The sequence below is a fragment of the Oncorhynchus mykiss genome, chromosome 15, assembly GCF_057628025.1.
Source record: "Oncorhynchus mykiss isolate SJ-2025 chromosome 15, ASM5762802v1, whole genome shotgun sequence".
Taxonomy (NCBI): Eukaryota; Metazoa; Chordata; class Actinopteri; order Salmoniformes; family Salmonidae; genus Oncorhynchus; species Oncorhynchus mykiss.
Genome location: NC_143036.1, coordinates 20,867,811 through 21,123,730, shown reverse-complemented (window position 1 = coordinate 21,123,730; position 255,920 = coordinate 20,867,811). Strand labels below are relative to the sequence as shown.

Genomic DNA, 255,920 nt, shown 5'->3' with positions numbered 1-255,920 from the left:
GGCGCTGTTGAGTTGACTAGTGGCGCTGTTGAGTTGACTAGTGGCGCTGTTGAGTTGACTAGTGGCGCTGTTGAGTTGACTAGTGGCGCTCTTGAGTTGACTAGTGGCGCTGTTGAGTTGACTAGTGGCGCTGTTGAGTTGACTAGGGGCGCTGTTGAGTTGACTAGTGGCGCTGTTGAGTTGACTAGTGGCGCTGTTGAGTTGACTAGTGGCGCTGTTGAGTTGACTAGGGGCGCTGTTGAGTTGACTAGTGGCGCTGTTGAGTTGACTAGTGGCGCTGTTGAGTTGACTAGTGGCGCTGTTGAGTTGACTAGGGGCGCTGTTGAGTTGACTAGTGGCGCTGTTGAGTTGACTAGTGGCGCTGTTGAGTTGACTAGTGGCGCTGTTGAGTTGACTAGTGGCGCTGTTGAGTTGACTAGTGGCGCTCTTGAGTTGACTAGTGGCGCTGTTGAGTTGACTAGTGGCGCTGTTGAGTTGACTAGTGGCGCTGTTGAGTTGACTAGGGGCGCTGTTGAGTTGACTAGTGGCGCTGTTGAGTTGACTAGTGGCGCTGTTGAGTTGACTAGTGGCGCTGTTGAGTTGACTAGGGGCGCAGTTGAGTTGACTAGTGGCGCTGTTGAGTTGACTAGTGGCGCTGTTGAGTTGACTAGTGGCGCTGTTGAGTTGACTAGGGGCGCTGTTGAGTTGACTAGTGGCGCTGTTGAGTTGACTAGTGGCGCTGTTGAGTTGACTAGTGGCGCTGTTGAGTTGACTAGTGGCGCTGTTGAGTTGACTAGTGGCGCTCTTGAGTTGACTAGTGGCGCTGTTGAGTTGACTAGTGGCGCTGTTGAGTTGACTAGTGGCGCTGTTGAGTTGACTAGTGGCGATGTTGAGTTGACTAGTGGCGCTGTTGAGTTGACTAGTGGCGCTGTTGAGTTGACTAGTGGCGCTCTTGAGTTGACTAGTGGCGCTGTTGAGTTGACTAGTGGCGCTGTTGAGTTGACTAGGGGCGCTGTTGAGTTGACTAGTGGCGCTGTTGAGTTGACTAGTGGCGCTGTTGAGTTGACTAGTGGCGCTGTTGAGTTGACTAGTGGCGCTGTTGAGTTGACTAGTGGCGCTCTTGAGTTGACTAGTGGCGCTGTTGAGTTGACTAGTGGCGCTGTTGAGTTGACTAGTGGCGCTCTTGAGTTGACTAGTGGCGCTGTTGAGTTGACTAGTGGCGCTGTTGAGTTGACTAGGGGCGCTGTTGAGTTGACTAGTGGCGCTGTTGAGTTGACTAGTGGCGCTGTTGAGTTGACTAGTGGCGCTGTTGAGTTGACTAGGGGCGCTGTTGAGTTGACTAGTGGCGCTGTTGAGTTGACTAGTGGCGCTGTTGAGTTGACTAGTGGCGCTGTTGAGTTGACTAGGGGCGCTGTTGAGTTGACTAGTGGCGCTGTTGAGTTGACTAGTGGCGCTGTTGAGTTGACTAGTGGCGCTGTTGAGTTGACTAGTGGCGCTGTTGAGTTGACTAGTGGCGCTCTTGAGTTGACTAGTGGCGCTGTTGAGTTGACTAGTGGCGCTGTTGAGTTGACTAGTGGCGCTGTTGAGTTGACTAGGGGCGCTGTTGAGTTGACTAGTGGCGCTGTTGAGTTGACTAGTGGCGCTGTTGAGTTGACTAGTGGCGCTGTTGAGTTGACTAGGGGCGCAGTTGAGTTGACTAGTGGCGCTGTTGAGTTGACTAGTGGCGCTGTTGAGTTGACTAGTGGCGCTGTTGAGTTGACTAGGGGCGCTGTTGAGTTGACTAGTGGCGCTGTTGAGTTGACTAGTGGCGCTGTTGAGTTGACTAGTGGCGCTGTTGAGTTGACTAGTGGCGCTGTTGAGTTGACTAGTGGCGCTCTTGAGTTGACTAGTGGCGCTGTTGAGTTGACTAGTGGCGCTGTTGAGTTGACTAGTGGCGCTGTTGAGTTGACTAGTGGCGATGTTGAGTTGACTAGTGGCGCTGTTGAGTTGACTAGTGGCGCTGTGACTAGTGGCGCTGTTGAGTTGACTAGTGGCGCTGTGACTAGGGGCGCTGTTGAGTTGACTAGTGGCGCTGTGACTAGGGGCGCTGTTGAGTTGACTAGTGGCGCTGTTGAGTTGACTAGTGGCGCTGTTGAGTTGACTAGTGGCGCTGTTGAGTTGACTAGTGGCGCTGTTGAGTTGACTAGGGGCGCTGTTGAGTTGACTAGTGGCGCTGTTGAGTTGACTAGTGGCGCTGTTGAGTTGACTAGTGGCGCTGTTGAGTTGACTAGTGGCGCTGTTGAGTTGACTAGTGGCGCTGTTGAGTTGACTAGTGGCGCTGTTGAGTTGACTAGTGGCGCTGTTGAGTTGACTAGTGGCGCTGTTGAGTTGACTAGTGGCGCTGTTGAGTTGACTAGTGGCGCTGTTGAGTTGACTAGTGGCGCTGTGACTAGTGGCGCTGTTGAGTTGACTAGTGGCGCTGTGACTAGGGGCGCTGTTGAGTTGACTAGTGGCGCTGTGACTAGGGGCGCTGTTGAGTTGACTAGTGGCGCTGTTGAGTTGACTAGTGGCGCTGTTGAGTTGACTAGTGGCGCTGTTGAGTTGACTAGTGGCGCTGTTGAGTTGACTAGGGGCGCTGTTGAGTTGACTAGTGGCGCTGTTGAGTTGACTAGTGGCGCTGTTGAGTTGACTAGTGGCGCTGTTGAGTTGACTAGTGGCGCTGTTGAGTTGACTAGTGGCGCTGTTGAGTTGACTAGTGGCGCTGTTGAGTTGACTAGTGGCGCTGTTGAGTTGACTAGTGGCGCTGTTGAGTTGACTAGTGGCGCTGTTGAAATGCAACTATTCAGCATCAGTTCACACTAGGATGTAGGTGTTTTTGGTGTAACAGTAACGCTATAGCCCTACTTCCTCCCCTCTCCCTCCTTCCTCCTCTCTCCTTCTCACCACCCCCTCTCCCTCCTTCCTCCCCTCTCCCTCCCACCACCCCCCTCTCCCTCCTTCCTCCCCTCTCCCTCCTTCCTCCCCTCTCCCTCCTTCTTCCCCTCTCCCTCCCACCACCCCCCTCTCCCTACTTCCTCCCCTCTCCCTCCTTCCTCCCCTCTCCCTCCCACCACCCCCCTCTCCCTCCTTCCTTCCCTACTATGCCATGTTATTACATTATGTCTGTAAAATACTCATTCATTATTATGTGATCTTGCGGGACATTGATTCATCTTCAGAAATGATTTCCCAGAAATATTTTAACCAGCTCTATGTATTCTCAAACGGAAAAAAGTGATCCAGCACCACTACATCCCTGTGCGAGGGCTTTCAAATTTGACCAATCACGGCACTATTTCCCCATAAAACAGCGCAATCATCACACTATTATCACATATAACTGACCCATCTCCGCAGTTCAAAAAGAGAGCTGGCAATATCGACCAATCTTCGCATATTTACCACATAATATGGTTAAATCAAGCCACACCTCAACAAACGGTTTCTCTCGCCAGAACATTTTCGCTACAAATTGGACAAAATCGTTGCATATTGACAGTGGTGTAGTGGAGGGTATACGTTGTATAGGCCTACCTACTTTATTTTCTGTGGTCATTGTGTATACTCACATCTTAATCCCTATGATGAATATCAAAGTAGTGTAGTGGAGGTATACACCGTATCAATTAATAAGGCTAATGGAACAGATTGGAATGTTTAGCTTAAAATGTCATTTGAAAACCAATAGACAGGAGGCCGCATTGGAAGAGTTTATAAAATAATTGTCTCCATGTTTCTATGGTGGGATTTTGGCTAGGCTACTTTGTAGCAGCATGCCTCATAATATGAAGTAAAATGTAGAGATTTCAAACAATTAAGGAACAGGAAATGTATAGCTATGCTAATGATAGGCTAAACCGTGGATGGAAAGGCTTGGCCAAAAAACCTGCTCAATGAAATGTTAACTAGCTACAAAGTAGTAGTACCTGGCAGAATAATATCATGATTATTTGCATCAATCCAGTGTCACTTTGAAAACCTGGAAAAAATGAAAATCATCTAAAAATGTCGGACTCAGTTGACAGCCTCATTTTTCTATTTCAGTAGTAGGCCTACTACTAGCACAGTACAGCGTGGCTTGGCCTGACAGTTAAGGAACGATGTGGGGCTTATCATTTTAGGTCATTCAGAGTGTATGCCACTGTTTCTCATAGAATTTTCTCCCCCTTTCCTTCGTCAGGCGGGCTGTTTGGAAAATGTTGGGGAAAATTAGAGTATACCCACTTCTCTAGACAAATGTCAGAATTGCTGCAGCCCACAAAAAGAAAAATCACCAAAAATCCCTGAGAAATCTTGTAGAGACTGACAAGTGTGCTTTGGGTTAGCACGCTGCATGGCAGCGATACAGCGCTGGGAACATATTCTTGTAAATATACGGCAGGACTACCAGGCTCTAAGGGGTACGTTCCATGCTTCGCTCTGAGAGGGTAGTAAGTGTTAAGTGTGTATTGGCAGTACCGCATGCCCTAAGGTACATGGTAAAGGCTCCCTCGCCTCTTTGACCAAGGCCAGACTGAGCGGATGGGGAATACTGAAACCATAATCAGGTTTAATTCACTGTAAAACAATATCCCAACAAGAGCTTCCGTAGAAACCCAGTGAAACCTGCTCTTGCTGGCTAAATATGAAAGAAGGCCAAACAGCAGTAATACTTTAAAACAGCAAATTAGCAGGATAAATCATGTCCAACCGCAGTCAGCAATGGTGGTATGCGATCTGGTTTACAGTACTGTAAACTGCTCAATTTAACTCCATTTGTCTCCCACTGGCTCTCTCTCTCTAGCTAAATAAGGATATCAATTAGGGTAAAGCACTCGGCAAAAGCTCCCAAGTTAACCATCAGCTGAAGCATGAATGGATCTTGGGGGATATTGACTGCAGCAGCAATAGGTTTGTAAGTGGGCTGACCAAGGGTAATTAAACCAGTATTATCATGTTACAGCATTTATGGTTATTCGCAGGATATACGGCCCATGCAGACACACTCTCCACTGTAGAATAAGTAAGATAATACAGGAGGAGTAATGTCTTAACATGACGTGGGGATAATCAAGACCAACCCATCGCGCACTACATGAGTTGTCCTTGATCTATGTGCAATTACCCTATAATTACACAGATAATTACTGTATGGCCAAGATTAATAACTTTATTAGTGAAAATGGTTCACTTTTAAAGAAGGAAATGTATATGTTGGACTAGTGAAGTCAAATTTACGGAAAGTCAATTAAAAGGCTGATTTTGTATCTCATTACTCATGTATCTCACCTTGGAAAAGCACCTTGAGAAGCTACATGTAAAAATGTAAAAAAAAGTCCCTCGCACAATTAATCCAGGAGTTGGTACAGAATGACATCATTATCGAGAAACCTGTCTATTTCAGTAAATGCATTGAAAGAGACTTAAAAACGAAATGGGGTTAACTTTCTGACCAACATACCATCTTCAGCACAAGCCAATCAGACAAGAGCATCCAATGTGTATTGTATAAACATTCCTATTTTCCAGCAGCAAAATACGTGTTAACCAATTTGGATCTAATGACGATGGGCCACAGCCCCAGTACTTCATAGCAATCACCCATTGCTAAAATAATCATTGCTATGTGTGCAAGCATACTGTAGACAGGGGTACATTTGTCATATCAAGACCTATTAGCCATTTCCATTTTCTTATTAAAAGCTCCGTAATTTGTGATTTTTCTTACATGATGTAATTATGATGTATCATTTTGCTCAAATCAAGGCCCCGTCCTCTTGGTGTTAATTTGATTGTGTGAACTTTATACTTTGAACTAATTGGTTGCTGTCGAATTCCCCTGAATGTGAGTAATTTGATCAGGTGTTTCATAACCATTGTACAATTTAATTTGAGTAATTTAATTGGATTTGACTGTTCATTTCTGGGCCATTCTCCATTCAGTATTCAACAACCGGCTCTTAACAGTCACTGCAGGGACACATACTGCACACACTTCCACTCTCTCCTGTCAACATACTTTCAGAACCTCTAACCTGAACTATGGTAGATCACATGGTTTGTGTACCACAGCACCTGAAACTAGATGGTCTGCACACTATCCTTCTCCACCGTGACTTATTCACAGCGCAACCCTTACTGTGGCATCTGGTTGGTTTATATCTTTGTGCAGAGCAGTAAATATTAAAGCTGCAACATGTCACTTTTTGGGCAACCTGACCAAATCCACATAGAAATGTGAATTATAGATCTGACATTCTCATTGAATGCAAGTCTGTGAAGCGGTAGATCGGTTCTATGTGCACTATTTCTATGCGTCCTGTTCTTAAGTTACATTTTTGCGTCTTTTACTTTTGTTCTTTTACACCAGCTCCAAACAGATGAAAATACTATATTTTTGGTTATTGAAACTATATTTCACAGAAGTTTAGATCGTACAATGATTCTCCCTCCATTGACTGCTCGTTTTATCACATAAACTGAAATTAGGCAAACTATTAAAAAAAATGTCAACCAGGAAATGGCTGCGCGATTTCTGCATATTGCACCTTTAAAGGGAATATCGTGAAAGGGTCAGCCATCCCATAGCTTAAGTGATAGCTAAAATCTCTAGTGGCAGAGGTAGTAGTATGCGCACCAGGCAAATACTCTCTCCCCAGCCACCCTTGTGTGTTGGTGAAACAATGTGTGGAGCCTGCTGTGAGAGAGAGGCAGGGAAATGCCCATGATCACCACTCACTGGCTCAGCCTCCTCCCTGAGCCAAAGAGGACACCAGTGCCATTAGGCATCATGTTTATGCAGTATTAATAGCTAAGGTCTTAACACAATTTGTGACCTCTACTCGAGCACGAGAATATTGGAGTCTACCAGATGCCGTTCTTTGGGGAGAGCGAGGCCAGCAACCCCCTAATAGTTCTCTTTTATATATTGTGTAGAATGTGTCTTTTCTGGGAATTCCACAATAAAATGACTGTTATTTATCATTACAAACCTCTTTATCATTTAGTCAATAAAAGGCCTCTCACTTTTTCTCTCCTTTCCCTCTGCTGCGCACTGGAAGTCAGATATCTGTATTAGTCTCCCCACGCCTGGGGGCGAACGGTGTCAAAAGCTAAATCATGATCAGCCGTGGCTTTCTGGCTAAATTGTGTATGAAGGCCTCAGGCGGAAAGGTGCACATGCTCATTACTTGAGACAGAGAGAGAAGTTTGCACACACAACAAGGGCCATTTTCAGCCCCTCACATGCGCACATACGCAAAGAGCCTGGTCACATGCACACATGCACATATACGCAAAGAGCCTGGTCACATGCACACATGCACACATACGCAAAGAGCCTGGTCACATGCACACATGCACACATACGCAAAGAGCCTGGTCACATGCACACATGCACACATACGCAAAGAGAGCGGGTCACCAAGGCACCCATAAAAAGGTGATGTCCAAAGTGTTTGACTTACAGTGAAAATCAGGAGGATATTTGGTCCTATAGCAACAACGTAAGACAATAGGCCCAGATATGACGGTTATGAGAGTAAATAGTGGTCATGGGTTATCGTGACATGTTTCTAGTCTCAAAAAAAAGTCAAAATAGGCCTGTCCCATCCTTTGATAGTAGCTAACTCCATTTTGTACAAAAAGGGTTGGCTTTCATGTTAACCACACAGTATTTGTATTTATATTTATTAGGGACCCCCATTAGCTTCAAGGGCACAGTGAGAGAAGCCCAGGTATCACACAGGAACCGACTGATCTTGGTATTGTTCTTGGTATTGCGTCAGTCAGAGGGGCTCGCTTAGTCGCTTGCATACATTTAGTGTATATCTAGTGAGGCATCGAGCACTCCTTTCACCTTACGGACATTATCACCTTGGCAGTACACAGAGGGGCCGGACCGCCACCCCCCGTGGGCAGGCACTTCCTGCTAGTGCTAATTAATTAAAAGGGCAGGTTGCCCACAGTGGAAAGTGGGCCCTGAGCCTTTTCATCTAGTGCAGACAGGATGCCTAGAGATTTATCACCTCACTCCAATGCCATTCCACTGTTCAAAGCACAGGAGTCAATGGCGCTTCCTACAGGTAGGCTGCTTTCTTGCTTTGTTCTACAGCAATGTGGTTCAGCACACAACTATTCCTTATTTTAGATCTCGATTGTGTGTTGTGTGTTTCACCCCTCCCTCTTTGGCGCAAATATTTCACATGAATGTTTCATTTGAGAATGTTTGCCTTTTGTTTCAATGCAACTTGCGCATTCAAATTTGTGTTTGATACATTTTAAAAGTATTTTTCGTTGTCCTCTAACACGCCGATGCCTTCTATGTATGTATCCTACAACAACAACAACAACAGCAGCAGCAGCAGCATCACATCAGTAGTCTACACCACTTAACTCAACGTATTGCTCTATCATATCATTTCCATACAGACCTCACAGTAAATTTGTCAGTAAATTGAAAGAAAGTGGCAAACTGAAAAAAGACCCGGCATACAAGTCGAAGGAAATAACACGACCACATTTAATGAAAGGTTAAATTTTCATTAACTCACTATTGACTAGAGCTGAAAGGCCCATTTTTTATTGTATTGGCATGATGTGGCCCATTAGTGCTGTATTGGAATTGGTTTGTGTGTTTTTTTCTCCCTCTCTCCTCAGTCTTGTGAGATAGCTCCAAGCTAAGCGAGGGCCTGGGTAGGGTGTGTAGGACTCCCACAACTTTTACCCACAATAACACACTACTGTTCTGATCCTGTCTGCACCTCTCCTCTCCTCAGATCTCCACATATCGTGAGGTAATTTGCCATCGATCTGTTGTTCCCACTCTGCCTTGACACATCAATGACAATCTAATTCCATTCACAAGATGGTATTGGCCTTGTCTCCGCAAAGTGACAAGACACATTGCGGCCGCGGTTAACCCAATAAGAGGCTTGTTGACTCAATTCGGATTAGGTCATCACCAACAGGCTCGCACCACCAGAGCCCATTCATTTAGTGCAGGTTTCTAATTGGCCAGGGAGCTTAGAATGTATCTTTATCTTAATTGCGGGAATCCCCGAAAGACAATGCATATGTTTGTACCAAAACAATATTTATGAAGGGTCACACTCAAAAGAGAAATCTGAAGGCATCAGACCTGGGTTCAAATAGTGTTTGTTTTCTTTCCAATAAATACGTTTCAAGTTTTTTATTTTACGTGCACAAGCACAGTGAAATGCCTTTCATGCAAGCTCTAAACCCAACAATGCAGTAATAAACAACAGTGTAAAAACAAAAAATAACAGAAGGTAGAACAAAAACACACGAGAGATAAAAATAAGAAGTAAGAAGAACACGAGAAAGTAAGTAAGCATACTACAGAGTATACAAAACATTAAGAACACCTGCGCTTTGACAGACTGACCAGGTGAATCCAGGTGAAAGCTATGATCCCTTATTGATGTCACCTGTTATATCCACTTCAATCAGTGTAGATGAAGGGGGAGAAGACAGTTTAAAGAAGGATTTTTAAGCTTGAGACAATTGAGACATGGATTGTGTGTGTGTACAATTCAGATGGTGAATGTGCGAGACAGAAGATTTAAGTGCCTTTGAACGGGGTATGGTAGTAGGTTCCAGGTGCACTGGTTTGTGTCAAGAACTGCAACGCTGTTGGGTTTTTCACACTCAACCGTTTACCTTGTATATCAAGAATGGTCCACCACCCAAAGGACATCCAGCCAACTTGACACAACTGTTGGAAGCATTGGAGTCAAAATGGTCCGGCATCCCCGTGGAACTCTTTCAACACCTAGTAGAGTCCATGTCCCGACGAATTGAGGCTGTTCTGAGGGAAAAAGGGTGGTGCGGGGGGGTGCAACTCAATATTAGGAAGGTGTCTGTGCACCCAGTGTATATACAGGGTCAGTCCGTTCCAATACCATATTTACAATGTGCAGGGATTCTGGAGTGATAGAGGTAGATATGTAGATATGTAAAGGGGTAAGGTGACTAGGCATCAGGATATACGATAAACAGAGTAGTAGCAGCGTATATGATGAGTGTGTGTGTGTGTGGGTGTGTGGAGTCAATATAAATGTATGTGCATATTATGTGTGTGTTGGAGTGACAGTGTGCGTGAGTGTGTAGGGCACTGTGCGTGTACATAAAGCACACCACATTATCCACTTTACTGTCCAAACAAAAGACCTGGTAAGTACCTTTGAGGTCATATTACTTTTCCTAGAATGACCTCATCTATGCTTCCTGTATCTCTTAGAGAATGTGTGTGGAGACCTAAATGAATGTGCTGTGAGAGGGCACCAGATGGTATCCACCACAGACCGGCATAAGTGCAAGCTCATTCCTAGGGATCACACAGGTCACTGTGCAAACCAAGGAGGTGCCACTGTGCCATCTGCCAACCGGGGTCAAGGTTACTGGAAGAAGCTCTAGCTCGTGCCAACAGCGCAGACTAAGTTGGCAGATTTACTGCAGTACAGAACTTGATGTTTTTGTCCGCCCTGCACTTCAGCAACTTTTGACATCTACTGCAGGCCTATGTACAGATGTAGGATCTTAACTTAATCCCTCTGTTGCAGGAAATGTGTAACGTATAGGGTATTTGAGGTTTATAAAGTCTTCTGAAATTTCGGGAATATGTATCAAGCCCTACAAAAATGTCCATTAATTAGAATCCACATAATAATTCACACATAAAAATTATTTTCCATCTGTAGCGAACTGGCTCAAATTAAGATCCTACATCTGTACTGATCATTCAATCATTGAACATTGGGGAAACATTTTTCCATCTCTACATACTGTATGTACTGTTCTGTACTGCGCTTGCCTACAAGCTAATCATGAACAACCATCTTCTCTTCCTCTCTAACGCTCCCTGAAACACCATCAACATCGGTAAATAGACCGCTGCAGCCGAAAAGCAAATCTGCATTTCCACTCCGACACCCTCCCCTCGCTTCTCCTTTCTTTTTTAAAACGTGTAGCAGTGTGAAACTTTACGGCCTCATTTGTGTCTGTAGCGGCACTCTGCCAGCCTCCCCACCAGCTCCCCGCCAACTTTCACAAGCCATAAACATCTGTATGAACCCTTTCGTCTGGCCATGGCGGGCAGCGGGGGAACCTGGGGCACAGCCTCGTCACTGGATTAGCGCCATGATAAAACGGCTCCCATATAGCGCCTTTTAAGCAGTTCATCTAGCCTCCGTGACAAGCATTAAAAGCCGTTATAGCCCGGGCCCCAAATTAATTGTTTCCTGTTAGAAGACAAACTCTGGAGCTCTGGAGAACCACTCATTAATTTAGCATTAAAACATCCCAACAATCTGACCTCGTAATGCTTATGTCGGCTTTCTTTGTGCGGCTGGCGATTCCTTGACCCGCGGCCTGATTTAGCCACCAACGAACATCTGAACATCTGTGATGTTAGCAGCCAGGCTAATGATTAGGGATGATTTGTTTTGAACATTTCTTCTGTAGGACATGCAGTATTATGAGGACATGCTGGTATGTGTCTACAGTAAAGTCAGTGGCCTCAATAAAATGGAATAGAGAGTAAAGTGCTTAACTTGGACGTCACAGTGTTATCAGAACCTAGAATTCTCAGCATCACAAAGATCAATCTAATATTTGGTTCAAATGCATCTCAGGAAACCACAAAGATGTGACAAAATGTGTCAGGTTTTATACTCCTTGCCAGAATGGCAGGGTTGAGTTGGATGTTTACCCAAACTCTGCAGTCTACACATGAATATTTAACTATCAGAGGAGCAGGTCCAACCTCATCCATTATTTGGCACCTCGATACAGACATAGATTTCTATCTCTGGGTGGATGGAATGCAGTCTGCATCTAAATGAACATGATGGAGAACTAGACAGTGGTGAGCGAGGGGACTCTGCCTCACCTGTGCCTCTGTACATTCTCTCAGTGATGGGACTGGTGCACTGGTGGAGAGGGGCCTGTGTTAGGACATAGATTGTGATGTACAGTGTGTGTGAGTGGGGATGGGAGGAGGAGAGAAATGAACATTGGTCTATCTATAGAGTTCATTGTCCCGCCAACATCCCTGAACATTACTCTCCTCCGCGTCTTCGCTTCAGACACCTAGACACACAGACAGCATGTTTGAGTGCAGTGAGTCCCTTTTGGGGACCTGCTGCATTTCCTGGATCTAATCAACTCATCTTCAAACGGGGAATGTGTGTGTATGTGTGTGTGGGTAGCATGGGAACCCTCCTCTACCTGGCCCTTCATCACAGAGAGCCACCTTTCACCCCAGCCTCCACATGTCTGAAATTGTTTAAGGACACCTGGGAGAGTGCCGGCCCTTTCCCTGACATGGGGCCCCCTCGCTCTGGCCCTGTCGGAGCGGCTCCTAATGCATCCCCAGACCCCCTGCTCAGTGGGCCAACACGCTGGAACAAATCAAGTATTGACCTGATGCATTTACTCGCTGTAGAACATTATATTCTCATCAGGGCCACCGCCGCGGCTGTAAGGCATGGTCTCTTTGCCGTGAAACATGGCTTTGCTTATGCACTGTGCTGCTGTACCAAGCCGGTGCCCAACATACATACATCATGCTCCGCTCTTGTTGCTCTCTTTATTGAAAGGGAAAACAGAGTGTTGAGCCAGTGAAATCATTATTTATTTTTGACAATTTTTCAAAAAACACCAAAAGTTTTCCTTTTGGGGGGGCTGTGGACGAGTAGAGGATCAGCAATGAAACATGCTGAATAGATTGACGGATTTCATTCCTCTACACTTGTGAAAGTTGCTTTTTTTACACTTGTGAGTGATGTCGACACTTTCAAGCAAGAAGACCTCGTCATGGACGTGCAATTTTCTGACCGTTACATTAACCATCTCAGATACAGTACACATACACATGCCTTGTAGGAGTGCAAGTCATCATACTAGAGTGATAGCGTTCCAGTTATATGTTACATTTTCCTTGTGACATGCTTCCTCCAAGTCAATATAATGCCTTAGACTTTAATAATGACCTATTATACAATGTGTTTAGTGAATTGATCTGTGGGAAACAGACAATCATCAACAGCCCACCTTAATGAGTTCCCATCCATCTCAGTAGCAGAGAGAGAGAGAGAGAGGGAGAGAGAGAGGGGTTGAGATAGGTAGAGAGAGAGAGAGAGAGAGAGAGAGAGAGGGGTAGAGAAAGGTAGAGAGAGAGAGAGAGAGGTAGAGAGAGAGAGAGAGAGAGAGAGGGAGGGGTAGAGATAGGTAGAGAGAGAGAGAGAGAGAGAGAGAGAGAGAGAGAGAGTGAGAGAGAGAGAGAGAGAGAGCAGTCCTGTCTGGTTCCCCTGGCTCTCTTACTGGCTCTCTACACGGCCAAGTGATGTCTGGTTCCCCTGGCCCTCTCACTGGCTCTCCCTCCCCTCTAAAGGACACAGGTGACTGAACCTATGACTGTCCTCGCAGCCGATGATACATAGAGACTGGGCGCGGGATGACAAATCCCAGCGACACTCGCCCAAGAAGAGACATATTGATTTTTCAATGATTAATAAGTGGAAAATAATTGTGTTTCATTAAGATGGATGGAGTTTCATTTAGTCCTGTCTCCTCTTCTTCACTTCAGCGGGAGGCAGGCAATCAAATCTCCCACACTGCCACGTTAGTCTGCCATGGCAACGAGGTCAGTGATCCAACGAGAGGATGCATTGAGCCACGGGGAGTAGTCAGTGCTATCTCTCAGAGGCCACCCATCAAAGCTAGCCTAGTAAACAGGCCAAATACACACACCACACACCGCATCAAGACTCTCCTCACAAAATGTGGTCGATTTTTCAGTCCGTATATATAGTCTACTGGAATGGCTCTACTGGACGTCTGACAGACTTAGATTTTGGAATGAAACGTCCATTTCAAATAAAATATCTTCTCTGGTGGAAATCCAGTGTGAAGGGTGTAAAGGTTTTCATCATATACACAGACAATAAATACGTCTGTAAGAAATCCTTTAGTACTGCGCTTCACCAATACTATTGAGTAGCAGTAGACACAAAGAAATGACACGATGAAGCCTGTATACACAAACTGCATAAAGCTAATAATACACTTCATGTTAATAATGTATAAAATACTGCACATACAGTATTTTCAGGAAACCAGACCCATTTTGCAAAGCATACACCTCAGTATTCAGGAGGTCCTTGGTATGGATGAAGATGTCACCATAGGGGTGGGGGAGGAGAAACAGAACAGAACCCCAGTCTGTCTCCCAGCATTGTGTATCACTTTAATGTTTCTATAATGACATTCCCTCCAAGTTGGTGTCATGGGCCATCAAGAATCATAATTGTAAATTGATTCGTTGACGGATGGTGACAACATGCCACTGTCAAAAGAAACTGATAAGAGAGGTTATCCTCTAATGAATATATCAATAACCACTGACAGTTGAAAGAGTACCCACACAAAATTCGTAAAATAAGCACCAACACCTCTTGAGGTAGCGCCATTTGTTTTGTTCCAGCCTGCCAAAGGAAGCTCTGACTGAACCTGGTTAATTATGTTTGGTGGATAAAGACAATTATAGAGGGTTTACTTTCTCAACGTCTTCGATTTTTAAGTCATATGCTGTTTTTATTTTTGACATTCATCGGCATTGTTGATGTATCTGATTTGATTTGCCTGAAAACAAAGTTCTGACCTTATATTGAAACTGATTCAGAAAGTGGACGCAGTTTACAGACGTCTTTGGTGTGCGTGTGTGTGTGCGCGTGTGAGCGCACGCGCGTGTGTTTGTCTTTGTGTTTGTCTGTGTACGTATAATCACATAAACACTTCATGGGAAAACGATGGTGATACATCACCCAAATTACACCCGGTCATTAGAGCCCTGATCCATCACATGGCTGTCTGTAGAACCAGGGCTGTAATGAGAATAGAACCTATGCAACATTGATGTGCCCGGACTGTCGCTGGATGACCGCTGATATTGATGCCTGACTTGAGTGAATGACCACTGCTACTAATGACTCAGTGTATGGGGCTACCAGTGGAGGCTGGACCAGGCTGGAGAGGGAGGGAAGGGAGGGATACGAAGAGGGTTTTCCAGCTGTACTTACACTGAGATGAACTAATGGCCATGTGGGCAGGTGGAGGAGAGGTTAGGGCTCATCATCAGGTCCACCTTTCATCACACAGTCACAGAAATAAAACTGACCGAATGCAATTAAAGGTGCCGTGGTCCTCGATTGTCGTATCATGCCGGCTCGCTCCGCTTGGCGCATTAATAGGGTTTCAATTGCCAGCGCCTAGCTCTTAATGGCTGATTTATTTCATTTTAATTCCCTTGTCAGGAGGTACGACCTCGGTAGAGGGCCGCATAATAGGTAGCCATTTCCCCCACCCCCAGTGGGAATGCTGGGCTCTAAAGAGGATGGCTCAGCTCGCCATCCTTCCCACTGAGTGGAAGACTATGGTGCTCATTTTGATAAAGTGGATCATTTTAATGTTTCACGTTCATATTTAGTCCCGATCACTAATACCACGCATGTCTTTTGCATGCTGTCAATGAAGAAGACTTCATAATAGTAAGTGATTCTATTCGTAGAAGAATAACATACTACCACTGAACGATGCTTTTAAATTGGAACTTGATAATAAGCCTGCGTTTACACAGGGAGACCAATTCGGATTATTCTGCACAATTATTAACAAAAGAGCTGATCTGATTGGTCAAAAGACCGATTGGTGGATAAATATCAGAATTGGGCCGCCTGTGTAAACGCAGCCTAAGATGTAAGAAAAGTTCAATATTGACCTGCATCTGTGTTTGAAATTCACTGCTCTACTGAGGGACCTTACAGATAATTGTATGTGTGGAAAAAGTCAAGTGGTGGGAATACTTACAGTTAACAGATTTACAGTATATCGCACATATACAGTAATGTTGCTTATGTTAAGAATAGGCCACAGTGGAGTCTCTGTGCCTTGAATTGTGGCAACCCTATTCCCAACAGTAAGTCAATTGACTGGAACGGTTGTCATTTACCACACCATTAATTGACTAATGTGCATCACTTCTCTGTGCCACGTAGGTAGGGCAGTGGGGTCATACCAGAGAGGATTGTGGGAAATTAGCTGAAACAATGAAAGGGGACTTTCCCGTGTTTTCTCAGTTGAACAACTGTACACAGTCATATACGGCTGAGCAGATGTCGTCATTTAGATTAGTTGAACAAAGGTGACTGCTCCAATCACATAATTCCCACATTATGAGACATCTTGCTATGCTAAACTATACATTTCCCCAGACAACTGTGTACAGCAAGACTTCATCAATATCATTACTCACCATATTGTTCCACTCTACAATGCCTCTGTGATTGATGAACAGGCGAAGGACTTAAAACAACCATAATTCTCCTAATCAATTACTCATGCTTAGCCGAGCTACAGTATGTTACAGTATATATATATCAACCTCAGTGTGGTTAGTCATATTGTACATTTGCAATGGTAGGAGGTGCAGTCAAACACGAGATGCATGTGGGATGCGATTTGTAGCTGTAATGTTTAGCTATTTGGACATTTCTATCTTCTAGACCATCTTATCTATTCAGTATATTGCAGGGTTGTTATGAGAAAGACGCAAAACATGTCTTTATACGTATAACCAGCATAAATATATAATTAGCATTTCCAAATACTTTGCTAAAACAAATGGTCCGCAAGGCTCAATATTAGCACCTGTTTAATTATCATTTAAAAAAATCATATTTCCAGTTAACAATAATATTGTCCTTTGCTAACTGTACGATAGTTTAATTCAACGTAGGGCGTGGAGTATCATACAAATAAATAAAAGTGTATCATTGCAAACATCAAAAGCTACCAAAAAAAGTCAATAAAATCTTTATTTCAATTATGGTCCTCGAGGTGTCAAATGAAGCATATCCTTATCATTGCAGTGGGATCCATCCATTTGCCTTGGCTCTTCCATCTGCCCTAACAGGTCTAATTACCTTTCTGTCTATAGGCTAATCCTTCATGTGTCAATCTATTGATTTTCCTGTCCTCATTAGAACTAGTGTAAAATAGGGTCTGAGAGCAGAGCAAACCAAACTGAATGGGCAATCTTCTCCCAAAGGTTAAACATGTTAGGGGTGGCGACAAGGGGTGTAGGGAGTATTGTTGAGGACAAGCTTATATATGAACATGTCGTCTCCAGTTTCTCCCGTTGATCAGTAGCTGCATGGGATCTGCAATAGCAGAGGAATTAGATGAATGTCTGGGATCACTGGGGCTAGAGCTTCCATACATCCATGCCTTTTGGAATTCACACAAGAAATACACACGTGAATCTATTTGATGTTTACACAGTTCTTTGGCTTCAACTTTTGTTAATAGCTCACTTTGGAATTGCAGATTCAATGTATTCTATTGTTCTACAGCTGTGTCTTAAACATTACGAAACGTTACGACCCGTTACGAAGTCGGAGCAGGAGAAAGAACAATTCCCAATAATCTGCTGGTCCCGAAGCGACGTTCCCTCAACGTAGGACACCAGTCATGGTTCAAGGGTTAGGGTCAGAGAGATTACCATAGTTCTTTAAAAAAAATATCTGTAAACTCCTATCAACTTTGCACTGAGACCGAGCTTTCCGAAGTGAAAATGAACAGATGTACATTTCTTGTTTAAGACAGACTCAAATGAATGATTGCGGTCCACAGATAGAGGTAATTATGGGAAAACCGTGAACATTCTGACACTATCCATTCCCTACCATTACATTACATAATGTAGTGTTACAAACCTTGGGATCCCAAATGTACAGTATGAGGATGAAATACTGATTAGAATAAACGTTTGCTTAAATGCAATCGCCTTGCCCTCGGGTCCTGCTTTTTAAAAAAAACATTCTTTATCCCCATTTCCCATCTCTCCTTCTTCACAGAGGTGTATGCATTTGACGGTAGCACAGAGTCGATGGGACCGTTGATGGCAGCCATTATCCTCCTTTGACAGCATCTCAATAGATAATCTGAGTGCTTCTTTGATTATGTTAATTTATGGCCCATAATGGTGTAGCTTTTGTGCTTTCTAACTTTGCCTTGGGCTTCCTTCACTATAGGACAGTATTGAAAACAGCTACAAATGCCACATTAAAAGCACTGGCACAGTAAACTGTCTAGTACTATAGTTGATTAACAGGGAATGGCATTGGTCGCTAATTGTAAACAGAGGCTTTGAGGAGAACAAGCCCAGACGTGTAGTTTAATGTAGAAGACAATCATCACTGTCAATGGGAGGTATATACAGTACATAAAACACTGTCTCGTGGATTTGGCACAAGGAAAGGTTTTGGAATAATTGTAGCACACTAGCAAAATGGTGTCTCTCGTTTATGTTAAAATGTGTAGGGAATGGTAGCCTTACTTTTGGATTCTGATTAGCCTTTGACAATGCTGGTACTGACCTGAACCTCAGACACGGTCACTAGCCGGCTACCACCCGGTACTCTACCCTGCACCTTAGAGACTGCTGCCCTATGTACAGAGAGTCATTGAACACTGGTCACTTTAATAATGTTTACATGCTGTTTTACCCACCTTATATGTAGATACTGTATTCTAGTCGATGGCTCAGTATAACTACTGCTGTACACACCTTTTCTATTCACATACTGTCCATACTGTCTACACACCATTCACAGACATAGTGTCCATACTGTCTACACACCATTCACAGACATAGTGTCCATTCTGCCTACACACCATTCACAGACATAGTGTCCATACTGTCTACACACCATTCACAGACATAGTGTCCATACTGTCTACACACCATTCACAGACATAGTGTCCATACTGTCTACACACCATTCACAGACATAGTGTCCATTCTGCCTACACACCATTCACAGACATAGTGTCCATACTGTCTACACACCATTCACAGACATAGTGTCCATACTGTCTACACACCATTCACAGACATAGTGTCCATACTGTCTACACACCATTCACAGACATAGTGTCCATACTGTCTACACACCATTCACAGACATAGAAATATTTATATTCTGGACTCTGGTCCGGACACTAATTTCCTGCAACTCTATCCATTTTGCTATGGGGTTTGTACTGTGTATTTAAATACTGTATTCTTCACATAGCTGATTCTAATAGTTTTACTACAGTTTATTGCATTTTAGTTGCAACGTTTATACACACTGCATATTTCTTTATACACTGGATTCTTGACATACATAGCTCACTCTAATCTACTGCTGTACATATCATTCCTAGCATATTTTGTGTATATTAATCTGGCGTAGATACATATGGATTGCGTTTGGATTACTGTTACTGTGCTATTTGGGTTGTTAATTGGATTCGTTCCCGACAGTTCTTGATTTCTAGTTTTTTATTTTTTATTGTTGATTATTCGTGTACTTGTTTGACATTATACTGCAGCATTAGGAGCTAGTAACATTGGCATTTCGCTTCACCCGCAATAACATCTGCTAAACTGTGTACGCGACCAATAAGCTTTTATTTGATTTGATTTACTGGGTTAAAGCTTTTCTTACAATAATTCAGTACTGAGTAGACGTTGCATGTGTCCAAAGGTAGAGTGGGGATAAATGCTTCTATGTCAAGGAGTAATCTCTTCGGGAACCTATCGGCCATTTCTTTTTAAAAGCAGCTTTGAGCATTGTTCTTACTTGTATACAGTGTGAGAAAATATTTGTAGGAAAACTAAGCTGTGGTTACCTCAAAGGTAGTGTAAATAGCATGCAGGCATAGGTCTCCTGTTGCCTCTGCTTGTGTTTGGGTTTCCTCTGCTAATAGCCATTACGTAGCATGATTAGTTGCAACTATTTACTGTAAAGACGTTTACTAATCAACATCACCCATAGAGTTACGCTGCAGATCTGGGAGCAATTATGTCCACAGCACACAAATTAACAGCAAGCCGGCATTTTTCTTAGGAACACATCAATTTACAGGCTAGCGTTTAACATTTCATCTTCTTATTGGACCCTTGTTAATGTTAACCACTTCCTTCCCCTTGAGTTTATTTTGCTTTGGTGCATGTGGCCTCTGCACATCGACCATTCACTGGTCCGTCCATCCATAACTGCCCTACAACATGTTGCCAGACTTGACCGTGGATTTTGTCTGTGTTTGACCTGGCCGGGTGATAGGACCTCAAGCAAAAACAAGTGTCACAATGTTCATCTGTTGCTAACTCTAGCTGATCACATAACAAGACAGGTACTCCTTGGATACAGGCTGACCACTATGAGGTCTGGTCATTACTGTACGTAAGTTCTGAGGTACCAGGAAAATGAAATATTCCCCTGTCTCATGAGTGTCCTCAACACTCCAGTTCCCACCAGTCTTCAAAGAATACAGCCACTCAAACTCTACGCCTTACATTTTCCTTTCCTAATTACGTAATCAATGGTATTTTAAATGTACAAGCAAATCACCACCGAGGTGAACTTGTGACCCATTCTTGTAACCTGTTTGGCCCAAAAAGATTTGTACCAATCAGGGGAATCCGACGGTTGACTTGGAATTAAGGACACAGAGTCAGGACCCTAATTAGAGGTGTAACCTTTTTCTGACAGATAGATTTGTTTTGCGATGCCAGTGTTTGGCTAAGATCTGCGGGGACTAACAGATCGACAGATATGCATTAAGCATTAGGATTGGCATTCATTAGCGAACTTGTTCAAACAAAACACAATCAAACCCAAAGCCGCCTTGGTCCCAATTAAAATACTCCTAATAATAGGCCTTTCCCCTTATACACTGCCCTCTGAGACCAAGGTATATGTCTGTCATGTCAATTATTATTAAACGTAATAAAACAATTATTATTAAGAGTAATTTACGCAAAAAGGGGGGCCACATTCATACCCCCCCAACATTAACATAAGGCTAGAGGATGCCAGTCATCGTGGCAGTCTATATTGATGCAGCACATTTCAATTTAATTTCAGAAATGGGCGTTAAGAGGGGTGGGTGGGCAGGAGGGGGTGCATCAATGTCTTGATAGGCATTTCTGGTATTTTCCCTGAAACAGCTGCATCTGATTTGTCACGGCAGGGGTTGCTACAATGGCTGCCGTGAGATAGCATCAGCTGCTTCCAATGGAGCAGGCTGGGACGGCCGGGGACAGGAAGGGCCCGCCCCACCTCCCCCATGTCCAAAGAGACATCAAGGAAGAAGACAAAAGGCCCAGTGGCGTGGAGACTGGAGGAGAGTGGAGAAGGCCTTCAGTGGCTCTCAGAGGCATCCCAGCCTGCCAACCCTCCAGAGGGCAGGATACTTCCCATGAGGGGTCACGCTCATCCAGATCACTTCACCCAGGTGGAATGAATTGGATGGAGGGATGGAGGGAAGAAAGAGGTAGAATCCGTATAAACACAGGAAATTGCCTTCTTTGAGTGGATTAAAACAAGAGGGTGCTCTCAGGTGCTTGTGAGAGACGTTCAAAGTGTGTTTTGAAAATGTTAATCGTACTGTAAGCAATGTACTTCTTGTTCCTCTCACTGAATGATGATCAGTGTTGTGTCAATGTTCAGCTTTAATGCAAATGATCACGATCATACTGTAATAAAAAAATGCTTAATGGTTTAATGCACTATACATTTCTTACGTTGGCATATACTTTGACACAAAGTATAATACTGTATTCCATGAGCTAACGGGTTCAAAAATGCCAAAATGATATTTAGGTAGAGAATCATGTTTATGTGTAAACATCGTTTGAAAAGTGTTTTCCATTTTGGATCAAACCAACATGCAAATTCTCCTGCTGCTCCCTCTACAGCAGGTGTTCTTGGGTGCGCTGCGGCTCTAAACCACCATTTGAGTTCTGACATTTAACAGACACATACACATTTTGATCTCCTGTGGATGTTCTGCCAAATATTGAAAAGGGGGAATATCATAAAGAACAGGCATTCAGTGCTAGGCGTTTGACATTGCACAGACAGAAAGAAAAGACACTGCCAAGTCAGTGGGGACATATTTGGTATCCATAGTTACCTTAATCAAACCAGGATTTTGCAAATTTATGTCATATTAGCAGAACACTTTAGGCACAATTTTAATGGCAATGGTGAGACTTAATATGTATGCATAGCTTCAAAACTTGGTTTGCAAGAGCCATTTGGCAAATAATCAGTTTGTTATTGGTCTTAAATAGTGGCTAATTAAAACACTGACCCTACGACGAACTCTCTTCCTAAGGACACCGAACATAAACAGGGAAAATCTGTTTAATTGCAACACAAAAAATGAGCGGTTTTTTTTTTGGGGGGGGGGGGGGGGGGGGGTCGTAATTGGACCTCGGTGAAACAAATTAATCCACAGGGGATATCCCAAATTGATGTTTAAATGCAAACAGTAGTCTAGCACTTAGACCAAGTCCTGGATGGCCAGCGGTCCCCAATGAAATCATATAAAATCAAATCAAAGAATATGGCATTTTCACTAACCAGAGGTCTTTGGCATGGGTTCCGCAACAATAACAAATGGACGGACAAATAAATTGAAATGAAAGTTACAAATGAAACGCGGTACCGAATGGCAAGATCGGGTTCTGAGGTTTAGAGAACCGGGGAGAAAAAAAGATTAGTGGTGGCAGATGTTTATTTTTACACTTCAAGGTTTCCCAGCGAGCGTGTATGTGTTTAAACTCAACAGAGCCTGTGACGAACAACCTGCTCGATGCTGGGGAAAACATTTGGTGAAACACAACAGCCTTCTGTAGAGCCTCTCCAAGGAACTAGTGAGGGATTATAGTGTTGTTACAGTTACATGGCCTCAGATGTGGCGCTGGTGAAATACACTCTCTCTCCTATTTGCCAAACGTTGTCATTCCTCTCTGCACTTTTCAACCTTGATTGGCTACTTCTTAACTGGGACAGCCATGCAACAAACCACTACAATGTATGTTGAGAGAAAACTGTGTGCTTTAGTCTAATTCCCTTTTGTTGTACTTCTTTCTATATATGATGATTTGACATGCTGATTTTACTCCTATTACACATGATATATATGGCGACATTCCAGACCAAGTCTATTCTAGAGGGAATATCCTTATCTGTTGTAATTCACTAAAGTTCCAGTGTGACGTCATAGATTAGATTAAAATACATGTCACTACTGAGTTTTACAACAGCACATTCATGCCTTCCTGAATACATGCTCATGGTGAAAGAGACAAGGTTGGTGGAGTCCTGCACTCTATGTACCTCCTCAGTCAGCTTAGGGCCACAATGTCTGACAGCTCTCAGTTTGGATTCTCACCGACCAATAGATGGCAGTATTTCACAAAACATGTGACAGAAACAGCAACTAGAGGGGGTTGGAATGAGCCCATGCACCACTGAAGCAGATTTACAGCTCCTTATATTTAAATCAAAAGATGGGAGCTTGTAAAGGAGCATCACGGAAGATTATTTCCAAACATTACATTTCATTATATCTATATATATGTCACATATGTATGGACTATAAATGCCAGTGCCGTTTTTATGGTATATGTTTGCTTGCTCAAATGGACTTGTAGATGTAGGTAACACAGCATATGTGTTTGTTATAACAGAGGGACACGTGTCAGTGCAATTTGGTTTAATGTGTGATCCATGCATCAGAAATGAGTAAAAGACATTGGTTCATTGCTCTTTCCATATGAGACAAGGGCGTGATCAACCATGAATATCAGACGACTGCAGATGGTTTATTTACAAATGATGAATGAATGTATTCACTGAATGGGGTTCGACTTCCAAGAATAATATCACAAGATGTAATGTATCATAATATACTTTATATGTAATACATCACATCTGTAAGATTCAGACCACGCTTTGCAGTGCGGTATTCATAAGGATTTGTTCAGTTGTGATTTTCAGTTCTACCGTAACGGCTTGTAGATAGAAGAATCTTAACACCAGAACAAAACACACAACATTAATTACAGAAACGATTTAGTTGTGATATTTGATTTGATTTAATCATCTGTGGTTTTAATGTCATAACGTCTGGCATGTACATATCCTTGCCCTTCAATTGGATGTTTGTGAACCGTGTTTTTAGAGGCAGCTGCTCGTATGTTAAGAGAGGACATAAAAACGAAATAAACAAATTGCAGCAAATGTTTCTTCAGCTGTCGTGCAAGGGAAGGTTACACAATAAAAATAATTATTTATTTTTTTCCATGTTGCCAGCCTTTAAGAGTTAAAGTGGTCTCTGCATAGGGGAGTCCTAACTTCGAGACAGATGGTTGTGTGTGAATCACAAATCTGAGTAAAACATATTCACTAGACTAGAACTTCAGCATGTAGACAGTGCAGGAATCCTGTAGCCACAGTGAAAGTATGTAGCTAGTCATACTGAAGGTACTTTAAAGGATAATATTTTCACCACAACAAGGAAATTGTATTAGGGACATAAAATGCATCCTTCAACAAAGATGGTGAAAATTTGTAGGTACCTAAGTTGATGCAAATGTTCTGCCTGAGCACCCCCCCCCCCCCCCTTTCTTCCCTCCTGATACTCTGGGTCACAGAGTCAGGTAAGTGATGGGGTGTAGGGTGTACTGTACCTGTGCATGGCACGTGCCCCCAACCCCCCTACCTCCCCTCATCAGGTGAGTGTGAGACGCCTCTGTTCCCCGTCCTGCCCTGTTGGTTTGTCCCACCTTGCCTTGCTGCATTGGGATCTGAGGTGTCCCGTCAGTGTTTAGGGGGGGATAAGTCAGGGCCTGGGCTCTGTAATGAGCAGCCCGGGTTCTTTGCTCTTTCTGGTTCAGCTGTTCCTCTCCCTTATTTCACGCTGCGCTGCCCCCAACTCCGCTGGCCCGGCTAAGTGTCCTCTCCTCCTCACCGAGCACACAGAATGGGGAGGCACACAGCAGAGAGAGAGAGAGAGAGAGATACAGAGAGAGAGAGAGAGAGAGAGAGAGAGAGAGAGAGAGAGAGAGAGAGAGAGAGAGAGAGAGAGAGAGATAAATAGTGAGACGGGCGCATGCATGACTGGTCACTACTCCATACCATTCATTCCAGCAGCGATGGGAACTGCTCCCCCCCCCTTACTGTGTGGCTTTAACAAGTCTACCCCCCCCCCCCCCATTCTCCAGTCCCTTCTTTGAAAGCTGCTATTTCAGGAATCTTTGCCAGTTTTTCTCTCTATCTCTCTCTTTTTTTTCAATTTAGCCCTTTCACAGCAGATGAAGTGACCCTGGTCAGAAACAAGGGTTCTAAACTCTAAGAGACCCAGGAAAGGTACGGGGAGAGAAAGAATTGGCCAGGGCATGTGGAGTGGAGTGGAGTTGAGTGGAGTTGCATCTTTTCAGCACATTAAGTTCACTGAAGCCTGTAACACAGGGCCAATACGGTGTTGTTGCCCACTAAGCATAAAAAGTACATAAATTCAATGAGTGCATTAAAAAGATGAAGGGGACAAGTAGGTGAAAAAAATCTCAAGTATTATTATAATAATAAGAAGGGAAAAGGAGCCACTTGGCTTTTACATTTTCTTTTGATGAGAGGGAAAAAGGCTATTCACAAAGGATCATAAGTAAAGCTCCTAAGCTGGAATCATTGGAGTGATTCAACGCATTTGAACTCGGGGAAAAGGCTTCCGGGACAATCTTTTGAATTAGGTAAACCTGTCACATTTTTTTAGGTGAACAGTGGAATTGAAAGCATTTATTCTATTGAAGTTAGGGGCCAACCCACAACGTTTTGGGGGCAACTATATGACTTAAGAACAATTGCTTGCCTACATCAATTTCCAATAACTTTTTGTTGTATAGGCTATCACGAGACTATATGATTATATATTCACACTAGACAATATGTTTATTTCACAGTATCTACAGTGTGTTACATAGTACTTACTATACATACTTTAACATCAATGCAGTACAAACAATATTTCCAATAGTAAGATACTTTATGTACAGTACTGTGTCACATGCACAGATGTTTGTATGCGATTTTACTGACATTATTTCCTACAATGCCTTCCCCTGTATCTTGTCTGCCCTCATGCTTCAGACGTCCTCTTTGTTTACGCGACAGTGTGAACAGTGTGAACAGTGTGAACAGTGCATCAGAAATGTCTGAGCTACAGTTGCTAAATGTATTGCCCTGCCTCTGATCAGGAACAGTAATGAACCTCTGATACCTCTGAAGTCAAATAATTTGAATGCTTTGGAAAGAAGGCTCCTTGCGAAGGAGATAACCAGGAGGAGGAATCAATTTGCACACAAGAGGGATATTAAAGCAGGTGATAAATATTATCAACGGTGCCGATCGCCTTTCCAAAGTAGCCGTGTAACTGTTTTCAACGCCGTGAAATCCTTTATCGAGCTGTCGCTGGTTGACAGAAACAATTATCCAGAGAGGGAGGTAAATGAATAAAATTAGCACTTCCAGCCTCGCACGTTCCCCGCCTGTGGCGATCACCACGCGATGACTTCCCAAACTCTTATCATATCCCGGCAAGCAGAGCCAGCGTTTCATATCTCCTTCGTTCCTCCTTCTTCCCTTCCCCCTGAAAGGAGGATGTCTACGGTTGGTTTAATCACGCCATTGTGATTGTGCACAGATAGATTATGGTCTCATAATGGAACTCACCTTGGCTGCGGAAGATTCTAACCAAAACATTGTTTGGTGGGGATGGGGTGGTGTGTGTTTTGGTTTTACTATCCTTGTGAGGACCAGAAGTCCTCATAAGGATAGTAAAAACAAGGAAAATTCGGACAAGTAGGGAATTTCGCTGGTCCCCACAAAAAGGCTATTTTAGGCTTAGGGGTTAGGTTTAGGGTTAGAATTAGGGTTAGGGGTTACGGTTTAGGGTAAGGAGTTAGGGTTCGGTTTAGGGATTGGGTTAGGGCTTTTGGGTTAAGGTTAGGGTTGAAGTTAAGGAATACGATTTTGAATGGTAATCAATCGTTTGGTCCCCACAAGAATAATAAAACAAATGTGTGTGTGTGTGTGTTAAGCGGGGGGGGGGGGGGGGACTCAGTCCACATACATGACATACATTTTCTTGCAACAGGAAACATTTAGCCCAAATGTTCCCATGTTCGGAGGGGACTTGTGGGTTTTTCCCCCATGAGGGCTTCCATTCCGGGCCATTCTGGGGTCTGCTTTGGAAGAAGCTTTAGAGACTATTAAATGAGGTCATAATAGCTTCTTCCTTCCACCCCCCCCCCTCTCTTTACCCTCCCCCCTCTGTGCGCTGGTCCCCAACATGCTTCCTGTTGGAACCACAACAGTCTAAGCCCAGTCTTTCTTTAACCTGTCCTCATCTCCCTAAATTAATGTCCTTGCCACATCTATGGGCACGGGGTCTTGTTTGCAAAACAAATAAAGTTGGTAATGCTCCGCAATTTGCTCCGCTGGCAGCCCCATAGGCAATACAGCATTACAGCAATGTGCCCAGCGTTTATTGGCAAGTCCTGTGTAGTCTCTTTGGCTGCCTGGCTTATTGGTATTATAACTCCTTTTAAAATCTGGGTTCTCTTGGGGTAAGTTTTCTTACTTTAAATGTGTAATGACAGATAAGTGCAGGGTTCACTGCATGTGTGGTTCCTCTCCTTTGGCTCAGAGATAAGGAACTTGGCTTTTTTTCTCCTCCATCAGGGAGCGATAACTTGCTGTTCTTCATGTAACAGTTGTTTAGCATCATCAAGTGTAATCAGCATGATGGAAAACGTCACTAGTAATATGTGGAGGACGGCGATGATGTATTGTTTTCTCCTATTGTTGAAGTGGACATTCGAGTATAAGCCCCAATTCCTGGTAAATCGAGAGGCTCATATTCTAAAATGTTGAATGGGAGTATCGATGACAACCTGTATGCCCTGTTGCCAGTTGGGGTGAGAGAGATGAGGATCTGCTGTATAGGATATCCAGGAAAAATACTATTACAAAACCCTAAGCCTGGAATAATAACATTCTTGAATTTGACTGTGGTGCTTTTTGACACTAAACAAAACAAAGAAGTTTCTCAGAGGCGACTAGTAATTGACCTTGGGGTCTATTGTAATGCTTCTGTTCCAGTTGAAATTGTAGACCTCTAATTGTACATACATTTAAAAAAAAAACTTTGATCTCCATGAGGCAATTTGACTTGATTTCTGCCCTGGTTCAACTGATTCACTGGCACTCTCTCTCTGTCCGATGGTGTTTACGCCCATGTTTTGAATACACACTATTATGAACTTATTTCATGTCCCCTCACAAGTAGTTTAGGGAAATGCTTTTTGGTACTGTGTCTCCAAAGGCTCAATGCGTCTGCTGACACAGTATGCAAGTATGATTACATTCCAGTGTATTCATTATACGAGTACGCCCCTTCAAGTGATCTTTTGTCTCTGTAGTCTGAACACACACCCACACACGTGCACATGCACACCAATATTGTGACTATGTGTGTCTATGGTACATATATTCACTCACACACATACACACACTGTAGGAGTTGCCACCTCTGAGCAGAGGGAGGTCTCTCTCACAGAGTCCCCAATCCGTGACATTCAAGCCCATGCTATGATTACAAGGCAGATGAACACATGGCAACAACGTCATCTCAGGGGGAGAACATTGTGGAACAGTGGAATGGAATGATGTGTGGAACAAAGGACCTGGGAGAACAGGTTAAGAGTCAGCCACCGGGTTTCCGCACCACGGGGGTGACCTTGGGAACTTGGTGGAACACTCGAGACCGTGTTGCCTCAAAGACAAACGTGTCCTTGGGGGGAATCCCTAGAAATTGGTTATTGTATCGCCAAGGCTATTTACCTATTTTGGGGATTAACATATTTAATTCCCTCCTCAATCCCGTCGGAGTTAATGCCCTCGCATTTCCAATTATCCAACTAAGTGTAACGCGGAGGGAATCGGTAGTGAGGAATCCCTGGCTGGGGTGGTTTACGCGTCACAGGAGCATGTTGTCTTCAGTGCTCTGCTTGTAGAAGGAAGTAAATAGCGTCAAAATGAGTTACAGTAGTATTGTTCCCTCCAAGCTGGCCCTGCCAACACTAGATGCTTAAGTCCGTCCCCACTCCACCCCTTTCCTGATGTCTGAATAGCCAACCGAATCCAACATTCAAAGCCAATCCTCCCATACCTACTGCACCTATTACAGTTTAATAGGTTGGGTTTTGTTTTCCCATGCAGCTGGCAAAATTAAGTTTCAATGAGATCCACCTGGAGTGGCGGGTTCCCAGGACGGGGTGGGGTGGGTGGCGGGATGGGGTTTGGGTTCCAGAGTTCGACAGACAGAGCCAGGAAGTGGGTCTCAAAGCCCCTGGTTTAGCCCCACTGTCCGAGCGGAGCATTTAATAGACATCTCATTCATTACTGGGATTCCTTACAGATGGAACAAGTGATCACAAGAGTGGGGATGGGGGTTGGGGTGGGGGGCAATGTGTGTGTGTGTCTGGCCACGTAAGCCCACCTCCTCCTTTGCCGTGTTGACACCAGGCCAGAGATAGAGGTGTGTAAAGAGCTTCCTCTAACCTTTTACTGTCGGAAATAAATGGGTCATGGTCTTCGATTAACAGCACATCCTTCATAATCCAATAATTACACAAAGACGGCACAGACAAACAGACTCTCTCTTCCAGTTGGGATCTTTGAAGCTGATTGACGCATGCACTCTTCAACTGTAATTGCTGCATAACATTCGGATTCTCCTTTTGATGCTCTTTGCTTGTCAAGGCCGCGCTACCTGTCCCAAACTCATGTACTGGTTTGGAGTCTTTTCAGTGAAAAGAACCCCAGTACCAAAAGAAGATCTCACAGAGTCGTTAGAAGTAGAACTAGAATATGCTCTCTGTCAGGGGTTTCTCTAATTGGTCTAAGACTTGTACACTGGGGAAATTCAAGAAGACATGAGTGGGCACTGGTTTCCCATAAGGCCTTTCATTGTGAGTGGAGGCGTTTCCTGTCACAAGACTGGCGTCCAATGGCACCAGCTAGACAGCCACAGATCCTGCTTCCACTCCATTAATGACTGGTTCAGTTTCATTAATATCACACAAAACCACGATGACATACAATGGATGGCATGTTGCTGTACAGTACAAGAGATTCTCTGATTTGTTCTGGAAGAAGATGGAAATATTGTCAATGGGGAATGTGAGTTATTCGAATACTGATGATCAACTGAGGCAGAAACTGTCAAATTTGATATGCTACAATATACATAAAGTTAGTTTTGTCCTACAATGAATAATTCAACAGCCTTGACCTATAGTGACCTACAGAGCCGACATACAGATTTTCATGACACCAAATACTACAGTAAACACCCCCCTCAACATCCCCATCACGATTATATAACTCGTTAAATTACTCATCTAGCAGAGGAGGTTTTCTAAATCTCTGTTCTGTCAAGCCACCATCATGTAAAACCAAAGTCATGCTCCTGGCATTTGAACCCAAAGTGCTGCAGTGGAATCGATCTGAGATACCCTGGCAGTTTACAGCTAAGGCCGAGCATCATACATTGTAATGGATTGTGTTGTTCAATATTATTCATAAGATGTGTAATGATTGTTATTGTATTATTCAAAGAGAATGCGACGAGGGCTTATAGAGCAATATCAGAGGACTGTCCAGTGTGTGGGGTTGGGGGGAGTGTGTGTGTGGGAGGGAGGGATGGATGGATGGATGGATGGATGGGGGACAGAGGAGTGTGAGTGAGGAGTGTGTGTTTGTATGTGTGGTGGGGGGATGGATCAGGGCTATAATGGATGTATTTTCATTTGCCTTTGTATGTTAAAACATCACCTCTTTGATGCCAGTAGACCTGTCCAACCACAATCACCTCACAAGAGAAATCTCCATGACTTGCCAACGCTAACAATTCCTCCAAACGACCACCCGCCTGCCTGCCCACAGACAAGGCAAATCATTCCTCCACTCCAACAAATTCTCCCTAAGTCCCCCTACATAAAGATCCCCTTATCTTTGCTCTGTAATTGCAGGCTGAGCTAACAGCAGGTCAATCTACCAGTTAGCGTGGGCAGGCAGGCAGGCAGACCCATCTCATCTCTGCTCTCCATCAGCACTTGTTGTACCACTTCAACCTACTCCTGAAAGAGAAAAGCCGGAGCTTTCATTTGGCCAGTTTGAATCCCCCCTCCTCCCCCCTCCATTCTTCTCCCTGGGTTACAATCCAGCCATTGTACCATCTTACCCCTCCCGTCACCACCCTCCCTCTCTCTCTCACCATCACCACCCTCCCTCCCTCCCCTAGCTACTATGAGCTATATTACTTTGACCTCGCTCCATCAATCTGCTTCAATTGGATAATGATCTGTAATCACTTTCTTTCAGGGGAGTCTATAAAATGGACCAGGGCTTCTGCTCCTCCCGGGAGACTTCCTTCTGTTCCCTCCCATGTGATCTAACGCTCCCCCTTTCAGACCACTAACTACCCTTCTCACATGGGCCGCATGCCCTCGGCAGCCGGCACTGGGGATGGAGGGGGTAAGCCTCCGTTGATTTTTCATGGCCCCTGCTCTCCAATGGAGAGGGGCTAAGCCGGACAAGGAGGGGCCCGGCAGGGGGGTTCCCTAAGCCAAGGGACCCCGCAACGTCAAGGGGCCGCCTCCTCCATTATTGTTGGCCCTTCATTAGGTCGTTTTGTACCCAGGCCTTGTAATCGATAGAGCCTCCTTACGTCGCTTAGGAGAGGGGGAGAAAAAGAAAAAGTCTGGCCCCAGGTTCATCCCTATCTGAATGAACCGAGCAGAAAGCCAAACTCCGTAATGAACCATAACTCCTTTTCCCTCATTCTTGGACTGTGGTCCTACTTCATTTAGTTGGATTTAAGATAAGATGTGTAATGATCTTGATTCTGGTTTTAGATAAAATCACAGGAAAATACTGGGGATATTGATAGTGAAATTCAACCTCTTCCCATGGGGGTGTTTTTCCTAGGAAATGACTTAATGTCTGTTACTGTACGTGTCCTTTACTACTGTTTTCACACGCGGTGATACGATCTGGAGGAAGAAAGAACACAAGGCCTGTTTTCACAGCATATTGCACATTTCCATTTCAAAACGGGACCTGGCGCAGTTGAGTTAACAGTTATAAATTGTGTCGTTGTGCTCTATTGTGGACGGTGTGGGGCAAGCTGTGCGTTGGTAATGTAAAATACATGTGCACATTACCGCAGTTCAAGAGAGGAGCAGATTGACTGTGACTTAAACCTCCGTCAATCAGCATGAGCTTTTGTCTAAACACTTCGGCACTCTGGAATATACAGAAACAGGCTCGTGAGATGTAGGTAAGACCATACAATAACATGATGAATGGAGTAGATCCATTTTGTCCCCCTCTCTTTTCCCCCACTCTGCTAAGACGAAGGGCCCAGTCTTGTATATCATTATCCCCGTCCATTCTTCAGAAAGTGTACGGCCTACACATGGAGCATATGTCTATTGAAAGGGTGGCACCATGCAAGGCAGGCACAGATGGAGTCAGCCTCCCCATCAATGGGAGAACAATGCGGAATGGAAATCAAGGTTAAAGGGGTGCATCCAACTCCATTTAGCCAACACAAAAGGTGCTTGTAGGAGGCGAGCTGAGGGGAGGGCCGTTGTGGTGGGGGAACATGTCACAGGCAATAAAGCGGCATCCTCAGCTGGCCACTCCGTCACCAGGGCGATAGAGACACACTGACACGGGGCTAGACACCCCGACCTGCTCCTCTCACAAGAGGAGGACCCCCTCTCCTCTTGCACTCTCTGAGCTTAGATTTTTAGTGACTGAGTACCTTTATGTTCACCAATGAGCACAAGGAAAGAATTTGTTTTTTGTTTGTGTTTATGTTCGCTTACAGTCCGTTGGATTTGCGGTCAATATGGTCTCATTAAAAAACGTCAAAATGGCTGACATATTACTACGTCACATCTGTTGTAGGAGAAGTAGCTGTCGTGACTTTGGTCCTTGTCTTGTTGTCGTGGCCCAGCACAGCCAAAAAGTTTTTTACCCTTTTCACAAGTTGCTCTAGCCTTGTGCCGTATCCATGGCGACCCGTTGTAAATAAATGAATTAATAGAGGAAGAGAATAAAACCAGAAAGGAAATGTCAAAATGCACATCCTGTTGTAGAGGCGGATGCTTGCTTTGAACGTCGCACTAAGGAGACTTATAAAACAGTGTGCATTGGTTAAAGACTGGCAATTTCACTCTCATTAAAAATAACAACGCCCCATGTGCTCATGTCGAGTTCACACTACTAGCCTACTACCAAGCTGCCGTGCCAACTGTTAGAGTATGCTTCCGTACTTCCATCCTACCCTGAAAAGTACATGTCTGAGTTATGAAGAAAAAGCCAGGCTACATGAACGTTAGTGTGGTCCCTTGAAAAGACCTTGTGGTGCTAAAAAGAATGACAACTCCTCGTTCAGCGAAACCAGTGAATACAATTCTTTAATCACGTGTCCCCAAATGCCATGTAGGTTTGACATTACAATAATGTAATGAAACATGCATTTTTAATAGTAATGACCTGGTCAAGGGCCTAGTTTGACATGCATACTCTTATTAATTTAACCCTGTGTCTAAATTACTATTATCCTTCATTTGATCAGTTTCTCCACGCTCGCTAGCTGATGACAGCGGTCTGCTGAAAGATGGCTAAGTGTAATGAGTTCTGAGATGACCCCTGACCCTCACGTCATTGCCAGCTGAGGGCAGACCCATCCTTCCCTTCAGGTCTCCTGTCTTTACGAACAACCATTTCCTTATTTCCCCCCACAATGAAGCTGTCACGCCAGTGACCCTCCTGTTATGCAACCGTGTACAGCGCTCTCTCTCTCTCTCTTCCTAGTCATCTCACCTCACACCTCCTCTGAACCAATTTACCCCAGTTGCCCTCCCTCCCTCCCTCCCTCCCTCCCTCCCTCCCTCCCTCCCTCCCTCCCTCCCTCCCTCCCTCCCCAATAAACAAATAAACAAAACCTCCTCCCTCTGCCCAGCCACGCGCCCATCCAGGGGTGAGGTGAGCCTGGCGTGGTGTGATGAACAGTGACAGTCTCAGATCTAATGCAGGGAGACATAGTTACAGTATGTATGGCCGGCCCATTCTTACAGCCTCATCCCAAACGAAAGAGTCTCCTTCTTCTCTCTCTTTATCTGTACAGATGTAGGATCTTAATGATCACTCTGTTGCAGGAGAACTTTGCTGCAATGCAGAACATGTAAAACTTGTAGTGTACTTGAGGTTTACAACGGCTTTCGTTTAGAAATTTCGGTTTAGAAATTTCAGACTTGATTTTCCCGTACGGAAAAATATTTGTAGCAAACTGGCTCAAATTAAGATCCTACAGCTGTATCTGAATTAAATCTGTTGGGCTTCAGCTTCATGTTTAGGTGAGCAAAATGAGAGCTTAACCACCCCATCGCCATGCTTCCCCCCCAGTCCACAGCAGAAAAGCTTAGCCCAGTGAGCATGTGCTCTGCACTCTGGCCTTTATTTTCCCCAACATATGAGTCCAATTAGAAGGCAAAGCAGTCGTACCGGAAGAAGACTACGTCCAGTCACAGCCGTGTTGTGGAAGTCTTCCACCTCACCGGTTCCCATGGCTGCTTTTTCCAGAAGAAAATAGATCCACTGGAAGCCAATTGAAGCCAATTGACGTCCCCTGGACAACATGAAGCATAAGTAGAGGCTGTTAACAAATCAGCATGTGATTATGGTAATATATTGCCGTGATGATGATTACACATGTGCATTAGAGAGAATTAGAATACAATAGTAAACATTTCTTCCCGATGAATATGCCTGTACAGGCTACCATGCACATTCAGAGGAGTGGAGAAATAGTTAAGGCTTGGCTGAACAGGATGCTTCCAGGGAATATAACTGCTATTTCAAGCAAGGATATAAATTAAAAGAGGTGTAGAGCATGAATAATAAAAACCTAAACCCAATCACCACACACACACGCACGCACACACACACACACGCACACACACACACACACACACACACACACACACACACACACACACACACACACACACACACACACACACACACACACACACACACACACACACACACACACACACACACACACACACACACACACACACACACACACACATTCAGTTATTTTATCCTTGTGGGGTCCTAAATTTGATCTCTTTTCAAAATCTTTTCCTTAGCCCTTACCCTAACCTTAATCATAGACCTAACCCTAAAATAGCCTTTATCCCCAAATGTCAGGATTTTCCTTGTTTTACTATCATTATGAGAACTTCTGTTACCTACAAGGATAGTAAAACAAACAAACACACACACACATACTGACTGCCAGCACTCTGGTCCAAGCCTCTGTCTAAATTCATCCAATTTGCAGCTAGTCCAATCCTCCCCCTTCAGCAACTACCCAATCAATCCAGACTTTCATCCTAAATGACATCTCCCTTAACAAATTAGGGCTAATGCAATAACCATCAGAATGTCATTACATGGGTCGGCCCGCACCTTGATTACCCAGCATGCCACTCAGCACCTGGACCACGCGGCAGGACTGTGTGGACAGTAATGAAAGAGGTTCACCATGTGGTCCTGGTCAAGACCCAAGCTCTGACCACGACCAACTGTTCACTGTACTTACACAGCTAATGGAATGGACCGGGGAGATTATAATAAGATCACGTTGACACTGTTGTACATTCTCCTCCTGCGACATCAACAACTAATGACAGGCCTTCATCTCATCATCTTCCACTTGAGCCAGGAATAGAGTGGAGCACATTATTGAAACGGGTGCCATCCATTTTTGGCCGGTGATCTGGCTGCCGATCATCGTGCCACTGTGCAGCACGGAAATCTCATTAGATGCTGTCCTCCCGACATTAGACACACATGATGGCCCGCTCTTTCTTTCTTTCTTTCTTTCTTTCTTTCTTTCTTTCTTTCTTTCTTTCTTTCTTTCTTTCTTTCTTTCTTTCTTTCTTTCTGTCTGTCTGTCTGTCTGTCTGTCTGTCTGTCTGTCTGTCTCTCTCTCTCTCTCCAAGAGAAGCCTTGAGACGAGTCTACTACTCCTGCCATCCTGTAGCCAGCCCACTCTTCTTTCCTCCTCCTCCTCCTTTTCTTCCCCTTCCTACTTTACCATTTCCGAACTGACACCAGATGGTGTTTTAATAAAGTCCAGTAGGAATATGACTGTGAGTAAACAACACAACACATGCCAACTCAGTAATTGCTGGGCACTATTACAACCCCTGTGCCTGGCGAAGCCTAGGAGAGAGGGAGGGAGGGAGAGATGGAAGGAAGGAGGGAGGGAGAGATGGAAGGAAGGAAGGGGGGAGAGACGTACACCTAGCGGCTGGAGCCAAAAGAGTGCAGCTGCTGCAGGAGCACGGAGGACACAGGGAATGAACAGGCTGATCAGGCCAGGCCAGGAGTGGTCGTGCTGGGCTTGGGCTTGGTTGGGCTTCAGGCTCCAGGCCTACTGCTCGGCCCCAGCCCAGGCTCCAGCCACGGCGTCCACCACTGACACAGGGCCAACTCGGCACCGCCTCAAAGGTCAGGAGTGGTGAGGAGGCAGAGAAGACTGAGAATCAGTTCAGTTACTTCAGTTATTCTCCTCTACTCTCTGTTTTTCTATGGATTGTTTTTATTCTACCTTTCTTTTACTCTACGTCTATTTTACTCTACCTCTCTCTTTTACTCTAACTCTCTTTTACTCTACCTCTCTTTTACTCTACAACTCTCTTTTATTCTACCTTTCTCTTTTACTCTACTTCTCTTTTACTCTACTTCTTTTTTACTCTACCACTCTTTTATTCTACCTTTCTCTTTTACACTACCTCTCTTTTACTCCTCCCCTCTTTTATTCTACCTTTCTCTTTTACTCTACCTCTCTTTTACTCTACCTCTCTCTTTTATTCTACCTTTCTCTTTTATTCTACCTTTCTCTTACTCTACCTCTCTTTTACTCCACCTCTCTTTTATTCTACCTTTATCTTTTATTCTAACTCTATTTTACTCTATCTCTGTCTTTTATTCTACCTTTCTCTTTTACTCTACCTCTCTCTTTTATTCTACCTTTCTCTTACTCTACCTCTCTTTTAATCCACCTCTTTTTTTTATTCTACATCTCTCTTTTACTCTACGTCTCTTTTATTCTACCTTTCTCTTTTACTCTAACTCTCTCTTTTATTCTACCTTTCTCTTTTACTCTAACTCTCTTCTACTCTACCACTCTCTTTTAATCTACCTTTCTCTTTTACTCTACCTCTTTTTTACTCTACCTTTCTCTTTTACTCTACCTCTCTTTTACTCTACCTCTCTTTTACTTAACCTCTCTTTTACTTTATCTTTCTCTTTTACTCTACTTCTTTTTTACTCTACCTCTCTTTTATTCTACCTTTCTCTTTTACTCTACCTCTTTTTTACTCTACCTTTCTCTTTTACTCTACCTCTCTTTTACTCTACCTCTCTTTTACTCAACCTCTCTTTTACTCTACTTCTTTTTTACTCTACCTTTCTCTTTTACTCTACCTCTTTTTTTACTCTACCTTTCTCTTTTACTCTACTTCTTTTTTACTCTATCTCTCTTTTACTCTTCTTTTTACTCTACCTCTCTTTTACTCTACCACTCTCTTTTATTCTACCTCTCTTTTACTCTCTCTTTTTTACTCTACCTCTCTCTTTTATTTGACCTTTCTCTTTTATTCTACCTTTCTCTTTTACTCTCTCTCTTTTACTCTACCTCTCTTTTACTCTACCTCTCTATCTCTCTTTTACTCTACCTCTCTATCTCTCTTTTACTCTACCTCTCTTTTACTCTACCACTCTCTTTTATTCTACCTCTCTTTTACTCTCTCTGTTTTACTCTACCTCTCTTTTACTCTACCTCTCTCTTTTATTTGACCTTTCTCTTTTATTCTACCTTTCTCTTTTACTCTCTCTCTTTTACTCTACCTCTCTCTTTTATTTTACCTTTCTCTTTTATTCTCTACCTCTCTTTTACTCTACCTCTCTTTTACTCTACCTCTCTTTTACTCTACCTCTCTTTTACTCTACCTCTCTTTTACTCTACCTCTCTCTTTTATTTGACCTTTCTCTTTTATTCTCTCTCTTTTACTCTACCTCTCTTTTACTCTCTCTTTTTTACTCTACCTCTCTTTTACTCTACCTCTCTCTTTTATTTGACCTTTCTCTTTTATTCTACCTCTCTTTTACTCTACCTCTTTTTTACTCTACCTCTCTTTTACTCTACCACTCTCTTTTATTCTACCTCTCTTTTACTCTACCTCTCTTTTACTCTACCACTCTCTTTTATTCTACCTCTCTTTTACTCTACCTCTCTTTTACTCTACCACTCTCTTTTATTCTACCTTTCTCTTTTACTCTCTCTCTTTTACTCTACCTCTCTTTTACTCTCTCTTTTTTACTCTACCTCTCTTTTACTCTACCTCTCTCTTTTATTTGACCTTTCTCTTTTATTCTACCTTTCTCTTTTACTCTCTCTCTTTTACTCTACCTCTCTTTTACTCTACCTCTCTATCTCTCTTTTACTCTACCACTCTCTTTCACTCTACCACTATTTTACTCCCTGTATCTTGTTCTATCTATCTCTATCTCAGTATAAATACAGTGTATATCTTTCTTCTCTCTGTCTTTTATTCTCTCTCTCTCTGTCAAACACACACACGCGCACGCCATGCAGGTACACCATTTTAGTCTCATGCAGGTGTCATTACGGGGGTGTTTTTAAGAGCAGGGAGGCACAGCGGTGTTTGCAGAGCTCATGTTCATCATCACACCTCGGGCTCCGCTCTTCTTTCTTCTAGGAAGCATCATATTGTGGAGGTTTCCATGCCTCCCGTGTGCTGTTAACACACCTTGCCACTTGATCCCTTCGGAGGGCCTTCATCACATAATGGTGGAGTCCTTACATGTCGGAAGAGAGCCTGCCATCCCAGGAAGCATCATTAAGTCTGCCGCCTCGAGAAACATCAATCATCAAAATACGTACATCATCCTCCAGCAGCACTCACTCACTGACATCCTCCGATCCACCATTACGTCACCACAGACTTGTTGAGTTCTGATGGGATATTACCCGTCTAAAAGCAATGGGGTATTTAGTTTGTTTTCAAACGTACACAAGCACACATACTGTAGTCGTGTTTTTGACATTTGATATCAAAACCTTGACAGGGAAATGTATTCTGCCACGTTGAAATGCTTGTTTGAACTATGTGAGTTACTGTAACAATCAAGTGTGTTGTCTCACCAATTTCTTTTAAAGGGAGCTGGCTCCTTGCTTGAAGCAGAGGGAAAGCATTTCAGAGTGTAGGCCCATTTCGTAAGCTCTTACCACAGACAATTGATGACAACTACTTTTCAATACAGGTTAAATGACCAGTCGGTCGGTACAATCTTCAAGTTCACCATCAACATGAATTCTAGATGATTCCTAACCTTCTGGTCTAATGCTAATTGAAGCCATAGGGATATTACATATATCTAATTAGGAGCTGTCCTCGGACCTTAGAGGTGAGTTTCATCAACTTAATCATGAGAGCTGTATCAATTATGCAGGGAAGCAGTGACTTGGAAAATTCCTTTCTCCAAAAACTTTTCCCAGGAGTAATTATAGTGATGAATTCCACTGCGTTCGTACACTGCCACTCATTCCCAGACTTGAGAGGTTAACCTCTCCCTCTGTCTGATTCCAGAACTATTTCCGAATTACCCATAGTTTAGAATAATGGAGTTTTAGTGTAGGATTGTCCTGAATCTCCTAAATGGATGATCGTCGGCAAGAAAGAAGTTATGAGCATCCTAACTTAGCAAACAGGCCGCCCGAGGCCATTATCCATAGAAAACATAAAATGCTGTATGACAGGTTTGCTGATAAGCACAAACAACAGTTCGTGTTGAAACACAAATTCTCTTGAACCTCTCGCTAACCCCTTTCTTCTCAAAGAGTTCTGGGCCTGGAGAATGTGCCCGATCCCCTCCAGGCAGAGAGAGTTCATCAGGAACAGCAGCAGCTCTGAAAGACTGAAATACGAGGCAAAAGCCTCTGTCCTCTCCCCACATCCAGCTACACGATATCTAGTACACGTCCACATCATACGGATGGTCTCAGTGGGCCCGCCGTGGTTTTAAGCAAACCCACTTTCAGCTCTGGCGATTGGCTCCCAACCTTCCATGCTCTGTCAGAAGGGCCTCAAAGAAGCAGTTTGCCAGCAGGTTTAGGGCCACACCATCAATCTTGAGTGGCTGAGAACGGGAGAGAGGGTGGCAGAGGGGGACTTCTCAGCATCTGAGATGGAGGTTGAAATGGTGGGTTAAGTGGGTCACAGGCCTCGGACCGAAGCGAAGGCAGCTGCCCTCTCAAAGGAGAGCGTCTTCCCACACAGAGTGAACGCAGGACTCTCTCTGTGGTGCAGGGATGACAGTTGGTCGGGGACGTTGGAGAGCTAGGCCTGCTGCAGACTGCAGTAGCTTTACACACCGGTCCAATAGTGGCGCTATAGATATGCACAAGTCAGCCAAAAGTTGGCCAAAGAACTTGGATTATTTCATGAACTAAGGAAGCACAAGAGCATTCGGTTGAATCTTTACATGAGCATTTGAGATGCAGGAGCATAATTATACTTGATAACATTTAGTGTAGTACTCCATTTTAAATTCTAATTAAAAAGCATGCTTACTTTCCCTTTATTGCTGATAAACAACCATGTAATTTTAGCCCTTGAACAGCTGAATACATTTCCTACATCAAAACCAAAACAACAAAGAAAGTGATGATGAATTGCTGATTTTCCTCACCAGTGCAACTCCAACGGGCAATAGACTCTTCCATACTGCCGCAACGTACTCAATCTTATTTTCAAAATGAATGGAAATGCATTTTTTTGTTGTCATGTCAAGTGAGTGAGAAATATGAGCGCAAATGCATTTAAATATTGCTTTTACACTCCATCTATTTTGAGTGCAATTTCATGGGTCCCCTTTAAAAAAATATAATTTCCTTCTGACCTGTTACAGACAGAGACACTAACATGGGTAGGATGCAAGTTAAATTGCACTTGTGACTTATCACATTTTCAATTACCTCTGAAACTGCAGTGAGCAGAGCATGGCTCACACAACAACAACTTTATTTACTGGGACAAGGGGTATGGAAAAGTGAGATTTAATGAGGTATGTTCAATGGAAGGGAAATGAAACATACAGTACCCAGAGGTGAGGACTCAAGGAAGAATTACAAATGAATGTGAGTAGGTAGGAAATGTATGTGTTATATATGTAAACAATGGTAGGTACCATATTGTAATTACCTATTGAGATATGTTTTTATTCACTCATAATCAGTTTAGGATTTAGGAGTATTGACTGAGCATGTGTTATTTGTAAGAAGGTCATACATCATAATGCTGGGAGAGTATTATGTTGTGACAATGTGCTACGAGAGATATATATATATATTGAGAATACATTATAACCTGTAAACCCTGCAAATAGATTCATTATGCAAAAGCTACTCTTGGATAGCGCATACTTGTTGGTCAATCGTTGTCTGCCAGCATGATAATCTAACGAAAAAGACTTTCCATACGAGAAAATGTGTATACAGCATACCATACGCGAACCAGAAATGTATATACAGCATACCATGCGCTAACCAGAAATGTGTATACAGCATACCATACGCTAACCAGAAATGTATATACAGCATACCATACGCTAACCAGAAATGTGTATACAGCATACCATACGCTAACCAGAAATGTGTATACAGCATACCATACGCTAACCAGAAATGTGTATACAGCATACCACACGCTAACCAGAAATGTGTATACAGCATACCATACGCTAACCAGAAATGTGTATACAGCATACCATACGCTAACCAGAAATGTGTATTCAGCATACCATTCGCTAACCAGAAATGTGTATACAGCATACCATACGCTAACCAGACAATGTGTATTCAGCATACCATACACTAACCAGAAATACATATACAGCATACCATACGCTAACCAGACAATGTACATACATCATACCATACGCTAACCAGACAATGTACATACATCATACCATACGCTAACCAGACAATGTACATACATCATACCATACGCTAACCAGACCATATACATACATCATACCATACGCTAACCAGACAATGTACATACATCATACCATACGCTAACCAGACAATGTACATACATCATACCATACGCTAACCAGACAATGTACATACATCATACCATACGCTAACCAGACAATGTACATACATAATACCATACGCTAACCAGACCATATACATACATCATACCATACGCTAACCAGACAATGTACATACATCCTACCATACGCTAACCAGACAATGTACATACATCATACCATACGCTAACCAGACAATGTACATACATCATAACATACGCTAACCAGACAATGTACATACATCATACCATACGCTAACCAGACAATGTACATACATCATACCATACGCTAACCAGACAATGTACATACATCATGACATACGCTAACCAGACAATGTACAAACATCCTACCATACGCTAACCAGACAATATACATACATCATACCATACGCTAACCAGACAATGTACATACATCATACCATACGCTAACCAGACAATGTACATACATCATGACATACGCTAACCAGACAATGTACAAACATCCTACCATACGCTAACCAGACAATATATATACATCATACCATATGCTAACCAGACAATGGTAGATACAGCAAACCATATGCTAACCAGACAATGTATATACATCATACCATATGCTAACCAGACAATGGTAGATACAGCAAACCATACGCTAACCAGACAATGTACATACATAATACCATACGCTAACCAGACAATGTATATACAGTATACCATACGCTAACCAGACAATATACATACATCCTATCATACGCTAACCAGACAATGTACAAACATCCTACCATACGCTAACCAGACAATGTACATACATCCTACCATATGCTAACCAGACAATGTACATACATCATACCATATGCTAACCAGACAATGTACATACATCCTACCATATGCTAACCAGACAATGGTAGATACAGCACACCATATGCTAACCAGACAATGTATATAAAGCATACCATATGCTAACCAAACAATGTACATACAGAAACCCATACTCTAACATCTGAACACATCTTCGTGACACAACTATATAAACCATATAGCAACAACAGAGGAAATATGAAGACACAAAGTAAAAGAATGACAGTCAGCCATCTTTAAACAATCCCAATGGAGGATACGCTGTATCCCTTGATCATGAAGAAACAAAGTGCAATAAACAAACTCTCTGGGAAAAGAGTTCTGTGACTGGTTTCCATCAACCGATTGACTGTGTGTCCTGGTCTGGGCTCCTGGGCTCCAACCATCCACCTCTATTGGTTCCAGATGGGCGGCGACGGAATCCGTCTGAGACTTTAGGAAATATTAAGAAAAAATACCCCAATTTATTGTGGATTACTGTCAGGGAAAAGTAAGGCCCAATTGAATGGCAAAACATAACAATAGAATAGATTCAATTTTCACTGTGTCTGTTTTCTCAAGGATGATGGTCTCACAAGGGCTCAGAGACGGGTTAGACTCACTGCTGCACTGTCATAAGGCAACTCCACTCACATTTCTATTATGCCACACTGTAAAGAACCACAAACCCACTCCTTCTCTTCTTAATGTACTGGATCCCATTCTGACCTATAGGTTGTGGTTTTAAGGACATTTATTTTGTCACCCCAACACAAATAAACACAGAAGGGCTGAGGGCGCACGATGCTCTAGCACAGTTAAAAATATACCACATCATGAAATGAACCAAGGCATATTTCATTATGAGTGAAAACACGGTCCGTCCACTTATGAAAAGAAAGTTGTGGTCGTGGTTTATTTTCTTCTCAAACGGGGCTAGAAAAAAAGATAAGCATTCAGTGAAAGGGAGGTTAGAGGTAATGTTCGATAATTACAACCCTCAATCATGGAGGTAAGCTGCAAAGCAAACATTGACTTACGGCCTAACCTTTCAACTCACTAATCCTTGCTTTCGGAAGACGTGAACATACAGCGGCCTCGTTCCTGTAGGCTGAAATGTCTTCACAGGAACAAAAGACAAATAGGTAGGCTACGGTGTGGTGTCAGTTATCGGGATGATTGACATCATTCCAACCACTATCTTCAATACTTCCACAATGATAGGAATAATTACTGCTAACGCATTTGAAATGACCGTGGATAAGGGATTTTACCCGAACACATTCCAAAGTGTCTATTATTTTGTCATCAGAGATTTGTATTGGAGGCTGAGGTGATGTTGTTGTTGTCATTGCTGTTGTCACTCTAACATGCCCTGCTCCATGCCAGCTCCTCTGAGCAGCCAGTGTATAACCATGCGGATGTAATTTCACCAGGATGTGTTTTTACCGCAAGTCAAATAAAAGACTCAGCTTTTGAGAGGGGGGGGGGCAAAACAGATCCACACCGCACAGAAACAAACAAAACGAACAAGAAGAAGAAGAAAAAGAAAAGAATCCTCTGGGTGAACAAAGTGGCCGCCGACTCAGTGACTCTCCAGCCATATTTCTTTCTTTGATTACAAGATATCGGTGACTCCCAGGGGGCATTGGGAGGCCAGAATGTTTTGCTCGTTACCACATTGGAACGTACTCAATGCTAATGTCAAAAAGCACGCACGCACGTACACGCACTCAGGCACACACACTCTCACAGGATACATGTTCACCACTCACACAACGTCTGTGTCCTATTTTGTTTTTATATGCGTTTGAATAGAGCATTTCGTTTCTCTGGGATACCCATTGAGTTGATGCCCAAATCAATGTGAAACCACTAAAATGAATTGTATTGGTACATACAATGTTATGGGGTAAGTCAGTCCCTTTTTATCTCAATCTACTATAATTGCGTTCACAGCCAATTAAATTGACATGTGCATTGGAAACAGACAGCAATTACTATCGGTGGAGAGAGAGAGAGAGAGAGAGAGAGAGAGAGAGAGAGGAAGTCCAGTCCACCGAGAGGGATTCTCTTTAAACTGAAGTAGGATTCTTTCAAGCTGCCAAGCACTTCAAATAAATGAACCCTTCATGAGACGTTTTTTCTGCTCTCCAATCAGGACATTACATTTACACATTTGGGATTAATCCGGATTGAGAGAATTGAGTTGCCCTTCTTTCTGGAGCATAACTTCTTTCTTCCTAGAGAATTTGATACTGAACGTTTTAAAGGAAGAAAATAGATAAGTGATAATACTTTGTTGTGACACTCTCCTCCATGTTTCTCTCCTCCACGTTTCTCTCCTCCATGTTTCTCTCCTCCACGTTTCTCTGCTCCATGTCTCTCTCCTCCATGCCTCTCTCCTCCATGTCTCTCTCCTCCATGTTTTACTCCTCCATGTCTCTCTCCTCCACGTTTCTCTCCTCCATGTTTTACTCCTCCATGTTTCTCTCCTACATGTCTCTCTCCTCCACGTTTCTCTCCTCCATGTTTCTCTCCTCCATGTTTCTCTCCTCCATGTCTCTCTCCTCCATGCCTCTCTCCTCCATGTCTCTCTCCTCCATGTCTCTCTCCTCCATGTTTCTCTCCTCCATGTTTCTCTCCTCCATGTTTCTCTCCTCCATGTCTCTCTCCTCCATGCCTCTCTCCTCCATGCCTCTCTCCTCCATGTCTCTCTCCTCCATGTCTCTCTCCTCCATGTTTTACTCCTCCATGTTTCTCTCCTACATGTCTCTCTCCTCCATGTTTTACTCCTCCATGTCTCTCTCCTCCATGTTTCTCTCCTCCATGTTTCTCTCCTCCACGTTTCTCTCCTACATGTCTCTCTCCTCCATGTTTCTCTCCTACACGTCTCTCTCCTCCACGTTTCTCTCCTCCATGTTTCTCTCCTCCATGTTTCTCTCCTCCATGTCTCTCTCCTCCATGTCTCTCTCCTCCACGTTTCTCTCCTCCATGTTTCTCTCCTCCACGTTTCTCTCCTCCATGTTTCTCTCCTCCATGTTTCTCTCCTACATGTCTCTCTCCTCCATGTTTCTCTCCTACATGTTTCTCTCCTACATGTCTCTCTCCTCCATGTCTCTCTCCTCCATGTCTCTCTCCTCCATGTTTCACTCCTCCATGTTTCTCTCCTACATGTCTCTCTCCTACATGTCTCTCTCCTCCATGCCTCTCTCCTCCATGTCTCTCTCCTCCATTTTTTACTCCTCCATGTTTCTCTCCTACATGTCTCTCTCCTCCATGTTTCTCTCCTCCATGTTTCTCTCCTCCACGTTTCTCTCCTCCATGTTTCTCTCCTACATGTCTCTCTCCACCATGTTTCTCTCCTCCATGTTTCTCTCCTCCACGTTTCTCTCCTCCATGTTTCTCTCTCCTTGATTCTCTCCTCCATGTTTCTCTCCTCCACGTTTCTCTCCTCTACGTTTCTCTCTTCCACGTTTCTCTCCTCCACAATTCTCTCCTCCATGTCTCTCTCCTCCACGTTTCTCTCCTCCATGTTTCTCTCCTCCACGTTTCTCTCCTCCATGTCTCTCTCCTCCACGTTTCTCTCCTCCATGTCTCTCTCCTCCACGTTTCTCTCCTCCATGTCTCTCTCCTCCATTTCTCTCTATTCCATGTTTCTCTACTCCACGTTTCTCTCCTCCATGTCTCTCTCCTCCCTGTTTCTCTCCTCCATGTTTCTCTCCTCCATGTTTCTCTACTCCACGTTTCTCTCCTCCATGTCTCTGTCCTCCATGTTTTACTCCTCCATGTTTCTCTCCTACATGTCTCTCTCCTCCATGTCTCTCTCCTCCACGTTTATCTCCTCCACATCTCTCTCCTCCACGTTTCTCTCCTCCACGTCTCTCTCCTCCATGTCTCTCTCCTCCATGCCTCTCTCCTCCACGTCTCTCTCCTACACGTCTCTCTCCTCCACGTCTCTCTCCTCCACGTTTCTCTCCTCCATGTCTCTCTCCTTCATGTCTCTCTCCTCCATGTCTCTCTCCTACATGCCTCTCTCCCCCACGTCTCTCTCCTCCACGTCTCTCTCCTCCACGTTTCTCTCCTCCACGTCTCTCTCCTCCATGTCTCTCTCCTCCACGTCTCTCTTCTCCACGTTTCTCTGCTCCACGTTTCTCTCCTCCATGTCTCTCTCCTCCACGTCTCTCTCCTCCACATTTCTCTGCTCCACGTTTCTCTCCTCCACGTCTCTCTCCTCCATGTCTCTCTCCTCCATGTCTCTCTCCTCCATGTTTCCCTCCTCCATGTTTCTCTCCGCCATGTCTCTCACGTCCATGTTTCTCTCCTCCATGTTTCTTTCCTCCATGTCTCTCACTTCCATGTTTCTCTCCTCCATGTTTCTCTCCTCCACGTTTCTCTCCTCCACGTCTCTCTCCTCCACGTTTCTCTCCTCCACGTTTCTCTCCTCCATGTCTCTCACTTCCATGTTTCTCTCCTCCACGTTTCTCTTCTCCACGTCTCTCTCCTCCACGTTTCTCTCCTCCATGTCTCTCTCCTCCATGTTTCTCTGCTCCATGTCTCTCTCCTCCACGTTTCTCTGCTCCATGTCTCTCTCCTCCACATTTCTCTCCTCCATGTCTCTCACCTCCATGTTTCTCTCCTCCACGTTTCTCTTCTCCACGTCTCTCTCCTCCACGTTTCTCTGCTCCATGTCTCTCTCCTCCATGTTTCTCTGCTCCATGTCTCTCTCCTCCACATTTCTCTCCTCCATGTCTCTCACCTCCATGTTTCTCTCCTCCATGTTTCTCTAAACACAAAGCAGATGTGTAATCAGTTTTGGACTAATTGTTGATATGGGTGTCTGCATCCTATGAAACAGCACATTTTCCCTCATGACCAGTACAAGAGATTAGGAAAAACAACAGCATTCAAAAGCGCTAGTGTCAAAGTCAATTCTGAAAGCCTATTTTTCCACAATGACAAACCAACAAAACCCACTTATGAAACGGAAGGCATGGTTTCAGTCAAACGCTATCAGAGGTTTTCTCAGAACCTAGACAAATAGTTTTTTTGTAGTGACATGCGATGCCCATAGAAGACAGTTGCACAACGAGGTTAGCCTCTCTGTAGATTTACACAAACTGTGAACCATACTCCCAATGAATCACACTTATCATTGCCTGCATCACTCCTGCCACTCAGAACATTTGGCATTCCTCAACTGTGCGTGTGCATGCATACGTGCATGTGTGCATACGTGCGTCTGTGTTTGTCTAGGGCCGATGCTGCTCACTGAGTGTGTGAGCAGGCGAGCAGTGAACATCTGTCCCAGCTCCAGTCAGCAACGAGAACTCTTCACAAGCCCCTGCTCCTGAAACCTGCTCTTCTGGAAGACTCCTCTGGCAAGACTAAATGTTTACTAGTGCAATACAAAACACACCCAGACATACACATGCATGCATAGCCACATAGACAGACACACAGAATGACATACACACACAAATACACACAAAGATGGCCTGCATGCATACACATGTACACACATACATACGTACAAACGGATACCCACACACACGCACAAATACACACTCTTGTACACACTCAGACAGACAGAAACATCATTGAATGTTTTTAGTGGTGTCACGTTAGGTTACATTTCTCGTTGCCTCCAGCAGGCCAGCCATGCCACTGAGCATTCTGGGATTGGGTTAGTTGACCAATGGGGCAGCTTGACAACAGGAAGTACAGTGAAGAGATATGGAAACCTTTTAAAAAGGCTGTGCCAAAAAAATACAAAAACAACATTTGAGTATATTTAGTACAGTTTTATTTACAAGGATGTTGTTTTAAATATATTTTATAATTGGAGAAAAGTTCTGCGGAGGTCCATCCTCCATTTTCTCCCTAGCGCTACCTTTACTGATCTTTATGTAATATCTGTTTTTACTGCCCTCCATATTCTACCTGTGGCTGTTTTGAAACAGACTGAGACTTTTCATTTTGACGGTGCAGTCAACAACAGAAGCTAACATAGATTCTTGAGCTAACATGGAATTGTCAAAAAATAGTTTGGAGATGTGCTCAAGCCACAATTACCTACTTGAAACATACAGCACAAATTTGAACACATTCCTGAGGTTTATTGGGGCCAATTGCATTAAAGCACATTATTAAGGAATGTACACATCCATGAGCATTCCATATTTAAGTTCTGCCAACTAAGATTCATGGGTCTCTATAGACTTAATTAATGCAGTTACACAGAACATTTGTAAGCACATAACACACAGGATAAAGGGACAGTATTATCCGAAATGGTTTTGATTCATAACAGGAAAAATGCAGTTGAATCATTGACTATCGGTAAATGTAATCCACAAACACGTCAAGTGACAGGGCGCTGGCTACATGCCAGGAAACATAATATAAAAATATAAAAATATAAAAATGATCATGATAATAATCCCTTCCACAATTCATCTAAAGTGACAAAGCACCACAGACAGTAGTCCCACCAAATCCCCATGCTATCTCTTAGCTAAATGTCTCTGTCTATACAACATCATCTTAGATAAGAAGGTGACACTGTCACTCCAGCCCGGGCAAATACCCTAGAAGGGGCGATGTGCACAGGCGTCTGTATAATGCTAATTTTCATTGTTGTGATAAACCTAAATGGGCTAGGGAGCAGCCCTGAGGCCAAGGGTCGGAGTGACAGGGGGGGGGCTCAGTGGATATTACCGTTATGCTTTGTGACAGCATCATGTCACTGTCAGTCTCCTGGTAGCCGAGGCTTGATGGCGATGGGTATAACTCGGAGCAAATGTCAACGATGAATCCGTGTTGACAGTGCTGGATTCAAGGGCACATTGAACGATTGGGAAAACTTTACTCATTGACTTGTAGTAATTATCCAAGGCTATTGTCACTGGTGGCTGCTGGTGGCTGGTGACTATCAAATGACTGCAGACCAAGCTGAGCTCTTTTACCTGTAACTCTACACATAATGGCAACCAAGGAGATATTTATACAACTTTAATTTGTGCACTATCAAAACGTTTCCAGCAACACTGGAACACTTGTTCTTAAGGTTAATAAAAACGCACTTCCTACAGTATGACAACTGTTCCTGCTAAAACTAGTTCTGACACAAGGCGTCATTTTACCTCTAATTACTAACATAAACCGTCTGTATTTGTTTATAAATCTATATTTTTGAAGTGATAGAGCAATATTTCATAGCATGGATATTCTCTCCAGGTCGAGTAAAAAACAAAGGCCTTAACACTGGTCAAGGCCTTTGTTTTCACCTTTCTCTCCTCCCTCTGTGTTCCAGGTGACATTCAGCTCCGTGACACTAGGTGGCGCTTCAACACAGTCCTCTCCTCCTCATGCCTCACCATCACCCATCACACTCTATTCACACTCAAAAGATAACAAAAAACCCAACCTTACACCATAAAAACAGGGAGAAAAGAGAAAGAGAAACAGAGAGTGGAGAGAGAGATAGAGAGAGAAATACAGAGGAGAGACAGAGAAAGAGAGGAGAGAAAAGAGACAGAGAGAGAGAGAAATATAGAGGAGAGAACGAGACAGAGAAAGAGAGAAGAGAAAAGAGAGAGAGAGAGAGAGAGAGAGAGAGAGAGAGAGAGAGAGAGAGAGAGAGAGAGATAGAGGAGAGACAGAGAGACAGAGAGAAAGTGGACAGAAAAGAGACAGAGAGAAAAGAGAAAGAGCGAGAGGGGGAGGAGAGAAAAAAGAGATAGCGAGATAGAGGAGAGAAGAGAGACAAGAGAGAGAGGAGAGACAAGAGAGATAGAGAGAGAGAGATATAGAGAGAGAGAGAGAGAGAGAGGAGAGAAAAGAGAGATAGAGAGAGAGAAAGAGAGAGAGAGAGAGGAGAGAAAAGAGAGATAGAGAGAGAGAGATAGAGATAGAGAGAGAGAGAGAGAGAGAGAGAGAGAGAGAGAGAGAGAGAGAGGGGAGAGAAAAGAGAGATAGAGAGAGAGAGAGAGAGAGAGAGAGAGAGGAGAGGAGAGAAAAGAGAGATAGAGAGAGAGAGAGAGAGAAAGAGAGATAAAGAGAGAGAGAGAGAGAGAGAGAGAGAGAGAGAGAGAGAGAGAGAGAGAGAGAGAGAGAGAGAGAGAGAGAGGGGAGAGAAAAGAGAGATAGAGAGAGAGAGAGAGAGAGAGAGAAGACGCCGGCTTCAGGTTACCGACCTTTCTCTTGCTCATTTGATATTCATCAGCTTTGAAATTAACCCCCATCTTCCACCGACACCCCCCAACATCTCAGATACACGTGGCCCGAGCCTGATTTCAATCGCCATTTCTATTGTGTCTCTTTCAGGGCCGAGCAGCCGCACGTATGGTGGCCTGTACCAATGCTCCTCTGTTCCAGGGGAGTAGAGCCAGAGTGGTGATGGGGGTCGGGTTGCAACACAATACAAACGGAGAGAGAGAGAGAGAGAGAGAGAGAGAGAGAGAGAGAGAGAGAGATAGAGAGAGAGATAGAGAGAGAGAAGTATGATCAGTTCTCTGTGGAAGAGACAGGTGATGCTCTGCAACAGCACTTCTTCGGCATGTGGTCAGTTTGTCTGTCTGTCTGTCTGTCTGTCCGTCTGTGTCTGTCCGTGTGTGTGTGTGTGTGTGGTAAATACACACCACCAGCAGGCCTAAGGGGTCAGAGTGGAACAAAACAGAATCACACACTGATGTTATGGAGATGATATTTGATAGGGCATTTAAAGTGGGAGTGTAGCTACTGCCAGTCTCTGTATAGTTGAAATGTCAGCCCCTAATGAAATAGCTTCCTTGGTATCAGTTGACTCTCTGTCTGTTATAGCTGACATCATAGTTACTCCAGGAAGTTATTGTGCTTGACTGCAAATGTATGTCCTTTTTTTTGGTGCGGGAGATTTTGGATAAGATCCGGGTTTCAGTGGAGCTGACCATCAACATACACACAGACATGTACACAGTGACATACAGTAGATATGTAAATGCAGAGACATACACGCACACCAACATTTGGATTAGATGAATGTTGTATTGTATTCTGAGGCATAACTTTCACTTTCACTTGGGACGGGGACGGAGACATGTCATGACATTTTTGCACCCCCTCAGTTTATCAATGGATTGTGATACAAAACAAGGCAATGGTGTGCTTTAGAATAATAATTATGTCCTCCCCACTTCTAGATCCAAAGTTGTGTACCTGATTGTATTGTAGCCAAACACTAATAATTCTGTAGAAATTGCATATCTACTCCTCCACAAAGAGAAGTCTGAATATGTGGTAACATCAATTGGGTGAGTTATAACCCACGACAGCATGAATGATATCATCCCATGCCATATTTCACCACAGCCTTTGTCGCTCTAAGAGGACAGACCCAAATGAGGATGATCTCATGTGAACGACAGACAATCCTGGATCAGACCTGTCTGGCAGAGAGACTCAGCAGGAGAGAGCATTGTCTCTCCTCTCCTCACAATACCTTCTGTTTAAACCGTGCATACTGTATTTGGAGGTGTGTGTGTGTGTGTGTGTGTGTGTGTGTGTGTCTGTGTGTGTGTGTGTGTGTGTGTGTGTGTGTGAGGTGTCCCAGTCGGCATGTGTGTGATGCCCACGGCTGTGCTATGATGAGGCTGAATGGAGAGTGGGAGTGTCCCCGTGTGGCCTCTCCAGTCCAAAGGATGGAGGGGGGAAACCGACAGGGGCGTGGGGCTGGATGGGATGGGTATGTGTGAGTGTGTGTGCATGCAACCGTGCGTGTGTGTGTGTGTGTGCTCTTCAGCTGCCTGAGCGTTCCTGTTGACATTAAGCAGCTAAACAGTACCAGCTTGCTGGGGCCCTTAACCTTCCCTTCTCCCAGTTGGGCTAATGAAGTCCTGAAAGGCTTTCTGAGTCCCTCATATGGCTTTGTTTAGGAGTAGCCCCTCTCCTCTGCTCTCCTCTCCTCTTCTACCTCTCATCCAAGAAAGCCATTACCCCATTGAGCCAGACACACAGGCCCTGAAAGACAGGCTAGAGCTAAAGGTGAGGTCATCTCCATTACAAATGGCCCCTCTACAGGAAGTAGGCCGTGTAAAAATATCAACATTAAACGGTGCTGGTAAAGGGAGAGGGAAGGAGGGAGAGAAAGAAAAAGAAAGTACAGGGATTATTTCTCAGCAGTGGGAGAATTTAAATCCCCCCATCGCCTTTTGCGTACGTGTAATGGCACTTCATTTTAATTTTATGGTTTGTGTGTACTCCACGGAGGGAAATTGTTTCTATGTGGTTATGTGCAGTAGTCTATTGAGAGAGTGAGAGAGAGAGAGAAAGAGAGAGAGAGAGAGAGAGAGAGAGAGAGAGAGAGAGAGTGAGTGAGAGAGAGAGAGAGATAGAGAGAGAGAGAGAGGCACGCATACATGGCAAATAAAACAGCTGTGGTGGCAATTGAATTTGTATTCACACTAAAGTAGGCTAACCCAGTTAAAAGTCAGAAATCCAATAGCAGAAGCTGATAATGGTGTTGAGGCAGCCTCCTGGGGTGCTAGGACGCTCCTCTCCTTCAACACGTTTCCTGGCTCTATATGGTGTTTTTAAGGATTAATAATAAATCACACCGGTTAAGGCCATATTTATATCAGATTCAGGGATTTTACAGCAGGGGAAAGCATCAAGAGATGGCTGTGTTGTTCTTTTAGATTACTACTGTACTCTCCCCGACGTTGGCTTTGGCTGTTGTTATTTCTTCCTTATTGGTTCGGAGACAGAGAATTCTATTACAGTACATATTTGGTTTGTTAGAGTCTCTTCTCTACTTTTTTTCCGAGAGTGTGTGCATTTTGTCCGATTTTTTTTTATTTTTTAACTAACTTTTTGCCCCTTCCCCTCAATCTCGAGGAGAAAGGCATGTTTTCATAAAAGCCTAAGAGCTGAGAAATGACAAGTCCCCTGCCTTTGTTATTGGAATATATTGACTCCCTTGGTTCATTGAGTTTTTATTACAGACTTGAGGTAAAACGACTGTCAGCAAACAGGGAGACATTTGTTTCATCCATTTGCTTTGGAACATTTGAATGTTGGACATTTCTGTTTTCCGTTTGTGTGTATGTGGGAGCGTGTGTGTGTGTTGTAAGTAGGAGAGGTGGTGGTGGAGGGGTGGATTAAAAAGAGGAAGGAGGGTGGGAGCGATGTGGTGGGTCTGGCCTACCACATCACCCTGCAGTAGGAGCCTGCAGCTCCACCTCCAGCCTCAGCCTCAGCTCCACCTCCAGCCTCAGCCTCAGCTCTACCTCCAGCCCCAGCTCCACCTCCAGCCCCAGTCTCAGCTCCACCTCCAGCCCCAGCCTCAGCTCCACCTCCAGCCTCAGTCCCAGCCTCAGCTCCACCTCCAGCCCCAGCTCCACCTCCAGTCTCAGCTCCAGCCCCAGCCTCAGCTCCACCTCCACCTCCACCCCCAGTCTCAGCTCCACCTCCAGCCCCAGCCTCAGCTCCACCTCCAGCCCCAGCCTCAGCTCCACCTCCAGCCTCAGCTTCACCTCCAGCCCCAGCCTCAGCCTCACCTCTAGCCCCAGCCTCAGCTCCACCTCTAGCCCCAGCCTCAGCTCCACCTCCAGCCCCAGCCTCAGATCCACCTCCAGCCCCATTCTCAGCTCAACCTCCAGCCTCAGCTCCAGCCTCAGCTCCACCTCCACCCCCAGCCTCAGCTCGACCTCCAGCCTCAGCCTCAGCTCCACCTCCAGCCTCAGCCCCAGCTCCAGCCCCAGCCTCAGCTCCACCTTCAGCCCCAGCCCCAGCCTCAGCTCCACCTCCAGCCCCAGCTCCACCTCCAGCCCCAGCCTCAGCTCCACCTCCAGCCCCAGCCTCAGCTTCACCTCCAGCCCCAGCCTCAGCTCCACCTCCAGCCCCAGCCTCAGCTCCCCCTCCAGCCTCAGCCCCAGCTCCACCTCCACCTCCAGCCCCAGCCTCAGCTGCACCTCCAGCCCCAGCCCCAGCCTCAGCTCTACCTCCAGCCCCAGCCTCAGCTCCAGCCCCAGCCACAGCTCCACCTCCAGCCCCAGCTCCACCTCCAGCCCCAGCCCCAGCCTCAGCTCCAGCCCCAGCTCCACCTCCACCTCCAGCCTCAGCTCCAGCCCCATCCTCAGCTCCACCTCCAGCCCCAGCCTCAGCTCCACCTCCAGCCCCAGCCTCAGCTCCAGCCCCAGCTCCACCTCCAGCCCCAGCCTCAGCTCCACCTCCAGCCCCAGCCCCAGCCTCAGCTCCACCTCCAGCCCCAGCCCCAGCCTCAGCTCCACCTCCAACCCCAGCCTCAGCTCCAGCCCCAGCCCCAGCCATACCCCGGCCACCATGGTGGTCTTTTCATCCAGCATGCTGCAGCAGCATCTGCCAGTGGAGCGAGGAGTGAAGAGCAGCTGTAGCTGGCCCAGTGCTGGGGTACACACGCTGGGGCTGGAAGAGGGTCCAGAGAGCCACAGCTTTCCTCCCGTTAGCCAGGAGCCAGCGCCCAGCCAGAGATGCCATCTGATACAAGTCTATCATAATGAAAGTCCAGCATGGGGCTAAATGAGTTTCCACCTCCGCCGCGCGAGGGGCTAATGACAAAACAGCCCCCCATGCTCTGGGGCCACCGCTAGGTTTAGTCAGGGCATATGGCACTTGCCAAAACTGCCTGGCTCCTCTGCGGAGGGAGAGGAGGCTCTTCAGTTAAAGGCACAGTAGCTTCCGGTCGACACCGCCGCCACCAAGTCAAGTCAACATACACAGGCCCGGCCACACGGAGAAACCGTCACTAAGCAACACAACAACAGTAGCTGAAGCAACACTGCAGCTACTGCTGTGGCATTATTTCTGGGCCCTTAGTTGAAGGTCTGATAGCTGGATTTTAATGCATGTCTGACGCGGGCGGAAATCTGTAATAGCTTTTGTAGATTTATATTAATTTTCTGGATTTAATGTGTCTTAAATGGCAGGCGATCAACACAGGAAACAAAGTGGTTGTTAAGGATTGTGGAGGGGGTGGGAGCTTAACACACTACATTCTCATAGCTTACTTTATGGTCCCCAAGTTATCCAAATTAGCTTAAAGGATTGATAATTCTTCACTAATATAACACTGTTACTGAGCCCCTAAACTGTGACTTGTCTTTTTCTGGTTTTGTCAACCACTAAATAGGGGCTCGGTTGTGGAAATTAAAACAAAATCTCATAACAAGGCATTTTAATTTGATTAATTCATTGTTGTGTTTCGATGCCGAGCAAAGGCAAGCCATGACGGTTCTACATTATTGGTTCCACTGACTAATGTCAATTTCCTGCACAATAACATCACTAAAAAACTGCCTCAGAGCGAGTTTCGCCTTGAAATCACAGGCGAGTCAAAGCCAAGGGGGGAACAAATAACCTTGTCTTAATTCCACTATGAGGCTACTGGTGGCTGCTCTGGCTACAACTTTAACCGGGATAATTGGATGACGGATGCTCAGAACTTCATTTAGCCTTCATTTTCCTTTGTGTGGCAGGCAGTTGAGGGCATGGCCATTTGTTAAAGACAAACGCTGAAAAAATACCCTTATAAAATGAGCTCTTAATCTACAAACTCAAGGCCGCTCCACCTGAACACACACCACAAACAACCAAGATACCTACAGTGGAGAGCAATCTTTGAAAATTGTCTGCAAAGACAACTTCCCCTTTATGTCAGGAAGGGTACACATCGGGATAGAGAATCCTGACTTGAGAGAATCCTGACTTTAGCCTCATTCCAAACCTGAGTGAGTGAAGCAGGCCTGAACACCATGCAGTGAAATGAACCATTGAAGCCCCCCACACTGACACGTCTGGGCCCCGCTGTTACTAGGTCTCCCCACCATAACCAGGGCTGGCATCAATAACCCAGTGTACAAATTAGACCTTCGTCAGCGGGGTGTGAGACTGCAAGGCTGCAGTGCGGCTGGATGCAGTCTGGAGCTCCATGTGTCGGAGTCCCTCTCTAGCTTCCTCGTTCCTTCACCCCACTCTACTTCCCCCTTGGAGCGGGTGATTGCTTGCAGCTGGGGCGCATTGAGAACATTTTAATATTATGCAGAAGATTAGAGCAAACTAACTACATTATTCTCCAATTACGCTCATTTCATCCAACTGATGTCTCTATTTCCTTCCTTTTCCCTCGATTAGCTTAATGCGAAAATTGCAATGCGCTTAGGCCTCGTTCCGATTGTTCCACGGCTGCCTATTATTTCACACCGAACCATTAAAGAGAATCATCTTTTATTGCAACTGTAAATAAAACGATTAGGGGCAGATCCAGCCGAGGAGGCTGGGGAGATTTCATTTTCGGGGATCTGCTTATCAACATTCTTGGAAGGTTTGGTGGAGCTCGGCAGAGGCTCTATATTTCCCCTAAACCCCCCTCCGATCCGAAGCCGCATTATGGTGGCAAATCTCAGTTTTTTAAGGAATTGCTATGCATCCTTGTCATAAATAAACACATCAATTAGGTTTACTAGGAACGTACGCCTTCTAACAACCAACGCGGGTTCAAATCGCTTCGTCTCACACGCCTAAGCCCCGCTTAATATCCCGCAAAGCCGTGCACCAATTATTAGAAGTACACAAGTATTGTCAGTGGATGTTGCGGATGCACTGAGGTATGGTAATGCTATCTGGGGAGAGGAGTGGAAGGAGAAAAGCCCTCATGTAAGTCTACATGTAAAGCTCTTGCCGAGCAGCTAGGCGTCTCATTGAATTGTGTATTTTCTAAGCAGAGAAGGGAACACAATATTTCGGAGATGATTTCGGATCAGAACACCATGGCCTTTTCCCATGCGGCGTTATCCCTACTTAATTCTCTATGCATGCAACAAGTTCATTATCCACACAAATTACACTGCTCACCCATTTGCTCCAGGGACAGCAGGAATACTTGGGATATACGTGATGTGAAAGAACCTTACAATGGCTAGAACCGAGCAATGACTACAGAAGTCAACTTGGCAGTGGATGGTTCTTTTGAGGCCTACTGGATGTTTCACCCCAGTGTATCTTAAGGTAAGTGAGAAAAGAAGTGACATCGGTCCTGCTCTGTAGCACAGCATGACATACAACCACCAATGTTTTCCACACAATCTGACAGAGTTCCTTCCTGTCAAAGAAAGATCTCGCCAAAAGGGATGGCTGTATAATAGAATAGTAAACCATTACATTATGGCGGCTGTCACTAGAAGCATCAAGCTTCAACACTGCCAGAGTTAAATGAAAGACGAAGCCAGTGAAATGACGTTCCCTAAGGTAAAGATCCTATTAGATACGATAAATAAATCTTCACCATTAATATCCTCTCAAAAGGAATGGATCTTGAAACTGCATTTATATGGCTGGTTGAGTTACTTTCTCTCCCGTTAGCTGACACTGACCCACACTTGATATTTGTAGGAGTTATGAATTGTCCTTGTTAAATAATGAAAAGACAGGTGTCTATGTGTTATTACATTAACTCATTACACACCATAGTCCACATTTAACATTGCTGTGACATTACATAGAAACCCCTTTGGGCTACGCAAGGCACCCTGTGGAATGTTTGTTTTCTTTTCTCTCTCTCTCTCTCTGTTGGATTGACTTCTCTTTTGTCGGGGACGCTGAGTGTTGATTTCAGTTGTACAGCAGTTGTTTCGTAGCTAGCAGCGTTGTTTATCCATCCTGGCATTCCTTTGGTCCATTGAACACCGAGGAGGAGAATAAGCACCCCTCCCCCACCCCCTCCCCATATCCCAGTGTCCTCTCCTGCTCGGGATGAGTCGAACCAACCATCCAAACCCAAACACCCTCCTGAATACCTGCTCCCAGATCACATTGCAGCAAATCCAGTTAGGAGAGCCATTGGGAGTGATAGTGTTACACAATCCGGGAATGGTTTGACCCTTGTAGTGTCATCGTGTACCGGGGCATTGTTCCGCGGAATGTTTGAATATGATGGATCCACAAAGCCTTTTAGGATGTCAAGATTGGTAATTTATTAGGGGAATATTTCTCACTGTAAGCAGTGATTTGGTGAGTTAAACATAGCTATAGGTCTTCCTCAGTCCTCTGTGCAACCTGACATTTTGAACATGTCATTGTATTTATTCTTTAAACTATTTTGACCTCGTCCCTATTGGAGTTGGCCAGGTATGATGATGGTCTAACCTTTGCATATGATTGTGATCAAACTTGAACAGATCACACAGATCAGGTGATTCCAGAGAAAGCCCCGCTTGACAAGCCTCTTCTGGACTGCATTACCTACAGTATGTCAGAACAGACTTGCTGTCTACACAACAATACAAGCCATGCAGCCTGCTACGGTGCTCTGTTGAAGTAGTAGGAAATATTGTTTGAGCATGCAGAACAGGACTTGACCATTAACGGAGGGCACTAGGTGACACAGAACAGAGAGAGAGAAAGTGAGAGACAGAACAAGAGAACAAAAGAATGAGAGAGTGAGCGAGAATGGATCGTAGTCCGAACAGAACAGTAGCCGTGAGAATGAGGCCTTCACAGCCATAGCTCTGGGAGGCGAGGGAGTCAAAAGCCACTGGTCTCCCAGTGTGCCCATCCACTTGAATCACATGTGGAGCTCACAGGGGAGAGGAGAGGACAGCCACAGTGGATGAGTGTTGAACGCACATAAAATGTGTTATGTGGATGAGTATTAAAGCACAGGTCCTTTCTCTTTCATGGTTATGTCCTGCCTCAGAGAATGTCAGAACACCCCTACAGTCCAATGATTGAAATTAATGTATGGGTTGGTGTAGTTACAGACCATTGTTGTGTTGCATAGTATGCCCTAGCATGTTTAGTATCCTTCTACATGTGTTGATGGCATCTAGTTGGTTTGGATACTCAGAATATGACATGCCTCTTGACACGCACTTACAGTGGGTTAACCATAGAGGCAAAACAAACCATTGGGAAATGTAATACCAACCACATAAAGAATAAGAACGAAGTAGCAGTTTCAGCGCATTAGTGTCTGCCACAAATATGTTCAATCCTACCTAGAACTGACAAGTATTGAAATACCAATGGCCTTTACTGTAAGTGACTAAAGTAGAATGTGTCTTCAAGTTTAGCAATCGATCACACACAGCTGTTTGATGTCCCTGAGCAAAGCGTTTGGCTTGGCATAGCATGAAGCACTTGTTACAGCCATTAACAAAACGGCTGGGAGAATCACAGTAAATACGCCTGTCTCTGGGTGCTAGTATTTATAGTGGAAACTTGTGTGAGATCAGTTAAACTCACCCCCTCGTCTCCTCCCCTTTCCTCCCTCCCTCTCTCCCCCTCTTAGATGAGTTAAAAACAGATTGTTTTACCACAGGTGGCTATAGGATGAACTCCAGCAGGAATGTCTTGACAACATAAATCTCAGTAATTGCAAGGTATTGATCTGATAACTAATGTGGAGGACGTCGGGGGCGACACACCCTTTTCTACTTTGGCTCATTTTTCACGCTTTTATCTGACACCAAGAGAGAGTGTTATTCATGGCACACACACACACACGTGTACACACACACGCACATGTACACACACACGCACGCCTACACACACACACACACACAGACTGATGTTGACTTTTCAAAGTCTGGCTGGATTTCCAAGACGTGCTGACACATTCATGGAGGACATTAAAGTATCACTTGGAGTCTGTTTTGACTTTGACTGTATATAGTTGAAGCACTCAGCGGGCCTGCGACATTGATGTTACTCCACTTGATAGGACAATGCCATTGTTCTTTCAAAGACTTCAACTCCATACTGTAAAGCACTGGCATAAAGACAGAAGCATTGGAAGTCTTTCATCTAGGTTGTGATGATACAGTATAGCATGTAGCCTAGCACATCTTTGCCACATATATTATTATTAACTGTCGGCTCAGTCCAAATCAGGTTTTCAAAACACTCTTCGTGTACCCACTCTGTCTGTCTAGCTGTAGTTGTTGTTGTTGTTTACACATGGCCACAGTAAATACCATAAACACCAGGAGGATTCTGGGAGGGCTGAACTCTGGCACCCTTGGCCACGGGTGACATCACCGCCCACAGACAGATCCATCTGGCCCTCCGGCAGTAGGGGGAGTGAGGGGGTGGAGGAGGGAGACAGGAGGGTGGGGCTCCAGGTTTCCCTGCCCGTCATCCTGTCTGCCTGACCAGGTGTGCTCCCAGTACACCCCCACCCCCTCTGAATAATGGATCCTGCGGTGGGGTGAATAATGACATGGCTGACACTGGAAACGGGATGAGAGGAGCAGGCCTAGTCGAGGTGAGGTGTTCCCACACATCTCATTGTGCTGCGGAGAGTCACCCACTAACATGGGGAACAGTAGCTACTCTCGTCACTTCTGATATTGTGGTGGATATGTGAAAAGTAGAGGCTTAATTACACATTTAACCATAACCTCAGTTTCAGCACTACATACTTTGCAGTTGGTACTTGGTACTATATATTTCAAGAAAAGCAAAACGTTGTAAAAAAACAGAGTAATATTTAAAAAATGTCACTAAACTTTTTTGGTTACTACATGATTCCATATGTGTTATTTCTTAGGTTTAATGTCTTCACTATTATTCTACAATGTAGAAAAGAGTAAAAACAAAAAAGACAAACCCTTAAATGAGTTGGTGTGTCCAAACTGGTGTGTCCAAAGTTCCAGTCAAAAGTTTGGACACAACAACTCATTTAAGGGTTTGTCTTTATTTTTTACTCTTTTCTACATGGAATCATGTAGTAACCCAAAAAGTTTTATACAAAGCAAAATCAATTTTTTATAATTTTTTTAAATATTCATTCTTCAAAATAACCACCTTTGCCTTGATGACAGCTTTGTACACTCTTAGAATTCTCTCAACCAGCTTCACCTGGAATGCTTTTCCAACAGTCTTGAAGGAGGTCCCACATATGCTGAGCACTTGTTGACTGCTTTTCCAATTCATCCCAAACCATTTCAATTGGGTTGAGGTCGGGTGATAATTTGTTGAAAAAACAAATGATAGTGGGACTAAGCGCAAACCAGATGGGATGGTGTATCGCTGCCGAATGCTGTGGTAGCCATGCTGGTTAAGTGTGCCTTGAATTCACAGACAGTGTCACCAGCAAAGCACCCCCACACCATCACACCTCCACCTCCATGCTTCATGGTGGGAAACACACATACAGACATCATCCGTTCACCTACTCTGCATCTCACAAAGACACCGCGGTTAGAACCAAAAATCTCATATTTGGACTCAGACTAAAGGACAGATTTCCATCGGTCTAAAATCCATTGCTTGTGTTTCTTGGCCAAAGCAAGTCTCTTCTTATTATTGGTGTCCTTTACTAGTGGTTTCTTTGCAGCAATTCGACCATGAAGGCCTGATTCACACAGTCTCCTCCGAACAGTTGATGTTGAGATGTGTCTGTTACTTGAACTCTGTGAAGCATTTATTTGGTCTGAAATTTCTGAGGTTGGTAACTCCAACGAACTTATCCTCTGCAGCAGAGGTAACTCTGGGTCTTCTTTATAGCGCTTGATGATTTTTGCGACTGCACTTGAAGAAACTTTCAACGTTCTTACCATTTTACGGATTGATTGACCTTCATGTCTTAAAGTAATGACGGACTGTTGTTTCTCTTTGCTTATTTGAGCTGTTATTGCAATAATATGAACTTTCACCAAATAGGGCTATCTTCTTGTCAACCCTAACTTGTCACAACACAACTGATTGGCTCAAAAGTATTAAGATGGAAAGAAATTCCACAAATAAACTTTTAACAAGGCACACCTGTTAATTGAAATGCATTCCAGGTGACTACCTCATGAAGCTGGTTGAGAGAATGCCAGGAGTGTGCAAAAGCTGCCATCAAGGAAAAGGGTGGCTACTTTAAAGAATCTCAAATATATTTAGATTGGTTTAACACTTTTTTTGGTACCTACATGATTCCATATATGTTATTTCATAGTTTTGATTATTCTACAATGTAGAAAGTTAAATAGTTAAAATAAAGAAAAACACTGGAATGAGTAGGTGTGTCCAAACTTTTGACTGGGATTGTACATATTACCTTGACTTGGCAGTTGAGATTAGTTAGTGTCTACTGTCTATACCAGGGGTGTCAAACTCATTCCATGGAGGGCCTAGTGTCTGCGGGTTTTGGGTTTTTCCTTTCAGTTAAGACCTAGACAACCAGGTGAGGGGAGTTCTTTACTAATTACTGACCTTAATTCATCAATCAAGTACAAGGGAGGAGAGGAAACCCACAGACACTCGGCCCTCCGTGGAATGAGTGTGACATGTGGTGTATATTGTTAGTAATCCTACATTTTGGACCAGGAGATCAACACTGCTCTAATAGACTGGCTGCAGATAGTATCTAATAAACAGAGGGCCATTATTGGAAATGAATGATCTTAAATGATGGGACAAACATCAGAGGTCATTCAGTCATCTAGCCACACAAGTACCTGTTATTAATTACCAGCTAAATTTGTGCATAAAATACCAAACAATTCACTGAGGATAGACCAGATTATCCCCGGACATAAGCCTCGGAAACATAAATATCTTTAATTCTTCCCCCATTTGTATTTTATTCAGCATGGGCTGTGACTGGGTCTCGGCCTCACATGGTGTCCATTAACGTTAAGCAAGAAAATCATGATATTTAAGTCGGCCATCTTACTGTTGATCACCTACTTATCTTAAACCCTTGTTAATCTAGTTGGGAGGCCACAGTGCCTGTGTATTTGTTTGTTTTGATTACTTCATAGTCTGACCACCATGTATCACCGACTGGGAACAGACAGGAAACATCTCGACTGGGTTCAATGGTCGTACGTTTCCTCTAAGGGATCAGCCATGGTTGTGTCTCTGGATCATTGTGGGTGGCACACAAGATTCCCTGTGGAACGATACAGTATGAAGCAAATTGAGCAGGTAGGCCTACCTTTGACAATGATCAATCATGTATGGTGTCCATGTCAAGACAGTCACCCCGTCTGTTCTAATATGGACACCGTAAAGGAGGTCAATGTAGCACTATAGAGAACATTGACGTCGGCCATTGTCTGTCCCTTTTTGACAATCAACATAACACCTAGTGACACATCCAGTTGCTGAATTCATCTCTCTCACATTACTATTAAAAGGCTGATGATGACGTGAACAGGTTGGAAACACTGGTTACACAAGGGAGTGATGGCATGACATTTCCTCTTAAGGTTCCATTCAATAGAACCTGCATTGGAGTATTCATGTAGTATCATATACCTACAGTACATTTCCCCCCATGGTCAAATGAAATTGCAGAATGGCTTTGGGTATTGCAGGAATAACAGAGAGAATCCTCACATGTATTGATGCTACCCGTTTTCAAGATAGGGCACACATATAGTAAGATACAACCTTAACGCTGCTAAGGCACTTTTGATTGAATTCGCCCCAAAGGAAATGAAATATGCTTGTGTAAGCCACACGGCCAAGACCTGGACAGTGGCTCATTGCTCCGTGTATTTCTGGGTGCACAATAGCATTCAAAGGACATCCATCCAACAACAGACAAATGCTACTAAAACTGTACTTGTCAAGTCAGAAGATTTATTACCATGAGTCACTTTGCCTTTCTGCTCATGTTAGCTCTACACAATGAAGTCCTTTAAAAAAAAATATATATATATTATTATTATTTTTTTTTTTTTACAAATGACTGATATATATTATTTGTTAAGTCATGTACACAGTGCCAGGACTCCCCCATGTGCTTTGAATTGTCTGTTAATTGAGTTTGGATGAGAGCATACCATAATACGTCTGTATTACTTTGTTTTATTAAAGGGATTCTTGGTCATTATAGTAGAAGTCATGTACACTTGAACTCAATGGAAGACAACCCAGCTAACTGGCTAATGATTGTGTTGTAATTCCAAATGTAAGTCATGGTTTTGTTTGTTGATTTGTTTGTTTTAGTCTTTTGGTCAGCCTTTCAATTTTTGTCGATGTAGCTCCGAGACCTTTTGGAAGGAAAAGAGCACTTTGGAAATGTAGAGCTAACAATTCATAATTGAACGCTCCCCAAAAAATAAATGAGTGATTATTAATGCAAATATTTCCTTCCAAACTTGGCACAGTTTTTTCTTGTTGTGCATGCATACCTCTCTGAATAATGTTATTTTATTGCTGAGTTCAATATTTCTAGCAGGCCTTCCAACAGTTAATCAGCTTACATGGTAAGAAAACCTAGCGGAGTGAGCTAAGCTGCAAAATATGTCATATAAACAAGTGGTAAAACAATCAAGTTTCTGCACTCCCAGGACTAAAACCAGTATACTGTAACAGACATGTGAGATGTTTTTTTTTTTTACACCAAGCTAGTTTTGACTTATCAGGATCAGGTTCCTGTTGCGTTGGAGTGTAATAGTCATTTGTTCTTGGTATTTTACATGTTTCCAAAAGAATGTGGTAGAACAAAAGAGTGGTGAGGCATGATACAGTAAAGCAACTCTCCTGAGGTATATTCATTCCCTGTCAACAATACAACCAAGGTCAGGGTTCGCTATTATGACTACCAATGGTCCTGTTTGGTAGTCCTCGTTGCTGTAGGAATTCCCCCATTGGAAGGCAATTGTTCAACTGTCACTGCTCTGAATTCCATGTATGGAAAGCTATCACCTTCTGGTTATGATACATATGAAAAAATATGTAATGTGTAGGGCATTTTGGTTTGCGTTGATCTACTCAGTGAACGGATATAGTTTTTCCAAAATATTTTAATACCAATACGCATTTTAAGCTTGAAGGAAAAATATATCCACAATAGCAAATCTCCTTTAATCTCAGATTCGCTGTGTCCTTTAATCTGGGACTTGGTGTGATTATTTTTTGGACAAGACAAAGCTGCAGAATGACCACAGGACACAGTCGTGTAGGGCTGGTTCTCTTCCCATTATATCTCAGTAGATTCAGCATGGCTGATACATTCTGTCACCCTTCTGTGCAAATCCTCATGATATCTGCTCTGCACGCACTCACGGCATGCTGGGAAATTAACTTGTTCTGTCACCCCCATCCTCCTCAGCCCTCCCAGGGGGACAGAGGGGACACTGGGGAGGGACCCTAAACACTGAACTAGGAGGTCATCCATCAAGAGGGGGGTTCTGCGGAGACAATGAGGGGGCCTGGTCCATGATAAACAAAACAAAACACTGGCTGCAAGTAGAAGACAGTGAGTGTCTGTTTTAGAAGGGGCTGTGTTGTGTTTGGGGTGTGTGTGTGGGGGGATCGTCTTTTTGGACGTCGGGGCAGTGTTCTGCTTGGCTGATCGTCCTGCGACCGAGCATATGTCACCAGTCTAGCAGCGAACCGCCTCCTCTGCTCGGGACCACGTCGTTAGTGCCATCTGTGACAGTACCCATGAGAGGCTGCATGGTGCTTGGGATCAGACAGTTTTGGGGGGATGAGGGGGTGACTAAGAGGGAGGAAGAGAGGGCGAGATGGGAGCTAGGAGCCCCTCTAACCCTAAGAAGACGGAGGTCTGGGGTGAACTCAAAACTCCAAGACACCAGTATGGGAATGATTAGGGTCTGGGGGAGGCGAGACATCCACATCCAGCGTGCAGATAGAGGAAATGCTGGAATAATAGGAGCAGCAAGACTAAATGGCCTATCAAACACACCCCTCACTGACCTCCCTGGAGTCGGGCTGGCCACGATGAAAGATCCAGGCACTTTTTTCTTCTAATGATTTCCTCAGTAATCAGCGCAGCGGAAGTGCTGGAGTCCAGGGTGATTAGCTGGAAAGGATTCCTTAATCGCTGGGTTCTCATGCTTTGAAAAAAGAAAGAGAGCGAAAGAAAGAGAGAGAGGGAAGGGGGGGTGAGGAGAAGAGGAAACAAGGGTGATAAAAGGGGGGCATGTTTGAAGGCCAAGGGCAGCAAATAGCCTGAGAGGACTGGGCTGCCCACTGCAAACTGTCTGAAGTAACGGACACAACTCACGATACTCAGGATAAAGTCGAGGTCTTGATATTTGACAACTCAAAACAAAGTGTTCCAAACACACACAAAGCAAGTCTATGTCAAAATGTTTAATCACTGATATGATTTTCAGAATCCAACTACCCATCTGACCCATTCAATAACCACCAAGATCAAAGATACTCACATGGGACTGATTACATTTGCTTGCTTTGTTTGAGCTGTGCAGACAATACTTAATATACATATCCACTTGTACTTGACATTCATAAATATCCACTACGGAGCCATCCTCACAAAACGTATGGTGCAATCAAATAACTCGTTGGATAACATGTCAGATTGAACAAGTCCTGTGAAATGTCTCCTTTATGAAGCACTACATCTCCCAGACAAAGAGAAGGAAGACAGTTCTCTGGTCTGAGGATGACTGATGCTGGGATCACCCCATTAAACCAAACCACAGGAATGAGTGGCTGGGTGAGTCAGACACGCAAGCAGACACAAGTCCCACAATTCCCACCGTTTGTCTGTAACCCAGCTCATGAGACTGGCACTGCAGCACTGATACAGTACACATTAAACTGCATCACAGCAGTATCGAAACACGTACTGGGATAGTTGGCACTAACTTAACGCGCTAATGATCATTCTCTGTAATAATGACAAAGCTGCTAGTAAAGAGAGTAGAAAAGTGAGTAGGTTGACAACATGGTTAGCGTGGACATTGACAGAGAAGGTGAGGGTGGAGTATCCATAACATCTAACAATGCTGTGAGGGGAGGAGAGGGGAGCTAGAGAGACAATGGAGAGCACACCTGACACCTTCCCAAGCTGACTTAGTGATGTTTGGTGGTGAAATTAAAGGGTTGCGGTGAAACAATATCGATGTCTGGTGTCCTCTTGGTTTTCCTTTCAGGAGCTGAATTCCTGTTTGAATGATACTCGGTGTCTGATTCCCCGAGCCTAATGTGCCTAAGTCGTTGAATGCGGCGTTCGGTTTCGTCGTCAACAATGACTATGTACGCTGGCATTCCTGGAGCATACTGTACCAAAATACAGAAGCAACCAAGTCTGTTTGACAAACCCAGCATATTGTTTTCATTTGGGAATTTCCCGCCTCGAACTCTGTCCTTCAACTGGCGTGTACAATATGTCCTGTCCCCAATATTTTTCTTGATTTGTGGTCATGTTACAAATATTAACTCCTGAAAAAGTCCCCTGAAACGTGAACACATCTCCAAACAGATATTGGGAAAGGGGGATACCTAGTCAGTTGTCCAACTGAATGTATTGTGTCTTTCGCATTTAACCCAACCCCTCTGAATCAGAGAGGTATACACTGAGTATAGGAAACATTAGGAACACCTGCTCTTTTCATGACATAGACTGACCAGGTGAATCCAGGTGAAAAATTATTGATGTCTCCTGTTAAATCCACTTCAGTCAGTGTAGATGAGGGGAGGAGACAGGTTAAAGGATTTCTAAGCTTTGAGACAATTGAGACATGAACTGTGTATGTGTGCCATTCAAAGGGTGAATGGGCAAGACAAAATATTTAAGTAACTTTGAACAGGGTATGGTAGCAGGTGCCAGGCTCACCGGTTTGAGTGTGTCAAGACCTGCAACGCTGCTGGGTTTTTCACGCTCAACAGTTTCCCGTGTGTATCAAGAATGGTCCACCACACAAAGCATTGGAGTCAACATGGGCCAGCATCCCTGTGGAATGCTTGAGACCTTGTAGAGTCCATGCCCCGACGAATTGAGGCTGTTCTGGGGCAAAGGGGGGTGCAACTCAATATTAGGAAGGTGTTCTTAATGTTGCGTACACTCAGTGTATGTCCACTTATCTGCACTACAATAGCAGCTCCACCTGGGACATTATCTTAAAGGCTGCAGATGCTTGGTTCGTCTCACAAACGACAGTGTTTTCTTCTCAAGCATCGTGTTGAAGGTACCTCTGTCATAGCTTTCAACGCCGTCCATCTCCCTTTGTGGAGTACATAGGCATACCTATGCTTTTAAAAGCATTGAGCTCAATGTAAGAGTGTGTTAGGATTTCTCTACCTACCTGCTGCTAGGCCTGGAGGCTCACTGAAGACATCACTCTCATTCCTTCACACACCTCCATCTCTTGACCTCCACCTCTTCCCCCTCTCAACCATTACCCAAAGTATTTAGCTACCACTGCCCAAATTGCTTCTACAGACATGTCACATTTAATCATCTGAATGTCAGACTTTTCAATTGAATATCACTCAGTGCAACAGAAAAGCCCCGTAGCTGACAGGCGAGCAGGTGATATGAGTAGCACGGCTAGAGTAATGAATATAGTAATTAGACAACCCGCATTTTCAGAAGAGCTTAAACGTTTAGAGAAATAGTATCAGTATCACTTCACCCGAGCTAAAGGTTGGCAGGTCTTTCTTTTGAACTTAAAATGAGCATTCGTGGGTGAAATAAACAATCTTGGATTTTCCCTCCCAGGATCCTCCTCTTCTCTCAACCACCTTGATAGGGAGAGAGGAGAGATAAAGAGAGAGAGAGAGAGAGAGAGAGAGGGGTAAAGAGAGAGAGAGAGGTAAATAGAGAGAGAGGTAAAGAGAGAGAGAGAGAGCGAGAGAACAAGGCACCGAGCTTCTTCATCTCCCCATCCTGCACACAGCAAGCTGTCAGCGATCCTCTCCGTGCTCACCGCGTCCAGCCCCGGGAGCGATGGCATTTCAAATAGCCTTATAAATCAACAGTTATGTCACCCCGCCACAACCATTAACACAGGCATGGGAAAACTCCCAACTTTTTCCACAGCTTCTGATGTGCAGGCTTGTGTTTCAGTAGATTCTCCAACCAGACCAGTATAATATTTTTTATTTAACCTTTATTTAACCGGGATATTCAAATAAGAACAAATTCTTATTTACGATGACGGCCTGGCATGAGGCTAAAGGCCTCCTGTGTGGACGGGGGCTGGGATAAAAAGTAAGACAAAACGGACAACACAGACAGAAGACACTGGCAATAGCACTAATATAACAGCAAACAAACAGTGCACGGACGTGTGTGTGTGTGTGTGTGTGTGTGAGCGACAATTGTGCGAGCGTGCATGTGTTCTACCTCCGGTGACCTGTCTCTCCTTCAGCTAACATCACACCTACAGGCCCCCTGTGTGTTGAAGGCCCAGAATACCCTGAATACTCTGGCCTCTGCTCTGCTACCATCAACTTAGGCTGTCTCACAGGGCATAAAACACCTGCCCTTCTCTACCTGTCAGGCTATATTGAGAGGCAGAGGCCCTTACCTATTCTTGGGAACAGTAGAAACCTTTGAAACAATTGTTTTGAAGGTCAGTTTATAAAGGGTTCATAAAGCTTTATCAAACAGATGACTATCCATTAGTTAATTGTTTGTTAATCGTTATAATGCATTAGTGAATCCATGTATTCTGTCTGTATTTATTACTTGGACCTGTGATCATATAAATCATTAAGTCTAACAGTTAACAAACTTTGTAATGCTGTTTTCTAAGTAGTTTATAAGCAGAATATCAAAGCTTACATTTACCATCATTAAAATTAGCTAAAGATAGCTTGTATTCTCTTTTTTTACCCGGTCTATGCTTAATCTTAGTGTTTAAATGTGGTTCAATGCTTGATAGAAACATAGCACTTTAATCTAGTGACTTGTCATCGTTTTAGAGTAACATTTAGTTTCACTTTCAAACTTTGTCAATGCCCTGTACAACCTCCCCTGCACCTGCTGCAAAATAATTTGCCAGCCAAAACAAGTGATCCATGCTAAGGTAGGAAGGTTGTTGGTTAAATATAGGACTAATGCAGAGCAGGATAATCAGGAGTTCTCATCGCTGGGATCCCCAGAGAGTGATCCGGCGTGTGACATGGCTGTCAAAACACTGACAGATTGTTTTACCAACTCTACACCCCTGACTGACACCTATTCCCCTGGGTTCCCAAGGCTTGCTTTGACACGGTAAATACGCTCTATAAACAGCCTATTGAGCAACCCTTTACCAAGAGCTTAATATGTATTTTTACAGCATTATTACAAAACTCATTCAGAATAAATGGGAGCAAAAATGTGGAGAGTTTGATGAGGCCTCGAGTCAAACAGGAAATGGGGAAATGACAATGTCCTAGGATGCTTTTGTTGTTGTCATGGCAATTAAATCATTTCCATACCCTCTCTTTGTTCTCTTGGTACATAAGACATTAAACATTCTTGGATTGTTTTTTGGCCCAGAGCATTTTTTGTACTAGTGGCAGAGAAAGTCTCCCTAATATGTAGGTCATTGACCCCTATGGGCCCAAAGACTGTGAGACATTGAGAACTGAGAGAGCTGGTTTACTGGTTCAAATTGGCTGCATGTGTCCTTTTGCATTTTGTTAGTCATTCCATTAGCGAAAAAGCATGAGGCTTTTTAATATGCCAAAAATCCAATAAGGCCATTAAACTATATTGACACATGACAGTTCATTATGCTGCCGTATGTCACCGACAGAATATATTGGTTAAATGCTTCCTGTGACAGAAGGCACTAAGACTAATCTGGAATAATTGAAGATCAATCAAGTTAAAGCAGTGTTGGTCTGGACAGGATCTGTCTGCTGGGGAACATCTCAGGGATACCGGAAAGCCGTGCTCTTATGCCATCAGAGACACACAAACAGTTTTGACAGGAAGCAAAGACACAAGCACACACGCACGCACACACACTCACCACCTTCTGCCCCACAAAAACTTTAATTTCTGGAAGTGAGACATTTGCGACAAGCCACTAATGCTGTAATGATGACTTCCAGCAGGGAAACAGTGAGAGGTAGTCGGTCCCACATCCAGCCATCCTAACCAGTCAGGAAACCCTCGGTCCTGGCAACATCACACACTAAATGAATAACCTCAATTAGGACAGAGCAACACTCTAATGATGCCCAGCAAAACATTTGACATCCAGCCCTATCATGTCTGGCGATGGCCAACGGACGTTGCTTTGTTGCATTATACATCAACCATTACCGCACATATTATATTCATCTTCCAGAGGCAAATATAGTTTCAAATGAGGGGAATTTGTACGCCGTAGCAATTCTATCACAACACTCGTGAATAATCGGGAGCGGGAGAAGCCGTAAGCTCCGGAGCGATTCATAATTGTGTTCTCTCATCTCATATTGCAGGAGCTGAGCTTTTTTCCTGATTCTTCTTTTGCCACACACACACACACACACACACACACACGCGCACACACACACACACACACACACACACACACACACACACACACACACACACACACACACACACACACATCGCTTCCCCTGGACTTTTTTGATGATGCATTAACTGTAAAGTTGCATCTCACAGCGTGTAAGTGTAATGGGAAGGGAAGGGTCCCTCCACCTGTGCTGTGGATGAGGAGAGCTCAGCTAATCCTGTTAGGTGGAGGCAGGCGCGGCGAGAGGGAAAGGGATGCAACGGTATACCCGCAGGCCAGGCTCTCCAGCCCGCCGTGGCTTAGGCAGCGGTAAGGAGATGAGGTGGCCGTAACGCAGCCCCCCCCCCCCCCCCTCCTCGTTACAGAAATTAGATGGATCAGGAAGTAAACACAACTGGCTTTTATATGATCCCCGGCCTCGGCTCGGCTCAACGGCCGGGCAGAACGGGGGGAATTCCTCCTCTAATTACTTCATGGGTCATTGCTCCTGCGGGCTGGTGTCAAAATCCAACACTTAGGATCTGAGGAGAGAGAGGGAGAGGGAGTGGTGGAGAGATAGAGGGAGAGAAAGGGAGTGTGAGAGGGAGAGATAGAGGGAGGGAGAGGGGTGAGGGGAGAATAAAGAGCAAGAGAGGGAGAAGAGTAGGGGTTAGGGAGAGCGGGGGAAGAGGGAGACATCTACATTGTCAGACATCTACAAAAATGTGGTGATGGTCTCAGTCTCGAGTCCGGTCTCAAGACCAAATTATGATTGTCTCGGTCTTGTCTAGGTGTTGGATACATTTGTATTAGGTCTTGACTCGGACCCCTTGTTCCCCTTCCAGTCTCCGTCTTGACTCGGTCTCGCCCACACTCCAGTCTTGGTCTTGACTCGGACTCGATTTGCTCCGGTCTTGGTCTTGAATTGGTCTCGCTTAGGTGGTCTCGAACACAACACTGGGTGATGGTCTTTCTGTAAGAGGTAGCAGACTAGAACGAGGGCACCAAATGTGTCATGAGCCTGGATCCCTCCGGAAAAGCACAGGCAGGCTGACAGTACAAGGTCAGACATTAAGCCATATCACTCTTAATTTAAATCAGGGACAGCAGGGCCCAACAGGCATACTTGTTGATATGATACACAAAATAACAACAGACTGTATATTTCTAGATTGTATGTAAAAATTGTACTATCAAAGGTTTTTAAATGATTTAATCCAAAAGGGCAGATTCATTCCAAAAGAAGCCAGTTCCTTCTACAGTCATGTACTATTTCCTCACATCTCAAATTAAAACAAGTTCATTTACCAGATGCCCACAATGCATCTGGTGGCAACTTCCTGGTGTTGACGAGTCTTTTCACATTGCCTTTCCTGCTTGGCAGTGAAATGAGTACTAAACTGGTAGATTCGTTTTCAGATCCCAAAACTACCTCACCCCTCCTCTTCTTGGCTGTAAACTACATAAAAAAATGATGTGTCCCAATTTACTGAACCCTCATGTGTCTCGCCTTTCAAAATATGCCACAGTCAGTTAATACCACATACAACCACTGAGGAAAACAAAGTCTTCATTAGCCCAAAACAAGATATGTAAATACATATCTGACATCTCACTTGTAATGTGCTGTTTTTTCAAGAAAGAACTTGCTCTATGCTAGGTCTCTAAAATAAGCTCTGTGTTTTTTTTAAGCAGGTGCTCTAATGTAGGTCTTGAAAATATGCTATTTTTCAAGAAAAGACGTGCAACGTTACTGTGTGGTGATATTATGATACACAGTCCAGTTGAAGCAGAGCTTAGCCACTGATGGCTGGACATTCATCAGCACAATATAGCCACTACAGGATCATTAGGCTTCACATTCCCAGTCGATGGGAGATGGTGGGGGATAGGAGAGGGGGTAGAAGGGACCAAATGTCGTGTGAATCTGAGCTTGGACACACTTCATATCCTCACACTCAGCAGGTGGAAAACACAACAGACCTATGAAGTGGTGTGCACCTCTGAAGCTCAGTTGCTAAGCAATATAATGTTTAGAAAAAGGACCTTATGTGAATGTGTGTTCCCTGTACATGCTCCCCTGCAACAAAACTGAATGTGGTTAGTCTGTATCTAGATAATTATTTGTCCATATAAAAGGAGGTATAAAAAGTATTTCAATAGTGAACAGCATCACATAGATCACATGGCTACACGCCAAGGAACAACACATGAATATCAAATCAACAAGAAATTACACTGCCACGTTGCCACCAGAATCCATTAGAAACTAAACCCAATCATAAACAACCCTAATATAAATCCTGAAATCCTGACTGTGTGTGAGAGTTAGCTAACCCAGCGAACCCTGTCTGAGAGAGAGAGAGAGAGAGAGAGAGAGAGAGGAGAGAGAAGATGCTGCTGTCTGTCTGACTGAGGCGTAGCACACCACAAAGCATTAATTGAATTCTTCCCCTTCTCCCTGGTCCCTGTTAATGGGCCTGTGGGCTGCCTGCCCATCTCTGATGCTATAATACATAAACAAGAGTCTGCTGTTGGTTGGGTGGTTGGGTGGTTGGTTGGTGTGTGTGTGGTGGTACTAGGGTCCTCTCTCTCCAGCCAGATTGAGGGTGATTTGTTCTAAGTGAATATGTTTCACTTCCCCCTCAGTGAAGCCGGCATGCCTCCGGGTCCCTATTTACTCTTGATTTGTGGGCTGGCTCTGTCAAAACCAGCACCACTCAGCCCTGCCCTGCCTGTGAGACATACACGGCGAGCGCAGAGCGCCGAGCCCCAGACCTCCCCAAATTCTGCACACACACACAAATGCAGAAATGAACACACATACAAGCGTACACATGAGCACGGGACGGGTGCACCCACACATACACGGGCGCACATACAAACGTGTTACACACATGTATACGCACACACATACTGTACTGTATGCAAACATCAACCTCAAATGACGATAATAAAATATCCAAAATAAGCCCCTTGTTCAGGTTTAAAACAACAAGTTGGGTCCTTTTTCTAGTACTCTCTGTCAAAGCCTCCCTAAAAAAATAATGAATGAAAAACCATCTTCCTCATTAGCATAACTATCACATACATATTATTATTATTTGCGAGTGTGAGCTATGCATGTACTTCAACAGCCTGGCATGTGCAGAGGTCTTTTTGAGGCCTGGCAGAAGTTTGTTTTCTGAAAGAGAAAGCTAAAGGTACAAACAGATGGAGATCCCCCAGGCAATGGCTTCTAAGCCCCGGTCTCCAGGGGCCACTGGGGTTTTCATTTCAATGGTCCCTAAATATTCATCACTTTCCCTCTCCTTCACTCTACCTTTATACCCGTATGGTGGAGCGTTTGAGGCTAGGAACCCCAAACTGGCAAAACAGAGAGGAGGGGGGACTAACTCTGGACGGACCAGCGAGTGGGCAGATACAACACAGTGCCAACAATGTGCCTTTGTTTTAGGGGCTTCTACTTATTTAATAAAATATCAGAGGCCTCTTTCAAGCCATCCTTTGTCCGTCTAGTTTAACTCATTTATCCATTTGCCTTTCAGCTGTGGTCTATAGGGCTAGGTTAAGAGAACCCATTGACATCTCTGGATTAACATACATTAAGGGGTTAAATGGAAACGCCATCGTTGTGGTTAAAATGTGAAAGGGGGCTGCGGTTTACTATACATCCTACGTCAAGCCATGAATGGCTAATAGCCAAAGCACTTCATTATGTACACTGGTTCACTGACAATGTCCATTTCCACAGGAAAGTGTTCTCTTGAAAATGAGTTGAACCAATACTGGGCTAAAACAGCCTAGAACTGAATAGGTTAAATGTGTTGCACTTGTTCATGCACTTGTTGAGTAAATTACTATTTGCATTGGAGGTGGAAAGTTGTAGTTGCATATACAGTACCAGGCAAAAGTTTGGACACACCTACTCATTCCAGGGTTTTTCTGTATTTAAAAAAAATATTTTCTACATTGTAGAATAATAGTGAAGATATCAAAACTATGAAATAACACATATGTAGTAACCTAAAAAAGTGTAGCCACCATTTGCCTTGATGACAGCTTTGCACACTCTTGGCATTCTCTCAACCAGCTTCATGTGGTAGTCACCTGGAATGCATTTCAATTAACAGGTGTGCCTGTTCATTTGTGGAATTTCTTTCCTTCTTAATGCTTTTGAGCCAATCAGTTGTGTTGTGACAAGGTAAAGGTGGTATACAGAAGATAGCCCTATTTGGTAAAAGACCAAGTTCATATTATGTCAAGAACAGCTCAAATAAGCAAAGAGAAACAACAGTCCATCATTACTTTAAGACATGGTCAGTCACTCTGGAAATGACAAGAACTTTGAAAGTTTCTTCAAGTGCCGTCGCAAAACCCATCAAGCGCTATAATGAAACTGGCTCTCATGAGGACTGCCACAGGAAAGGAAGACCCAGAGTTACCTCTGCTGCAGAGGATAAGTTCATTAGAGTTACCAGAAATTGCAGCCCAAATAAATGCTTCTCAGAGTTCAAATAAAAGACACATCTCAACATCAACTGTTCAGAGGAGACTGCGTGAATCAGGCCTCATGGTCGAAATTGCTCTAAAGAAACCACTACTGAAGGACACCAAAAGAAAGAAGAGACTTGCTTGGGCCAAGAAACACAAGCAATGGACATTAGACAGGTGGAAATCTGTCCTTTGGTCTGATGAGTCAAAATTTGAGATTTTTGGTTCCAACCATCGTGTTTTTGGTTCCAATCACCTCACCACTTTGTGAGATGCAGAGTAGGTGAACGTATGATCTTCACATGTGTGGTTCCCACCATGAAGCATGGAGGAGGAGGTGTGATCATGGGTGGGTGCTTTGCTGGGGACACTGTCAGTGATTTATTTAGAATTCAAGACACACTTAACCAGCATGGCTACCACAGCATTCCACAGCGATATGCCATCCAAACTGGTTTGCACTTAGTGGGACTATCATTTGTTTTTTCAACAGGACAATGACCTAACACACCTCCAGGCTGTGTATGGGCTATTTGACCAAGGAGAGTGATGGAGTGCTGCATGAGATGACCTTGGCTCCACAATCACCCGACCTCAACCCAATTGAGATGGTTTGGGATGAGTTGGACCACAGTGTGAAGGAAAAGCAGCCAACAAGTGCTCAGCACTCCTTCAAAACGGTTGGAAATGCATTCCAGGTGAAGCTGGTTGAGAGAATGCCAAGAGTGTGCAATGCTGTCATCAAGGCAAAGGGTGGCTACTTTGAAGAATCTCAAATATTAAATATATTTGGAATTGTTTAACCCTTTTTTGGTTACTACATGACTCCATATGTGTTATTTCATAGTTTGATGTCTTCACTAATATTCTACAATGTAGAAAATAGTAAAAATACAGAAAAACCTTGGAATGAATAGGTGTGTCCAAACTTTGACTGGTGTTGAACTTTGAATGTTGTGCTCTAAGTCACTAAAGATCCACTCTATACCAAGAAGAATGCAGTAAGTAGGTGGGCATTGCCTTGGCTACAGAAAAAACCCACTCATCATCAGAGAGAGGTTTCACCAGGGGAAAAATGTGAATCTGGATCCTGGGAAATGTGTAGACTCAGTCTCCCCCCCCCCCCCAGCCCTGGGCAGATTATCCAGCCTGACCTTGACACTACGCTATATTAATCCTGTCATATCCCCCCAACGAGGTGAGCTGCCTAACAACATACATTACTACCTAATCTTCTTTTTTGGGGGTGGCTGTAAAAATGCTGAAACTGAATTTTTGGATGGCTCAGCAGCTGAAACCGGAGGCCTGACACCAGTAAGTCATTACAGGGGTTGGTCTATATGTGAAGTTGAGAGTCACAAAGATGGATTACCAAGGCAAGGAAATAACAGCCAGGTTAAGGCTCTGCCTAGCATGTAAACACAGTAAGGTTAGAAGTCTGGAGGAGGAGAGGGAAGATAAAATGTGACCAGTAGACAACATACTCTACTGTTTGGTGCATTATGTGTATTAGGAAAAAGTGGCTTTAATAAAAGGGAGTCTTAATCCATTCCTCAAGTCTGAAAAAAGTATTAATTACCTTTTGCATAAAGAGATGTTGGGCTCTTCAATAAAACTAGCTTACCTGTTTTTCAGGCTGCAAAAATGTGTGTTTCTATTCAGTTAACGATGAAGCTTTACTAGACATCAACCTGGGGTTACTGCAGGTTAGGAACCACTGTCCTATTCTGTAGCTCTTGACATAGTTTGGCCAGCATGCAGTCTGTGACCTTTCATCTGACAGTCTCCCAGTATTCACAATCCTTCTGGGCTGTCTGTCATCCCCACGCCCAACTTAGTAAATATTTAAATATGTTTAAACTGGCACCATGGTGGCTACTATTTTAATACCCGGGTGTCCTAAATGTCATTTTGTCTGACTGAGATGCAGCCGAAGATATGACAGGGATTTCCAGAGCGGGTCTCACGAGAAAATGGATCCGAGTATTGTGCTCACCGTTCGAACATGAACATATCTGGTGCCATCAGTACAGCCAAGGTGCCTGATTAGTTATGTCAGTGGTGGTAGACTTAAGAGTTGAATTGTAAAAGATATTAACAGTAACAAACACAGAAGAAGTATTATTCACACAGCTACTATATTGGATGACACTTTGACATGGCCTTCTGTGTTTGTAATGGATAGCCTGTAATTTGTGTGTTTTCTCTGTTTCCTAAGCGAGAGATGGTGAATAGTCACCAGCAAGGCCACAAGGCAGCTCGATAACTGTAGACTCTACTGAGACAGACCACTGTAGCAGGAGCATGAGGCCTGAATTCAATGCAGACAGCCTCTCCAGCAGGAAACATCACCTGGCCAAACAAGAGAAGCTGAGAAACAAACACCAACAAACAACAAGCAAACACAAACAACGAACATTCGAAGAGACAAAACCGCAAACGCTCAGGCAGCACAGTGAGGCTAATCTACAGTGAAAACGGTTGCGTAGGACGTCGTCATAGAATGAATTAGCGCCTTTTGTTTAAATGGAGTGTTGGTGTACGATTTGGGGGGGGATCCTTCCATCTTCCATCTCACTCTGTCTGTCAGGGAAGACTTGACATTGATGAGAGCAAACTGGGAGAAGACAGCTCAGTCCTGTCGCAGCCGGCCTCCATCATTATGGTTGCAATCCTTTTGATCATCGCTTCATCGTCTTGAGCTCTCTATCTCTGCCGCCGCACCGAGCCGTCAAACAGCCGCTGCCGTCATGACACATGACACGCACCCTTTGTCCTTAGTCTCTTTCCATCTCACTGCACCTCCTTCTCTCCCTCTTTCTCTCCATCCCCTGTTCTTTCCGAGGCCCATGGCAGAGTGGCAGGGGTGAGAAAGCGAGGCGGTAATGACTAGAAAGTGTTGTTCACGCTCACACGTTCACAGAAAGCCAAGGCCAGGACTGTCAGGCACCAACGTAAACAAGAGACGATCACTGAGAGAGAAAGAGAGAGAGAAATAGAGCGAGAGAAAGAGAGAGAGAGAGAAAGAGAGAAAAAGAGAAAGCGAGGGAGAGAAAGTGAGAAAGAGAGTGCAGACAGAGAGTAAGCTTCCCTACTGACTGAGTGAGTGTATTTTGAGGGCTTTTGATAATAAGGATGGTGGTAATGATAGTGAGTACCAAAACATATGCTATGGGAAAATGAAGACTTTAAGAATGGAAACATCATACAGAGCTCAAGAATGAGACGTCATTCTAATAAGTCATCCACTGCATTAATCAGTTCATATGACAGTTAGGAATTTATACTATAGATACTCCTTAGACAGTAATAACCGTTTATAATCATTCCAAATATGCACTCTTTCAAATCTGCACTATAAGAATAGCACTATAAGAATTAAGAATGTGAGGTGAATACCCATGCTGCTTTGCATTGACGTGTGAACCGGTCATCTCCATCTAAAGTTCAGAGGTCAGGTCAACTTTGACTCTCTTATGAGCGAGAGGTAACCTCATCCGGGTGATGTCATGGAGATTTGGGAGCCATTGTCCTAGCAGGGTGTGGCCCAAAATATCTTGACGAGCGCGGTTCAACCTGTCATGCGTCGGATGACTCGGCAATTACGTGACTTTTGGGACACTTTCAAAGTCAGAGCGCGACACAAAGAGACGTGGCAGACGGAAAACAAGACTCCGAGACACCTAGGAGAAGGTCGGTCATTATGAGGGCACAACATGAGAGAGAACTCACACTGTGGAATAATAGAAGTTGAAGGATGTACTTGGTTGAACATTGTATAGCTCTACACTACAATTGTAGAATATTCAGTTTCAATACAATCGGGTTGAGAGAAATTCAACTTCTGGTGTGCTTTAACTTATCTAGTTACTGATACTTAACAATTTCACTTTTTTGCCCAAATATTTCCTGTCTCTGGTTTATTCCTTTGAGCAACATTTGAACCATCTTAACGTGAGTTATTGTGGAGTATCATAGTTACTCAGCGGTCCCCTCATAGGTTTGTGCAACAAATGCTCCAGATTTTTTGACTGATCCTTTGTTATTAAGATGAAACTCCCCCCGAAGCCCTCTCAGCCTTTGTAAACACAACTAATAGAAAATCATGGTAACCCGATTAACCTCCCATATTACATTGTTTGCACAGGGAGATCATTAGCATCAACAATAACGTCTTGTCCACCATAGAGTTAGAACAACAACTTGAAGACTATTTATTTTGCAATAAGGAGTGCAATGCAGAAACGTATGAACTAAAGCCGCACTAGAGCCAAATTGAGGTTAAAAGGAGATTTTGGACGAGAGGATCTACCGTACTGTACAATCTATTTGTCCTAGATCTGGATCTTGGTTGGCCAGTCAGTCTCCTGAATGTTATGAAAAGCCGATGTCTTCATCCCACATTTATGTCTTCTGCAACCGAATGCTGATGATGTTTTTCATGAGATACTGAAGCCTATGATAAAAGATGACTAGGATAATCCTCTGATTCTGTGTATGCAACTATCTAGAGACATTTCAGTCATGTGACCAAATTCACTTGACTGTTCAGGAATAATACAGCTATAGGTTCATTTACCTCCTATTCAATACGCTTTCTGGAAATACAATGGTATAGAGATCATAAGAGATCATCAGCCTAGCCTGGGAGGTGGCCTGGGAATTTCCTGAGCACACAAGTGTCTAACAATCGTATATGTTTAATTGAATTTTGACTTTGGGGGAGCATTTCCCTTTTGTTCAAGGCGCCCCCATGAAAAGGGACATAGTGTTGGTGATTCAGAAAGGTTGGTTTTATGCATATATGAAGCATGTTTGCCTAGCTATACCCACAACTTGGCAAACTTGGTCTAACCCACTGGCCATCCCAATATGTTGTAGTATGGGTATTTAGAGGTGATTAACTAGAGGGGTAGAATAGAGGGGAAAACAATGGTCCTGGAAGGTGAGCCTTATCCTCCCAGCACTCTGGGATCTCCTGACAGGAAGAAGCCAGTCTCTGCGGAGCTGTGTGACAGACCGGGTCATGTGACCTGGGTCTGGCAGATGAGGAAGTGTTGACAGAAGCCCCCCTCGCTTGCTATCTTGTGAAAGCCGATAGCTTGTGAAACTCGTTACAGAAGTCCCCCCCCCCTTTATGCATTGGAGAAAGGGAGGGGGAAGAGAGTAAATATAAATTAATGCTCTTTTTTCTCTTGCCGTGTCTCTTTCCTGGAGCTATGAGCCAGCAGTGATTGTCCCCCTGGTCTCTGGGTCCCCATGGTGGAAGCCCACCCCAGAGCCATGCCCCCAGACACACATACACACTGATGAGGAGTAGAGAGCCCGGCTTACCCACAAAGCCCAAGGGAACGTACCACACACACACAGAAACACAGGCACACACATGCGCGAGAGAACGAGTACACACGCACACCCACCGGCAAATAGACAGGCAAACACACACATAGACACACTTGCAAATAGACAGGCAAACACACACACACACACACACACACACAGACACACACACACAAACACACAGGCAAATAGACAGGCAAACACACACACACACACACACACACACACATGTAAACATAAACAGACCTGGTGGTATGCCCTGGCAGGGGCCTGGCAGCTATCAAACATGTAACCGGATGAGATTGCCACAGACAATCTAAGCCATTACAGACATCCAGACAGGACTGTCTCGGCATACAGTACATAGCATGATATTGATACAGAGAACACTGCCCAGTCTACCTCTCACTAACTCTCACCGAGTTCCCCCCTGACTTTCATTCTACTAACTGGCCATCCCTCCAGCCTCTTGGGCATGCACCTGCTCCCAGCACCCAGAGGCAGAGGTAGCGTTGTGGCCCTAAGGCCCTTGGGAGGGCCTCTCCACAGCCCTACAGCATGTGTGTCATTCATCCACTGTCCTTTTGTCAGGAGCCATGCCAATTACGGTCTAACAAACACACGGCAGGGCCCAGAGAAAACACTCTCCACCGCATCGCTAAAGTCAATTAGTAATATTAGGAATGTGGCGCTCATCATTTGCAGTCAATTTTCTGTTGCTAATGAGATTATGGAACAATGCTGTCAGTCAAAGAACAGTGTGTTGTTCCGAACTGCGAATCATTTCCATTTTGTTAGGTTCCTTCCAATAATCAAGCCGTTGGTTTATTAATGATGAAAATAGCCATATGTGGCAGCGCTGTTTAATTACATGTTAAATATACTGTGCAGTTTATGTTGTTCCGAGAAATGTGCAGTTATTACACATGATATTGAATAAATGGCTCAAATTAAATGAGGTACATCCAGAATAAAAATGTGCTATCAGAGCAACAAGGCAAATTTATAGCGAACACTATTCATTGATCGCTTATTCACTCATAATTATAATAAAAATGATATAAATAATACTGCTATTAATAATAATAAACAATAACAACAACATATCCTTTGTGAAGGAGTAAGTTCATTTTGTAGTCAAAGCCTGCTTCGACTATAAGCCTGGGGTGGGTGTATGCCTCTGCCTTGCAGGGAGTTGGTCCTCACCTCTCCTCCCCTTTTCCACTCGCCTCCTCTCCTCGTAGGGGAGTGACAGTGTCTTTGTGGTGGTGATGGCCAGGAGAGGGCAGGCACACTGTATTTAATCTCATTTGAATTCATATAGTGTGGATATGGCCTATCTCTCTCTCTCTCTCTCTCTCTCTCTTACCAGTGTGAGGTGGAGCTCTGAGATGCTGTGGCTGTCAGAGGCTGCTGGGTGAGCCTGGACAGAAAGCCTGTCTGTCCGTCTCTGCTCTGCACTAATACCGTTAGCATCACTAGCCACAATAAGGACAGGAACTGTTGCTGCTGGTAAAAACACATCTGATGTCAGTCATCGGAATAATCTGGCTCATCCTGTAAATACATGGGTATACAGGTAGTACCAGTCAGCTAATACATGACAATCTGTATCAAAGTTAACCCTATGTTCATTTGATTCATTTATTCAACCTACCCATCACCATCACTGAGAACAAAACAAAGACAAAAATAATGTACAATGAGCTACAGTATTAAACTGGTTTACCTGCAGTCATATAGAGCAACATACAGATGACTTCCTATATGTTGTGACTGTTAGCTAGACCTATCAGAAAGGAAGTGAGAAACACAACCCTTCTTGGGAGTCTCTACACTTCATTTTCATTGTTGGACTCTGGAATCTAGCTAATGTGTTTAGTCACTGTCTCAGCACTTGCCTCTTGTTCTCTGTAAGTGTGAACGTTGTGGAGATCTAACCTGTTTTGTGAGGACTGACTGGACTAAAGGGAAAGAGTTCTAGTCATGTGTCTGGGTCAGACCAGACTACCTCCCTTTCTCTCTCTCTATCTCTCTCTCATACGGGAAGCCTCACGCCTGCCTGCCCAGAGACCCGGCGGCTGACTTTATTAGATATCGATTTAAATCCCATCTCTGTTTAATCTGATCTGAGGCAGGGTTTCTTTCTCTCCAGGCCTCACTCCCTCTGCTTTTCTCTTTCTCTATCTCTCTCTGCTCTCCTTCAGAGGGGCCCGGTGGTGTTGTGTGGTCCCCTGCCCAGCCGTCTGTCCTCAGTGCTAATGAGCCGCCGCCTGCACTAGCCGCTAACCGATGCTAGCTAGCCCCACTGATGAAATGTAAATGGGCAGAAATGAGAACAATTACAGCCACTGGGGGGAAACTGGCAGCTAGTGTCCTCCACCGTCTCTCCACACCCCTCCCACGCCCCCACCCTGACGGACAGGCCCCCCTCCCATGGTCGGAGCTCTGAGTGACGGCCCAGCGCCCGGGTACGAGGAGACCCCAACGGGCCCCAACACAGCACGGGCTGGGGGGACAGTGGGGACACTGACGCCCGCCAATGGTTGTGGCTGGGGCCTCCTCGCCTCTTTCAACTGATCCATTAATTACACTGAACCGAGAGAGAAAATTAAGAGGTAAATTTAATAATAGGGGGAGGAGGGCCGGAGGATGGATGGAAGAGGGGGGGATTGGTCGAGATCCATACACAGGAGTGTTATGTTATTGTCCCCCATCACTAGTGTGAGGGTGGACCGCTCCGAGCTTATTGCCACTATTGTCACCAGTCAACGGCTTCCTGACATGGAAGGTCACGGGGGTCTAGGCTAATCAAATAATCACATAGGCATGAAAACACCACAGCCATAGACAGCATTAGTATTAAGAGCGGTTGTCATCTTTCTGGTGGGAATTGTAGTGAAGCATTTCAAGATATAGAGAGATATGGCTCAATTAGTAGATGAATTGTCTCTTCTCCTCTGAGGTGAAGGTGGAACAGAACTGAACTGAACAGTGGCCCTTTCCAGTCTGCTGGAGAACAATACAGCATTAAGTAAGGAACCTAAGCAGGGAACCTAATCTTTAGTCGAAGCACTCATCCCCTCATCTCACCATTACAGGGTGGGGTAGGATACTATTGGACACAATAGCATCATGATCCAGCCAAATCCTAGAACAATCCTAGAACTTGAGATAAGCATGCGTAACTCAAACCTTTACATAAATCACAGTTCTAGTTAGTGCACATGGGAGGATATCTTGTGTAATCTTATGTTGTGTCTTGGATTGCGAACCATATTGTCTGGTTCTCATTTGCCTCATACACTGTACTTCCTTTAAAGACAGATCTGAGAAGGTGTAAACAGGCTGACTGGGTGAGGTGAATTAACCATCAGATTAGATAGAGAGTGTGGATGCGAGTTAGAGCGTTTGGGTTCTGTGGCCCACTTCTTATTCCGCTCTCCTCGGCTCCTTGATACCGCGCGTCTCCACGGGTTCTGGATCAGCGCTCCAATAGGTAGCTGAGGCTATCAAAGTACATTTTTTAAGTTTCATACTTTGCAGGTTTTCCCTTTGTTCTCCTTTCCCTGGTTCTCCTGGGCCCAGAGTGGGGAGTCTTCTGGGTGTTACACATAGCTCAGGGCTAAACCAAGGCAAATCTATAGGGAAAAGGAGGCTTTAAATTGAAGTGAGCTCATGACCAAAAAAGGGAGGGGGGGGGGGGGGCAGCGGTGGTTAGAGCGTTGTCTGAGGGGTGGGTTCGAGAGGGAAGTTGGAGAGGAGGAGTAAAAAAGAAAGAAAAAAGAAAGCGATAAACAGTTAAATATGGTCATTACAATTCCAGGCATTTCCCCCGTTCTTTTTCTTTCTCCACCTCATATTACAAACGGCAACATCCCCCCCCCCCCGACACACAACACCACCGCCACCGCTGAAAACCCCCAGCTCAAAAGCCTTTGGGATGATTTGATTTGCGGTGCTATCTGAAAACGGCCTCATCGTGCTAACAAGATTAAGCTGAGCCCCTGTCTGTTTCTTGCACTGGAAATTTGCTAGGTGATTAAAACTGGCTTTCTGCTGGAACACCGAGACCGGGGCTAGTGGGATGGTTGCCAGGTAACAAGACATGACTCCTGTTTGATATAGCTACATAGGCAAAAGGCTAGCCAACGAACAACCGTACAACCATTATCATCCCCCTTGAACAGGCAGGCAACAAAAGACCATGCTTTTATTCACGTTTCTCTCTCTGCTGCTGTACTGTAGAGCTCACAACAAAGAAGACCGGGCCGAAAGGTTCTCTCATGGTTGTCTTATAATGAGAAAGAAGATCATACGTGGGAATATGTGTGATTTAATCTCGGACAGAATGCACAAATGTAATCATTTGGTGGTCTTTCATCTCTCAGACCTTCAAAGATGTTCGCCTATTTTGGTCTGCAGGAATTCAGAAGCTATTCCACGGGTCTTTTCTACTCAGCCCTAAACTCTTCGTCTCCTATGTAGGAAGTGAAGCGAGACCCTATATGCAAGAAGCTTTTCCAACTTGCACTTTAGCAGGGGAAGGAAGGACAGAGTATTAATTCTTCATTCCTACACTGTATTTATTCAATTGGATTATGTATGCATGGGAGCCCTAATGAGGGTTTAAAAATGCAATTATTGCTTAAGCAAAAAAATGCGACTTTTTTGATAAATGTTTCTATTAGCTAATAAATGGAGAATCAACAGACTTAGAAAACTGCTTTATTCAGGGCTTGAAATTAGGCCATCAATCATTGCGGAGTTTGTTAACTATTTTTCTGTACTCTTGCTTCCACCCGCCCCCCAACACTGGAGGTCTAAGAATACGCAAAAACGATTAAAGGAGGGATGAGGGGGAGAAGAAAAAAAGAGGACAAATTGTGTTTGATAACCCAGCCAAAACGCTTTAGATGTAAAATGTCTACAGAATCTCTTCGCTTGGGAGAGAAAAGGGAAAAAACGATTAAATGTGGGGATGGTGTTCATAAATGAATGGACTATGATAATCAATCACATTTATAATTCATGAAGCCATGCCACAGGTCAGCACGGCCATTAGGACAAGGTTAATCAGAATTCGAAAGGTCATCGTGCATCAAAAGGGTTTATACATTTTATGAGCCCGTTGATTATGTTTTCACAACTGTGAATATCCTAAAGCAGCATGTGTGTGTCATTTGAATTGATCCAGTAGTGTGTCACCCATCTGTCAGCCTAGAGGCCTGCATATCATCTTAATATTGATTATAATATAATGCATAATTATTATAAAAACATATTTCAGTTGTTATATGTCAGCATGGCCGCGGGAAGTTTTTATTTTATTTTATTATTTTTTCTTATTATGTTTTTTAAAAATTCAACTTATCCATGGGTGCTGCAACACCCCTACTTCCCACGGCTATGTATGTCAGTGACATTCAAACTTGGCTTTATAAAACGACTACCTGTTTTGTTTAAGTATGAAGCCAGTATTACTGGACATCGAAAAATATATACAGTAATTCTGCTCTATGGATGGTCCCTCCTGTCATATGAAGGGGTATAAAGTCCTATATGAGAGACTGATCTGATCTGGGGTCAGGCCTTACTGAGGAGATCAGTGGTGACTTCTGTTCTCTTGGGGATCTGGGGGTCAGGCCTTACTGAGGAGATCAGTGGTGCCTTCTGTTCTCTTGGGGATCTGGGGGTCAGGCCTTACTGAGGAGATCAGTGGTGACTTCTGTTCTCTTGGGGATCTGGGGGTCAGGCCTTACTGAGGAGATCAGTGGTGACTTCTGTTCTCTTGGGGATCTGGGAGTCAGGCCTTACTGAGGATATCAGTGGTGACTTCTGTTCTCTTGGGGATCTGGGAGTCAGGCCTTACTGAGGAGATCAGTGGTGACTTATGTTCTCTTGGGGACAATGACTGCAAAGGGCCACTTCAACCAAAAGTTCCTTCTCGCTCTCTCTGTCTGTCTTAGTATCCAAATGCCATTGAAAGCCACAATGGTGAGCTGGGGGATTGAGAACACACACAAACACGCACACACACATACCTAAGGGAGACCGATGTCCAATGACATACCTCTAGTCTACCTTGCTATCATGTCTGTCTGTCACTGCATCTTAGCCTCTATCTAATGTGTGAGACACAGTGTAATATGTCACTCTCTGTGAGGCAGCTTACCTGCATCTGATGAGAATAATGCAGTATTTTCAGACGACACAATCAAAACAGATACAAGTGCCCTCTTGCCTCAAATTGAAAGCGATTCAGAACGTGTATTGATATGGGTTTACAAACACACAGTCTGGGGACAGGCATCAGGAATGCATACAGTATACTGTAAGTCAATTCTACATGAAGGAATAATTCCAAATATATTCATAGAATGTCATAGCTATTTCAGGGAGAGAACACATAATACTGTATTACCTCCACAGAGTGATAAGAAAAGGTATTTTCATATTTCCATGTATTTTTCATTCATTTTCCATTTTGGGGAAGAAAAGTGCTCAAGGCAAGATTAATAAGCATTTAAAACGGTTTCAGTGCTAACCGGCAAATCACAGTGTGTGTTTCAGACTATTGTTCACCGCAGACTGGTCATGAATGACATAAATAGATTGCCCTGGAAAACCTAGCTACAGGAGGCAGGCAGACACATTCACACACCACACACATGCACATACAAACACACACAAAGACAGGCAGGCACGCAAGCACACATACACACACAGTATAAAACACATACTATATCCCATCTGAACTGTAATTAAATGAAAATTGCCTTCCGGAAGCATTTTTATTCCCCCCCCCTCCCTTCAGAAGACAGAATTCAAAACACTTAACCCCTATTAGATTCCAATTGACAACCGAGCACAAAATGGCTGGAGTACCCCTTGGCTAGGTCTAACTTCGTGTCAATAGCTGTCTGGGAACCTTATATGGTTGCTACAGGCTGCCCCCCCCCCCCCCCCCCCGACACCCCCATACACACGTGTGCCCGAGCATTACAACAATACAACATAATGGCCGACATTCAACGAGTACAACTCCGTTAATTGGCGGCCACCAAATTGTGTTTTATTTTGCCACCGAGTTTGGAAATATAATCAGTTTGCCTAATTTTATTGCGTTTCCTAATGATGCTTGCCCTAAGCAATTGTACTGTGTGTTCCTTAGCAAACAGCGTGTGTCAGCCTAGCTGAGATTAATCTTGATTACTTTAACCCTGTTGATGAAGTAGGGTACAATAACGCTTTAATTGGGGAATATTGCCGACTAAAACAGTGATAGATAGCCAGTGAGATGGATGTTTGACTCGTGTGGTAATTGTAATGCTATTTGCGTTGATTAGCGGCGGATGGATCAGCGATAACAGCGAACCACGTGGAATATTGAAACAACAAAACTACAAACAAACTAACCAAGGCAGAGTGATGATGCTTACAGTACACGACACTACATTCATTACCTGGTTATTTCAGGCCCCCAGACATTTGGGCATCAAGCCTGTCATGCCACCACCCTTATGGAGTCAGGGCTGGTCCCCTGGAGGCAAGCTAGCCCCAAAATGCAACTCCAGCTCTTCTAACTCATCTTCCGTCCTCTGACAACACAAAGCAGAGAAAAGAGAGAGAGAACCAATCTGCTCCCATTGGACAGTTGTCTTTGGAGGTGTTGCCCTGCGAATGGACATGCTGATTCCCTCTTTTCTTTGTGCTGACTGCCTCGTTGGTGCTCGGGAAGGTTTTGCTGAGTCTCGATTGGTGGGTGGGCGAGACCAGTCAGGAACAGGAAGTGTCGGCGGGCACCAGCTGTGACCTGGCTGTGCTCTGTGAGGAGAGTTGGGTATTACCAACGCCACCCCCCCCCCCCCCCCCCAACCAAACCTCATCCCCCTCTTCCCCCAATACAATCCTATTCCCTCTGATTGACACTTGACAGACCACGATGAACAGACTCCCAGGTAAACACACCCTCACAAGTCCACAAATGCTGTCACCTGCTCACACGTGCTCAGAGTGGACACACACACATAGAGGCGTAGGGATGGGGATAACGTAAGCGTGTGGATATTGGTGCTGTCTCTCGGAGGTGTGAATGTGTCACCAGTCACCATTGACAGCATGAGCTGGAACAGTACAGAGGTCATTGGTCAAGACAGCAAGGTCATATGCTATACATAGAAGCCTACTGTTTTCCAGGCTATGTCAGAAATCCCTGAGAGAGGCGTAAGAGGGAGTTGACAGGACACAGAGGGATCAGTCCCACCGTCATATCAAATTAAATGAAACTGGACGTCTTGTCATGACAAATATCATAAAAATGACACTGAATGTGTTTAAAATTGAGCTGCAACATTTCTGATTGCTGATTGGTTACATGTTGAACAGCCAAATGTTTCACAATATCTCAGCCCTGTTCTCTGTCAGTAATATATACTATTCCAATTGAAACAACAGTGATAAGGTGTTGCCAACCTTTCCTTTGAGAAATTGAAAGCCTGCAGAAATCTAGCTTCAGGCTAAATGGATAGTGCCATAAGCCCTTGTTTTAATTCTTGGGTCGCGGTTGTAATCAGTAACACAAATGTCTTGGCATCAGGTCACTGTTCAAATCTCAATCCACACAACACACTGTCATACATGTGGAATTATATGTAACGCTGTCATCACGCATCTATCACAGCATCACTGTTAGTATTAAAAATAGAGTGTTAGGGGTGTTAAAAAAGTGTTAAGTGTTGCATTGTTAACAGATGCATTGTTCAGGTCCCATTGACTGTATACAGTAAGTCTGAGTCTACACTAGTGCCCCAGTTGATCTTTCTGAGGGCCCAGCCAGGCAGCCACACTGTACTGGCCTAGCCACATACAGCACTGCAAATACAGCAGCTTGTCATAATAATGACAAGAGTCGACTCCATTCTGTTCTTTTGAGTTTATTTCTTTGATTTAGCACCGCAGCCGACTTTGGCCCGGGATGATCTCCAAGGTTGCTGTCAGGATGAATTTTATGTCCTTGGCTTTTGCGTCTTTCTGCAAGCCTGTCACATCCACTCAGGGCTGACTGGCGTACCAGCCAAGACCTCTGGCATGCTGTGAGTATTAATAGAATATTGATACAGCCAAAACGCTGTTGTGGGATTCATTGCATTTTGTCTCTGCTCCTTTTTTTATTTTAATAAATCCCGATGCCATTTCCTGTGATGCAGAGCGTTTTAATTAGTGATTTTTACTACCTCGCCCTCTCATTAAATTAATTATTAATTAAGTCAAAAATATAGGCGTGTTTAATGCTTCAATTATCCGAGTGAGGTTTTATGGTCAGTGGAGTTCAGCAGCTGAAGAATATCTGGGAGAGGGAGAAAGAGATAGAGAGCGTGAAATGCCAATCTACCTTTCTTTTTCTATTTCTTTATTTCTCCCTCTTTTTCCCCCTCTCTCTCTTTTGCCCCCCTTCACTCTCATTCCCTCTCTCCATTTCCCCCATCTCTCTCTCTCTCTCGTCCTCTTTCTCTATTTCTCTTTTGTCCAGTCTCGCTCTCTCTCTCTCTCTCTCTCTCTCTCTGTCTCTCTTTCTGTCTCTCTCTCTCTCACACACATGCACACACACTCACTCTTATGTAAGCCACATATGCAAGTACCTTCTTGTGGACATTCTTTCTTAATTGAAGAGAACTGCAAAACAACAGGAGCTAGACAAAAAATGTGTCAGTTTGCTGAGCTACCAAGTAACTGGGACAAGATCCAGCAACCTTTTTTTAATTTCTCTCGTTACATCGACTAGTGCTGTCATAACCAACACTCGCATTAGAAGGCAACAAATAATGTCACTAGTCTGACGCCTGCTTCCTTTTTAGACCGGTTCAGTGTTCACATTACGGTAGCATGCTTAATGTCATTCAGTATGTTGATGTGGAATAAAATTGACTGACAAATAAATGCAGAAATACTGACGATAACTAAATAATCATTTCAATTTATAGGGCCACAGCACAGGAACTTATACTTGTCCCGAACACAAGCCTCGGAAATCAAAATAGACAATTATGTTCGTGTACAAAAGGGTTTTAAATAAAGTTATCAGATTTCCTTTAAAAAACAACAACGTGATAAACAAAAATACATTCCATCAACAAGTGCATTGATTTTGATGTAAACATAATTATCATCCCTGCCAGAGTAAATTGGTCTGATGAGATAGTGAGTTCATTATCTGCCAAAACACTTGGGAGTGTGATTCTCTAATTAATTTTCTATAATGAAGCCTGTGTTTTCGTTAAAGCGCCCAATTCCTTCAATGACACATTGTTTACTAAGACACATTATCTTAGACCCATTGGGCTCTGTGATGTGGCATGTGTGAGGTCAAAGACTACCTAGAAAATGTAGTTTAGCACCCCAGAGTATATTAATTTATTCATTGCCCTTTATGACAGTTATGCTAATGTAGGATACCTCAGTTGCATTTGCTATATCTAAACTTCCATATGATAAGCATATAGGGGGGTAAATTCAGTAGCAACAATAGCATAACGTCATATCCAATTACAATGATTTGGTAGCAAACAGCCTCCTAGGCCTCTGCCTTCTTATCTGTGAGTACCAAAAGTTGTCAGGAGTTCTTTCATTGGACATTAGCATGCGCCAATACCTCAATGCTATCAACCGACTGCATGCACTTGGATTCGGGCTTGCAATGGTATCCAAAACTATTTTCAACAACTGATTCTGTACTTTAATTGAACAGCATGACTGAACGACATAGCTCATTACTTTACTCATTAGTTAATTATCGGAGAAGTAGGACAAGTCAATAAAATGGAAGGCAGTAAATTCCGATACTAATTAGCGCCAGCGTTCCCTCTGAGACATATTTAAAGGCAGATTAGTTACCTGAATGTCCCGCCACGGAATAGAGGAGGGCGAGACAGAGACAAGATGAGAGCACTAAGGTTAACAGCTTGTCGTTGTTAAAGCAAGAATTAGAATAGTTACAGTCACTACTAAATAACCCTCAATGAAAGTGCACCTCCATTTAGTGAGTCTAGTGTTAGGGAGCCACACTAGAATACCACTTAGCATGAATAAAATTTGGACGTGCATTCTAAGAGCTATGCTCGTATTAACATGGTTACTGTTGGTGAGTTATGTGAGTTATGTATGACTGAGACTGTACACAGCAAGTAAATGGGGTTGAATAGTGAAAGCTGAACTACAGTGTTCTAAAGCAAGGTGTACATACTGTTGTTGGAAATAACCTATATGATGATGTTTACATCAATATTGTCTCATCTGGTTTGAGCATAACAATTATTTTGTAGGATAATAGTTCTTGACATTCACTGATGTACTGTATTTCAATATGTATCTATTGAGATGGGAGGGTTAAATGATTGTCTTTGAGTCCTTTGCGCTGTAGATAACAATGATGAATGATTATATTTATTAAAATTGACCTATTCCTTTCATTAGGATCCATTCTGCCTCTATTTGTTTTCTTTGGTGTGTCTGCCAATAATAACCATTTGACACATTGGGCCCATTCTGAGGAACCATAGGCTGAGTTCATGCACTCCTCACAGGGGGCTTGCGACAGTGCTGCACAGCCGCCCCGACAGCCAATCACATCCCAGAGAGAGATAGAGCCTAGCGAGGGACAGGCTAGCGCCTCTTTTTCACATGCAAATCCAACAATGTGACAATAAACACCTGACATGGACCATGACTACATTATTCATCCTTTTTAATCAAACTCCCCCTCTCGCCTCCCACCCAATGCCTATCCCACTGCCCCCCCCCCCCCCCTTCACTCAGCTGTTTTCACGGGTATACATTATCACTTTTTCACTCAATTGGCTCTAACAGGGCTAAGCTAGTTGTGGGGCCGCTGGGGAGGACAGAAGGCCGCATTTATTTACCTTCAGCAGACCTCACCGTGTCATCTGCTTAATCATGTGGCTAATCGACAACACTGTCTCCCCACGCACACCGGGGCTGGACAATGGCACCTCATTCATATTTCATACAATGGAGTGTTTAAGTCATTGCACGCGTCTGAAGGAGGGGATATTGTGTTTCATTGTTGGGGCAACTCCACAGAGACTTGCCCACCCAACCTCCCTCCGCCCTCCTTCAACAAGCATATGCTCAACACTTCTGGTGTTAACCAGACCAATGCAGCTGGACGCCAGGGCTATATCAGACTTAATTCACATGATTAATTCAAATGGTTAATTCCGCATTATCGCGGTTTCAGATATAAAATTACCAAGACAAATATGTATTCCACTGAATAATAAATTAACAGGGGAATTAAATTATGCAACAGGCCATATAATAGGGCTCCTTTCTCCCCAACTAATGTCCTATTCTACCCTCACTTTAAAGTACACGGTGTCAGATTCTAAGTAGCCATGTGCTACTTCTTTTGTAACCGTGACTCTTAAAAGGGATTTATTCCAGTGTGACGTGGACAGATCCTCTGCAGACTGAAGTGTACTTAACCACTCTCTCTTAACATCGAAAGGGTACTCAAACACTTGATTGTAACCCTGAAAAGTGTATTAACAAAAATGTGCATTCAACTGCTCTTGGTGGCCCTCCAAATACCAATTCACTACTACGGATGCTTCTACCCGGGACATGTTTTGTTTGAGACTATGTAAGTGTGACGGGTGCTATAGATGTCAGAGGCTGATACCCTTGCACTCTTCGCCTCTGTTTCTTTAAAAGATTAACCAGGGTCATTAAGGACACGGAGAGAGGTTCATTTCACCATTACGAGTGGCAAATTAATCATCGGGGATGCCATTTAATGACATACTTGCCTCGCTGATTACTTGTGTTCTTGTTAATTACAATGGTTAACTACAGTGCACCTATGAAGGTCCTTTTGGTATTTGGGTCTCATTTGGTCTCAAGTCCTTGGTCCTAAAGACACACACTTTATTTTCTCCTTGAAGCAAATTATAGAACATAAAAGAAACAGCTGTGTATGGCACTGACAGCAGACACCCATTATAGACGCCCGGGCCACGGAAGGAACTTAACTGTGTCCTATAACATTAAAATGGGGTACATTTGCCATGATTTCACTATACTGTGGTGCTGTGGTTCGCGGTTCTCTCTCTGCCTCCGTCTCAATGAAAAACACAAAAGGCGGTGTCATTAAAACAACACCATTAAGCCCGGCTCTATTCTTCGTCCATTATTCTAAAGGATGTCTCTGGCTGAAAGGGCTGTTAGGATACAGGGTTAGGCACAGGGCTCCTCCACGTTTAATAGGAGTGGTCTTGGGGCAGCCAGGGCAGGGAGAGGTCAAGCTGGACACTTCCTAGCGTTAAGGGGAGTAATTCATCTGAATTAGAATGCCGGTGGTTCCATCAGGTCAACAGCTCAGGGCTACTGGTGACCAGGGTGTGACTCCTGGCACACTGGCTAAGGGAGAGGGGCTTGATAATGGGGTTAGGACCCTGATGGTTATCAGCCAAAACTTTGAGTTGTTTTTATTCCTCCCTCTTTTAATGGTGATTTGGGAGGGGTCCAACACGGGCAATTCCACCGAGATCTTCGGGAAAGGGGATACGTGACTGCTGTAACATTATAAACACTGGCAATCCAAAAGGACTCCAAAGGCTAGGACATGAATGAGAATGTTGTTCCTCTTTGTGCTGTTCGCCAATTTTATTTATAGAGGGCTATAGTAAATACCAAGCAGTCACGCCTAACGAATATGATAATTGGGTCGTTTATTTAGTCAAGATCACTATATCGGTCAAGTAGAGGAGGGCAGGCCTATTTTCCTCCTCTCGCTGTCCATTTCATCTTGAGATTAAATCATCACAGACCATTCAAAGAGTATCATTTTCTGGGTATTTTAAATGTTTCATTGATGTATTTTTCCATTCATTTATTTGCTTTCAATCAAGCACAATAATTAGAGTGGTTATTTAAAAAGCAACCCATCAAAAGCAAGCCATTTGTAATAATTACAATGGTAATGCCAATCATTTTAAATAACGGAGACTTCAAACTTTTTAATTTGACAATAAATAGCGGAACCTTCAAGGAATGTGAACTATGTGGAACACATTTGGGGAATGTGCCTCTATGGCCTTTGTGTGTGGACAATAGCAGACCCAACCCACTTCACATCTTTCCTCATGTCCTCCATCTATTGGAGCAATGGCAGCCCTTTGATTTATTGTCTTTTTGCTCACATCGAGGAGGCTTAGAACGAATCCTGAAAAGACCTTTTGAAATGGACTAGAGTCTAGCCTGGCTGTTTTCAGTGCATCCCCACCCCGCCCCCCTTTTCCCTCCTCCCTCGTCGTTGCTCTGTTTTACAATCTCATTCAAGTGGTTCCTTTGTTTTGCCACTCTCTAAGCTCTGATCTCTGGCTTTAGGAGGAGTCAAGAGGCCTAGACCGTTCTGAAAAAGCCTCCTTGCCACAAAGCAGACGCTTGTTCCCTGAATCCTGGGCTGTGGGTCTAAGCCCGCTCCCCTCTTCAGCCCCTCTACCAGAACACAACAAAAAAAGAGCAGAGATCAGGGAAGGTCATCCTCTGGCGCGATATCGTGAGAACTTAATGAAAGTTTTATAACTCTTGAAATGTTTATGACCCCCCGCACTCACCAGCTTGTCCCTCCAATTAATGGAGGATGGGGGCACGTGGGGCCACAGCTGGCCCGGCGCCAGGTGAGGGGTCGGTAACTCAGTCAGGAGGACCACTTTTTACTTCCTTGTACCCATGAGTACTTTCACCTCACTGTAAAGGAGCTCCTGACAAATGATAGCCTTGGAAGATAAATAGTATTTGAGGCATTATTATGCAACATTCTACTGTCACTCAATAGGCTGGGTTATACAAATACGGAATTTTCAAAGACAAAAAACAAAGCGTAATTCCTTCTGTTGTTACTTTCGATACAGGTATTTTGTGGAAACTTAACAAGCACCGTTTCAATTAATGCATGCAAATGCGCAGAATGAAACAACTCTAAAATGAGCCTCAGTGCAGCCCTCTTTGCCCATGACAGTGGTTATAGAATTACTTCTCGGGGAGACTTATGAGGATCCATCTTGCCAGTGTGGACCTGTCGTCGAGCGCCGTGGAGAAATCCGAAGCCCATCTTGAAACAAATGACAAAATCTATCGCCCTGGGCCCTGTGCTTCTTAACAGCTACGATTGGGAAGCCATCGCTGTCCACAAAATATGATAAAACCCATGCCGTAATAGGATTCATAAACATGCCCAAATACAATTTGTTGAGATGTATTTCAGGAAAAGACAATCATTTACAACTTCTGAGGGGGATTTAGAATAAGTATGTTTGTATGCAAATCCGCGAACACGTTTTATGTACTCGGCTTGCACAGATCATGAAAGCGCATTAGATTTATGGCAGTGTAGAGAGGGGTTGGAGTTGGGGTGGGGGAGAAGTGTTGGGATTTATAGAGAGACCTTTTTGGGGGCTTTGATTACTGCAGAATGAGCCCTGCTTTCATGCCTCTGACATCGAAAACAATCCTATTCACTTAGGCTGGAGGAGTTGGGCATCCCGGCCCTATTGCATGGGAATGGGAGCCCGCCAACACACTCTCTCTGCTGGTACGAACATAGGCTAAGGAAGGGATGGAGGACAAAAGAATTCACCTCCACTGCAGACATTCTGCAGGCAAAAAGTTATTGGAACCATTTTGTTGTTATATCGTTATTATTTGTTCTACTTAACGCAATGGTGTTTCTACCAGGTTATTTCTTGATGTTAACTTTACCTAGTTAAATCATGTTTACTTTTACTGTTCCAGACAAATAATTGGTAACTCATTCGGCGATAGACAAACATGGTTTATTAAATATATCCACGTGTACCTAGAGACACACAGGTATCATGTACCTAACTTTCATTTGGGTAAGCTAGTAATGTTTAAGGGCTTATCAAATCCTCCAGTTAAGAAATAAAGGAAACCTGATCTGAGCCCTATATAAAGATGCCACTTTAAATAGCGAAAGTCCTGCCCGCCTAATGGCTTTAACTTGGCCTAATGTAAACAGAGTTTGAAAGTTTGATCTAATAAAATCCAATTTACAAACTCATTTATTACCAATAAAGGAAGGAGAAACACCTGCCTCATAGCCTTTAAACTCATTTAGAGATATGTCTAGTTTTTTTCTCTCTCTCCCCCCTCGGTACGACAGAGCTGTTTTGCACAATGTGGCATGAATTTGGGCGTCTGCGACATGCGGCCTCCTCTTCCTCCATCTTTACCGGCAGAGAGGGGGCCGGGGGTGACCCCGGATTTCGGAGGCTTTTGGAATGAGAGGTTCAAAGGAACTCCCCGCAGCTTACATAAACCACACTCAATTGGCACAAAGAGGAAACTCAATTTGCAGGGAGCTGCGCTGTATACTTTTTATAGAGGAACTTTTAGTCATTAGGGCCATATACACTGCCTGGCTCAAAGAGCAGGGTGAAGCGGCGGGATGCCGCGTGTTGCTTCCACAAAAGCAGGGCACCGAACAGCCCTAATGAGAACTAGGTTGGTTCTTCCTGTGCCTCCTTCAAATGATGGCCATGTTTGTTTTTCGCTAAGGCAAGGGGATGTGTTTTAACCCCTTCTCCAACAAAATCTGCTTAGAAGGTGTAATCCTATCTAGTATGCATATAGCATCTTCAGGCGTGGTTGCGCGGGGAAAAACATCCAAAGATGCTGTATCAAATTAAATGTACGTGTAGAAGAAAAACACAGTTTTGGACCAGAATCAGAGTCCACAGCAAAAGAAAATGAATTCTGACTGGGAATCTAGTTTAGGGCTGTCATATTGATTTTATTTAAATCGGATTTGGGAACAAAAAGGTACTATAGCGATATGACAAAAACAAATCTTAGAATTGACTTATTTACAAAAATGTAATTCAACCAGCTTAGGACCCTTCGTCAAAAGTAAATGTATTGTTGTTGTCACTGAAGAGAGAAAATAAACAGGAAAACATCTCATGTTATTCCAAATATCTATGCTAAAAGGTTGAACTACATCAAGTAAGCATTTAAATAATGTAAATACAGTATCTATGCCTTTCATAATGTTTTATTCAACATTTTTATTACTAAAATATGAGCCTCCATAACACATAGCCCTTCACAACACAATGAACATGTGTTTAACAAGATACCGATTAACTCGTATCAAATCTGAACCAAAAACCAAAATGACATAATCTTTGATATTATCGTGTCTTGTAGCCCACCTGGGCTCCACCTTTGACATTTCCAGTGACCTCTGACCTCAACACACTAGTCTATACCAGCCATCATACTAGTCTCTTTGTGTCCTCTGTTACCCTTCTCCCCCTCCTTTCTCTTCCTCTATATAAGGCAGATTAATGACAGCTAATAATATCTGATGTTCCTGGACATTGGCCCCGTAATGAGATGCATTCCCAATGGGTTGCCGAGGTGTCACCACTAACAAATTCACCAGCACTGCACGCAATTAGCCTATAAAAGGGAGCGGGGAAATATACTAAATCAGTATTGGGCAAGACGGATGGAGCGAAAGGAAAGAAAAATATCCTTTTGTACTGTCGTAACATGAAGGAGGAAGGGGATAAGAATGGGTATTTTCTCCCCTCCAACATCCCTCTCCGGGAGGGAATCTGGACATGTTACCTTTATGGTAACATTATTCCTTGACTGGCTGGTGGCAGCGTTTCATTACACCTCAGTCTAACGTTGAAATATTTTTTCGCCAAATGTCAGCGTATGCAAATGAAGCCGAGGGCCCTGTTCGCATGTGATGTTTTGTTAAAGTTGTTGCAACCTTTTTTTCTACCCGTTTCTCGCTTTCTCTCTTTTCTCACATTGAGAAATATGCTTCACAATCACTGTCCCAAGATGCTATGCGAACAAGGCAATCAATCCATCAATCAATCAATGTCGTTTCATTTAGCTGTGTTGTATTCATATTCATAATGTTTGTCAAATAATGTCCTGTGAGGCTATTTCAACATAAATAGAGAATTAAATCAATATTAGCAGCAGTGATGGTGGGCCGTAATAAAAACACGCTAGAGTGATTCAACATTTATGCAAAACAACAAGCCTAAACTCCCAGTATAATGTTTTGGCTGGTGCCCTCCACACTGCGCCCTGTGGCTACGACAATGACGACAAGGGATCGCTCGCTCTCCCCCGCTCCATTCATAGCCCCCTTGCCCAGTGGCTCAAAGTGTCGACTAGTCGACCAGTCATCTTCAATGTGACAGCGAGGACAGCTCAGTGTCAGAGCTAACGCTACCCAGCCACTAAACCACCCCACTGATCACTATTCTAGCAGGGTTGAGCTGATGAACAGACAAAAGGCTATGGCTGCTTGGTTTCCAGCGTGATGTGAAGGCAGCAGTCGTCAGATGTACGCAGGCGGTGGTAAATAATTCCCCACTTCTGGGGCTCGTCAGGGATCCATTGCGTCGTAACGTCTGGCTCTGTTCTTGTGCTATTGTGAAGAAATATCTTTTTCACTAGAGGAAGAGAGAAGCCAAGTCCCGGTTCATACCTAAAGCATGGGCGAGAGAGAAGAGAGTTTTGTGCATTCTGTGCATGAAAAGATCAGCTGTACTCCCATATTCAGGAGCCAGCCCTGCGTTGTACCCCCTATCTGTATCTCTCTGTACTGGCAGGATGTAGGGGGCCTATCAGTCTAATGAAAATTACATTCATAATCACACCACTCCCTGCATTATGCAACTGGTGAGAAATGGGGCCAGGATATCTAAGTTTGATAGCATTTCTTAGGCAGGATCAAACTGAAACTGTGAATGGGTCGGCATCAAATCGGAATTTGTTGAGTTCAACAGTAAAAATATAAACTTTTGAACGTATAATGCAAATGATAAACAAGTTAAGGTTGGATAGAATTTGAAGCATTTTTGAGGGCTCTGCAGTACTGGAAGAAAGAGACTGAGGAAATTGGTATAAAAAATAACTTCAAAAATAATTTACTCTGTTCTCATAACTAGAGAGCTTTCCGTCATTTGTTATGAGCCAAATGTATGCTATAATAATATAGTAAATTAAGTTAAGAGGAAAGTGATGAGTTCCAGAGAGGCACTGAAATCTACATGCAAATGCATAATAATCACACGTCTACAATATTGCAATGTTAAGAAAAAAATACCTTGGATTCAATTATCATGTAGAGGGGAATAATCACAATGTTATTGGAAACTCAATTACCGAGGCAAGCCCATGTCTGGAAATTAGCAGAACTTAGCTAAGGCAAGTCAGCCTTGAATTCATCAAATATGGATTATCACAATATTACATGTTCACTTTGATTCTGTCCAAAGACAAACATCCACAGTCACTGGTACACACTCCAGCCTCTGGATTATTCATGAATAGCCTACTCTCTGATCTATTATACATGCAAAACTGATTCTATACCGATTGCCGCAGGCTAGGAGGCACAGACATAGAATTAATTATATTATATACACATGCATGATAATTGTGTACGATTCGGTCAAACACTGAGGTATTTCCCTATGTGTGATTACTATTGTTGCCATTGTTTTCCTCGCAATTATTTCCATTATTACTGTTAATATTGTTAATATCATTGCTTCTCTTCTCTGTTTCTCTGGGGCTTTTTGTGGTGAGATTGAATGCAAGTGGCCGCCACCATTCTGGAATAAATCATGTCATTCACAGACTTGGGCCATGACATTAATACATAAACGCCATGCTCATATATGAAGAAAATTACTTTGAAATTAAACACCAGTCTACAGGTTGGGCAGGGGGAAGGAGATAAGAGTATTAATTCATTAAAAATATTAATGAAATATCCCTTCTCCTCAGCGCGCGTCGCGGACAACCACACGTTGGAATATCACAGCATTTAAAGTGTCTCCTCTGGCTGATGGCTAGATTCGGTCTATTGTAGTTGGCTAGAGCATAATTCCAAATATAATTTCCATTTGTACTGGGAGCGTCATGCTCGGTTTGGTTATCAAATTCCCCCACACTGTAAGGTCCAATATGATACAACCCCACGATTGTGGAAATACATTTGCAATCAGAGCACTCTCCTTATGCACATCATCTTAAAGCCCGAAAGCAAGCTGTGAGCGGGCCAAGCTCCAAGTGCTGGACCTGCACAGGTCAATTGCATGCTCCTGGCTGCCATTATTAAAATATACCCAGTGCATTGGGTATTAGCTAAAGCTGTGTGTGTGTGCGTGTGAGCCAGACACCTAACTTTTGTGAGTTTCAGTTCCCCACTGTCCCCAGTCTCTGTTCCCTCAGTCTGCACCAGCGCCATGGTAGAGGCTGCTCCACAGCCTCAGAGACAACTTCAATCCCACATTATCAGGGGAGCGCACATTGCCTCTCACAAGGGTTTAATTTATTTGTGCCTGTTTCAGCCCAAGATTAAAGTTTAATTGCCGCTGACTGGCAGCTCCCAAGTTTTGACTAATTCTCCTTATCGGGAGTTCTTACTGAGTTGCTGAGGGCAATGTGAGGGCTGCGCGTGCGGTAGCGGTGCCCACACACACACACACACACACACACACACACACACACACACACACACACACACACACACACACACACAAACACACACAACATTGTAATCCCTTTTTTAAATTGGCCAATATGTTGAATACCTGAGACTATGTGTGTGCGTGCATGTGTGTGTGAGTGTGGGTTCGTTCGGTTTCCCTGGCAAGGTCGGGATTGCGAGTAATTAGACATGCGTCAGATTGTTTACTGCAGAATTGAATTGATTTGTACATGTGGAGCCATCATGTGACAAGCTGCAGTTGCATTTCAAACAGTGGGTTAGGTTGGCTTCCAATGATGTATGTGAGTACACAGAACAACACCAATTTACAAGTAAAATTCCCCCATCAAGAATAAAAACACTACTCTGCAGGAAGAAATGTGTGAGTCAAAAACACATTGCTGGATGCGTGCAGTGTGTTTGTTGATGAATCATTGCAGTATAAATCATTATAAAGTGCATTACCGTAGAGAATAGTGATCGCATTTCCATAAGTACGTGTTTATGCCAAAGTGATATACAACCGTAAATAACAGAGATAATCCGTGTGTGATCAGCCAAAGCAGAGTCGGAAGAGCCATCATTTATGACCTGTAATATTAGTAACAGCTATTAAAAGCTGAGTTTGATTTGAAAGGCCTCATTTAGCCGGGCGGAGATGTGCGTGAAATAGTGTTCCTTTGCTCGTAAGTAATGTCGCTAATCAGCCGCTACATTGTATTTTGCTACATGTATGTAGCCTTATGGTCCTAAAACGGGACACAGTGGATTAGAGAAGATCTCAGGGGAGTGAATGGACTCAAGCGAGTCAAAGCCTTCACTCGACCATGCTTGTGTGTAGTGTACACACACACACACACACACACACACACACACACACACACACACACACACACACACACACACACACACACACACACACAAACACACAAACACACACACCCTGCTGTCATAATCCCCTATTAGTAATGATGATGAATAAAGTATAGCGTAACGCTTATTGTACTTCTGTTAAATGATCTTTGACTCATAATAGTTTGGGATTTCAAAAGTCAGGGCTGACTGAAAAAGTGGAGTGACATACCAATGAGTCAAGGCATTTCATCAAACGATTTGTCAATGAAATGGGAAGAGAAAGAAAGAAAACAATCCTTTTGGCTTGTGTTGCTGAGTAAGTGAGAGGTGAGCATGAGGGAATTCACACACACACTCACACTGACAGGATGGGGGGGGGGGGGGTAAGGTTACTGTGGCTGCCATTGAAAACAGTTTTTCACCTGCCAGAGCAAATCTGGGATTAAGCCAAACTCACAGGTAGTGTGAGCGGAGCACTGCACCCAGCTGGGGACAACAGGCTCTCCTAATGCAAATAGTGTTAATACACAGTCCCCGAGCATATTATGTGCTGAGCAGTGAAACCTGCCTTCCTCCGCCGGCTACCTACACTACCTGTGGGACTGGAATTAGAGGGGCGAGAAACCACACACATACGCACGTATGAACACACACACACATGCATGCACACACAGACAAGAGTGGGCACATACGCACACACAGGTACGCACGCACAAACACACCCCTTGGAGCAGCGGCGGTGCATTTCACACTCCTGCTGTTTAACATAGCCCCACTGGGGAACGCCTGCGAAACAATGCTAGAGAGAAACCAACCAGGGCCTCACCGCTTCCCGACCTGTCGGTTGATCCCGCCAGTCATTCCAGGGCATTTGTATTAGCCAATTATGTCACTCAGGATCTGCTCGATCTGCATCCTCTGTCAGGGCCAAATAACAACACCGCAACCACCACCACCATCATTAAAAAACGACCACCACCACCATCACCCCTACTACCACCACCCCCGCTACTACTACCACCACCACCACCACCACCACAAAACTACCACCACCACCATCACCGCTACTACCACCACCACCCCTACTACCCCTAACACCACCACCCCTACCACCACCACCACTACAAAACCACCACCATCACCCCTACTACCACCACCCCTGCTACTACTACCACCATCATCCCTACCACCACCACCACCACCATCACTACAAAACTACCACCACCACCACCGCTACTACCACCACCACCCCTACTACCACCACCCCCACTACTACTACCACCACCACCACCCCTACCACCATCACTACAAAACTACCACCACCACCACCCCTACTACCACCACCCCTACCACCACTACAAAACTACCACCATCACGACCACCACTACTACCACCACCAGCCCTACCACCACCACCACCGCTACTACCACCACCACCCCTACCACCAACACTACTACTACCACCACTACCACCACCACCGCTACCAACACCACCACCACCCCTACTACCACCACCACCGCTACTACCACCACCACCGCTACCAACAACACCACCACCGCTACCAACACCACCACCACCCCTACTACCACCACCACCGCTACCACCACCGTTACTACCACCACCACCGCTACTACCACCACGCCACCATTACTACGACCACCACCACCACCGCTACTACCACCACCAACACTACTACCACCACCAACACTACCACCACCACCGCCACTACTGTACCACCACCATCACTACCACCACCATCACTACCACCACCATCACCGCTACTACTGTGCCACCACCATCACTTCCACCACTACCGCTACTACTGTACTACCACCATAACCGCTACTACTGTACCACCACTATCACTACCACCACTACCGCTACACTGTACCACCACCATCACTACCACCCCCACAACCGCTACTACCACAACTTCTACTATCACCACTACCACCGCTACCACCACCACCGCTACAACCCTCACCACCCCTAATACCACCCCCACTACCACCACCACCACCACCACTACTACCACCACCACAACCACAACCGCTACTACCACCACCATCGCTCCCACCACTACAACCGCTACCACCACAACCGCTACTACCACCACCACCACTACTACCCCCACCATCGCTACTACCATCACTACCACCACCATCACTGCTACTACCACCATCATTGCTGCTGCTGCTCTGGGGTAAATATGACTTTAATTGTCTAACGGAGATGGTGGCCCCGGCGTGGTGTATGTGAACATGTGTCCCCGGAGCGTCACACATCTGCAGAGGGAGATGGGGGATGTGGGGGAGAGGGTGCATGGGTTTGTGGGATGCGTGGTTAATTTGAGCTGCGGGTTCAGACAGGGACAGAGGGGTAAAGGGGTTGGAGGGGGTGGTGTCTGTGAAGTGTGAATGCCCTGTCATTCTGCCTTTGTGCCGGGCTGGCCTAATGAATTCCTCCCTGGGCCCTCCATCCGCAGCGGCTAATTTCACCTGACACCGCCTCGCTGCTGACAAGCACAGCCTCGCCGCCAATCAGCATGTATCAGGCTCAATCAGAGAGGGGCCCTGTGAGATGCCCCAACACCTACTCTATAGATCTATTACTCTCCATCCTACCCCCAACACTGAGCAGAATCACCCCACCGTCGGCACCTGATCTGGGGCAGAGAGAGGGGAACAGAGGGGACGGTTGGCCCTATCCCTTGCCTGACCTCCAGGTGCTAAGCGGTCGGTCTGACAGTGGTGTCAGCTCTGTCACACCTGAGGGATGGCTGTTTATCAACACCAGCACAAACACAAACTCCAGCCTCCACCCAGAAAGGTTTTCCACCCTTCTCCTCTCTCTCCTCTCTCTCCTCCCTTCTCTCATCTCCACTCCGCTGTTGACAAAGCCCTATCTGCAGGGCGAAATGACAGAATCAAAAGTCCTGTTGATGTCCCTGTTCATCGTGTCGCCCTCCTTTGCACGCTTCACATCGGTTTCTTTAAAACCCTCGTCCACGGTCGCCCAGTCTTCCACTGCTGAGTGACTTCCTCTCTAACTCAGCTCAAGCAGCTCCAAACAAACAGAGGCTGTGCAACAGATGGTGTCGGACTTAAACCAGGAACAGGAAACGAAGCCAAAGCATTTGGATGCCAGTTATGGTCAAAACACTCTCTCTTTCCGTGCCGCCCATTTCATTGACTTGGCTGGAGCTCTGCAGTCAGCCTTCCCTTTTATGACACGTTTTGGCGGAACATGCCGGTCAGCTGTGCTTCCAAATATGTCTGTTTAATGTGGGGAGTGTGACAAATAGATGATCTCCATCGTCTTTCATCATCCCTCATTTGGTCGTCAGCCTCTTAGAGATGTAGTATCCCGGGGGCGTGCAAAATGTCGCTCACTGCCATTCAGCGCGGAGTTGTTGTGATAAACAAATTGCAGGCTTTCTTGTTTACAGAGAGTACGATATTGAGAAATGGATGGTGCCTTTAGTTTTTGGTAAACAATTAATGGCGCTCCGAGTGGCCAAAAGTGCTTGCAGCCAAAACCCTCTCTTGCCCGCAATGTTAGGAATGTGCAATTCGCACCATGTCAGGAATGAACATATTCAAATGTGTACAGCTATTAAATGCTAATTTACACAACAGATGAAGGCAAAGTGTGGTGCTTCATCAAAGAAATGTGTATTTCAGTGTGAGGACTACGGCAGGAACAGGCCTCTGTTAAGTATTAAGTTAAGCACAGAAAAGTTAAGTCAGCGCTGCTGTATCATTTAAAAGAAAACAAGTATCCCTTTCACTCAAACTCATTAACATCAGACCCTGGTAGTGGTGGTGGTGCAGCTAAAAGTGTGCGGTTTCTTTGTGTTCTTTTCCAAATTACCAATCACAATGGCGTCCTCCACCCAAACTTCCTCACTACGTTTACGAGCAATGATGGAGAGAAAACAGCATCAGAAAACGAGCGAGTAATCTTCCCGGCAGATGGGCTCTGGTCTATGTCATAGGGGGCCTCGTTTACGGGATGACCATCTCACAGCGCTCGACATATGGACGACAGCGGTGGAGCGTGTGCGGAGAGGCAGCGCTGGAGTCGTGGGACAAGGGGAAATGAAGCGCATCACTACTGTCTGTCTGCTGGAGGGAGAAGGAGCTAGTTCTAGGAGTGGGCCCACAGTTTGGTTCCATCACTTGCATGCTTGTGGTATTGGAGGAAGTCCCTAACTGGTATATCTCAGTTTAGCATTGGTTTCCTCTCACTCTTCAACCCTGTGTGTTAAGAGCACGCTGTTTTGTTTGATCTAAGCTTCCCTTTAAAGGTTCTCTAAGCTACAGCCCCTAAGTAAAGGTCATAGCTAGTGTACTAGCTACAGCCCCTAAGTAAAGGTCATAGCTAGTGTACTAGCTACAGCCCCTAGGTAAAGGTCCTAGCTAGTGTACAAGCTAAAGCCCCTTGGTAAAGGCCCTAGCTAGTGTAGTAGCTACAGCCCCTATGTAAAGGCCCTAGCTACAGTAGTGTACTAGCTACAGCCCCTAGGAAAAGGCCCTAGCTAGTGTGCTAGCTACAGCCCCTATGTAAAGGCCCTAGCTACAGTAGTGTAAAAGCTACAGCTTCTAGGTAAAGGCCCTAGCTAGTATACTAGCTACATCCCCTAGGTAAAGGCCCTAGCTACAGTAGTATACTAGCTACAGCCCCTAGGTAAAGGCCCTAACTACAGTAGTGTACTAGCTACAGCCCCTAGGTAAAGGCCCTAGCTACAGTAGGTTACTAGCTACAGCCCCTAGGTAAAGGCCCTAGCTACAGTAGTGTTCTAGCTACGGCCCCTAGGTAAAGGCCCTAGCTAGTATACTAGCTACAGCCCCTAGGTAAAGGCCCTAGCTACAGTAGTATACTAGCTACAGCCCCTAGGTAAAGGCCCTAACTACAGTAGTGTACTAGCTACAGCCCCTAGGTAAAGGCCTTAGCTACAGTAGGTTACTAGCTACAGCCCCTAGGTAAAGGCCCTAGCTCAGTAGTGTTCTAGCTACAGCCCCTAGGTAAAGGCCCTAACTACAGTAGTGTACTAGCTACAGCCCCTAGGTAAAGGCCCTAGCTACAGTAGGTTACTAGCTACAGCCCCTAGGTAAAGGCCCTAGCTACAGTAGTGTTCTAACTACGGCCCCTAGGTAAAGGCCCTAGCTAGTATACTAGCTAAAGCCCCTAGGTAAAGGCCCTAGCTACAGTAGGTTACTAGCTACAGCCCCTAGGTAAAGGCCCTAGCTACAGTAGTGTTCTAGCTACAGCCCCTAGGTAAAGGCCCTAGCTACAGTAGTGTACTAGCTACAGCCCCTAGGTAAAGGCCCTAGCTACAGTAGGTTACTAGCTACAGCCCCTAGGTAAAGGCCCTAGCTACAGCGGTGTTCTAGCTACGGCCCCTAGGTAAAGGCCCTAGCTAGTGCACTAGCTACAGCCCCTATGTAAAGGCCCTAGCTACAGTAGTGTACTAGCTACAGTCCCTAGGAAAAGGCCCTAGCTAGTGTGCTAGCTACAGCCCCTATGTAAAGGCCCTAGCTACAGTAGTGTAAAAGCTACAGCCTCTAGGTAAAGGTCCTAGCTAGTGTACTAGCTACAGCCCCTAGGTAAAGGCCCTAGTGTACTAGCTAAAGCCCCTAAGTAAAGCCCCTAGCTAGTGTACTAGCTAAAGCCCCAAGGTAAAGGCCCTAGCTACAGTAGTGTACTAGCTACAGCCCCTAGGTAAAGGCCCTAGTGTACTAGCTAAAGCCCCTAAGTAAAGCCCCTAGCTAGTGTACTAGCTAAAGCCCCAAGGTAAAGGCCCTAGCTACAGTAGTGTACTAGGTACAGCCCCTAGGTAAAGGCCCTAGCTAGTGTACTAGCTACAGCCCCTAGGTAAAGGTTCTAGCTAGTGTACTAGCTACAGCCCCTAGGTAAAGGCCCTAGCTACTGTACCGTAAGTGTCTTGAGGGTGTACATATTCCAGTGCAATCTCAGGTTGCTCCTCGGCAGGTTTCTCCTGTCACTAGTGCTCTGAAGGACCCCAAGAATGTGTCTTGCTGACATGACCGCAATGGAGACTAAAGGGAGAGATGGTCATCCACGCTTCTGCCTGAGCTGATGCTGGCTGACACAGTCAAAACACGGCTCACCGTCTTACCACTATGCCATGCGCCGCGCAAACGCATCAGGCCCTACCTGCACCGACGTGCCGAACACTCCACACAAACCCCATGTGACCAAGCAACCTGGTCTGTGTCAGCGGTGGTCATGTTACTCTGCGCCAATATCTGTGAAGCTGATGGGTAAGCTACTAGCTACAGCCCCTAGGAAAAGGCCCTAGCTAGTGTGCTAGCTACAGCCCCTATGTAAAGGCCCTAGCTACAGTAGTGTAAAAGCTACAGCTTCTAGGTAAAGGCCCTAGCTAGTATACTAGCTACATCCCCTAGGTAAAGGCCCTAGCTACAGTAGTATACTAGCTACAGCCCCTAGGTAAAGGCCCTAACTACAGTAGTGTACTAGCTACAGCCCCTAGGTAAAGGCCCTAGCTACAGTAGGTTACTAGCTACAGCCCCTAGGTAAAGGCCCTAGCTACAGTAGTGTTCTAGCTACGGCCCCTAGGTAAAGGCCCTAGCTAGTATACTAGCTACAGCCCCTAGGTAAAGGCCCTAGCTACAGTAGTATACTAGCTACAGCCCCTAGGTAAAGGCCCTAACTACAGTAGTGTACTAGCTACAGCCCCTAGGTAAAGGCCTTAGCTACAGTAGGTTACTAGCTACAGCCCCTAGGTAAAGGCCCTAGCTCAGTAGTGTTCTAGCTACAGCCCCTAGGTAAAGGCCCTAACTACAGTAGTGTACTAGCTACAGCCCCTAGGTAAAGGCCTTAGCTACAGTAGGTTACTAGCTACAGCCCCTAGGTAAAGGCCCTAGCTCAGTAGTGTTCTAGCTACAGCCCCTAGGTAAAGGCCCTAACTACAGTAGTGTACTAGCTACAGCCCCTAGGTAAAGGCCCTAGCTACAGTAGTGTTCTAGCTACAGCCCCTAGGTAAAGGCCCTAACTACAGTAGTGTACTAGCTACAGCCCCTAGGTAAAGGCCCTAGCTACAGTAGTGTACTAGCTACAGCCCCTAGGTAAAGGCCCTAGCTAGTGTACTAGCTACAGCCCCTAGGTAAAGGCCCTAGTGTACTAGCTAAAGCCCCTAAGTAAAGCCCCTAGCTAGTGTACTAGCTAAAGCCCCAAGGTAAAGGCCCTAGCTACAGTAGTGTACTAGCTACAGCCCCTAGGTAAAGGCCCTAGTGTACTAGCTAAAGCCCCTAAGTAAAGCCCCTAGCTAGTGTACTAGCTAAAGCCCCAAGGTAAAGGCCCTAGCTACAGTAGTGTACTAGGTACAGCCCCTAGGTAAAGGCCCTAGCTAGTGTACTAGCTACAGCCCCTAGGTAAAGGTTCTAGCTAGTGTACTAGCTACAGCCCCTAGGTAAAAGCCCTAGCTACTGTACCGTAAGTGTCTTGAGGGTGTACATATTCCAGTGCAATCTCAGGTTGCTCCTCGGCAGGTTTCTCCTGTCACTAGTGCTCTGAAGGACCCCAAGAATGTGTCTTGCTGACATGACCGCAATGGAGACTAAAGGGAGAGATGGTCATCCACGCTTCTGCCTGAGCTGATGCTGGCTGACACAGTCAAAACACGGCTCACCGTCTTACCACTATGCCATGCGCCGCGCAAACGCATCAGGCCCTACCTGCACCGACGTGCCGAACACTCCACACAAACCCCATGTGACCAAGCAACCTGGTCTGTGTCAGCGGTGGTCATGTTACTCTGCGCCAATATCTGTGAAGCTGATGGGTAAGCTATTTCTTGAGTGAACATGTTAAATGACATAGAAATGTGTTAATGGGTTGAACAACGCTAAGTATTCAAAATGTTTTTGCTGTTAAAACTAAGAAATGGAGAAAAAACAAAAACACAACACAGATACAATAGAAAACAGTGCAGAGAAGAGAGCAACTGCACAACAAAGTAGGGCATTGCCACTGTATTGTAGAACACTAGGCTAGTGTGTAATGGTTTTCAGCTCTCTGAATTGAGGCCTCACTTTTAAGGTCAGCAAAGTGCAGGAAGTGCAGCGGGTTGCAGAATGTTGTCTGCACTTACAGGGCCACGCATTTTCTAAACCTCACAGACGTCTAGTCCGAGGTCGACATCAGGGGAACAAATGGGAGCTGATGGCTCCGTTGTTCCGTGTCATCCTCCGTATTCTTCCGCCATACTATTTGGGGACGACAGTATTAAGCACAGCTGACATTATGTACATATATGCACAAAGGCTGAGAGGGGAGTTAAAAAGAGGACCGGCTCGTCCCAACATCCATTAAGACACAAGCTTCACTTATTCCAAACAATGTGATAAGTCCTGTTCCTGTTCCTTTATTATTGCCTTGCCCTGATTCCCCCCCGCCTCCCCCTTACCCAGAGTGCTTCTGTGTGCCTGTATGGTTTCAGAACACCACTTTCACTTAGTTGACAGATTTTTGTTTGGGTATCCCACGTCAGTCTTTCTTGCCTGTCTATTGTACATGCAACAATATAAGTGTGTAACGAGAGACCGGAAAGGAAATGCAATGTCCCTATTCCCTCTTATTCCTATATTAGGGATTTTTTTTGCCCGTTCTATTCAGGAATGCATTGTTTTAATGCAAATTATAAACCATAAAACCCAATACCCCATTCTGTTAAATTAATAGAATTACGAAAAAAATGTAATGATAGCAATTAAGTCTTGGAAATGCAAATTTTATAGTCAAGGACGATTACCTCATTTATAGCATGTGCTGGAATGATGCCAGACGAAGGTAATTTAGATCCCAGTTGCTCACGGTTACATCATGATGAATGTGCCGGGTATAGAGCCATCGTGCACCTGCAGTCACCCAGCCCTCCATCAGCGAGTAGGGAGGGAGGGGACGGATGAGAAAGACAAATGCTGAGGGACACTTCCCTAAAAACACCAATCCCAGCAAAAAAAAACGTGTTCAAACAAACAGAGAAAGTTTGACGTTACATCTGCTATAAATGACAATGTGGAAATAGTGAAGAGTGTTCTGAGTTTAGAGGAAGTCTGAAGAGGGCACTGCTGCATTCCTCCCAAGTAGGGACTGCTTTATAATTATTGGTATGGCATGTACATGCCTACCTCAACTACCTCGTATCCCTGCACATTGATATGGTATTGGTACCTCATGTATATAGCTTCATTCTTGTGTGTTTATTTCTTGTGTTTTTATCTTCTTATTTAACTCTGCATCGATGGGAACAAGATTTTAAGTAAGCATTTCACTGCAAGGTCTAGACCTGTTGTATTCGGCGGGTGTGACAAATAACAATTGATTTAATTATTTCCTTCGTAGAAGTATGCATAAATACCACTTGGCCGCCTTGCCTATTTATTCCACAGCAGAAAATATATATAGAGGGCATGTCACAGCAAAGTTTGGAATGATAGTAGATTTTCTGACTCGGAGATAGGTTTGATTGAACAGAAATCAGAAAGACAATATTAAGTTAGACCTTTCCCCTAATATACAGTGCCCTGTTAACCTGATGTTTATCACCTCAGATTAAAAATTGAGGGGCCCCGATGACATTTTAAAAAAAGGTACCGACGTTTGGCTGTGTAAAATACTCACATTAGTTAATTATTTGAGACGACGGGCATAATGGAATTAATCTTTTATAAGGCCTAGCCTTCCTATGCCTCCCTCCCTTCTAATGACTTAACATTTACATTTAGCACTCCCTTCTGCCAGGAGTACCCACACCATACCCCCCATGCCCCTCCCCTCATCAACAACCATTACTTTACAGCAGGTCACAACGTTGTGGAACGTTTGGATAGAAATAAACTACAAAGTTCAATTCTGCCTTTCTAAATGGTAGAATAGAGAATCACATCAGTCCTATTCAAGACATTTCTATCACTAGTAAACATTTTCCAAATAAACGTTCCCTTTGCTTGGACTGCAGAACAGAGGCTGTAGCAAATGGCATAGGACTGGAGGCTGGTGTTAGTGGCCAGCGTTAGTGTTAGGCCTTAATGCTGGGAGTCAACAGCCTGCAGTGACTGAGCCCCTCCGGCCATGCCTCGCCCGCCTGCCAGAGGATGAAATAGTGAGACTATTACGGTGAAGTAGTAAACCTCCACACACTCAACGCACTATCATAATAGAATATTGATTCTATCCGAATCCAGGGCCCTCTGTCCTCGGATGGGGAGAGCACTAAAGGTCATTTGGTGGGGGACTATAATAGACATGTTGCCGAGCACTGGGGATTATTGTGTTAATGTGTGTTAGAAATAGGCTATACACTACAGTACTGTATGTATTCTATGGAAGGTGCAAACATGAAAGTAACATGACTTAACCCTTTATAATGACCATGGACTTGATGCCATATTTGATACTTCTTTATTTGTGCTTCTCCATTCTTCTCCTCTATTTGTAAACATGATTTCGCTACTATTAGTAGTACTTTTGCAAAGTGCATTCGGGAATGATTAGAAAAACAGAAGTAAACACACTCAGGTAAGTCAATAGAGAAGTGTTATATTCTTTGTGTCACATACAGCATCGAGAGAATATCCAACATTTTAACCTTCACTGTCCCACATTTCTTCTTGTTCATTACTATTCCAGTTTTTTGCAAACCTGCATCTGTCTCATCCGCCATAAGTAACAGAGAAACAATCGCACCATTAATTGTTGATCAGGGCAAAAGCGCCTTTGGAAAAGCGCCAAAGGAAAACGATGACAAATAACCACACACCATGCGAACAGCAGTACAAATTTCACCACGAGCAGGAGACGTTTATGCTTGATTGGAGCAATTTAATGTTATTTTTGAACATTTATTTTTTTACAAATCCTATGAGGACAGTTAAGAAAATTACTTTTTAATCATCTAAGGAGCCGCTGTGCCTTGTCTCTCCAGATGACTCTGTGCTGAAGACTTTCAGCCATTAGGATCCAGCGGCCGTTCTCCGCAAACAGAAAAGTCCTAGTTGGGAAAGTCGTGGTTAAGAACAGTAATATTTAGGGAGACAGTCTAAGTTGAAGAAATGTTGAGGTCAACATAGTTAGGATTAGGAGTAGTTTTATGTCTTAAGTAGTTTTATGATGAGACCCAAAACTCTGGCATCCATCTTTGCCAACCAGTAATGTACACCCTACACCTTCCCTCTCAAGGGGCCCAGGAAGGTATGCATCACTAGCCATAGTGACATGCACAATGCATTAGGAAATTGAATAATCCCTAACGTGACATTATAGCCCGCACAAACTTAATGATGAATTCTCTTTTTCCAGGCATTTGGAAATATATTCATGAAATTTCAATGTCCAATGAAACAAGTCATCTTTTAACCAGAGCACAAATATGACACATCATTCCTCATTTCTCTTTATGGCCAAGGCGTTATTTTAGTCAAATAAATACCCATTTGTCTTGTTTGTTGTGATTTTTTCCGCCTTCACGCCACACAAGTCGAGGTTTCTGTTGGAGACCAAATGAAACTGCCATTGTAAGAATCAATTTGATGAGTCTTGTATATACTCTCTACTCAAAGTAATGTGATATTGATTGGTTCCCTCTGACATACTACTCCTCTCTGAGCGAGGATGATTATTGGCTTTTGACAAATTCCAGCGCAATCGTTTCTTTTTTCCTTTGTTTCCCTGAGCCAGTGCCACAGCTGAATCAAACTGAACTTGAATGTTTTTTCCAGTGTTTTGATCACACAAAGGGTCACATATATCACCATATTACCACTGTTCTTATCAATAAACAGTAGCATGCCTTCCAAATAAAATCTAAATCTAATCATTCAACATCTGACTACATCAAAAGTTACACAACGAGATTTGCATTCAAATACATGCAATTCTAGACAATCATCTCACAGGAACACACAGGCGCAACGCTAAGTTATTACATTTCATATTTTGCAAAGCATTGTGGACATAGCACTGCAAAACTAATACATTATTAAAATACCATATCACCCTCTCCTGTCTGTGCTGGTTATGGATGACAATAAAACAGTCCCAGTTCTGAATCAAAGTGACATGGACCAAAGCAATCATATCCACTGATCTTAATGTGGCCCCCGTGATGAAGCATGGTGGTGCAGGGGCCAGGGAGGGGCCCCGGATCACCTCAGTCACTATTGATTAGTGTGTGTAATAAAGAGAGCGAGACAGTTGGCCCCACTGTGGACATGGCTCACTTGGCAACTGCTTTAACAAGGAGCTGGGGGGGAGGGTCTACTGAGAGGCGAGGTGTTGGGATGGTGTGTATGTATGGGAGAGATCTAAAGCACTAAATATGCCGATGTGTACATTTTGTGTGTATATGCCTATGGGTGTCTACAGAAATTAATACATGAGTGTGTGTGTGTGCAGGATCATGTGTGTGTGTATGAGCAAGGTGGATACATATGTGTGTTTGTGTGTGTGTGTGTGTGTGTGCTGCAGGCAGCATTCCCCTCTGCGCCGTGCACATGAAAACACCTCACACATGAGGGGCTTGTGCATGGAAAAATCAATAGGTTGGTGATAGAAATATGCTGGAGTCATTCCCCAGGTGAGAGATTGATCTGAGCTCCACTGAGGTTCTCTGTCCAAACTCCAAATAATGGTTAGAGGCCAGCGACCCCAAAAACTCCCCACAACACCCCCCATTCTACCGATAATCATGGCCTTAACCTTTCCTGTGACCAGCCTGAGCCTTACAGCACTGGACCAAGCATTACAGTAAATAGACCATGTACTGGGTTACATGAAATCTAAGTAATAAAATACTATATACATTGAGTGTACAAAACATTAAGAACACCTTCCTAACCCCTTCAAAGGCACTTAAATATTCTGTCTTGCCCATTCACCGTCTGAATTGCACAATCCATGTCTCAACTGTCTTAAGGCTTAAAATCCTTCTTTAACCTGTCTCCTCCCCTTCATCTACACTGATTTAAGTGGATTTAACCGGTGACATCAATAAGGGATCGTAGGTTTCACCCGGATTCACCTGGTCCCTCTATGTCCTGGAAAGAGTTTTGTCAACTCAGTGTACATTGACTAACACTTATGGAGAATGTATGCGAGGGATATCATGAAGGCTTGTAATGTACATCAAGTAAAACTGTGGTGTGTCTCTTTTTTCCATGCTGGCTCCTTCACTTTCTTTGTTGATGTTTGTCTCTCATTCACTCAGGCCTGGCAGGGGGAAAATGCAAGCTGTCGTTGCAGAGCGGGGCTGATGAATACGGGGCGACAGCCAAGCCGCGGCGGCAGCATTAGCTAGCATGAGTGTTTTTAATTGCTCAACTATGGGCATTCGGTCCTGGTTTCGACATGCCACTGCACCGTCTACTGAAAATATGGCCTCCCTGACAAGCCTGTCATTGTACATAATTATGTGGAGGGAGTCGAAATAAAATTCTTTATGCAAAAAATGTGGCGGGGATGCAGTGGATTCATTAATACTCTACCGTCCATTTGAAAAAACATGAGAATAAAGCTACGGTGTCATCTAACAGTATTCCCAAGAAGAAAAGATAAGACTAAATTGAACTGCGTTGTTTCTCCTTCACCACGGGCTGCTACTGCGGTGAACACAATCTATCATTACCTCGCCGTATCAGTAGAAACGTGCCCATTTTGAGTGATGACTTTCCTACAGGAACTAACAGCTGTATGTGCAAATCATGCATATAAATCAATTACCGGGGCCTATGTACTTTAAATGCACCCATTAATTAAGCAATGTCAGATACAATGAACCGTGAAGTTCATTACATTTTTAGCATTCAAACGCTGGGATTATTTGAGGAGGAGAGGATGCTATACCTAATGATTAACGCTAGTTGTGTGAAGCAGGGTAGCTGCCAGCTAGCCTTCAGTAGAGATGTTAGTACACTAGAAACAGATCTCAACAGCTTCCTCAGAAGAATGAGAGAGAGGAGTAGGGACGGATGAGAGTTGATCAAAAGGAAGACAAACAAACAGGGATGGTCGTGTGGTTTACATGCCCACATCCAAGGATTCACAGAAAGACAAGACAGGATACATGCATCTCTGCCCAGTCAAGTGTGTCGAGTCATGTGACCCCAGCTCCTCTCACGTGTGGCGTGCAAGTGTGTGTGTGTGGTATGCGAGCTTTCACATATGTGTGTGTCTGTCTGTATGTGTGTGTGTGTGGCATGTGAGTTTGTTTGTTTGTGTGTGTGTTTGTGTGTGGCATGCGAATGTGTGTGTGTGGCGAGCCTGGCCCTGTGTTTCGTGCCAGGCTGCAGTTTTGTTCAAGTCGCTGTGAGATGACAGGGGGGGACATGGGGAGAAAAGGAGAGAGAGCCGGTCGGTCCCAGCTGCCTGCATTAAGCAATGACCTCTGCATAATGAAAGATGGTGAGAACATTTCCTAGTCATTACAAGGTTCCACGTTGTGACACGATTTGCATATTCATATATTTCTTTCCTCCCTAGCTATTTTTTTCCCCCTGTGAGCAGGACATCTGCCTCCGCCACTCTGGAAATAAATAAAGAATTAAATAAATACATTTTCAAAAACCACACGATCCATCCAGATGCTTGCAACTCTTCAAAAATACACCTTGTATTTGTTATGGCTTAAGCACCAGAGAGTTGTTTCAAGGGTCAGTGCCAGTGGAGTAGAATGCATGGTTACAAAGGGTCTAAAGCACATACCCATTCTACTAACTCTATTTCTATGCTCTATGTCCTGTTGTTACACCACATGACACAGACTTATCTCAATGGTAGTAGACGGGTGTTTCTGGTTACCATATGATCTGTCTCTTTTTTAACAAGTGGAGTTAAGCTAAGTGGGCAAATGGCACAAGACATGTAAATGGTCCGCATAACAGTAGCCATATGGTGAGGAACCATAATCCCCAGAATGGTGTCTATTATGCGTTTTTTGTTATTCTGGATTTTAGAGTGGCCTAATTGCACATTTCCACAGTAGAGTTCTTCCATGGTTCAGTGAGATTGTTAACTAACCTTTTTAGTTTTTAGAAAATATCGGTATGAGCCAAAAGGCAAAATTATTATGTGTTACAGTGGATTTTAGAGCGGCCTAACTGTATATTTATTCAACATTTTATTTTGTTTATTATATGAATAAACTTCCCCAATGACCGTAGTTAGTTGAGCATTGATACTATTGTGGATCTACAGTGGACATGTTAACATGGTGCTACAATGCCACAGTATATGTGGGGAAAAACAGTCTCGTTAAAATTCAGAGTCCATTTTTTCACATGATGTTTAAGATTCTTAAGGTATCTTCACAGTGGTTTGAGACATCGTCTAACAAACAATATCCATGTAAATATTTATATGAATTGAATATGCCTTCAAACGATGTCTGCTGTAAGCCACAGGTTCTCTCTCTGATCTAAGAGGGCTCACCACAAAGAAAAGTCCTTCTACTTACTGCATTACAATTCTATTTAACATCAAACAACTCTCAGCGGAGATGAAGTTGTCAAAACAAGAGAATAGTCATACACGATTAAATGCAACGGTTTTTTTCATCAAAAGAGAGCGAGATAATCAAAAACACCTATTGACAGAAAAGTATATATTTAAATCAGTTTTATTTCATTCAAATTAATCGAGCAAATGGCAGGCAAGCAACGCAGCAGCCTGCAGAGTTGCCCGGTGTCTACCGTGCACAGTAACGATCACAGCAGAACTTCTGAACACAAACTGTTTAATGCGAATACCACAAGCTGAGGGGTACATAAATATAGAATTAGACAAAATGTTATTTATTTTTATTTATTTTTTCTCCCCCCCCCCCCACGAGCAACATCCCCAGGTTTGAGGACTATGCAGATGTACGAGCCTACTTCAAAAAGTTGCAGTTCCCTTATGATAGCTCTGCAAAAAGGCTTTCTTTTAACTTAAATCAGCAAATGTGAAGCAGCGCAGACCTAAGGGCATCTTTTTCTCTTTTCTCCCCCTGAAAAAGAATTGCTCCTAGGGATCGATTTGAAATTTAAATTGTGGTGAAATAGTGTTTGTCATTAGCAATCAAATATTTGAACCGTTGGAATACCTTTTGTCCTCTGGTGAGAAATATTGCACAGGGCATATGAGTTTGTTGATGAATTATATATAGGCGTGGATACTGCTCAGCATCCCCTTTTGAAGCAGAACAAACGGCCATAACAAATGAATGAAAAAGGAAAAACAGACCTGGTAGGGGAAAAGATTTGTCATCGCGTTTATAAGAAATGAATATGTATGAACCAAAACATACAGCTAGACAAATACAATATGATTATTTGATGTATGGACGTGAACGGTTTAATGCCCATGAGCAGTACAGTTGCAATACATCATATGCAAACCAATCATACAGTATGTACTGTATTAATTAAGTGTTGTCCACTAATACTGAACAACACAATATAGACATGACACCACAAACACATCTTCAGATACTGATCAAATAGAAATCTAATTTAATCTGAATTCACGTTGTTTAAATAATGACATCATTATGACAGTAAATAACAGTCACTGTATACACCACTACAACTTCTGTATATTTGAGTCCCCAAAAAACGGTCAGTGGATCTATAGAGCAGATAGGGACTAAGCCAGACCAGACCCTGATGGTGGATAAACTGAACCGAAGATAGTCCAGTCAGAGAAAAAGGAGTGTGTGTGTGCGTGCGCCTGTGTGTGTGCATACGCTTGTGTACGTAAACGCTTGTGTGCGTTCACATGTGCCTCAGTGTGTGCGCATGTATGTGTGCCTGTGTGCATGTGCGTGTGTGTGAATGGGTCTTCCTGTTTCCTGATTGACAGACAGTGACAGGGTGCTCTGCTCAGCGTTCATTAGAGGAGCTGATTGAATTGGGGGGTGTGGCGCTGTCACTCTTAATGGAGTGATCTCTAATTGGAGCAGATTAGCTTTACAGGCTTCTGGGTAATGTCAGGGGCAGGAAACCAGAAAGCAGAGAGGCTGTAAGAGGACAGTGTATGGATCACACAAAGGGGCTAGACTGTACATCACCACAACTCTAGCCTCTTCTGCAGCCGCCTGTACTGTAGACTAGAACACTATACAGCAAAGACTGATGAAGGCCTTAGGGTCAAAACGGTGGATAAGAAAACAGTGTGGGGGTAGCCATCTTTCTTTCAACACTACAGTTTGGAGCAGTGCACTCCCAACACCATTCCTTCATTCATACAGACCTTTAGCTTGTGTAAGACACTGTTTTAACAGAACACTACAAATAATCTCTGTATCTGATCTCTGTCCAGTAAACCTGGCCCTTTCTTTCTCGGTAAAAGAGGTTTGATAAGGCAGTGGTCCAACAGCTTCTGGGGTGTACCAGAGAAGAGAGAGAACGCTAGCCGGCTGCTTGTGTCTGTCAGTCTGCTGCACCGTGTGTATTGCAGCGGCCCCAAGTCATGGCTATGATGGTTTATACATAGAGGTGTGGAGCAACTTCAAGGCCAAAAGTAAGGTATAATGAGCACCCAGGCCGGTTCACAGTCCCAAAAGGATGCGGCCGGCTCTTAGACAAGTTGGGGGTGCGATAACGGCCGACCATAAAGAGGAATCATTATCAATGAAAATGACAGGTTATTAAGATCTGATATTAGGGCCTATATGGTTTAGTATGATAGGTTATCTATAAAACCTCTAGAGCCCGGCCCACGCCAACAGACTCCATCTCGAGCGCCCAGTGCCACCGACACATGTTAATAAGCTCACAACCTTTAATTAAGCAATATGTATAAGTAGACGGCCATTACTGGCTGATTTGTGGCCCACTTTGTTACGTCAAGCACCGGCCACCAGACACATATTCAATACAAATCAACCCGGGCCTGAATATCATCCAGCTTAATGTGGGCCCAATATTGATATTTTATCACTTGGGCCCTGATTGGTGACTTTTAGAATTGTCATTTTTCATTGTGTTGGGGCAGTAATGAAGACCTAATGACCCTCATTCATTTGGCACACGGATTCATTACTCCACTTCACATTGTTTATTGGATAATGAATAGCCCTATCTGCATAGGCAGCCAATGTATGCCTCCTGATTGTGACTGTACTGTATGTATGATGATGTGAATCACACAGCCCAATGGAACTGTGTTACTATGACATGAACTATGTCACAAAGCTATACATCACAAAAGGGACGAGCATCCTCAGGGTTCGATACTGCGACCAAAACATACTGCGAACGTTTGACTTGGCAGTGTGACACACTTTTTTAATTGATCGCAAGGGTGCCAGTGAAAATCTTCTACCTGGTCACATTACAATTTTTTAATCATCATGTTTTATTCAAACAGTACTGTGCAATTGACAAAAAATAGACCTACTTTCTGAAGAGGCAGCAAATGCACAGAAATGCCCCTGTTTGTGTGTGTCAGGGCTTGACACACAGGAGGTTTTGGAAATCCTCCGGGCCAGTTGATCATCCCCGTCAGTGGCCCGCTTGGGTCAGTGAAAAAAATGTTGTAATAATGCCAATTTTATTCTAGGCTATATAATTGAAAAAAAAAAAAAACAGATGGATACACAAAGCTATTAACTTGTTATGCAGATTCTTTATCACGCGCACGCTGCACACATACAGTACCAGTCAAAAGTTTTCCAGGGTTTTTCTTAACTTTTTACATTGTAGAATAATAGTGAAGACATCAAAAATATGAAATAACATATATGGAATCATGTAGTAACCAAAAAAGTGTTGAACAAATCAAAATATATTTTATATTTGAGATTCTTCAAAGTAGCCACCCTTTGCCTTGATGACAGCTTTGCACACTCTTGACATTCTTTCAACCAGTTTCATGAGGTGGTTTCAATTGGACACAACTGAATGCATTTCAATTAAGAGGTGTGCCTTGTTAAAAGTTAATTTGTGGAAATTATTTCCTTCTTAATGCATTTGATCCAATCAGTTGTGTTGTGAGAAGGTAGGGGTGGTATACAGAAGATACCCTATTTGGTAAAAGACCACGTCCAAATTACAGCAAGAACAGCTCAAATACGCAAAGAGAAACGACAGTCCATCATTACTTTAAGACATGAAGGTCAGCCAGTATGGAACATTTTAAGAACTTTGAAACTTTCTTCAAGTGCAGTCGCAAAAACCATCAAGCGCTATAATGAAACTGGCTCTCATGAGGACTGTCACAGGAAAGGAAGACCCAGAGTTACCTCTGCTGCAGAGGATAAGTTCATTAGAATTAATTGCACTTCAGATTGCAGCCCAAATATATGCTTCACAGAGTTCAAGTAACAGACATATCTCAGCATCAACTGTTCAGAACACCAATAAGAAGAGACTTGCTTCGGCCAAGAAACACACACAATGGACATTAGACCAGTAGAACTCTGTCCTTTGGCCTAATGAGTCCAAATTTGAGATTTTTGGTTCCAACCACCGTGTCTTTGTGAGACGCAGAGTAGGTGAACGGATGACCACTGTGAGGCATGGAGGATGAGGTGTGATTGTTTCGGGGTGCTTTGCTGATGAAACTGTCAGTGATTTATTTAGAATTCAAGGCACACTTAACCAGCATGGCTACCACAGCATTCTGAAGCAATATGTCATCCCATCTGGTTTGCACTTAGTGGGACTATCATTTGTTTTTTTCAACAGGACAATGACCCAAAACACACCGCCAGGCTGTGTGAGGGCTATTTGACCAAGGAGGGTGATGGAGTTCTGCATCAGAAGACCTGGTGTCACGTTTACTCCCGCTCCCTCTCTGGCGCTCGGCGTCGCCAGTTGTCTCATCATTACGCACACCTGCCACAATCCTTACGCGCACCTGCGCCTCATGACCCCCACCTGGACTCCATCACCTTCCTGATTACCTCCCCTATATCTGTCACTTCCCTTGGTTCTTTCCTGAGGCGTTATTGACTCTGTTTCACTTTCATGCCTGTACGCTTTTCGTGTTTTGTACTCTGTTCTATTTATTATTATATTTGCACCTGTACTTGCTTCCCGACTCCCAGCGTACACGTTACACATGGCCTCCACAATCACCTGACATCAACCCAATTGAGATGGTTTGGGATGAGTTGGACCGCAGAGGGAAGGAAAAGCAGCCAACAAGTGCTCAGCATATGTGGGAACTCCTTCAAGACTGTTGGAAAAGCATTCCTCGTGAAGCTGGTTGAGAGAATGCCAAGAGTCTGCAAATCTGTCATCAAGGCAAAAGGTGGCTACTTTGCAGAATCTAAAATCAAAAATATATTTAGACTTTTTTGGTTACTATATGATTCCATTTTTGTTATTTCATAATTTTGATGTCTTCACTATTATTCTACAATGTAGATAATAGTTAAAATAAAGAAAAACACTTGAATGAGTAGGTGTGTCCAAACTTTTGACTTGTACTTTATAGCCTATTGATGATCTGTCAGGCAGAGAGAGCAAGCAGCTCATCAACAGCTGGTTGTTGCATGGAGCAATTCACAGAAGACCAACAGCGGTAGAAAAGATGTTCCAATTTATGAGAGTAAATGCTAAGGCAATAATGGCTATGCAAACCAAGTATTTAAAAAGTTCAAAGTCTTGGTTGAATATTTGCAATGCGCAATTCAGTAATCATGGAATAGCCTACCTTGAAAATCAGACATTTCCTTTAGGCTATTTGGTCCTTGGAAAGTCATTGAAGTTGCGGTTGTCAATTTAGAAGGTCTACTGCTCCAATTCAATTATTCTGTGATTCCATTTCTGATCAGTTTCTATGAGAGATGTAGCTGCTTTCCTTTGTTCCCCAATGTTTCAATTGAAGGGATTTGAGCTACTCTGTTGCGGTAAAACAATGTGCAGTTATTACATTTGAGTCATTTAGCAGGCGCTCTTATCCAGAGCGACTTATATTTTCGTAATTTGTTCGTACTGGTCCCCCGTGGAAATCGACAACTCAAGCTACACAGGACTTATTATGAGCAAGACAATCTCGAATGTTGGCTTCAAATTGGTTTTCCATACAATGCATTCCATTACAAAGGGAAGTTTAAAACATGGTACAATAACACCTCAGTCATACTTCAGCATCTCAAATGGCGAGACTGACTAGCTACCAGATGGACAGACTCCATTAGTGTGTTTGTGTCAGACTGACTAGCTACCACATGGACAGACTCCATTAGTGTGTTTGTGTCAGACTGACTAGCTACCACATGGACAGACTCCATTAGTGTGTTTGTGTCAGACTGACTAGCTACCACATGGACAGACTCCATTAGTGTGTTTGTGTCAGACAGACTAGCTACCAGATGGACAGACTCCATTAGTGTGTTTGTGTCACACAGACTAGCTACCACATGGACAGAATCCATTAGTGTGTTTGTGTTCACATTATTCTGACATTTTAAAATGTAAAAATAATGTGAATGTCAATGCAAAATTCCATTAGGTAGGCCTATATTTAAAAATAATGCATTATTCTTTTAATGTGGTAATGCCTACTTTTCTTTGGCATACATTTTGGAGGGAGTTTTTTTCCAACAATTAAATGTCAAATTTAGGTCCCTGAAAATTACAATTAAGTACTTTAAAAAGTCCTTGAATTTGAATTGCCAATGTCTGTACAAACCCTGTATATGCTACTTGCTCATCTTCTATTGAAATTATGTATGCATCATTCCCTTTTTTGTCAGATCTTGACCCAGGCCAGTATTTTTTTTCATTCGGGCCAGTAGCTTTCAGGTGGCACTGGCCTGGTGTGCCACTGGCAAATTTACCTGAATGACAAGCCCTGCTGTGCGCGGAGCGCCAAGGGCCTATATGTCTAACACTGTGTAGTTGTTAGTGATGTTATCAATAGCCTCCCATTTTCAGGTAGATGTAAAGGCAATTAAAATCTAACTACAAAGTAGCCTATCCCACCTGGTAGAATCAATCCAGCGGCCATTTGTTTTGAAAAGTCCATCACAAGTGCTCTACAGAAACAAACACACCGGTCTGGCTGGTGCACACCTGAATTTAAAAAATATTTTTCACAGACCTCAAAAATGGTCCCCTGATGTGGTTTAAGCAATTTTGTGATTTTTAAGAGCCAAAACCTGAAAAACTAGGTGAAATCACAGTCCTCCCCGTTTTTTTGTTGTTTTATGGTCGTATCGTTTTGGTATCTAGTATAGTTTTTTCAAATTCTGCCGTCTAGAGGATTTCGCGGAAAAGAACACATGGCACTTTGAAATCGGCACATTATTTTAAGTCTCTTTTCTTTGAACACAAGGGCATGCTAATTTAAAAGGTGGCTAGTCATGATTAGCCTGGTTCTGTAAGGAATCCAGGCACATTTTGGGACACAGGCCAGGTCATTAGCGATTATCTATTTATTTTTATTAGTACGATCAAATCATGTGCTGGTGCCCCAAGTGAAAAGGTTGTTAGCACCAGTGCCACCCGTGGAAAAAGCTATTGTAGAAGCCTAATTCTGCCTGAACCATCTCTATGTGTATCATCAGGAACAATTTGAACTGTTATGTGAGTATGCTATAGAGAGCTCATAAACACATTCTGAATTGATCCATCAGTCACTGTCCATCACTGAGGTACAGTATGTCTATAGTCCCTGTCCATTCATATGGTGTGGTCGGTTGAGGTGATAGTTGTCTATTGTCTATATAGTGGTATGTGTATAATCGCTGTCCTGTCAATTGGTGTGGTCGGTTGAGCCTTAGGTGCTAGTTGTCTATTGCCAGGGGTATGTCTATAGTCCCTGTCCCTTCAGTTGATGCGGTCGTTGGAGGTGCTAGTTGACAGTACCTGGGTGTCCTCTCCTGCTTTGTTTCACTTCACAGTGACATTAGTGGCTAAGGCCTTGCAGTGCAGCTCGAGCCATGCCCACTGTCTCCTACTGGCTCGACGCGATGAGTACCTGAGGGCACAGATTAGGCAATAACACTGTTAAAACACACAACATTACACAAACAACCATTAAAACGCCACACTACACAAACAGCCATTAAACAGTGCACAGGAGTGTTGGACTCACGCCAAACAGGCTTCCTCCTTTTCCTCTCCCTGAGTTGGAGGGTGGAGCTTGTGCCTTCGTCTTCCTGGTTCACCTCTGGTGTCCTCTGACCTGGGCGGGGCATAGTGCTGAGAGGAGGCTCTGCCCCGTCCATGTCACCAATCACCTTCAAGGACACACCATAGACAAAAACAAACTGTCAGACACATTCAAGTGCTGAAGATATTTCAACAGTTAAATGTTTCTATATGCAAGTTCACTACAATTGTTTTAATGTTTATACAGTAATTTGCAATTACAAAATATTTAAGCCTGGGAATTGCAAAAAAAAGATTGTGCAGAAAGAATTAACACAGTTCCACGTTTTTCAAGTAAACTTCAAAAAAATCTCCCACAAATCTCCCCAAACTAGTGTATACGCGTTTGGATAATTAGACGCGATACACTTTTGGAAAAGGTCTTCTCGCAAAGCCGATATGGCTGGCAGGGAAAGCATTAATCTCTTCATGCAACATACAAAGACCAAGGACGTATCCTTCCCCGGCACCGAACGGCAGATAGCAGAACTCACTTCCTGTATAAATCATGTTCATATTTCTGAAGGCTCAGGATGACCTCATAGCCAATGAAGCGTGCTCCGAGGCTCCGAAGCGGCAATCAAACATGCGGCTGGGGGGGAAGAGGGGGTGCAGGAGGGAGAATTGATGCAGTTTGTCAATTAATGTTGCTGCGAGGTGTTTCTTAAAGGTTAACTTCTTCATATTCCGAATGTGGAATTAGGTCAATATTGGCGAGCGCGGAGTCATTTGTGGACAAGGAGCGCTGAGTCATGGAAAGTGAAGACAAAGGGTTCTGGGTAATGGGGGTCTGATGGCATATTACACCAATGAGGAGGCCCAATATTGAAATGGCATCTCTCTCCCTCTTTCTGTCTCTGTTCATCACATGGGCTTGCGGCGGATTGTAATTATATGGGAATCACCCCTCCTAGTTATAACTCAAGAACAGTACAGTCATACCTAGCTACGTTAAGTTAATTAAGTATGTAGTATTGAAATAAGTTGATTGTGAGTGAGGAAGTCTAACGTCAACAATGGTTAAAGGGCACAAGTGGAAAAAGACTTCAAAAGCAAAAGAAACACAATGATGAAATTGCACGGAACAGTGTTTTTATTTACAACGTAGTTTAGATGCTTATCAGCCTTTTTCCAAGCCATAAATAATCTGCGGAGAAGTAATATTCAAGCTGTTGGAGCTTTAGTTGTGCATCTTTAATGGGACTTTCACAGAAGCTGATCCAGGACTCACATATGGAAGAAGGAGATGGTACAACAGCACAGTTGGTTACTCAAATCGTTCTTTTTTGGCAGGCCGTAGACACTTAAATGCTAGCCTGGGAGGAAAAAGACAGGGAAACATAAACCTACTGTGGTTTTAGTAGGGAACATAATGACTTTGCCCACATTCATTTCGTCGGCCATATTGTTTCCCTCAGATGGAGCTGTTATGGGCCCATCTCAGAAGTTGTTTTGTTATGAGGGCCCTACTGGAATCTCAACGGTTGTTGAGAGTGATGCATTGTGAGTTTGCAGCTGGCAAACATCTGTTTATTCATGATTGTTTGAGAAGTAATATATATATTTTTTTAAAACACTCCACCACCTTTAAAATCCGTTTGGCTAAGTATGCCAATGGGACTGTTGCTTTTACTATTCTTGCTGCACGACATTTGTTACCATTTCCCAGCATGTCGTGGTTAATATTAAAGGTAAAATAGTAGATGCCTTCCAGGTTAATATTCCAGGTAAACATGGTTCGACCAATTTCCATAATTGAAATGCAATGCATGATGGGCCTTGAACACAAACTCTTAGAAAAAAAGGTGCTATCTAGAACCTAAAAGGATTTTTCCCCCTTTTGGTTCCAGGTAGAACCTTTTTGATTCCAGGTAGAACCCTTTTGGGTTCTATGTAAAACCCTTTCCACAGAGGGTTCTACATGGAACCCAAAAGTGTTATCCTATGGGGATAGGCAAAGAACCCTTTGGGACCCTTTTGTCTGTGTCTGTACATGACCTTTAATACTAAAAACCAGACGGATACAGGTGCAGGAATCACTTGGTTTAGCCAAATGAATATTCAATATGTGCATGATATTTTTTTTTGCTTAGTCATGGACCGCTGCCCCCCAATAACAATACAAATATACACACCAAACTGCTGTATTACACTGAAAGTGTCTATAGCTCAGGGCATCTCTCGGAGGGCTTGCTTTTCTTAGGTGTTCGTTTATATTAATTTTGAGTGTAAATTGTGGTTAATATGCAAAAATAAGAACCCTGGAGCAGTGGTCATGTTAGTCTAAGGCTTTCCCTGGTCCTCGAGGGCTTGGCTGTCCAGGACATTGCCAGAGAAAAACAGACCTCTTATGTGGAAATGAAGCATCCGTCAATATTGCTTCAGTAAACAAAGGAAGGCCTCCTTAAGTAGTCGGACGAATCCTTTAACCGAAGGAGGCAGAGGGGAGACTGACTGTTTTTCACAGTTCAAAGAAGTCAAATAAATACTGCTATTGTAAGTTGTCTCATTCTCCAAGCATCAGGACTGAATAATGATGACACTGTAGGTCACAGCAAGTAGTCATTCCTAAGGGTTAATGGGCAATCATTTACAGGAGACAGGAACCTGTTCCCATATCACAATAACATATCACATTTGAAGATGATAAAGCAATATCATTGAATGGTCAAATGTTACATGTTATATATTGTGATATGGAAACAAGCCTCACTTCAAAATAGAGATTTGTTTCCTGCAAAAATGAACACATTAATATGATGAACTTACATAGGGGGCTTTAGAATACTATACTCGTGGAGAAAGGAACCATATGCACAAGGTATTCTACTCTATACCCTTGAATTGTGCAGTCTGAAATATTGTATTTTTGCTCAGGCAGGACTGCCTGAATGTTATTCCTCTCCAAGGAGCTGTCACCTTAAATCTGCAGGCCAGTTTGTACACAGCCCCCCGTCGCATACACAGCCCCCCGTCGCATACACTGACTATATTACTGGCAGAATTACATAAAGCACTAATAAAATCAGCTCAAGTGTTCTTCCGAGGGCTGGGGATGCCCTTTGGTGATTCCTGGATGTCACTCTATACATAAAACTAGTCTATATATTCAAGGAAGGATTAGTTTGAATATGTAAAGAGGGCCCGTGCTGTAGGGAGAGGGGAAATGAGGGTGGAAAACAGAAAGCTCAGCAGGGCTGGAGAGCTGGCATTATCGTACACACACCACAGCCGGGGGTGAGGGGACACGGCTGCCACCGGCGTCACTCTCATGTTCCACCCGACGTAGAGGCGTGGCCATCATGCCACTATGGGGTGGATGGTGATACCACAGGACATTCTCCTCTGTTTTGGTTCCTCAACCCTTACCGTTAAAGGTAGGTCCGGGGCCAAATGATTTTCTCCAGCAGAAATGCCAAGAGTGAATTTTATTCTTTTTTTTAGGAATTACAGTGACTGTATTTCTGTCTGAGAGATGGTGAAAATGAATATTTCTGCTGTGATTTTCTAAATTCCTCAGTAAACAACTTTACCCAGATGTCTCATTTGTAACACACAGGTTTGGAGGCCACACAGGGACACACATTACCACGCACACAAACTCATACACGTGCACGCGCTCACGCACACACACCAAAAACGAATAGATATGCCACGTTGTGTGTTTACACACATTCTCATCAGTCAAAATATGACGGGACCCATTAGGACGACGCCACACCGCCCGAGAGCTAACTGTTGATGCAGCTCCGGCATTAATCTCTTTTTTCCTCTCTTTTGACTTTTTTCGGGATGGTGATGATCCAGGTTGCTCTCGGGGGGATCGGGGGAGTTCATTCATGTGCTTGCAGTTGTTACAAAGCCGAATCAGTGGTACATTTAATTAGACAGCCAATCTGTGCGGCAGTCTGCTCCGTCCTGACTGACTCAGGGTAGGAGTGTGCGTGGCCGAGGGCAGGGGAAAGCAGGAGGTGGGAGAATGCGTGCAGCACCCAGTATTCTAGAAACCAAATAAAGACGGGTGTTAGCATGGGTGCAAAATAAGGGAATAGCAGTTGTGGCGGATGCTCATTTGGTGAAAAATACAAGTGTGGAGTTAGCATTGGTGCTAGCTGGGAGAATCATAACAGTGCCAGTGCATAATCATGCCAGTGCTCATTTGGTGCTACTTTGAAAGGAGAATGGAGAATCCTTCCTATGGCCATAGCACCATCTTGTTGTCTGTGTGTGTAGCATTGCTAGGGAGGTGTAGTGAGAAATGTACGGTTCCTTTCCTCTCACTCTGAGTCACAAAGGAGAGGAGTGGCATGCTAACCTCTTCTCTCTTTTTTCCCTTCCCTCAATGTCGCTCTCCCCTGCGTGTGTGAGTGCATGGTGTGTGTGTGTACTTCTGCTAGGTCACACACTGAGGAGAGTATGCAGTGCAGTTTCACTCTTCCTCTCTGTCTTTATCTCTGGTTATAAGAGAGAGGAAGAGAGAGAGGTTATAAGAGGGAGAGAAAGAGAGAATGTGCGAGAGAGGAAGAATGAAAGACAGACAGAGGCAGCTGACTACATGGGAGAGAGAGAGAGAGAGAGAGAGAGAGAGAGAGAGAGAGAGAGAGCGAAAGAGAGGGAGGGAGAGAGAAAGCACAGTCAGGGTTAACCTACTTCTAGGATGGCACCGTCCGGCTGGCGTAGGAAGTGCCTGTAACGGTGGCGCTGCCCGCTCAGGTAGAGGGTGTAGACAGACACGTGGGTACTGCTCTCTCCACCTGCAGCGGGCACGGCCCCACGAGGGTCACCCCTGGGGGGGGCACAGGGGCCCTCCTCTGTCCAGATGTAGTCATACACTGATACCTAGTGAGACACACACAGGGGCCCCGTCAGCCTCATTACAGACTCCCCAATACACACAAGCACATACACACAGGTGAATGCAGGCATGCACACACACAGACACACATGAACACACAAACTAGACACTGTCAGGAGCTTGTCAAAGCAGTCAGGGTTCATTCCCTCTCTACACCAACAGAGAGAAAGAGAGAGAGAGAGAGAGAAGGGGGGAGGGAATGGGGATGAGGGAAATAGATGTGTGTGTGTAAAATAGAGAGAGCGAGGGAGAGAGAGAAAAAGAAAGAGGGAGAGCACAACAGAGTACACAGGGTTTAGTGACGCATACCTGCACAAATGCTCACTTCAACGTAATTATACCTTGCCCTGCTTGTGACCACAGCTCAGCGCTCTTAAAGAATTAAAACCCAAACAGTTGACAGTAATCCTCTGTAATTTGCAGAGCCTCACATCCAAAGATGAGCACCGTCCGAAAAGGAAAATAAGGTAAGAATGCTGAGGATCAAGTTGCCAAACACAAACACAACTCACATTATCAATCGAGACCTTGACTTATAACATGTGGCTGCACTCTTCTTATTTTTTTGTCAAGAAATATGGACAAAGGAAAGGAGAGAGAATTTGTATGCTATGCATGCTAAGCTGCTATAAGCCAACTACGCTTTCACTAGACCTGTGGGGAGTGATCGTGCAGCAGGTAAGGGAGAAGGGATCAGGTTGTACCAGGGCGAGGGCATACACACAACCATGGTGGCAGTGCTGTTTGTGCGTGCCGCTTCTGCCTGTTCTGCCGCTGCACCTGTAATGCACTGCCCTCCTCTATTAGGGCAACACAGGGAGCTAGCAGAGCGTGTAACATGTTATATAGGTCATGTAACTCGACGGCATCCATGTGTGAAGATCATGGTGCCTCTCTGGCTGATAACGCCTGTTTTTAGAGGCCTGTGTGTTAGTTTGCCCACCGCATCACACACAATGCCTCTGAACGACACACACGCAGGTACAAGACGGGAGAACGTTGAGGTAACACACACATAGGCAGACATGGTCGACACACGGACACACCCTCACTTGTGCACACAGGCACGTACACACACTAAAAATATGTTCCAATATCAGACAAACACGCACAGAAAGAGACAAGCTCAACAACAACTCTCTTTTGTAATTCAAGGCCTCTGCTTCGAGGGTCCTCTAGGCCTCTCTTACCAAGGAGAGAGAGAGCGAGAAAAAATACAGACAGAGCACCGAGCGGCCGTGCCGGAGTAAAAGGACTCATCCTCTGAGATGGAAACCAGATTTGGGGGACTGACTGTCTGTGTGGAGGTGGGGGAGCCAGGCAGGCGGAGGCAGGCCCGCATCCTGCCAGGTTCAGAGCAAGGACCTAATTAAGGCATGAGTCATTCTGTGGAGGCACACAATCTCTCTCACGCACACGCACACGCACACACACACACACACACAGTGAAGGTTAAGGCTGGGTGAAAGGCACCAGGAATTTTTTCCCGGCAGCAGAGTTTATAAACTCAAGGTGACCCCCTAATTGGCTCCGTAATTATGATTTGTCTAAGAAAACACGAAGCCAGAAAGCCAACTCATTCACAGGGCCTGAGTGGCAGGGTCACGCTGAAGGAGAGACTTCGTTTTGGGAAGTGTATCGATGTCCTGATTTTCTTCTAACTACATAAACTGTTAGCCAAACAACTCAGGGCAGTTCGAAAACACCCAAGTCATTACCTACTTGTAATTAGACAACTGCTCTAAACACACTGCAGACAGCCTGGAGAGAACGACCTCATTGTCACAAATGTCAAAGAGTCGCTTTGGTTCGAAAGTGGGAAGACCAGCCACAAACATTTAAGGAAGGAAACGCAGGGGGACGCATCTCTTTAACGCCAATTCAGTATTCATTAGGGTAAAGCTGTGCCCTCTAGGTCCATACTATCTTGACTGGTGTGATCTGGTGACATACTTCCCCAATAATCTTCAATTCACGATAACAGGAAATTGATTCTTTGTAGATTTTTGAGTAGTGTATTTGATAGCTGTTGAGGGACAACGTAAGAAATGCATCAGATGACACAAAACAGGAGATATTTCAATTGTTCTCACTAATACTACATTTCCTTCTCCTGTCTATAACATTTCCTGTGCCATGGTCACATTGGCCAATTTGCTGGTGAAATCCCTGTGACAACACATTGAGACAAACATAGAAACGTTTTTGTGTGCGGATGACGGGGATGCCATTTCACTCAGTGCATTATGGTTCTCAGGGTGAATCATATTCTGAGCTGTAGCTACAGGGAGGGGGAGGGAGAGGGAGAGAGAGAGAGAGAGAGAGCGAGCGAGCGAGAGCATTAGGAGGTTGGTTCCGTTTCTGGCCAGCCTGACTTCTATACGAGCCCAAGTCTGAGTGCTCTCTTCTTCCCCATTGTTCCATTTGATAGCACTAAGTGACTGATTTACATTCAATGCCTGGGTGTAGCAGGCCGAACAGCTGTGGGTTAAGCAGATAGCATTCAAGTGAGCTAACCTAATTCCGACCAATCTTGCCTCGATTTATCGTTGACGTCTGCATTTAGGAAATCTGATAGAGTCCGTATCAGTCTCTTGACTCGCATGGGAAGAGACAAGCATTATTTATTTTAGGGACTATAAACAGCAAGCCATGTCTCCCAGCAAGGACATAAATTGTGGTATATGTAGACATTACCGCAAATGCAGAGAGGGGTAGATCCAGGAAGTGCGTAGGGAATCTAACAGCAGTCATTGGTCCACTGTTCACAAACAAGTCTACATGTAACACTAAGAAGATCGCAAATAGTCTGTATTTTTACAATATTTCTACCCCTAAATAAAATGACTAAATGCACTACATACCCCCAAAAATATGCCTTTCAGCTTCATTTTTAAAATTGACCCATATGCATACCTAAAAAAAATATATAAACTTGCAACTAACAACTAAAAAGAGGGCAGACACATTTGACAGAAATAGAAACTTTCCACTGGGTGAAGCTATTTCAGTAATAACCATTTCAGTAAACTATTTCAGCAAGAGACATGGCTGTGGACAGAGTGATTTTGTATTTAGGTAACTCGACCTTGACTCTTTACAAATATCACCGTGACATTTTCACTCCATTTTGTGACGTGTCAATGGTTGTCTAAAACAAGAGGAATTCCTTAATGACCTCATGCTTTTCTGTCCCTGTTGCACAACTGATCCCCCAAACATTCTACCCCCCTGACCTACCTTATCAAAATGTTCATACGACACTTCCGCAATCAAAATGTTTTGAGCTACAGTCTGGTCATAAGCTGAGACTCATTTGGAATTGGCTACAACCAACCAGTAGGCCCAGAACCTCCATTTTGAAAACCCCAGCCATAGGCTATGCATCACTAATAAACAACACAGAGCTAAATAATCCCCAGAGTGGTGAGTGTGTCTACAGGTTAGGTGGTGCATGTGAGCGAATGGTGAAGGTTTTCCAGGTAGTGGTGTACTGTATGAGTCATGGGGCTGGAGGTTGGAGAGAGAGGAGAGGCCTCCATAGAAATCTAGACAGACAGGCTGAGCTGTGCTGGCCGTGGTCCAGGAAGGGAGCCTGGGGCCTGGGCACGAGCCGGCCTGTCACCTTCCCTGATCCCTGGATGATTGATCCAAACTAGATAGCCATCATTACCATCCACACTCATCCCTAGGTTCTCCCTATTCTAGTCTAATTTTACCTCCCATTTGCATGCTCCTTTGGACTAATTAAATCTCTCTCCCTTCTCTCTCTCTCTTGTCATCGGGATGACAAATAACGCGGTGCAATTTTGGCACATTATTATGTATGAAATGTGGGGCTATAATGTATTCCACTCGGCTGAATATCTCAAGACCCATGTGTAATGAGCAAAACAACAAAACTCGACGTGCACTGCAGCCTGTGTGAGCAGTTCACCTCTCTCTCTGTCTCTCGTTCTCCTCCCTCTGTCTTTCTTTTTATCAAGACGAAAGCCGCTGACCTTCCAATTCAGTACCATCCACCCGCATTTCCTTTCCTTTTTTTTTTTTTTTACCTGAACACAATTTATATATAGTGACGCCCGTTTCCTTCCATCCACTGGGGGGGGGGGGGGGGTCCCTTTTGGTTTTCAGTTCTGTCCCACTTGGCTTTAATTTACAGTGGGAAAATAATTAGAATCTCACTTTTGCGAAGAGTGGAGTGAAAATGTAAACAATGCTTCCCTGCGGGCGAGTGCTTCATCACGCTGACAGGTGCATTTGAATTTGCCTGGGTGGTGGACAGGCTGGGTTATTTATTTGTCAGTCGCACATGGATGGAGGATGGAAGCCCCGGCTGGGCTGCCCAGGCTCAGGCTGGCTGCATGGGGCTGATGGGCAGCAATGGCTGGGTGCTCTGGCAGCTCCTGACCCCCTACCCCACGCTTAATCCCCTGGTTGAGCCAGACTACTGTACCACCGTCCAGAGAGGCGTGGCAGGCTAGCTAGCGGTACCAGGGTATGAACACAAATGTACTGAACATACTGTGCAGATGGAGGAACAGTGACAACTATTGAGGTGGCAGCCATGTCTGTTTCCTTTGTCCACAGACCCTTATCCAGCCACATGTATGTGCACATGCACATACAAACACACACACAGAAAGACACACACACGCGTGCAGTCTCAGTGCCTGGGTCTGGGAGGGGGGCTGTCTCTCTGTGCAGAGGCTCTCTGAGCTGCGGATGGTCACTCCCATACCTCCCTGCCTCGGCACAGAGCTGGCTCAGGTTCAATGCCCGTTTCCCCAGATGAGAGGTAGGCAGCAGAAGACTGGGGCCTCCAAGCCTGCTGCTACTGCTGCTGTGTAGATCAAATCAAATTTGAAGGTCTCATAGAGAGTCACTGAGCAGGAATCAGAGAGGGGCCATACATACGCATGGATAACCCAGGCCAACGCCAGCCATTAGAATGGAAATAGAGCCGCTATTATTGTCGGCGACGTCCTCGATACAGGGCCAGTCTGTTTGTGTAATTGGGACAGCTTTAAAATGGTACGGACGCATCTCCGGTGCTCGTCTGATTTGGCTCAAACACACTGTGTCTGGTTAAATGCACAGACGGCCAAGACAGGCAACCGATTGGTATTACGTACAGTAGTGCACACAGTAACTACACTGTGGCTGATTCAGTACAGTACTTGTTTATTTTGGTCCGTTCACCCTCATTATTGTGCGTATGGTGCAAGGGGCAGTTTTGTCTTTATCTACTTGGATATACCTAGGTGCATATACACTACAGTATGGTCATAAAACTACACTCAATATCAGCTCCTTTTCAAATTGGACTTCTAGAAAAAGGTAAACAAGCAACAATGAATATTTACATGTTCAATTTATGCAGACTAACTTTCTTAGCGAGATAGCATCTCTTGCTCGAGATGATCCAGGAAATAAGATATGCATAATTCACTGTTACTAATCTCCTTTTATCTGGTAGGGGGAAAATAACGGCAACTCATTCCACAAACAACTCCTGTCGCAGCACCTCCCCACTTCCAATAGCAGTAACCCCTCACTTAGTACCAAGGCTCAACCACTGGGGCCTTGAGGGGGAAGGAAGACAGTTTCTCCAGGTTTGTTGTGTTGTTGTGGTGGTGTAAAGGCATTAACTGATCTACAGATCATCCATAAGGGGACTATCCCAATAAAGTCACACCATAGAAGCTACATGGAAAGTCAACCCCTCATTAAAGCATTAAGTGATGACAAACCCAATGGTTAATTTGAAGATTTCTTCATGATGTACCACATACCTATAGTCAATGCCACTGTACTTTGTACCATTGGATATTGAGATGCCCCCCAAAAAGGGGCCAAAGTGAAACATCTCTCTTGATTTTCTCTCCGGCCACTTACAAGTGACTTCATTCCAATCGGCCCTTCAAGGCTTCAGAGGATGATAACTGCCGATAACAAAATTAGACCTGGGATTCTCTGCTTATAGCGGGGCCACCTTGACAGTGCAGTGCTGTATATCCATCTATGTGGTTATGGGAGAGATAAGAGATATTAAAGTCCCTCCAACCTATCTCTCCAGAGGATGTCATCATCCATCCTGTTAAGACGAGACACCTGTCACAATCAGCAGGCCTGCTCCCCCCTGGGCCACAGAAAACACTCAAGGTCACACTCTTTAAAGCAACTGAGGAGGAGGAGGAAGAGGAGGAGGGAAGACTAACAAACGTATGGTCAGAAAGTAAAAAGGGCAGATGGTTTCACATGCAGGCTGGTTCTAATAGTGTCGTAGGATCACAAAGAAGGATATGTACTTTTATTAATAGTACTGCTTTTAATAATGCTAAAATTAAATCCAGATTTAAGACAACCGACTCTCCACCACCAAGTCCACCACTTTCTAGAGATACATTCCTGCTTCATGTCAATTGTGCCAAAATGTTGGTTCTTTAAATACTCTTCAATGAAGCAAACTGTTATTATTTAGATTAGTGACCACATCCCATTGGACTCCAACCGAGGCAAACTTTCTCTGCTAATCCTCCGATATAATAATTTCAAACTACAAGACAAATTAGACTCAGCCAGTGTGCAAAACACTAAAAAATGGTGCAAGATGAGCTCTTTAAAAATCCCATTTGCTCTTCTGTGTGCCGCTGAAGAACACTCGTTCACTCCTCGCCGACAGTCCAATTTGTTCCTTCTGGTTTGCATTATGGATGGCAAGTGAACGGGCCGGGATCCATAAGAGCTGGGAAGGCAGAGGGAGGGAGGGAGAGGCAGGCAGGCAGAGGGAGGGCGAGGGAGGGAGAGGGAGGCAGAGGAAGGGAGGGAGGGAGGCAGAGAGGGGCAAGCAGAGGGAAGGAGAGAGGGGCAGGCAGAGGGAGTGAGGGGCAGGCAGAGGGAGGGGCATGCAGAGAGAAAGGCAGGCAGGCAGAAGGACGGCGGGAGAGGGAGGCATGTAGAGGGAGGCAGGCAGAGGGAGGCAGGCAGAGGGAGGGAAGAAGCAGGGAGCGGCAGGGAGGGAGGGAAGAAGCAGTGAGAGGCAGGTAGGGAGGGAAGAAGCAGGGAGAGGCAGGTAGGGAGGGAAGAAGCAGGGAGAGGCCGGGAGGGAGGGAAGAAGCAGGGAGAGGCCGGGAGGGAGGGAAGAAGCAGGGAGAGGCAGGCAGAGGGAGGGAAGAACCAGGAAGAGGCAGGCAGAGGGAGGGAAGAAGCAGGGAGAGGCAGGCAGAGGGAGGGAAGAACCAGGAAGAGGCAGGCAGAGAGAGGGAGAGGCAGAGGGAGGGAGGGAGGGAGGGAGGGAAGGAAGAAGCAGGGAGAGACAGGACTTCAACATGTGGACTCAATTGTGTGGCTTCCAGCTGGACGTTGTTTTGACAGCTGACAGGGCATACAACATCCCTGAATCTCTACAAGTGCAAAGACACCACTAACTAGAAAACATCCACTTTGTAAAAAAACTGTGTTTGTGTAAGTTTGCATCTGTCTGGCATGTGATGGGGGGTGCTAACCATACAGACCTACTTATGATGTGACGAGTCTCTCTCTCTTCTTCTCTTTCCCTCTTTCTCTCCTTCTCTATTACTCTCTCCATCTCAGACTCCCAGAGAAAAGCCTGCCCAGGGTTTAGGGAGGAGAAGAGATAATAATATCCTCTTCCTGGATTAATGGTGAGGGACATATTAAGCAGAGGCTGACACTCCCAGTAATTAAACGTTCACACGGACGAGTTCAAACGCGAACCGATGCCTCTGTTTCTATGGGCCTGGGAGGAGACATGGGGAGCACAAAAAAAAAGCCAACACAGGGACGGTTCAGTGTCAGAGACACACAAACTGACCGCCCATTCTTCAGTTTGAGGTGTTACACAATTACAACAATGGCTGCATCTCTTTTTAGGCAAAGGCCTAGAATTTCCAAAAGCGAAGCAAAGCAGACGCTTTTTCCGAGGATCTTCGGCGAATCAGAGTAGCCCTGGGTGAACGCGGCGATACTAAAAAATGGAGACAGGGCTGCAGCGTTTTGTGAGTAGAGGGGCGGGGGGGGGGGGGGGGGGGGTTTGCTGAGTGAGTGCTTCTATATTTTTTTTTTCTTTCTTTAACCATTGTGAGACTGCACCGCTTTCACACATTACTGCCCCCCAAAGTCTGTGACCTTTTCACCAACACAGGCATGTACCCTTTGCAGTCACATCTCATATTGAGCACTCTAATGCAGCGGCGAGTGGAGTGGTTGTGCTCCTGTTCCCTGTGCCTGCCTGGCTGGCTGCTGTAGCCCCGGGCCACGGAGGCTCACAGCACTGTCCACTAATAGCCCCCTGTAATTGAAGAAGCCACTCTCGGACCTAATGCGACAGACACACACACACACACACACACACACACACACACACACACACACACACACACACACAGCCCCCACTCTATGGCAGGGTCGGGTGTGGGATGAGAGGGGTGAGGGGTGATGTGGGAACTGCCCTCAGTGATCCCCATATCTCCCTGCCCCCAACACTACCCCCATCGACTCCAGATGACCCCTCCTATATTACCGCGGTGACATATCAACTCCTCTCCACTTCCTGCGTTCCTGTTTTGGGTTCCTGTAGGGGGGCTCTCTGGGCCATTGTTCCACTGACAAGCGGTTCCTGGGCTTCTCGTCATGGGCTAATGCTCCCCTGGTTTGGGGTGATGGCCTTGTTCCCTTAGCGGTGGAGGTGGTCGTCTCTCGGGGCCCCTTTAAAGTCTCACTTTACTGTACATAAGTGAAGAGCAGGAATGGGGAAGCCAAAATGGCAAGGTTCAGAGAGTGTGGTGAACATCAACAATACCTTCTGACCGTCTGCTTTGGAGTCTTCTGAATCGAGAGGGGCTGCAGCATTGTTTTGAGGTAGATCATGCAGAGGACATTGTTGAGGGGTAAAACAGATTGGCTAAAACCTTTACCAAAGGCTCAGATATCGGATAAAGAGAATAACCATTTCAATGCTCAACTCAACTCAAAAGGTTGTTATGGTAATTCCAATGGGTAAGAAGTTACGTCGAGTGAAGCTGAAATCTGATCAAGTGGTAACATGAGGGACTAGTATAGATTAGGGAGACCACACATAGTCCCCTCTCACATGATTAAAGAAAGAGAAGCACAGTCCCAGTTATCATTAGAGCTCCAATCTGTGCCATCCAAACCTCAACAGGTTTACCCCCCACAAGCATGTTTTGCAAAGCACCTTGGGTGTTCCCCAAATTCGCACAAGGTAACCCATTACCTAGACATACGGAGACAAACGCCGCCGCCACGATGTTGTCGACCGCCGTTCAGTTGCGAAAACATCTCTGGGGCCATCGTCGAGACGACAACTTCCATTAGCACAATGTCACCCGGAAACTTCTGGTGAATAACGACGGTGACAATGACTCTAGTGAGGTAGGGCTCTCCTCAGTCACTGTCACAGCCCCCACTCTGACACAACTGTTTGCGTACCTGCTTAAGTATTACCGAAATTAACACCTCCCTTCCAGGTACAGTAATCAAGAGGGTGACGGCAGACAATTAATTAGGTCCATCTGCATCAGTGCTTTTCCATAATTAATGTGCTCATTACCAACTGAGCTCCACTATGAGTTTTCGGTTGCAGTAGACTCCCACAACGGTGTGCTAACCAACTAATGCAGTAGGCAGTTAGCCTGGCTTCTGTTGTAACTTCCCTGGAGAACTAGAACTAGGAAAGGTGCCGATGTAGCTGATCTAATCGATCGTAAGCGATGACATCAGCGAGTGGGTGTATCTATCAACCACCATCATTGACACTAGCTAGATGATAAGAATTTAATGAAAACTCATCCTACTGCTTCCTCCGCAAGTGTTCAGATCGAATTCCAACTCAGGTATGAGTGTAGGCCCACTCACCCACTTTGGATCAGCTCAACAGCTGGTGCTTTTATCTGATGCCACCACCTTTAAGTCATATTCAAACTTACGGCAATAGAACTGATCGTATACTGTAAGGCCTGGAAGAATAGTGAGGTGTAATATAAAGTTCATTGGTAAGTAAGAAAGTAAAATTAGATTATGTTTTATGATCATGAAAATTACAAGTTTGATAATAATAGGGCCATTTGCAGATTTGTTATTGAATGTGGATTATTATTTTATTGTTTCAGAGCTGGAGGGAAACATCACATGTACAGTAAAAAGGTAGGAAGGATCGCGCCCCATGTTATGGCAGAGGGCACCCTGAGAGAAAACTGGTTTTAGTCAACGTTGTCATTAACCTCTCTCATTTCCTTGTGTTGGATTGTGTTAAGAGTGAGTGTTCAACCGTGTACTTAACACACATTCTATCAGAGAGTAAATTAAATATGTCTGCCCTTGAGGCTGTCTTTGTTTAGTTTGATATTCTTGCTAGCACGAACTGTGACTGGGGACTCGAAGATAAATGGTCAAATCAAGTCATTGACCCTTTGTCATCACCTTGCTTGACCCTTAAAACTTTCTATGTCCCGTCACACCATCACTATACTGTACCTGTGAATATCTTTTCTCCTCTATTTCTTTATCCATTCTTCCCTCCTCTCTTGGTTAATGAAGGCCTCGTGGCCCATTGTTATTAAAATTACGCCCTTCCCTCTCATATTAATTGGGTCCGTAATAAGAAACTCGTTGGATTCATTATTTAATTGCAAGGGCACATTTGGAATACAGTTTCTGAAATGTATTTTTAATGAAAAACACTACATCCTGACCTAATCATATCAACCTTATTCTATCTAATTAAGGATGCAAAAAATCATTAGAGTTGCAAAATATTAGTTTCAGCTCTGTCGGGCTGCTCCCCTCTCTCCTTCATGAATATATTTTTTTCCTGTCTCTGATAAATAGTTAACGAGGGAAAAATGACAAAAATTTGCATGTAGGCAAATTAGTTTAATAGGGATATGTCTTTGCTGAGTTAGGAAAGTGACCCTTTTTTGCACAGGAGAAATTGCTCCAATAATGATGAAATAATGGCACGGCCAATCTTATTTCTGTGAAAAATCGCCGGCCTGAATAATGTAAAAATCATAAAATGCAATAACCCTATATTTTAATCACGCTGGCAAATGTGTTTAATGCGTTAGCATTTTATCAGTTTAATAAAGCCAAATTAGGGACAATATTAAGTATGCTGTAATTGTTGCAGTGCAGCGAGGAAATCTACGTAATATAGGGAAGACTTAGTAGGACAACTGTTAGAGGCCATCAGGCTAAATTAAGCATTTTCTTAATCATAAACTTTGGGCCCTAATTTCTCTCAAAGTCGCCAGAAAAACGGAGGCCCAATTTCTATCCAATAAACAAGCCAAACTAATTAGTATTACTACCAACTGTATTAACTGAGACTGTATCTCATGTAATGTTCAGGGAGGTGCATGAGGACGGTTCAAGGTGGGGAGTATCGTCTCACCTGCACATTAGCTCCATCTCATGCAGGAGACAACGATTGATGAACTACACTACACTACATGACCAAAAGTATGGGCATTAATATGGAGTTGGTCCTTCCTTTTCTGATATAACAGCCTCCACTCTTCTGGGAGGCTTTCCACTAGATGTTGGAACATTGCTGCGGGGACTTGCTGCCATTCAGCCACAAGAGCATTAGTGAGGTCAGACACTGATGTTGGGCGATTAGACCTTGCTCGCAGTCGGCGTTTCAATTCATCCCAAAGATGTTCGATGGGGTTGAGGTCAGGGCTCTGTGCAGGCCAATCAAGTTCTTCCACACCGATCGACAAACCATTTCTGGATGGACATCACTTTGTGCACGGGGGGCATTGTAATGCTGAAACAGGAACGGGCCTCCCCCAAACTGTTGCCACAAAGTTGGAAGCACAGAATTGTCTAGAATGTTACTGTATGCTGTATCGTTAAAATTTCCCTTCACTGGAACTAAGGGGCCTAGCCCAAACCATAAAACAGCCCCAGACCATTATTCCTCCTTCACCAAACTTTACAGTTCGCACCTAGCATTCTCCTGTCATCTGCCAAACCCAGATTCTTCAGAAGAACTGCCAGATGGTGAAGCGTGATTCATCACTCCAGAAAACGCGTTTCCACTGCTCCAGAGTCCAATGGCGGCGAGCTTTACACCACTCCAGATGATGCTTGGCATTGTGCATGATGATCTTAGGCTTGTGTGCGGCTGCTCAAGCCATGGAAACCCATTTCATGAAGCTCCCGACGAACAGTTCTTGTGCTGACATTGGTTCCAGAGGAAGTTTAGAACTCCCTAGTGAGTGTTGCAACCGAGGACCAACAATTTTTACACACTTCAACACTCGGCGGCCCCGTTCTGTGAGCTTGTGTGGCCCACCACTTTGCAGCTGAGCCGTTGTAGACGTTTCCACTTCACAATAACAGCACTTACAGTTGACCGGGGAAGCTCCAGTAGGGCAGAAATGTGATGAACTGACTTGTTGGAAAGGTGGCATCCTAAGATGGTGCCACATTGAAAGTACCTGAGCTCTTCAGTAAGGCCATTCTACTGCCAATGTTTGTCTATGGAGATTGCATGGCTGTGTGCTCGAACTGTCAGCAACGGGGGAAATAGCCAAATCCACTAATTTGAAGGGTGTCCACATACTTTGATATATATACTGTATATTGAACTATATTGACTTGTATGGAAATACTGGCTTTGAATGAATAGGCTTAACCCACAAAAGTTGTTGTGAGGCAATTGGTCTATAGGAAGATCTCACACCTAAACAGACCACAAGTTTGCAAAAATCACTGAAGCTGGAGACTCATATCTCCCTCACTAACTTTAAGCATCAGCTGTCATAGCAGCTCACAGATCATTGCACCTGTACATAGCCCATCTGTAAATAGCCCATCCAACTACCTCATCCCCATATTGTTATATTTTTTTTGCTCCTTTGCACCCCAGTATCTCTACTTGCACATTAATCTTCTGCACATCTATCACTCCAGTGTTGAATTGCTGTGTTGTAATAACTTCAACCACTATGGCCTATTTATTGCCTTACCTCCCTAATCTTACCTCATTTGCACATACTGTATATATATTTTTTTCTATTGTGTTATTGACTGTATGTTTGTTTATTCCATGTGTAACTCTGTGTTGTTTGTGTCACACTGCTTTGCTTTATCTTGGCCAGGTCGCAGTTGTAAATGAGAACTTGTTCTCAACTGGCCTACCTGGTCAAATAAAGGTGAAGAGAAAAAAAAGAAAAAAGAGACTTGTTGACTTGGTATGGCACAGATACATATACTCTTAGAAAAAAAGGGATATTTGGCTGACCCCATAGGAGAACCCTTTGAAGAACCCTTATTGGTTCCAAGTATTTCCACAGAGGGTTCTACATGGAACCCAAAATGGTTGTACCTGGAACCAAAACAGGTTTTACCTGGAACAAAAAAGGGTTCTATGGCGACAGCTGGATAACACTTTCGGAACCCTTTTTCCGTGTGTAGTTTGGCACATATCCTTAGTTAACTTGGTATGGCAAAGATCCTTAGTTAATTTGGTATGGCACAGATCCTTAGTTAACTTGGTATGGCACAGATCCTTAGTTAACTTGGTATGGCAAAGATCCTTAGTTAACTTGGTATAGCACAGATCCTTAGTTAAATTGGTATAGCACAGATCCTTAGTTAAATTGGTATGGCACAGATCCTTAGCTAACTTGGTATGTCTAAAAGTGAAACGGGCACATTGCTAGACTGGACTGTAAATATATTTATTTCTTGAGAAGGCAACAACTGTTGATGCAATTATTAGAAAATGGAAGAAGTTCAAGATGACGGTCAATCACCTTCGGTCTGGGGCTCCATGCAAGATCTCACCTCGTGGGGCATCAATGATCATGAGGAAGGTGAGGGATGAGCCCAGAACTACATGGCAGGACCTGGTCAATGACCTAAAGAGAGCTGGGACCACAGTCTCAAAGAAAACCATTAGTAACACACTACGCCATCATGGATTAAAATCCTGCAGCGCACGCAAGGTCCCCCTGCTCAAGCCAGCGCATGTCCAGGCTCGTCTGAAGTTTGCCAATGACGATCTGGATGATCAAGAGGAGGAATGGGAGAAGGTCATGTGTTCTGATGAGACAAAAATAGAGCTTTTTGGTCTAAACTCCACTCGCCGTGTTTGGAGGAAGAAGAAGGATGAGTACAACCCCAAGAACACCATCCCAACCGTGAAGCATGGAGGTGGAAACATCATTCTTTGGGGATGCTTTTCTGCAAAGGGGACAGGACAACTGCACCGTATTGAGGGGAGGATGGATGGGGCCATGTATCGCGAGATCTTGGCCAACGACCTCCTTCCCTCAGTAAGAGCATTGAATATGGGTCGTGGCTGGGTCTTCCAGCATGACAACGACCCGAAACACACAGCCAGGGCAACTAAGGAGTGGCTCCGTAAGAAGCATCTCAAGGTCCTGGAGGGGCCTAGCCAGTCTCCAGACCTGAACCCAATAGAAAATCTTTGGAGGGAGCTGAAAGTCCGTATTGCCCAGCGACAGCCCCGAAACCTGAAGGACCTGGAGAAGGTCTTTATGGAGGAGTGGGCCAAAATCCCTGCTGCAGTGTGTGCAAACCTGGTCAAGAACTACAGGAAACGTATGATCTCTGTAATTGCAAACAAAGGTTTCTGTACCAAATATTAAGTTCTGCTTTTTTGATGTATCAAATACTTATGTCATGCAATAAAATGCAAATGAATTACTTAAAAATCATACAATGTGATTTTCTGGATTTTTGTTTTAGATTCCGTCTCTCACAGTTGAAGTGTACCTATGATAAAAATTAGACCTCAACATGCTTTGTAAGTAGGAAAACCTGCAAAATCGGCAGTGTATCAAATACTTGTTCTCCCCACTGTACATAGTTGGCTTCAGCATAGTCTAAATTGAAATGGTGTGCTACCACAAAACATCTGAACAAAATCTTTGCATTTACGATGAGGTGGCAATTATCTTTCACTTACACTCGCCTCGGTTGACAGGTATTATAATATCTCATCAGAAAGTCACTAAATAGTTTGGGAGGCTTTACAGGGAGGCTGCAGTACAGTACAAGCTGTAGCCATTTGGGAGTGTATGAACTTGAGAGAGAGAGCAGGAAAGTTAATAAGAGATGTATGCCACTAACAAATTGTACAGAATAAATTAAATGGGGTTGGATCGCTATGTTCTATTTTCTTATCTGCAGAAGTCACATTTTCAATCACTATGCATAGATTCCCCACCGCCGTGGTTACATGCTAATACAGTGTCATCGCTGTGTCATCCTCACCGACCCATAGTGCCTGTCAGAAGATGACAGCTTCCCTCAGATGAGAATCATTTCATGGGGACGTTGGAATTTCCTGCACCCACAACCTTCTGACGTCGACTTGTCCATGCTAAGTTCACATTAACCAAATGCCTGTTGCAGTGTGTGTGTGTGTGTGTGTGTGTGTGTGTGTGTGTGTGTGTGTGTGTGTGTGTGTGCATGCATGTGTGTGTGTTGATTGAGTAGTCTTTCTTTAATGAAATATCTTTGGAAATTGGTTTCTACAGACTAATCAGGCAGCCCGCTAGCTGAGTTTCTGTTTTGGTAATTATCTTGTACTAATTAGAATGAAGCTAAAGACCTTTGAGATGAATTCCTTGGCTTTCTGAAATGTAACTAAAGAAAATGTAATGATAGAAAATAAGCTTATTCTATGTATCTTCTTAGAACTTAATATCTTCGTTAATAAAGTGTCCAAATTAAATCTAGTAATGGACAATAACTGGAGTCTATCTTGACCACTCTTCTAAGTCCCTCGCTAACCAATCAGCTCACCCACAGAATATATCCCTTTGGTCCTAGACCCTAGCGGGCATGACCCGCGGTTACAGACAACCAACCACAATTTCTCTGCCTGTTAGATGGAGCAATCTAATGGATTAGTATCAACAGGGTCTTTCTGCTCATCCTCTCAGTAAGAAAACAACCATTAATCCAATTAAACACTTACGACTTGAGGACAGCAGAGAGCAGGGAGCATGGCTACAGTACTGTGGTCATAAGAAAGGCCTTCTCACACCACTGAGTTGAGCTGGCCTGGTTAGGCATCCACCATAGTTAATGAAACAGTGCTGAAAAGGAAAATGTGGAAAGAAAATATCCGAGCCAGCCCAGTTTGGTTGGGGTCAGGGTTTAGGCACATTAAGCGGGCTAGTTGGCTCACCTTGCGTCTTTCTCCGTTGAAGCCCCTCCACTGCTCGGCCTTCTGGATGATGTAGTCTAGTTCCTGGTTGGACACCTCCAGGTCCCGGGGGACGAAGAAGGATCCCTCGGTCACGCTGAGACGCTGGAAGATGTCCAGCATGCGCCCCTCGTTGTGGAGTCTGGGGGGAGGGTGTTAAGGTGGAGGGAGGGAAAGTGGAGGAGATGAGCCATGAACCATCATTGTCTGCCACTCTGCCTTCGTAAAAGGCCACCAAGGGTAATTTGTGAAAACAAGGAACAATATTGCCCTACTCAGCCCAACGGTGTCAAAGTTCATGACTGTACTCATGGTTTTGTTGGCTAGTCGGTTGCCAAACCAAGGTCACATCCTAATTATATTCACGTTAGTTTCACGTCGGCTAACGTTCCACAAACCGGTTTCCTGACCTTTGGGACACATTTCATCTGACGAGCCTCGGCGGCATTGAATGAAGCTTATCGTTTCGATGTTGTCTGGTGCTTACAACTAAAACCCAAATCATGGTGTCCAGTGTACCAGAAAACATCCCCAACGTTCTATTAATTGAATTAAGCATCTCATTCCAGACTCAGTATGCCGTTTAAAATGGAGTATCTGAATTGATCCACAGAACGCAGAACACAGAGGACAAGAATGCAGGCAAATTGGCCTTGGTGAGTGGGAGGGAGGCTACGTTTAGTTAAAAGGAGCTGGGCTGGCAGTAAGTGGGCGGTATGGAACAATCAAGATCACGGGAGACTCCAGAAGACTCCACAAGGCGCTTCAAAGATAGCCGCCAGGGGATTGGCTGCTATTGGCTGCTGATTGAGTGGCCGTCTGATGAGGTGGGTCTGAGTCATGTGGCCACGCCAGAACGCGTATTGATCGGAGTCTCGAGGTGACTGAGCATCAGCCGGCTAGCTTTCTCCACAAGCAACACAGACAACAGCCCACAAAGACACCAGCGCTACACAAACAAACAAATGCCTTGGCCAATCATCAAACGCGCGCAACCTTTTCCCCTACCAAAGAGATTCTCCGCAGTCAGGGGGTAATCAGTTAAAACTAACATCAAGGAGAGCCAGCTGTATACAAGGATACTGGATAGATAGAGCTTTGAACCCAGCATCACTCCTATCCAGAGCTCTTGGGAGAGTTTGCTACTCTTCTGTAGTACTCTGACTTCAGACATAAGAATAGCTTGCATTCATCATCAGATGTGCTCTTTTCATTCATTTATGCGCCTCTCTCTCTTAGTGGGATTCACCGTCTTTCATTGCGGAAAAGCCTTGGATATGCACAATATGTTTGGCAGAAGTGCTGTTCAACAGTTCTAAACTATGGTACCAGTGAGCATTTATTTTAGTGGAAAACTGTTTGGAGCTGTTACATAGACAATAATAATTTGCCTATTTTTATCATGTGAAATCATTAAGATATAAAGTGGGAACAAAGATACAGTTGAAGTCGGAAGTTTACATACACCTTAGCGAAATAAATGTAAACTTTTTCACAATTCCTGATATTTAATCCTAGTAAAAATTCCCTGTCTTAGTTCAGTTAGGATCACCACTTTATTTTAAGAATATGAAATCAGAATAATAGTAAAGATAATTATTTATTTCAGCTTTTATTTCCTTCATCACATTCCCAGTGGGTCATAATTTTACATACACTCAATTAGTATTTGGTAGCATTGCCTTTAAATTGTTTAACTTGGGTCAAATGTTTCGGGTAGCCTTCCACAAGCTTCCCACAATAAGTTGGGTGAATTTTGGCCCATTCCTCCTGACAGAGCTGGTGTAACTGAGTCAGTTTTGTAGGCCTCCTTGCTCACACACACTTTTTCAGTTCTGCCACACATTTTCTATGAGGTTGAGGTCAGGGCTTTGTGATGGCCACTTCAATACCGTGACTTGGTTGTCCTTAAGCCGTTTTGCCAAAACTTTGGAAGAATACTTGGGGTCATTGTCCATTTGGAAGACCCATTTGCGACCAAACTTAAACTTGAGATGTCTTGAGATGTTTCTTCAATATATCCACATAATTTTCCCCTCTCATGATGCCATCTATTTTGTGAAGTGCACCAGTCCCTCCTGCAGCAAAGAACCCCCACAACATGACACCGCCATCCCACGGATGGGATGGTGTTCTTCGGCTTGCAAGCATCCCCCTTTTTCCTCCAAACATAACGATGGTCATTATGGCCAAACGGTTCTATTTTTGTTTCATCAGACCATAGGACATTTCTCCCAAAAGTACGATCTTTGTCCCCATGTGCAGTTGCAAATTGTAGTCTGGCTTTTTATGGCAGTTTAGGAGCAGTGGCTTCTTCCTTGCTGAGCGGCCTTTCAGGTTATATCGATATAGGACGAGTTTTGTTGTGGATATAGATACTTTTGTACCTGTTTCCTACAGCTTCTTCACAAGGTCCTTTGCTGTTGTTCTGGGATTGATTTGCACTTCTGCATCAAAGTACGTTCATCTCTAGGAGACAGAACGCATCTCCTTCCTTACCGGTATGACGGCTGCGTGGTCCCATGGTGTTTATACCTGCGTACTATAGTTTGTACAGATGAACGAGGTACCTTCAGGCGTTTGTAAATTGCTCCCAAAGATGAACCAGACTTGTGGAGGTCTACAATTCTTTTTCGGAGGTCTTGGCTGATTTCTTTTGATTTTCCCATAATGTCAAGCAAAGAGGCCCTGAGTTTGAAGGTAGGCCTTGAAATACATCCACAGGTACACCTCCAATTATGTCAATTAGCCTATCAGAAGCTTCTAAAGTCATGAAATCATTTCGGGAATTTTCCAAGCTGTTTAAAGTCACAGTCAACTTAGTGTATCTAAACTTCTGAGCCACTAGAATTGTGTTACAGTGAATTGTAAGTGAAATAATCTGTCTGTAAACAATTGTTGGAAAAATGACTTAGTAGATGTCCTAAACGACTTGCCAAAACTAAAGTTTGTTAACAAGAAATTTGTAGAGTGGTTGAAAAACTAAAATATTCCTGGATATTGCTGTCAGACTCTTTTTTTGTATGGCGATCTCGGAAGTGCACTGTAACCTCGTAACATTTCGTATCCCCCTATGTTACGGTGTGAAAACAGTTTTGATGGGCACACATATCCAAAATAATCTATGGAATGCCCAGGGGAAGCAGAGTATTGATAGCTAAAGAGATGGAGAAAAGTATTTTGTTTGATTGCAAATATGCGGAGGGAGTTGAAAAGAGAACACACAGAAGGCTGTTGTATATAACACCTCTCTCTGGATTACATCTTCAAACCAAGGGCAACCATGGCATCTGGTGACAGAGAGGTACCTTCAGGCGTTCATCTATGTATACGGGTAAGAGAGTCTAGATATCTACATTTTCAGATATTATACGCTTCTAATTTTGACAGAAAGTTGTTTCCATTGCAAGTTAAAGCGTACTGTTAGATAGCTAGCTAATTTTAGCTGGCTGGCTCACTAGCTAACATTACATGTATGATCTGTGTAGTAATATTATTCATATCTCTGAAAGACATTTGCATTGCTAATTATAGCTTAATGTTAGCTAGCTTGCTAGCATTGAACCCAATTGGTTGGCTTTATCTACCTGCAGATTCATGCATGGTAGTAACGTTATAAATTGGGATTATGGTTCATTGTTTAGCTAGCTAGCTACATACAAAAAGACTTCACTATTCAAGTAACAATTTCACTATACCGTTTACACCTTCTGTATCCTGTGCATGTGACAAATAGACTTTGATTTTATTTGAAGGTAATGTGAAGAACAACATGACCTGCACCAGTCAAATTAGGATACAAAGTCAGGCTAAAGAAACAGTGTCCAAGTTCTAAAATTCTCCAGTAAAATGCCCTGCTTTTATTTCGTCACACTCTCAGCTATTTTCTGTAATTAGCTCGCCATTAACTTTTAAATAATGATCTTGTTGTGTGTTTTTTTAAATGTAATAATTAATAAAATGAGCTAAAGTTAAGTAATTGTCAGCTATGATATGGTAATTATTTACACTGGCTAGCTAGCTAACAAGCTAGAAACAAACCAAAACAATGTTTAGAAAGTTGCTTTTAGTTGCCTGGTTTGCTAGATTGACATATACTTAATTTATTTTTCAAACGGATGGGTTTATTGATGTTAAAATACACCAGTTATGCTATTTTAGACCACCAGGCTGCTGATGTCAGGCAGCCTGTCGTTTTTGTGTGCTATTTCATAAAGACAACGACAAGTTTGATGTAGGACGACAATAGAATGTTCATGATGTCACTGCGACAACTGTCTACAGACATAGCCGTAGTATAAACCAGCTTTTACTCTTTAAATCTTTGATTGTTTAGTACACTACTGTACTCACTCTGTTTAGCACATGGCCTCACATGTGAATCCTAAAATAGATGGGTGGAGCTAAGGCTTAAGTGAACGTGAGCGATGCTAAATGGGTGTAGACAAAGAAGAGCTCTCCAGTAGGTGCACCAAAACTTTCAAGGGACATTTTCTCAAAAGTTGGGTTATTTTCTCAAATGTAAGTTTATCAACTTTCAAAGCAAAGTTACTTTCCCATTGTTCCTCAACTGTAGTATATGATATACCAATTTCTAGCTCTACTTTTATTGCATCTTCTCTCCTTGTCGCCTTCTCAAAACCCACTGGATGAGAATGTCAGAGGTCCTTCCCTCTCACCTTCATTTCCAATGGGTTTTGAGAAGGAGGCGAGGAGAGAGGACGTGAGGGATCAAGGAAATGTAATTGAGATTCTTCCCTTGTTTCCCCCATTCTTCACCTCCCTCTCAAAGCACATTGGGGTAGAGGAGTGAAGGTTCCTCCCCTCAGGCTACAATGCACTCTCAAGGAGAGGCAAGCAGTGGAGGAAACAAGGACAGAGGAAGCAAGAATTTGACAGCTAGTTTTCAGACACAGACTCTCTCACACTCACATACACACTCACACACAATGCTTGAAGAGTTTACTGATTATAATGATTTCATTATTGGTTATTATTATTGTCAGTGATTTTATTGACAGAATCCATTGTATTATGCTAATGTATTATATCAACTATTAAAACATATAGAAATGCTGTTGTTTATCTTTTTCATTCTTCAAGGATGTTTAGCATGGCTATAAATTATAGAGAAGTTGACTAAAGCACAAAAAAAACTAGCAACTAGGCATGACAAAGAAACATGCGGTGTCCATGTTTCTTGTGACATTTTGAATGACATGTCGGTGTTTTGTTGTTGCTACTGTAGGTGGTGTTATGGTCTCATTGTGCCCAGCTAGTCTTTAATTCTGCTAGAAAATTATATTTAAATGTATATCAAACCATTTAGAAATGTTGACCATGATGTCACACATTGGCCCATTTATTTATAGAAAGAAAGATCTGTTAAATGGTAGCTGCTAATTAATATTAATCAATGGTGTCAATTATATACACTGAACAAAAATATAAATGCAACATGCAACAATTTTAAAGATTTTACTGAGTTGCAGTTCATTTAAGGAAATCAGTTAATTTAAATAAATTCATTAGGTCCTAATCTATGGATTTCACATGACTGGGAATACAGATATGCAAACATTATTATAATTAGTTATTTATTTAACCTTTATTTAACTAGGCAAGTCAGTTAAGAACAAATTCTTATTTATAATGACGGCCTACCCAGCCAAACCCTCCCCTTACCCGGACGACGCTGGGCAATTGTGCGCCGCCCTATGGGACTCCCGATACAGCCCAGGATCGAACCAAGGTCTGTAGTGACGCCTCTAGGACTGCGATGCAGTGCCTTAGACCACTGCTCCACTTGGGAGTCTATGGGTGTCTGGTGTCTGGTGAGTATGCAGGCCATGGAAGAACTGGGACATTTTCAGCTTCCAGGAATTGCGTATAGATCCTTGTGACATTGGACCATGCATTATCATGCTGAAACATGAGGTGATGGTGGCGGATGAATGGCACGACAATGGGCCTCAGGATCTTATCACGGTATCTCTGTGCATTCAAATTGCCATCAATAAAATGCAATTGTGTTCGTTTTCTGTAGCTTATGCCTACCCATACTATAACCCAACCTCCACCATGGGGTACGATATTCACAATGTTGACATCAGCAAACCGCTCGCCCACATGACGCCATCTGCCCGGTACAGTTGAAACCGGGATTTATCCTTGAAGAGCACACTTCTCCAGCGTGCCAGTGGCCATCGAAGGTGAGCAGTTGCCTACTGAAGTCAGTTACAACGCTGAACTGCAGTCAGGTCAAGACTCTGGTGAGGACGATGAGCAAGCAGATATGCTTCTCTGTGATGGTTTCTGACTGTTTGTGCAGAAATTATTTGGTTGTGCAAACCCACAGTTTCATCAGCTGTCCGGGTGGCTGGTCTCAGACGATCCCACAGAAGCCGAATGTGGATGTCCTGGGTTGGTGTGGTTACACGTGATCTGCGGTTGTGAGACCGGTTGGACGTTCTGCCAAATTCTCTAAAAGTATGTTGGAGGCAGCTTATGGTAGAGAAATTTACATTACATTCTCTGGCAACAGCTCTGGTGGACATTCCTGTAGTCAGCATGCCAATTGCACGCACCTTCAAAGCTTGAGACATCTTTGGCATTGCGTTGTGTTTCAAAACTGTACATTTTAGAGTGGCTGTTTATTGTCCCCAGCACACCGTCAGGGATGTAAACAAATTTGATCACAAAATTTGAGCGCAATATGCTTTTTGTGCGTCTGGAACATTTCTGTGATCTTTTATTTCAGCTCATGAAACATGGGACCAACACTATACATGTTGCTTTTAGATTTTTGTTCAGAATATTTGATATTCCATATCAAATCATTAATATCTGTATTCCACATAGATAGTCACAACATTCAACACAATATATCTCACTTCTAACCATTTTAGCCTTCAAACCAGGTCTAAGGAGCATAGTGTGACAGAGAGGAGGTCCAGAGAGGGTTCAGCCCATTCAGTGTGTGCGCGTGTGTGTGTGTGCGCGTGTGTGTGTGTGTCTCTGTGTGTGTGTGTGTGTGTGTGTGTGTTTGGTTTTACTATCCTTCTGGGGCCCAGAAGTCCTCACAAGGATAGTAAAACAAGCTAAATTCGGACAAGTGGGGACAGTTCGCCAGGCCCCACAAGGAAAACAACTATTTTAGGTTTCGAGGTTAGGGTTAGGGTTAAGGTTTAAATTAGGGTTAGGAGTTAGGGGTTAATGTTAGGGTTAGGTTAAGGACAAAAGGAAAATATGATTTTGAATCAGAATCATCAATTGTTTGGTCCTCACAAGGATAGTGAAACAAACGTGGCTGTCTCATCCCCAAAGCCCCTAACAGACAGACAGACAGACAGACAGACAGACAGACAGAAGACTGGATCCAGACTCATTCAAAGTACTAGATGGAGACCAGTCCCTCTCAATACAAAATTGAGAGGGACTGAGAGGGACTGAAGACCCTTTCCTTCTCCTTTACATTGTAATCATTCTACAATCAATGTCACCACCTCTATTTGTGAAGTTTTTCGGTGAAGGAATAAAAAATTACTGAAATATATATATTTTTCAGCCAATGAATCAAGGCAGCCTAAAATGTAATTAAAAAAGGATAACAGTTCATTCTATCTATACATATAGCCCCAGGCTTTTTTTTAGAAATAGGTCACGAGCTGTGTCAGAGCTCTCCCTCTGACAGCCAATAAGAACATGTAACCCATAAAATTATCAGCCCTCCTCAGCCTCGTGCCCTATATTCAATACAATCCACCCGGCGACTGAGTGGCAGAAATCATTAATACTGGCTGCTGTTTTAATATTGTCCATTTAGTGCTGAGCCGATAAGCGGCCGCTTACGGAAAATGAAATGGTACCCTTTTTTCCCCTTTCGGACCGATTCTAAACTGATTAATTCAATTGTGGACTTTTTACATTTCGAAATGTTAATGGGATTCGGTCTAATTTCAGGGTACGAAAACACACACCTTTTGATGGGGATGTGGTACAGTATTTTATCACATACTCAACGTTTTTCCTACCTCACCACTCCCCCAAAATTAGGCCTACAACTGAATCTTTCCATTATGTAAAAGAGAATTGCCTTTCGGGAACGAAAAATAGGAGAAGAAAATGTAGGAAAATTGGGTACAACAGGCCTACAAGTACATGTTGTATAAAACAAATCTTCAGCTTGCAATAATCACTAATCACCATCAAACCCCAACTTCCTTAGTAAAACATCAATTGAAAGGAACCACTCTCATTGGCTGTTGTTCTGAGCCAATCAGATTAGAGCATTGCTTTCTTCACAGGACAGAGCGACTCATGGGAGAGATAAGTGCTAAAGTGGTTTGCAGAGCCCCATCACAACACAAACACTGCTAGCGCTAACGTTCCACTAACGTTCCAGCAGGGGTGACCTCAATCTGATAGACTTCATCTGATGAGCAGCTCAAACGTTGTCCATCTACTCTAGCAGCAGGCCCTTCAATATGGATACAGCACAAAGATGAAACATACACCATACACCATATCAACTAATCGTATTATGCAAGGATGTTACATACTCACGTTATGTAAAAACAAATCTACCTAGTTCCGAATTAGCCACGCTTTACATCTTCTCTTACCGACTATGGAGCTGCGTTCAATTCGACAACCTTGTGTGGCAGTTCGCTTAATGCATAACTGCATTAGTAATTGCATGAGACTCTAAAATCACAACCGATTAGATCAACACTTGTTTTCTGCGGACATAGTTGAGTGAAAACACAGACACACACACGGATTGAGGGGGTCTGGGGGTTGGTTATTTGGGAGTGGGTATAGGAATTAGTGGACAGGACTGGGTGTTAGAGGGTTTTTACTCTTCATTGGCAGGGTGTCCCCATAGGCTGGACCATCTAAAAATACCCCAATGATAATTCCTAATTCGCTAGTCGCTCTTCCTGTGTGCTTCCCCAGTGTTGTGACACTTTTCAGCCACTAGGAAGGTCAAAGACGGAGGACTCAAAGTCGACACGAAAGCCCAATGTGACAGGACAGGTCTGGAGCAAGATCCATTTCTAGTTCAGAAACGGGCTGTTTCGAGGAACTGAGACGTCAACTACGACATGGTTTCTGAAGCAATGGGAGATGCCAATAGTATTATAATAGTAGCACTACAGTACTACAATACATACACCATGAAAACCCTAGTAACGTGTATGAAAACACATTAAGCTTAGTACTGCATTCAGTGCATTAAGCATAGTACTGCATTCAGTGCTGTTCAATTGATATTTCATTAGCATTAGCGAGTCCCATTTTTCCCGTGTTTCTTATGTCTAGCCTCATCAGCACCGATGGCCAATTTCAATATTAGAATGAATTCAGAATTAAATCAACTTTATCTTCTATGTTTTATCCTACAAATGCATTAAATTAGTTTATTTGGGCATAATGCCTCTGCATGTTTGTGCTGACCTGAGGAAGTAGAGGTAGAGGATGGTGGTGGAGAGGAGGAAGAGGATGGCATAGAGGAAGAGGGTGATGACCACTCCAGCTGCCCCTGATTGGTCGGTCCGGTAGAAGTGCCAGTAGAGCTTGGCTGCATCCGCAACAGGAGACTCTGCACTGTAGGACAGACGCTGAACACGCATAGAGCCTACAATTCAGACCCCTTTGTCTTTTTCCACATTTTGTTCTAAAATTGATTAAATTGTTTTTCTCCCCTCATCAATCTACACACAATACCCTATAATGACAAAGCAAAAACAGGTTTTAGAAATGCAAATGTTTGACATAAACCCCTATCCGAAATATCACATTTACATGAGTATTCAGACCCTTTACTCAGTACTTTGCTAAAGCACCTTTGGCAGCGATTACAGCCTCAAGTCTTCTTGGGTATGACGCTACAAGCTTGGCACACCTGTATTTGGTTTCTCCCATTTTTCTCTGCAGATCCTTTCAAGCTCTGTCAGGTTGGATGGGGAGCGTCGCTGTACAGCTATTTTCAGGTGTCTCCAGAGATGTTTGATCAGGTTCAAGTCTCTGACTTGGCTCTGACTGGGCCACTTAAGGACATTCAGAGACTTGTCCTGAAGCCACTCCTAAATTGCCTTGGCTGTGTGATTAGGGTTGTTGTCCTGTTGGAAGGTGAACCTTTGCCCCAGTCTGAGGTGCTTAGCGCTCTGGAGCAGGTTTTCATCAAGGATCTCTCTGTACTTTGCTCTGTTCATCTTTCCCTTGATCCTGACAAGTATCCCTGATGCTGAAAAACATCCCCACAGCATGATGCTGTGACCACCATGCTTCACCGTAGGCGTGATGCTTGGCATTCAGGCCATAGAGTTCAATCTTGGTTTCATCAGACCAGAGAATCTTGTTTCTCATGGTCTCAGAGTCCTTTAAGTGCCTTTAGGCAAACTCCAAGCGGGCTGTCCATGTGCCTTTTACTGAGGAGTGGCTTCCACCAGGCCACTCTACCATAAAGGCCTGATTGGTGGAGTGCTACAGAGATTCTGGAAGGTTCTTCGATCTCGACAGAGGAACTCTGGAGCTCTGTCAGAGTGACCATCGGGTTCTTGGTTACCTTCCTGACCAAGGCCATTCTCCCCCAATTGCTCAGTTTGGCTGAGTGGCCAGCTCTAGGGAGAGTCTTGGAGGGTCCAAACTCCTTCCATTTAAGAATGATGGAGGCCACTGTGTTCTTTTGGACCTTGAATGCTGCAGAAATGTTTTGGTACCCTTCTCCAGATCTGTGCCTCGACATAATCCTGTCTCGGAGTTCTACGGACAATTTCTTTGACCACACTGCTTGGTTTTTGCTCTGACATGCACTGTCAACTGTGGGATCTTATATAGACAGGTGTGTGGCTTTCCAAATCATGTCCAATCAACTGAATTTACCACAGGTGGACTCCAATCAAGTTGTAGAAACATCTCAAGGATTCACCTGAGTTCAATTTCGAGTCTCATAGCAAAGGTTCTGAATACTTATGTAAATAATGTATTTCTGTTTTTTTTTCTTCTAAAAAACTGTTTTTGCTTGTCACAATGGGTAATTGTGTGTAGATTGATGAGGACATTTTTTTATTTAATCCATTTTAGAACAAGGCTGTAACGTAACAAAATTTGGAAAAAGTCAAGGGGTCTGAATACTTTCCGAATGCGCTGTATATACACTTGATTAAATACAAAGGACAGTACAGTACATCTACAGTGTAATCTACAGGTAATATAAGAGGTCTCCGACAAAGAGAAAACTGGGGAAAGTGTTTGGTTTGCACATGCATTTATCAAGGCCCTCTGTGGTATTCCATTACGTGAGGAAATATTATACTGTGCTAATATCTCTTCACTAATAACCATATGATTAACCATAGGATATGATTGGACAGTACACATGTATATTAGACACATACTGGACATTCACCTTGGATTATCATTTATGTTCATTGAGGTATACGGTGGTTATTGAAATTATAGATGGATCAAATACCAGGCCAAATAATAATACACATATACACTGCGTGGCTTTCAAATAGCCTCTTATCAACCTCTATGTCATGGTTTCACATTCCGCATAAGCAACTGAAAGTCATCTGACGGTGGAGTTCTTTCGGACAGACAAAACGGGATCCCTGATGCAAAAAGACATGGATCTAACCTTGTGGTTGCTTTTTTCCTAACTTCTAAAGTCACTTTGCTAAGATAAAGTGAACTTCCCATTTAATGTGAACACAAGTGTCCAAGTTATTTTAAGTGACTTACCCCCAGGACGGCATCCACTACAAAGACCGCCAGCGGGTCCAGCACTGTCCACACTCCCAAAGCCATGATAAAGTTTGACGTGAAGGAGGGGAGTGAGCCAAACGCTAGCTGACAGCCCCATCTGATCAGGAGCAGCAGCAACGTTACGGCGTTCAAGGTCAGAGGTCCCACCACGACCATAGCCAACTCCTCGCGGGTATGAAGCAAGGAATTCTGGTAGACCAACTCCACGGTGTGAGCATGGAACTGGAATCTGGAAGGGGGGGGGGGGGGGGGTAGAGGAAAACAAGAGAAGTGTTAGCCTACATCAGCTCTTTGGGGCGCTCCATCCACTCCAAAACAGAACACATGTACATGTGATAGCACACTGAAATAGCAAAACATTCATGTCTAAATATATATTGTATAAAGAACATACTAGTAGTGTTTTTGTGTGCATCATAACCAAAAACGATTAATTTCCGTTTGTGATGGGGATCACATGATGAATAAAGTACATTGCGACAAAAGATGATGGATCTACAGTACCAGTCAATTCATAGTCAATTCTATAAAACTAAGCATGCAACTTAAGTGTTGTGAAACTGTAGTTTTCGATAACAAAAGGTAAGATAAGATGTACTGTACCTACACTCAACAATTCACATCATGGCTCATGAGTTTCTTAATCTACCATCTGCGAGTAGTGCTTGTGTGAGTAAAGAGGTGCCTGTTTTGCCCATTAATTCACATGTGATTCACTTAGAGAAACAACCCACTCTCAGCCACTCGCCATTACTCCCACTGATGGTCCATTTGTACTCCTTCTGAACCAACACAACACTGCTAAACCTACTATCACTTTCTGTATTCTCAATAATTCATCTGTTCGTCTATATGCTACGCTCATTTTGGTTTGTCTACAATTCTGTCCTGACCTGTCTAGAGGTTTCCATCTTCAGTTTAAGTCAAATTCCATGGCAACTTTACAATTCTATAAACAGTCATTATATCCCTATCCCTGTATTTCAATATACCGTATCTGTGGTTTGTACCAGGTGTTACAAATGTCATTTTTACAGAAAGATATATTGTTGAATGTTGACAAAGACTTTCCATATAAAATGGGGAGTAATAATACTGATTTAGTACTCTGAGCGGGCCACAGAGTGGTGTAATGTCTAATGTGCATGTGGTGCTCTTTAATGACTGGGCCTGTGAGGTGGTGGTGTGATATGCTGGCAAAGTGGCTCTTGGCCACCTGACTGGTGATGATGTGTGTGTGTGTACAGTCTGTGTGTGTGTGTACGTGAGAGTGCTGGGGGTGATGGGAGAGCCGCGTGGGGCCTGAGTGAGAGTGTCTCGCTCATGAAGGGCCCGCTTTGCTGCCCGCTGATGTCCCAGAGGCACTATTGGGGGAGGGTATCGGGTGAGACAGGGGGCTAGACACAGGGGGTGGGGCAGGGGGGAGGCTGTCAGCACACTGGCCATCCCCAGACTGTCAGAGATGGAGACAGAGAGCTAGCTGGGGACTGCCCATTACAGGGAGAAATGCTCAGAGGAGGAAGCGGCCAGACATGTGGAACTTGTCATCCGTTGGTGGCTGGTGACCCCCTCGATTTCCATGTTTTTTTCCTCCATCCCCCCTCCCTCCACTCCATTTTTACTCATGCACATTTTTCCCGTATTCTGTCAGATGTCTTTTCTATGATTTAATGCTTGTAAGCATATTCACAGTCTAGCTTTTAATGTGATGAATTAAATCAACACCATGTGCTATTGAGATGTAACAGCCTCTCAATGGCATCCTACTTTGTTTATTATGAAATACTGTCTACAAAATAATAAACAATACATTCTTTCCAAATAATGCACACGCAAGAATGCCTGTTGAAATCAATGAATTCTCCCACATGGTTTCATTAATGCTTAGGCAAGTCTTGTTAAACTGGTAATGGGCAGATTTTTATACAGTATCTAGTGGGAGGGAGTGTGTGAGTACTTATGTACATCTATGCACACACACACACACACACACACACACACACACACACACACACACGCACACACACACACACATCTAAATCTACTAATAATATGCATATCTTATCTTCTGGGGATAGGTAGCAGGCAGTTGAATTTGGGCATGCTTTTCATCCAAAATTCCGAATGCTGCCCCCTATCCTAGAGAAGTTAAACTGGTAATGGGCAGATTTTTATACAGTATCTAGTGGGAGGGAGTATGTGAGTACTTATGTACATCTACACACACACACACACACACACACACACACACACACACACACACACACACACACACACACACACACACACACACACACACACACACACACACACACACACACACACACACACACACACACACACACACACACACACACACACACACAACTTCACTGCACTGTGCTAGCTCTCGCCTCTTCTCTCCTCTCCCATGCACTCTCTCTACACACACACAATCACTCCTCCTCCTCCACCTCCTCGGAGAGAGGAGGATATCAAAGGAAGCACACTCACTTGTTGACAGGAACTGCGATGGCCTGGAGGAAGAGCCACTGGCTGCAGTAATGCAGGTAGAGCCTTGCAAACCAGATCAAAGCCAGGAGCGGCATAATGAGGCAGAGCTGTGCTGCTGCTGCTGCTGAGGAGGAGCGCCAGCCCCAGCGCCGCGGTGACAGGCCCAGCTCTGACGGGATCATGCGGAGAGCCAAATGTGTACGCTCAGCAGCCCCACCATTGCTACCACTGCCGGTGCCGCCACCGCCCGGCCCTCTGTAGGAGAGCACAGGCCTGGAAAAAACATCACACATACAGTATATACAGTATATACTTGGATATACAGGGAGAGAGGGAGACACAAGAGAGATTTAGAAAGATGACAGCAGGAGAGTGCAGGGCCTGGAAACAACAAACACACACACACACAGGCCTCTCTCTCGTCTCTCTCAGCAGCCCCTCCTACCCCTGCTCAGCTTCTCTCCACACAGGCCTCTCTCTCGCCTATCTCAGCAGCCCCTCCTACCCCTGCTCAGCTTCTCTCCACACAGGCCTCTCTCTCGCCTATCTCAGCAGCCCCTCCTACCCCTGCTCAGCTTCTCTCCACACAGGCCTCTCTCTCGCCTATCTCAGCAGCCCCTCCTACCCCTGCTCAGCTTCTCTCCACACAGGCCTCTCTCTCGCCTCTCTCAGCAGCGCCTCCTACCCCTGCTCAGCTTCTCTCCACACAGGCCTCTCTCTCGCCTATCTCAGCAGCCCCTCCTACCCCTGCTCAGCTTCTCTCCACACAGGCCTCTCGCTCGCCTCTCTCAGCAGCGCCTCCTACCCCTGCTCAGCTTCTCTCCACACAGGCCTCTCTCTCGCCTCTCTCAGCAGCGCCTCCTACCCCTGCTCAGCTTCTCTCCACACAGGCCTCTCTCTCGCCTCTCTCAGCAGCGCCTCCTACCCCTGCTCAGCTTCTCTCCACACAGGCCTCTCTCTCGCCTCTCTCAGCAGCCCCTCCTACCCCTGCTCAGCTTCTCTCCACACAGGCCTCTCTCTCGCCTCTCTCAGCAGCACCTCCTACCCTGCTCAGCTTCTCTCCACACAGGCCACTCTCTCGCCTCTCTCAGCAGCCCCTCCTACCCCTGCTCAGCTTCTCTCCACACAGGCCTCTCTCTCGCTTATCTCAGCAGCCCCTCCTACCCCTGCTCAGCTTCTCTCCACAGTGCACCTCTCTCTCCCCAGTGCAGCCCTGCTCCTGCTCAGCCATTCTCTTTCATATAGAGGGCACAGATGGAGAGTCTGGATGGAGAGGAGGAGAGAGTGGGTGCTGCTGGGCCAGTAATGACCTGGCATGGAAAACTGGAACGCCACATTAGGACAAGACTGAGAACATAAGAGCCTCTCTCAACAGGGCTCTAGTCTCCCCTACCATCTCCAAACTTAGTACACACACACACACACACACACACACGCACGCGCGCGCGCGCGGCTAAAGACACAACATGTCCCCTTGTCAGTGTGAGAAAAGTCAAACAAGGCGAAGGAGCATCCTAATATTTCTCCAGGCAATGGCCCGTGGACATCCATACGTCTAGCCATCTTTCTGTTCCCAAAGATGCTTGGTATTCACTTTGTAGTGTGTACCCAGGGAAATGGTTTGCATATAATGCCTAAAGAGGAAAAGCAAAAATAATCAATTGTTTCTCTCCATCCCCTCATCCAACTGTACTGTTAGATTTGAGTCCAGTGGAGCGCAATTCACCCAATATTAAGTCACAGGATGTGGCCGGTAATTTCCTAAATCAAGTCACAATAAACTAAAAGTGATCATCAACCAAACCCCGGAGGAAGGCACTCTGTGAAGTGTTAAATTATTTGTGTTAAGTTCTCAGGTTTCCTTGCAGATAAACACGAGAGATCGCTTCAAGTTCTTTCCATGTGGGAGAGCTCGCTTTCATTCAGAAAATGCCCAGTCAACAGTTATAGACTGTAGATAAATATTCATGCAGCACTCTGAAACAAACTGGTACAGTGAGGATAAACTACGTAGCATACAAGTCAATTACTGGAAAAAATACTACTGCATTCTGTCAATGCACTTATTCATGAAGCCCATACTGTAAATTTAGTGTGTTACAAACTAAATGTGGTGAGTTTTTAACAAAGTGCATGTATTTTGTCTCTACTTGCTGTTTTGTCATTGGAAAAAGGTCAGTTGTATCATTCTAGGCCTTATCACGACTCTGGCTTCGTGGCGTGGTACAGAAAGGCTTTCCGCACGTCGGCAAAAGTAAAATTACAAAGTAGACAAAAAAGCTATGTGTCACAGACATAGGCAAGATGATACCCTGTCAAGAGGCATTACGGAGGAACTGCAAATACAACCTGACTCCCATCTTTCTTGTAATGAAGATATTGATGATGCATGAATAGGAATATTTTTAGCTGTCTCCACACAAGGGGGCTACTCAAAGCCAAATGGGTAACGCAATGTGAAATCTGTTATCACCCACTGAATTGATTTCATTGTGGGACCTCCAATTACCAAAAGTACAATATTTAAATAGCAGGGAGAGGGGGTGTGATGAGAAGAAGGATTTTCACTCCAATGTCACGCCTTATTGCAAAGCTATACAGTGCCATACATTCAAAGAGACATATTGTGGACATAACGTAGATACTATTTCAAATGTAAAAAAGCTATTCCATATATACTAAACAAACATATAAATGCAACATGCAACAATTTCAGTTATAATTCATATAAGGAAATCAGTTATTTGAAATGAATTCATTAGATCCTAATCTATGGATTAGGCAGGGGTGCAGCTATGGGTGGGCCTGGGAGGGCATAGGCCCACCCACTTGGTAGCCAGGCACACCCACTTTTTCCCCACAAAAGGGCTTTATTACAGACAAAAAATACTCCTCAGTTTCATCAGCTGTCCGGGTGGCTGGTCTCAGACGATCCCACAGGTGAAGAAGCCGGATGTGGAGGTCCTGGGCTGGCATGGTTACACGTGGTCTGTGGTTGTGAGGCCAGTTGGACGTACTACAAAATTCTCTAAAACAATGTTGGAGGGGAATGTCCATATATATATTATTTTTTTTCCCCAGTTTATTTTAATTGGAGTTCATTGTAGTTTATTTCTCAGTTTTCAAAAAAGATTAGCATTGCATACACCAATAATCGGAAACAACTCTCCATGAATAAAATCATATAGCTTCAACTAAAATCTGGATAAATTTGCAACACACCCCTCTCCAGTTGAATGTTACAAGAGAGCATCTCTCTCTACATATATGATATACCACGGACATGAACGCCATGCTCTTTAAAAATATCAAAATATTATAAAGTAAGCAGCGAGTAGGGACAGGTATTAAGCCTTTAGGTTGGCATGGGTAATGATGGCAGTACTGCAGGGAGACAGTGTGGCGTGGAGTTTAAAGCTGATTTATGCGGAGATGGCTGCAGGGGTGGGAGCACGAAAGAAGGTAACCCTGAGAAATATCCCCCCTTCCCATCAGTTAAGGCTAAATCTGGGGCCACTTAAAGACCAGATTCATCATTTATTGTAGGATTAAGTTATTTGCTGTCACTTTTTTTCTGGGGGGGGGGGGGGGGGGGGCATGGGCATTGTTTTGTAAATGTACCAAAACCACTTTTTTCTGAAGCCCCATTGTTGGGGAACGGATTCTTATCTGCAGATGTATTTTTTAAAAGAAACGCTAGCTAGACAGTTCGGCAAATGCCCCATAATGTTATTGTTTCTTCACACGCTGAATGCATATCGGTGACGTAAGTCAAAAATACTGGAGTTTTTAAGCAAAGTGGAAAGATAGGACTGACAAAAAAAAATGACATATCATCCTTGTTTACATTCTATGTTCTGTAAGCAAGGCCAGGACAAGGGAACTGTTTTTCCTTTGCGTTTCAGAAGGTTTGTCTGACATAATGGCAAACCATATACAGACCGATTTCCAATCAGCTTCTATAGCTTACAACTGAGGACAACATGGGTTTTCAAAGGTATTTGAGCAAAAACCAGCTAAGAATGTAATAATACCATCCTGGAACCAAAGTCCTATGTCACTTCCACTTAAGGGCCCCAACCACACACATTACACACGGGCCTGCTGCTCCACTGCAGTGTATTAGAGAATACATGCATAAATTAACACTCAAGCTTTTATGCTCCACTGGTGCAGCAGCTACACTCACTTTACAAGATTTACAGGCAAATATCTTCAAAGTCAAAGTATCTTCCTAACTCCCAGTTTTCAAAAAAAGCAAGCATGCTCCCTCTCCTTCCGTCTCTCTCTATGTTTTTTACTCAAGCAGTCTCACTTAAAGCGAGCGTCAAGCCGCTGAGTGGTGGAAAGAGAGCTGTGCTTTTTTGGTGATTGATGGTAAATCGCGGGATTAGCAATATCACAGTGTATGTCTTCTTTATAGCGACGTGTTTTACACAACACATCCAAAGCGTGCCTGAACTTCAAGGAGGATTTCACAGGCCTGCACTGCACTGAGTTACAGTACCTGGTTCTTTGAAGTGAGAGAGAGACAAGACATGACTGTCTCCTCCTCAGCAGCTGATGGGCTTTTTTCTTAAGTTAAGGGTCGTCACACAGTGAAGGGTGCATATGCTCCTCAACACCACTGCAGCTCATTGCACACACACACACAGGCGCAGTAGAACAGCATTTATTTTCTACAGTGACAGTAAACTAAGATTGTTATCTATAATTGACAGCAGACTAAACCTGGCCTACAGATGTTGGACCTTAATTTGATCACTCTTTTGTTGCTGAAACATTTAGCAGGAAATGCAGGTGAGCTTTGTGATTTACATAAATGCACTGAAAACCCACACTCACACACAGTTATATTAACAGTACTGCACTTTTCATGTAACCTACTTTTGTACAGCTAATAGCCTAACCACCTATCAAGCAACATTATGGACTAAATATTAAAATCCTGTTGCTGCAGGATTATTTTACTGTGACAATATAGGTCAAATTAAGATCCTACATCTGTAGGAGAGAGAGAAAGTCACCTAGTTAATCTGACCCTTGATAGCTTTAAAAAAACACTTCCTGGTAAAACACGAGCTGGGAATGAATGCTTCAATCAAAGCAGCGAGGGGCACTATGTGATTCCAACAGCCTGACCTTTCTAATGCTGCTGACAATTAACTAGGGACAATATTGTAGTCAGGCTGGCATCACTGTCACTGTGTGCCGTGTCCCCTGGGTCAATAGGGAGGAGGTAACTCTGCAAGCCATGGGACAACACTACATCACTGTGTACACAAATAGTTATCACTAGAAATATCTAGGTGTTTCTACTTCTGAGGTAGAAGTATCTGTAATAGATTGAACAATCTTGGCATGTAAAAATCTGGAGCAGGTGGGATGAAGTCAAGCAGGAAGCTATGAAACCTCTTAACAGAAACAAAGTGAAAATCCCAAATACACTCTCTCCCATATGATATATTAAATGATAATCATATGGTCCAGCAGTGGTGGTATTTTTCCAAAAGCAGCCAAAAAAAGGGACGTAAAAAAGCCCACAACAGCATGCCCGCGAGGCCATAACCGAGGCTTTCGGTTAATTAAGTCATCTTGGTATCATCTTATGAGAAGTTTTATTTGTTATTTTTAAAATGTGCTCAATTTTCTCGAGGTTTAACTTAACATTGTTTTCTTTTTCTCCCAACCCCTACAATTACCTTAACATCTTCAGTTTTATATGTTGCCCCATTTCCAGGACACTGGCAAAGCAAGATACACATAAATGAGTTTCATTGAGAAAATGGGAAAGCAGTAGGTATTTGGGGTATAGTAAAGAGAATTATGGCATCGTGACTCAGCTGTAGAATTGGAGTACATCATATAATTAGAATAGCATAATGCCTGTACTGCCAAATTATCAGAATTATTTGCAGCTGAGAGGGACTGGGAGCCTGGGCTCTCTAACCTAATCAAAAGTAGTGAAAAAATATGTTCCACTTAATTAGGAGGCCTTGTTTGACTAATAGCTGCCTGGGCCTTTTTTAATGCGAGGAGGAGGCTCTTACATGCAAGGCAAGTGTAGGAGAACCAATGAAACGCTAGCACTGTAATATTGCTAAAGAACTGGCAGAGAGAAAGGGTAGTCAGAGGAAGGTTCTACCCAAGCCAAATATCCCCCCGAAACGTGTTTTGGCCTCGTTCATGAGAACAGGCCTGCCTGTTTACATGAGGTAGCCATTCTTCCCTGTTTTTCAACCCAAAATGCAACATGTGGCCTTTTTATAGACTTGATGGATTTAGGATTAAAACATGGAAATGGACGGGTCCCATAGCGAACCATAAATAGCGGTGGAAACATTAGGATTCGCATGCACCTGGGATCAACAAACCAAAGGGGCTACCCTTATTCTCCCCCTCTATAAACACAGCACTTAGCATCCCAAAGCAGGTTGTTTTCCATCACCTCAGTATAATTCTGACCTTTAAAAAACAATCCAATGCTTTGCGGTGTGGTATCGCTGCAGTTTAATAACCCCTCTGATTATGGCAGGGGAAACAACTAATCACAAGTGCTCTGGAGAGATCTATTTGGGTGATGTACACTGGGAGGCCCCAAGAAGCCTCCTGAGAATTGCATCAGTATTTAACATGGTAGTTTCATTCTACTCGTGACCTTGTCTTCATAACTGCAGGACATTGTCACCAGAGAGAGAGAGAGAGAGAGAGAGAGAGAGAGAAAGAGAGTGAGATAGAGAGAGGAGCAACAAGAACTGCTGCACTCCCAGCATGCATGTGTGAGGCTCTTCTCTGCACCAGGCAGGTTGCACATCACGCTACCCCACATGCCACTGCACACGCTCCCAGCAGGCATGTTAGTGTCTCAAGGCTCCATCATGCTCCACTCTCGTTCTCTCACTTTCTCGCTCTCTTATCTCACCACACGTTCAGGGTTAGGGGGGGGGGGGGGGGGGGGGTGTAGGTAGGGGAAGGTGGTGATGGTTGATGTTCTGGGTTAGGGAGTGTAGGTAGGGGAAGGTTGTGGTAGAGGTAAGGGATGGGGGGGGGGGGGGGTGTAGGTAGGAGATGGGGGTGGTGGTGATGATTGGCCAACTAAGACTGCATCCTTCCATCAGGGCCCACTGGCAGACTGTAATCCCAGAGCCATGGGGCTCCAGGCCCACAGAAACCTCCAGAGTGTGTGTGTGTCAGGCACAGGATTTACACTGGGAATGGGCCAGCCAACGAAGGGTGAGACTGACAATAGCGACCCAGCCCATACCGACAAAGCTCATGCACTCACGTAAAAGACTGGTGTGGGGAAAGGACGCTGGAATAGTCTACCCTACAAACATAGCGATTGCCACACATGCCATTGCCTATGCAAATAATTGAATCCAATGACTACCCAGAGAACAGGGAAAGGTAACAACAGGTCAGTCGGACAGCAATGATTCAGACAGTGTGCTTTGGCTAAAATTGACAATACCCAAAATGGTCGGCCAACGTCATATTTAGAAATACAAATATGTCTGTCAGACGGTTACAGCCTGTCAGCTTATTAGAAGAGCAACTCGTCAGCAATGTTGTTCTAATGGAAATCAGGATCCCGTGTTTATTTGTACAAGGAGAGTGTGTTCTGTATGTTTGTACTACAGTACATTAGTCAGTATGTCTCTGTCTTATAAAAGTCACTTCCATCCAAGCATCATTTATTGTTTTAAAAACTATTTTGGGAAAACTACTGGAATGAGTCAAACTTTTTCAAGATGTTTATTGACTTGGCAATATTTTTCAGTGTTCATGTCATTCAGTTAACATGTGAAGACAAATGAACTGGAAAAGAGTGGCAGAGCAGCCTCACCTTTGCCCCTGCCCTCTGTGCACTGTGAACATCTCCTCTCTCTTTCTCCGTCTCTCTCTTTCTCTCTCCAAGGCCCCATAAAGGGGATGTGGGAAACACAGCTCACTGACCCAGACCAGACGATACCAGACTTGCCAGGCCTAGGAGGGCCTTTCTCTGATCGTATGCCCACTTTGCCAGGGACGAGCAAATGGCATCAGGGCAGGGACCTGCCTGTTAGAAAGCTGACAGCGCTGATTTCCTTGAAGTGGGAGCAACATTTAGCGCGACCCGGAGGGGTGAAGGCAACATGTGCTCCCAGGCCACGGATGCAGGAAAGGGCTCTGGGAACCTGTGGTGGGTGACCGCTCGTCACCTCTACCCACAACTCCACCGAGCATTACATCAGATTTGATTGACCCCTGCTGGGTTCTGGATTAGAGTAGCGCAGTATGTGGGATCGTTGAGGAAGGTTGTTGTTGTTTCAGGTGGTTCTCGCTCTCTCCTTCTCTCTCTTTCAGGTTCCAGGCGTTCCTCTCTGGTTGTTGTTTACATCAGTGTGCACTAGTCTTTTTTGTCAATGCGCTGTCAAATCAGCGATGCACTTCAGTGCAATATTTAGATAACCAACCCATAACAAAGCACAATGTGTTTTCATAGCCATTTCCAAACAGACAGGCATAGAAAAAAATACTTATTTTATTTTTCTTTCCAAAATCAGAGCGGCGTTGCCGACAGAGGGAGAGAGGGGCTTGCCCCCTACCCCGCCAACAGGTGAGCGTCGTCGATTCGTGACCTGGCGGTATTTGGCCAGCCCCTCTCGTCGTCACACACACAGCCGGAGAGGCAGGGACTCAAGCGGCGCCTTGCCAAGCCCTGCCGGGGAACGGGTGGAAGGGAAGTGTGGATCTCCAACCCATCAGGCTGGAGGGGAAAGTAGGTCACTGTGTTCCCGACTTCCTGGTGACTCCACGGAATGCCACAATGAGAACTGTTAGGGTTCCGAGTCTCACAGAGGAACAAAACAGATTTTCTACGATTTCCCCCGTATGCCCTATGGACTGCAGCATGCAGCATTTGGTGTTGTGCTGCAACAGTGCAGCACAACACCAAATGGTAGACTGAATGAATGGAAGGAAGCTAATGGAAGATAAGGTACCAGAACAGAGAGAGACTGCACTGGGTCAACTATGCTCTGATGGATCATAAAAACCTTAGAAAGCATTAAGGCCTCTGACCACCCATGAGAGAGATGCCTTTAAATTAATGATTACTACAGTTCAAATACCAAAAATCGATTCAACAGAACCGACCTAATTTCTAAAGCTGCACATAACAGTAATTCTTCAAAATGTCGGAATTCATTATTTGCGACAGAAATAAAACTGAAGTCGAAACAATCCTCTATTACAGTATGTGACAGTGCAAAATCCAAACGAGCGATAAGGAGACATACACAATGCTATCAGACAGTAGAGCTTCTCCTCTACCAGTTTCAGCATGGACTGAATCTACTGTGGGGATACTTGCATCATCCTGTGGCCTCTGGAGGCGAAGGGTGTCGCTACACTTTGTCTTATCTTTCTCCCTTTCTCTAACAGAAAAGTCACAGATATAATTGATATGAGATTTAGGGGGTACATTTCAGTGTAATTAGAGTCTTGATAATTGGGCTAATTAGATCTAATTGTTATGTGAGAGTGAGTTTGATTAAAACAGGTTTCCCCAAAACGAGAGAAAAAAATATTTAGTTGGATACCATTGCTGCGACACACTCGGCAGTCTAATTAATGCACAAACAGAGGGGGAAAGCAAAACACATTTGAGGGACAGATGATTGTGAACAAATATGTTTTCTGTAATGACCTATAGTCCTCCAGACCAATATAGTTGACTAATGAGTACTGGCCCCTTATGAGTACTGGCTCCTCATGACTACTGGCTTCTCCTGAGTACTGGCTCCTCATGAGTACTGGCCCCTTGTGTCAATGCTGATTGGGTCTTTAATATTATTAGAGGTGCTCATGTGTAGAGGTCACAGTTTAAACTTCAAGTACTGTTATCATCTTAAAGTTCAAGTTGGGTTTCACAAATCCAATGAAAACTTTCCTAACAGATAAAAAGGCAACTCCTCCCACAACAGATTACACCAAAACCCACTACAATGAAATCAGGAGGAGTTTGCGCGGCCCACTAAAGTTGGTAATAAGAGGCTGTTAAAGATACATGTAAATGCAGCTACCACTTTCCTGTTCATTTCCTATTTTATTTGGAATCAGAAAAGTCCTAAAAATACAGATCACCATTGACTTTAAAATGCTTTGTTGGATTGTTACATTGTTTATCGGTCAGTACAGTAGGCTATAGTAGTCCGTTCAAATATGTTTACCTTAGTAAAAGTTGTTGCAGTGGTATCCAGTAGCCAATTGGCCATATCAAATTACAACACTAATCAAACACTTTGATTTTATTCACTCACATTCTTTTGAGAAAGGTGCTTAAGAAGTCTCCACTCGCAGACATCAAATAAGGTGGAAGGGTCGGCGAGTGTCTTTCATGTTTCTTCAAACAGATATCAACTGAGCAGGAAATTCCTGCCTTTTTATTTGCGGGGAATTGTCTGTTATTGTCAATACTTGCACTGAAGAGCATTGTGTTTTCCTTTGAAATTGTAATTCATGGTTAACGGTTATTATCGTGCAGCGACGTATGTTTTGGGATGAGTTGCATTTGAGGTTGGCAACTAATACCTTTTTACGTTTTGATATGCAAATCGAAGGGGATAAAACTGAGAGGGGAATATAATCAAAACTCCAAGAAAGAGAGGGTTGAACCAGATACTGCCCCATAGAGCTAAAACTTCAAATGGAAAACATTATTTATGTAGGCCCGCTATATTATGTACAATACACAACATTCAATGTCTTTTATCATCTGCCAGAAGGTGTTACTGATTTCTACCTCGTTAGAAGCAGTAGAGTGGTTCATCTTAGGGAAGACTTTATTCTCTAGTTCTTGTTAGCGATAATGCACGGCGTGTTTGCTCTTGTGTGGGTAAATTACATTCTTGTTGAATTAATATCCAGCATTGTGTATTATCTTAAAGGAAAGTTCAATATTGGCATATGATTTGCAATTTGATATGGTAATGATATTCCTGGTAATATTGTTTGAGCTTCATCAAGATACCTTCATAAACCAAATAGGCTATGGTCAAGAGGATAAGAATCTTGAGGTTAGTTGCAACCTGAAAATACAGTATGTTTTGAACGTTGTTCACAGTAGCCAGTGTGAGCGCGGTGTGTATATCTGATTTGCCCTAAAAACAAGGCTCTCATCAATGGGCTCAGTCTCTCGTGGTTCTCTAGATGGCAGTAATATCCCTCAATCACCCCAATATGAATCCAGAAATTCTGAATAGAACACAGAGCTCCAGCACACGGCATCACAGATGACATCATTACAGTAAGAAGAGTGGAATGGTGAATAAAACAATACCAGTATCCCCGTATGCTTGTTCCCCATACAGTCCTCAGGTGCTAGACATGCCCAGCGTAACTCAAAAAGCACTGCAGGACTGTTTGGGATATTGAGGAAAGACAACATCAGTGCCTCTGATTGCTGTGATGAACAGATGTAATGTAGGACGAGTGAGCTCTGCTTGAAGTTTGAGCTCGGTCTTAAAACGTAATAAATATGGGAGTAGCTTTCTAAGGCTTTAGTTCATTATAGGGCATAAAGGCAAAATTGTAATATGTTCCACAGCTTAACACATCTTGAATAATCAACCAAGTGTCCCAAAGTAAAAGTAAAACACACTTTAAATGTTTCCCGTCGTATAGTCTGCCCATACAAGTTAGAATCATTATGTGCTTTTCTCTTCCTTCACTTAGCATTGTGTCGTCATGTTTGTGGCTTCATTTTTGTTGTCGTGGTAATGATTTTAATTCCCCTGGTGTGTTCGGGAGATGCCAGAGTGTAGTCTCTGATCTTGTTTAATATGCCACCGGAAGCTATAAATTACAAACTACTCTGAAATGAGGAAACACAGGCCCCTTTTTAATCCCCTGAGAGCGTGAGGCTTTCCCCCTCATTGTGATGGTTGCAGATTCGCCTTGTATTCATTTATGTTCTCAAATCTCAAATAAAAACAAATACCTGCAAAACTTTGTTTCCCGTTGAAATAAGCAATACTCACTTTATATTATTTTAATACTCTATGAAAGTATTTTTTTCTCAGACGTGTTTGGCGGAGGTGTTTTATACCATGTGTATCCTGGGCTGTTTGTGCTTGATACACCCCTGTTTTCTCATTCAAATCAAATGCTGTAGGCCACAATAAAGAGAAAACATTTGCCCAACCCTCTTATTCAGTTTTGTATTGCAGGGGAATTGAAAAACAACTAACCACACAGTGACAGAGGTATCTGTGATGAGCCAATGTTGCCATGCGTACCCCTTTTAAAGATCTTACCCCATAGCACCAGGGGAGATACATAACCACGATGGGGTTGGAGATATCGGCACTCACTTTTTATAAACAAAGATATAAAAAAATATATATGGGGGACTGGAAATGATGCAAACAATTACTTTGATAGAAACCACAATCTATTTGCAATATTAAAGCTGATCCACCCCCTAAAAAAATAAAAATGGGTCTTCTTCACAATGCACTACCTAAGATGTGTGAGTGTGCCATCGTTTCTATAGTAGTTATTACCGAGACATTCTGCGCTAAAATGGGGCTATCGCGGCCCCGTTTCTGCGAGGCAAAAAGCTGTCCTCACACACATTTCCTCCGTGCTGCGACTGGAAGTTGTATAATGAGTGGTGAGACTTACTGTAGGGAGAACGTATACTCCTCCATCTCCTTAGCCCAGAGATTCTCCCTCTTCTCCGATGATGCTGCAGCCGGAGCTGCTGTCTCCTGTTTGTCAGCCTGGCCCTGCAGAAGCGGTGGAGGTGCCGCGCTCCCTCTTACATGGGCGCTCGAGCTATTTATCTTGTTGATTGGCTTCTTCTGTTGGGGAGAGCACAAATTGGGGGGGGGCACAACACATGCGGATGTCGTTTGTAATCAAAGCAGGCAGAGCAGGAAACGGGCCCCGATCTATCTGGGGATCACATGGAGACAGTGCATCACACTTTTGAGCCACTGTTCTCTTCCAGTCTCAGAACTGAATGACACCCAAATAACACATATCTGGAGAGGAGCAACTTTGATGAGGGAGAAACAAGGCGTAGATGGAGAAATGCAGCAGAACGTATAGGGCAGATGTTGCTGTTATTTACACTAGTCGTGGACTGGTGTAAACACAGTCATAATGGTAGGAAGTGGGTTTTAAATATTTCACCTGCAGAGGTACTTCAGCGCCTGATATTATATGTTAAGCCCGGCAACGTGTTAACGGCTTGCTTTACCTTGTCCTGTCAACTAGTGCTGCCTTGCCCTTGGGTGGGCTTAGGCTGTCTGCTAGCTAGAAGTTGTGAAATACTTCCTGATTATGTTAATCAGCTCCCTTGTTTGAAAAATATCCTTCCGTCTCTCTCGCTCTCCTCCACCTGTGAGAACTGTGCCCAGGATGTAGTAAATAGGGTAAGGCCCCTATAAAAGCCCCATTGGTTTTCATAGTGCAATCTTTGCCAAAGAAAGTGTGAATTCCAGAGTGATGATCACAATAAAAAAGGTGGAGAGAGAGAGAGAGAGAGAGAGATTTAGAGAGAGAGAGAGAGAGAGAGAGAGAAGAGGAGAGGAGAGGAGAGGAGAGGAGAAAAAACACAGGAGACATATAAACCACAATGTTCTCTGGTGTCTCTACAATACATTTAATGCAATATCTTAAGAGCCAGATTTTCCACTGCGATTCCTGCCCTCTGGGCTGAAGTGGTCGCCTGGAGAAAATACATTTTAATTAGCCAGGCACCGTAGGTTGAGAGGGGGCTGAAATTTGATCCCCCGCGCCCAGGTTGGGGCAGGTTTGAGATCACCGCACTTAATCATTAGACAACTGGCTTCAACCGGGTGACATTTGACAGAGTTAGCAGCGTTTAAAACCCTGCAGCTTTGTGGCTTCAGAAAAAAGAACACCTCATATCAACAAACTTATTCATTTAAGAGGTCAGCAGTGCTGATTATTGGCCGTCTGGAGACTAAGAGCCACTTGTAACGCGGCTGTAGAGGGGAGCTTGAGGAATAAAAGCTTGGGAAGAGTGTGAGGTGGATATTAGCTTATGTGGTGTTTATGCATCATCTGCTACAACAACTACCACATCACAACAACATCACAAACAACATCACAACCACAACATCACAACCATATCACCACAACAGCATCACAACCACAACTTCACAACAACATCACAACCATATCACCACAACCATAACATCACAACAACAACATCACAACCATATCACCACAACAACACAACCATATCACAACAACATCACAACCAAAACATCACAACTAAAACTTCACAACCATAACATCACAACAACATCACAACCATATCACCACAACAACACAACCATATCACAACAACATCACAACCAAAACATCACAACTAAAACTTCACAACCATAACATCACAACAACATCACAACTATAACTTCACAACCATTACATCACAACAACATCACAACAACAACACCACAACATCACAACCATAACATCACAACAACATCACAACAACAACACCACAACATCACAACCATTACATCACAACAACATCACAACCAAAACATCACAACAACACAACCATATCACCACAACAGCATCACAACCACAACTTCACAACAACATCACAACCATATCACCACAACCATAACATCACAACAACAACATCACAACCATATCACCACAACAACACAACCATATCACAACAACATCACAACCAAAACATCACAACTAAAACTTCACAACCATAACATCACAACAACATCACAACTATAACTTCACAACCATAACATCACAACAACATCACAACCAAAACATCACAACTAAAACTTCACAACCATAACATCACAACAACATCACAACAACAACACCACAACATCACAACCATTACATCACAACAACATCACAACCAAAACATCACAACAATAACATCACAACAATAACATCACCACAATAACGTCACCACAATAACATCACAACAACAAAGGAGGGCACAATAGCAAAGCAGAACGTGAGACAGCAATGCCAGATCAGCAAAGAAAAGTAGTTCTGTAATTACCACTTCAAAGTATGGCAGGTAACGTACTAGGCTTTGGTTCATTTAGCTTAAGTCCTCTGTAGCTCAGGCAGAGGCGTGTTCGGAGCAATAAAAAGGCCTGGCTGGCATTGCTGATTTCACAGAATTTCAGCTGCTTTGGCTTGTCAAGCAGATCAAACCTGGCTTTGAAGACCGAAAAAATACCTGTTAGTGTGAAATATATTTGGACAAATCTGAGATAATAACGACGGGAGGAGTGTGTAGGGCTGGAGACGATTTGTGTGTGTCGGGGGGGGGGGGGGGTAGACATTATTTTTCCTAAATCACATTGTTACCTTGTAGTGCATCCATGTCTCTGCTTTCTCTGTGTAGGGATCTCTCATCTCCTCTATTTTCTCAGGGACCACTACTGTGGAGTTCTTCCCTGTCATATAAGAGTGAAAGAAAGAAAAGAAAGATTCATGTTTATTTTCATTAGCAAAGCACATCTGGCAACAACAGTAAGAGAGAGAAAGTACTGTAACCATAAATCATTATTTATGTCTTAATGAATACATTTTTTTATCCTGGTTCTGCTTCCTGTAGGAGTGCTGGTAGGAGTTGACCAGGTAGGTTGTTCAAAAAGAAAACAAGCAATAAAAAGTTTGTTTAAAAAAACGTATTTGAGCAAAAATATCTCAAATCGTCAGTAAACAGTAGGACGAAACACTGATTTTATACACACAAACTACAAACACAAAATATAAATATCATTATATCATTATATATATGGTAACTTACATATTGACTAACACCATTTCGTCACATACAGTATCTAGTAACTGAAATAAGAAAAAGTAAATACAATTTAATGTATGTAAAAAAAATACTACAAAAAATGCACTCTTAAATATTTGTTAAATCACTATTTTTATCAATCAAAAGGACATCATTAATTTAAGCAACCAATCAATGAAATAGTCCTGCATAATTGACTATATAATTACCAAATACATGTTTCAAAATGATGTAGATTATTCCTAAAATAAAACAGTCAACACATGATTGCAATATTGTTCAAATATTTCTTCCCACTTCCAGTGGTACATACTGCACATGTGTGGTGTGTAGTGATCGTAGTCAGAGGCAGGTAGTAAAGTTGTTGCGTTGTTCTGTCAGGAGAGTTTGCAAAAGCAACAAAGTCTAAGAGGCTGATTTTCCTCAGAGAGAAAGAGAGAGAGAGAGACTTATGAAACGTCCCTGCACACACATCTCCCACAATCTAAGAAGCCAAACCTTCCGAGCCTGAACGCTCTAATGCATGCAATTAGACATGATGAAAAATCGAAAAAGAAATTAAATTTGGTTGTAATACATTTCTCCATTCTTCTTTCCTTTGGAAAATTACTTTTGAAGTGTTTTTTCCTCCCCTTTTTCTTTTCTCTCTCACTCTCTCTCTCATTTTTTTGCTGTAATTTAAATGGTAAGCCGCCAGATGTGTGTCTCATGCTTGAAGAGCCGGAGCTTTGCATTATTTAGCATATTAACATTCACAGAATTTAAAAAAGGGTTCTTGCATTGCCTGGAGGTTCTAATTAAGTAAACCTTAGCTTGATACATGTAAAAATTTCACTATGTGAAACTTTTTTTCAGCGCTTTTTTTCTCGTCTTCTTCTGCAGCCAGTCACATCTATATAATAAATATGGAAACCTCTGAGATGATATAATTTTTCTCTCTTGCTGCGGGATTAAATATATCAGTAATAATAACCTTTAAATATAGGCGACATATCAGCAAATCCGTCTGACGGCTAAAGTGTACTTAATGGCAAGACTGTTCAGCTTCCTCCTGGTTTCGGAGACTGACATCAGATTTAATTCCAACCCAGATGTAGTTCTTAATTACCAGGGCTTTGCTGGTAAACATTAGGAATGCCTACAGTTACAAGGTAATAAGCTTATATCTGTTATTTTCAGAGTGAAGAATGTTATTTTTTCCATGATCTGTCATGTGATTGCATAACTATTTAACTCTGGCTTGCAAAGTTAAGTCTTTATGTGTGCTGTCAACATTCAAAATCATAAAATGTTCTGTTAAAGAGATCCTACAGTATATACCGAATTCAGATTTATTTTTTTACTGTGACAGTTACTGTACAGTAAGTCAAACATGAGATGTAAGTTCTCCCGAGTGGCGCAGCGGTCTAAGGCACTGCATCTCAGTGCAAGAGGCGTCACTACAGTCCCTGGTTTGAATCCAGGCTGTATCACATCCGGCTGTGATTGGAACTCCCATAGGGCGGCACACAATTGGCCCAGCGTCGATCGGGTTTGACCAGGGTAGGCTGTCATTGTAAATAATAATTTGTTCTTAACTGACTTGCCTAGTTAAATAAAGGTAAAAATAAAGGTAAATAAATAAATAAAGGTAAAAAAGTCTCCTCATAGAAAAGCCAGAGACCGACAGAGATGGAAATTGAGAAGGTGTAAGAGAATCAATAACAGAATGGCACTGAGTCAATGACCCTTGTAGTCAAATGTACAAACATTATTCACAAACGTGGGTGTGTTTAACATGCTTTTTCTTTCAAATGCATTCAACAGACAATGAGTATAATTTTTTGCTATAGGTCCTAAAAATAGAATGAATTCCAGAAAAATAAGAATATATTAAACAAAGTAGTTACATCGAAATAATACAAACTCAGAAGTACCTTGCTTACGGGTTGGAAGTACTGCAGAAAGTGACAGGCATGCAGTTAAGCGGTACAGCTGAGGTCTGATATAAGCTCACTCACTGTTAGAGGACATTCATTGTCATTGTTTGTGTGTTAAAACACCAGCGCCGCTGTGGACGGAGAGAGAGAGAGAGAAAGAAAGAGAGGAGAGAAGAGAAGAGAGAGCACCATACTGCAGCTTCGGGTTTAATTCACCAACCCTGATTCTCAGATGGTGTTGGGCCAGAATTAGCACAGTGTTGACAGCTATAGGCTATGTCCATGAACTTGGAGGGCTGCTGCCACAACCCCAGTGTTGCTCCGAGGGTAGAACAACAGCTTCCTTGTTATCCAGCTGGTTCTCTCTGAGCTGGGAGAGAGAGAGAGACAGACAGAGTGAGGGAGAGAGACAGAGAAGGAGAAGAGAAAGAAAGAGCTGGGAGAGAGAGAGCGAGAGAGACCTCGGCTGGAAAACATGGCCCCGGGTCCACCACACTGAGAAGTCCAGGGCGCCGTTACTGCTAGTGAAAGCCGACCAGCCGAGCCCTTTCCACTCACCTGGGCTTCTAATTGCCCTGTGATTGGTCCAAAGTTGACCGTGGAGCCAAGGTCAGTGAATCATTGATTACCCGAGAGTGCCCTCGCTGCCGGTATTCGGTGGCGGGGTTTTATATTCAGCGATTGTTTCGACTCACAGCGATGTGGTTATTGGAACGTAACATTGTTTACTCGATGACGCAACTCGAAGTAGGATCACGGATCTTTGCAGTCTCACTTGAAGCTTGGATAACATGTTGGAATATTATAGCGGTGATTAATAAAAGGATCTTGTTGAAGTACACTTCACATCTCCATCTCTGTTCATTCATCAGCATAGAGGACATGCTGTATGTATGCGATGGGGGAGGGGGGTTAAACTAAACAGTGTTCCCCTTGGGTTCCGTTTGTCCCAATCTGTAACATCCACTTTGTGGGGTTACTCTTGTATCTATACAAACAGGCTTTGACATAACAATAAAACATCAATGTAGAATATGGACAGTGCAACATTAATTGGGGGACCATCGCAGAACGGTAGAGATATAACATTATAACGATATAACGTAGTGGTAAAGTTTGACTGGAATGACCAATACCCTAACCCTGAGGGACCTTTATCCTGAATGTTCAGGGCAGCGTTCCAGAGACAGATGAAAAATCCTCGAAATTGTGCTCAAGGGGGGTATTATGATGCAGTATGATGCATTGGCAAAACGAGGGGGAGAAAAGCAACAACACAAAACGAAACCCTCTCAACTCTGATCCGCTGCATCCAGTTACTGATCCACTGACGGCAATCATAGAACACAGGCCTAATCTAATTAGTCATTTGGATTCAAACAAACTCAAGTGTAACCGGATCATTCAGTTAATGTGAAAGGTCAGTTAACCCACACCGCCTCTGGCGACTCTCGTGTGTTCAAAAAGGAATATAGACTTCGATATGCATGGAGCAAACAAAGTAAAACCGGATTATGATTCTCATATGGTAAGTTTACTTTTCTGACACAACAAAGTCAACAGTGAAAAATGGCTATACATCAGCGTTTTTTTCATAATTTCTCCAAACTCGTCAAATCTATTATTTGGTATAGTCATCAAGGATGGGGTTGTCAGTCACTTTCTTGTCTGTAATAGACACCTCATCCAGGGCTGTGATAATGCGAGGGAGATTAATTAACTTAAGGCCCCAGGAACGCACAACTTTCAGTCTGACTGTCAAGTAAGACTATGTGTGTGTTATCCTATGACAAGAGGTCTCCATATACTTGTCCTGATTCTGAGGGAAGCACATAATGAGAAAAGCTCTGGCGTTACACGCACAGAAAGAAAAAGGAATCTCTATACATCAAAAACAGAAAGCTTCCTCCAAATGGAAGGAAATGGTTGAGGCCCCCGACTTTGACAGAGTGCTGGATAACAGAAATAATTTGTTCCTCTCTTTCCTCGCTGAATTTGATTTCCAGTTGTGGGCTAGGTTAAAGTTGTCTATCCAATCTCTCTCCTCAGAGCTTGACGTAATCTCTCCATCTGAATATCATAACTCCGCTCCGAGAAGTAATGCAACGTGAAAGGATCCATATGCAAATGTGACACAAACGTCAGCTAGACTTACGGAGCGGTGCCTTAACGGGCCTCCGCGAGGTGCTGTGAGGGACACCTTTTGATCCGTTACTCAAGGTACGGATCAGGTTCACTTCTTCTCCAGCCACCTCCTCACCTGAATTTTCTCTGTTGTTCCCCCCTCTTTCTTTTCATAGAGTGGAGGAGGTGGGTGTGGAGGACTGGTACTTTGCCTGTGTGGCAGAACATAAATCTCCCAGAATGCTCTTGTCGGGGACACTTCCCTTGTGGGGTGTTAGGATCTCAGTGGGAGGTCAAGGGTCGCACTGCAGAGGAAGTGACAAGCTGTGAAATGTAAAAGACCAATTTCTTCCACATGTTGAGGCGCTCGAAGAACACTCGGAGAACACGGCTCGAGCTGTCAGCCGACATCACGTTTAAAATGGGCCAGGTTGCTACCCAGCAGACCTGTCACAACTCATTTGTAATTAAAACGCCCGTCTGATGTTTAAAGCTCCAGCACTACCCCAGAAACTTTTTCGAGGACTGTTAAATAAAGATGAGCGCCCTGCCAAAAAAAGTGATGTATTAATAACAGAGGCCTGGTCGTCTTTGTACTAGATCAATACCAAATGAGCCTATGTTTGATTTCTGACGTTGGCCAGGATGTTGCCTGACCTGAAAACCAGGGGAAACAAGAGAAGTGTGTTTTAAGTGAGAAACTGGCCGCATTATCCTTGGTAATAGCAGGCCGGTATTATTCACTTCCTCTCTACAGATGGACGATGTTACTCTTTTCCACCTGCCTGTCCTTTCAGCTGAGAAACACATCCATGTGACCGTACTGAAGAGAGACTTTAGTAGCCTCATCCCAGATCTGTTTGAGCTGTATAGCCAACTCCTATGGTCATTGTCATGCCAAATGGACCATAGAAGTTGGCAATACAGCACAAACTCATCTGGGACCAGGCTAAGACTGTAGTGCCAGGACATTCCCATATGTTTGCATTTCATCAATGAGTTATAATAAATCACAAGTCCTCATATCTAAAGTAAAGCTTAAGTGGCAACAATAAACTGTTCAAAGATTTCACAATGCTGTGGTGTCAACTGGACAGGCTGTGTACTAGACAAACACCCCATGCCATGAGATTCAGTTCTCTGCATAGAAAATGCCAAATACTTCAGGAGAACAAAAATGTGTGAACCACACTGGCTTCAGCATTGTGCTGTCAAACCAAGTGTTATGAAATGTGTTTTTAGGTGGTTGTTGTTGTTTGCTTGTACTCGCGTGCAGCACGAACTTACCACTAGAATTCAAATCATACTTAGTGTATCTTTTAAATACATGCAACATGTCCTATGACTTTTATCTCAGCATGAGGCTGGGGGTTTTCTCATCTGTTGTTTCGCAAACACATTGAGCACATCCACATCCACAGAAGAACAAAATATGAATATGCTAATGGCACACGGAGAGGTTATATGAGTTCCTGCTAGAGAACTAGCCGTTTCCTCGTTTTAATAAAACATTTGATCTATTCCATAGTTCCCATTGCATAACATCCTTCTAGTTATGAGTGTTTGTTTGTTGTGTAGAATGGAATGAAATGTTCAATCTAATTTGAAATGGGCAATGTTAGTAATACACTCTGGTACTATAACTGGTTGAAATGTATTTTGAAAATATATTAATCAAATCAAAGTTTATTGGTCGCGTACAATTTTGCAGACGTTATCGCAGGTGCAGCAAAATGCTTATGTTTTTAGCTCAACAATGCAGCAATATCTAGCAATACAATAGCAATACTGACAATACATAGTAACTAATAATAGCACATGATAAACACCAAGGACCTGCCTCAGAGCACAATCACCTCCTTTGACAGCCATGGAGACCTGCCACTCTGTCTGTGACATTAGGTGAAATTTGTCCCCCACTGTGGCCGCTGGCAGTAGGGGGTGATGGGGGTGACGGTGGGGGAGCCCTACCTGGCAGAGTGGAGGAGGAGCAGGCAGAGGAGGAGTGTGAGGCAGACAGGTGGAGAGGGGACCCCCGGTGACACGGCTTGATGCCGCCTCTCCCCCGGCTGGGGCTGGTGCCGCTTGGGCCTGCCTGGGGGGGCGAAGGGGGGACGAGGAGAGGAGGGATCTGCAGGGTGACACTGTGCTCCTCATCCCCTCTGGAGCTGCCACTGGGGAGCTTCCTCACCTGTAGAGCCATTACGGGAAGGGGAGAGGGGAGTTTGGGGAGATACAGAGCGGCTACTCCTTTATGTCTAAAAACCACTAGATATTAGTTGCAATAATTATTCCTATTGATAGGAAAAATACACTTGGGACAAGGAAATGCAGAGGAACTGTAACTAGAGAAACCTTTGTTCTGTATTTTAATTAAATTAAGCTGCTGAGTAATTGGATCAATGCATCACCTCAAATGCATCCGGATATGTTTAGTAAATATGTGGTTTATTTACAATCTGGGGCCAATTTACAATTTCTCAGCTAAAACCATTTACCACACATAATATCCCCTCAGACCAACCACCCAGCTTCTCTGATAATGGTTCAAATCAGGTGACTGTCCATAGCCCCTGGGCTCAACATTCCCAACTGAAAGGGACACACAAACACAAACACGGAAACAACTCCTTCGCCCACTCTCCCTCACACACGCTACCATCAACCAACCCACACGATAACACGCCCACACACCTGGAAGTACAGGTTACACAGCCAGTTGTCCAGGTCGGCTGACATAAGGCCTTCTATCTTGCGGAACTGGTCGAGGTGGGGGTGCGGGATCCCCCTGAGGATGGGGGTCTTGAAGCGGCCCTGGACAGTTGTGAGGGTGGCGTGGCAGACAGGGAAGGCGGCCCAGCCCAGTGTGGTGCCGACCTGGCTCCGCTCCCCCGTCAGGCCCAGCAGCCTGAACAGCAGGACCATGGAGGGCAGCATGTCACACGACGCAGGCAGGATCTGCACACACACACACACACACACACACACACACACACACACACACACACACACACACACACACACACACACACACACACACACACACACACACACACACACACACACACACACACGCACACATACATACATAGGGGGGCAAATAGGACAGGAGCCCTCAGGGGAGATTGTTAACTCTCAAACCACAACCTAGATCATCATTCCTCCAAATCCGCCTCTGTGTCCTCTACTAATCTATTTTCCATGTTACGCTATGCAGACTGTCTCTGCATGACAGCCTACAATAGATTATATTAACGGTCTTAACCGGTCCCACAACAATGTTGGCATTAAACTAAGGTTTGGGAAGAGATTAAATGATAAAGACTGGTTTGAGAGAGTTAGCTGAGCGACTGGAGGTGATCAACACATTTCGATTGTTGAGAGTCTGGGCGCGCCACACACCTACTAATATTTCCCTCCAGAAATGTGGCAATTTTGGCAAAAAAATTAGTATTTTTTAGATACTACCTTTCACCAAAGGGTATAGCCTACATGGCTCATATCAGGCAGGTGTGCTATTTTAGCAATGGGCATTCTCCTGCCGCCTAACGGATGAAGTAGCATAGTGGCTAAGATATAGATGGCTGAAGCATGCATTTGTTTAGGCTATCCCAACCGGCTAATCATTAGCTAGATCACAAACTCTTAAGTGTTCAGAATTTTGGCATCGATACCAATACCAACTATAATGATACTCAATACCATAACGATACAACTGTGAAAGAAATGCCTTAAAGTCAAACATACAGCACTGTTACTGTACAAAACAGGGGTCAACTCTCCATCTGGAGAGCTAGGCCACTGGGTGTGCAGGCTTTTGATCCAGCTTAACAAGGTCCTTCCCTCATTCAGTAAATCAGGTATCAAATGGCTATAATTCCAAGCAAGTTAGCTAAGCAGGAGGGCTCTAGACTGACTTTTTCCAGTGCCAAGAAAGACATGGAAAAATGAGCTATTTCATCTAACATGTTCAGGGAATGCATGATGGATATCTTGAGGTAAAACATGTCAAAATAGGATCCAGAATAATCATGTATATTTAGAGATTAATTTGCCTGCATGTTTTTTGTGTTAAAATTGGCCTAGGCTATAGCCTATGCTACATAATTTACCGGCAGAGGAAGTGGGAACACAAAAAAACACCTAACTCTTAATATGATATTGTTGCTAGATAGTCATGATTGACGATGATCTAACTGATCTAACAGATCTAACTGATCTAACAGTAAATGTAACATCCTGAGAAAACCTTCCATTGGTAGGCCTGCATAGGCTACTTGATGTATTCACCCCAAATGGTGCGCTCAATCATCTCAATTACATACCTTGATTGTAAAGCGGTGTTATTTCCTCTATATTGACTGTTGAGAAGTTATTGTTCTACTCACATAAAGCTGGGACTCTCCTCTTTTTTTAATAACAGTAACAGTAGTTGTTTTAAAAACTGTGTCAATTACATTTTGAAATGTGGCTCAACTTGTCAATAGTCAATGCTTGCGCTTATCAGAATGCCTCTCTCCCTTTACTCCATGTGCAATTGGGGGAGCGGGAGTGAGAGCCAGAAGCGAAATTACCGACTAAAGCAAAATTGCTTTGGTAAGAGGCCAATGTCGGTGTCAAAAATGTTTGGTTCATCATCCCATCTTAGATAAATTCATTTAAGACTTAAGACAGGACCTGCGGACACCCTGAAGATATTAACGTTAATTTCCCTGTGAGCCCAAGTATGTACATTTTACAGTAACATGCCTAACATGACCTTAGCATACTGAGCCACGTTACAAAATCACGCATGCAGCAGCAGGTAGAGGAGTTTGGGCTGTGCTAGCAGATGACAAAACAGGGACTCTTATTTACCCAGAGAGCAGTAGACTTACATTCTGCTTAAAAAATGAACTGACAACGAGGAGCACGCCACTTCATCAATCACCAGGGGGGAATATTTCATCCCTCTATTAGTTGTAATGGAAAACGGTGAAGACTTGTTTTATCACATAAATCATGTGTATCCCCCGCTAATCTGCTTTTGGTACCTACCTGAGAGAAATGATGGTGGAAGTGTCTGACTCAAGACACAATTTATGGCATAATATTGCATATTATGGATATTGAAAAATATTTCATATTGTTACATTTACCGTAACAGAACTATAAGCCACATAAACAGGGAGGTGGGAGGTAAGGAAAGAGAAGGGAGCGGAAGGCACAGTTGCCTGAGAGAGCCTGCCAGGCCTGGATGAGATGCACGACAGGCTTTCTCAGGTGGTGCAGCAAACAGAAACATATGGTCCAGTGTTCCAGTTTGCCTTGGCCTGGTGGAACCGCCTATTAAACCATTCAACTATCACATTTCATTACAAACAGACTGATATTTGCTGCCCCAATCTTGAAAGGAGAGAAAAAAAAGGAATGGAGGAAAAAGAGGGAAAAAAACGACTGTCCAAACTAACACACAAGATGACTCAATTTTAGAACTTTATCTATCGTTCCTCCGTCTCTGGGAAATTAATTTAAAACACTTTCTTTCGGGAAAAAAAACAGAAGAAAAAAGTTGAGGAATTAGAACAATGACTGGAAAAAAGAAAGATGAAGGGCTGAGGGGGAAAAAAGACAAGATTGGGTGAAAAGAAAAAAAAAATCCAAAGAAAATCCAAAGATTTAGTTTATCATGCCATGCTTTCCATCCTCTTCCTCCCCTTCAATATTAAGATGTTGGATCTTATGCTTCTACCCACTTGAAGTAAACACTGTGTTAAGACCGTGGGCCTGACACCCTTCATGTGTGCAGCCTCCTCGCAAGAATCTTTAAGACAGATCAAATTGAAGTGCAGTGTTCCTGGTAAAACGAACCCCAAACACACACACAAAGAACAGGGGAACCAAAAACAAAAATAAGCTCCTGGCTTCCTCCTACTGTTGCTAATTCCTCATTTCCTCTCAGAAGGCACTGCAAACACACTCCCAAAATCGCACGATAACGTGGGCAAAGAGAAAAACACTCGAGCCAATCCAGATAGTCTCAGACAAATCTGATCAGCAGTGGTTCCACAGCTAACAACAACATCTATAAATAAGAGCCAGGGTTGGGGAGAGACTAGAGGATTGAGAGTGACACAAGGTGTTTGCAGTGCCGTACTTAAACCCTTATACCTCTGAATCAGATCCTACAGCCTTTCCCAGCGAGGTCCGCATTCAGTTTCGGTGGCTTACGCCGTCCTTTATGTCAGATGGAGCCTGAGACAATATAATCAGGAGACTGAGGCTTGATGAATACGCCCACCTACTGTAGCAGTGCATTGACAGTGGCCACATGCGATAAGGCCCTTTAGAGTTGCCATTGGAACACTGACTATCTAGACAGTCCTTCTGCATCTTAACACTTTGGAAAAACGGATCAGGAGGGAAACAAATTGTGGATTAGCTTTTATAGTTTTCATATGTTGGTATCAGCATTGCATCAGGCATCTTATAGCAATGAATAAACATGACTTTCTGGTCATCATCCACTATCTGACATTTTTATTGTTGTTAGCATTTGTTGTTGTAGTGCCAACAAGTGCTTTGAACAGTACAGAGATGATTTAGAATTAGGTTACATTTCAAAGGGCTCCCTTTTAAAAATGTAAAATGTTCACAGGGCTCTCTTGTGAAAGAGACCTTGGCATCAATGGGACTCCCTGTTAAAATAAAGGTTAAATAAAAAATACTTATAAGACCTAAAACTGTGGCACATGCTACTGCTATGCTAACCATCCTCTGAAAACGCAGCTGAACTAATAACGTTCAATAGAATTTGGAGTGAAATGTTTTAGTCAAACTGAGTAACAAGTATCAAGACTTTATCCAGGGTGTTACAGTGGAAATAGTTTCATTTGCCAAGTTCCACGTCTAAAAATACCACTGTACTTTAGTCACCGTTGCAGCTCGGGCATACCGCATGATGGCTGCTCATATAGACTTCTGGAAAATACACTACATTTTTCAGTGCATTTGTACTTCATTTTCATTCCAATAAAACACTATGCCCTTATATAAATGAATAATATATCTCTCTTTTGATTTACATGCATGGATTAAATGTCATGTTTGAAAAGTTGCTGTTTTATTCATATTGGATTTCCCCCAAGTCAAACCTAGAGGCTCTCACTGGCATATTTTAATACAATGTCTCTCCATCCTCATATACACAGTTACTGTTTAATATAAATTTTCATAACCCCTTTCAATCTACAGCCTACACTGCAGCCAAAGAGTAAACCATTGGAAAGAAGAGAAGTTGGAATTATTGCGGTGGAAAACAAATTAAACCTACAGCGTGCTGTAACCGTTATTTCAATACCGCATGTGTGCATTGTCATTTTTTTATCTGACAGATAACTCCTGTTTGTTTTTAAAGATAGTATTTAGCTAATTCAGTGTTGGGTTTCATGTCAAAGACTTTTCCCCCTCTTGGAAGTGAACGTGTTTTAATCCAGAGCCCCTCAGTGTCAGAATTGCTTTCAGATGAAGAATATGTTTTTTCTTTTTTTCCTCCATCATTGCACATATCTCAAGGACTATTTCTTGAGCGGCTTCCCCAAGCATCGTTTCAATAAAAGAGGGTCTTATTGAATGAACTCCCATCGCCACAAATCACATCCTGTCCTTCCCCTCCTGAATAAAAACACATTACTCTCAATAGAGGAAGGCCAGGATGGGGGGCTAAACTAAATGTGTTTGTCACCCGATTGGAGCGGAGGAGCAGTCCCCATCCCTGTGATGCTTACGTACAGTGAACAGGCTCTGGTTGACGTACAGCTCTGTGTCGTAGAAGTGGCCCCCGTGCTCCACGGGCTCTGTGGTCCCAGCCCACTGCTCCTCCTTCAGACAGGACCAGGTGAGGGCGGGACCTCCCAGACGGCTGTGGAGGGCCACACTGAGGCTGTAAAGGCCCCTGGGCAGCTTGTCCCTGACTGCCCGTAGGCAGCGCACACGCACTTCCATGGGCTGGGGACTCTGCGACCACTCCACCTGCATTACATAGAGAAGGTTGTGTTACGGTTACTGTCACTGCAGCAAGAAACCAGAGGTCAAGGAACGCACCCCTCACAGACACAGCACTGGCGTCTCCTTCACTCTCTCCCCCCTCCCTCACGCTCTCTCTCTGTATCTCTCTCCCTGCGCTCTCTTCCCCTCCCTCACTCTCTCTGTATCTCTCTCTATCCTTTTCTCCCTCTGCTCAGACAGCGTGCCACTGCCTGCCTCTCCACCAGACAGCAGACAGTGTGCATCATTCTCACTCACAAAGGAAATTCATTACCCTAAACATATCATGTGTACATCCTGTACTGTAACACAAGCATTGCTGCTTAACAACTCAGAGTAATTTCTGTTTAATTTGGAAAGGAAAGCCTGGTACAGTATTTCCCCCAAACTGTATACAGTTGAGAGAATTATTCACAAAATAAAAACAATATTTGCACATTTCAGCTATTGGCTGTTAAAAGGGGGAGCATATCAGGTTGGAAATCCATCAAGGGGAGGGATTCAGTTGAAAACGTTAAAGGACAAACACTCTGGATTAATTCAGGAAGCAATTCATCTGTGAGGGGAGAGGGTTAGTGTCTGAGTCTGTGACGGAACTGTAGCTAATCACAATGAGGTTCCGGGATGAGCTTTGTTGTTGTTTGTTTGTTTTGTTGGAATGGCTTCATTTCAAGGATATGATGAGCAATAGGGGGAGATCATTGGACTGTTAAGGAATTCATTCTAGATGATCACTGAACAATAAAAAACACTCATTCAGTTTCCCTTCCTGAATGGCATCCTCAAAATACAATTTTGTATGAATTAGCCATCATCATTAATTACGAAAGTAGATGTGTGCATACCCTTATGTGCTTATGTTATTGTATTTATGTAATTATGTACAACCTTTTCACAAATTTTTGCAAATTGGCCTGCATTCAGCATACAGAACAGAGAACAATATAAACTGGGTGGTTCGAGCCCTGAATGCTTATTGGCTGAGAGCCATGGTATATGAGGACGTATACCACGGGTATGACAAAAAATATGCATTTTTACTGTTCTAATTACGTTGTTAACCAGTTTATAATAGCAATAAGACACCTCAGGAGTTTGTGGTATATGGCCAATGTACCACAGCTAAAGGCTGTATCCAGGCACTCCACATTGCGTCGTGAGTAAGAACAGCCCTTAGCCCACCCCCCAGAACAGACTCAGTTCGCCGGGGAATGGACTCTACAAGGTGTCGAAAGCGTTCCACAGGGTTGCTGGCCCATGTTGACTCCAATGCTTCCCACAGTTGTGTCAAATTGGCTAGATGTTCTTTTGGTAGACCATTGTCAATACACACAGGAAACGGTTATGAGTCAAAAAACCAGCAGCGTTGTAATTCCTGACACAAACCGATGCACCAGAAACCTACTACCATACACCGTTCAAAGGCACTTAAATATTTTGTCTTGCCCGTTCACCCTCAATGGCACGCACACATACACAATTCAATTGTCAAGGCTTAAAAATATTTGTTTTACCTGTCTCCTCCCCTTCATCTACACTGATTGAAGTGTAACAAATTATATCAATAAGGGATCATAGCTTTCACCTGGTCAGTCTATGTCATGGAAAGAGCAGGTGTTCTTAATGTTTTGTATACTCAGTGTATAGTGCCAGTGAAAGGGACATTTGGCATATTTGGCAACCTGGTAGCTGAAGAGTGATAGATGACCAGGAGCCTATTTCAAGAGCGCTAAGGGCGAGATCCTGGTACCTAGTATTCACCTACCATAAAACACACACACGTGCACAAACATGGGGCATTAATATTACATTTCCCTTCATGGATTATTAAAGTACATTATCTATCTCATACAGTAGTGTTGAGGGCCTAAAAAGGTTCCATGGAACAGTGCATCCTGGTACCCAGTTATACATGAATATTCAAACATTAAGCATGCAACAAACAATATACAGTCCCTTCTGAAAGTATTCACACCCCTTGACTTTTTCCGCATTTTGTTGTGTTACAGCCTGAATTTAAAGTGAGATTTTGAATCACTGGTCTACACACAATGCCCCATAATTTTTAGGAAATGTCTTGAGTCAATAATTATTCAACCCCTTTGTTATGGCAAGCCTAAATAAGTTCAGGAGTAAAGGTTAGCTTAAAAAGTCACATAAGTTACATGGACTCACTCTGTGTACAATAATAGTGTTTAACATTATATTTTAATGACTACCTTATCTTTGTATCCCACACATACAATTATCTGTAATGTCTCCCAGTCGAGCAGTGAATTTCAAACACAGATTCAACAACAAAGACCAGGGAGGTTTTCCAATGCCTCACAAAGAAGGGCACCTATCGGTAGATGGGTAATAATAAAATAAACATACATTGAATATCCCTTTGAGCATGGTGAAGTTATTAATTCCACTTTTTATGGTGTATCAATACACCCAGTCACTACAAAGATAAAGGCGTCCTTCTTAACTCAGTTGCCGGAGAGGAAGGAAACCACTCAGGGATTTCACCATGAGGCCAATGGTGACGTGGAAACAGTTACAGAGCTTAATGACTGCTACAGTAGAAAACTGAAGTTGGAGCGATAACATTGTACACTGAACAAAAATTATTTCATGAGTTAAAATAAAAGATACCAGAAATGTTCCATACACCCAAACGCTTTTCTCTCAAATGTACACAAAATCCCTGTTAGTGAGCATTTATCCTTTGCCAAGATAATCCATTTACCTGACAGGTGTGGCATATCAAGAATCTGATTAAAAAAAGCATGATCATTAAAAACAGGTGAACTTTGTGCTGGGGACAAAAAATGTCACTCTAAAATGTGCAGTTTTGTCACTGATGTCTCAAGTTGAGGGAGTGAACAATTGGCGTGCTGACTGCAGGAATGTTCAACAGAGCTGTTGCCACGGAACTGAATGTTCATTTCTCAACCATAAGCCGCCTCCAATATTGTTTTAGAGAATTATGCAGTACACCCAACCCGGCCTCACAAATGCAGACCACGTGTAACCACGCCAGCCCAGGACCACCACATATGGCTTATTCACCTACGAGATCATCTGAGGAAGGGGTGCTGAGGAGTATTTCTGCCAAAAAAAAGCCCTTTTGTTGGAAAAAACTCATTCTGATTGGCTGTGCCTGGCTCCCCAGAGGGTGGGCCTGGCTCCCCAGACGGTTAGCCTAAATCCATAGGTTAGGTCCTAATGAATGTATTTCAATTGACTGATTTCCTTCAATCAACTGTAACTCAGTAAAATCTTTGAAATTGTTACATGTTGTGTTTATATTTTTGTTCTGTATTACATGCAACTTAAAAGTTACATATCACAAAATTCTGATTTGAAATCTTTTGGACATCAGAGCAACCTTGAGGGAATCTTATTTGAGTCAGAAAAGGATGTTCATATGATAGGGAAGATATACAAAACTTTGCAGAGAGCATATCCAACTGACAATCTTTTAGAAAAAATTACAAAATTACATTTAACGAAAAATCTATGATAAAATCAGTATAAACTAATGTATAGAATTTATTATACATGAGACAAAATTCCCAAATTCTACAACACAACGGCCGAGTCATGTCTAGCAGTGCATTTCAAAAGTATTCAGACCCCTTGACTTTTTCCACATTTTATTACGTTACAGCCTTATTCTAAAATGGATTAAATTACTATTTTTCCCTCTCATCAATCTACAAACAATACCCCATAATGACAAAGCAAAAACAGGTTAAGAAATGTTTGCAAATTTATAAAATAAAAAAATCTGAAATATAACATTTACATAAGTATTCAGACCCTTTACTCAGTACTTTGTTGAAGCACCTTTGGCAGCGATTACAGCGTTGAGTCTTCTTGGGTATGACGCTACAAGCTTGGCACACCGGTATTTTGCATTCTTCTCTGCAGATCTTCTCAAGCTCTGTCAGGTTGGATGGGGAGTGTCGCTGAACAGCTATTTTCAGGTCTCCCCAGAGTCGTTTGATTGGTTTCAAGTCCGGGCTCTGGCTGGGCCACTCAAGAACATTCAGAGACTTGTCCCAAAGTCACTCCTGCGTTGTCTTGGCTGTGTGCTTAGAGTCGCTGTCCTGTTGGAAGGTGAACCTTCGTCCCAGTCTGAGGTCCTGAGTGCTCTGGGGCAGTTTTTCACCAAGGATCTGTCTGTACTTTGCTTCATTCAACAACCTGTTGATTTATTTTCTCTTAATCAAGCTACTCCCGCTGGTTATGGCTACGTGTGACCGCCGTGGTGGCGGCCTCGCTGTACTGTAACAACTCCAAAATCGAAATACCTGAACTGTCTCCCTACTATCTCTTCATTTGAATACATTGCCTACAAATTATTTTGCTCAATAACCACTATCCTTGTGTACCGTCCTCCTAACACAGAACCCAAACTGGCTGCGCGCGTGCGCCATTGTGCACCATCGTGCATACATTCATTTGGTCCCCCCACACCAAACTCGATCACAACACGCAGGTTGAAATATCAAAACAAACTCTGAACCAATTACATTAATTTGGGGACAGGTAGAAAAGCATTAAACATTTACGCCAATTTAGCTAGCTAGCTTGCACTTGCTAGCTAATTTGTCCTATATAGCTAGCTCGCTGTTGCTAGCTAATTTGTCCTGGGAAATATGTCAATTTTCCCACTCACATCAAGGGACACACATCAACAACCTCTCCCTCGCCCACAGAACTTTCCCCTTCCAACTACAAAACAGCTGCAGTCACCCCATCTTTACTTTGTTTATTGAATTTTCAACAACAGCATTTACAAAATAGTTGCATTTGTAAGTTATTTGGTAGTAATATAAAACAACACATCAAAGACAACAATACAGCAAAACAAATATAAAAAATTAAAAGATAAGAACTAATATATATTTTGATACAGTTGTTACAGGTCAAGTAGCACAGATCATACAGTCCTTAACATCCGAGATGTCACGTATACACATACCAGGCCTCTTACATCACCAATATACAAATCACCAATATATAAATATACATCACTCTAGCACTGCAGGGAAATGTAGTCGTTTAACATAAGAAAAGAAGGGAGCCCACATGGCATTGAATTTGTCTATAGACCTATTGAGTGTGTGTTTAATTTTTTCCAACCTTATGAAATTCAAAACGGATTTAATCCAAAGAGCATGAGAAGGGGGTGCAGAGGATTTCCATGTACGTAAAACTAATCGTCTCGTTAACAAAGTGACAAAGGCAATTACATCCTTATTCATTTTGGTCAAATGTGTTGTGGGTAAGACAACCCCAAATAATGCAATAAATGGGTCTGGCTCGATCTCTGTGCCGCTTAATTCTGAGAGTGTGTTAAAGATGTCTTTCCAGAAACCAACAAGAGATGGGCAACACCAAAACATGTGTACATGATTAGCAGGAGACTGGTTACAACGTAAACAATTAGGGTTCACATCCTTGTAAATTTAGGATAATCTTGCTTTGGTCCAGTGGGCCCTATGAATGAGTTTGCATTGAATGAGAATGTGTCGAGCGCAAATAGAAGAGGTATGTACTCTTTTGAGTGCCCCTTCCCATAGTTCATCAGACATTTCCTCACCCAGTTCCTCCTCCCATGAGGATTTAATATCGTTTAATGAGGTGGTTTGTAGTGAGCAAATTTGACTAAAGATTATTGACAAGGTGTCTTTCAGAGTAGGAAGAGGGATAAGAAGGGTGGGGAATCAGGGATCTATGCTGTGGACGTAACTCTGGACTTGTAAGATCCTAAAGAAATGATGTCTGGGGAGACCAAATTTATCTGATAATTGTTCAAATTACTAAATGTATTGTTAATATAGAGATCTCTGAATCTTTTAATACCGAGACCATGTTGAGAAAGCACCATCAATCATAGATGGGGGAAAAGCTGGATTTGAGGCTACTGTAGCAAAAGAAGAGGTTGTCTGAAACCCAAAGTGGCGGCTAAATTGATTCCAGATGTTCAATGTTGTTTTGACACATATTTTTGGTGAAGGAAGAGTAAGGGCCTGTAATGGAGGAGTGAGCGAGCGAAGACAATGATGCCGGTATAGATGAGGCGGCTTCCATCTATAGCCAAATTGGGGGTGGGAATATCTCTCTGCAACCAGTACTGAATGAGCCTAAGGTTAGCGGCCCAATAATAGAATTTAAAATCCGGTAGAGCTAGACTGGTTTGGGCCTCTGCAAAAGCTGTTTTCGTATCCTAGGGGGCTTTTTGTCCCATATAAAAGGTACAATTAGGCCGTCGATCTTTTTGAAAAATGTATTGGGAAGAAAAATCGGTAGGCACTGATAGAGATAAAATAATTTAGGGAGAGTATTCATATTAATATAATTAATGATTGTGACTAAGGTTAGGTGTAGCAAAGACCAGCTTTCCAAATCGTCCTTAGTGCGGGTTGAAAGAGGAGCAAAGTTGGCTTGAAAAAGGTTTTCAAATCTGATGTACCCCGAGATAAATAAAGCTACTGTGAGCAATTTTAAATGGCAAGTTAAGTAAAGGGGATTTTCTTGCGGCCATATTAAAACCTCTTGCCACTCAGATCCCTTTAGCGGGATCATTTTTGTCTACATCCGGTGAATTGCAGAGCGCCGAATTAAAACTAAATTATTAAAAATATTTCATTTTCATGAAATCACAAGTGCAATACACCAAAACACAGCTTAACTTGTTGTTAATCCAGCCAGCATGTCAGATTTCAAAAAGGTGAAAGCAAACCTTTTTGAAAAAAAAAAAAAAAAAAACGGTGAAAGCAAACCATGCGATTATGTGAGGACAGCTCTCAGCAGACAAAACATTACAAACAGCTAGCAGCAAAGTAGATTGGTCACGAAAGTCAGAAAAGCAATAAAATGAATGACTTACCTTTGATGATCTTCATATATTTGCACTCAAGAGACTCCCAGTAACACAATAAATGTTTGTTTTGTTTGATAAAGATTCTCTTTATATCCAAAAACCTCCATTTGGTTGGCGCGTTTTGTTCAGTAATCCACAGGCTCGTGCAGTCACGACGGGCAGACGAAAATTCCAAATAGTATCCGTAAAGTTCGTAGAAACATGTCAAACGTTTGTTATAATCAATCCTCAGGTTGTTTTTACAATAAATAATCTATAATATTTCAACCGGACGGTAGCCTTTTCAATAAAGAAAAGAAAGAAAAGGTCTCGCTCCCGGCGCACGCGCATGCACAAATCTATCCACTGACGCAATATGATAATTCTCGCTCATTTTTCAGATTAAAAGCCTGACACTATGTCTAAAGACTGTTCACACCTTGTGGAAGCCATAGGGAAAGGAATCTGGTTGATACCCCTTTAAATGGAGGTGTCGTGTCTTTGGCTATGCCGGATTAAGTAATACGACATGCTATTCTATAAAATAATTTCTCCGTAATTACTATTACCTGATTGAGCTCATCATGTAAATGTAATTAACTAGAGAGTCGGGCACCACAAAATAATATTTATAGAGCTGTTATCTTCCGAATAAACTCTTAAAGACCTAGTAATTTTTTACATCAATAGCAGTCAATATTAATCCTCATCTTAATTCAGTCTCATCTGAAAGTTGTAAATTCTTGATTATCTGCACGAACCCTAGCTAACAATTTGAATCAGCAATACAAAATTGGGTTTAATTATTTATTTACTAAATACTAATCACACAGAATTACACACACACATAATTAAATCATAACTTGATTACAAATTACGTCATAAAGGAAAACATCCCTAGCGGGCGGAACAGATACGACAGCTTGTTACACAAAGGAAAAGGGCTGGGTTTGAGTGAAAGAGCGGGTCATTTTGCACTTCCTAAGGCTTCCACTAGATGTCAACCGTCGTTAGAACGTTGTTTCAGGCTTCTACTGTTAAGGGGGGCCGGATGGGAGCTGTTTGACTAAGGAGTCTAGCAGCAGCCTCGTTCTCAATCACGCGCATTTCACATGAGGTAGCTCTCGGTCCATTGCTTTTCTACAGACAATGGAATTCTCCGGTTGGAACATTATTGAACATTAATGATAAAAACATCCTAAAGATTGATTCGATACTTTTTGAACTTTTGTCCAACATTCGGCTGGACCTGAATGCGCGTTTGGATTTGTTTACCAAACAGCCTAACAAAAGAAGCTATTTGGACATAATTGATGGACTTTATGGAACAAATCAAACATTTGTCGAACTGGGATTCCTGGGAGTGCATTCTGATGAAGATCAAGTGAATATTTATAATGCTATTTCTGACTAATGTTGACTGCGCAACATGGCGGATATTTATTTTGGCTGTTTTGGGCTCTGAGCTCCGTACTCAGATTTTGCATTTTCCGTAACGTTTTTTTGAAATCTGACACAGCGGTTGCATTAAGGAGAAGTTTATCTATATTTTCATGTATAACACTTGTATCTTTTAGCAATGTTTATTATGAGTATTTCTGTAAATTGATGTGGCTCTCTGCAAAATCACCAGATGTTTTGGAACAACTGAATGTAACGCGTCAATGGAAACTGACATTTTTGGATATAAATATGAACTTTACCGAACAAAACATACATGTATTGTGTAACATGAAGTCCTATGAGTGTCATCTGATGAAGATCATCAAAGGTTAGTGATTCATTTTATCTCTATTTGTGCTTTTTGTGACTAGGTACTGACCTAATATAATCGTTTGGTGTGCTTTCGTGGTAAAGCCTTTTTGAAATCGGACACTGTGGCTGGATTTACAACAAGTTTATCTTTAAAATGATGTGAAATACTTCTATGATTGAAGAATTTAATTATGGGACTTCTCTTGTTTTGAATTTGGCGCCCTGCACTTTCACTGGCTGTTGTTGAGGTGGGACGCTTCCGTCTCGAATATCCCAGAGAGGTTAATAATGTGTCAAATTCTGCTTGCAAAGTTAAATGCTCCTTATAAATATTCGTAGATGGTGAAACGGCATAAATGTAATCTAATTGGGCAATACAGCGTGTTAACATAGATTGCCTATCCCTTTTCAGTTTGTTTTCATGTGCGGTGCGTGAATAATTTCACCTGATATAAGCTTTCAAAGTTTCCCTGAGAGTATATGCAGAGATGTTTGGGGTTCCATTTGTACTCATGAAAAAGTCGATTAGACCAAAAACAAAATTGACAAAGTGTTCATTACTGAGCAGTTGAGTAGTTAGCCGCTAAGGCGGTCGCAGATTGTCAACAGTTTGAAAGACTACTTCTATGATAACATGGGCGTGGTCAGATACAACAATTGGATTATATGAACATGAAGATATGGAATTGAGAAGTCTGTCATCTACAAGGAAGTAGTCTATGTGGGTAAAAGTGTGGTGAACCGATGAGAAATAAAAGAGTGTTTAATCTATCTGGAAAAGCATATTTTCCAAGGGTCTGAAACTGCAAATTCAGACATAAAGGTTTGGACAACTCTAGCTGAGGTTGACAAGGTAGTAGGTTTAGTGGAGGATCAATCCAAATGTGGGTCTAACCAACAGTTAAAATCACCACCTAAGATCAACATTTAAGAAGACATATCGGGCAGTGTAGAGAAAACCGATTTGAAAAAAATCACCATTGTCCCACCATTGAGCATAAATATTAACAAGAAGTACATTCGTATTGAGCAGCCTAACACTGACAATTATGTATCTACCATGGGGATCTGCAATCACATTAGAACATGTAAAAGGTACCGATCTGTGAAGTAAAATAGCCACCCCTCTTGCCTTACTCTGAAATGAGGAATGGAACACCTGACCCACCCATCTGCACCTAAGACTTGAGTGTTGTGATACCTTCAGATGAGTTTCTTGGAGAAAGATTGTGAGCTTTCAATTGATGAAGGTGGTGTAGCACCGTACTACGTTTAACTGGGTTATTTATGCCGCTGCAGTTCCAAGTAAGAAAGTTAAAGTCATTCCCTCCAGCTGGATGGTCTACACTAGGCTGAGTCATGTCTTAATTGAGGACGTGTAAAGGACAAGGTACAATGTAAACTAAAGATCTTAGTTGAACCTAATAGCGCAAATTTAAAAAACAAAGAAAAGCTACAAAGCACAAAAAAACATATAAAAACGATATACAAATAAAGAGGGAAAACCCCTTCCCTCACAACCTCCCTTGCCGAAGCAAAGTGTTGGTTCCATGTTTCATGAGCTGTAATAAAAGATCCCACAAAATGCTTATTTCTCTCAACTTTTGTGAAGAAATTTGTTTACATACTTATTAGTGAGCATTTCTCCTTTGCCATGATAATCCATCCACCTGACAAGTTTGGCATGTCAATGAGCTGATTAAACAGCATGATCATTACACAGGTGCACTTTGTGTTGGGGACAATAAAAGGTCACTCTAAAATGTGCCATTTTGTCACACAACATAATGCCACCAATATCTCAAGTTGAGGGAGCGTGCAATTGGCATGCTGACTGCAGGTACAGTGCATTTGGAAAGTATTCAGACCCCTTCCCCTTTTCCATGTTAAGTTACGTTACAGCCTTATTCTAAAATTGATTAAATAAAACAAATTTGTCATCACTCTACACACAATACCCCATTATGACAAAGTGAAAACAGGTTTTAAGAAATATTTGCCAATTCATTAAAGTAAAAAAACAGAAAGACCCTTTTGAAAGATACAGCAGGTCTTCAATTAGTCAGTCTGCTACCCAGAAGCTAGACAGTGGCGGTTGACCAGGAGTATAGGGAACAGATTCTGGTGTCATTCACCTACCACAAAACAAACACACAAACAAATGTGAAACTATCAATTATAGTCACCAAAATCCATTGGAGATTCTACTTTACTCATTTGCATGTTCCACTCTCAACTTTTGCCACGCAAAATAAACGGTCTGGTGACACTGTTTGGATTCATTTATTTTTGTTCAGTATATAAACCCTTGCCGTCAGAAAGTACTCACTCCCTTTGACTTTTTCCACATTTTGTTGTGTTACACCCTGAATTAAAAATGTATTTGTCTACCTCCCGAGTGGCGCAGTGGTCTAAGGCACTGAATCGCAGTGCCAGCTGTGCCACTAGGGATTTGAGTCCAGGCTGTCGCAGCCGGCCGCGACCGGGAGACCCATGGGGAAGTGCACAATTGGCCCACCATCGTTCGGGTTAAGGGAGGATTTTTTCCTTGTCCCATCGAGCACTAGTGACTCCTGTGGCGGGCTGGGTGCAGTGCATGCTGACATGGTTGCCAGATGTTTCCTCTGACACATTGGTGCGGCTGGCTTCTGGGTTAAGCGGGCATTGTGCGGCTTGGTTGGGTTGTATTTCGGAGGACACACGGCTCTTGATCTTCGCCTCTCCCGAGTCCGTACAGGAGCTACAGCGATGAGACAAGACTAACTACCAATTGGATACCATGAAATTGGGGAGAAAAAATTATAATGTATTTGTCACTGGCCTAATGTCTACATGGATTTGTTTTTCAACATTCTTACAAATTCATTAAAAATGACAAGCTGGAATGTCTTGAGTCAAAAAATATTAAACCCCTTTGTTCTGACAAGCTTAAATAAGTTAAGGAATAATAATAAGTTAATAAGTTGCACATACGTTACAATTATCTGTGAGGTCCTTCAATCGAGCAGTGAATTTCAAACCCAGATTTAACCACAAAGACCAGGGAGGTTTTTCCAATGCCACGCAAAGAATGGCACCTATTGGTAGATGGGTAAAAAAAAGTGGACTGTCACGCCCTGACCGTAGAGAGCTTTTTATGTCTCTATTTTTGGTTTGGTCAGGGTGTGATTTGGGTGGGCATTCTATGTTCATGTTTCTATGTTTTCTATTTCTTTGTGTTTGGCCAGGTATGGTTCTCATTCAGGGACAGCTGTCTATTGTTGTCTCTGATTGGGAATCATACTTAGGTAGCTTTTTCCCCTCCTTCTGTGTGGGATCTTGTTCTTCGTTTGTGACCAGGTAGTTTGCACTATGAAGTTGTTCGGTTGTTGTTTTCTTTATTATTTTGTTTTGTCTAAAAGTTTCACTTCAACAATAAATATTATGTGGAACTGAAGGAACGCTGCGCCTTGGTCTCATCCTCCAAAACATAGAAACACAAAATCATAGAAAACGAAACATAGAATGCCCACCCCAAATCACACCCTGACCAAACCAAATAGAGACATTAAAAGGCTCTCTACGGTCAGGGCGTGACAATTTCACCATGTTGCCAATGGTGACTTTAAAACAGTTACAGAGTTTAATGGCCATGATAGGAGAAAACTGAGGATGGATCAACAACATTAAAGTTACTCCAAAATACTAACCTGATTGACAGAATGAAAAAATATTCAAAAACATGCATCCTGTTGCACTAAAGTAATGCTGCAAAAAAATTGCAAAGCAATTCACTTTTTGTCTTTAATACAAAGTGTTATCCTTGGGGCAGCACCAATACAACACATTGCTGAGTACCACTCTCCATATTCTCAAGCAAAGTGATGGCTGCATCATGTCATGGGTATACATGTAATTGTTAAGGATTGGGGAGTTTTTCCAGATAAAAAACAAATGGAATGTTGCTAAGCACAGGCAAAATCCTAAAGGAAAACCTGGGTCACCCCACATAGCCTGGTTCCTCTCTAGGTTTCTTCCTAGGTTTTGGCCTTTCTAGGGAGTTTTTCCTAGCCACCGTGCTTCTACACCTGCATTGCTTGCTGTTTGGGGTTTTAGGCTGGGTTTCTGTACAGCACTTTGAGATATCAGTTGATGTACGAAGGGCTATATACATACATTTGATTTGATTTGAGTCTGCTTTCCACCTTTCAGCAGGACAATGACTAAAACTCAAGGCCAAATCTACACTGAAGTTGCTTACCAAGAAGACAATGAATGTTCCTGAGTGGCCGAGTTACAGTTTTGATTTAAAACTGAAAATGCTTGTTGATCAACAACCAGCTTGACAGAACTTGACAGAAAGATGCTTCTGCAAAGTATTGACTCAGGGGTGTGAATACTTCTGTATTTCATTTTCAATATGTTTGCAAACAATTCAAAAAACTTGTTTTCACTTTGCCATTATGGGGTATTTATTGTGTGTAGATCGGTGTGAAAAAAATATACGAATTTTATACATTTTCAAATCAGGCTTTAACAACAAAATGTGGAATAAGCAAGGGGTATGAATAATTTCTGAAGGCACTATCTATCTAGTACAGAAGCGCCGAGAACCTAAAAAGGTTCCATGGAAAAGTGCATCCTGGTACCTAGTTATACATTAATATTCAAAAACATTAAGCATACAACAAACAATATACAGTGCATTCGGAAAGTATTCAGAACCCTTCCACATTTTGTTATGTTACAGCCTTATTCTAAAATGTATTTACACACAATCTACACACACAATATCTAATAATCCCAAAGCAAAAACCGGTCTTTAGATTTTTTTGCAAATGTATTAAGAATAAAAAACTGAAATACCTTATTTACATAACTATTCAGACCCTTTAATATGAGACTCGGAATTGAGTTTAGGTGCACCTGGTTTCTATTGATCATCCTTGAGATGTTTCTACAACTTGAGTGGAGTCTACCTGTGGTAAATTCAATTGATTGGACATGATTTGGAAAGGAACACACCTGTCTATATAAGGTTGCACAGTTGACAGTGCACGTCAGAGCAAAAACCAAGCCATGAGGTCGAAGGAATAGTCCGTCGATCTCCGAAACAGGATTATGGCGAGGCACAGATCTGGGGATTGGTACCAAAACATTTTGGCAGCATTGAAGGTCAAAAATAACACAGTGGCCTCCATTCTTAAATGGAAGAAGTTTAGAACCACCAAGACTCTTCCTAGAGCTGGTCACCTGGACAAACTGAGCAATTGAGGGAGTAGGGCCTTGGTCAGGGAGGTGACCAAGAACCCGATGATCACTCTGACAGAGCTCCAGTGTTCCTTTTCCGAGATGGGAAAACCTTCCAGAAGGACAACCATCTCTGCAGTACTCCACCAATCAGGCCTTTATGGTAGCATGGCCAGACGGAAGCCACTCCTCAGTAAAATGCACATGACAGCCCGGTTGGAGTTTGCCAAAATACACCTAAAGGACTCTCGGACCATGAGAAACAAGATTCTCTGGTCTGATGAAACCAAGATTGAACTTTATGGCCTGAATGCCATGTGTCATGTGTGGCACCATCTCTATGGTGAAGCATGGTGTTGGCAGCATCATGCTGTGGGGATGTTTTTCAGCGGCAGGGACTGGGAGACTAGTCCGGATTGAGGCAAAGATGAACGGAGGAAAGTACAAAGAGATCCTTGATGAAAACCTGCTCCAGAGCACTCAGGCCCTCAGACTGGGGCAAAGGTTCAACTTCCAGCAGGACAAAGACACTAAGCACACAGCCAAGACAATGCAGGAATGGCTTGGGGACAAGCGTATGAATGTCCTTGAGTGCCCCAGCCAGAGCCCGGACTTGAACCCAATCAACCTTCTCTGGACAGACCTGAAAATAGCTGTGCAGAGATTCAACCTGATAGAGCTTGGTACAAATACCGGTGTACCAAGCTTGTAGCATCATACCCTAGAATACTTGAGGCTGTAACCACTGCCAAAGGTGTTTCAACAAAGTACTGAGTAAAGGGTCTGAATACTTATGGAAATTTAATATTTCAGTTTTTTTCATAACTTTGCTGAACCTGTTTTTGTTTTGTCATTATGGGGTATTTTGTGTAGATTGATGAAGAAAAAATAGATTTAATCAATTTTAGAATAAGGCTGTAATGTAACAAAATGTGTAAAAAGATACTTCAGGTCTTGAATTATACAGTCAGCTACCCGGGAGCTAGACAGTGGCGGTTGACCAGCAGCCTAGGGGACATATCCTGGTGTTATTCACCTACCACAAAAACAAACACATGTCCACAAACAGCACAGGGATGACAGTTCAACACACAGTCACCTAATCTTAAACCATCTATTATATTCAAAAAAATCCTCTGGAGATCCTACTTAACTCAATTTGCATGTTCCGCTCTCTGACTGTTGCCACTCTCCATAAACGGTGTATACTGGTGGCACTATTGGGATTTACCTACCCAGCACTGTGTGCCTGACAGTGTTGCTTTTTGACTGTTAAAGGCCCATATTAACCATTTGGAACACACACACACACACACACACACACACACGTAAAAATATACACACCCAGCGCCACGTGCATGCCAGTGCCTGGCAGTGCCCAGCTCAAAGCCACCCTCAGAGGGTGTGTGACGAGCCCTGCCGTTATGCCCCGCAATCTCCTTGCTGAGCATCTTTGCATACGCCACAACACAAAACAATTTAGGCAGAAGTGAAATTAGTATAATTGGTGGTAAAGCGGTTTAGCCCACACATCGCACATCCAGGAGGTTAAGGCTCTAAGCCCCCACACTGCTGAGGGAGAAAGAAAGGGGGTAAAAAAAGAACAATACAAATAAATAAAAACTTCACAGCACACCAGTGTTAATTTTTCACTATTTATGTCTTTAGAGATTGTTATTATTTGTCTCTCATGCATGGACCGGTAAGTGTATGGCGGAAAGTCAAGAAATCCGGGAAGGTAAAACGCAAAGTGAGCCAATTTTCCATATCAGAAGGTGGTTTGTTTGCCCGGAGCCTTAGTTGTGCCTAAAGTGCCATAACATTACACCACTCCTACAGATGAGATCAAAGCATTCAGCCACGGATCCTCAGCAGCTTTTTTTGGCACGCAGCGCGTCCTTCGCCGAAACATCTTTTCAAGGTTCCTACATTGACTGCTCCACGAATTGAACTCTTTAATACACAGGAAATGCCACATACAAAAACATATTTTCTTTCTAAGTATAGCCTAATATTCGGAGATTAAGCTTTCTCGTTAATTATTTTCATTTTAATTAGTAAATCTTAATTAACAATGAACATTTACCCTTAAAAATGTTGGCTTCGGAATGAAGGAAAGGGGGGGGGGGGGAAACGAGTGAATAAATATGACAATCTTTTTGGGACCTCCAGGCAGGATTACTGATGCAGGCAGACTTAGTTATTAAACACGTTCTAAATTAAATGCCTCCATGAATTTTGCACAGAAATATATTTTCATAGTTTTGCATGCCAAATGTGACATTTTATATTTTAGATTCATCTGCCGCAGTAATTTTGGAAATGTCATATAAACAAAGATTTTGTCATTTACCAATGGAATTACTATGCATGGCAGGTTGGCCATTGCTTTTCCTGGCTGTGCCGGTTGTTTCAAGTCAGCAAGCCATAAAAAATCTTTATCTCTCTGAAACACAGCAATTTGGGAGATAATCGAATGGTGACTGGGGGGCAGAAATGCCAGTCTGAGGAATTATACCACAATCTCTCCCACATTTACAACCTTCCTCAAAGCGAGTTGTCACCCTGGCAGGAAGGGCTGATAGAAGATTCATTACATCTCTAAGCCTGCATGGTGGCAGAGCAGCCTCATCCCCAGCCTAACAACAGCACACTCCTACGGATGCTAAGGCTGCTGCCTGATGCTGCTCCTTCCTCCTCACTCTCCCTTCTTTCCCTTTCTACTTTCCTTAAGACACCAGACGGCTTTTTACACACTGGGGGATGAAAAACATCCTAAATAAAGGAGAAAGAGAGACGGCGGTTTTTCCCAGTGTTCCATGGTAAACACAGGGAAGCCTTTTATGTTTGTGTGTGTGTGTGTGTGCGCGCGAGTATGCTCACGCGTGCATGAGCGTGCTTGCAAAAGAGACTCTGCTGACAGATTCCATTCACGGCAGCAAGGATTTCATATAATTACATCATTTGACTTTAAAAAAAACATTCCTCTATCTGTTTCTCGGGCCACAAACATATTTTGCGAGATATCATAATTTCTTCTATGGTTGAACCCTGGTGGAAATAAGTCTCCGATATAGAAGTGGTACTTCCTGTTGATGTGCCATGTTACTTCCTGTGTTTATGTCTGATAATGGCTGGGTTAACAGATCCTACCTGCCAGCCGAGGCCTGGCTCCCTGGCCCACGGTGATTCTGCTGCTGCGGAGGCTTCTGTCATCTCGCCGTATTTGGCGATCACTTCACCTTTGCGCTCCCCCAGCGCCTTCAGCAACTGGCTCTCTGCGCTGCAAAACACAAGTGGTAACCCTGTTAACCAGCCACCTGCATATTGTGCTCTCTTGTTCCCACTTTGTAGCCAACAGCGGAGAATCTAATAACGCAACAACAAACACTTTCCACTTTTTTCCCCCTCCTTCCCTCTCTTTCTCTCTCTCTCTCCTCAGCCCGCTTGGCCTTTCAATCTTATCTGGGGTAATGTAATAAACTGCTGCTACGCTCCGTCTCCCAGCCACCTCTCTTAATTCCTCAAAATAAAGCAATATCATAGGCCCGCCTGCTAAAGTGGATAAGATGGCTTTAAAGTAAGAATAATTCAGCAAATAAATGCTCATCGGTGCGGCATCAAAGCCAGCCACCAACTTTATTTTCTGCTCGCCCGATCAAAAGTATTACATGTGCTTTCGTCAGTTAACAACGCAGCAGAATGGGGGCCCTCTCCCTAATGAAATTACTGTTAAATCAAAAACAGTGAAAGGAAATAAATTACACATAACAAAAAAAGAAAGTCAGCTTGGCATCCCGTTCCCATTCTAGAGAATAGGAGATCATTTCTCATTGAATCTCAGAAAACGTAGCCCTAGGTGATGTGTATTAAAACCTCTCATGTCTAATAGCCACCCACCAATGATATCAGAAGGAATTTGCAGGGGCCAAGGCTGCGCGGAGAAGGTCATCGTTGCTAAACTCAAACGGTATTCATCTGACAGGCATGGTGTCCATACCAACACCCATAGTAAACAGTGAGCACAACAGGCTCATGTAGATTCTCTTGATTTTTTTCTGTATAATGTCAGGCTGGATGGTAAGCCACAATTACAAAAAAACAACTCTACATGCTATTATATCCTTTGGGCTGAGGGAGGAGATGCATGATTCCAGACTGATGTGGATGGAACACAAACTGATGCTCCTCTGAGTCCAGTGACACGGGCAGATGTTCATGCCTCGCAGCCTTTTACCCACAATGCATTGCAATATAGGTTACAGTCACATTACATGTTTTCTCAAATGGCAGCTAAATAAATATGGTGAACGTTCTGTACAATGAATGCTTATTTCATTCATGTAACATTAGTGGAAACATACCGTTGGAACGCTGCATACAGCCTGTCTTGCAGTATCCTCTCCTGTTGGTCACAGTCTCTGTGTGACTGGGCCTGGGGTTCCTTTGAAAGAATGAGCCAACTTTTTGTCAACATGGGCATTTTGCAGCCAGTAAAAATAAATAGACTCACAAAACAAAAGCATGAAGACGTGATACTGATGAAATAGTGCATGACTTGAACTACAACCATTTCACTGAGATTTCTCTGGCTTTTATTACTATAACAGCTTCGATTACATGTACAACTCTATGACACAGTAAGAGGAAGAAGATTAAAATGCCTCTCAGCGAACCTGGCACAATGTATTCAAATCATCCCAGTAATACTAACAATACAACTTCAGGAAATATAATTTTACATAGCACAAAGTAATCTTTCCCTTTATGGACACAGCAAAGTACCTTTGCATTTCCCCTTAAGAAGGACATTAGTCTTTTCTTCCTCACCCACTCATTTTCCTGAGACATCCCTTCTCTTTGAAGATGTGTATCCTGCCAAAAATAAAATCACACACTTAGGGTGCATCCAAAATGGCACCCTACATAGGCCATGGTCAAAAGTAGTGTGCTAGAGAATAGGGTTTCAGACACACCCTTAGTTTGGCCGAGCTTTGTGATAGGGAGGTGTAGTGTGAATTAAGTACACAGCATCTAACTCTGAAACAACGTGGTAATGCAATCTGCAGGCAATCAATAGCAGCCAGCCTGGAGCCTACAGACATGTAACGGGTTGATGAATCCTTCCAGCCGGTACCATTCAGTCAGCAAGTTTACACCGCTATTCAGTCGCATTGACACTGTTAAATGACAGCGTCTCGCGAGCAACCATGAAAGCTTTTGTGTGTAACAAACGGGAGAAAAAAGTCCTATTACTTCAAAATAGATGAGGAAATCTCCGGTGCATAGCCTAATGTTCTTTCAATGAGAAGTGGGCACAAACAGTTGGGGAGTGAATACACATTATGATAGCATAAAACACTGAACCCCGCTAGTATACAATATTACGTAGATGGAACTGATTATCAATACATGAAACGATGACTCAAGTCTTACCATCACAAGATCTATCCATTTTTCACTTTCCTTCCATATTCTTGGTGTTAATTTGAAACTCCTTAATTCTTCTTCCTTTTCAAGTCAGATTACAGCTATAAATATACTGGATAGTTTTTTATTTTCTGTTTAGATATGCGTTAATGTTTGGGTTTGGCTACCTCAATAGCGCTGAACAATGAAAACCCCATGTTCCTGTTTTCACCCCATTTTTTGACTGATGGAGTATCAACACTCATTTCATAAGCTTCTTCAGATCTTTATGCTATTTCACAAAATCCCCTTCTCCCAAAACAAGCGGTGAGGAGAAAAAATTGTCACGCTCTATTTTTCCTGAAAAGAGATGGTTGACAAACCAAGGCGGAAATCCAGGCTTCAATGACAAATGCATAATAATGAATAATCACAAAAACAACAAACGCTAACAAATTAATAGTTTGGACGATATCCTATTTTCACACACAATGTATGATACGATCAAATAGGCAAATCTGGGGATCGAGATGAATCGAATGGGCTTTAAGAAACTTACAATTCATTAAAGTTACATAAAAATAGTTCAGAGTTCGGTGCATAAAAAGAGTTCAATCTGAAAGTTACATGAACTACATTAGGAACCAAATGGGCAACTTTTAAAAGGGCCACTAAAAAAAATATTTAAAAAAAGGAAGCACAACACAGACAGAAATGTCTGTGAGGGGCGGGAAGCGAAGCACCCAGTGTTGTCCATTAGGCGGAGTGTGTAATGGACATGGCTCATGTGCTGGTGAATATAGGAGATGACATAGATATTCCTCTTTGTGGCTCTGACCTGTTCTAGTGAAAGGCTGCCAAGCGTGATCATGTCAGGCAGCATGCGATCCCTTAGCTGCTGAGCGTAGCGGGGGATCACCTCTTCTTCCCCTTCTTCCACTGCCGCCATGAAGCGCCCACGGCCTGCAGCACCGGCACCGACACGCAGCGTTGGATCACCGGCCCTCACCTTCCACACCTCTTCCTCCTCCCTGTGGGCTAGCGCCATACCTGGACACACAGGGGAGTGTGTGGAGTTAACACACACACACGCAGATGGATGTACACACACACATACACAACACACATGCACGCACACACATACTGTTATGCACAAGTAGTAGACAGTTTAGATTTCACATGCAAAGTACCAAAGACCATCTGAAAAATTCACTTGCCTGAAACATTATTTCTTATAAGCACCGGCAAAAAAGCAGGACAAACTCACATCTTACACTCCACTGACCATCTATGTAGCTGGCCAATGACATGTTGTAATAGTATGCATTCAGTGTGGATCTGGATATAAGGCGAAGCCTTGACTAATGTCCATCACTAAATCACCACCAGTGCTGCAGCAAATCTCCTACAGTACATCAATGAATTGTTGCCGGTGGATTAGCCTAGCTAGCTTTTCAAGAGGCCACTGATGCAGCACTTTCTCCATAAAAAGTCTGAGGTCAACAAACAGACTCAACACAGCTCCAAGATAGAAACTGCCACTATACCCACCATGTATCGATGTTTCTAAGTTTGTTCTCAAAATTCTGAGGGAGTTTATTGTGTTGCAACAGAGATAAATATCCAGCTGGGCTGAGAATGCTGGCTTCTGTGCTCTGGTCATCGTTGGAAAGTAAACAAGAGTAGAACTATGCCTTTATCAAAGCTAGATAGTTTTCCGTTACAAATAGAGGATGGATTCAACAGTCAAACGTATATTCTACGCTACTGCATAGCCACGTTAATAGTGATTATGAGGTATTGTTAGTGCCCCTTATAGGTAAAGACAACGTGTGCAGTCCAATGTGTGAATCAGATGAAGTCAATCAATGCCTAAAGTGATTATTTTCTTCTTTGTCAACCAAAGAGATAAAATATTTCAAGAAGTAAACAGATGAGATGACAACCGCACTGCGGGGGATTTATCCAGGAATCCCTCCGGAAATTACTTTTACTGGACCTTTTCCATTTCATTAATGTTCTGTTTCTTTCTCCTCGTTTTGTTGTGCGTGTGCTTTGTGCACGACTGTAAGAGAAAGAGTAAACCCTGCTCCAGTCACAATGCATCAGGATCAGGAGGAGAGAGAGAGCCTGCCTAGTCAGGCTGCGGCCTATATCGGTGGGAGGCATCCATAGAAAAGCATAAGGTGATTGTCTTGAAGTCTATTGTGGTTTACCGGAGAGCTCTGGCAGTCGATGCTGTTGGGCGCTCGCAGTGCAGGCGAGAGAAGGGCTCTGCCTGTGCCTATTGCATAAAACTGTTAATCCAAGATCCTCTTTACTTTTTTTTTTACCGGATTTCATGTACATTCTGAGACAATGGAAGGGCCTGCTAATCTCACTGCTACAGCTAAATCCATGACAATGCCGAATAATACAAGCAGGCAAAATTCTTCCATGTTCGAGCAGGTCTAAGCCCATCACTTCTGCACTGGAATTACAACAGAGATGCGTCATGTCAACAGGAGCCGGTGCGACTGTCTTGTCTCCCCCCCAGAACAATGCCAGCTTAAACCAACCCCAGTTTCCCCCTGTTTGGGTACATATTCAAATGAGTCTTCTGTTAATGGAAAAAGGCACGCCTACTGCACCACAATAGGCCTGTGCCTGGAAAGCTAGGAACAAGTCTTTCTACTCTGTGTCCCTTTAAAGTGTTCTTCTTTGTTCTGTCTGAAAATAAACAGCATGTTTTCGATTGAGCAGTTGCCTGCATATTTACTCTATAGTCGCAGTTGAATCATTTTGGAGTTTGTTTTACATGTGTTTTTAGGGTCTGGAATGTTGAGAACATACCTGGTAACTCTATGATGGTTATGTCGTCGTCAGTGTCCAGCATTTCAGCCATTTTCTGATATAGGCCCTTTTCATCTTGGTTCATTATTTCTACAAATCAAACAAATAATGTCACATAAAATGTCACAATCTCCTGATAACTATTACTTCAGAATTGCTCACTTCTTTTTCAAATCTAACTATACTGAACAAAAATATAAATGCAACATGTCAAGTGTTGTTCATGTTTCATGAGCTGAAATAAAAGATCCCAGAAGTTTTCCATACGCACAAATTATCATGACACAAAGCAAAAAAAAAGCACAGATACCGTGACGAGATCCTGAGGCCCATTTTCGTGCCGTTCATCTGCCGCCATCATATCATATTTCAGCATGATAATGCACAACCCAACGTTGCAAGGATCTGTACACAATTCCTGGATGCTGAAAATGTCCCAGTTCTTCCATGGCCTGCATACTCAGACATTTCACCCATTGAGCATGTTTGGGATGCTCTGGGTCGACATGTACGACAGCGTGTTCCAGTTCCAGCAAATATCCAGCAACTTCGCACAGTAATTGAAGAGGAGTGAGACAACATTCTACAGGCCACAATCAACAGTCTGATCAACTCTATGTGAAGTAGATGTGTCGCGCTGCATGAAGCAAATGGTGGTCACACCAGATAATGGCTGGTTTTCTGATCCACGCCCCTACTTTTTTTTAAAGGTATCTGTGACCAACATATGCATATATGTATTCCCAGTCATTTGAAATCCATAGATTAGGGCTTAACAAATGTATTTCAATTGACTGATTTCTTTATATGAACCGTAACTCAGTAAAATCTTTGAAATTGTTGCATGTTGGGTTTATATTTTTGTTCAGTATAAATACATGTGTGCTTGAAATTACACATATGTGTGCTTGAAATTACATTCAAATTGTCAAGTCTAGTCAATATATATGCAAACATGCAAAACATTCTCATTCATGGGGTAATAGCAAATGGTCAGGTAGGGAATAACATTTCTACAAAGGTAATGAAAAAGGAGCAGGAATATGCCTCTTAGGTTGATTGTCATCATTTGATGGGATTGAGCTTTAGGACTCCTTTGATATTACAAGGAAGTGATATCCAAAAGATACAGGTGAAATGGCTCCTCTGTTAATAGCCATGTTTCATTATAACATGCATATTACTTGACTCCCAAGAGCATGTTTTTAATAGGCATGGGGGGGTGCAACTATTGATATGGCTCTGTCTGGTGTCTGTCATTTGATGGGAGCGCAAGAAAAGCTGGAGCGAAATGAAACTGACCAATGATACGTGACCTTCATCAATGACAACGAGCTGGAAACTAACACACTGTCCTATGTATGAGCCATCTCGTGGACCATCAGTAGTAAATGTATTTACATAGTACCGCCCCTGCCGTCAGAAACTGGCTGGCAATGAGTGATCTTTCTCACCTCACTTTAATGAACTGAGGAGAACTATTATGATGAGAAATGGCATACTTAATTCCAGCTCATCTTCTGTGCCGACCTCCGCCATCCCGCACCGCCTTGGGTTGGTTTCCTGCACCAGCGCTGGGTCAAAGTAATTTCGGGCACGCTCATTTCCTGTGGAAACTACGCCAGAAGAGCGAGAGAGAGTGAGAGAGGAGGAGGAAGGTGGGAGTGGTGGAGCGGCAGGTTGGTGGAGGTCAGTGTTTATTAGAAGCATATGAAGCAAAATGTTAATTTTGAAAGCCACACTGTTGAGGCTGGCCAGAGAGCCAGCGTCTGCTACCTGATAAGCCCTGGCCGGTCAGTCCGTTCACATGAGTGCGGCTCGCCGGGGCCCAGTGGAGCTCTGGGGCCTAATTAGCATGCCGCGAAAGGTCACACCAGGCAATCTCTTAAATACGATTGCCATATGTTACTTGTGTTCAAAAGGAACTAATGAGAAACTGTACAAGCGAAAAGTACCTGGAATTTCAAAGACAATACCCCTCTAAATGCTCTGGGGTCGGCGGTTGGGAGAACCCGGTCGGTTTGGGCCGAGTGAAGGCAGAGAAGGAAAATAACTTAACCCGTGTCCCATTGACTTCTTATTAGCAATCGCTGACCTATGGGCATCAAAGCTGCTCTGCTACAATTTATGGGAATCCAGCACCTCAAGGGGTGTTTCTAATAAAACAGGTACACCCCACCGAGTTGCTTTCTTAACCTGAAATCATTCTCCTGGCTTGAATATTTCACAGACTATATCCTCAATCTAAATTGCTTTACTTGTATTACTCGGTGGGGATAAATGAAGAGGTGTGTGTAAAAACATTTTTGCACACAAGGATCACATTTATATTAGAGGGAGAGGATCAACGCTGGGATGCATAAAAATGTGGAGTAAGTGTGTTTGCATAGGACCTCTACTCTGCATAGGACCCACCCACCAAGAGTTCTGTAGGCTTCTATTTGTGTTTATGTAATATATTGTACAAGCTTTTCTACATACCTTCCTCACTGTTGAACGCCAGTTACAAATTGTCAAATAGAGACACTTATTAGGCTGGAGTCCTGTATATTCATTGCTGCACTTATGAATTTTAGTGATACCATAAATTAACTGTAAAATTCACAAGTAAGTCCCTTTACGTCGTAAACACAGTTTTAACAATTTCGCTGCAATAGCTTTGAGGTTATGAAAGCCTTTTTTCAACCTACATTTGCATAATGGCGGCAGCTCTCAAAGATCTTGTCTTTGAATCATATCTTTGATTTACCTAAATAGTCTGGCTGTCCTCCAGTTCTTCGCCTCTAATAAAAATAGCAATTCCCTGTTCTTACATGCAAGCTATCAATAACCCACACTACTTCTCTCCATTCAAATCTACTGTTAACAGGCAGTTTTGATGAAAGATATTGAGGATAACCAAATAGAAGTGTCACAAACATGAGAGAGCTGCTGCTTGCATCTATTATATAGAGGTACAGGCTCTACAGACTGTTGCTATGTGTGTCAGTGCACTGGCAATGGGATTTAATATATGCCTTTTTTGAATATGAAAATAACTGCAGTGCCTGTTGGAGAAATAAGACCACATGTTTGGTTGCTCTATTTCAATTTGTAATGAAAATTCAGAACTCTAAATTATATCAAATACATAGGATAGTATTCTGGACGTAATGTTACATTTACTAGGGGGAGGAAATTACATAAATATCAAAACAAAATCAATGACAATTGTAGCATTGCTTACGATACACTTCTGTAGAAATAACGTTTTATCTCAGTAATGCACATATTTTATTAGCCCTACATATAAATGTACCATTTCTAAAGAAGCCTTGATCCATAACTGATGAGACTACTCATTCATTTAGAGCTCCTTCAACTATAAGGTATTTTTTCAGTGTTAACTTTGACACACATTGAAAGTCTTGGGGGCATGCACTTGCACACATGCACACACAATGGCAGACACACACACCACACCATCCACACGAAACACATCCAATGAGAAAGTTTCCCATGAATGATTGATTTCACACAGGGGGCCTCAGAGTATTACTGTTTCTCCTTTTTTTTTCTTTCTTTTTTAAATAAGTGCAAGTCATAAGATATCTCCCTGACAACTCAGAGACGTGCGGGGCAGATGCTATCGATTTAATCTCTGATGAGAGAAGACTTCCCTGGGATTCATAAAAGCCCTGCTCCCTGCCTGGCGTGCCAATGGGTGACACCACATCTACTGTATCAGATGGATCAGCTCAGTAGCACCACTGTCGTCGCATGTGCTACTCTACCCAGCACTGGGTGGGGGCAAAATGGACTAGACCTGAATGAGGTTTGCTCCCCTCAATAAAATGCCACTAATCAAAACTACTGTAATACAACAGATCTAAGAAAAATGCCATGTTCTTCAGTATAAAAGACACTAATGAGTTTACGGTGATCATGGGACACACCAATTTGGTACATGGAAACTCAAAAAGAGACCAAGAGAACTATAGTGCTTATGATCATGTGTTATGATGTGTCTATACATTCTGTGTGTGATTTAAACCCCAACGGTTTCTTTCTCTCTGTGTCTCACTCCACCTGGCAGTATTATCTTTAAAAATATTTTAGAATGATCCTTTAATATCCCTTAACTTTGTCAAGGAACAGACACAACCATGAAAAAAAGTAACCAAGAGGTGTTAATAGTGATTATCCTAAGCTTAGCCAGGAGACAATGAATATTCTCAACAGCTCCAGAAAATGTATGTGTATGTTTGAGTGAAGGCCAAATGTTGGAAGTTCTCTCCACTAACATTAAGCTTCAATGAATTACTAGATTATTAATTCAATAAATAAAAACATCTCTTAATTCAAAATACCTGACTTGTGTGACCTATCAAGACCAAACCGGCATTTCTTTTAATGTTTGAACGCACCACAGTGTGTGTAACATCATATCGCTCAAGAGTCTCACTGACATGGTAAATTACAAGGGGGCATATTTTCCTGCAGGATGGGCCATCAACTCTGTTTCAGGGACGTTATGTACACTATACGTTATAAAGATAGTGTGTATATGCTGGAAGTGGTATGCTAAGTAAATGCTCTCTTCGATGACTCCAGCCCTCCAGAAGGCAGAATACTGTTAGTGTGAGTTGAGAGGCTGGTTCCGTCAGGGTGTTCTGGCACCCCCACTCTTGTGACATTCTCCGGTTAGGTGGAATTTATATGAGGGGTACTTGTTAGGACACGCTAGCTTTGGAATGTGAGGACCAGGCCCTCAGAAACCCAAAAGGTTAGATCGGGAACAAATCCACAAATCCACTGTCAACGGGTTTGAGGCTAATGAAGAATGAAGCTTCACCTCTTGGTTTGGCAGGGGCTCGCAGCTCCATTTTTTGTTGGTGAGCTGCAAGGGTGCTATCTTGCCTGTCACGTTGAATTTCTCTCCCTGCTGAAGCCTGAGAAGCTGAAAGCTCTGTGCTGTAGCTGCCATCGAAGACAGGGTTTTCAATGCCTTCCACCACAGCACTCTCCTTCATTCCGCCTGCAAAAAAAGAGAAGAAAAAACACCATAACACAACAGGAAGGTCAAAAGTGGCGCATTATACCAAAGTACATTTAATGGCGCCAGAACATTCCTTCTAGTGATTCCTCTCCCCCTAAATACTGATGTGCATCCTCCTCGAATGTCACTAAAACACAATTAGGTTAAAATTAAATCTGAATCTTGCGGGGGGGGGGGGGGGGGGGGGGGGTTAGAGAAGAAGAAGAAATGATTAAAATAATTACAAATTGCGCCCTGACAAGCAAGAGCAAAATTTAGCCCAAAGCCATTTGTCTGTAATTAGTTAATTAATCCTTACACAAATTATGAGCAATAACTCATCAAGCAGGGCTCACCCATCAGAAATTCAGCCGACTTGGATTTCTTCTGCTTAGGTTGCTGCAGAGCCTTCTGCTGTAACTTCTGGAGGGAAATTGTTAAATGAATAAATTAGCTGCAGAATGAAGATCATCATTTATGATCCGCAACTAACGCAGTATTTTAAATATGGGACGACACCGAAATGTCATTTAATTTACATCGCCGCTAAAGGGGTCAAGCACTAATTGAACAACAGGAGTGGAAACATTTTTAATCATAAATAAATAAGAAAAGTTGTCACGAATGCGTAATGAAGGTCACATTAAAATACTTCCTCCTTTTTCCAAATGAATGGGAAACAACACTCTCTCCCTTGGAAAATGATGCATTTTTACACAGGCTTTGTGAGTGTGTGGAGATTCACTGTGCAAATGAATATGGAAATCCAAGCACATTGCTCATTACGTACATTCTTATGAACACATCCTAAAAAGTCTGGAGAAAAATGGTCCTTAAAATCAGAGAGTTCAAGGATTCTGCTATTTTTTTGTGTTGCTTTGAAAAATATTCAATACTCAATTTATGGGAAGTGCAAAAAAAAAATCCCTTATGTGATAGAAAGCAAATTGCATAGCAAAGCCCAAACACAACCCAACTTGCAGCGAACCTTTCATAATATCCTATGAATGCCCCATAGTAATTGGGCTCCATAGCCATTTGTTAACTTTGATGTACAACCCCAAGCATCATGGAACATTTTCACTTAATCACAGCATATTGTGACTCTTCCGAAAATAGTTTTGCTAAGATCCAGTGTGCTCCAAAGAAGTTTGATGAAGCATCCCTTTGCCCCTTCCAAAGATAAGACCATTCAATAGCCTACAGTACATGGCCACAATATAACATTATTAGATAATACGTGAAAGAGGGAAATACAAACCGTGATCCCTGAAAGCCACCTACAGGAGTACATGCACGGTAGGCCTATAATGGGTCTTTCTCTATGAGCACTTCAATGCAATAATGAGGATTTTGACATCATGTTTCATAGCTATTTCTATATGCTCCATATACTGTTGGAGGCAATGTCATTCAACAGAGAGTGGTATACTAATGAAAATGGAAACTAGAAATGTAGAAATCCCCTTTGAAATCAAGAAATGGTGGAACAAAATGATGAGCCTCTAATTTCTGTGGACAAGAAGAACAACAAGAAAAGCCCAGGTAAATCACATTAGTAGTTGTTTTTGTTATGGATGTTTATTTCCCTGTACATGCATATCCTTATGTTTAAGATCTCTAGCTATAGCCTCAAAGCATTTAGTTGGAACTTCAATTTCAAAAATCATTTATGCAGATTCTGATGATGAACGGTGCCCATGCCCATGAACAGCATGTATATGTATACAATATTTAATTTCAAAGACAAAATCAGGGGTATGGGGGGGGGGGTTCATTCTAAATGACAGAGCAATTAAAATAGTGGAGGACACATTCCAATCTGGAAATAAGAGTTTTGTAAATCTGTTTTTACATCCAACAAGCCCTACAGCAAGACATTCATTTATACCATAGAGATGAATGGTTATCTAATTGTAACTTATTTAAAAACCATTTTCTCTTTCCACTGAGTTCCAATCAATTTCTCCCAGTTGTAGAGAACAGTAACATTTAAAACACTGACCAGAGACCAGAGTTTGTAGCATGAGATTCAGTTTCCTTTTCCAGTGTCGAACATATTTTTTAAACACATACTGTACAGCTTTTGGTTCATATCCAAAAGTAAATGAGGAAGTTATAATAGTATCGCTACTTGAGAAGCAAGTAATGAGTTTGCTAATAGGAAAATGACACATAATGAACATTGCCTTGTGTATATGAACACCAGTTTATATGATTCCATAACAGGCTGAGTTAGTAATTCAAAAAAGATGCAGCAGCATGCAAAATAGTGCTTGGGTTTTTGTTGTTTAAGTTTCATGGTAACCTACAAACCATACTCATTAATATTGAAGGACAATTTGAGATGAATATACTATGAAACTGCTGTTTACGTTTAAAAAATACTGTATAGAATATGCAGTAATGCAGCATGGTGAGGAATTGACAGTAAATGACAGTAGGCATGTATTGTATGTGGTATTGTAGGATACATTGAGACATTTTTGGGGCTGGTCTTTAGTTAGCTAGTGTAATTAATCATCAAATTAGCACAATGTGGGCGGATAGCACGCCTTTATTTTTCAAATCATTGTTTTTGCCCTTGAGACTAAGGCACTTTGAAGAGGAAGGCAAAAAAACTCACATAAATCCCATTTAATTATCACGCATTATGTTTTATCTTAGGCCAGAATAAAATGAACTATACATCCTTCGTATTACTATGAAATATCCATATTTGCTTCCTTCCCTATAGAAAATATACAAATGTATCATTCCCAATCCCTTTAACACTGCCTTTAAAGAGACATCTTATTCAGTGCATTTACATGTACTGTTGTCGTGGGATTCTTGATAATGCTGCATTATTGCCCAGGCTTATTCCAGACATGTTTTCCCTATCTGTTTGAGTCAAGCTGAGTCTGTTGTTATGTCGTAGGACTTTCTGCATTTCTGTATTATGTGCATCAATCTGCTGCTTAGAAAGGCAAACTGTAGTCTGCCGTCAGTAACACTAAAACCAACATCAAAAGACAAACTCAAGATGTTGAAATGTACATCTGCACATCAGGTGTGGCTAAATTAAAAATGGAAGTTGGTCTTATTCCTCAAATTATGAATAAGCTCTATCTTCCACAAAATGTCAACACATTTTGAGATTTGCATGAATGTATTGTCTTGAGTTCAGTTCCTGTTAAAGATAAACATCAGTAAACCATTTCAGTAAATGTACACATGGAGAGTCCACATGCTGCGGGCAGAACGCTTTTGGTCATTGTCAGTAAAAATCTAATTCAGAAAACTTCACTTAATCCACTCCATTTAGAGAGCTAACAGAATCCATGTTTCTCTTTTAATTCCTTGGTTTCCACAACGACAGTCACCCAGTGTGCCCTAACAGGATGCAGCATGCAGATGTTTCATTTCTAAAACATGCAAGTGACAAAAACAAGGTAATAGTGGTGGCATAATGTGACGATTCTGCCAGCTTGGATTTTAGGAATCTGAACAACTGTTCCAATTCTAACAACATCACGAGCAGGATAAACTACAGAGGGGCAAATATCTTCTGACATGTCTTTCCAATGAACATAAATATATTAAATGCATGTTGCTGTATTGGAGTCATGTGCCAAGAAGCTCTAGTGTATTATAACAAGCCCTGAATACCAAAGTAAAAAATGCCCTGAATTCATTGTGTTGTCATTTGAAGGAATCTACTGCTCAAAACCATGCCCCTTCCTTCCCTAATTGAATCTGCACATTAAAAAAATGCTTACTTTGTGGTCAAGATGAGAAAAAAATCATTTATAACTGGTGACAAGAAAAATCTATGAAGTTTTTTAAAAGAATGTGATTGTTGTCAAAAGGAATTGGGTACAACAATGCCTTGTTCAGTTCGGGTTCCATTCAAAGCCGGAGCTGTGAGGGCTCGGGGAGAAGACTGCTGCTAGGCTGGTGGGCACAGACCAGCTAGAAAGTAAATTTTGCATACTGTACGGATCATCGCCCAGTTCAGGGCAGTCACATTGAATCTGCCATCAACCAATTGTGCTTCATGAAACCGTCAACCCTAATTTACGTCTGGCTGTTTTCTTCTATCCGGCTGTAAACAAACCCTGCTTTGAGCTGTCTCCCTCATCCCTATCTGCTTACGAGGGGAGCGAGGACAGCCCAAGTCCGCTGTGTCAGAAACAAGCAACTTAAAGCCTACCACTTCCAGACAGCAGTCTGTGCAGCAGGCACAGAGTCAACGAGAGGAGCTTCTTTGGAATGACAGAGTTTTACTGGGGTTTAAAGGGGCGAATACATTAGGCCCGTACTGATGCTGACGTGTTGTGTCTCTATCCTTATATTATATTAGAGAGCTCCAAATCTGAACAACTGTTTTTAAAATCATTAGGATAGCAGCATTGTGCATTAGTTTACAGACTATTCTCCCAATCTAGCCCATGAAAGGAAAACAACTGCCACACAGAGTAAATGGATGCATATCTAAATTGACAATGGAATTGAATCTTTTTTCAATCTATATGCAAGTGTGTGACAGGTATATAGTCGTGTAGTGAAAGGTTTCTGCAGGCTGGGACTGAACTAAACAACATATTGCTTAATCAATGCTGACAGAAATTGCTTTTGTTGTCATCTTTTATGTAGGCCCGCTTTATCTACTTTCAAATACATATGCAGTTTCCAATTCAAAAATTGTACCGCATGAAAAGCTATTTTCAATCAGTTTGAGATAAAAGTCATATCAGCAAAATGTGAATGATGGAAATACAAGGTACAGTATATAGAGGTATATGTATTTAAAAGTGTGTGTACTACAATACCCCCCTGACTTAAAACATTATAGGAATTGGCTGACATTTCTGTCCTACAACAGCATCAAAACATAATCTTTCAAATTAAATCGGAACTAAACCTATTTTCATTTAGAGGATATAAATAGTCTTATAGGTTTGTGGTAATTGTTGTCCACCAAACAGTTTCACATTAAACAACAGCTTCAGTTGGTGTAGACAGAAAAACATAATTAGTATTCAGGCTTAATTAATCTATGCTGGCCCCTTTAAGTGAATTAGTCAATTATTTATGCATGTGTGCTCCTTTGATGCTAACAGATTATGTATGTTACAGGGAGAACCTTGAAATATGACTTTGAAAACTTTTCATGACAAAATGTCACCACGAGCTGCTCTAAAGGCTGAAAGAAATGTCAGTGCAGACCCAGAATACACAATGATTACGGACCAGACATTCCCGGGCCTGAATAATGAGAAAAACAAAGATCACAACTATCAAATCCATTTTAAACATTTCACTCCCAAAACAGGGGAAATCTCACAAATTCATTGTTTAACGCCTTGGCAAGAGGAAAAATAAATCACTGAAATATGGACTTTTGTGCACCCTAATCCAAATAATGGAAATCTAACACAGAAGGATCAAGGTTTCACCAAGGATCATGGGAACTCCTTGGGATTTCCAAGAGCCTTTTTGTTCCCTCTCCTTGAGAACTCTCCACAGCCCCAGCTCTGCCCTCTACACCCCTCAATCCCCATTGAAATCTCAGAGGCAGCTTGGAGGAATGCTAAATGTCAATGGTCAGCCTGCCCCAGCACCTTCAGAGAAAATGGAGGTATGAAGGCCTAACCCCTGTATTTGGCTACGGGGCTAGTGGTAAAACTTTACTCACGCTGCCAGAAGTGTCCATGACTGCTCACTGCACCGATCTTGGAGCATTTGACTCTGATCCCTGGACAGTGATGGAACCTGTGCATACGAAAATTGCTAAATGAATCGCAAAGAAAAAATATATTCGTAAAAAGTTGGAAATGAATTGAGTGAATATAGTAAACACTTTTGTATGCTGTTATTACAGAAAGTTCTTACTGTATGCCTATACAGACCCTATAGCACAAAATGCTTCATTTCATACAGTACTAATCATATCTTTAATTTCCCTCTGTTGTTTGTGTTTAGATCTACAGACTATAATCTTTTAAATGCGTCTAGGAGAATTACAGGCTAAGTGCAGTTTATTTATATCAGAGATACCAAATTATTTGCCCTTATTATTCAAATAGTTTATTCATTTACATCTGATACAATACTATTTGGTATTTTCTATCTCCTTTTCCTATGGTAATTCACATGGCTTGCACAAGTTTCTGCAGAAATAGCTAAACAAACCCCAGGCAAAATGTGAAAGATGATCCCATACCATGTGAGTTAGGATGAAATGCTACACTTTTTCACACTAAACACTGCTCCACTGGGTGTGATTGAAAAACATTAAGCTATTGAATCTGTGTGTTGTATGTGTGAGGGAAAATGTATGTTGTAACAAGTGGGCCTATGTTTTTTTAATTATTTCAAATGACACTCTGCGTAATAACCAGGTGAAAGCGATCCAGTGTGTAGTCCACATTACACACACTAGAAAGGAAAGACCACGGGATATTCGTACACCTTAATATGGGCCATAACTAAATAGTTATTATTTTTCTCAGTTGTTGGAACTATTTAATTATATTTCCAGCTGCATCTATTCCTTTCCATTCCTCTTTATCACTGGGATAAGGGAAAGATTAGGGCTATGTTCGGATAAAGAGCTACTTTGTAGCATTTCCTGTACATGTGCATTTTATTGAATTAAAGGCGGTTTTCAAATTCATGTTTTTCATTTGGTGATTTGTTTTTCTTAGTTATTAATAGAGATGGGTGGTTGAATGTTTTATAGAGGTCATAAAACGAGATGCTGTGAGAGCCCCAGACAATTGGTTGTAAAAAGCTGTTAGCCTCTATCTGCCAAACGCTGTTCTCCAAGTAATGTGATTGCCAACAGTTTCTTAACCACAGAAATGACTGACTCATTACTGCTTCGGGTTCTGGCTCTGCAAAGGCCATGCAAATATATGTACACAACGCCCTACAGTCTTTGAGTTTAACACACTCTGTGGGTTGAAGTTAACGACACAAGCGCCCATCCAGTGATGACTGGCTATGAGTTCATTGCTTCGTCTTACATTATCTCATGCTTAGTAAACAATTGATCCATGCCATACAGTGCCAGTGTTGACCAATAACATCAAATCCTGTTAAATACAGACTTCGAAGAAAACACATGTCATGACAACTGTTACTACAACTCTTAAATGTACCATTCTTCCAATAAATCTAGTGCTCCATTGGAATAATGGACCCAAAGAGAGCTTATGAAAAGTGTGAAATTACCTTAACAGAAAATGAAACCCAGTTCTATACGGTTTCAACAGGATGTAGTGATACAAATAACTTATTTGACCCCCTACCTTTCCTATGCCCTGAGAAGCATCATCTCCTAGGTAAACTACTCAGCAAAGCTCAATCAACCCTTAATCCTGAATGAGAGGGTGTTCTGTTCTATGTTGCTATGCATAAGAACTTCCGCTCTCTAAGGCTTTGTGTAACATTACATTTTTGGTTGACATTCTTTGTTTTCCACCAACAGGGATAAAGGATGTAATTTCATAGTCACAGAGGCACAGGCCACAATTATTTCCTAAGTATGTATTTTATCTTGTCTTGGACACAGGGGCCACAATTCCTGCATGCCATTTAGGTGCAATTTGATTGTTGCTCCCCAGTTGTTTATTTGACAATAGCCTATCTACCTGCCCTGTTATCAATATAGACGACTTAACAACTACTTCTATTGTATTTACCTGTTTCTTCTTATGAAGTTCACATTCTTGGCAACTGGATGGAATGAGTAACAGCTGAATGGAGAAACCTAGCACTTGCATGTGGAACTTGATCTGTGAGTGCATACAGTAGGCCTACTCAGGATGTGGGATGCCTGCAAATTGAGAGCAACAATATATCACTAGCATGACAAACTGTATCACAAAATATGCAAACAACTTCATGCGTGTTGAATTTATATGTTAATGTAGAAAAAAATGTATGTATAGTAGGCAAATAATAGCTGAAGTTTCCTGCAGTAGTCGACAAGGCCTCGCTTGAGGTGCAATAATGTTGTTGTTTCTCAGTTTGTTTAACAACAGGCTGTCTGCCCTGTAAACAATATTCTCCATATACAGTTCACATTATTGAATTGATTGAGCAGCAGGCAAATGCAGAAACATTGCACACACATATGCCACCGACAAATAAGACGTTTTATTAATCTGTATCATGAGTTAGTTGACCAAGGCCTTGCCGAATACCCTACAGAAAGCTTAGCTAGGCTATTATTTGTATAAACGTCGTGAAATAGGCCATCTACTAATGCATTATTTAGTCTTACATAAACTGGTATGAAACGTATATGCCTATTAGCCGTACTGTTTTCCACTAGCGCTACCTACCTGTGTGAGTTCTGAAATTGAAGGTTTTTGGCTGAGTCTGAAACAAGTGAGCTGCCAACCAAGCACGCAAAGATAAGTCAAAGGTATGGTTCCCACAATATATATATATATTTAACTAGGCAACTCAGTTAAGAACAAATTCTTATTTACAATGACGGCCTGGGAACAGTGGAACGACAGATTTTTACCTTGTCAGCTCGGGGATTTGATCCAGCAACCCAAAGCTCTAACCACTAGGCTACCTGCCACAACGTCATAATTGGCTATCCGAAAAATGTGGGAAAACAAAAATGAGCTTTTCGGTATTCATTTAAGGTTATGCATAATGTTAGCAGTGTGGTTAGGGTTCAAGTTTGAAATCACATTTTAAGAAGACTTTGTGGGGTTTATTGCCGCGTTCCAAACAACTGGGAACTCGGAAAAATACGAGATCAAATCATGACGTCAGTGATCTACAGGTCGCAAAGACGGAGCTCTATAAAGAGGTCCGAATTCCCGAGTTGGAATTCTCAGTTGAATGACCGTTCAAATCGATTTTCCCATTCGGAGCTCGGAACGCACTGAAATCGGAAGTCAAAGATTTCCGAGTTCCCAGTTGTTTTGAACGCGGCATAAGACTTTGTGGATGTCGTAAATAGTTACGACCCAAAGGTATGGGACCGCGCTCTTGAGTCTGGCAGACACCTGCAATTTCAGAACATCAGACAAAGGTAGCACAAGAATTGCAAACTGTACCCTTAAATACGTTGAAATAAGTTCATGTGAGTGGAATTTATGTTACATGTCGAAATAAAGCTTGTAGCCTACTTCATGACTTCAAACGTCTAAAAATAAAAGCTCACATTTCCTGCAGAAGTCTAATGTTACAAGCCAAGACCTTGGTCAACTCATGATACAAACGGATAAAACTTGATATTTGTCGGTTGATAGCATCACTCAGATCTACCTTACATTGAAATTACGCCGGGTAAATGTTAAAACATGCGAATATGCAACAGGAATAGGATTTTAGAATAAATTACCTGACACGGTTTTGCCTGCCTCTCTCCCCCCGAACTCTACCCGGCCTTCACCAAGACAGGATCCTGTAGCCAAGGTGATGGTGACGTTGCAACCCCACATGCTGAGGTCATTACTACAGGTGACTATCAAAATGTCCTGCTTGAGCTTTCAAATGTTTATCAATGTATCCTGAGTTTTTCGTAAAATATAAACATAATTAATTGAGAACGGTTTTGTGTCTAAATAGCGTACAAAGGGCCTAAGTTACATTATCCCAGGTGTCGAATTCAAAGTATATTTCCTTTCATCTGGCAGTATGGCTATAACGTTGGTGTTAGTAACTATTACGTTGATACAATAATTCAACATTTTGGCAAACGGGAAACAACAGCAAATTATGAGCACGTGAGCAACACTGTTACTGTTTGGTGTAACTGTTGAGTGCAAAGATAAGGTTTCAGCAATGGGTAGGCTACATCTGCCAGATGGCACCACCGTTGGTATTTTAAATGTTGATTTATTATTTATGCAGAGTAGATCTGCATGGTTTCAGACAACCTTTCAAAGAGATTTCACCACCACTGTATTTCCAGGGAGGAGCGATGTTATGACTTTGCTACTTCTCAACATCAATTACAGTAATGAGGTCCCATCCAAGGTAAAGCCATCATACAGCTTTGTAAACATTCATTATGCAGTATGACAATTTACACAAAGGTTCCCCATGAATTATTTAGGATGGTTCATATAAACATTCTTGTCACAAAGAAAACCTGGAGTGCATTACAACCTGGTGTGAAGAATAGGTACAAAACACAGCAGATTGCTTCCTTCACAATAGGCACAGGGCATGGCTAATGTCTCCACAAGAAGAAACAGCCCTAGCTTTGTTATTTATTACTGAGGAACTACCTAGGCCGTCGGTGGCCTTTTCATCTGAGGGAGAGAGATTGCTTGAATGAGAAATACCTTTGTTTGTTTGTTTGTTTGTTTGTTTCTTTTAGTGACTTAGAATCCATGTTACCATGTTTGATCATGAATAATATGATAAACTAACATTCACCTAATTTATATTGGACAATGTACATTAGACATCAACTGGATTATTCCAGAGATGTACAGGTTACCTTTAAAGTGAAGAACATGCACAATAGAAAGAAAACAAAACATCTAAACAAAACAGAGGGAACCTAATCAATAATATAATTCCTGAAATAAAGTCCTTTGTTCAGTAAAACATAATTAGGCTTATACAATCACCAAACTACAGAGCTTAGCATCATCTCTGTGCCTAATAAACTGGTTGAATATGTGATCTAAATAAGACATTCCCCGATCTGGACTGCCCATTTTCCAGCTTTAGTTGTCCTTGATCGTTTAAATGATTAAATATAGACCTAAATCTACGATCTGGCTCTATCTTATCCAATTAATTCTCAATGTAGGCATGAGACTGGTTAATGATGTTATCTTACCTAATTAACCTGCATAGGGATTCGACTCTAGAACAGGAATTGTTCATCCCTCATCTAAGTGTTCATTACTATCATTACCATAAAGGGACTAACTTATGATGTTGGCCGTTCTGGCACCATTAATTTAGATTGAGTCCTTTTTTGCTTCATTTCATTTTGGTTTTGCTTTGGGGTCATTTTTAATTACGGTAAAGACTGAAAATATGGAAATTCTCAAATACATTCAATTGCGGTCAAAACAATCACAAGGATAGCGTCAGATTTGCAAGCGATTTTTGCTACTTTGGGTGATTTCAGACTTTAGATTTGCTATTTTGTTCCCGGCGAGGCTCAGCAACAAACTGTACTTTGAAAACTCTTTTTTTTGTCAGCTTTCAGAATCAGCTTCAACCTATTAACGCTGCAGAATGCAAGGGGAATCAATAGCCTTCATTGGGCCATGTGTCATTTGTTAATCGGGTATTGATGAGAGTATTGACATGTGGCTAATTAATCTCAAGCCCAGCTCCAGCTTTCATATGTTTCCTTAATTATGTTCTTCATCTTAGTCCTCTAACATTGGCAGACTTACGCCTCATGGTAGACAGTGAGTAAAGTTAGCTGTCAGGCTTTTAGTATTTTTTTAACTCTCCCTGCCAAAGCAACTAGGTTCTCCCTGTTGTGCCATATACTTTAGTTCTTTGAAACTAGTGAAATAGTTTTATAGGCTTACTTGCATTTAATAGTTGCTTGCATGATCTACAATGTCAGGTTGGCATAGCATCATTGTACCAGCTATACTCAAACGGTAGTCAACACAGTCACATACTGTTAATGCATTTTGAATGTATTTTTTATAGCAATTAGGCAAACCCCGACTGTGACATTCATTGGAGTTATTTTTTTACTCTTCCAGCAACATGGGCGAGCAGCACTGTATAAACTGTATAAACAATTAAGCTGAAGCTGCATGGGGCCCAAATATACATTGCTCATTAACAAGTTGTGGTCTGCTGCAATCGCAGCGTTTCCCCTATAATGTCCCCATTTAGCGGACCACAGAGGCCACAGTAGCAGCCACCGGCCACAACCCTCCTGTCATAGCACAGAGGCTCGCAGACAGTTGGCTGTTTGATGTCTGGCTAGCCTGGGCATTGGGCTGGTTGGGTTTGCTTGCAGGCTGATCGATAGTGCTAGCACATTAGCACTCAGAGCACCTGAAGGTCAAGCCTGCCACAGGCAGCACCACAGGGCCCCACTGAGCAGCATTTCCCCAAACTACAGTACGCCAAATCCAACTTTTTAGCCCGGTGGTTTGATTATTGTTTATAGATACAGAGGAGAATTAAAGCATGGCCTGCAGGCAGCATAATTATTTACAGCTGAAAACTCATATCATTATCAGCATGCTCCTAATTGCCAGAAGTAATATCAATGTTAGTTGATTAAGCATATTTTTTTCTCCCACTTCATAGAAATTGTTTTCCTTCAGCATATGGGGTGATGGTTTATCACAATACAGCTGTTCATCTTGCTTACTTTCTTTGTTCACAGCTCCAAAATATTATATTTTGGCATCTTCAGAGAGGAGCAATTGATTTCTGCACTTTTTGTAGTTTATATACAAGGTCAAACAGTACACACTATACACTGTAAAAAAAATCTAGTTGTTTTAACAATACTGAACAAAAATATGAACAAAGTGAAGAAGCTGATTAAATAGCAAGACCACAGGTGCATCTTGTGCTTGGGACAATAAAAGGCCACTCTAAAATGTACAGTTTTGTCACACAACACAATGCCACAAATGGCTCAAGTTTTGAGGGAGCGTGCAATTGGCATGTTGACTGCAGGAATGTCCACCAGAGCTGTAGCTAGAGAATGTAATATTAATTTCTCTGCCTCCAACGTCGTTTTAGGGAATTTGTCAGTACGTCCAACCGGCCTCACAACTGCAGACCACGTGTAACTACGCCACCCCAGCACCTCTATGTCGTGCTGTATAATGATAGGAGACAAGCGCAGGAATACGTAATAGGGTTTTTTATTTTCTCCACCCAAACAAAAGAGTGAGGTGTAAACCTCTAAATAATACACGAGACCTGTAAAACAAGTGCACAATAACACGTAGCATGGAAGCCGATACAACAGCACAGGTGCTCACAAGACCAACGGACATGGTAACAATAACCGACAAGGACAATGGGGAACAGAGGGCACATATATATACACATACTAATCAGGGGGAATGGGAACCAGGTGTACGTAATGACACAAGACAGTCCGGGTTTGGTGGTAATGATTCCAGTTCAGTGACTCCTAGAAGGCTGGTGACGTAGACCTCCGGAGCTGGTGAACGGAATGAGCAGCAGTACAGGGGGGGATCCATGACAGTACCCCTCCCCCTGACATGCTGCACCAGCAGCGGGACGACACCGGCTTCGGGCACGACCACAGGGACGCGGTATGGGTCGACAGTGAAAATCCCTGGTCAGCGACACGTCCAGAATATCCACCGCAGGAACCCAGCACCGCTTCCATGGGCCGTACCCCTTTCAGTTGATGAGGTTCTGGAGACGCCCCGCCCGACGCCTCGAATCCAGGACTTCACAGACCGAGTACGCCCGACCTCCCTCGATGTCCAGAGGAGGAGGCAGGGCGTCACTGGGTCCACCCTCAGCGAGGGGACCAGGCATCACTGGCCTGAGGAGAGACACATAAAAAGTCAGGTTAATGCGGTATTCAGAAGGGAGTTGCAAACGGTACATTACTTAATTAACCCTCTTCAGGACTTTAACGGCCCCGCAACCTGCGGACTCAACTTCCGGCAGGGCAGGCGGAGGGAAGGTGGAGCGCCAGACCCGGTCGCCTGGAGAGAAGACAGGCACCTCACTGCGGTGGTGGTCGGCCTTTTCCTTGTGCCGAGGCATGGCCCGCTGGAGGCGAGTGTGTTCAGCATTCCAGGTCTCTTCAGCGTGCCAAAACCACTCGTCCACCGCAGTGGCCTTGGCCTGGCTTCGATGCCAAGGTGCCAGGGACGGCTGGTACCCCTACACGATGACACAGCCCGCAACTAAAACATGCGGACTCTCCTTCACTGCAGCCGACGTGAGGAAAACATTTAAACGTGTCAACCCTCGCAAGGCTGCAGGCCCAGACGGCATCCCCAGCCGCGCCCTCAGAGCATGCGCAGACCAGCTGGCTGGTGTGTTTACGGACATATTCAATCAATCCCTATCCCAGTCTGTTGTTCCCACATGCTTCAAGAGGGCCACCATTGTTCCTGTTCACAAGATAGCTAAGGTAACTGAGCTAAACGACTACCGCCCCGTAGCACTCACTTCCGTCACCATGAAGTGCTTTGAGAGACTAGTCAAGGACCATATCACCTCCACCCTACCTGACACCCTAGACCCACTCCAATTTGCTTACCGCCCAAATAGGTCCACAGACGATGCAATCTCAACCACACTGCACACTGCACACTGCCCTAACCCATCTGGACAAGAGGAATACCTATGTGAGAATGCTGTTCATCGACTACAGCTCGGCATTTAACACATAGTGCCCTCCAAGCTCGTCATCAAGCTCGAGACCCTGGGTCTCGACCCCGCCCTGTGCAACTGGGTACTGGACTTCCTGACGGGCCGCCCCCAGGTGGTGAGGGTAGGCAACAACATTTCCACCCCGCTGATCCTCAACACTGGGGCCCCACAAGGGTGAGGCCTTCTCCTGTACTTCCTGTTCACCCACGACTGCGTGGCCACGCATGCCTCCAACTCAATCATCAAGTTTGCGGACGACACAACAGTGGTAGGCTTGATTACCAACAACGACGAGACGGCCTACAGGGAGGAGGTGAGGGCCCTCGGAGTGTGGTGTCAGGAAAATAACCTCACACTCAACGTCAACAAAACTAAGGAGATGATTGTGGAGTTCAGGAAACAGCAGAGGGAACACCCCCCTATCCACATCGATGGAACAGTAGTGGAGAGGGTAGTAAGTTTTAAGTTCCTTGGCGTACACATCACAGACAAACTGAATTGGTCCACCCACACAGACAGCATCGTGAAGAAGGCGCAGCAGCGCCTTTTCAACCTTAGGAGGCTGAAGAAATTCGGCTTGTCACCAAAAGCACTCACAAACTTCTACAGATGCACAATCGAGAGCATCCTGTCGGGCTGTATCACCGCCTGGTACGGCAACTGCTCCGCCCACAACCGTAAGGCTCTCCAGAGGGTAGTGAGGTCTGCACAACGCATCACCGGGGGCAAACTACCAGCCCTCCAGGACACCTACACCACCCGATGTCACAGGAAGGCCATAAAGATCATCAAGGACAACAACCACCCGAGCCACTGCCTGTTCACCCCGCTATCATCCAGAAGGCGAGGTCAGTACAGGTGCATCAAAGCTGGGACCGAGAGACTGAAAAACAGCTTCTATCTCAAGGCCATCAGACTGTTAAACAGCCACCACTAACATTGAGTGGCTGCTGCCAACACACTGACTCAACTCCAGCCACTTTAATAATGGGAATTGATGGGAAATGATGTAAAATATATCACTAGCCACTTTAAACAATAATACCTAATATAATGTTTACATACCCAATATTATTCATCTCATATGTATATGTATATACTGTACTCTATATCATCTACTGCATCTTTATGTAATACATGTATCACTAGCCACTTTAACTATGCCACTTTGTTTACATACTCATCTCATATGTATATACTGCACTCAATACCATCTACTGTATCTTGCCTATGCCGCTCTGTACCATCACTCATTCATATAGCTTTATGTACATATTCTTTATCCCCTTACACTTGTGTCTATAAGGTAGTAGTTTTGGAATTGTTAGCTAGATTACTTGTTGGTTATTACTGCATTGTCGGAACTAGAAGCACAAGCATTTCGCTACACTCGCATTAACATCTGCTAACCATGTGTATGTGACAAATAAAATTTGATTTGATTTGATCTGGAAAGGAGTGAGGTTAGTGGAGGAGTGGTGGAGGGAATTCTGTGCGTACTCAGCCCAAGGTAGAAAATCCACCCACTCCCCCGGCCGGTCCTGACAGTAACACCTCAGGAACCTGCCCACTTCCTGATTGACCCTTTCCACCTGCCCATTAGCTTGAGGACGGTACCCGGAAGTGAGTCTGACCGTGACCCCCAGGCATTCCATGAATGCTTTCCATACGCGTGAAGTGAACTGAGGGCCACGATCTGACACAATGTACCCCGGGATCCCATAGTGCCGGAAAACGTGCGTAAAAATAGCCTTTGCATGGCCGACGGGAGCCCAGGCAGAGGAACAGGTGACAAGTTTTGGAAAACCGGTCCATAACAATGGGAACGGTGGTGTTCCCCTGGGAGAAGGTAAGGTCAGTGACAAAGTCCACCGAGAGGTGAGACCAGGGTCGTTGTGGAACCGGCAGGGGAAGGAGCTTTCCATAAGGGAGGTGTCTGGGTGTCTTTGACTGGGCACAGATGGAGCAGGAAGAGAGGTAAACCCGGGCGTCCCAAGTTGGGCCACCAGTACTTCTCAGTCAGGCAGGCGATGGTACGGTTATCCCAGGATGACCCGTCACAGGCGCCGTGTGCGCCCAGGTAAGGAGGCGGTCCCGCACACCCGTGGGCACGTAGGCGCAGTTCTCCGGCCACTGTGCAGGTGCGGGTTCCGTATGTCGGCGTCCACGTCCCACACTACTCTTACGATGATACGGGACAGAGGGAGACAGGGTGTCCGCCTTCACACTCTTCGAGCCTGGCCTATAAGAAAGCGTGAATTGGAACCTGTCTCGGGTTTAGCCTCTTCACTGCCCTGATGTACTCCAGGTTGCAGTAGTCCGTCCACACCAGGAAAGGGTGTTTGGACCCCTCCAGCCAGTGCCTCCATGCCTTCAGAGCCTTCTTGACCGCCAATAGTTCCCGGTCACCTAAGTTGTAGTTCCTCTGGGCAGGGCTCAGCTGCTTGGAGTAAAAGGCACAGGGTCGCAGCTTTGGAGGGGTTCCGGTGCGCTGGGACAGCACTGCCCTGACTCCTACTTCGGAGGCATCCAACTTCGGAGGTATCAATCTCGCCAAAAAACATGGCTGATGTTTTACATTCTCCCAACCAATTGTGCTATTTTGTTATTATTTTTGCGTTTTGTGTAACTTATTTTTGAACTTATTGTGTACACAATGTTGCTGCTAAGAGACTTGTGACCGAAAATAACTTCTGGACATAAGAAAAGCGATTACTCACCACGGACTGGAAGACACTTTTTTCCTTTAACGAGTCCAATGAGAAGGATATCCTGCTTTCACTGGAACAGGCCCAGATCCACACCTTTTGTGTGAAGAAAAGACGCCAGAAAAGAGGCCGCAGATCAGGCACCCTTCTGAAAATCCGGAGGCAAGCGAGTAAACTCCCATTTCCTTCCATTCTTCTTGCTAACGTGCAATCATTGGAAAATAAAATTGATGACCTACAATTAAGATTATTCTATTATCCATTAAAAACTGTAACATCTTATGTTTCACCGAGACGTGGCTGAACGAAGATACAGACAATATAGAGCTAGCGGGATTTTCCATGCACCGGCAGAACAGAGACGCTACCTCTGATGGTGAGCAATGTCTAATATTAAAGAAGTCTCAAGGTATTGCTCGCCTGAGGTGGAGTACCTTATGATAAGCTGTAGATCACACTATCTACCAAGATAGTTCTCATCTGTATTATTCTTATAACAAATCCCGCTATGCCCTCAGACAAACCATCAAACAAGCAAAGCGTCAATACAGGATTAAGATTGAATCCTACTACACCAGCTCTGAAGCTCGTCGGATGTGGCAGGGCTTGAGAACTATTACGGACTACAAAGGGAAACCCAGACGCTAGCTGCCCAGTGAGGCGAGCCTACCAGACAAGCTAAATGCCTTTTATGCTTGCTTCGAGGCAAGCAACACTGAAGCATGCACGAGAGCACCAGCTGTTCTTGATGACTGTGTGATAACTCTCGGTAGACGATGTGAACAAAACCTTTGAACAGGTCAACATTCTAAAAGCCGCTGGGCCAGACGGATGTGTACTCAAAGCATGCACGGTCAACTGTCAAGTGTCACTGACACTTTCAACCTCTCCCTGACCGAGTCTGTAATACCTACATGTTTCAAGCAGACCACCATAGTCCCTGTGCCCAAGGAAGCGAAGGTAATCTGCCTAAACGATTACCGCCCTGTGGCATTCACTTCGGTAGCCATGAAGTGCTTTGAAAGGCTGGTCATGGCTCACATCAACAGCATCCTCCCGGACACCCTAGACCCACTACAATTCGCATACTGCCCCAACAGATCCACAGATGACACAATCTCAATCGCACTCCACACTGCCATTTCTCACCTGGACAAAAGGAACACCTATGTGAGAATGCTGTTCATTGACTACAGTTCAGCGTTTAACACCATAGTGCCCACGAAGCTCATCACTAAGCTAAGGACTCTGGGACTAAACACCTCCCTCTGCAACTGGATCCTGGACATCCTGACGGGCCGCCCCCCAGGTGGGAAGAGTAGGCAACAACACGTCTGCCACGCTGATCCTTAACGCTGGGGCCCCTCAGGGGTGTGTACTTAGTCACCACCTGTATTCCCTGTTCACCCACGACTGCGTGGCCAAACACGACTCCAACACCACCATTAAGTTTGCTGACGACACAACAGTGGTAGGCCTGATCACCGACAATGATGAGATGGCCTATAGGGAGGAGGTCAGAGGACTGGCAGTGTGGTGCCAGGACAACGACCTCTCTCTCAATGTGAGCAAGACAATGGAGCTGATTGTGGACTACAGGAAAAGGCGGGCCGAACAGGCCCCCATTAACATCGACGGGGCTGTAGTGGAGTGGATCGAGAGTTGCTGTCCACATCACCAATAAACTATCATGGTCCAAACATACCAAGACAGTCGTGAAGAGGGCACAACAAAACCTTTTCCCCCTCAGGAGACTGAAAAGATGTGGCATGGGTCTCCAGATCCTAAAAAAGTTATACAGCTGCACTATTGAGAGCATCCTGACCGGTTGCATCACCGCCTGGTATGGCAACTGCTCGGCTTCTGACCGTAAAGCACTACAGAGGGTAGTGTGTACGGCCCAGTACATCACTGGGCCCAAGCTTCCTGTCATCCAGAACCTATATAATAATCGGTGTCAGAGGAAAGCCCAAACAATTGTCACCCAAGTTATAGACTGTTTTTTCTGCTACCGCATGGCAAGCGGTACTGGAGAGCCAAGTCTAGGACCAAAAGTTTCCTCAACAGCTTCTAACCCCAAGCCATAAGACTGACTGCTGAACAATTCATAAAATCGCCACCAGACAATTTACATTGACCCCCACCCCTTTTGTACACTGCTGCTACTCGCTGTTTGTTTGTTTGTTACCTATGCAGTGGCTTCGCCCCCGCCTGTACCCCAGCACACTGACTCGCTACCAGTGCCCCCTGTATATAGCCTCGTTATTGTTATTCTTATTGTGTTACTTTTTATTATTTATTTTTATTTGAGTCTACTTGGTAAATATTTTCTTCTTGAACTGCACTGCTGGTTAAGGGCTTGTAAGTAAGCATTTCACGGTAAAGTCTACACTTGTTGTATTTGGCGCATGTGACAAATAAAGTTTGATTTGATTTGAAGTGAGGGATCGGGATGTGCCAACACAGGAGCAGTGGTGAAGCGTGCCTTCAGTGTCTCGAATGCCCTCTTTGCCTCCACCGTCCAATGAAGCTGCTGGGGACCTACTCTCAGCAGGGAGGTAAGAGACGCAACCACCGTGCTGAAGCACCGGATGAACCTCTGGAAATAGTTGGCGAACCCCAGGAATTGCTGGACTGCTTTCACGGAGTTGGGGGATGGGCCATGACCTGACTGCGCTGACGTGTTGCTCCTCCATCTCCACTCCCGCCGTGGATATGCTCCAACAGTCTTCCCAGCACAGACCTGACTAACGAGACATGCTGGGCGCGGTCAACAGAATAGACCAAAATGTTGTCTATATAAACCACTACGCCCCGTCCCAGCATGTCCCGAAACACTTTGTTACTAAAGGCATGGAAGACTGAAGGAGCATTAGACATGCCAAAAGGCATTACGAGATACTCGTAATGGCCCGTGGTCATGGAAAAAGCAGTTTTCTATTCGTCGCCTGCAGGAATGCGCACCAGATTGTAGGCGCTCCTCAAGTCCAATTTCGTGAAATACTGCGCCCCGTGCATTTATTCGATGATGGTTGGGATGAGGGGTAAAGGATAGGTGAACTTAATGGTGGCTTTTTCAGAGTTTTATAATCAAATCAGGGACGCAGTGCCCCATCTTTCTTTTAACAAAAAATAAGCTTGAGGAGGCTGGTGATGTAGAGGGGCAGATAAAACCCTGCTGGAGGCTCTCCTGTACGTAGGTCTCCATAGCCTCGGTCACCGCATAGGAGGGGGATAGACATGTCCTCGGGAGGGCTGCGTCAGACAGCAGGTCAATGGCACAGTCCCAGGGGTGATGAGGAGGCAGGCATGTAGCCTGGGTCTTTGAGAAAACCCGGTGCAGATCCTGGTACTCCTCCGGTAACTCCACTTGAGGGGCGTGGTCCAGACTTTCCACCGTTGTGGTGTTGATAGACACCGCGAGACACCTCACGTGACACTCCTGCGACAAACCCAGCAGTCTTCCCTCAGACCAGGTAATAACAGGGTTATGCCAACTCAACCAGGGGAGACCCAAAACAACGGGGTGCATGGGGGTGTCTATAATCAAAAAGTTGATCTGTTCTGAAGGAGTGCCATGAGTCAGCAGAGAAACGGGAACAGTGATGTGATGTATGAGCCCTGCCCCTATTGGACTATTATCCAGGGCTCGAACCGGAATGGGTGACTGTAGGGCAACCAAAGGAATGCGTATTGCAGTAGCCAGTGCGCTATCTAAAATATTCCCGGCAGCTCCAGAATTAATCAGAGCTAACGGGAGTGAGGGGCTAGAGATTATGAGAATTCAATGGGAAAACACGCTGGTTGATTTGACAGAAAAGGAGGGTGGATCTTGCATCCTACCTGGGTTGGAGCAGGAGAATTGCCTGGCTTGTCACCTCCTCGCCTATTAGTGGATAGAGGACAGGTCGGGGAGAAATTTCTCCACAATAGGAGCAGAGGCCAAGATTCCTCCTCCTCCCACGCTTTGCCTCAGGCAAACATGCAGATCCCACCTCCATCGGCTCTGGCCATGGAGCAGGTGTAGCCATGGGCTTTTGGGGCCGCAGGAGGTTGTCCAAACGAATCGCCATGCTGATGAGCTGGTCAAGTGACAGGTTGTCATCGTGGCAGGCTAACTCCATCTGTACCTCAGAGCTGACTCGTTCCATCCGGTAGAGGCCCGTGATGGTCCGGAACTCCAGAGCGAACTCCGAGGCGGTCCTAGATCCCTGGCGTAGTCGGAGTAGGCGCTCCACGGGATGATCAAACACCGAGCGGAAGAGGAGGGTGACGCACTCATAGGACTCGACCTCTGGTCCGCCCACTTCTTCACCTGTGGGATCGTCTGAGACCAGCCATTCGGAGAGCTGAAAAAATTGTGTGTTTGCACAACCAAATAATTTCTGCACAAACTGTCGGAAACGGTCTCAAGGAAGCTCATCAGTGTCATCCTCATCAGGGTCTTGACCTGACTGCAGTTCGGCATCGTAACTGACTTCAGTGGGCCAATGCTCACCTTTGATGGCCACTGGTACGCAGGAGAAGTGTACTCTTCATGGATGAATTCCAGTTTCAACTGTACCGGGCAGAAAGTGTGTATGGCGTTGCGTGGGCGAGTGTTTTGCTGATGTCAATGTTGTTAACAGAGTGCCCCATGGTGGGGTTATGCTATGGGCAGACATAACCTACGGACAATGAACACAGTTGTATTTTATTGATGGCGAGGCCCATTGTTGTGCCATTCACCCGCCGCCATCACCTAATTTTTCAGCGTGCTAATGCGCGGCAACATGATGCAAGGATATGTACACAATTCCTGAAAGCTGTAAATGGGCTGCATGCTCACCAGACATGTCACCCATTGAGTATGTTTGGGTTGCTCTGGATCGATGTGTACGACAGCACGTTCCAGTTCCCACTAATATCCAGCAACTTCGCACAGCCATTGAATAGGAATGGGGCAACATTCCACAGGCCACAATTAAAAGCCTGATCAACTCTATTTGCATGAGGCAAATGGTGGTCACACCAGATACTGACTGGTTTTATTATCCACACCCCTACCTTTTTTAAGGTATCTGTGACCAACAGATGCATATTGGTATTTCCAGTCATGTGAAATCCATAGATTATGGGCTAATGAATTTATTTCAATTAACTGATTGCCTTATATGATCTGTAACTCAGTAACATTTTTGAAATTGTTGCGTTTATATTTTTGTTCAGTGTAATTATTATTAAGTAACTGGTTCCACAGCCTTTTTTTGTTTTATTTACTAAACTTTGTGTTACCTGAACAAACAAAAAAACTTTCTTGGCCCAAACTTAACTCCAACTTGAAAAAACATAGGCAAACAAAGTCAACTTAAAATGATGTGTTTGTTGAAATTGTTAATTCAACTAGAAATTATTATTTGGCCATCTTACCTAAAAAAGGCTGTGGAACTAGTTACACACACATAGTCATTTTAACATACAATGTCTTCAACTTACATATTTGACACACATGATTACATTGTGCTTGTTCATTTATACAATAAATATTATTCAACATGTCATCACCTGGGATTTGAACCCACAACCTCTAGGTTCATGGTATTCTGATCTTCCTGCTATGCCATAATGTCTGAGACAATTTGAGCAAACACATCATTTTAAGTTGACTTTATTCAGAAAGAAATGATTGATTAAGCACATTTTGGCCTACTGTAGACCTATAGCTCTCTCTGCCATCAAAATGTCAAAATATTTAGTCATATACTGTATTTAAGCTTGTAGGAAAGATTAAGCTATAAATAACCAGACCGGTGAAGGGAAAATACATAAACCTGAAGGCTACTTTATTATTCACATTTAGATTACTCAAACATGAATGTAGTGCCGCAGTGTTTGCAAGCCACTGTATGAACTTAATCTCTTTTGAAACCTAGAAATGCACTCATCATAAGCCTAGTATTTCTATTTTATACACTTTGATCATGTCAACTTAGTTTTAGGCTAATGTCTTGAGCAATCTTTTTGGATATTTATTATAAAGACCAAATATAAAATTAATAAATTGGCCGAGTAGGTTGTTGTCAAAAGAACACACATCATTTTCAGTCATCATGACGGGAAGTGGTTCACACCACAAACATGGAAAGATGATTCTTTAAAAAATCTCAGTCTCACTATTATGAAAAAAAAGATCACTGTACCAACTTGCCCAATAAAGTTGCTTTTTGTTTATTTTAGAATAGCTTTATCTAAGAATGTTTTTGAGTTCATCTTAAAATCTCTGTAATTCAAGCTGTCACAAAGTTTTTTCTGGCTTGCTTGCTTAGTTCTGCACTTCCATTTATGTGTAAGTATTAAACATCACTAGTTCCCTTGAACCTCCGAGTGCATGCAGACTTGTACTGCACGTAAGGAGTGAAGGGTGGTGGGTGTTTGAATGTTTTGTGAGATTGTGCTCCGCTTCAGCATAGCTTTTGGGAAAGAGCTTTTCTGCACTCGGAACGTGTAGGGGAGGAAAAAAGGGGGGAATGAAGTCTGTCAAGCATGATATATTTAATATGCATAGAGAAGAAAGAAAAATACTTTTAGCAGAATGTTCTGCTTTCTTTGAATGCATCATGCCTGCTGCTTGTGATAAAACAAGAAACTAATGTGTCCTCAAAAGATTATGTCTACGAGGCAGGGAAGGGAACGCAAGGAATCCATCTTGGGTTCAGAGTCAAATTGTGCAAAGAAGTGGAATGATTGTTAAAAGGGCACCGCAAATAATTATTAAAAATGGGCCTTGGGTCATCATTAGGGCATGATCTTATGAAAATTGGGACCATGGGGACCATTTAGAGAACATATTGTTCACCAATAAGGATTGTCTCTAGCATGCAACAGCCGCGTTTCTTGACAAGGATTTATTATGCGTCTCTTGACAGGCAGCAAGTTTCCTCTTTGATTAGCACACTGTGAGCTCTCGCAAACGCTTTAGGAAAAGAACAATTGGACAACTGTAGGAAATAGGAATGATGAAACTTTATGCTAAAAATAGGCTACAGCGTCAGCGCTTTGATGGCGGGGACCGTCCCTGCCGGGTCAAGTGCCCTCGGCTGCAGTGTGTCATAGTGCTTGACTGGGTGACATGTATGAGATATACTACTGCTCCATGGCAGTGGCAGGGCCCTGTTCATTGGACCATATTGCCTGTTCAGTGATTGACAAATGCAGTGCTTGCTTTTGACTCGTCTGGAACCTAACACATGGTTGTTGCTCCTTATCCTACAGGCAAGAGTCTATTGTGCAGATAGAGTTACGAATATCATCAGCAGTGCCATTGATAGTCTATGCTGTTATTCTATATAGAGCTAGGACACACATCACTTTGGTGATTGAAATAGTGATGTATAAATGATAGACCTAGGCCTAGTGATTGAAATAGGGATGTATAAATGATAAGACTTAAATAGTGATGTAGAAATGATAGACTTAAATAGTGATGTAGAAATTATAGACTTAGGCCTAGTGATTAATATAGTGATGTAGAAATTATAGACTTAGGCCTAGTGATTAATATAGTGATGTAGAAATGATAGACATAAATAGTGATGTAGAAATGATAGACTTAGGCCTAGTGATTAATATAGTGATGTAGAAATTATAGACTTAGGCCTAGTGATTAATATAGTGATGTAGAAATGATAGACATAAATAGTGATGTAGAAATGATAGACTTAGGCCTAGTGATTAATATAGTGATGTAGAAATTATAGACGTAGGCCTAGTGATTAATATAGTGATGTAGAAATGATAGACATAAATAGTGATGTAGAAATGATAGACATAAATAGTGATGTAGAAATGATAGACTTAGGCCTAGTGATTAATATAGTGATGTAGAAATTATAGACTTAGGCCTAGTGATTAATATAGTGATGTAGAAATGATAGACATAAATAGTGATGTAGAAATGATAGACTTAGGCCTAGTGATTAATATAGTGATGTAGAAATTATAGACGTAGGCCTAGTGATTAATATAGTGATGTAGAAATGATAGAATGCGGCCTAGTGATTGAAATAGTGATGTAGAAATGATAGACTTAAATAGTTATGTAGAAATGATAGACATAAATAGTTTTGTAGAAATGATAGACTTAAATAGTGATGTAGAAATGATAGACTTAGGCCTAGTGATTAATATAGTGATGTAGAAATTATAGACGTAGGCCTAGTGATTAATATAGTGATGTAGAAATGATAGAATGCGGCCTAGTGATTGAATAGTGATGTAGAAATGATAGACTTAAATAGTTATGTAGAAATGATAGACATAAATAGTTTTGTAGAAATGATAGACTTAAATAGTGATGTAGAAATCATAGACTTAGGCCTAGTGATTGAAATAATGTAGATTCAATCAGCTCTTGGTTGGATTTAGCTTCCTCCACTGGACAATGACCCCATCTATTCAGTAAGTATGCAATTAATTGGCTGAGAAGGGGGTGCAGTGATTACAATAATTATGAAACCCCCTGACACCCCTTCTGTCCCTTAGCAAGAATTCCACGGAGATGGTGTAATGACAGTTGGAGGTTGTCGTCGTTTGACGGACACTGCAATCTACTGATGCTAAACTCAGTTAATCATCTCTTTGGATAACTGTTGTGTGATTTCAGCAGTGTGTTTGGAATTGAAATGTATTCAAGTGACTCCCTTAGCTTTAATCCTCAACTAGACATGCTACACTGACCTAAAGATCAGAGTGGACCGTCACCTGCCTTTTAAGTTTAAAAGGGGTGTAATGTTCACCCTGTGTGTTTAACTCCAGTATCTTTTAAACTTTTAATGATCTATTTTCCCCAAGTTAATGATTTAAGGCTAAGTTTACTACTGTGTGTGTTGTATTACCATATTAACTTACCGTAAGTGTGGAAAACTGAAGGTCTGCCTTCACTTCCTCTCGCTCTCTCTCTCTATCCACCCATCTCTCTCTCCATCCACCCATCTCTCTCTCCATCCACCCATCTCTCTCTCTCCACCCATCTCTCTCTCCATCCACCCATCTCTCTCTCTCCACCCATCTCTCTCTCTCTCTCTCTCTCTCTCTCTCCACCCATCTCTCTCTCCCTCCACCCATCTCTCTCTCTCTCTCCACCCATCTCTCTCCCTCCACCCATCTCTCTCTCCCTCTCCATCCACCCATCTCTCTCTCTCCACCCATCTCTCTCTCCCTCCACCCATCTCTCTCTCCCTCTCCATCCACTCATCTCTCTTCTCACTCTCTCTCTCCCCTCTTATCCATCACTCATTATCTGTCCTGACAGAGACTGGATGAAGCATCACATGTCAAGTCAAGGTTTTTATTCCAATATTTTAATTGCATTGAAAAGGGGAGCTCTGAATTAAATTCCTAATATAAGATTGAGGTTGGATGAAAACTCTGTTTACTGTAAAGATGAATGGCACGATGAACAATTGTGCAGTATTTGTTTAACCAGAGAAGGAAAGTACATAAAAGGGAGGGGAAAATGTACAGTTAATGTGTGCTGTCAGTGTCAAGCAGATTTGTTCATTCTCATGGCACAAGAGCTTTTTGCAGACAGCAGCTCAAGCATGACCACTATGATCACAGGCCTCTGTTTGTATATACACATGAACAATGAGGTGAACTATAGCATTTTGCAGGATATACAGTGCCTTGCGAAAGTATTCGGCCCCCTTGAACTTTGCAACCTTTTGCCACATTTCAGGCTTCAAACATAAAGATATACAACTGTATTTTTTTGTGAAGAATCAACAACAAGTGGGACACAATCATGAAGTGAAACGACATTTATTGGATATTTCTAACTTTTTTAACAAATCAAAAACTGAAAAATTGGGCGTGCAAAATTATTCAGCCCCTTTACTTTCAGTGCAGCAAACTCTCTCCAGAAGTTCAGTGAGGATCTCTGAATGATCCAATGTTGACCTAAATGACTAATGATGATAAATACAATCCACCTGTGTGTAATCAAGTCTCCGTATAAATGCACCTGCACTGTGATAGTCTCAGAGGTCCGTTAAAAGCGCAGAGAGCATCATGAAGAACAAGGAACACACCAGGCAGGTCCGAGATACTGTTGTGAAGAAGTTTAAAGCCGGATTTGGAAACAAAAAGATTTCCCAAGACCTGGCCGTCCCTCTAAACTTTCAGCTCATACACGGAGAAGACTGATCAGAGATGCAGCCAAGAGGCCCATGATCACTCTGGATGAACTGCAGAGATCTACAGCTGAGGTGGGAGACTCTGTCCATAGGACAACAATCAGTCGTATATTGCACAAATCTGACCTTTATGGAAGAGTGGCAAGAAGAAAGTAATTTCTTAAAGATATCCATAAAAAGTGTTGTTTAAAGTTTGCCACAAGCCACCTGGGAGACACACCAAACATGTGGAAGAAGGTGCTCTGGTCAGATGAAACCAAAATTGAACTTTTTGGCAACAATGCAAAACGTTATGTTTGGCGTAAAAGCAACACAGCTCATCACCCTGAACACAGCATCCCCACTGTCAAACATGGTGGTGGCAGCATCATGGTTTGGGCCTGCTTTTCTTCAGCACGGACAGGGAAGATGGTTAAAATTGATGGGAAGATGGATGGAGCCAAATACAGGACCATTCTGGAAGAAAACCTGATGGAGTCTGCAAAAGACCTGAGACTGGGACGGAGATATGTCTTCCAACAAGACAATGATCCAAAACATAAAGCAAAATCTACAATGGAATGGTTCAAAAATAAACATATCCAGGTGTTAGAATGGCCAAGTCAAAGTCCAGACCTGAATCCAATCGAGAATCTGTGGAAAGAACTGAAAACTGCTGTTCACAAATGCTCTCCATCCAACCTCACAGAGCTCGAGCTGTTTTGCAAGGAGGAATTGGAAAAAAATTCAGTCTCTGGATGTGCAAAACTGATAGAGACATACCCCAAGCGATTTACAGCTGTAATCGCAGCAAAAGGTGGCGCTACAAAGTATTAACTTAAGGGGGCTGAATAATTTTGCACGCCCAATTTTTCAGTTTTTGATTTGTTAAAAAAGTTTGAAATATCCAATAAATGTCGTTCCACTTCATGATCGTGTCCCACTTGTTGTTGATTCTTCACAAAAAAAATACAGTTTTATATCTTTATGTTTGAAGCCTGAAATGTGGCAAAAGGTCGCAAAGTTCAAGGGGGCCGAATACTTTCGCAAGGCACTGTACATTCCCCAATCTCTCAGACTAGGCAGTGTCATATTTAGGATTGTGTAGTCTGTATATATGGCCATTGTTGTGATCATTTTGCAGTGTATGCCATTAGCTAATCAACCTGTTAAACTCATTTTCAACAGTCTACTTTTTCCACTTCATATTAACTAGGCAACTTTTCGTTTAAAAGTTTCAGTTCGCTAGTCCGTCGAGCCCTCTCATGCTAGAATGAACGATATACATATTCTAGCGATCTATTGATATGATAGGTGCCTGTTGGTCACAATGCGAGCAATGTCAGGTAAATGCAAAATGCTGTCTGTCCCGCCTCCCGGTACAATTTGTGTGCTCTTAGTTCGTTGCTGTCAAATTTCTTTACGTAGAGGAGGGGGAGAGCATGATGCTTGTGAATTTGTATGTCAAAATCCACTTAGCCTAGTTATTGTTTTCTGGCACATTCATTTATTTTATTTCGCGTGTTTCACATAGCCAGCCATGCAGAGTTGTGGCACATAGGCATTTTTGGCCTACTGTGCTTTTATTGACAACTGGACAGTAAGTGTTGACTAGTTTATAAAATGTGTCAAGCTTACTGAATAAAGTCGATATCATATATCCCTTTTCCATTCATAAATCATGCAACGTTTTCCAGCCATTATTATGAACCGTACTCCCCTCAGCAGCCTCCGCTGATTTACATGGTATCGCATCCCGACAAGTAAACCAAAATATTTCCTAGGTTTCCTTTCGTAGATGTCAGACAGTGACGTTAAATTGAGCGACTCCAGTCAGTCAGTGACCACGTTTACATGCACACCAATATCCCGTTATTCGGGATACTCAAGCATTCTGTTTTTGAGTTGACACGTAAACATCATATCCCGTTTACAATAACCCGAAAAAGCTTGTGTCCCTGTTATGAGAAACCCGGTTAAGATGCCTGGGATATGCTGATCTTAGACGGGATACTGTGGCATGTAAACATCCCGTTTAACGTTGTTTTTCGCGGTCTGCGCAGGCTCAGTTTCGCATATCATGGGTGTTGTGTGATGATGTTTTCATCTGATTGTCAACTAAATTACTTCAAGAAGTAGGCTACCTACGCAGTTCGATCTACCACTACTTTCACCCCTAATTTAGACAGATTTCTTCTTATAAGTTCCGACATTTTGTAGACCATTTGTTTGTCAACTATAGTTAGATACGTGCAGCTTCTCTTCTGTCATCACTTGTTGCCCCAGAAGACTAAATAAAGTAGTGCTCACCAGAATAATGTCTTACATTAATAGAATGAATGCATTAGTAATAGTTAACACTGGTAAAGTTGTCTGTTTCGTTTAGGGACTTGGGAGAAAACGCAATAACTTCAAAACAGTGGAAAACGTCTGTGCAAAATGTCCAAATGTCATCAGTTTGACCAGTTTTAAGGAAATGAAAAGCTGAGAAAAATTATGAAACAGGTTTCTGATAAGACTTAAGTTTGTCTTTGGTGCATATTTTAGGTGGTTGAAATACTGTTTGCTTGCATGACAGTGTCAAAGATAACACACACATTCACATTTTCTCAAGAGATGCTGAAAGAAAGAAATCATATTTCCACTCCTGTTCCTGAGACAATTAACATTTGTTGTATCATTTTACTGCATGAAATGCATAATTCTGCAGGAGTTAACATTATTTTAGCTTATATGAGAGGTTATAGGCCTACAGTCAGTGTCCAGATTTCAGTTACTATTCCATTTAACCAATATGAACTTAAATTAGGAATATTCTGTTTATTCATGGATACAGTGATCCTCGTCGTGAGCGGGATATTAAAGGTGCATGTAAACAGCTTGTCCCGAATAAGACCTTAAACTGGATATAAGCTATTATCCAGAATACTGTGTGCATGTAAACTTGGTCAGTGTATCCTACCGAATCATATCGGTGAGAGAGCAGTTTATTTGCGTTGTTACTGATAGGTCTAGGCTTTTTTGCAATTATCTGCAGAGAAATTATGAAAACATTTGATGAAGATGGTGAATCATCACTGCAGCAATAGATAGTGGAAAGCCTCATTCTGGTCCAAATGTGATAATTAGGGCTCTCACGGAATCCAGGCATTAAAACAGAATTAAAAAAGAATTTAAAAAATGTTTTGACCTTAATAGGGAATCAACTAAATGTAGGCCTATTGAACATGGTTTAATTTGCCCAAGTTTATCATAAGACATGAACAGAATGCATCAGTGATTTTGTATTTCCTGCAACTTTCTGAAGCAATGAGAACGACCATTGTGGTGGGTATTTGTTTTGCAAACTCGATCATCACATGTGCCTTACAAAAACATGCAAAACAACAGCCTCTTGCTAGGTGCTCACTTAAATTAAAGGGTAACTACACCCCAAAAAACATGCAAGAAAAAAAAACAGAAACCTGGAAATACAAAATGGAGAAAACAGAATTTGGGAAAGAACAAAACAGAATCAGGCAAGAAATGATAGGGCCTTCCGAACGATAATGTTCAATTAAAGGGTAGGAAGCATGAGATTTTACTCAACAATTTAACAACACACTGTGGTCAAAGACATAGTAATGTAGTTGTAGTCACGATCTGGTTACCCTATAAGTGCAAACATAGTTATGTTTTTGGGTCATTGCATATGTATTAACTTATTTCCAGATATCTTCTACCCACAATGTACTATTTCTCAACATCATATGGAGGATCTACTTTGTGCTACCGAGTTCATATTCTAGTTCGGTAGCTAACTCAAGCTGGCTAACGTTAGCCACTAGCCATACTAGCAGGAAATTACATTCCAGACCATGTGTTGCGGTTGGTGAGCTACAATCCACCAGTCACAGGAAGTGTGATGTAAACAAGGAGCAAGTGTGGCCATGCTGCATGCTTTTTATGGACTTTGTGACTGTGTTATCTAGTGTAAACCATTTAGCATGGCAGGCTTTGATGCCTAATTACCTGCGTACTCTAATTTTGTAGTACCTCGTCTGTTCTCCTTTTTGTTTAGCACATTTTTTGGCATGTTCTCTGTGAAGTAGGCTACGGGAGTTTTGTAACTTTTTCATCTTGGCTTAGTGCTAGCGCGCTAGGTGACAGACATCTGGAATCTATCTATTTTGGATTTCCCTGACTCTCCATCGGCTGGTGAAGCACACTCCTCCTAGCTTGATAGCTAACTCAGCGTGCATGCTTTTACAAGTTTTACCATTGGATTAGCCCCAGCCATCAATCTGTAAATCTCTGCTTTCTCTTTGCTTCCATCTGTGGTTATATTTTAGTTATGTTGTGTTCTAGCTGTTATCCAGTAGTTGGCTCTAGCTTTCCAACCTCTCGAGAGACAAGAGAGAGGCAGGTCGTTATTGCGTTGGACTAGTTAACTGTAAGGTTGCAAGATTGGATCCCAGAGCTGACAAGGGGAAAATCTGTCGTTCTGCCCCTGAACGAGGCAGTTCCTAGGTCGTCATTGAAAATAAGAATGTGTTCTTAACTGACTTGCCTAGTTAAATAAAGGTATAAAAAATAACATTAACATTTTTAAAAATGGCAAATCGGCGCCCACAAATACCGATTTCGATTGTTATGGAAACTTGAAGTCGGCCCTAATTAATCGGCCATTCCGATTAATCGGTCGACCTCTATTCCTAAAAGATCCACAGATGATGCTATCTCTATTGCACTCCACACTGCCCTTTCCCATCTGGACAAAAGGAACACCCATGTGAGAATGCTATTCATTGACTACAGCTCAGCGTTCAACGCCATAGTGCCCACAAAGCTCATCAATAAACTAAGGACCCTGGGACTTAACACCTCCCTCTGCAACTGTATCCTGGATTTCCTGACATGCGGCCCTCAGGTGGTAAGGGTAGGTAACAACACATCCGCCATGCTGATCCTCAACACAGAGGCCCCTCAGGGGTGTGTGCTCAGTCCCCTCCTGTATTTCCCTGTTCACTCATGACTGCACGACCAGGCATGACTCCAACACCATCATTAAGTTTTCCGATGACACAACAGTGGTAGGCCTGATCACCGACAATGACGAGACAGCTTATAGGGTGGAGGCCAGAGACCTGGCCTGTGTGGTGCCAGGACAACAACCTCTTAACATGATCAAGACAAAGTAGAGGATTGTGGGCTACAGGAAAAGGAGGACCGAGCACGCCCCCACATGTAGTGGAGCAGGTTGAGCACACCAAGACAGTCGTGAAGAGGGCACGACAAAACCTATTCCCCCTATTCCCCCCCTTGAGATGGGCCCTCAGATCCTCAAAAGGTTCTACGGCTGCACTGGTTGCATCACTGTTTTGTATGGCAACTGCTCGGCATCCGACCGCAAGGCACTACAGAGGGTAGTACATCACTGGGGCCAAGCTTCCTGCCATCCAGGACCTCTATACCAGGCAGTGTCAGAGGAAGGCCCTAAAAATTGTCAAAGACTCCAGCCACCCTAGTCATAGATTGTGCTTAGGGACCTAGCATACTAGCAGATACCCATAGCCTGATACCCATAGAACTTCTGTCATTGCACTAACGCTAGTTAGCATTGGCATGCGAAAATACCTCAAACTTCCTTTATACTGGACACAGATACATAAAATTTACAAGTTCATGTGGCTCTGAGGAAGTAGATGCAGGGCCTAATTGCCAAAATCTCTTCGTATCCCTTTAAGTACAGTGGTGGGAAAAATACTAAATTTTCATAGTTGAGTAAAAGAAAAAAGTTCAAGTAAATGCTATACATCAAATACCTTATATTAAGCAAACCAGACACCACAATGTTCTTGTTTTTATGCAGTATTTGTGTTTAGTGGGTCCCCCAGATCAGAGGCAGTAGTGATGATAACCCGTTATATTGATTGGTGCGTGTATTAGACCATATTGCTGTCCTACCTGAGCATTCTAAATGTTTCAAGTACTTTTGGGTGTCAGGGAAAATGTATGGGAGTAAAAAGTACATAGTTTCTTCAGAAATGTCGTGGAGTAAAAGTAAAAGTAAAAGTTGTCAAATAGGTAAGTACAGATACCCCAAAAAATGACTCAAATAGTACTTCAAAGTATTTTTACTTGAGTACTTTACACCACTGATTTTCAGTCATTTAAATTGTCATGTCTTTCTACACAATACCAAAACACACGTTTCCAATCAAAAAAGTCACCAAAATAGAGTTCCTTCGGCAAAACAAAGCGGATATGATAAACGATAACTGACTTGGAAGTGGGTCTGTAAGATAGGTCGGTAAGATGCAGTGTGGCTGAACACTGAGGCTGTTTCAGTTGCCACTTTTCCCTGTGGTCTGTAGGTAATAGGTTGGAGCTTACTACTGTCTCCATATAAATATATTTACTAGAATGGACAACCCCATTCAAGTCAATGTTCTGTGATTGTATATTTTTGACAGTACCAACCCTGAAAGTGCTGATTGACCAGGGAACAACTCTACCAGTTGACTGCATGGAAGGTTTTAAATATCAGAGAAAGACTGGCTGGTTCACTGCAGCATCCTTCAAAGTGAATGACAAATACTGCCTTCACAATCATTCATTCCCTTTACCGCCGATTCACCTCTGTAGGCTCTTAAGGCCCTCAGTATTTGACTTCTCTCACCCCATAGGAATTTTATCAGATGATACTCCTTCAATGAACAGTGGCTCAACTCTAGCTTTTGATTACATGGAAGGTTTTAAATGTCAGAGTAAGACGGGCTTTCTCACTGCAGCATCCTTCAAAGTGAATGACAAAGACTGACGTAAAATGAATAGTCAGTCAAATCATAGTAGACAGATGTGCTCGTTGAAGAATCCTAATTTGAGCAGGTGTTAAACGTCTGCTTGCCTACAGCATACGCATCGAGCTCGCCCTCTCCTTCCGCAAAACAAGTTGTGAAGTTACACCCTTCAACATGTTGCGTTAAAGTCGTTCATAGCTCAAGGGTACCTAAAAACAAAGAGTATGTTGAGAGCTATATTTCGAAATAGGATTTGAGAGGCAAATTGGTAATTAGTTGCTGTGAGTGTCTCGACATGCAAACGATCATTACAATCCTGCTTATGACTCGGCTCTGGGTCCCCAAAGCCTCTTTTATTAATTTAGCTCTCAGGAACCATCAATAAACAGGCTGAGTAAGCTGTTAGCCTAAACGATGAGCACAAATGAAGGGCTGTGCTAAATGTGTTGAGTGCACCTGTGATAGGGTAGCAGCAGCACTGCAGTAGGATGATGATCAGCTTGGTTTGAGAGGGCATGCAAAGGGAAAGGAAGGAAAACACCAAAGTTTTAATTTACAAAGGAGGTTAAAAGAATTTCAAATTTTCACACAAGTTGTTCACTAAACAGATTCCTTAGAGTAGCAGTTACAGTTCAGATACAGAACTGCAAATAGCTCTCTGTAAGGCCCAGTAAAAAAAAAAAAAAACTCCCATTCCATTGTCATCAATATCAGTAATTATAGAATTAGGCTCAGCGCTCAGTTGAACTGCAGAGCACATAGCCAGTTGATACTAAGGGAGTTAAGTTACCGTATGTATTGTGAAAGTAGGGAAACCTGTTTTTCACACATCACTTCTGTTGTATTAGACCCTGAGGATTTTCCATGTCTTTTTATGAGCAAAAGGTTATCAGCCAGCACCTCTAAAACAGGATAATATGTTGAAATAGAAGGAATGATGCATTCTTCAACAGCTGTTGAAGGTGATAGTGCTACATACGGAGGGGTTCATTAGGAAATATATTCATGTCATGCCTTAAACTGTTTAAAAATTACAAAATCATTTGTTATGACTAATGCTAACCATGTGCATAATGGTTAACATTAGGAATAATGGGGAGAGAGGCAGCATGTTCTAAAATACTTGCAGGCATTTCTGTGTCGGGTGTAGACAATGTGCATGCTTAGCATCATTTGTCACATATCGTGTTCTATCTCCTGGCACGATGAAATTGCTCTGAACTTTAAATTCTGTCTCTTTTTTTCCTCATGAGGTCAGTGTCTTGCATCAGAATTCTGCCCCCTGGTTGCGTTGCATAATACCAGTCAGCCCCAGTTACTTCCAAATGAAAAGAAAAAGACAGAAACTTCCAAATTAATTTATAGTTACCCACCTTACAGGTAACTGAGTTTAATGTAATTACTCGCCGTCATAAATGACTGTAATTGAGAAAAAGCCTACAGCATACATGATAACGAATAGGAAGCTAATGGAAGTGCTAAAAGCCTGTTCAGATTGATGTTGGGAAAAAAGCTGTGTGCTGAGAGATGGGCAATTCCAGCAAATACTAGGACCTTCCCTGGCTCACTGTAGCTTGTAGTAACTCTGCTGCCCCTATATTCCCCTCCATTCAGCATGGCTGATATATTGAAATGAGACCCCCATTACCTCTAAGTAGTTTTACCAAAATTTCTGCCATTCTACAAATTAGCCAATTTTACAAATTAGACGTTAGCCAGTCCTAGGGTCAAAAGGTCGGCAGGAGTAAATACAGGTTTCAAACCTGTACTTAAGAGAATGAATAGTGGCTCTTCTAAAAAGCACTTTAACAGACTTTCAGGCATTTTGTACTCAAGGGAAGAAATGCTGGATTTTCAGGATGTGTAACATTCCAGCCTTCCATTATAAATGTTCATAATGTTTGATGTTTCCGTGTGAAATACCGCTCGCCCGTTCTTTCACCTCGGCTGGGAATGAGGCCATCTCTCCTTCTGCTTCACCATGCTGTGGCCTATATACCGTCCTAGATGGACAGTGCACGGTTTAATGTGATAGACAAAATAGCATAAGGCTTTTGGGTCTGCAGCACAGCACTGGAGAGAGTGAAGAGAGTGTTGTCAGCTCTGCCGAAAGGGGTGGAGTGAGTGAGAGAGGAAGAGAGCGCACTCTAGCATCCATCCGAACTCTTCCACTCCGACGAGTATGTAGTAGGGTAGACGGACATATGGGCAACGCTACATTCATTTTAAGGGAGTAAAGTGAATTCTGATCCCCCTCCTCCTCGTCGCTACTCGCGCACAAATTGCCCGTTCGAATGTCAGCCTGTCTTTTTATCAAACCACTCCACTGTCTGCCAATGCAGGGGACGCTGAGAGAAAAAAAACACACCCCATCTCCATCAACTCTGGTGTGATCCGGGAGAGAGTCTGCAGCAGCAGTGTGCGTATTAGTAGAGGATGATGGTTTTCCGACAGGGTCACAGTCGGACACACAGCAAAAATCTATAGAGCTTTGTATGGGCCTGACCCACATACAGCAGAGCAGGCGGACCAGGGTTATTTCATTACGTGGTGTTTGTGCCCCAGTAGCTGCATTATTGGCCAGGCTGGCCCAGGCCATACAGATACAGCCATACAGGGCCAGTGGTGGGAGTTCACACAAGCACGCCCTGCCTGCCGCCTGACTTCCCTGTCACTGATTACAAGTGACGCAGAGTTAATAAAAGAGCAAAGCTGACTGTCAGGCCGGATTAGGCTGCGCACCCAGACAAGACAAAGAGGAGAGCAGTGGACATTATTCATGGTCATTAACTGGGTTGAGTTGGGGATTTCAGGGGCCTTACCTGGGCTGTGGGCGGCTCGGTGCAAGAGCATTTTTTGACAGTTTAAAACCCGGATTTTACTAGAATGCTAACATGTAAAAGCAACTGTAATTGGTTATGTTTAACGGCCTAGTGCGGTGGATTTGACTTTTTTTTCACACATACATGCACACACATTCATACGGATTCTACACACGCACACACTCACATACTCATCGTATATGCTGCTGCTACTCTGTATATCATATATCCTGATGCTTAGTCACTTTACCCTTATACGTACAGTATCTACCACTCCAGTATCCCTACACATTGTAAATATGGTATTGGCACTGACCCTGGAACTGACCCTGTATATAGCTTACTTACTTTCTTATTTTCTTCTTATTTCTATTTCTTGTGTGTTTTTATGGTACTTTACTTTATTTTATAGTACTATAATGTAAATTGATAATGATTATGATTACATTGTTGGGAAAGAGCTTGCAAGGAAGGCATTTCACGGTACTTGTGCACGTAACTTTCCTATCGTATATCATTGAACCCAACACAATCCAATAAGCTGTGGTATATGTACTTAGCTGTTTTTAAGACTTATGTACAGCACAGCTGGTCAGGATTCTCATGGCGAGCCCCCATTGGTTTGTTTACAGTAGCCAAGTCCTTTGTGTTTGTTGAAAAAACGTTTTTTCAGCAATTTTATATTAGATTATATCATACAAGATTTTGAGCTGATAAAGTAAATACTGTATTTTGAGACTTCTCTTTACACAATGCAACACAGGTCTTGCAGGGCTATTGGTCCTTTACAGAGGTCCATGTTGAGTAGTACCAAGGTTGGGGTCAATTCAGTTTTCTATTCAGATAGTGAGTTGAAATTCATATTATGAATCCTGGTGCCCCCTTGAAATCAAATACTTGGGCTCCTGAGTGGTGCAGTGGTCTAAGGCTCTTTATCTCAGTGCAAGAGGTGTCACTGCAGGTCCTGGTTCAAATCCAGGCTCTATCACAACCGGCTGTGATTGGGAGTCCCATATGACAGCGCATAATTGGTCCAGCGTTGTCTGGGTTTGGCCGGGGTAGGGCATTATTGTAAATAATAATTTGTTCTTAACTGACTTGCCAAGTTAAATAAAATACAAATAAAAAGAGAATTAGTAAGATCGGGCACTGATGTTGGGTGATTAGGTCTGGCTTGCAGTCAGCATTCCAATTCATCCCAAAGGTGTTCAATGGGGCTGAGGTCAGGGCTCTGTGTAGGCCATTCAAGTTCTTCAACACCGATCTCGTAAAACCATTTCTGTATTGACCTCACATTTTGCACGGGGGCATTGTCATGCTGAAACAGGAAGGGCCTTCCCCAAACTGTTGCCACAAAGTTGGAAGCACAGAATCGCCTAGAATGCCTTTGTATGCTGTAGCATTACGATTTCCCTTCAGTGGAACTAAGGGGCCTAGCCCAAACCATGAAAAACAAGGCAGGTAGCGTTCTCCTGGCATCCGCCAAACCCAGATTGGTCCGTCGAACTGCTAGATGGTGAAGCGTGATTCATCACTCCAGAGAATGCGTTTCCACTGCTCCAGAGTTCAATGGTGGCGAGCTTTACACCACTCCAGCCTATGCTTGGCATTGTGCATGGTGATCTTAGGCTTGTGTGCGGCTCTTGGCCATAGAAACCCATTTCTTGAAGCTCTCGACAAACAGTTTGTGCTGACATTGCTTCCAGAGGCAGTTTTGAACTCAGTAGAGTGTTGCAACCGAGGACGGACAATTTTTTTGCGCTTCGGCACTCTGCGGCCCTGTTTTTTGAGCTTGTCTGGCCTACCACTTCCTGGCTGAGCCATTGTTGCTCCTAGATGTTTCCACTTCACAGTAACAGCACTTACAGTTGACCGGGGAAGCTTGAGCAGGGCAAAATTTTACAAACTGACTTCTTGGAAGGTGGCGTCCTATGACGGTGCCATGTTGAAAGTCACTAAGCTCGTCAGTAGGGGCCATTCTACTGCCAATATTTGTCTATGGAGATTGCATGGCTGTGTGCTCAATTTTATACACATGTCAACAGCGGTGTAAAACAGCCGAATCCACTAATATGAAGAGGTGACCACATACTTTTGGCCATGTAGTGTAGTTTAGTAGATATTGCGATCTAAGCACTTAGACCTAAAGGGGTTTAATAAGACAC

The 255,920-nt window shown here is 43.4% G+C and overlaps 1 protein-coding gene and 1 long non-coding RNA gene across 3 annotated transcripts; both read right to left on the bottom strand.

Annotated features, from left to right (window-relative positions):
- Nucleotides 1-64,845: 64,845 nt before the first annotated feature.
- LOC149977417 (uncharacterized) lies at nt 64,846-67,401 on the bottom strand. The gene is made up of 2 exons (XR_016487014.1): nt 67,195-67,401; nt 64,846-66,858 (listed from the first exon to the last, which is right to left on the bottom strand). It is a non-coding gene; the product is annotated as an uncharacterized LOC149977417 (long non-coding RNA).
- Nucleotides 67,402-124,031: 56,630 nt separating this feature from the next.
- On the bottom strand, nt 124,032-226,428 carry ofcc1 (orofacial cleft 1 candidate 1). 2 transcript variants are annotated; one of them, XM_090199082.1, is made up of 22 exons: nt 226,314-226,428; nt 224,647-224,780; nt 222,636-222,712; nt 217,312-217,378; nt 216,773-216,955; nt 213,441-213,554; nt 211,939-212,028; nt 209,945-210,156; nt 208,483-208,572; nt 208,062-208,141; nt 206,851-206,980; nt 189,597-189,836; nt 184,521-184,784; nt 183,798-184,017; nt 177,342-177,430; nt 174,636-174,814; nt 159,450-159,702; nt 157,158-157,321; nt 147,681-147,840; nt 131,257-131,445; nt 126,551-126,695; nt 124,032-126,433 (listed from the first exon to the last, which is right to left on the bottom strand). In XM_090199082.1, exons 3-22 carry the CDS (start codon nt 222,651-222,653, stop codon nt 126,369-126,371), a joined length of 2,952 nt encoding a protein of 983 aa, XP_090055208.1. In that variant the 5' UTR covers nt 222,654-222,712; nt 224,647-224,780; nt 226,314-226,428; the 3' UTR covers nt 124,032-126,368. The 2 variants fall into 2 exon arrangements, with proteins under 2 accessions (XP_090055208.1, XP_090055209.1); XM_090199083.1 differs by lacking the exons at nt 124,032-126,433; nt 126,551-126,695; nt 131,257-131,445; ... (1 more) ...; nt 157,158-157,321; nt 159,450-159,702 and adding an exon at nt 161,842-162,239.
- Between the last annotated feature and the right edge of the window lie 29,492 nt (nt 226,429-255,920).

Coding starts and splice junctions, on each gene's coding strand:
- ofcc1 (XM_090199082.1), bottom strand. Junction 208,142..208,482: donor TCTTAAGGGGAAATGCAAAG/GTACTTTGCTGT, acceptor ATTCTTTCAAAG/GAACCCCAGGCCCAGTCACA. Junction 174,815..177,341: donor AGACATGGATGCACTACAAG/GTAACAATGTGA, acceptor TCTCCCCAACAG/AAGAAGCCAATCAACAAGAT.